Source organism: Haemorhous mexicanus, chromosome 13, assembly GCF_027477595.1.
Source record: "Haemorhous mexicanus isolate bHaeMex1 chromosome 13, bHaeMex1.pri, whole genome shotgun sequence".
Classification (NCBI taxonomy): Eukaryota; Metazoa; Chordata; class Aves; order Passeriformes; family Fringillidae; genus Haemorhous; species Haemorhous mexicanus.
In genome coordinates, this window is record NC_082353.1 from 19,148,401 (window position 1) to 19,436,758 (window position 288,358).

Below are 288,358 nucleotides of genomic sequence, written 5' to 3' on the forward strand. Positions count from 1 at the left end.
CACGGGGTGAAGATCTCCTGCAGGGACAGCCAGGGGTTTGGCTCAGCCCGGGATGCGGCTGCTCTGTGCCCTACAGGTGATGGACAAACCTGCCTGTAAGTGAAATTAAAGAGGAGTGCAGTCGTTGGCCATCCCTTTGCCTTCCCCTGTGCAACCCCAGTGCTGCAGGCAAGAGAGGAGGGCATTCCCTCTCCAGCTCTGGCTACCCCTGGATTAGATACAACAACAGCTGGTAAATGTGACACTGAGAGGAAAGAAGGCTCCTCAAGCATCAAGAATTTCTTTAAGCAACAGTGGTTCTTCACAGCTCTTACCTGCCCACACACCTTTGTGGGACTGAGGGGTTTTGGCAGGGATGGAAGGGTGCTGGGAGAGTGGCCAGGCAGGACTGGCTGAGCCAGCTCCCCATCTCCCAGCAGGATTTCCTTCCCTCCATCCCTGGGCTTGATCATCCCAGGAGCAAATGACTTTGGGCTCAGGCAGCTTTCTGACCCAACAGATGATGGATTTAGTGTGCTGGTGAGGGCTTTACAAGCAAGGGGAGTAGATGAAAGGTGCCAAAATGCCTTTCCTGAGCCACTTGGAGCCTCTCTGTGACCACTGATGTTCAAAAGTTACAAGCAATAATCACATTTTGTCAAACAGATCCAGGTTACTTAGGATAACCTGTTGGACCTGGAAAATAAACTGCTGAGGAAATGCTGGAAATGTGGGGGAATCAACCAGGCTTTGCTGACAGGGCTCAGTCTGGGCTGGATTACTCTCCTCGATAGTGTCTCACAAGAAATAACTGTTTTGTGGGAGTGCTGATGTTGGATCTGGGTCAATTGCATGGGTGATGTCATCATTCCAAATAATTGGAATATTTTTGTAGTTAGCAGACAGATTGTGAGAGCTGCACAGCCCCAAACAAGCAGAGTCTGTCTGAGAGCTCAATGGTTCAGTCATTATCTGCACTCAACCAACACAAGGGTCATTCTGAAGGTGCCCTGAATTTCAGGAAGAATCCTCCTGCCCTGACTGAGATCAATGCAGAGGGTGACAGGGCTGAGTCTGCTCATTTGCACTCAATCCAAAGAGCAGTGTGCTGGGCACCAGCTGGAATTCACATCCACGCCAGCTGCTTCCCTGAGTTAATCCCTGTGATAAAGAATCAAAACTTTCATGAAGGTCTTGGCTGGGAATCTCCAAATAATCTAGAACAGGGCTCCTCTCCTGTGTCCCTATGATTCCTTGAGCTCTTGCTCAGAACCAGAACTGCAGTTTTCCTCACCACTTGGGATTTGTCCCTCTTTCTTCAGGCTCACTTGAGAAGTGTGAGAAGTGTCAGACATACAATCCCTGTGCTGTTCTCTGCTTCTCTTTCAGCTGCATTCTAAGCTGTGCAACAAAACCTCTCACTCAGTGACAGGCTGCTCTCCACCCCTGGGAAAAGAGTAACTTCAGGAAAAACTTTGTGAGCATCTCCTTAGTATCAACCAATCACTCCTGCTTAGTTTAGCCTTTATATGGGAAAGGCTCCTACACAGCACTGTGAGGCAATAGGAATCTGCTGGGATTTCTGAATTATACACACAAAAAGAGAAAAAGATGAATATTGCTTTTTACCTTCATTTCATTGTTCCCTAGTGGGAGACTGGGAAGGCAGCTGGAGCAAACCCCACTCATACTCTGAACATGGCATTATAGAAATTATGATGTCTCTCCTGCAAATAATGAGTAAGAGCTGGGCTCTGCTCTGGCTTTGGGCTAATGCAGCACAACCAATTTTAGTGGAGTTACCCCTGTGTTAAGTCAGAAGCACAAGCCAAATACAACAAAATAAACCTCTCCCCTGGTACCTGGAGTGACTCAGCTTCTGTGGGTACTGCATGTACATTCGATTGAATTATACAAACAGCCACAATTTTAAGAGGTTCGTACAGTAAGCACCCAACACAGGGGGGAAACCTCAACCAAATTAAATGAATTATAGGTAAATACTTAATAGAGTTAATTGAGCTGTGGAGGTTACTCAGAGTGCATGTTTGGTAGCATCAGGTTACACCTTGTCTCTTTTAAGGCCCCTGGAGCTAGTGTAGCTCAGCAGGTCCCAGACTCTGCCATGGAGCACGAGTCCTGTGATTGACTGCCCTGGAAGGGTCTCGGGCTGCAGGAGGGAGCTGATGGCTCAGGTGGTGACATCAGGAAAGGAGCACAGAGCCCGTGTGACACCTTCCCTGCAGGGGCATCCCTGCTCAGGGCCAGCCTGGGTACAGCCCTCCCCCACCCACTGCAGTGTGAGCCCAGCCCCCCCAGCAGGTGACAGCCACTGTGTCCCTCCATGAGCAGAGGGCTGTGTCACCTGGAGTCAGGGTGTGAGGAGCTGGGTGCCCTGCACCTCTGGCTTCTCCCAGGGCAGAAACAGCTCCTGCCTCCACCCTCTCACACTTCCTCTCCTGTCTGGAACAGAGCAGGTGTGACAATAAAGGCCCAGCTTCATCATTCATCTCAGACATCAAATTACTCCCACCTACGGGGACTACATTTGCAACTCTCTCACGTAAGCAGTGACTCAGGAGTGGGACTTTTATCTGGGGAAGCAGAATGCAGATCTGAATGGCACTGCTGTCTCCTGGAGGAGATAAAGTGTCTCTGCTCAGAGCCCTCGTTCTGGGCTTGCCTTCTATCACACAGCTCCATTTGCCAGGGGCTGCCTGGTGTGTGTGATAGCAGGTGCTGAATTACTTCAGAAAAACAGACTTATTCTTTCTATAAAAACAAATGACTAATTAAAAGTGGTTTTAATTTTGTAATTCATATTTTCTTGGGATTGTCCCAGACTCTGGAGTCCATGCTCCACACCCTGTCCTTCTGGAGAAATTTGGCGCGGGAAAGCACCGTGAGATTTGTTCCCTTTCCTCTCCCTTACTCCTAAAATCCCCCCTCCCCCTACTCCCTTCCTTCAACTGGTAAATTGTGAAGAACAGGAATGTTCCTGGGAAGAAACCCAGGCAGAATTGCATTCAGAACAAGTCAAAGATTTCTTGCATAGCTGAAGCATGTGTTTGCAATCCCCAATTGCTGGAGCACGTAAGCCCTGCCAGCGAGTGCTGTTCCCTTCAGATGTTCTCAGAGAGCTCCAGGCAGTGTCCAGGGCAGCCTGTGGACAATCTGAACTGAGAATTGCTCCATGGCTCATCTGCTCATGGTGCCATGCCAAAAAGGTTCTTGGTGAAAGGATGGCAAAGAGCCAGCCCTACCAGTCCAAGGAGCTGTGCTGGGGATGGTCAGGAACACTGCTCTGGGACCTCCCCCAGCCACAAACTGGTTCCATGAGAGAGCTTGGCTGCTACTACAAACCTGTCAGCCCAGGCTTCAGGCAGCTTTTGGGATTGATGTTCTCCAGAATAGTCAGCATGTGCTACCCCAACAAAGGCCAAAACTACAAGATCCCAAATTGTAATTGCTGGGAAGCAGCAGAGAGCCAGCAACTACAGCCTGCTCTCCCTTCAGCTTGAGAGGTGCCACTGATCCAGAGAGAAAATTACCTTTCAAAGGGGTGCTGTTCAGTGGTTCAAAAGTGGAACCTGACAGGGCCAGGAGGGATTGGAGGTGGGGGCTGGGACACTGGTTGGGAAAAGCAGCTTCAACCTATTTGTGAGGAAGCTTTTGTCCTTGGCACTACACGGAGCACGGAATATTACAGGAGCACAGAGGGAGACCTTGCTCGAGCTGGTGCTGATTCTGGGGAGAGGCAGGTTGATGAAAGCATCACTTGTCTTTCCAATGACCTTATCATGTGAGCTGAGCCTGCCAAGAGCTGTCTCTCACTCTGTGCTCCTCGTGGCCTGAGCCAAGACTCCTGGATGCTCTGTGTCGTATCCGATATCGCTCGGCATCGCTGGCGGGCTCCCAGGGCTCACACACGTCCTGGGTGGGACCAGGACACCTCTGTGCTTTGCTTCCTCCAGATCATCTCACTTCCAAACAGGCCCAATCCGATTTTGCAGTTTTTTGAGTATAAGGAAGACCCTGAGCTTGAGGGAGGAACAGAAGATTCTTCCAAAGCAAGATCCTTGACCTCCAGAGCTGCGTGGCTGTGCTGGCTCCTCTTCATGCTTCCCAATAGTGCTCCCAGGTCTTTACTGGTGTGTGGCAACATAATGAGCAAGCAACACGTGGGGGCAGCAGAAGGCTTTGCTTCCTTGTCTGGGAGGCTGTGGTTGGAGCATCCTTGCAAGGGTCCTGAAGAACCCAGGTGCTCCCAGGTTTGAGGGTCACTGTGCTGGGCACGAGCTGCAGCTGCTCAGACTCTGGGACAAGGATGTTGTTGGACAGAGGGGTTTTGTGGCCTCCTGGGACAGGATGTCAGCACTGAATCCTGGGACTTTGTCACTGCATCTGGTCCTGCCCCAGGTCCTGCAGGCCCAGCCCAAGCGCTGCCATGCTCATGTTCAAAGCATGTTCAGCCAGAAGAGAGTCACAAGGTTGTGCACTATGGAAAACTGGCTGGAGTGAAAATCCCAGAGTCAGATCCCACTGCAACCCACAGGACAAGCCTTGCTGAGCCTGTTGCACCACAGGCAGGATGGGGCCCAGCACATCCCTTTCAGTGAGGCGAAGTGAAAAAAAAACTTACCTCATCACTATGAAGAAAGATGAAGGTTTCAGCTGCTACCATTTATTCTCTTAGAGACTTGGAATTTCCAGGTAACAGGAAGAAGCCTTGGCTGTGGAGGTCTTGAAAGCCAAGTTTTCAGAGTAGGACTATTTCAGACAGGGAAGTGACTACAATTTACACAATATGGCTCTAAGATTTTCTGGCAGGGCTATGTCCAGAATAGGTGTCATTTTCCTGCTCTGAGTGAGTAGAAATTTAGGAATTGCTCTTCCACTTGATATTTGCCTGACTGCTCACATCAGTCTCCCCATGATCAGTCATGTGGAGTCTGAGTGGTATTGGCACAAGCTGATGGAAATGGCAAGAAATAAAAAATCCAACAAAAGCCAACCTTGTCACCAGAAATGATGATGGATTAATTATAATAAGGGGTGGGAAACAAAACACCCCTGTGCTCCATGAATAATTTAAAAAGAGTAAAATCAGATACATTCCCAGATAGGAAAAGCATTTTCTGTAACTGAGGCTGCTACTTTAATAGGAAAATGCTGTTAACACAACTCTGACTGAGGCGAGGGCAAGAGCACAGCAGGGCTGGTGGAGATCTGCAAGTAAACAGCTGAATTGCTTCTCTCAGCCTCAATCTGCAAATTTCTGAGGCCAAAAGAACAGCTTTAAATGTAAAACTTCTGCTGGAGCTCATGCTTCAATTGGGCTGTGTGCCAGGACATGCAAAGACTTAGGGCATTAAAAGTCTCATGGAGATGAAAAGACAGTGGGGAGTCATTTGAGTTGGCTTGTAATGCACTAAGCTATAGCAGGATCTGCCTTCATTCCCTTTAAACCATCTTGTGGGGAGGCAAATGGAGAAAACTGATATTTTATCACTTGTAATTGTTACAGCAAAAGCCAAGGCTAAGCACGGCCCTGATGGAATCCCTGTGTCCTGCACACAGCCCTGCAGAGGGGTCCCAGCCCCAAGCTGGCTCAGCCTTTCCAGTACCAGGGAAGTGAAGCAGCCCCTGAAAATGCCCCAAACCATGAAGTGACCATCTCCAGGGATGTGTGAACTGCTCTGCTGGCTCCTGTTTTCACTTCAAAGCATCATCTGAGACAGCCTTTAACCCCAGAGTAACAGAACAGGTTTGCACCTACCCTGGTCCTTCCAAGGAGCTCAAAGTGCTTTCAAAGTCCCCAGCCAAGCAGTGCTGTTGTGGTTCCTATTGCACAGTGGTTCCCTGAGTTACAGGGCAATGCACTGCTTCACCCAAGGCTGCACAACATGTTGGCATGTCAGGACAGCCCAGATCCTGGGAAGCTGGGATGAGCATCCACCAAGAAATGAAAGATGTGTCTGGCTGTCAATAAACACTGGAAAAAGCTGTGAACAGCAGCAAAGTGACACAAACACAGCGTGGTGACCAGGTACCACCAAAGCACAGCTGGCCAAACCCAGCTGTTGTAAGGAAGAGGAAGAGGAGCAGGGCCATGTCCTTCACTGATTCATGCTGCAGCTCCCTGCATGGGCTGGCTTCAGGTGGGCAGGCTGAGCTACCAGGGCTCTGGGAAATGCTTTGCTGGGACTCTTCACTGCCAGAAGCTGCTTTGCAATGTTCCCAGCTGTTCCCCTAAGTATCAGCTTGGACAAAATTAAAGGCAAATTAATTCCCTCGGGTTTCAAGGACCCTGGGAAGTCACTAATCAGGTTCCTTCTGAGCCAAAGGCAAGGAAGAACAGTGATAGCAACAAACACAAAAAATCTTCTCTAATTGGAGCCATGGAATGGGAACGTGCTCCTGGGGAAACCTTTGTGTCTCTCAGGAGCACATTCACCACAAGGAGAGGAACCTCGGTGGGCACTGGGGGTTTTTATCATAGTGCCAGGGACCTCCTCAGCTGACAGGAGGAAAAACACACACCAAAAGCTTCATTAGCCTTAAAACCTCACCCTCAGGCTTTGTCCTGGTCGGAAGGGGGAGGAAAGTGTTTCCATTTGACTTGAGGTTGGCGTTAGGAAACTCTCCTAAAAGCCAAGGGCCAAATGCTGCTCTCTCTTCAGGAAACAGGGAATGTTCACAGACACCAGCCACACAGGGAAGACTTTGTAGGTCCAAGGCCTGGCTGCCAGAAGGGAGTTTCACTGTGGTGTCCTGCATGAGAAGCTGGCTCCAGGGTCACACCCACAAGGACACCCTCAATGTGGGATGTGGGTGCATGGGAGCAATATTGGCCTTTAAATCTGCCAGGATCCTGGGAAAGCCATCCCAGGCCCCTGTGCCTGGAGTGCTAAAATCAGAGCCTGTATATAAGACAAAAAAAAAAAAAAAAAAAAGGAGAAGAGGAACCATTAGCAGAATTAAAGGGACACATGAGCAGATGAAAGGTGCAGAGTGTCATCTTATGTGTTCCCAGCTGGGACATCTCCAGCAGCAGACAGAACACCACAGAGAATCAGTGGGAAGTGGATCAAGTAATCCCCACCTCACCCCATTCCTTAAAATGCAAACCACACAGATGCTGAGCTCTTGCTCAAAGCAAGGCACAATCCTCTCCTCTCATTGTTACCTGTAACCCAGGGCCTGTGGAAGCAGCTACAGTGAATTAACTTGAGAGAAAGGAGCTGGACTGAATTTGCTAAGGGAGACAAAAGCCCCACAGGCATGTTGTTAAGAAAGAATGAGCACTAATTCTGTTTATTCTGATTTGCTTTGTTTGATTGTGCTCGATTGTGCTTGCCCTAGGAAATGTGAGAGCTGATGGGGATCATATCAGCAAAGAAAATCAGAGAGCAACAAGTTGATGGTTTAGAGTTCGTGAAAACATCGTGCCAGCCACTGAACCAGAAGAAAAGAGTTGGCTCAGAGGCAGCCACTTATCTACTGATGAAACCCTTTTGGGGAAGATCTCAGAATGATGTGGAAGAGAGATGGGAAATTGTGCTGCAGAGCTAAGCCAAGCAATCAGCAGAGAATATGGCATTGTTTGGGTTTTTCTTTGCTTTCTTCCCAGTTCTTCCCCATTAATTATCAGAACAAAGAGTATTTTTGCCTGTAAAAATCTTTGTGCCTAAAGAGGTAACACTGGGGTGCGCTCCTGCACCAGAGCTCAACTTCTGGGTAGCTTTGATTCAGCTTTCTGGAGAAAATCACAGTAAAACTCTTAGCTATGGATCTCTATGATCATTATCTCAGCTTTAAACACCTACATTTGCAACTCCTTGTTTGTGGAGATAAAATACATCACCATGGTTTCAACTTACCAGAAAGTCTCTCCCAGCAGCTGCTCAGTGGAAGTGTCAGAGGAAGATCAGGTCCCAGGTGGCCAGAGAACACAAGCTGTGGCTGGCCAGGAGCAGAAGCTGTCAAACACCAGGCATCTGGAGAGGTGAGGAAATTCAGGACAACTTGGTCCAGCAGATAAACCTTCCTGCCTTTTTTTTACAGATGTGATGTGCTTACAGATGTTCCCTGAAAGGGGCAGCAGAGACCAATCCCACACTATGAACAGAGAGAGCCGTCCTAAACGGGGAGAAATAAAAATGAAGAGCAAGAATTATTTGCAATGTTTCTTTTCCTTGGCATGCAGAGGCTCCACCATGTGTCCACTCAAATAAAAACAGCTTGGACCTCTACAGGCCAAACTGGGGCTGCTTGGTAGAATCTTGATTGACTCTGTGATCACTTCCTTCAGCTGCTTTTGAGAGGAGGGCACCAACCCACGGGTGCTGGGCGTGCAAACATTGTGGAGCTCTGGATAATGCACTGATTAGCACCTAAGTCACTACAGCAGCACAGAAGCCTTTGGGCTGGCAGGAGGATCAGTGTAATTTGGGAAAGGTTCACTTATAGGCTCATGAGGACCTGCACACAGCTCATCACTCACACATTTTGGCTCCCACCTAACCCTGAAAGAGGGAGATGAGGAAAAAGGCTGATTAAACTATCAATGTTCCCAACAGTCCAGGTTGGTGTGAAGATGTGAAGCCCACCTTGGACCACCTTGGACCACCTTTACAATGTTTCCAGGCTCTCTTGAACCACTCAGAGTTAATTCTAGAGCTGATCCAAGTTGCTGCCTGGAGAAGAAGACACAGTTATTTACCTGCAGCAAATCCCATATGTGTTAGTTCATCTAAGTCTCTACCCCAGCCTGTCCTGTTGCTTTATTGCCTTATGCTCCTCTTCAGCACTGTCCACAATTCCCAGTGGAGAGGATGTCCAAGAGCTCCAATCATGGGACAAACCACAGACACAAACCATGCACCAATCTTTGAAAGAGGCCTAAGATTTGAAAGCAAGGAGGGGCCAGTGTGAGGTGAGAAGGCAGCAGAGGAGCCGAGGCAGCAAGGGCTTTATCAGGAAACCAAGAACCCTCTCTGCTCCTGCTCTCAGGATAGAACAGCACACCAGCAAATCTGGCTGCAGACTGAAATCTTGGCTTCCCCTGAAGCCAATGGCAAACATCCCACTGGCTTCAATGGGAGCAGCACTTCATGCCAGATCTCGTGCTTCCCATTCCTCTGCTGTAGCCATGAGAGCAAACTTCCCTTCCAAGGCTGTGTCTGCAGCTAGAGCCTCCAGCAGCAGGAGAATGGCTCTCCTTGCAGCCTGAGAAGTATCAATGGGAAATGAAAGACTTATTTTGAACAGAAATGGTGACTGTCCTGGTGAACAACTTGCTTAGAGTTATGGGGCTCTCTGGAGCCATTTCTTTCTCTCTTAAAAATTCCCCTTAGGCTTTAGCTGCCCACAGGGTGCCCAGCAGCTCAAGTACAGCTTTTAGCTGTGATGAAATCACGAGTGGAGGAAGTGGTTTGAGCTGGGTTATGCAACTATCAACACTTATCTCTCCGAGTCTTAACACCCCTCATTCCACACCTGCTCACACAGCAGCACCTGGACACAGTGGAACTCACAGCAGCACAGCAAACAGGCAGGAGAAGATTCAGTTTGGCCAGTTCTGTTTTTACCACAACAGTGCTGATGGAGGACGGGATGCTGGAAGAGCTGTGCACTGACCACACAGGGCTCTAGGTTTGCTCTGGCACGAGCATCCCTCTGCTGAGATGAGCATCTTGAGACCCCCCGAGCTGTTTGTGAGGTGGCAAGGTCACATCTCTCATTTCCTGAAAATCTTTGCTTTCCTTGGCAGAAATGAAGAGCTTTGTTAGGGAAATCTTGGTGGGTGTTTTGTGATCAGTCAAGCACAGCAGATGACTCGAGGGTGTATACAGGACCTCCCGTCTTCTTGACGTAGGAAAATGATTCTGCTTGCTCCAGAAATTCAGGAGTCACCAGCATGGTGCTGACCACCTGTATTATTCCTTAGGTCACAAGGCATGTCTACTGGACAGATTGATGTCTGTACAGCTGACTGTTTGCATATCAATTCTAGAGGCAAAGGAAATTCTTCAAATCCCAGAGCACAAATGTGCACTGCTACAGAAAAGCAGGTGGAGATGTGCCAAGTTACAGCTCCTTAGCTGCTGCCCCTGTAAGGAATGCCCAGCAAGGAAAACTGGAAAATATTTCATGAAAGAGCAAAGATAACACAAGACAATCTGGCAAAGGGTAGAATTGAATATGAATGGCTTTCCTTTAGTCACTGTATTTCCTGTTCCTAAGTTAACCCTCTAAAATCAGCCATGGTCAGAGAAGGGCTATAAACTTTTGCATGTCTAAAATCTCTTTCACTGAAAGATCTCAGAGCACTTGGCAAATGCCAGGGACTGTGGATGGATGGCTTTTCCCTGAGGAGACTGTCCATGCAGCCAGTGGGCAGATGCTCCTTTGGCTGCTGAGGCCAAACACTGAAAAATTTGGCTGCTCTGTAAAAACATCTTCTTTCTTTGCCTCCCAGGTTCCTGTCATCACAGGAACCCAAAAGTGAGAGGAGCTGGGCTTCCCTTGAGCTCAGTGTAAAAAATCCCTTCCTCATGGACAGATTGGTAACAGACACACAGCAGGGATGCACTGGTGTCATTTCAGCCACTTCAGGATCTTGTCCCTGCAGATCTCAGGGTTCCATGGAGACAGCTCATGGCTGTGCCTGGCTCAGCTGCTGGTCTATCTGAACATCACCATTACAGCACAATAAAACCAGCCTTGAAAGGGAGCTGGACCAGCCACACCTCCCCACCCTACCCTGACAACTGGTGCTTGCCTGGAGGAGTCCAAAATTAGTCCAAGCAGATAAGAGATGGACAATGCTGCTCCTCAGAGTCCCAGGGTCCTTTGCTCAGAGGAGATCCTTCTATGCCCACCCACATCTTCCTCTACCTGGCAAAATACCTGAATTACTGAGCTGACTTGCCAAGAGAGATTTAGGCTGGAAGCCTCTCTAGAAAGATGTCTCTCATTAGGAGCAGGGAGCTGGTGGGGGCACAGAGCTGGGAGAGGAGTGTTACTCATTCCTGCCTCACACTGGGCCCTTCAGACACTCTCCTCTCCTGCAAGATGCACTGTTCTGTGACTGCTGGCAGAAATTAATGAGCAGAGCTGGTTGAAAAACTTTCCATCAAAACACTGCTTCTGCTTTGCCAGAAGATAGTTGAAAAATTAAGTGGAAAAATTAGAGAAGAGAGCCTGGGTTTTGGCTGACATTGTTGGTCCAAAAATCCCAAACTTGGGATTTTTTAGCCAAAAATGGAAGCATTTGGGGAAGGCAGGGGAGGAATGGGAGGTGCCTGGCAAGATTTAGTGATGGCCTCAAATGCATGTACAAAAATTTTGACAAATATGAGGGTGTTTTTGTCAATTTTATCTTTCTTTTTTTTTCACAGTGAAGGATACTTTTGCTTTTATAACCATCCTATGGGGAGGCTGAAAACAAGTAAATAAGCTTTTTCTTTCTTACACAGGGCTTCAGATCCCCCATAGCTTGTGGCATAAGCACAGGCAGCAACTCCTCTGGAGAGCCACAGCAGAAGGAGCAGATCTTTGCTAGGAGCTGCCCAAGAGCTGATTACCCTCAAAGTGTAGCTCTCAGAAAGGGACACACACAGAGCTGGTGCTGCTGTGAGTTTGTACAGCTGATGGGAAGCTTGATAACCTCTCAGCTGCCTTGCACACAAATAAACTGAGCCATGGGGACAGCCAGGGAACAGGGCTTGTGATGGAAGGGACTGTGCACACAGCTGCTGCAAAACCACCCCTGCTGAACACTCAGGCAGCCACACCACAGGCAGAGAGTTGTTGTTGCAGGGAGAATGGCACATGAATACCCACAGAAAGCTCTTTGCCATCTTGCTTACACAATAATGTGGTTTTTCCTTTTTCCCCTTTAAAATTGTTTCTTTAGCAAAACATGGTTAGGAAAAGAAAAAAAAAAAAAAGAAGAAAGAGATGGAATCTTCCTTACCCTCTGGGAAATGTGGCTGACAGCATTTCCTGGGCTCAGTGTCACTGTCCCCTCCTCAAGACATTGCTGGCCAGTGATGTGATGGGGGAAAGAAGCCACGAGTGAGAGCAGCTCCAGGGTGATGATGCCTGAGGAGAGCAGAATTCCAGAATTCCAGCAGGGCCCTTCTTCCTCAACACAAACCTGGGCAGGGAACAGAGCTGCCAGTGCTGAAGCCAGCACAGCACAGGAGGCACCAGCTCTGTGAGAAAACCAAATGCTGTTATTGAGCAGTGGGGAGCAGGGGAGGTTCAAGTTAGAGTGATTTTCTGAGGAGTTAGATCATGATTCTGGCCAGGATTTCTATTTTAAACAACACCTAATCTTTAAATTCAGTCTAGATGTGGATTTCATACCTTTTCCTGAATGAGAGCAGCACTGGACAAAGCAGGCTCAGGAGTTCAGATGTGTCCTGGCAGGGCACTGCTGCAGGTCCCCTTGCTGACAAGCCTGAGCTTGACTCTCATCCCACCACAGCCTGGGGTTACAGTCTCAGCCACTTCCACCACAAGCAGCTCTGGCTCAGAGCCCCCAGAGTGATAAAAGGCTTCTTGTGTGATCATCTCAGGAGGGAAGTTTGGTGCCAAACAAAGCTGCAGTCTGGTTGGGTCCTTTTGTCATCAGAGACAAAATCAAGGGGAAAAGTGAGGAGCTGGGGAAAGAAATGGAAACTGAAAAACGTTCAAAGAATGTCTTTTCTAAGAAAATGAATGAAGTCCAACCCAAGAACGGCTTGTCTGGTATGGCTGGACAGGCTGCACTGACCTTGGTGCAACATGAAAGACTCTGTGAGAGGATTCCCCTTTTTCACCAATCCCTCAGCAGTCCAAGTACTTTCACTCTGTCTCCAGAAAGGCTCCAGTGATGCTGTAGTGTGCAGTGCCCTTCCAGAGAGCTGTCAGTGATCCTTCAGCAGCTGGTGGTTTGTGGGGTGGTGGAGGCAGCCCTGCAGACTGGTGAACTGCTAGTGCTCTCCTGGTGAAAAATGAGTGTTTTCCTCCATTCCAGGCCACATGGAGAGCAGCTTCCCATCCCATTCTTCCTGACACCACCAGAAGTGTGAGTGCATGGAGTGGGAGCACAGCTAGAATGGATCTTCTCTGCCTGGAACTCCACAGCACACTGGTGTTTGCACTGACACTCTCCAGCAAGAAGAAAACATCCCTTTCCTCATGGAAATGCTCCATGTGGTGTTGGGGAAAGCACAAAGGAAGGTTTGGTTTTCACTCTACCAGAGAGCAGAGTCCTCAGCAGTGGTCCTTGGGGAGCTGATGTGGGGATAAAGTGCTCCACATTTTGGAAGGCAAATTGCTTCCAGAGCAAGCAGGGTGCTGCCAGCTTGCTGCAAGAGACAGCTGAGGCTGCCATGCACACCAGGAGAGTGAAGGGAGCAGGTGGAGTTGGTGGAGGCAGAAGTGACCTCCAAGGAGGGGAGGAGGGATTCTACTTTCCTCCTGATCCTTCTGTGCCACAGCACCTGATCCCACCTGCCTTTAGTGACCTCGGCTGAGGTGTCTTAAATTAAAAAAACCAACTGAGCTCACAGGGAAGGGCAATGGTTTGGGTAGAAAGAGGAATCAGGAATAAGAGAAACAGCAAATGGCTACATGCAAAATAGGCAAAGCGAGTATATAATCCTACTGGATTTCTAGCAGAGGCATTGGCACATACCAGGAACATTTCAAGCCAAATGTATGACAGCATTCCTTACACCCCTCCCACCCACTGCCATAGCCCAGCTTAATGCAAAGCCCTTTGGCTTCCCCAGGCTCAGAGCTAGGTTTTATTGTTCAAACAGGTCAACAATTGCAATCAGATGTTGACTGCAGGCAAAGCACAAACAGGATGATGTTAATGTACAGCACCACTTGGATGGAGGTTCTGCAGTGCTGCTGCTGTGAATGGTCCTGTGCAGGGTGGCAGCTGGGCTGGATCTCCCAAGGCTGCCTCAGAAGCCCATCAGTGTTGTGCCATGAATCCCATGTGGGATCAGGAAATGAGCTCTGTTATTACACTCTGAAGTCCATTTTTGGAAATCATTGTGGGAGGAGAGCTCTCACACCAACTCTGCTTTGGTTTGTTATAAAATCATAGAATCGTTTGGGTGGGAAAAGACCTTCAGGATCATCAACTCCAACCCAGCACTGCCAAGGCCACCACTCCACCATAGTCCTGGGTTTTTAAGGCTGCTTTAGAAAGATGCTGCTCCCACCTCCAAGTGCCCTTTTAACAAGAATTGAGCTGGAGTGGGATACAGATGATGGCATCTTTGTAAGGCAGGCTGGCAGAAGATCCTACAGGTGTATCTGACTGCAAAAACAACCTCCCTGTGCTGGGGAGAGCTAACAGTACAAAGATTCTGGCTAGTGCCTACAACAAAGACATCCAAAACACTTGGCACTGAAGTAATTCTGTTTATTTCACACCAGGGGAGAGTTCAGCTAGGTTATGCAGATACCTTCCCAATGGATGGGATTGTTTTGCTCCAGTATAAATTTCCACATGCTCAGCACTGTTCATTGTCAGGGGGTGCCTGTGGAGCTGCTGCTCCCTCCCAGCTCAGGCACAGCAAGAACAACCTTCCCCAAAAGCACTCTCAGAACATCCCTCTCCCCAGGCAGAAGCTCCCCCCTCCCCACAGCCTGCCCAGGCACACACAGAGATATCCCAAACACAGCCTGGCATGCTCTTCCCAGACAGGAATTTTCTACTCTTGTGTCACTGACCACAGACCTGGCAAGGCATCATTCAGGTGCTAACATCCCCATGCTTTGTTTTGCAACCTGACCAGGACAAGACCCATCATTTCTTGGTTTTTAGCACACTGAGAACTCTGAGGTGCCAGAATTTTACTGCCAAATGACCTTTGACACCGACCACAGCAATTAAACAGTTGGCTTGGATTTATCCAAATCCCAGTCTCAGTCCAGTATTACACAGATGCATGATGTACCACTTACAGCTTCATTCCTTTCTCTTCATTTTCATGCTTTGGGTTTGCTTTGTATTTTTGTTTCAAGTTCAGAAACCTTATTAAAGTTGTTATGGAAAAAATAAATTTATTATTCAACATATTCAATTTGTTCAAAATGGAATGATTCTTTTTTCTTTTCTTTTTTTTGTTTGGCTTTCATTTACAACTGGTTCCATTCAGTTTGACTGTTTTTTATCTTTTTCTATTTATAACCAGCACCAAGAAGAAAATTACCATGGATACAGTACATATGCAAATTAGCTAATGGAAAAATATATACATTTCACTCTGTAATGAGAAAACTTAAATGATATTATTGCCATGGAGAATATATCCCTGTATTATAATAAAATATCAAGCAATAATCAACTGCTAAGATTCTTTTCCACCAACAAAAAATAGCACCATACATGAGATAGTGAGAATCTACACTCAATAACACAATTGTGCAACTAGAAATGTACAGTACTTTTGTAACAGTACAGAGTATTGTTTACAATATGGAAATACCACCACTGTAATCAAAAGAGCATCAATCTCTTATGAACAACTAAGAAAAGTATTGTTGTCGATACACTGAAACAAACAGCTTTTCTTTTCACCAGAATGTGGGAACTGAGGGCAGAGCATAGCTGTGACTTCATTGTAAAGCTCCTATACAGTGATAAAAACCAGAAGTGCAGGAATATTGAAGAGAATTAAATCTCTTTTGTTACTATTTTTCTGGCTGTTATGTGATGGTTGTCACCATGTGAAGTAAGAGAATTGAATAAAATGGAGCTGTGTTGTGCCATCAGTTCTTAATAATGTTGGGGGGTTGATTATAAAAAATTAAAGGTTGATGCATGCTAATCTGTGAGCTGTGAGAGCAAGTGAGGTGGTTTTTTCTCAGTGCTCATACAGTTGAAAAAAATCCTTGTAAATTCCTGTTTCCTTAGATAGGACCCAGAAGGCTGACCCAAGTGTCCTTTGGGTCCAGAACCCAAATGGTTCTGGGTCAGGCCAGAGGCCTAACCAGCCTAGCACCCTGCTCTGGCCAGTGGCCAGTAGTGAATTATTACTGAAAAACACAAAACCTAAAATCCTTCCTCTCCTGTGTCCTACCTTTTGCCTAGAGAGGGTCACAGATCAGCACCAGAAGGAAAACATTCCTGCTCTGGAGAAGCACCTTTGATTCCCAGCAATGGTAATTCACACAATTCTGCCAAGGTAACAGAGAAAATGTTGCCCATGAGAAGAAAACAGCAAATTCCAAACGGAGTGAGGGGTGTCAGGGGTGGCTGTGGAGGCAGGGAGGCAGCAAGGACAGACCCAGTGTCACTGCAGGCTAAGGGTGAAACACCACTGTGGATTAAGAACATAAACCAGGTCCTCTGGGCTCTGTCTGATCCCTTGGAACTTTCTCATTAGCAGTTCTTCTACCTGTTAATTTGCCTAATTGTGTATTACCTGGTATTGTCTAAATCTTCCCTGTCAGCCCTGCCAGCAATTTTCCCTTGATTACTTGCCAAGTACTTACACAACCTCTGGGCTGGGCAGCAGGGTGGGAATAACAGAAAAAAGAGGTCTAATCCTGATTATAAATTGCAAAAAAAAAAAAAAAAATCCAGTATAACAAAAACCAAGCTGGAATCATTTCCCTGATAGAGAAAATCATCTGAGGCATTGGAAAGCAGATCTGTTTGAGACAGGCACTTGAAGAAAAAAGGTGTGCAAATGTGTCCTTGTGAATCAGGCCAGCCCTGGTGCACACACACTCATTTGCACACTCACAAGCACAGATGTAAATGTGAAGCCCACACAGGGTTAGTCTGTTGATGAACATTATCTCCCTGTGCTTGAAAAATTTAGCCCTTAATAAAAAGTTAATAGATTATTCCAGTGAGGTCCTGGATATGGAAAGAACGGTACTAAGCAAAAATTGCTTTAAAGACATGTTAGATACTAAGAGTCTTTATCCTTCCTTGCATTGACAAAAAGAGACAACAGCAACAAAGACAACCTGGGGCCAGGTGAGAGCTGCAAGACAGCCTGGCCCAGGGGCTGGGGGAGCAGCTGGGCTTGGTTCTGTGCTCAGCTCCAAGGAGTCAAACAGTCCCACACAGTTCCAGAGCTTTGTACTCACAAAGCTGCAATTATCCAAAGGGCTCTGCTCCTGTCACCAAGAGAGGGCTGAAACTCTACCATGGCCTTGGGCTCTGGCAAGGGAATGATGCTTGTTGGAGCAAGATGAGATAGGGAGACACTGATGTGTGTGACAAGGGAGGGGACAAGCCCTGCCCTGGGCAGAGTTCTTCTTTCAAGTCTCACATCACAGAGAGGAGTCTGGTTTAAAGTGCAGAGACATGGCAGAGTGTTGTGTGTGCAGCACCTGTAAGTGCTCTGACAGCACCAAACCTATAGCACCAAACCTGACAGCACCACAGAAGTGACACAGGGAGCATTCAAAGACAGCAATGGAAGTCTGAGCTCTTGGCTTCCCACAAGCTCCAGATTACACTTTGAATGTCTTGCATCCCTGGCTACTTCTGATTACTCCAAAAGCTACATAACCTCAGCTGTGTAAAAGAGCCCAGAGATAGAAAACACCTGTTCTGCTCCCCACAACATCCTTTTCATAAAGATTGTTCCAAATTCACGTTCTGTTCCAACCCTATCCAGTTTCACAGTCCTCTTATAAGAACCAACAGTCTCATTATCTGATTGACTTCTAAAAATTGGAGAGAGCTTAAGCCAAGCAATCCCTCAGTGAGTTCTACTGGATGAAATGATTTCTGGCTTCGCCCATCTCATGTAAATGGTTCTTGTTCAAAAGTAACTATCTACGGCTGTTAATAAGCTTCCATTTCATTAAGCTCAGAGAAAAATTAGGTTTCATAAAAGAAACTCTATTATTCTGGGGAAAAGACAGAGAGGATTGTTTTTGAAAATCAGAAGGAAAAGCACTCCCTATTAGTGGCTCTAAAAATATGACTGGGAATGTTGGACATAATTATACTGAGTATTCTGCAGGAAATTCAGAGATGTCCATCCTCTGCTATCAGTTTTCACAAGCTTTTACAGAAAATCCTCTCATTAAACTAAACCTTTCATTGATGCATGTCCCTCCAAGCCCACTCTGCAGTGGGATAACTGCTGGGAATTGAAAACAACAGATAAAAGCCAAGATTAAAAGATTAAGTAATGTCTCTACCTTTGCTGAATTATTTTGCCAGAGGCCTTCTTCCATGGAGGTACCCATAACCTTATCCAATGTAATCACTTTGCAACTCTTGTCCTTTTCTTTAATGGTAGCAAGCCATCCAGTGGCTGGTGATTTAATATATTAAAAAAGCATTAAGGAAAAATGTGAGGATGTCAAAATATTCAGAAATGATTGGCTCCTTGGGATGACCCTTTCTGTGTGTTTTTTTAAGGTGGATGAGCAGATGACTTTGGTATCCAGTCTGTAGGATTAGTTTCAAGTCTCATTAGGTGTGCTTTGGAATCCACCACGCTGTAGCAACTCATGAAGTTCCAGTACTCAGACCTACTAGTCTGTGATTTCCAAACAAACAGCTGAAAGACTCTAAGGAGTGGCACAGCTTCATTAACTCTTCTGCTGCATCTTGTTTGCATAAAAGTCTCTGCAGGTCTGGCAGCAGCGCTGGTACCACCGCATGTCCTGGCACAGGTTCTTCTCACGGATCACCCTGCAGTACACTGTCCACTGGTCCCCCGTGCACTTGTAGGTGAGGGCAGCTTGGGAGGAGACAAGAAAGGAGAAACTGCCAGATTAGCCAGGGAACAGCACTGCAGGTGTGACCAAAAGCCCTGCACCCGAGGGGAGGGAGGGCCACGCTCGCTGCTGGCACTGGAGAGCAGGTGAGGTTCTCTCTGCCAAAATATCAGGCTCTTGGAAGTGCTTCCTTCCTTCCCTGGACATGAATGGGGAGTGCAAACCTCCTCCTGTTGCACCTGTTTTGTCTCAGAGGCAAACAGGCCTGGATGAACCAAACACCCAAAGATGCAGCCCAGATTTAAGGCCATGAACTCCACACTGCAGTCAATGGGATGGAGATGAATAAATCACACACCTGGCAAGAACACCCGAGAGAGACCTTATGAATCTGAGATGGGAGAGTTCACATAAGAGAAACTAAGCCACAAACAAGGCCAGGACTAATATATCAGAGGTCCAAGGTCCCTCATAGGTTGTCAAGGACAACAGGAAAGAAGTGACAGCATAAATCCCTCATAATGTGTCATCAATGAGAGACACTGGACACAGATATAAAAACCAGGTGAGGTGAACTCCACACTTTGATATTTTTGGAAATGTTATCCTAGACAAAAAACCATTCTGAAGTAGGGGCAAGGCAGCATGGGGTCTGTAGACTACTGGGATTTTTTTCTGAAATTTTTTTTTTTCTGCTTCCATTGCAGAAAAGAGAAAATTCTGTTTAAAGATAATCCAATTAGAATTGTTTATAAGCAAAAAGAGCAAAACACTCAATGATATGTCTTTCCACTAATATCAAATATCATTGTTTCTGGCCCTGGTGATTCCAAGCCTGATTTAGAAACAAAAGCATCCCAAATTGCTTGCAGATTATTTTCAGCAGGGACTTGAGCCTCCTCAGTCTTCTAAACACATGAACATTTTATTGCTTTGTCCTAAAATGTGAATTAGGATGGAATTCTTGTCTCATCAGTGTATCAAGGGCTTACTTCTCAAATGAAATGTTTTCTTTCCACTATGCTCTTAGTGCTAAAATATCTGGGAAGTACTCTCATACCAACAGAGGACAGAAACCCCTCAGCATGAGTGCATTTGCAAGAATGAAAGTCCCCATTTTCTCTTAAAACATCTGGTAAACTTTTGGGGAACAAATTTCAGTTCAGAAGCTTCAAGTCCAGCCCTAGTTCAAGTGTTATTTAATACTGGGCAGCATTATTAGAAAATGGTTCTTTATTATTTAGCAGCACTGTGTTTTCATGTGTGCTGGAGGTTTCTTAGCCTGTAAGACCAGCTTTAAGATCAGCTCAGATGTGACAGAGGAGGCTGCTCTTTCTGGTAACCTCTTCTTGTTTACAACTCTTCTACCAAAAGGGGACAGGAGGCATTCATGAGGTTGGGTCAGTGTAGCTGATGCCTCAATTTAGCTTCATCTTACTGATGATGATGTGTGAAATGTAAAGAAACCAACTCAGTTCTTGGAGCTGTGGTGGAACACACAGGGCTGAAGTTCAGAAAAATACATATTTAGTATATTTATATTTTTGTCCCCTTCTAAACCAATGTGGAAAATCATGAGGTCCCCACAAATCTGTATTAACAGAGGCATTCTTAATTAGTGGCATGTCTTAAGTACAGTGTTAGTTGTTTCAGGAGACAGATGGTTATCACCATATTCCCATCCCAGTCAGGGACACAAGGAATGCAGGGAGGGTGAGGAGGAGGACAGTGACAGAAAATCACAGGGTCAGGAAGAGGCTGGATGCTCTCTTGCCCCCCTGGGTAAATCAATCCATCAAACCACCTGTCAGGGTCATGCATTTTCTTGGGGCGCCATGAATAAATGATCCTACTTCACACTCACTGCAGCACAGGCAGCGTGTGGAAGGGTTTGTGATGGAGAATGATGCACCTGCCTGTGCACCCTCACCTGTGACAATCAATCAATCAATCAATCAATCAATCCAATCAATCACCCACCATTTGTGTGCTCCTGCTGCTCTCTCAGCTCCACCCTCTGCCATGCCAAGCACTCCACCCAGGCACAGCCTGAGGCAGGGCTTAGCCAGGACCTACCCACACCAGACCTTTCGGCTGGAGTCTGGCTGAGCCTCTCCCAGTTTCTGGCCCCAGACAATCACTGCAGCCCCCTGGGCAGCCTGGGCAGCTGGCACCTTCCCCCAGCCCCGACTCACCGAGCCTGGGTGAGGTGATGGTGTTGACGTTGATCCTGTCGTTGCAGACCTCCTGGTGGCACTGCCTGTAGGCCGCGGGCTTGGCCAGCGCGGGGCACTCGCTGCCGTGGCGCCCGGTCACTTTGTGCATGCACTGCACCACGCGCGACTGCAGCCCCTTGCCGCACGTCGAGGAGCACTGCAGGAGAGAGCACACTGAGCTTCCACGCCACAGCACAGCAGAAGTCACTGCCAGAGCACAGGGTGCAGCCACTGTGCAGCTGAGGGCTCACAGTGGGTCACCGGGGCAGTCAGGGACACTCCGTGTGGCTGCTGCGCTGCCCGTGATGGTTTTGCCCCTTCAGGGAGTGCTGTGAGCAGAGGAACTCTCCTGGCACTGGGAAGGAATGCGTTCTCTTTCTGACCTGAGTTCACCTACTCTGACTGTTCTCTGTGGATGCCCATGGGGTTCAAGCAGACAAAAATTCAATTCCCCCCACCAGTCACGAAGAGGCAAAGCTGAAAAATGTGTAATGCTTAATTATGGACCAGCAGCTTCCACCTCCCTCTCTGTGAGGGACCCGGTGGTTCTTGGTTTAAAAGCCCTCTCCAGGACTTGGATGGTCTAACAAGGCTTCCTCCACAGACAGGATGACCACAGCCAGGCACTGACATCAGATAAATCCCAGGATTCCAGCAGAGGCTGGCAGCTCCTGTGTGCCCAGAGCCCTGAGAAGCTCTGTTCTGGAGAGAACACATCAGGTATTCCAGTGTTCACTCCCCTCTATCCCTGCTAACTGTCTGGCCCTTGCCTGTCCTCCTGGGAGCAATTGCAAATTGTACTCGTGAGTTTTGGCTGCTATTAGCCAGGAGGCCCAGCCTGTTCATATGCTCCCTTTGTTGTCATCCAGGCAGAGTCCCTCCCTCTCCCTCCCTCTTCCTCTGGCCCAGTCACTTGTGATTTACAATGTCCTACTTGCACGCTGTTCAATTTTAATAAAGCAAACACAGTGAGCTCAGGGAGGTGCAGCAGCTGGAGTCAATAAAAGAACCTTGTATTTAACATAAAGAAACAATGGCTTGCAAGACTTGGGTAAGATTCCTGTTTCTGCTAAAGCCACACACAAGCAAACGATGGGGGAGAGGAGGAGGTGAGGGAAAGCCCAGGAGGTATCAAGAGAATGATGTAAAAAAAGGTCATGTTTTCTGTCCTCTGCTGTTTCTTCCCAAAGTCAGGGCATTGGAGCTTTCTCTCTGAAAACCACCATCACCTCAGGCAGGTAATTCTCTAAAGAGAGATGCCAAACACTGGAGAGGTTCAGGAGCTGGGCATCACTGAGGTTGGACTGAAGTTCAGGCACAAATCCTCTGTGTGCAGAGTGGATGCTTGTGAGACCCAGATCCAAGGGCAGAACATGTGGATGCACACAGGGCTCCACCTCTACGTCCAAGGGGGGTCAGTACAGCAAAGCTGTGGTCATTTTGGTCTGGAAGTACCACTAGAAACCCTTGCTGTTTGGGTTTTTTCCTTTACAGTCTTCTGATTTCAATTTAGGTTCAACACACCAGTTTATGACAGCTATTTTTACACTTAGATTTTACAGGTGTTGAATTTAAATAAAAAAATGACCACTATCAATAAGACCTCAGCAATAGTTATATTATTTAGGATTATGCTGAATGAACCCTTCTCCTGTCCTACACTGAGCTATTCCAAAAAACAGGAATTAAAGTCCCTGATGTAAATCCCTTTCACAATCTGAATTTATGCAGTGGGATCTGGGCATTACATTAGTTTTTTGTGCCCCTTAGCTCTTTCCCAGCACTGAGTGCCCTCAGTGACTTCCACCAGCCTGGAAACCAGTCAGGCACTGCCACTGGATTTAAAGTGAACTATTTTTATCCTGACAAATGCAACTATTAGGCCCTTCCACTTCACCAGTCAAATGCAACCTTTAATCCTCAGGATTCAGTGGCACTTTTAGTCTTCACAGTGCTTTACTAATCTTAATCCTCCCCGAACTCCTTGCTTTGGGAGGGGAATTGTACATCCATTTTGCAAAGAGAATTGCTGTTATCACACAGGCATTAAATAACTCAGGCCATGGGCTTCCTTCACACTATTGTAACAGTGAGCCTGAAACCTGTCTCTGGCTTTTAAGCACTCCCTGTGCTCTTAACAGAGGGGACACAGGGAGAAAGAAGGGAAAAGAGGACAAAACCAGCATTTTTCTCATAAGGTGAATGAGGTTTTCAGATACCAACCCACAAACACCTACCTTTATCTGTGTTCCTGTCTCTGCATTTGTTAACCAGCAAGGAGGGCAAGCAGTGAAACTTTTTTCCACAGACACTGCCAGCTCCAATCCTCAGACAAATAACAGCAGAGCTTTTGCCTGAAGCAGTTTTATTCCTTCTCCTGGGAGACTAGGATCATCACCTATGCTATGCAATTAGTTTTTCACAGCCAGCAAGACAGATTTTAACATCTTTCTTGAACTCTTTAGGGCTTGGCAGCTAAAGGAAGGATGGACATCTGGCTTATTTTAAGACGAAATTTTCAACTCGGTACTTGGATAGTTTCTTTCCTAGGAATTTCAATAGGAAATAGGAATAGATACAAAATACATACAAAGGGGGAATTGTTACTCATGCTGCACTATTGGAAGAGGACATCATTAAAAGAGGCATAAAAATCAAACTCCAACTGCACAGTAAATTCCCATAAATACCTTCTCTCCTTCTCTGGACAGCTAAATGCACTGCTATGGACTCTCTGTTCCCAAATGTTTGTGGAGCAAGGAACCATATCCACAGAACAATCTTCAGGGCTGGATCCAGCAGAGAAGACCCCCCCAGCAATCTGCATCCTCTGGGAAGCTGGGGCTGGGACAAGGGGTTGAGCAGAGATGCTGGTGCCAAAGGAAGAAGTGGATTTTTCCTTCCACCAGGCACAGCCAGTGGTGTCACCATCACAAAATGCACGTGAAAAATGCACAGTTTAACATAATGCCCTAAACTGACAACACAAGCACTGTAAACTGGAAATCCACCCCCATGCAAAGATCAAAGGGTTGCTCAGCACTGTAAAATAGAGGTGGTTAATGAACAGCTACAAAAAGTGAAGCTAATGAAAGCCCCTGTAACTCCCAGTTCAAACACTGCTTAGGAAGGCAAAAACAAGACAAAAATGCCTGCATTCACATTCTTTGGCAGTAACATGCAAGCCAGTGGGGATATCCAGAAGGAAATAAACTCACAAATTGTCAAGGCAGCAGCTGCATTCAACAGCTTAAAGAAGATTTACTCACTGAAAAACTCTAACCTTAGGAGCAAGCTATGATTTTTCAACTGGAATGCTATTTCCACCTTAGGATACTGATATGAAAGCTTGAAATCTAGCAAAGGTGCTGACAGATGTCTAATTGCTTTGAAAGCAAAAGCCTCAGGAGAATATTAGGTATTAAAATAGAATGAATTTACAGAAAGTGCTGAGATCTGTCAGGGCCTTCATCAACTCCTGGTCTACAAAAGATAGCAGAGAAAGAGAGGGGAATGAGAATGACTTAAGCCAGGGCAGGGCTGCTGTTGGGCAGCACAGCAGAGAGTCCAAAGAATCCCTCTGTTGAGGCTTAATGGGGGCAGAAAAGGAACAGATTTACCATCACAGACACAGGTTCAGGACTGAATGGGATAGTGGATCATTGCTGAGGGCTCCTGGGAGGCTGGGATACATTTCAGACCCCAGCACACCTTCAGAAATGTCACTTTTTTAACCTACAAGGGACAGATGTAAAAATATTTTTTTGTAATAAAGTTTTCCCAGCAGAAGCAGGAGGTCACAACATCCCTCCAGCCAATCCTGAGCACACTCCAGTACAGAGAGGGCTGATCTGTCAGAGGGAGATCCAGTTCTAGATGACTGTCACAACTAAGCTGCAGGCAAGATGGGGTTTTCTCTTTATTCATCAGTCTGCAGGCATCTGATGTTTAAAGATACTGGTTTGCCCCCAGTCTGCTGGAGGTTGCTGAAGCCAAGGATAACACCACAGCTAAAGCTCCAATATTGAGAGATAGAGTCATGCTTTACTGACTTCAGAGTTCAAGCATTCAAGGCGTTAGGGTAGAGTGTTTTTCCCCTCGGGGGTCTTATTTCTTGCCTCTATGAAAGTCAGAAAGAAAGCAAGAGAAGTTCCTATTAAAAACATTCGAACACAGCATCTGAGATGAATGACAAAGGTCCTGTAATTGCTCCCTTCCCGGGACCTTAATAGCACACACATGTGTGCTCTGAGAGCCAGTGCTCCACACACCTTCACATCAGGCTTTTTATGAGGATCACTCATTTCAACCTCACAGCTCTAGCTGAAAAGCAGCGCGCAATATGCTTTCATAAACACCAGGTCAACTTTCACCATGGCATCATGCTAAAGAAAGAAATATCTGTCTTTTCACTGATAAGATCTAATTAGCCCAAAGCAAACTGTAAGCTGTTTTTCAAGCTTCCTTGTTCTTTTCTTTCTTTCTTTCTTTTTTTTTTTTTTTTTCTCCTTTTTGAACCCCAGATCTGTAAAAGAACATATCTGGTCTTGCTTACCACAATCTTTCATTTGGAAACTTTTGTGAAATGACTGATTTGTTTAATTTAGCCAAGAAGAAAAAAATGCATACCCTTCTGACTCAGTATGGGAAGAAACAATAAATTATGGCAGCAAATGCTCGTGGCTGATGTGACAGTATCTTAGCAGGAAAAGAGAAGCAATTTTTGCAAACTGCCTACAGCTGTACTTTCAAACTGCCCGACCCCAAGGAACAAGACCTGACCAGCACATCCAGCATGTCTCACTGCATAATTAAGCTTGGCTTTGCTATTCTGAAAAGCTCCATTGTGTACAGAAAGTTCAGAGATTAAAGGCTGAACACATGAATATTCTGGGTAGTGACAGTGACCCTAAAGTACTTGTGCAGTGGAGCCCAGGTGGATGCTGATGAGAAAATGCCATTTAATCCAATATTCCAATCAGGAAGAATTTAGTTCTCACAAGGTTACAAACTGGATTTGAAGAACAGGCTCGAGCAGAGCTGTGAGGTGATACAGTGCTGCACACTGGGGCCCATATTCTAGCAGGTCACCTACTGCACTTGTGCCATGGTTGGACCTTTGGCACAAAGTGGAAATACTCCAGAGCTTATTCCACCTGGACAAATGCAAGGTGAAAAACACCTAATGCAAAAGGCATAATCAAGGTAATTTTAAATAGCCCCAGTAGTAATGGACAGCTATGGGATCACAGAACTTGGGTAAGGCTGGATGCTGGAGAATCCCTCCTGCTCCTACAGCACTGTGAGCTGCTTGTGCTGAGCCAGGCTCTCAGGGTTCACATGAGCTCTATTCCCCCTCTAGATGTTATCCTGAGAGGACATCCTGGGGACTGAAGTCCTACTGAATGCATTATTAGTTACTATTAGTTATTCATCAGTTAATGATCGATGCTCCCCCAATGCAATTTATTAAAGAAAGTAATTAAACTAAGGACTCCTTTGGTATTTTTTAATTTCAGCAAGAGGCTGCTAATCTCTCATTCAGTCCTGCCTGAGCATTCTCTAGACATGGAGCTACCCAGCTCTGACATGTGTGATGCTAGTTAATGCTGTTTCATCTCTTTGCACAGTCAGTCTCACTGGTACTCATTGCTCCTTAAAGGTGTTCTGGGAGATTGTCACCTTAATGCCTTGGCAGTCATTGTACATCTCAAAAGGTTATTGAAAGGACTGGGAAATTACAGCAGTCCCTGCTAGCAGTACATACTGTGTGCTGTAGGTATTCAAGGGGAAAAGCCTCTTCAGACTGGTACTACAGAATTTAAATGGTGAATTACTCCCCATATTTTCAAAAACATGATCCTGGGCACTGTAACATCTCAGAGTAACTCAGAGAAAATGAATGCCAATATTTGAACAGGCTTGTCTTTCACTCTTTCTCCTTTTTCACTTTAAAAATCAAGAGTAAAAAGAATCACAATGGAATTTCATTTCCAATCCACTGGTCTTGGTGGAAGGCTTTAACTCTTCATCAAAAAAAAAAAAATGCACTTAATGGACCAGGCTTTTAAATAAAGTATCAAAAAAGAGAAGCCAATTTCCAGTTAACAGGATCACTGGAGACTGTACTGGAACATGAGACAAAAACACTGTGGCAGAGCATGCTCCACTTCAAACAAAACACTGATCTTTTTCAGTGTTCAGATCAATCTGATCTTCTTGGATTCTCCTTTGTACAGAACCTTCACAAAAATTTGTACCAGGCATGTTCCCAGAAACTCCAGTGGAGATGAGCTGTGCAATTTGTTGTGCAAACAAGGAGCAGCTTGAAAGGCACAAACAGGACTTGGTTCCTGGAGCCTGCAGTGCCCAGGGGAAGGACATGGCCAGCTCTGGAGTCAGCATCTCTTCCCTTTCCATGCCCCGTTCCCAACTAGAGCTGCATCCACTGGGGCTGGCTCTAAGCCCAAACCTAAGCACAGGCTTGACCTTGTTTTAGTGCCATGATGGAACATTTCCACCTCTGCCCACAGCTAAAGACATTCCACAGATGTGGGGACAGACAATCACTGAGCAGAAGGGTGGGATCCATCTTACTGAAGCCCTGTTCAAATCCATGAGGGTTCCTTGCTGGTAAAACCAATTTTGGGCCATTTGATCTCATCTCCTGTAGGGAGGGATGCTTTGAGATTTAGCTGTTGGCAAGAAAGGCCCTGGTTTGCACACAGATGACTGTGTCCCAGAGCCACAAACCACAGGGAACCACAGCTCAGAGCAGTCCATGGGGCAGGACTTAGATCTAGGACAGATGCTCTGGCTCCTGGCCATGTCTAGGACCACAGAAGCAGGGAATTTGACTACTAAAGCTTGTTGGATCCTCTCCTGTCCCACCCAGCTCCATCACCTTCTGGAGAACAATTGATGTGCATCAGTGAGGGCTGTGGACAACCTTCCAGTGCTGCTGAAGGCCATAAATCACACAATTGTTCAGTGGCAGGGAAGGGTCTGTCAGCTCTGACGTGCCACTGCAGTTCTAAGCTACCACCTCTCCTGCAGAATATTCTCTCAATCCAACAAGAAAAGTTATTTTCTCCAAGGTAGAAGAAGATTAACTTAGTTCTGACCTTTATGAAGAATAACCAAGTTGTCCATAGCTTATCATAAACAGATGTCAGGTCAAGCCATGAATTTGTAATGAATGTTAGAACAAAGGACAGTTTTGCTTCTATATTTATAACAGCTTTGAATACACCTCTCAAACCACAGCTGTCATTGATTTACTTTTCTTATTATGTAATATGAATTAATCATTAAAAGTGAGGCACATAGAGGATTTTGTTGATGTTCCCAATCATTTGGAGCTTGGAAAATATGCCTTCCTGGCACTGGGAGATTGTATTTTTGGAAAAAAAGCCCCAAAACCCAACATGTTTTTTGGTGTACTGCAAGGCTGGGGGTTTATCTCTCAGAGAATAAGACCTCCTGTAATCCTGCCAAAACAATTAATTTGCAATTACAAATCCTTGTTACCACCCACTGTGATGAATGACTGCAGATCTTCAGTGTGAAGCACCTCAATGTCTGGCACAAAGCCAGTATTCTTCTTACAGGAAATTAGATTCTTTTTTTCTCTTCCCTACTGTTAATGTCCTCCTGGGATGAGAACCCATCTCCAGCATTTCACAGGCTCAGCAAGTTCTGTAAAGGAATTGGCAACTCTTGATGCCCAGGGAGGGCAGGTGGCTATGGGTGATTTTTCAGATGTGCTCTATCACTACTGACACTATTTGGCAACAAGAATGTTGTTTAACATTACACTTTGCCAAGCTGATCCTTACTGGGGCTTTCCAGTTTCTGGAGTGTTCAATCTCTCTGAATCCAGTGAGAGTTGTGCCAGGTGGTTATACAAGATGTGAAGTGGCAGAAATAGATTTTCCCTCGAGTTTCTCTGCTAGTAGAAGCCCAGCTTGATGTGTCAGAGATTTGCTTTCTCCTAAGAGCACAAATCTGTGATGGTTCCTACCCAAGACCCAAAGATTCTGCACAGCCCACCAGGTCAGATCCTGCTCTGCATAGCATTGGCATAAACCTGCATTAACTCAAGTGCCTGAATTAATCTGGGTTTACCCCCAGGTAAGAGAGACTGACATCTGACCCAGTGTGCTGAGTGAGATCCTTGGCCTGTGGCCAGTGGGTTGTAGGGAAGAATGAAAGACAGTTACCCTGGATTTCCACTGGGTTATCTGAGATTAATACAGGCCTTAGTATTTACAGAGCACCTACTGTAACTGCACAGAAAAAAATATGGCAAAGCCAACATGCTACAAGGCTTCTATGTGTCTTTCTTCTTCTAAAAATCTTTTCATTGGGCTAGGTAATATAATAGGTTAATGAGCTAAATTGCTGCCTGAGGGACAGGAGTTTTATATTTAAACTTCCACCCACAGAGCTGAAAATGCCCCTTGTGAAAGTCAGAGATAATGATGGAGCTTGTGTGTCTGGCTTGTAATTCCACCTTTCTTGATACAACACCAGTGAAATGGAGAATAGTAAAAAAAACGAAACTGGGAGCCCTGAACCATTCTGTGCTATTGGCTCAAAATACAGAACTTCAGTTGGGACAGAATTTGAGGCATGTGAAATAGAGAAACAATTAAATAAAAGTGGAAATAAAGAAAAATCAATAAAAATCTTGTGGAGAATTGCTCCTGCTATACAACCTTGCCTCCTCATTTTTACCTTAGAAGAGTCCAAGGGACAACTGGAGGAAAGGAACTCAAAAAATGTTGCCTTGGACTGTACAGAATTAAAGAATGACTAAGGTTGGGAAAGACCTCCAAGGTCAAGTCCAACCTTTGACCAAACACCACCTTGCCCACTAAACCCTAGCACTGAGTGACACATCTGCTTGGGTTTTGAGCACTTCCAGGGATGGTGACTCCACCACTTCCCTGGAGAGCCTGTTCCAATGCTTAACCACTCTTTCAGTGATGAACATTTTCCTAACAACCAACTTGAACCTCCTTTGTGCTATCTCTGGTTGTCTGGGAGAAGAGCCTGACCCTCATCTCAACCCAACCTGCTTTGAGGTGGTTGTGGACAGCAATAAGGTCTCCCCTGGGCCATCTTTTCCTGCCACTTCACTGCTGGAGTAGAAGGGGAGAGAGCTAAGGAGGGGGGGGTGCAGCCTGGGGTGGCTAAAAAGCAGCTCCTGGTGCTGCTCACCTTCAAGCACAAGTTCTGTGTCACCACCACAACTCGCCAACACCTCCAGCTCCCTGCATCATCTGGGACACGTTTCCAGTGACTCCAATGCCAGGTCCAAGTCCTGCAGCAGCCCCTTCCAGCACAGCCTGGGGCAGGGAATGGTGTGGAGCTGGGCTGTGTCCCCTGCTCAGCTCCCCAGAGAGCCACACACATAAAGACACGCTCTGTTCTTGCAGGAATGTAATCCTCGATGTAAAGTTTGTCAGCAAAAATATAATTCACCATGAAAGAATGGACTACTGTCTTGCTAAAGCATCAAGAGGCACATTTTCAGCAGTCTGGGAGTCTGAGGCATATGTTGGGAAACTGAGCAACCTGTGTTTGTTCCTCTGACCAGCACAAAACTACAACAAAAATGTAAAAATGCTTCCAGTGCTAGAACATTTAACAGCTCGGATTTCAAACAAGGAGGAACTATTTCAAAGCAGAACGAGTGTATGAGATGTTTGTTTCTTTAACTGAATGCAAACTGGATGTGGAATTTCCTCTTGGAAGAAACCACTGAATGGGAGATGGCTTGGACTCCCTTTTGTATATTGCATCATGTACAAAAAAGGATGATATAATGAATTGCAATTCTGAAGAATCCAGGCAAAATTATAATAATTATTTCAGGTTAACACCTTCAGTGGGTCTTGCATTGTGCAAATCATGTTTCTATTAGGTTTGAAGACCTGGGGTCAAGAGCATTGTATCACTCATGCTGAGTTAAATGCTAAAAATAATACTTATATACCTTTAAAATAATGGGTTTAAAAGAGAAGTGGCAGCAGTGTAGAGAAGCTGCAAGTTTAGTAGCAGTGGTAACAGAGTTCTAGTAAGAGAGCAATTCTCTGTCTTTAGAATTCCAGTACAGTCTGTTAATCTCAAGCACTGGGCTAAGAAAGGCAAACTCAGAGCCATTTAAAATAACTTTACAAACCTGGCCATATGTGTCTGCAAAGTGAACTAGATGTATTAGTTTCTTGTGTAACACTTGAAACATGCTGCAAATATATTAAGAATATACAAACATGACAATTAGCTCCAAATGCTTTCCAAAAGCTACAGGACACAGCAAGGACCAGCTGCAAATAAACCTGACAGAAAATGGGATAAAATCCCTCTTCTTTCAGGCACAGATAATGGCTACAGAGCTGTTGCTAAGGCCAGTGGATGAGGTTTGGCTGGTGGGTGCAGGTCTCAGATCAGCAAGGCCTCATCTCCAGCCCTCACCTCTTCTACATGAGAGTTGTGAACTTAAAATCACAATTTGTCTGGGTAGATGGGGAGGTTTTACTGCTGCTGGGAGCTTCTTGGGGAGCTGATCCATCTCCTCATGCAGAGTCTGTGTATGCTACAAATAATGCCACTACACAAAAATAACACTGTCATACCACCCAAACTGCTCTATTTAAAAGTCGTATCTGAACTTGACTTTTTAAATGAGGTTTTCCCTCCCTCTTACATGACTTCCCAGCATCTTCAAAGAAGATCTTGGTTTGGGAAATTAAGGATCAGTGGCCAAGTCACCAGGCAAGCTGTTTGCACATAAAGCATCAAGGCCAATTATTTTAATCTCTGATAATTACCACTGTTACTTAAATCGTGCTTCCCTGATGGTTCTCAACAATAAGCAACAAATGCACAACACACTAATTGCACAGAGTGTTGCTTGTTCTGAGATCAATTTGTATTAATAGAAGAAGTTTCCATCTTAGTCAGCAAAGCTCTCTCACAGTGACTTTTACAGGGCTGGGAACAAATGTTTTACAGTGGAATTTTGCCCTGGAAGGATGAATTTTAAAGAGTTCACTATAAGGGCTACAGACTTTGTGCTTCTCCTTAAAGGAGGAACTGTTTCAAGCCAGAGTTGCTGATAGCTGTAAAGGCTCCCCTCCTAAGTCCAAGCACTGTATTAAACCTTCTGGATCCTCATGATTAAAATCCTTCACTCAGGATTTGTGAAGAATTGAATTCCACTTTAAACATTTCAGCTATCTGGGTTTCTGGAACAATACATTTTCTTCTAAGAACTGTACCTACCCTTTTCTAGCAATCTCTACCCCTCTGCTCAGAGAATAACAATCTAATTGTGTGACCTAAGTGTCCGGTCAGAATTAACCAATATGTCTAGAATTTTAAATGCTCATTACAAACCAAATCTAAGTCCAAGAACATCCTGCTGGACTCACACAGGGTGAAATTCCTGGGAAGCAGAGCACTGGCACAAGCTCCCTGCAGACAGAAGCAGGCCACATATGCAGCACACAAGCTTTTGTGTCCTCCTGCACAGGGATGATCCTGATCCTGAGTTAAGAATCACAAACAACAAGAGATTTTGCACTGATCCTGCCCTGCTCACATGCAGACATTAAACCCATCAAACAACTGTTTACTGTGACCCATGTAAGACTGCAGCCCTCCCAGCAGTGAGCCAACATCTTTATCAGATTGGAACTGTTCACACAACACTGAACTTTCAATCCACGTAATCGGTGAATACACAATTATTTCATATTCCTTCCTATCAAGAGAACCCGTGTCCGTTTGCATGCCAAAATGTTTTAGTGTTCCACAAATAAATAAATAAATAAAATAATGTTATTTCACCTGTTAACACGTGGGGACTTGTTTGTTTTGGCCAGCTTGCACGGACTCTGAGTGCCAGGTTATGAATAAAATAATGTTCAATACTGTAAACATCTTGTGACATAAATTCCTGGCTCAGCATAAATACAGACACTTTGTATGTGGCAGGTTCTTCCTGCATTCTCCAGCACTGACAACACTAAATTCATGTATCTGTGACAGAGTATATACATAACTGTAATTCCCCCAAAAAAATAAAAAGCAATCACAGATAAGCCAATTTGCCCATCCTGGGCCTCTGCTTCACTGGATTTTGCTTGCTGGAGTTTGGGTTTTTGGAAAGCAAAGTGCAACTACTGTATCCCAGTGGTTTCTGCACATGCCGTACATTCCAGAACAGAAAGTAGGTTTTCTGTTTAAAGAACAGCACAGTTAGAAAGATAAGATGAAACCAAACTGGAATATAATATTGCTGGGAATTTGTAGTCCTTTATGCAAACACAAAGTCAGTAATGTAAAGGATGCTTTCTGAACAACACTGGCAAGGGCTGTGTTTCTCACACTGCCAGGCCTCCTTCCCAAGGAAAACCTCATATTACTTTAAGATCAGAATGCAAATACAGAGCACACTCTGCTCTGGTTTAATCCACTGCACTCAGGAATTAATTCCACTGATGTCACTGGAGAAACAAAGTTCAGACAGGCCTAAGTGAAGGCAAGCTCCAGCCCTGAGGAAGGGACTGATGGTTTTAGCTCTGCCTTTAAACTCAAGCCTTTCTTTCATTTCAGATGGTTGGAATGAGTCTAGGACTGGACAATGTGCGTAGATCCCAGACTACCCTGAAAACCAGTTAAAAATTTGCTTCCTAAATATTTAAACTGCAAATTAATGCAGACAGCAGACAGGAGCTCAGCACCCTGAATATCTTTGCTTTCAGAAGGAAAACAGCACGAGGTGTTTGCTGTTACCTTGGACCAGTCTCCCGTTTTCCACTCGTAGCAGCCCGTGTGATCCTCGCACTCCTCCTCGTCTCTCGGCCTGGTGGCTGCATCACATTTCCCTTGGGAGTTGGTGCACGTCACTGTTCTTTTCTGAATTCCCCTGCCACAGTCTGCTGAGCACTGCAAAAAACCAGGGGTTTGGGTTTTTGTTACATGGTTGTCAGAAATGATGGCTTTTATGTTGGTAACACAGCTCAGAGGAAAAGCTGGGGTTGTGAACACTGAGGAAAATGATAACCCATAAGGTTTTATTACAATAATCTAAGCCACTCATATTGGAGTAATTTGAAAAGCATGATGACTGCTTGTGGAATATTTTACTTATGAAAAATGGCAATCCTGAAAATCAACCTTTGAAAAATGTCAGCTGCCTTTTGCTGGAATTGGTGCCACTAAATCTTGGTTGAAGAGTTCCTTGTTCATACTGAAGGACACACTGAGATTCACTACACAGAACTGCCACATCCCTTGATGTGTCATGAGATACATCAAGGGTGATAAATGGTGGTGTTAAATGTAATTTTCAATTGCAGCAGCATGAGACCACTGTTATAAACACGTTTCTCTAGTACAGTTTGTGCATGGCAAAGTCACAATTCTCACACCTTCTCATGTGAAACACACACATCACGTTCACATTTTGATTTGCCATCACTATCTTTATTCTGAAAAACTCTAACAAACATTCACTGAGTGAGCACAAATTACCCACAATATTTTTGTGCCTGGGCTCCATGGGATTAGCTTCTAAAGAGCAGGGATATCTGGTCTCACTTGTTATCTTTGCCAAAAGCTGGAAAGTCTTGTTTAATGAAGAATTTGTCTTGATTTTCTTGGCTGTAAGAGGTAGGAGAAGGACACTGGCATGAACTGAACCCAAATTTCTGTTTTCAATAACCAGTTTGGTAACAGAGCACCTGCTGTCACAGCCACCTGAGTCCTTGTCACCACCCCTGAGCACAGCCAGCCTGCCTGCTCCTCACTCTCATGCCACTGCAGTGGTTACGAGTGAGAAATTGTCTTGCAGAGCCACTGGGGACAGGTGGGTGGAGAAATGATCTATGTACCAGCTGAGATAAAAACTAACCTCCCCTGGCATGTCAAGTTCTCCCCTTCAGGGGGCCAGCAGGGAAAAGACAGTTGATTTGACACTGAATAAATAGTGCAGATATGAGATATTCTGTGAGGTCTTTTGAACGTGTTCCAAGAAGCTTCTCCATCCAGGGGGTCCATGCTGGAAACAAGCGTCAGCTTGATATAAATTACATCAAATGGACAAATCTCAGCATGCCTGTCTAACTGTCTTAAAAACACAATCCAGGCAGTTCTGACCTGCTGGCCTTGTTAAGGACATGAATGACAAGCGTTTATGAGCTGGCAAGCAAACAGACATGCCTTTAAATACTTCACAGCACTACAAAGTGACTTCTTGAGAATCTGGGAAACCTTCCACTTAATTTACTGTGGGCTGCTCACGGCGTGACCCCTCACGGATGTAACATCTTTGTAAGGAGCACAATCTACAGCTCTGCTAAGACAGGGGGGTGAATTCTTCCCAGCTTTGCAGAATTCCACAAAATGCTTTGCTGGACTGCTCAGAGAGCAAGGCTTGCCAGAGATCGCAGGCTGGAGCTCCCTAAATGGTACCTTAAAGCCATGAATTTGCCCCAGGTTGGGTAGACTTTCCCAAATTATGTATCATTTTCCTCAGGCCCCAGGGTGGACTCCTTAGGGTTGCACTCGTTCATCTCAAACTACAAAGCTCAATATATAAAAATCTTTGGAACCGTCCAATTTACTCGAAGTAAATCAAACTGAAGTGGGAGTATTTTTCACAGTAGGAGAAATCTCTAGGTGGGTTTTACAAGCAAGTCTGGGAAAAACACCAACTGTTTGTTCTTCCCACAGCTTTTAAGTCATTCACAGATTAATACTGCATATACTTTCCTAGACAAAACAGCATGAGCAAGAAGGTTTCCAACAGATCTTTGGTGGTCACATATAAATCACCCTCTTTAAGAGGTTTTATTCCTTTCCTCAAGTCATCTGTTTTCATGAAGAATTTCTTAATACATAGATTTTACAGAGACCACAAATTAATAGACACAGTTCTGTGTGTTCACTCAAGATCATTAAGTCTTATTTTATTAACAACCTACTTTGGCAGATGCCATGAAGCTTTGCAAAGGAGCAACACAACTTTGCAGCAAAGACACAACTCCTTTATCTGAAGGAAATCCATATTTTTTTCCACTCTATTTCTCTAACAGTAGAAACATTCACCTTCTCCTGACAATCTCTATTTTTATCATTAAAAATGGGTTGAGCAGTACTTTGTCCAAAACAATCTCAAGTGTTTGGCAATACAAGGGGAACATCATTTTTTCCACGATGAAGATTGTATTGGAATTTGCTGTGAAAACACACATTTTTGACCAGGGACCAGACATCAGTGCAGTCAACTGTGTTGCATGAGCAAGAAGTTAAAAAAAAAAACAGATCAGAAAATAGATTTATAAAATGATACAATTTCAGTGATATTTATTCCTCAACATCAGATTAAAATGCTAAGGAATAAAGTGACTACCACTGAAGAAAGTCCTAGGTGTGAGAAGAGTTCACACTGGCAGAGCATCAAATGTGTCCTGGAGTCAACTGAGCTTCATAACATCAGAAATGGGAAAGAACAACAAATTTAAAATCACAAGTGCAGTTACAGACCCAACAAAAGTATATAAATGTATCAAAGGAAAAGTAAACCAGCTACTGAAAAAATTATCTAAAAATGCTGTGCATTTGTAAAGGAGTTACATGGTGATGGATATGGAAGATTTCCACTGATCTGTAACTTGACTTACTCTATTCCATAAAAGGGAGACAGAAGTACCTGGGATTGTTAACAAAAGACTCAAGGAAAAAATCCACATGTAAACCAGGTAGGAATTGCACCCTAATCTCAGCTATAAACAGTTCAGCTGGTTTAGATATAAGAAATAAAGAGGGCATCCTCTGAAAGGGGAGCACACAAAAGGCCTATTAGACAACTTACTAAAACCTTGGTGTGTTTGTGCACATCTTTTGTAACAAAAGAATCTCATGCACCAGTGAAGGATCCAGCACCCCACTGAAAGGGAATGCTGCTCTCACTTAACCATCACCTCTCTTGCCAAAACTAAGATTTCCTGTCCAGGAGGTGCACAATGAAATCCCATTGTGTTTGTGAGGAGACACTGCTCCTCAGGATCCCTTCTGTCCTGAGCTTCTGTGACTTTTAAGCACATTTCTAACAATAATATCTAGCAAAAGCTCTTTGACAATGGTTTAAACAGGAGCTCCCTGTTCCAAATAGAGGTGAATAATGAGGAATCCTTCCCACAGGGAGGGCTCTTGCTGGACAGCCAGGCTGGAATGAGGCTGGTAGAGCTGCAGCCCTGCAGCCACAGTGAAATGAACTCATCACTCAGGTGAACCCAGCAAATACAGTATCAAAGTGAACATGGGCATCCTGTAAGGACTGGTACTCACAGGGTACAGACAAAGTTGCCCTGTACTAGCTGAGTCCTGGTCGTGAACTGCAGGCACACTCCCAGATCACTCTGCTGCTAAACAAAACACAGGGTAACTGTCTAGGTCTCCCATTATTTACATCAGAAATGCATTCATAACACTTGGGAAAAATTTCTTAACTCTGCAACTACTCTGAGATGAACCTTTTATGCAAAATATAACCAGCTTTTTCTTCTTCCTGGAATTACACAAAAGAAGGCTGGATAGGGCCCAAAGATTACCCATTCTCTGTAACATGCAGATGCCTGATAAACCTGGTATTTCTTCACACCACATTTAAATGGAGCCAGAAGCCCTGGGTTACTGTACTTCTGGCCTCAGGTCAGTGAAACATTTTTCCTTCCTGGTCAGAGTTTTCAGATGGAAAGATACAACCCCTAGAGCATATCTAAACCCTGCCTTACTAACTCATCTGGTCTGGAAACCAAACCTGAGCTCCTGACTGCTCATCTCAACAGATGAGATCCCTGCCCAGCTCTCCAGTGCTGTGAGGATGCTGACCATGAGAGCTATGGATTAAGGCCAATGTATCCAGAGCTCTGAGCAGTCTGGCTCCTTTCTGGAGTGAAGGTCCTACCTTTGACCACTCTGATGCTTCCCAGATGGACAGGCAGTCCCTTCCCTCGCAGCTCTGCACCGTGGCTGGTTTGCTGCCCAGGCAGTAGAGGTCCCTGGTGTTGACGTAGGTGCCGTTCTGCAGCTGATAAACACAAGTGACCTCCCGGTGCTGCACTCCCTTCTCACACGTGGCAGAGCAGGGACTCCAGTGGCCAGTCACCCACCTGGGAAGGAGCCAGAGGATAAATGTTAGCAAACTGTTGGAATAAAACATTATGCTTCACTTAAAGCCAGTGAGAAATGGGCAGCTCTTCCTAGGTTTGTGGGTGCTTTGATGGTGCTGTGCTGTCATCACCCTGAGCTCACTGATCTCCTGTGGGAGCTGAAGTGTGTAAAGCAGCAGTGTCAGTATGCAAGGGAATAGTCCCTCTTGACTCCATATCAGGCAAAACCCCAAACTCTGCATCACTCCCTTAACCCCCCTCTCTGCAGTGGGGCTGTTTTTTTCTCTCAGATAAAGACTGACTTGTCTGCAGAGTGCCCTGCAAGACCATTCCTTGCAAGGCAAAGGAGGAATCCTCCCTGCTCTGTCTTCCAGCTCCACTGACTCCAGCAAGTGCTGGAAGCACCACAGTGGGGCTACAAGGCAGTGAATAAAGTGTCTAAGAAGGATCTGAAGGAGGAGGGATGGAGGAAATGACATTTTTTTTCTAAAAGAAAAGCAGCATCGATCTTCAGCTTCCTGCAATCTGTCAGTGAGAGCATGTTCTCTGTAATTACAGGCATTCCTGGATGGAGTGAGGGACTGGAGCAATAACTGTGCAGCCACTGAGCACCAGAAGGCTCTCATGCCTTTCTCACCAGGCAATTGACCTTCTAGCCTGTTATTCAGGACTGTCATCCAGATCTGTATCCTTACACCATGAATCTTGTACTTGTCACCCAGTCCTGGGCTAAGGGGCCCAAACAAGACTTCTCAGAAATAGGTCTGCTGAGAAATACTATTTCATTCTGCTGGAGACTCCTGTAACCCAGGTAGAGCAACTTATTTACCACATTTCTTTTGAAGGTGTTGTGCGTTACTTCTCTGAAATTAATTAATTAAAAAACTATTTCCCATCTTCCCATTCCTGAAGGGGGGGGGGGGGGGGGGGAATCAGCTCAGCACCATTTGTAGAAACATCTTCACCTGCTGCAATTGTCATGAATTAATTTGTGAATGCCATGACTGGTGGGACAGCACTGATGACTGTGCTGAGGGTGCAGGCAGAAGCCGTTTGGTTCGAGCAGGACTGGGCAGATTGGCCACCTGTCTTTTGTGGAACAGGACTCTGCTCAAATGTTCCTGTGCATTAAAGCAGTTGACTGACACATCTGTGATTTTCTGTTGGCTAAAACAGCTGGTGAGACACCAAACCTGTTTCTCCAGACTGCAGTTTTGGTGCACCTCTGTGGCCCAGGGCTTGGTATTTCTCCTATGGAATGGGAAAATGTCAGCTGGGAAATTGAATACTAGGGCTGAAAGACTGACAAAAATAGCCCTGAAGTGCAGAAATCAGTGTTCATGAAAATTAATAGCCAGGCTTCCTTGGTATCAGCTGGGCTCTGCCCTGTTGGAGCAAAGTAAGGGAATTATCCACCTGGGGGAAGGAACCTCCTGACAAAGGCCTGGAGGGGCAGAAATGACTGTGCTTTATGAGCTGAGTGTGAGCCACAAGGCTGGGAAAGGGCTCTGCCCAGGCTCCACTCAGCTAATATTCACTTCAGCACTGTGCTCTCACTGTGATCTACAGCTACTGGCAGAAGAAAAAGGGAAAGGGGCTGAAAGCAAAGGAGAAAGATAAAAATACATTCTTGGCAGAGGCTGTCTGTGAGCTTGCACTTAGGATGGGCAGCACACAGCATGCCAACTATTTCCAAGATGCCTTAAGAAGAAAGGTTATGGCTTTCCTTTTAGGAAGGAAAATTCCTTTCTATTTTATTTTGTTTGTTGCTCTTGTGGAGGGGAGAAATCACCTGGTTTCTACCGTTTGCTGCTCTCTCAGTACCAGCACAGACATGACAGACTGTAAATAGAAAATTAGCACAGAAGAAACTAGTATTACCATCATCATGAGAAGAATGATTGCATAGGGAATGAGCTGAAACCCAGGGTACCAATACAAAGATGTGTCTGTGGTGAAAACAATCTCCAGCTTCAGCCACCATTCTCTACATCCACTCCTGATTCCAACCCTGTGGTTACAAATCAGGTGGGGCAATGCTGAGAAACCTCACAGCCCACTCTGCCCTGCCTGTGACAGTCAAAATACTTAGAAATTAAAGGCTCTTTTCAAGTGGTGGTTTTACTTTCACATCCAGGAGACAAGTGAGATTAAATGTCTGAATAATACTAATATGTAAAGTAGGTTATTTTCAAAAGCACCAAGGGGATGATCACTTTGACCACTAAACTTCATCCTCTCAGTGAAATCTATGCTTGAATCAATGGCTTGTAAAAACAATCTGGCAAGCAAGTAAAGGTGAGTCCTACATACAGTCCTGGCAGTGCCCTGAATCCTCACAGTTCCCCCAAATTCTCCTTCACAGGCAGCTGAAAATATTGTTTTAGTGCCTGTAACACACAGGAACTCTGCAACTAGATTTCAACAAAGTTCACAACCAACATGAAAGACAAAGGATTTATGGATAAAATTATTAAAGATGAAAATTCCTGTCAGTTTCAAATTTTTTGAAGGAATTTGCAGCAAGACATTAGCAGAATTACTATCTGCAAGTAATATACACACAGGAGAGAAAAATGTGATGTGCAAATAGTATCACATTATGGTAACTATCAAATTGCAGCACAGGTAGATTTTTGTATCTACACTGTCATTACACCTTCTGAACACACCTGAGTTTGTTTAACAACAAGACCTACTTATAAGGTGATTTTCTTTAAAAAAGGGAGGCATTTTTCTTATGACAATGTCAAAAACAACTCCAGTGTTCTAACTCCAAACCCCAGGCTGGCTCTGTATTATTAACTAAGCCAATTAACTGCTGTACACTAAGCCCTGTGTATATCATATACAGAATTTGGCTTCCAGTTACACTTTAAGCCTGTAAACTGATCTTAGGGATTGCTTGACACCAGAGTTCTTTTCAGCTTGGTCTTTCCCTCCCAGGTTATAACCTATCTTCTGTGGGAGCAGGGGAGTGCTCCAGCTGGGCTCCCAGGAGAGCCTCTCACTTTGCCAACAAGCACTGATTTACGTGACAAACACACTCATCTTTCTCACAACCACAGGGATGCCTTCATCTCTGGTATTATTATATTTTGTAATCTTACCTCTACAGAAGATTCAAGAGCTAAGTGATCCCTGCTGGTGGTTAGATTCAGGAAGAAAGTGATGAGCTTTTAAGCAGAGATTTTACCCCAGTCAGTGGCTGTCTTTCTAGCTAAAATATGCCCAGAAGGGTGTGATTTTCAAAAGCTTCAAAAAGCTGGGATGGGCAGGACATGCAATCTGAGAGGGCTGCTCTAAATCTTTGTCTTCTGAGTCTTCCTCAACCTCTGACCTCTCAGTATCTCTTCTGAGGAATTGGGAGTTCTTCTTCTAATCTGCTTTGGCAAGACTCTTCTGGCAGGCCCCTGGAGCAAACTTGAAATATCTTTTGGAGATTCAGTTCATCATTTGATCTTTCTATGGTCTGGATTAGTTTTTAACCTTGAATTATCTACTCTACCTGCTTGCCTAAGACTCCCACATTTTCTAGGAAAAAAAAATTGCCTGCAGCACAATGTACATAAACCCCAGGGAGATGACTGTCTGCAAATGAGAGCTTGAAGCTAAAGATTTGGGGAAAAAAAAAGTTAGGAAGATAAAATGGATGAAGGCTGAAGGTTGGGGGTGAGAGAGTGCAATCAAAAGACATGAGGTCACTTTTCAGAGATTTGCAGCCTCTTATAACATAAAGCCATTCCATCTTCTGGGGTAAATATTGCAACCCATTAAATTTCCCCTGGTTGTTTTTGCCCTGAGCTCTGCAGAAGGACAGTGTGCTCTCCTCCACTAACTACACGTCCATGCCATGTTCACACATCCCCTCACTACCTACAGGGTACTTTTGTTGCCTTCCCAATGCTACAGTGACATTTATTTCCCTGCTTTCACAATAATAACTCAATAACTCAAAGACATGTCTGCAATAACACATTTTTTTGTTATTAAAACTGTTTTTTAGAGCTGGCTCTTACCTACAACCAGCTTAGAGCCTGTGCTACTGCTGAGTAAAGCATCAGAGGAAACGTCCTACATTTGGTTTAATGCACAAGTGAGGATAAGTCCATGCCCAGTTAGCACTGGTTGTCTTTAGCACCAGTTTGTGATGCAAAATCACACTGAAGTCACTCTTAGTCTTCTGAGGCACCTGGAGGAAACTGTGGCTCTACTGATTTAGGCAAAAGTCAGACCAACTTTCAGCAGGGCCAGGATTTTACACTGGATAATTTTAGCCAGAAGAATTGGAAAAGATTTCTGAGAATCAGTCATGTGGAACTGACAGATATTCTTTGCTTACAGCTGTCAAACCAAGCTCATGCTCGACTGTGTAGAAGAAAAGTCTCTTTACAAATGGAATTGTGTTTTCCATGAAACCCCCACACACTCCTGAAGCTCTCCACCACCTCTCTGCTGCACTGGACTCAAAACAATCAGGTGAATCTTGTCTTTTGGGAACAGGTTGTGCCACACCCAGTCACTAGAAGGCTTTTTTTTTTTTTTTTTTTGGAGAAAAGTACAAGGAATCTAGTAGAATAATACAGCTGCTGATGTTGAAAGTAGGACTCCAAGACTAACATTCCTGTCTGATTGCCTTTATAAACAGTGCTCAGTAATTTTCCAGTACAGTAGTCATTCTGCTAACAGACTTGCCAACTTTCACTCACACAGGTTTCTTTTTTTCTTTAGTGATTATCATTTTGACAGCTTTCTTTTTTTCTTTTTCAATTTCCCACCAATAAGATCAGCCATGGAACAATGTTTTATAATTTACATACACCCTGGGAAGTTCTTTTTTCAGATGGAAGCCATTGTTCCCTCTCCCCCAGACGAGCAGATCTCTCAGTTTTGGAGGACTCTGTGTGGGGTCAGTGTGAGGAGGTGTCCTGCTGGCTGCCACCAAGGGACAGAATTTCAGCACTCTCAGAGCTCCTCTGCAGTGAGTTTTCCCTACCCACCTCCATGGCAGGTGTAGCTTTAATGGGGCAACTGTTTTTCAGCTCCATTCCCTGCCTTTCCAGGAAGGCAGGGCCTTCTCAGCTCCTAGCACACGATGCAAACGGTGAAGATCATTACAGCAGGCAGCAGGAGGAGTGGATTTCACAATTAAATATTTTGCTAGATTATCCTGCTAATCCTTTTCTGTGGGTTAGAACTGCACTTGGCCTGAAGAGCTTCAAAACAAAGCAGCACAGATCATGTAACATTTTAAAACAAGGCAATGGTCAACCACAAGGTTGGTGAGTCAAACATTGCACTGGGAAAGAGGTGATGGAAGCCAGCCTGGGTGTTTACACCAAAGCTAAGGGACCTGTCTCATGACTCCAAGGGGAAAATAACGCCAAATTAACTCCTGCTCCAGCAAATCATCTTGGATTGTTTGATGTAAATGCATTTAGCAGTAGCCAAGGAGCACTTTGCATTCTACACTGTCTGTTCCCCAGCCTTCTCTGCCAGAACTGCTCCACTGAGTTGAGTTGCTGGATTTGCTGGAAGATAAAAGCAAATTGTCTTTCAGTGGCTAATTAGCCACTGATTGGTACTTGGTGACCTGCCTACAACCTGGAGCACAGGAGTTTTTGTCTCCTTTTGGTGGATGGGGATCACCATCAACTGACCTGGGCCCCAGATGTGCCCACAGCAAGACATCAGCCACCCCTCACAAAGGTGCCTGGGAATGTCTCAGATTTTCTGGTGTGCAGAATTTTGGCTTTTGCTGCTGCAAGGCCCACGGGAGCCCTGCTGCAGGCAGTGCCCTGAGGAGCTGCCACCAGAGCGCAGCATTCCCTGCTCCAGCCCCTCCAGCACTGTCCTGGCAAATTCATTAAGCTCAAGTTGATTCTGGAGATCCCAACTCCAGCTTTGGGAAATACTTCAAAATGAGCTCTTACGTGGTGCCTCCTTGGATCAGAGGGTGCTAACATTACTATTGATGCCAGATTTCCAGGCTAAAATGAAACCCTCCCCACGGCTGTTCCTTCTTTTCTTTTTTTTTTTTTTTTTCATGTAACCAAATCCAATGCACATCAAAGATGTTTCTCAGCACAAGGCACAGAGAAGGGTTTGAACCTGTTTGCATTGAACCTTATGGATGATAAACTGCATTAATGAAAGGACTGACCCACCTGGAGCCATTAAATGTCCAGCTCAGCTCCTTCAGTTAACAAACACCCACACCCCTCCAATTTAGTGCAATTTCTATACAGCTCTGTGAGGAATTTGTTGATGTTCTCAAAGAGATTTCCATCATACTGTTCCCCCCAAAATCTAGTATTTGCAAGACAACCACTTCACAAGATAAATCTGAAATGGCTTTGTTCCCCACCTACCTGTGATGAGAACACACAGAAATGGGGTGCAAACAGCCCAGAGGAGGGAGACAGACTGATTTCTGTATTTTTCTGACTTCTGTGTTCCTGGGCTGTAAAACAGAGCACTGTCACAGGGATATGGTGAAGTCTAGAGGGCAGGGTGGACTCTCAGTCACCACATGGATACATACCCTAAGCCTAAATCAGACCAGGAGTCAAAGCAGTGGGCACTATCAACCATCACACACTGAGGCACCATTATTTTGGCACTCCCTGGCCTTTGGACATGTTTTTGAGGTGCTGAGCCAACTGGGGCCTTGACTGACTCTTAGAACTGACTTCATTTTCCCCCAGTGGGCACTGTTGTGATGTGTGAACCCTTGGGGAGCCTGGTGCTGGATTCCAGCCCATGGATGGAAAAATGAAAGAGAAGAAAGAAAGAAGGAAGTGATCCATGTAACCATAGAGCTGACCTCAGCAGCGTGCCAGCTTTTAGAGCTGATTTGGAGGGCAACAATAATCAAGGACACAGTGGTAAAAGGATGCAAGATAGGCTTCCTCCAGGCAAAACTCATTGGCTGCCTTTCTCTGACTAAAATAACTGGTTTTCCAGACAAAGGAAATGTGGTAGATTTAATCTGGTTGGTGAAGAACTCCTTTTGCTGCATGGAAATGCCTACTGGTGACATGCTGGGAAACACAGATATAATTGTGTAATTGATAGAGAGGTGAGAGCTGGCCTCCCATCTACCTTTAGTGCTGCAAAGGAGTACCAGGTATGAAAGGAATTCAGATCAGTTACTAGTGGGCTTCCTAAAAGGTCTGTCTTGCATTTGATCTAATTTACTATGCTCATTAATGACCTTGGCACAAAAAAGAAGAAAACTGCTGGAAAATCGAAGAAAATGCTGACAATACAAAGCCTAGAAGCAGTGTCAATGCCTCAGAGGATTAGGATGTCAAACAGGAAGAACTGAATAACCTTCAGCACTGCAATAACAAAACTAGGATGGAAATAAACAGCACACAGTGCAAGGCTGAGGGCTCAGGGACCAATAAAAAGCATTTCTGTGTTAAAGTAGGGTTCATACAATGAAATAAATGAGGAGGAAAACATCTCGAATGATTGTAAGCTGCAAATATGATGCAGCCATGAAAAAAGCAATAAGAAGTTAAAGTAATGGATTTAGCCCAGAAAAATGACTGAAGGAGGAGATACAATGGTTTGTTGTGTCCTGTGGCAAATAGCCCAAGGCTGAAAGGAAGGGAGGGAAAATACTCTGTAAGAAAAGGAAACAGAGCTGATGCACAAAAAAAAGGCTGAAAAATGACAGTGAGTAACTCAGGCCAGAAATAAAAGGTTCTGACCCACATGAACAGCAAGGTCAAAGGAGAGCCTTCCAGTGAGGGAAGGAGCCTATGGAAAAAGCTCAGCTTATAGAAAGCAGTCTAAGATATGCTGCTGGTAGTAGCAGAAAACTAACCCTCGGGCTCAGGAGATATTTTCAAGTCCTAAACAGTGAAAATAAGTGCTCAGGGTCTCCTGTGGTTTTCTGCAGATGCAGCCAGGGATTTCTGGCATTTATGCTGCTGTTCAGCATCCATGTAAGAACACCAAATATTCAGCAGGCCCCTGAAAGAACTTAACCTCTCCTAAAATCTCTTACAGCAAAGAGGAGAAAAATTACCAGCGTTTGCACATAGTGCATTACAAGTCCAACAGTTAGGGAATTTCATGTGGTTTTGGTGCTTTTCCTGCGTTGGAGGGGAGCAGTTTCATAGCCACAGCCCCAGCCATGCATGCAGAAGTGTGTGGCCACTGGCCGAGCTGTGTTTTCAGTGAAAACAGCTGATGGGATCTGTGATTTGTGAGTCTGGTGCCAGCCCCAGGGCTGGCCCTGCCGCTGTATTTGGGTTGGTGCTGGGCGTGCTGGAAGCGACCCATCCGCGCCGCATGCAAGAATCCAGATTCCATCTGGTTACAGCAGGGTTTTGTAAAAAATACCTAAAGAGCTAGGCAAAGGATTAGAATAAAGAGGTGCTAATAGGGTGCAGTTGGGACAGGAAAGGAAGCTGTAAAGAATTTAATGGAAAAAGAGGGTCAAGGAACATAAAAAATAAAATAGGAAGAAAAAGAGGCATTTTTTTAAAAGGTGAAAGAGTAACAATAATAAAGAATGAAAGATTCTTTTATTTTTGCCAGTTTCAACAAAACCCTTAAGAAAATTCTCTTCTCTGACGTTTAATTTAAAAACATGTCAGTGTATCCAATCAAGTTTTAAATCCTGCTTTGTTTTCCTCAGATGCTGGGTTGCAGTTGGAGAATTCCAATCTTCTCCTTGGCCTCATGAAAGTACTGTCCCCTGCCCTACACTATTTGGCTCTCCTGAGAGGTGGCTGAAGTTCAAAGGGATATATAATTTACAAAGCACTTTGGGATCGTGCTGGAAGAAAGACACTGTTATTAATAACATACCCTTTTTTCCTCCTGATCACTTTATAAATGTGGGTAACTATTTATTTTATTTTTATTACAATCTCAACAGCAACAGCCTCTTCCTCCACTTAAACAATATGATCTCACCCCATCCCAAAGAGTTTGCAATCTAGCTTATACATGGATTGAGAGAGGAAACAAAGGGACAGTGTGGGATAGTGAATTAAAGTCACACAGCCCATCCAAAAGTGAAACAGAGACTGAGTGTCCTCTGACCCAGTCCTGTGCTGGCCAAAAGACCCCTCTGTAGAGATAAATACTCTGAAAGGTGATTCTCCTAAATTTGGGAGTGAAAGTGCAAATGCAATTCAGAATGCACAAAACAGAGCTGGTTTACTGGAGAAAGGAGAGCATTGTTCCTTCTTCTGAACTCAGGTGAAGGGCTTAGGTCTGAGTGGAAATGGGAAAGGACCTCATTGTAACAAGATGCTACAATAATTTTACTTGAAACCCTAAAACAAATTCAGGGCTCATAAAAAAAGCATTGACATGGTGAAAGAGAATGGTTTCTTTAAGATGTTCTTGGTCAGAGAATATGCTAAGCATGCTTTTCTAATGTCTGGGTGGGCAAACGCAAGTGGAAATTTAAATTCTACAGAGGCACAGAGAATGTGCTTCTGAAAATGTTTCCAGTTAAAAGCATGTTAAGTGTGAAAGTGTACTCTACACGGAGGGAGTGAGGGAGTGTGGTCTATCAGATCATCAGCAAAGATTCTGTGGCCTTTCCAGGTTCTAAGCACATTCAGTGTCTGCTGTTGTTGCTCTGAAAAAAACAGGCCAACAAGAGTGTCCCTGTGCCAGAGCTCACTGCAGCTGGGCAGAATTGTGCTAAGCTGTGCCCATAAACTGCCTGCTGGATCCACACAGAAGAGAGACCTTGGAATAACATTAAGGGCTGGACCCCGTTCCCCAGAGGAACACAGGCTGGATACAGGAGCAGAGTAATCCTTTCTGAGGAGCTTTTGTGTGATTTAACCTCACCCACTGTCACTGCCCTGGACAGGCAGCAGTGCTGGGTAGCAAAGAGACCTCCCCAGGGGCTCAGGCTCATGGAGATCCCTCAGAGCACACTGTGGGTCTCAGGGCTGCAACATGGCCCGAAATTCTCATCCTTGCCCTCAGCTGGTAGAGGCAGAAGCTGCCCACAACTTCCAGAACTTCAAAAGTTGCTTTTCTTCATCTCTACCACCTGGAATCCCTCCTATACCTGCCTGGGCTCACTCCAGTCTACTCCTGACAGCTTTCCAAAAGGTCTGGGAGAAATACTTCATGCCAGGGCAGCAACACAAGCAGAGGCTTCTTCTGAGAGAGCAACATGACAGAAATCCCAGCCTCACTGGACTTCCTTCTTCAAGGAAACAGTTGTTTCCTTGAAGTCATTGGGATTTTGGCTCTCCTTACACACCAGGGTATCTCATTATACCTTTCAGTACTGCAAGCTGTACAGGCAGCATTGCCCAGCAGCAATAACAGGCAGTGCAGACAGAAACTGAAACCTGAACCAGCCTTATTGATGGATGACCTGACACTGCATTTCCCTGCTCCAGGGCACTTTAATCAGAGTGCAGGTCTAATTAGAAGGAAGTGTGCTGTTTGCTGTTCCCCCCATTGCTTCTGCCAGCAGGTTGGTTTGAAGATGCTTTTTTAGGTATTGTTCAGCTTTATCTGAAATTGATTTTATCATGGAATATTCTGAGTTGGAAGGAACCCACAAGGATCACTGAATCCACTTCTGAAGTGAACACATTGATCAAACCCCTGATTCTGGTGTTATCCTAACTACTTTCAAAATTAGAGTTTCTACACTACAATGCTAAATACCACTGCAGAACAAAAGTGAACTTTTTTTGTTAGCAAACAAACTGAACAAATTATTTACCTTCCTTGGCCAGAAATGTCTTTTTTTAATATAACACAGATCAAAATAATTTTAGCTACAAGTGTTTGCCAAATTAAAAAAAAAAAGATATTTTTATTATTGTTAGAGATCTCTAATAACTAGTGAGGATAAAAGCACCCTTACTGAGGAAAACATCTAAAATGTGTTTCATCATAATTTAATTTATTGACCTCAGGGTTTTTGTAGTACTGTTTGACAGTTAATCAGACCCCATTCTGTGCTGATTCAAAAAAAGTAAGGTTAGATATGCAGTCACTCTACTCTTGTCTAACTTTATACTGTAAGTTCTGTCTCCCAGGAGGCAACCAAGGGGAAAAGAAAACCATCCCCAAACAATGTATGCAGCCTGCACGGAATCTGGCCTTAGTGACCACAAATTAAATGGGCTTTGTCTGAGGTAATGAAAATCTGACCTGCTCAACAAAAGGAAATGAATATTACAGCTGCTTACTGTGGCTAACAATGTGTCCCAATACTTTGAGACATTTTCACTGTGTTCACCAGATGGAGGCTTTGGAAAGGGGCAGTTTCTGAAGGAAAAGGATATTGGTTTTAGTGTTTTTAACTCCTTACCGTGACTGGCAGGGGTGTGTGTTACATTTCCTGACCTGGGGCTCGGGGCGGGTCACTCGCTGGCAGTCACTGTCATTCACCAGTGTCATGGTCTTGTTAATGATCCGAGTGCAGGACACGATGGTTCTCCTCTCACCTGGAAGCCAAATCAAAAAGAACTCTGAATGAAACCACCTCCACTCATCAACCAAAACTCAAAAGTTGGAGCTCCCTGCTCCTTCTACCAGATGTACTCTACCACCTCTGCAAGAAATCTTATTCTCTACTTCTACCTGATCTTGTACTGGCACGTTTTGGGTTGGTTTTTTTTTTCAGAAAAGCTACAAATCTTTCCCCAGTAATCATGCAACTGACTGTTTCACATGAGCAGCAACTTGGGCTTTCTCCTTCTAGTGTTTAACGTGGAAAGAGCTTTAAAACAATTTGCTTTCATTTCTGGTTCCTCCTCCACAGGTAGCTGTGGCCTATCATCACCTCGGGCAGATGTGCTGAAGTCACACGACCTCCCACCCCCTGATAATGTGACTGATAATGACAGGACAGCTGCCTCCTGCTGCTCCCCGGGCAGGAAGTCAGGATGGAAAGGACTGACCGAGGTTCAAGAGTCATTAACTGAGCTTGTTCATATTTCACAAAGAGAAAATAAAGCCACCAAAACAAATTGTTTCTCATCTCCTGCTCCTCCAGATATACTGCTTTAAAATCCTTGTGGCAGGAGGCATCTCAGGAGGTGTCAGCATTTCTCACATAAACTGCACCGGGAGTTTCTTTCATCCAGGGTGGCCCTCAGGGTCTGGCTTTCCACTGAGTGGCATCAGGAAAGCTGTGCCACAGGGAGCATGACAGTGACCAGATGTGACAAGGAAAGTGCTAACCCTGCTCTGTGTGACTTTGCCTCACTGCTAATTTTGGTTTCTCAGGTTTGTTTTCTAACCCTGAGTCTGTGTCAGATTGAATTTATTCACCATCTGCAGCTGAAAATAAAAAAATAACTCATGTTCTGCTTATAAAAAATATGCAAGCATCTGTATGGAAAGGAGAAAGGCCCTTCTCAGCTTGGATAAGTAGCAAAATATGGACAACTAAAATAAAAGACCAATTATCAAGCTAGTACTGGTGGGAGCCATGCTGGAAGACACTGATTTGATTCAAATTTGTAACAGGCTAACAACAAAAATCAGAAGAGCCACAAACAAATTTCCTTTTCCCTCATGTGAAGGTTTAATGGCTTAAAAATTATTATTTTAATGCACTAGTAAAAGTGTCTCTTCTAAAGTGAGTGCTATTTACAGAAAAAATCAGTAATTTCAGTGTACTGAGGGCAGTGAGCCTGTAAATGTGAAGATGAGCTCTTTCCTCCTGTCATGTCACATCATAAATAACTGAGTCTGCTGGTGAAGACAGACTGTCCAGAATGCTTGGAAATGATCTGTTTTCCTCAGGGAACAACCTACTACTTCTTCCAGCCCTGCAAATGCAATGGACAGTGTCTGACAAAGCAGTCTCTGGTTTCACAGCACCAACTCCCCCAGGGCTCCAGCAGATCTGCCTGGGCACATCCAGGGATGCTCTGGGAAGGGAGCTCTGCCACGTGCTCCTGGCTGGGAGCATGTGATGCAGATCTCCAGGAGCTGTCCCAGCAGCACTGCCCTGCTCCATCCCAGGGGAGGGAAGGGCCTTTCCCTGAGCGTGCCTGGACACCTGTGAGATGCTGCTCCAGGAATGTGGTGGGGGCTGGAGGCAGAGGGCTGCACACAGAATCCAGGTGCAGCTCCAGCCTGCAGTGACAGAGCAGTGTCCCTGCCAAAAGGCTGGCTGGAAATTAACTGTGGGGACGGGGATCAGAGCAGGGAGAGCCGGAGAGAATGAATTCATTATGGCAAAGTCCATTTTCATGGCCAATTTCCACCTCTCCTGTGGCTGGAGGCTGCAAACACCACTCAGGGATTCCCACCAAGCTTCCTGATGTCCCTACCTCCTCCACACTGCACACTGCATCCTTCCCATCCACTGTGTGTCCAGATGTACAAGGAGTCCTGTTGCTTTTCTGGCTCACTTCTGTTTTCAGCAGTATAGTTTACAGGGATGGTGTATTCATAATGAATTCCATAATTCTGGTCGTGGAATAACAGCACCTGGTTCGGCAGGAAAAGAGAGGCTGTTGCAACACACTGTGCTGGGAGAGCCAACAGGCTGAGACAGCACTGCTGGAAATGCTGGCTCAGGAAAAAATCCCTAAAATATAAATACCTTGTGAAAGGCAACCAATCTTTATCTAGAAAACACAAATTACAATACAAATTACGGTACTGGTAAAACAGGGCAACTGCAGGAGCAAGAACTGCTTATGATTTGTGAATATTTAAAGCAGCACAGGGATGTCTAAACCTGGAATTCAAGGCAGAACTTTCAGCCTCACATGTGATCAGCAGGACACTGGCTATTCAAAGAGAAAGACAACAGGGAAGCATTAAATCAGCAGGTTTCATATACCAACCATTTTACAGAGCATCTAGAGTTAAACATCTGAAAGAATAAGGTGATGCTTCTCAGAGCAAAAACAACTGCTGCACAAAAAGTCCCTTGTCTCCTGGTGAATGTGGCACTCAAGGCAAGCATGACTACTCCTGCTGACAAGCTGTAGCAGCAGGGTTGTATGTCTCAGAAAACTGTGGATGACAAGCAAAAGCCATATCATACAGCTTCTGGCAACATATATTTTCATCCCTGCATATTCCTAGAGGAAGGTGAAACCTGCTTCCAACAGCAGGCTACTTCCTATGGAACCACTTGTGATGTCTTCAGTGTTATTACTCCAAAATTCCCTGACTGTTAACAAAGCAACAGAGAAAAATGTTTATGTTTTCACCATAGGCAGATGAGAGTACTGGTCCTGTTTTGATTTACACGTTGGACTTCATTTGGCTCTCACCTTCCCTGGCTTGAGTCAGAACTGATTGGAAGATATCCCACGGAGAACAGGGTGCATGGAATCTGAGTTACCACAGTATTAACAAATGCCATAGAAGTACTACTGTAATGTTCATGCTGTGGCTTTAAACTTATTTATACTTATTATCCCATGATTTGAGCAGCATTAAACAGGTGAATTGTGCTGGCTTTTGTCACCTACTGAAACAGGAGCAATGCCTTATCAAATAAAGGCTCTCATAAGTGGGGCAAGCAGCTGCCTGTTTGAAAAAAAGACAAATTTGCAAATGCTATTATCCCCCAACAATAACTGTTTCCCCTTCAGATTTGCACAATCATTCCTACTTAACCAATAATCTCACTAAAGCTGTCAGGAGCTCGTTTAACCACACAAATGTGCTGCAAGAAGGGGTCCTGGCAGCCTGTGTTGTGAACACTGAGGGGGCTCCACAAACTCAGCACCCATGAGCTGCTCTGCACAGGGCAGAACCCTGGGCAGATGAGCCTCTCCCAGAGGATGTGGGAGGGATCCTCACTTCCAGGACTGAATACCAGGGTTGAAACCAGCCAGCCATCATTACAATTTCAAAGAACAATGTTGGTTTTTTTAAGCACAATTCAAACACCAGGCAGGCAGAGGCAGACAGCTTGAGCCCTGCTCTGGCTTTCTTGAAGTGCAGGAGATACAAACTCCTGTTCTAGAGAACTGATCAGTCAGCCTTGTCTAAAGCCCCCTTCTGCTCTGGGAGTGTTTGGCTGTCCTCTGTTGCAGAGGGAGAATAGCACAGGCCTACTTACACAAACACCAGTTTCTCCAAGAAATACATGCACAGCAATGCACTTGGAGAAATGCCTCAAGTATTAAAAACCAGCTCCTAAAAAGAAATCCTTATTATCTCAATATGGGTGCGAGACCAGTGAATCTAAAGGCCCATATGAAACCAATTTCATGCAATTTCGTAGCCATATATAATTGGGGGGTGTGTGTATGTGTGTATAATTGGTTTCAAATGCAGGTCACAATGGATTGACTGAAGCTTCTGGCTTTTTGTCAGTCCAGTGTATTCCACCACTGTTTGAACAACAGTTTTCTATTTAGGGGGAACTGGTAACCATCCTGCCTTTCTTGTGTTGAAAGAATGAAACCCACCATCCTGTATCAAGGAAAAGATTTGTATCTGATTTGAAGCAAAGACTTCATGTGTGCTTTGTTTACCACTGGCAGTGATTTAAAACCACATGTATTTTAATGGTCTGGTAATTTTCACATTCCTCATTTTTAATAATTTCTGTGAAGAAAGGTGAAGAAGGAACATTTCCTCTGCTTATGTCTGATGAAAGGGCCTGTCTGTATCTGGACAGGACACTCATGGAAAAGCTCAAAATTACTCCTATGTTAGCTACTTACTCCTTAATGAAGGGGAACTGAGCATTTCTTTAAAACCAAAGCTCTGCTGATGCTGAGGTTCACAAAATGCCAAAATCCAGATTTTACTGCAGTGGACCTCAACAAGTAATGCTCTGGAAGGTTCCAGGAGCTGCCAAAGGAACCGTGCACAGCATCTTCCCAAACGGTACCTGTGCAACTCCTGTTTCTCACATGAGCTTGGGAAGACCTTGGCAGTACAAGATACTTTATCAGAGTCCTGGTTTCAGGAGGGAAGGCTTGTGTTAAGGCCAAAGTCCAGAAGAAGCTGACGTTTCTGATGGTGAAGAAGGTGTCATACACCTTCTGTAATGTGAAGAAGGTGTCATACACCTCCTTTGAGTGGGCACACCCTGGACTACATGGGTGAGCCAGGAAGGTGCTGGTGTGCTCAACCCTGTACCTCTGACTATTCCAGCTGTAACCTCTTTGAACCCAGCATTACACTGGTCTGTGAGCCTGTAAACTCACTCATCTGTCTGAGAAAGCAAAGACAAAACCCCACATGTTCCTGTGCAGCAGATTTTGACACCAAGAAGGTACTGACAAAGTGGATATTACTGTCAGCCTTTTGTGTGTGTGAAAAGTTCAGGCATCTTTGGAGCTTTTCAAACTGGGTCAGGAAGTGTTGCACAATGAACACCAGCAAGCCAAAAAAATCAGGTGAGGGAAGGGAGAGAATGCTGATTTTTAGCAGTGCTTACAGATAGCCTTCAGAGAACAAACATGGCAAAAAGTCACAAGGAGAAGAAACAGCACAGAAAAAATGGAAGAGAATAAAAAAGTTACAGGAAAGAATGAAAAAATTAATATACTTTCTATGCAAACCCTGCTACAGAGCCTGTAAAGATTTCTGCAGACTTTTAAACAGGAACAGATATATGAGACAGGAATTATTACAGCTGTCTCAAAAATGTTAAGGTTACACCAGCATTAAGGGACTGGCCCATGGGTCACCCTGTCACCCACCAGTGACAGCTCTGGGACTAGAGTCCTGCTCCTTTCACCCCTGTGGACTTTTCATTCATGTTCAGCCACATGGCTGTTCATAAAATACCAAGCTGGGTTAACAGAAGGGCTATGGTGAACATAAAGAAAAAATGTCAAAAAACACCTTAAACTACATACAATTGGAAAAACAATACAGAGAAAACAAAGAACATTTCTGTGTGTAATTAAGTCAATACTTAGATTCAAATTCACATATATCATCTGTGCATGCTAGATCTGCACCTCTTCTGTAAGATAACAGAATACTTAAACACAGAGTACATTCTGGCATAAGATGAAAAGACATTTCAGCAAATATGCTTTTATGTGTGTGATCAGGTATGTCCAAGAAATAATTCAGGTCCTTGGGAACCTACATCTTCTAGAATGGACCTGTCTGTGACACATTACAGGGATTTCCTGCACTGGACATGAGCTGAATGAACACTGCCTATTCTCCCAGGATGGAGCATCACTTTTTGAGTGGGGAGCTGGGCTTCTCCAGCCCCTGCAATGCTGCAAAAGAACACTGTGGTGAGGAAGCAAACAATCAAAATTTAACTTTCAGCTAGGATATAAACCCTTTCTGTTGCATCACTTAAGAAACACAAACAAAGGATATAAAGTTACCATCAAGTGCAGTGGTATTTTAGTTGGTCCTTTGGCAGAGATTTTCTCCCACAGCCCCCTTCGCACGTACCGGACAGTGGTGCCTGCGATCTGAAACTCACCAGGAAGCTCAATTTTCCAGTCGCTGTTAATGGATCTCTTACTGGAATCTTTTAAAGCTGGAATAAATCAAACACCATGGAATGAAATGCAAGCAAATTTGTAATTACAATATAGACTATTGAGCCTTTGTCTCAAGGCACCTCAAGCACAAGATGCAGAAATCTTATAATGGATGTGAGTTTGAAAGAATAAAACCTCCCACACTTTAAGATGGCCCATTGAGTTGTTACTAAGTTGGATATATTCTGTACTTCAGTTGATGAAGGTATTCTGAAGAATTAACATAAAATTCATAGATCATTTATCTCTATACTCTCCTTTTAAATGCAACAAAACAAATCTGCAATTTAGTTTCCAAGCAGAATTTTCTTTCAGTTTCCAGATTCTGAGACCACATTTTCCTAAACTCTCCTTGAGAAAAAGATCAATCAAATCTCTGTTGATATACACATGAAGATTTGCAAATGCAAAATACAACTGATGCTGTGTTTGTGTGTGCTCCATAACTAAACATTGAAAAAATTAACATTCAGCTGTCACAGCTGTAAAAGAAGTCAAGTCACAAAGCAGGGACTGGTTAGTGGGCAAAATGTGAACTTGGCCACCTTCTTTTCAGAATCCAAGTGCTGCACACAAATGCATAAGGTCAGGTGCTGTAGGGTCACACCCATCCTGTGCCTCACTAAGGTCAATAAGGAAAGCTCAGCTTCAGAAGGAAGATGAATATTGGGAAGAAAAGATACTTGGAACTGTATGTCCCTTTTTCCAGCCTAACTACTGCATCAGGATCACTGATGTCCTTCAAACACTCAAAGACACCTCCAGCCATAAGGGCATCACATTACTGTTGACTCATCAGTGGAAGCTGATTTAGGGATTGATGTGCTTTCTGTGTTAGAACGGAAGCAGAGTTATCCAGATGTTGGTGTGATGCACTGAGGGAAGAGAAAATTGGCAGACCCTGCTGCAGCAGAAAGTGCCAGGCCCCTTTGTGGTGATCCACTCACTGTGATCAAATCTGCCCTGACAGCAGACAGACAGAATATCCCACGTGTTACTGGGCTTCCTTAGTTCAAGGTTAACTGTGTCTTTTGGCTAAGCCTTTAACAAGATGTTTTCTTAACCTCTAGCATCTCATGCCTATTTTATTCTCTTCCAGTAAAGAACTTTGCTGTCACTTAACTGAGTGTGTTGCAAGAAGGTAAGAGAATTGTTTAAAGCCTTTGGAAGTCAATAGGAAATCTCCTATTGTCAACCCTTTGGATCCAGCCTCCATAGCCAGCCAACCCTCCTGGGTGTGTTTAGGTTATATATATATACATATATAAAAAATTTGTGATGACTGAACTCTGGGGGAATCTGGAGCAAGTGGAGGTCACAATGTTCTCTGCATCTCCCTTTTTGAGGACCTGTACACTGGCAATCCTGGAAAATCTGTCCTGCTGCACACAACCTTCCTGACAGCTCTCAGAGTCCCATCAGAGGCTCCAAAATCAGGGTGAAGGGGAACTGAAGTGAAAGAGTATTTTTTCTGAGGAAAGTTTCCTCTGGCACGTAGCCCAGGGGTAAGATGGTGTCCTGGCATTTGCATGCTGCAGCAATGTGTCTCTCCCTGTGGCTCACTTCTCTTTCTATTTTGTTCCTCAGTTTAGAAAGTACCTTCTGCAAACTGCAGACACAATTCTGAAGCAGGATTGCTTTCCTCTGCCAAGACCTAGTGGCTTCCAGGCAGATCAAAGCTGTGGGTGAGATAAAACTATTTCCAAGCAGCATGGCTGACTAGGAAAGATAGCCCAGCACATGCTCCAAACTAAGAGGTTGAGTGACTTAAGTCATGCTTTGGTTCCAGCTCACCATCAAAGGGAGATAATTTGTTGATGAAAACCAATGTTTGATCTTTGTGAACCTCTTTTCTGCGCAGGGTTTGATTTTGATTGCTGCAGGCACTGCTCCCTTAGTGGCTGAGGAGGTGGAGGGTTTGGAAACAGACCTGTTCCCAAAGGTGCTCCCTGAGGATTGCAGGAATTGCACTGGGGACTGAGCAGAGCACTTAGGCCAAAGTGTTTTCACTACTGTTTGCCTCCATTACCCCATCAGCAAGATCACTGCTGCAGCTACAAAACCTTCCATGTCTCAGACACAGGGAACTCCAATGGCTTTTGTCACATACAACCATTGGCTGTGTGCCCAGCCCTAGAGGTGACAGAACTAAACTCAAACTTGTACAGTAGAAGAGCAGGAGGAATAGGAACCCCAGCAACAACCTGTAACTTCTGTTTTTCTTGTTGGCTGGAAGGCAGGAACTGACCAATCAACTTCTAAACCTGGCATCTAGTCAGATCTTTATTTCCACCTTGGGTCTCTCCAGCTTGCTTCCCAGCCTGTGGACACAAACTGCCCAGGCATTTCCTGTTCAAGGTGGTTTTTAAGAGTTACAGCCAGCCAAGGCAGCCAGCGTGGGTTGCCTGTAGGTGGAGGGAAATTCTTCAGGCACTGCTCCCAGCACATGGAATAATGATTCCAAATTATGCTGGGCTTCTTTCCAAAATGTTGTACCTGGTTCTGAGTAGAAATAGGACCTGATTGGACTCAGCTTTGTCAATGATATTGAAATAGAAAATCCTTCCACACTCAGACCTGAATTTAAGAGTGATTGGGACTTTTTTTCTTGGTCATCTTTATTGCCCTATGGAACCCCCTGCTGCTATTCTTCATCTCAGTTCAGCAAGACATTGGGTATCATTTCTTTGTGTTGAGTGTTCCTTGAAAGAGAAAACCCTGGAAAGCTTAGAGAGGTTCTCCTGGCTCCTGACCATGAAGCAAAGAGTTGAAAGCACTAAAAGCTTTAAAAGAGCCAGATTTTTATCTATCTTTATGTGATGCAAACAGGGCCAGCTCCTGCTCTCAAAAATACACAATCCTAATCTTCACCACCCAGTGGGGAACCATCTGCTTTAGTCAAGGTTATGTTGTCCCAAGGAAGGGCAGTCTCTAACTCCACGTAAGACTCTCAATGCTCTGCTATCTGCCAAAGCCCAAATACCCTGTGCAAACCCCACCAAGACAAACAAAAAGACTGGTTTCCAGAAGGCAGAGCACTTGCAAAACCCAAAGGAACACTGGCTCCCATTGTTCCACCAGGCTTTGCTACGTCAAACACCTCATGTGTAGGCGGGCTAAAGCATTATGGAAACAGGAGCAGTGGTGATATTCCTTCCTACCAAGAAGTGGCACAAATGCCAATGGTTTTGATCAAAGGGCAACTGAATGACATAATCTGCCCTCCTTTTCTCCCCTGAATCTGGAGTGAAAGAGAACAAAAGCATCTTTCCCAGTGATATTGCCAACTGCAGGAACATCTCAAGACAAAAAATCAATAGCACAAGAGCTGAAATCTTGACACAGTCACTATGCAAACGTTTTCAGCAGCATCTGATGTTCCAGTGCTGGATATTAACATCTCCTTTTGGCTGGAGATGAAGAATTATAAGCAAAGACGTGGAAATCAGAGACCAAGGTCTGAGCTTTGTTCTGACTCCCTGTATAGCCATGAGCAAGTGGCAACACCTCAGTTTCCTCTTCCACAAACAAGAGAGTGAGAAGCTCTGCAATCCTCTCAGAGTTCCTTCCTCTCTGGAAGTAATTCCATGGCCATGCAGCTCTGGGACCATGTCGGGGTTTTTTTGGATCTTGGGCAATTTTCTTTGAAGCCTCTGCTCTGCCACAGGCTTCCTGTGTAAATTCAGGGCTAATGGGCCATTAGCATTTCTGTGACCTGGACTCCCTAGAAGTAGATGGGGATAAAACCCTTTATCTATTGCACAGTAATAACAGAGAAGGAAATGCCTCAAACATTGGAGAGAAGAGGCAGAAGAGCAAACTAACAGATCCTCAGTATAACTGACTGGCTGCACTTTACAAATGCCATTCTGACCTTTAATTTATGCAATGAGTAACTGAACAACAAATTCATTGACAGACTCTGCCCTACAACAACCTCACATGCAAATCTTACCCATCAGCCATGTCTAAACCTTTTTTTCCCAATAGGAAAAGGAGGAGAGGATGGCTGTTCCCCTCTAAAGGAATGCAGAAGTAGAAATGACAAGAGGATTAAACAATTTTTTTGCCTGATAAAATAGAGGCAAGTGAACTAGAGGCTGCAGCCAAGCCCATCTCAGAATGCAGGATCAGGTCTTGGGTACAGCATCCAGTGAAAATGTGCTGCTGTAGGAAATGGCAGCAGGTTACTGAGGGATATCAGCTGCCCTGTCCTGCCACTGCTTCAGACTGAGCTGGGCATCTTCTTCTGCCATTCCCTCCTCTAAACACACTGTTCTCTTCCCCACTCCCTCCTGAAGTGCTGTGTGCTCCTGGCAGCCCTGTGCAAGCCACTGCCAAGTTCTGCTCAGGAACTTTTCGGTCTGTATATAAAAGTACTCTCTGGTCCTTCCAGGTTGCACAGGGCCTGTAAGTGTCACATACTATCACATCACAAACACATGAAACCAAGCCACAAAAGCAGAGACTGCAGCAAGACTCAAATCACCAGTCCCTCCCTGGCAGCAACAAACCTTACAGGTCGCTTAGAGAAGGGTCATTTTAAAAGAAAACATTGCTGAATTTTAATCAAAACATTTTTACTTTTGTCTTTTTACCCAGAAAGCTGTGAGCAGGTTTGTCCTCAACCACTCTGATCCGCCGGGCACCCGCAGGGATCACAGCGGCTTCGATGTAACCTACAGCAACAAAAAAGGGGTGAATGAAAGCAGGGCAGGGCCAGCCAGGACCAGCCATCCCCCACCTCCCTGAGAAAAACTCAACTCCAGGCTGGGGATTGAGTGAGAAACACTCCAAATGAGATCCCTGTGCTGGCAGCCAGTTCTCACTGCTGTCACAGGCGTGATCATGACTAACATTTCAGCAGAAATGCATGAGTGCTGCTCAGCTGTGACTTCAGCCTTGTTAATTAGCTCTAATTAGATCTGCACCCTTTGAATCACCCTGGTTTTCCTGCAGTACTGGCAGGGATGCATGAGGACACTGCAAAATGTGACTGTCAGGAGCAACACTGCACAGAACAGACATGTGAAATGATGTTTCCAAAAGATGCTCTTGCTTTGTCTTCCCCATCGAGGCTGTGGTGTCAGAAAGGACTCACTTCCACAAAACTTTTTGTTGATGCTAAAACTGAGCAGAGGGAATTAGTGGGACAAATTTGGGGAAAAGCTTGTTTTCATTTACATTTCAGCTCTGTACAAAAATTCTGGAGGAGATAATGATCTCCTTGCACTGGACTGCTGAAAATTCAACAGCTCAGATTTAATGCAATAACAGAGCTGGAAGTTTCTCCAGGACTGACCACTGGCCAACACTGAACAATTTTTCAAAGACCAATTTTGATTCACAGAATACAGTAGGAATAAGCAGGTGCTACAAGGAAATGCAGCCTCTTTTCCCCCACTATGGAGGCATGTGGAGTTACAGACTTGCTCCATGGGGTGGAAGCGGTGCCTTTAAATAATAAAGCAGAGGAACACCAGGGCCCATTTCAAAGAGCCAGACAGAGTTTTTCCACTGGCTTCAATGGACTTTGAATCAGGCCTCTGTAGATGACACTAATCTCATCACAACCATGACTTGATTCCTTCTAATTGGCCACCCAGTTTACTTTGCAGTCTATCACTTGGCACCTTTTTGGGGTTATTGTTGTCCTCTTTCTTTTAGATGTTAAGCAGCTTATCCTGTATGTCCCCTCATCCACATTTCTTGCTTTAAAGGGCTCTGTGAAGCTATTCTGTGTCAGTGATGCCTTTATGGGAATTGTGGGCTGTCTAGAGCAATGGGTTGGAGAAGTGCTGGCACAGGGAGCAGTGATTCCTTTAGCACTTAGCAGTGTTCAGGGAGCTATTTTAGGGATAAAAGTGCAGCCCTGCTTTTGCTGTGTTGATACAGGGAGGACTCCAAGGGGTATGGTGACAGTCTCTTGCACCTCAGGACTAAGTGATTCTCCTTCCATTGTGACTTGGAGTGAGACAGATCTGGGGTCTCAGAAGGTGAATTCATTTCCAGAATATTCATTTCATGAGAAAGGCTTGAGCTCTTGGGTTTCATCAGATGCAGAAGGTGGGCAGCTGACTTGGGCCAGACAGGCTCCCTCTTTCCCTGATTTGTTGTATCTAAATGACACTTTTATCTGACTCTTCAGCTCAGTTCTCTTTGCACTTGTTCCTCCTCAATTACTTCTCCCTTACTCAGGATGTGTCAGAAATGGTCACTCATCCCTTGCAGGAAAACCAGAGAGAGGGGCAGCAGAGCTCAGGACTTGTCTGTGCACAGAAGCCAGAGCAGAGGCTCTCCCAGCTGCTGTTCCAGCCTGGTTGCACCAGGAAAAATCATTACTTCCAGGGTCAATTTTACAAAGGCAATAGGGAAATCTGTTATGAAATCAGAGCAAACAGATGTTGGGCTTCATCCTAGACATTGCCAGGAGTTGGTTTTTCATCAGCTGAGGTATCAAATCACAGACAATACAGTCAGATATCAAACATCCTCACTGCACCCCATGCAGCTGCATATAAACCCAACCGACAACTACTCAAGACATGAACACACAGCAGAAGCGTGATCAGTGACAGTCAGTCACAAGGAAACAGCTCCTGATACACCCTGAACATCCCTGTTAGGAAGCCAGTTTGGAACATGCCCAAGTTTCAGGTAATTTATTGTACCTACTAGGGGACTATTTACTTATTTAGTTTTCAAACCAGATACAAATGCCCAGAGCTGAATCATGCAGGGGTTGGAGACAAAGTTACTCTGAATTTAGTGGAAGGCAGTCACTACAGCGAACTCTGGATCTGTCCCTTGACTCAGCAGCAGCCAGGAGTGTGTCACACTGCTTTAGAGGTGAGCAAACACTGGAGCTGTACTGGAGGCTCAGCTCAAGCCATTAAATACACTCATTTCATCACTGTGCCATGAGAGAAACACCATGTGGAAAGGTGATTTTTATGTTACATTTTACAATAGTAAATGGTCAAGTATGAGCTATTAATAGAGTATTAGTTCTGGAGACTGTTTGCTTTGGTCTCACACCAGATTTTTTCTCCTTGTGTAATTTCTAATCCTGATTGATGGCTTTGGGGGGGCTGCACTCACAGCTCCTGAATAAAAAGAAACACTGTGTTATCTCACTGTGCCACAAACCTGACTGCTGACATTCACTCTCCTGTTAGAGAACTGCCAAATGCTTTGCAGGGTTTGGATCTGACCTGTCCTCTCAGAGATGAAGCAGAACCCTTGGGCATGTCCCACCAGGAGCACCTGGACACTCTCATTCATTACCTCCAGCAATATTGGGTGAGTTAGTGGTCAAATTCTGCTGCAAACAGACTGGATACCACCCACGCAAATTTGCCACAGGTACAAACTTGGATCACCTCCACCACGCCACTCTGGTCTTCAGAGCTGGTGGGAGGCTTGTGGTCACAGATTCCTGATCTTTGAGATAACTGCACCAGGAAACACCTCCAGTGTTTTCTAGGCACATTTCATTAAGCAAACTGTAACTGCAGATTGCCAGAGAGATTATCAAGCGTCAGCTAGAATGACCAAAAAAAGTCTCAGAGTTGGCCCCCAGTCAAGGACTCCCAAAGCTCGGTTAGGTCTAAGGATAATTGTCTGCAAGGCCAGGGTTTGTAAGGTTGGGCTTAAAGTTCATCTTTAAATGAGGAACTGGTTAAAGACTGATGAGATTTGGCAACTATCAGGCAGTATTTTTAGTAATTTCACCCATAAATCAGCCTGTTAAGATGAAGCTTTGAAAATACAACAGGAGAACTTCATTATTTGATAATTTATAGTGCTGTATGCAGTATACTCCACCTTGGGAACAGTTACTTTGGCACACACCAATCTTTCTGGATAATCTGCATTACATCAGTGTCTCAGGAATGTAAGACTGTGATTGAAGCAAATCCTAGATACAAATTTTATGGTATAACTCGTATTAGGAGAGACACCAGAACAAAGAGGTGGCTTTGTCATCAAGGAGATTAATATGTGAACAGTGGCTACTGTATCTTCATTTAAATGCTGGAGAGATTTGCAAGAGGAAAGCAGCCCACACAGAAAAATCCATCGTTAGCCATTGTTATTATTCCCAAAAAGAACAGAAAGTTTAGTTTTAGTGTGAATTTAGGAATGCCACTGATCTACTGCAAAACTCTTCTGGTTCACACTGCAGTGAAAGACGGACTCAGAGGTGAAGGACAAATGATCCCATGGCTGAAAGTATCAACCCCTGGGCACTGCACCTTCCTATCTTATCCCTGTACACACCAAAATCAGGTGTGAGAAGGTCAACAGTGGCCAGCCCATTATCAAACCTCCCAAAAGTGCTTTGAACAAACATCTCAGGGTAGAAGCCAAGGAGATCAGGCTGTCCTGCCTACCTGCCAGCCTAGGCCAGCAAAGCTTCCATGGTATTTCAGGGATAGGCACCAGCTGAGCATCCCAGACTCCATCTCCTTCCCACCTCGCAGCTTTTGCTGATTGCTGCTTGTTGCAGTGGAGTGCAAATTATGTGTCTATTTTCTTAAGAGCTGTGATGATTCTCCTTTGCTTTTAGCTTGAGAATAAATGCTGCATTGGCACCTGTCTACTTCCAGCCATGGGATAGCTCAGTTGTAAGAAAATAATTTCTCTGAAGAGCCATGGATAAATTTCAAAGCTTCTACCATTGTTGTGAAATTGGTTACTGGGATTTCTAACTTGCATGTTCTGATGAAATCCCCATAAGGGATCTCTGAGTTAAAGATTAGGTAAAGTTCTATTTTCTTGCAATTTACATGTGCAGCCTATTGATGAAAAAAGATATTTTTGTGTTGGCTAAAGATGCTCCCAGCCAGCATGACAGCACTACTGTTCAAGATTCTTTTGGTAAGCACTGGACAAACAGCATATGCCATAAAACCTCTACTTTTCTACCATCTTAAAAAGAAAAATTCCTAGCAAAGGTGTGCTTTTCCTTTCCCAAAATGACAGTTACAACAACTGGCATATCTCACATTATTAGATTCTGCCATTAAAAAAAATCCAAACATCTGTGGTCATTCTTTTGAATTTTAACCATAAATTCTTTTAAATTATAATCATAAATGAAAATCTTGATGTGGCTGAGAAAAAGCAGGAGAGATAGACCCAGGACTCTGAGATTACAGGCACAACCTTGGAGAAGTTGTCAGTGATGAATCAGCTCCCCAACTGACGGGAGTCCAAGAGCTGTCCTTCATTTCTAGGTCCCCTGTACAGTGGCAGAGTGACAGAGGTGGACTTCAGAACAACTCTGTGTTTAGTTTTGAAAAATTATTTTGTAGAAATAGGTACAAGGCATGCTGCCAGTCGAAAGGAAACCTCAGTCTAAACAGTGCATTCAGCTGGCCTGCTGAAGACAGCCAGCTGCACACAAGTGTATGTGATGTTTAGCATCATAAATTAAGGCTTTTGACCTCCTCTCCAGCAGAAAAATGGGGTCCATTTCCAGTTGGATCACAGGTGGTAAGAGCTGAAATGCTGGATCTCCTACAAGGCACTTTGAATGTTCTACCATCTTTCCCACCAGGGTGGCAGAACCTCTGTGACATTAAAGTTGGGGAGAAAAAGAAATAGACCTGGTTCTTTTTGCTTGGTGCTTGAAAATTTGGCTTCCTTTCCACAGATAGGCTCCCTAAAAGGAAAGGATCTGTACTGTATCTCTGACAAGGCAAGTGAAACAGTAAAAGGACTTGAAGTTTATCCATGGCTTTTGAAACCAAATTTCCCCATCTAATCCGACAAAACGAAGATAAAGGACCAACACCAAAGGATTTCACCGACACCCACTGACACTGCAAACAGCATTCAAGTATCTTACACGAGAAACACTTGGGAACAGCCTTTGCCTTTGCCATCACACATGTGGAAACCTTCTTACAATGACTATTGGTTACTAAGAAACAGAAAGGAGTTGGCAGGGGTTTAGTTCAGTTCACAGGGCTCCACAACATCATTTGCAATCACAGGACACAGAGGGACCAATCCTGCAACCAGAGGAGTCCCACGGGCAGAGCAAAGGCTCAAGGCTGCAGATGCAATTCCCCAAACAGATACCACTCCAAAACAATCAATGTCTTGATGTTTGAAGTCTATTATCTTTTGAAGTAATAAATCAGCACAGTGGACTTGGGGTCTTGGCCTTGACTTGGAATGCAGCCAGGTGGTGGGGATTTGCCACTGAACTGTGCAATCATTTACACACCCAAACCTTGAACTTGTGATCACCAGAACATTGTAGATCTTTCTTTGCCCCAGCTTCCATCAAATTTTTGCACATTTTTGCTTAACTGTCAATTTAAAATAAAAAGCCTTTTTTCTCTTGAGTCATGCCACGTTCACTTGTGATACCCTGGAGCTTTGCTTACTGCATGAAATTCAGTGGCTTCAACTGAGGACCTGATTCTGCAAAACAGCAGTGTATGAACAGAAATGGATGGAAGCACACATTAAATATAATTAACTTTTCAAATTAAAATAAAACAAAACATCTAATAAATGGTTTTGAGGTTATACTGGTAAAAACAATTATCTTCTAGATTATGTGAGATGGCTAAAGGTGGAAATATTGCATTGACAAAGCAACACTTTGACAGTTTTGTGTGTCTGAGATGATCAGCAGAGAATCTGAATGCTTGAACACTGCCCACGAGTCATCAGGAATTCTTTCTGATTAGATTCCAGGGCACTGGGGGTGAGAACCTCCTGCAGAGTCCTGGCAGCCAGTTAAGACTGAAGCTGCTCTGCTCCTACAGCCTTGTAAAGTCACCACCTCAAGCAGTCTGTGTAGCTGGAAACGGGTGCAATCTCCTGGCAGTGACCCAGAAATTTTGTATTTATCTGCACAAGATGTTTTGTAGACTCATTGGAAAAGATAAAAGACAGCTACTCTTCAGCAGCATGTAAGAAATCCATGCAAGCTGTATAAGCTGCTACAGAAATGGAGAATAGCTGGGTTTTATTTGATGGAAATGAGGAACTTTTCCCACCACTTGCATCAAATGCAAAAAGCTTGATGTAAGTGGGTGGAAAATTACTGGACAAAAGAGTCAAAGGCACTAATGCAGGAAACCATTCAACAGGTTGGCCAAGCACACAGATGTACTCCAGAGATGTGGTGCAGGTGGGAAATCCTATCTGCATCTCACAGGAGGTGACAGATCCCAGCTGGCCCCACAGGTGAGGAGGAGGAGAGTGCAGAGGAAGAGGTCAGTGAGCAAAATCAGAGCCTCAGACTTCAGAGCTGAGAGCTGGACTAAAGGGAGCTGCTAAGCACTGGTGCTGCTTTAACCACAAAACTGGACTGAAGTGTGTGCTTAGAGGGGATTTTCATGTGCTTTGTGGAACTCAGCCCTGGAGCAGCACATTGAATGTATTTCTCCATACAGAAATGCCAGTTCTGTATTCACTGAATGGGAAATACTTTTTTTTCTGGACAATTGTTTCCTCCTGGAGCAGCTTCCAAGTTCTGGACATGGCTTTTCCTCCCTTTGGCTAATAAGGATGTGCGATAACAGGGTTCTCAGAAGTGTAGTACAGAAACCCTGGAACAAAGACTATTTCAAACACCAAGCTGTACATACATTAATGTTTAACAAGAAAGGGAAAAGTCTTATATCCTATACTGGATATTTTTGCTGGCAGGGAATCAGTAAAAATATTCAGAGGGGAATGCACTGCTCTTTCCTTTTGCTGAGATATTGTGATTATAACATGAATCATCTATAACATGCAACATGCGTCATTCTGAGACCTCAAAGATGGTGCTGAAATCCAACTTCTCTCTTGCTGGGAAAGATTCTGTGATTTTGTCTCCTATTTAAAAATCATCAGCACCAGTAGCACTCAGAATGAGAAACACAACTTCAGCCTGAATTTCAGGCAGAGGCAGTGCCTGGTATCTGGGTGAACGAGTAAGAAGCAGATGGGATATCATTCCTGAAGTGAGTTGGGATTTGGTTTGTGTTCCTTAGGAGCTTCCTAGAGCTGTTTTTGCTAGGTGACCCCAGGGCTATCCAAGAGGAAGAGCTGTTACTGCTGCCCCAACTCTCCTCAAGCAGGTAGGAGAACCCCAGAGTGTTACTCACCCATGCCCTTGGTGTGGTTGAAGTCTCCCTTCACCACCTTGCAGGTTTTCCCATCTCCACTGCAGATCCCGCAGCGATCCTCTTTGGCAGCTGAGCCAATGATCCCATCACAGCCAATTTTCTAATGACAGCAACCAGAGACCCCCATTACTTTGTTTGCAAGGTTAGAGCATCTTTAAACAACGAGGTCAACACTAATATTGACATCTGACTGAAAACCTGAACAGGGAGAAAACATTCAACTCTTAATTAAACTTTTGAAATACCTGAAAAAAGACCTCCTTAATCAGATGGCTCAAGATACCTGAAATGAAAGAGTAGTTCAGTGGAAGCAGGTCAGTCCCATATCTGGCCAATTTCTACCACAAGACTGCCTATGCAATTATGAAATTTTCCACATGCTTGCACAATATTAAGACTCAACATTCAACTGAAAAATAAATGATAAAATCTAACAGTTTCACCTAAAGCTTTATTATAAATGGTATTTTCATAATTTTATATATATACCTATTTTTTTTCCAATAAAACCTACAGTTCTGCTTCCACACAAGGGAGAGTCACAATATTCTCCCTGTAGCTATGGGAACTATCACCATAATCTTCCTTATTCACAAAGCATTCACAGGTTATGATGGTGTTCATTCCACTCTTGTAGATCTTGAGGCTGACAACACTGTCATTAATCTATGTAAATGAATCTTGTAGTCTGTCCATGTAAGACCCTCAAATTGATCAGCAATTCACTCTTAAAACATAAATTTCTACTGAAATAAGCCTTGTCTTTATGCAAGTTATTAGCAGAGATTGCACTATTAAAAGTGAGTTTAAGATTTATTCTGCACAGATAAACAGTTTCTTGGCAAATGAGTAGCAGGACTGTCACTAGTAAGACTTATTTGAATAAGGCTATTGGGTCTCTCCCTTCTTTGCCTTCCTATAATGAAGCCAGAGGAAAGTTGGAGAGATATCTTAAGGAACAATCAAAACAACAAACATTTTGAAAAATAGGGTAAGCAGGGAAATATTAAGAGAAGTCAGGCTGTTTATCTGAGCCTGGCTGCGTGTAAGCAATGCAATTTGGATCAGAATTCCAACATTCCCCTTGTTTCAGAAGACCCTGGCCACTGCCTCAGTCCAGATGTATTTCAGGGATCAAAGATTGCCAGCGTTCCACCGTGTGCTGATGCAGAGCTTGTCTGGGTAGATCATTAGGGACAGACATGCTGAGAGAGGGTGATCATCCTAAACACATACCAGGGAAATGCTGCTCATTAACTGGCACAGCACCTACACTGGTGCACAGGAACAGCAGGAAAAAACTGTATAAATGGGAGTTAAAAGAGGGAGGAAGAAGACCGTGGAGTTTCTGGCAGTTGCAATTCTCAAGCCTAAACTTCACGCCCATGTCCAACAAATAATTTTGGGATATTGAACGTGATTCTGCCCCCAGAACAGAAGGATGTCCCAGCAGTTCTTCTTCCAGGAAAATCAGGATGATTTATTAATGGGGTTGCTGAAAGGCAGCTGGAAATGAACGCCTGCCTGCCACCCTGCTGAGATACTGGAAAGGCTGTGTTTAATTTAAGGCTCTGGTGCTATCTTTTATTGTGCTGCATTGTTATTAGCACTATGTGAGCACGCAGATGAATAAAGGGAACATAATGAGTGTTGAACCACACTTATTCCCAGAGCTACATGAGGAGTCTGTAGGACTCTAACAGAGGCAGGGAAAGAATGGGGAGCTGGCAATCACATGCTTTGTATTTACACTGGAGTTTCCCAGATAATGGAAACCAGTGTGAGCCAGCAAAGCTTGGGAAGGCTGAGTCCCCCCTAATCTGAGACTGGGGTTCAAGACAAGCCATTTCCTCACACCTTCACTTGCTCACTGACACCCTTCCACTTGAGAGGCCCTTTCTGAAGGGCATGGAGAGAACTCACTGAATCCACAAATGTAACTCCCAATATCTTTGCTGGTTTTTACCTTTCATCTTCACCCTATTCCCTGTGAGTGAAGGAACTGGGAATGGCCCTTGCACCCTCCTCTACAATAGTACCATTGCTCCCATCCACAAGGCAAACTTTTCCCTCAATCCAGGTCTTGAGACTTAAGGCCTCCATCACATCTGGGCCAGGAAATGGCTTCTTACAAAGGAATATCTCTAAGAGAATAAAACACTTTTTTCCTTGGCTTCAAGATGAAAATTGGTGCATTCTTGCTACTTTATGGGGGAAAAATACCTTGGAAGCACTTTAGTGTTGTCTGCATAAACAGTAGAGCCTGTTTCCCTCTCCCCAAGCTTTCCAATCATTTCCAAACTGAAAGTGCATTTAATAAGAGCACATTTAATAACAGTACATAATGAAACAGCTTTGGGTAAGATTTGACAGTGGATTCCAAAAGCTGCAAAGTCATTTAGAAACACATTGTATTGGTCACTCTAATCCTTTGAGAACTGCCCACATGGAAAATAATCTTAAAACCACCACCATGGCCACTCTTAAAACAAGTGGATCAGTGGATCGAAGGGGAAGAGACAGGACTGGAAGGAAAGAACACAGTGGCTGTCACCTTTGTGGGGGCAAAGCATCTGCCAGTAGTCCTTGGGTTGTTAACTGAGAGATTTCTCCAAGGTGTGAGAGCTCCTGAGACTCCAGCACTGGCTGGAGAAACCATCCAGTGTGTACATCAGCAGCTTCCCACTGACAATATGCTCTGTGTATTATACTGCCCATCCTTTAACCACAGAGCTGTCCTCAGCCTGCAGAAAGCTTTCCCAATTGTGAAGCCTTAATTAATCATATGCAAAGGGAAAATCCCAAGTTTCACTGCTCAAAAGTCAAGTTTTCACAGTGCAGAAAGAATCCCTTAAAACCTAAATAGTTCAAGGGAGTTGTTTGATCTTTGCCATCTCTCACTTGCTTTGTGGTGCTTCCTGTCCAGCCCAACCAGTCAAGGTAAGGGGATTCATTAAATTAAGAAGCAGAAAAGGGAAGCTTTACATTCTGAAGAAAGAAAGCCCCTGGAAATATCAATGACATCCCGTGTGTTTTCTGACCCAAGAGTTATCCTGCAGATGAGCAGACTGAGCCCATGGACCAGCCCATCCACCAACTGCTGGACACTTTCAGTTCCATCAGTCTTGAATGGACTGGTGAGAAGGGAAGCAGCTTTAAAACATGGGAATGCTGGCAAGAAACATGAAAATAAGTCTTTTAGGGCTTCAAGTCCTCAGCATGGACAGTCAGAAATGTGTCCACAGATTTCTTGAAGCTCTTCCACCCAGGCAGTCTCCTGTTCTGACACCACGTTTTGGAACTAGCCATTGACCTTTAAATTGGCAGGTAACTGCATATTTGCTGAGCCAAAGGCTGGAAATTAATTCTCTTTAAGCTGGTATCTCCATCCACCCTTCCTTCTCTCCCTCCCCCTTCTTCTCATTTTTATAATTAAACATCTGAAAGTACTGCTTGTTGGGTGGTATTTCCAGCTTCAGTCATAGCTGGCTCCAGCATAGGAAAACTCTTCTCTTTTGAATACATATCACTTGGATTCTTCTGTGTGAACTACTCTCTGTATTGCTTGGGTACTTTTTAATCATATTTTTATTTGTATTTTCAATGGCTGTGAAAGAGCTCAATTGATACAGCTTGTGAGGGTATGTTTTCCTACATAAACACAATTATTTTTGTTATATACACCCACTCTGTGCAAGAAATGACATTGTAGGCTCAAAAAGCTGTAATGCTTCCCATATGCTGAACTAACTGGCTGTCTCAATGGATCAAATATAAATATTGATGCAACATGTGCCACTTTACAAATCAATCATGTACAGAGCAGGCTGGTTATGACAGACTCATCTACACTCTGCCAATCCCTTCTGTCCATAATATCCAATGCCATTGATACCTCCAGGGATGGACCACATGAAACAGGAATGTACAGATGTGAGCAAGTGACATTCAGATCTGAGGGGAAGAGAATTCTTATTTCATTGTTTTAAACACGTCTGCCCCTGTGGAGGGTTGTGGGGGCTGTCAGGGCTGGGTGAGGTGAGTCTGGGTCCCTAATCAAGCAGTTCCTCTCTGAGTTACTCCAACTTCTGTTGCACAACAAGTTTTGTGCTAGGGGTTGGAGTCCCTGTAGGAGTTAGTTCAGAAATATCCTCCTGTCATTTCCCAAGCCTTCAGATTTTGTCTGAATCAGAGCAGCTCTGCTGGATCAGGAGTTAGACACATCCTATTTTAAATCAACATTATCTCATCTGCATTAGATCTGCAATGTCATCTGCCATTGACTTTGTGCTCAGATCCCTCAGCAGCTCATGGGGGTGTTAGACACAATAACTCATGATTTTTCACATATAGACATTGAAGGCTATGTGTCAAAACCTCTGTGTTCATGAGAGAACATGCAAATAATGCAAAGCTCTTTCCCATACCAGGAACTCCATTGCTTCTGTTCTATTATATCTTTCCATGGGATAACATGGAAGAAAAACTGGGGGAAATAGCATGTTTGGGGTTTTTTTTCATACCCCACAGCAAAGTACACCACAAACCAGTAGGATATTGACAAAGAATTGGTTCTGTCACCATGCCTTACTCACCAAAATCCTTGATACTCTATTTAACCTCAAATTACATTGCTACAGATCCAGACATGAAAAAAAAAACCAAAAAGGCAATTATACAACAGGTTTCTGTAGTTCAGACAATCCTTCTGGATTTTGTGCACATGCACTAAATAATTTATCAAAGTTCAGTGCTAAGCCAAGTTGTTGTATGGAGACAAGCTACCCAGTCTGGAACATCTTGTACCACAGTTTGTAATGCAGGAATATGAATAATACATGGAAAATACTCAAGTGAGGAGACAAAGCCAGAACTCCAGGCATCAATCAAATGCAAAAAGTGGGTACTAAGTATGTAAAAACTGTTTGCCAGAAGCAGGTCCAGTAGACAACTTCAATTTCTCCTCTGCCACCTGTGGCACTCTCCTGACACTCTGCTTGTTCAGTTTGCAGAAGCTATTTATGAAAATCTGTCCATTTTCTAATTTGTGCTCCCCTTTCATAGAGTGTGACAATCACCTTCAGAAGAAAGTAGTTCTGTAACAATTCTGTTGTGCCAGGACAGCCTAATATGTGGCTTATTCTCATTAAACACACTGTGGATTCACCAGCCAGTTGAAAGGAGGTGTGAGATGACAAAACATTCATGAGAAAACTGCAGATAGAGCCAAAACATCTTCACCTCTTAAATTGTTAAATCACAGCAAAGACTGCCCTTGATCTCTAGCCCAGTTGTTGCTATACAGGAGGTCTCTCTTTAAGAGACCTTAAATTACATCCTGAAGCACAATCTGTAGTCCACACTGGAAAGTTCTCATGCTGTCATGAGGCTCAGACTAATCCTCCTTTGAGAAAAGCCAGCACAAGGTCATGTGCATCACAACAGTCAGCTGAGTAGCTTGTCTCCTCCTCACCCCTCTGCTCTGTGACATCTGACACTTTTTTTTAGCTCCACTTCTGCCAGCAGTTTTGAATTAACCTCAGCAGCACAGAGCAAAACACTGTAAGAGGTTAGAAAGTGCCCTGTTCTCATGAGTGCCCTCTCATCAAACACACATCCCACAGGCCCAGGGAAGAACAAAACCCTCAAGGAAACCTCTCCCTCAGGAGAATCCTCTTCCTGAAAGCCCTTTGTCACTTGAAGGGAAATAGGAGGAGATGAATCCAGTGTGAGGTGCAGGTTGCAGTGCCCGACCCCACCTTCCCCATGGCTGCAGTGACCATGACAGGGAAAGCAAATTGCTGCAAAGCCTAAATCTGCATTCATCCTCTTCCTCCTCCTCCCACACATCAGGCAGCTCTTGTTCTCCAGCCTGCTACAGATTTTCTGTCTCTGAAAAATCTCTGGGGAAAATAAATTCTCCTTTCTAGAAGACCATGTGCATTTTGAGGAAAAAAGGTCAAAGACATATGCTTTGAACAGGGGATCCAGTTTGCTCAGAGGATGGTAAGAAATGATGCATTTGAAATGTTCAGCCTCAAAACCAACTCAAATAAACAAGGAAAAAATAAATTAAGACCTTATGTTTCATCTCAAAAACAAGGAATAAGCTAGAAAAAGTCTAGGTGATTTAGGAACCCCCATGCTAAATTTAGGGCTGACTTTGCTCTTTGGTGCTTCTATGCATGATCAAAGTAATAACCAAGTTTACTCACTCCAGCTGCCTTCAGGTGTAAGGGATAAATACAGAGATGCTGCTGCTTTTGATGATTTTGTTTCAGGGATAGTGAGGCTGACAGCAAAGGCTTCATTGACACCTTTTAGATTGGAGTTCAGCTTTAAAGTGAAACTGTAGTAACTTTACAAAGTACAACTGAAGGAAAATTCCCCTAGTGCCTAAATGTATTTGGGGCATTTTGGGGCTTCAGAGAATCTGTTCCTGCTTTCCTTCTCAAACCCCTCCTCTCCTTGCAACGGTTTTTTCTCTGCCATGTTCAATCTACATTCATTCATCATCCAAGAACGATTCACAAGCTGCATTTAGGAGCATCTAGTGAAGGGAGAAGATCTATTACATTTCCCAGGCTAGATGTTCACAGGCAATGCTTACTGCTAATTTGTCTGTTGCACTGACAATGTGTCATTCCTGCCTTTGAGAGCCTCTAACTAGAAGGATTACATAAGAAAATAAATAACAGTAATACCACCCTCTGATTTCAGCACTTATTCTCTTCTCCAGGCCCCCTGCAATGCTTACTGCCAGGCTTTGTCTGCGCTGGATAAAGGAGCAAGGAAAGGAGTAATTAAATGAAAATGGCAATTAAATTGGTTTAATAGGCAGCTAGTTAGACAAGTATCTGTGGCAAATGGGGTACACAGGCACATATGGCAATTCTCAGCACTGCACTGCATATATGGCAGAGGAGTATTATAAATGAGTTCACAGGGCTTTCAAATCTGCTCGGCTTGAACTGATCATTTCACATTTTTTCTCAGCCAGATGCAAATGGACTGAATGTTCTGCAGCTGTCATCACCTCTCTGCACAGTTAAAGGCAGTTGCCCCCAACTCAGAGTGCAATTTGCTTTTCATGATGTACCTCCAGTGCTCTGTGCTCATAAAGGAATTCATTTGGAGGGAGCTGGCTACTGATCCTCCCTGGATGAAAAAAAGGTGCCTTGCCATGATGTCTGATTTACCATTTGTGGCAGTTCTGAAGGGTTGGAGCAATAAAACTAGCCAGCCCAGAGTAATGGTCAATGGCACACAGCTGGAGGTGCACAGCTGGCCTGAGTATAAAAGGTTATTAATGGGTTTTTGTTTTAGCTTTTTTCAGATATTGCCAAAAACTGGGAAAAATTAAGTAACTTGGGATGCACCATGAACCTGGCTCTATGTGCAAAGCACTTTGTATTATAAAGAATCAAACTTGTACTGGCTCCCCAGACTGCTGCTATTCATATTCTTCATTGGAATAAATTAGAAAGAGTGAATTAAAAATGCCTCTTCAGCATCATTTGTCAAGAAACAGTGGGAAGCGTCTCCTGCAGCAGTGCAAAATTCAATCCAAAGATTTTTCACTTCTCTCTTTGCATTGTTATTAGTAAAGCTGCTTTATGCTCCCAAAGTCTCTCTCACACCCAGGTGGGTATTGTGTTCATTTATCTCCCTGCCTGGAAGGCTCAAAGCAATAAAAGTTGGCATTTCTTAACCACTCACAGAAACCAGAAATAATGCCAAATTTGGTGTGCCCTGTGTCCCCAGGGCAAACCAGTGAAGTCAGTGGAAATAAAAGGTGATGCTAAAAAGCTGTTCTGGTGGATACAGTGGGCTGGTTCATACCAGGAAGAGCAACTCTTACCACAGGATACACATCTAGATGAGGAGAAGCTTAAAGGAAGGAACTGCCAGGAAGAATCCAGCCCTAGCAAGGCTGCTGTAGCCAAGTGAACTGTCTTTCCCACCACTGTGGTGTGTGCAGCACACCTTGAACATGTGCTCCATGATCAGGAGAGAGGAAACTCATGAAAGGTCTGCCCTGTCAAACTGACAAATGACCTGAACCCATTACCAGAAGCACCCACTCCAAACAACTTCCTGTTTTTTATGATCTTTAAATACACATTTTCTCATCTTCCTTCCCTTGTGCAAACATTAAATCTCCATCTTATATGGGTCTATACAATGCCATCAAATTTTTGAGGAACCTGAAGCACCAGCTCTAGGAGCTGCCCACCTTAGCATTTATTGTGTTACAAACTCTCTTAGAAAACCACCAAGTTTTACTACTTCCCACACCTAATTTTGGGCATGTGTGTTATTTGGTTAGAGAGAAATAATCATTGTAATGGTTTGTAGGCCACCACTCTAAGGAAAAGAGAATTCAACCTGAAGACTCTGGCTCGTGTTGCTGCAGGAGCTGAGGAGCAACTGGTACTGAAAGGCTTCCTCAGTATTTCTAAGAAGGAACCAGGTGGACCAGAAAAGCATCATGATTCTGGCAAGATAATGCTTGTAACAGGCTAGTGACAATTGGTAAGCTGATTTGCAGCTTCAGTGCTTTTATCAGTGATTCCTCTAATAGCCAAAAAAGAGCAGTTAAGCAGGGCAGACTTCCCCTCCAATCTGCTCCCCTCACAGAAGTCCCTTCCCACCCAAGCCATGCACACAACAAAATGTGATTTTTGAGCATTCCCAGCTGTTCAGGAATAATATCATACCTCGGGCATTCAGCACAATAACAGAGCCATGGAGCACTTGTAGTGAGCCTTATAAAACAGGGCTGTCCCCTCCCCTCAGGGACAGCCTCCCAGCCCCCAACACAGTGCTGCCCCAGACTGAACCTAACACCAGAAATAGAACAAGAGAAGGTTACTCCACCTGGCACTTGCCATGTACACAGAGGTCTGTCTCATAAGGCCCACAGGGAGTTCCATCCAGGACTCTGTCTGCCACCAGCACAGGAGAATCCTTGCCCAGTGGAGAGCAGAAGAGCTCACATGGCTTATCTGGGAAAAGAAATATGACAACTGCCCTTGGGAACAGCACAAACAAGGGTCTGAGGCAATGCTGATGCATTGTCTACATGAGTACATTTGGATATCTCATCTTTGATAGAACATGAGGCTTTGAGTTTAGGTCTGTCACTTCCCACTTTAAATATCACTATTTAAAGGGTTACACTGATGAGACTGGGCTTTAACAGCACAGAAAACCAATTAGTCAATACACTTTGTGTATCTGTTTGTGAAGGGAAGGTGTTTGTTACAGGGAACATTCACCAGTCTAATAAGAACGATCAAGTCATTGTATCTCACAAAATTCAGGCAACAGCCAGTGATTTTAGAAGAACAAGTTCTCCAGACCATTTAATACCCCAGCAACATCTGGTTGAATAGCAGATGAACAGCAAAGTCCAGCATAGGAAGTGTTAAAGGAATGTAGGTGAGATAGGCAATTTCACCACATATGCTGAGATGCCCCAAAGAGACATAAATTAAAATATGTCACAGGGAATCCACCCTTTTGTTTCAGCTCCAAACTAACTGGAACTTTTTAATGTTTAAATTCCCAACTCTCTGATTCCCAGTCTGAAGCTGGGAATTTCAGACTGAGAATCAAGTTAAGGCACTTCTCTCCCAGCATTTCAAAAAGATGAGTAAAGCATTGACAGCTCTGTATGTTCTATTAAGAAGGCTAAAGGAACAGCAGGGCAGCACCAAGAACAATTAATTGTAATTAGTCTTTCAGCTGTAGCTAAAGGGGGCCTATTGCAGCCTTCTCACCAACAATGGGAGCCCTGCAGATGAGAAACTGCAGCAAGAGAACAGGGAGGAATTACAGAGGGAGATGAAAAAACTCACCATCCACGATGACAGCTGTCAGGAGGCTTTTCTTCTTGTTGGTGTACCTGTCATGGGCCTGGCACTGCTGGTCCCTGAAGCTGGGCACCCCTTTGGGGCAGGGCAGGTTCTCACACACCGTGTGCTCCACGCTGGCCCCCCGGCAGTTCTTCCCACCCGGCCCCGGGCTGCAGTGGGGAACAAAACCAGGGTCAGCACCAAACACCTGGAATGTTCCATCTTCCCCCTCCCATCCTTGCTTTGCCCCCTGCCTCAAACACTCCTGAGGATGGAGACACAGCAAACATCCCATCAGCATATTAAAGTGTCACAGAAGCAGCTATAACCTGCACTGTAGGCAGGGTATCGAGAAACAAATCTGTGCTGCAGATAACCTCTGAAATCCATGCCATTCCATGCATTTGTTTTTTAAACATACAGGAAAGGCCACTAATGCAACATCAGAATTAAGCACCTGCAAAACTTATCTGTTTTTATTTATGAACCCCCAGAGAAGAAGGAAAACTCAAACCCTCAGCAATAGCCTGTATTTTCTGTGCAAAATAAAACTAAATAAAAAAAAAAACCACAGGTAAGCATGGAATCTGGAATTCCAGGTCCCAAGCCTTGTATTTATGAGCTCAAGCCCGGGATTTCCAATAAACAGTGCAATCCAAGTCCCTCCTGGCCCATGTCTGAAACAGTGACTGTGTGACACATTCTGGTAAGCATCCACCTTTCACTGTATTTATGCAAAGAGAATCCACCAACTAAGGGAACTGAAGAAATCAAAGTCCATTTATGCTGCTGTGACCCTTTTACATGACAAGAGGGGACTGGAGAAGGGATGTTCTGCTTAAGCCAATGGTTTTCTCCTCAATCCAACTGTACAACTACAGCCCAAAGCCTAGACAGGAACTCATGCAGTACAACTCAAAAGTCTGCACGTTCAAACTGGCTTATGACACATTCCTTACAACCATGGGGAAGCAATGCATGTAAATGTTCAAAGAAATTACAGAGAGGAAAAACCAAATCAAACAGTGAAGCAACTGGCTTAAAAATACTGATAGTCCCATAGGCTCAAGAGTCAGCTGGCAGAAGCAGAGATTCCTGTAAAAAAAAATCCCAAGACCAAATATATACAAAATAAAAGATAAATCCCTTAGCCAGTATTTCTGGACAGTGAATAAACCAGCTGCAGAAGTGGGCTGAGGCCAGGAATTTGAAGCAAAAGAAGATCACGTGTGTATCTCCAGCCAAGAATGTATATGAGCAAGAGAATTTTAAAATCAGTGTGCAGTGTTGGAAAGAGCATTTCCTGTAATTTAATGACTGATGATGAATGGATTTAGGTTTGGTCAGCACTGTGGCTGACAGCAAAGAAACCAGCTCAGTCCCCTTTTCAGGAAAATGAGCTGGTAAAAATCAAACCTGGATATTACAGACATGCAATTGCAGCTCAGATAAGGAGAGGAATAAACAAAAATATCCTTTTCACATGATTACAGGTCAACAGCAGCAATTGTGAGCCTATCCATCATCTAGGCATGTCTTCGAAGTGACTGTGTTGCTATGGAGAATTTCACCCCCAATTTAAAAAGAAAAGCTTTGGGTACTTCATGTGTAGAAGAAAACATAAAATGTGAATAAAGTCAGAGATACTGCACATGGAAGGATGCTCCCAAGGCTGTGAAGTTATAATAAACACAACTGGGTGGCCAGCTAAATTGCACCATTGCAAACTCTTCAGGACCCCAAAACAATGAAGAGACTGCAGATGGGCCTCAGCTGACCTGAGGGATGAAGGACAACACCTACATTTCATCCTGAATCAGAAAAAATCCACGCCCACGCAGAGAGCATGGACTTCTTTGTAGTCACTGTGCAGGAGCTAAACAGCACCCATGGCTCTCTGCATGCACAAAAACCTTCCTGTTCTTATGCAGCATATCCTGACCTACAGAGCATCTCAAGGGGCTTTGCCAACACAGCTCTGGGACACTGATCATTGTCAGCCACTGCACTCCTGCAAAACTGATCTCTAAAGCACATCGGCTCACTTTGGTCTGTAGATCCAGATCAGCCCCTCCTCATTCACTGTAGTGCTGCAGGGGAAAGACAGCATCAATTTTTCTGCCAAACTACATGTATGCAATTCAACTGTATCCACCTTTGAATCACTGCAGTGGGAAACTTCCAAAGGTGACCCTTCAAGCCACTTCCACAGAACCACTTCAAGTCACTCCAGGATTCCAACCTGGTCATCGCAGCTTGTGAATCAGAAATTTCTCAGGGCTTCTGCCCAGCTCTGCTGCCCGTTTCTCCCCTGTACTCTTGCAGCAAGGGCTGTCCAAGAAGGAAAAGGCTGCCAGCACGGCAGAAGGAGCCAGGATGGTGTGAGGACTTACGGGGGGTTGTCACATTTCCGCTGCCTGAAGCGCACCCCTGTTCCGCACGTCCGGCTGCACATGCTCCACTGGCTCCACACGCTCCAGTCCCCGTCCACATGCTCAGGGATGGGGGTTTTACTGACACACTCCCCAGCTCGGCACCACTGCAAGGCAATCACGTTAGCACAGCCTGGGAAGAAGCCCTGACCTTGCACAGGTGGACTTTAAAGGATGGCTGAGGGATTGCAATGAGTCCATGTTAAAGTTTCTAGGGATTCGAGGCTTTGGTGAGAGGGTAGAAGGAGGAAGGGAGAAGGTGAAATGTAAAACCTTAAGTGTCACTCTCAACAAGCCCCTGAAGGGAGTTCTGTCATTAAAAAAACAATCACAGAACTGAGCCCCTTACTTTATAAAGCAGATAATTATCTAAGTACTAAGACTTAAAGCCCCACGATTCACAGAAACTGAGTCCAAGAAATTATACCCCAAAGCAATGCCTTCATCAGCACTGCTCCCAGTATGTACAAAATGATTGAAGTATTTTGGACCTAACTTGGCTAAAGCCCCAAGCCCCTCTGATTCTAATAGGTTGTGCTGGCTCCTGACCAAGCAGCAAACTTGGCCTGTCCAGGATGTGACACAGTGAGCACTGCTAAGAAACCTTATGAAAGAGTCACCAGGACTCCTCCAGTTAGAAAAACATGGGCCTAAAACCCCTTTTTTTAGTTTCCTTGTCATGGCTCCCAGGACCCAGTTTTTCTTGTCATTGTTTATCTTTATTTGCAGGCAAAAAAAAGGTTCCAATCCTTGATTTCAGCAGCCAGCTTCTTAATTTTACCCTTTCTTACCTACCCAACTATACCACAGATTAAAAAAAAAAAAAAATATTAGAGTCCAAAACCAGTAAATAAGAGGCTGAGAGTTACCAAACCAGTCAAGTTCCAAAAACACATATATAAATAAATACAGCCAGTTATACCTCAAATAGAACAGAACATCACTGAATTTGAGCTCAATTCTTTTGAGCTACTTGTAGAAACTATGAAGTTTTTAAGTAGCCTCTTCTTCTTTCCCCATCTTCTGCACCTCCCCAAATGTCAGACTAAATGCTCTGCACACTTTCTACTTCAAATACAACCCAGAACACGACCAGCTATGGGTTTATGGTAAATACTGAACATCTTGGAAACATTATTCCCAGTGCTGGGAAACAAGAAGTGACTGCTGCTGAGCATCCTGATTACCTTGTCTGCGCCACATTCGGTGCCATCCAGAGGCGGGTCCAACTTTGTCTTACAGGATGTGTCTCCTTCCACCAGGCACCAGAGCCCAGCACACATCAAATGCTGTAATCACAAAGCAAGGAGGCACAGTTATTACTTTTGGAGATGCCATCCATCATTATGGGATACACTTCAAAGCTTAGGCAGTCTTTCTCAAGTGAATCCAGAGGCATCCAGTTGGTTTGGGAGCAATTATTTTTTAAGGGTTGATTTGCATTAAGTGGTGAGGCTGGAAACATGAAAGAGATTGATGGATGCCACTGACAGGAACAAAACCTACCCCAAACAAAAAGTGTGCTATTTGAACAGATTTCTTTTCACAAGAATAAATCTGGTCCATTAAAAAGGAATCCTATATGGGAGGCCACGTTGGGTGCTTTGGAACCATGCCAAATGCTTAGATGTCCAAGACACTTAATTACTCCTATTTTAAAAAAAAAGATACTGAAGTAACTGCAGCTGGTGGTAGCAATAATCAGCCAGCAATGCCCCTGGGGAGAAGGTGGAATGAGGAAGAGGAAAGGATGTCCTGGTGTGCTGTACAGCAAAGGAGGAGCTTGGTGACAGGCAGGATCAAAGACTGGGAATATTCTGGGGATCATTCCCCAGTGCTGCTGCTCTGCTCAGCCGATGTGTGCTGCAGGGATCTCAGTGCTGACCACAACTGCGACCTGCCAGATCAACACATCTTCAAAATTTAAGAAAAAGCACCAGAAAAAGGGACCTTTGCATCGGTAACATTTTCCACAGCATCCACCATGCTTTGCATTCCATGGAAGGGGATGATTCCAATACAGTGCTACATAGCTGAGTACCAAAAGAACAACAAAGAAGAATTACATTTCTTTCCACTATTGTTCACATTTCAATGTAATGGTAAAAAGATGAGAAACCTGATTCCAGTGCCAGCTGGTCTTGTCAAGATTTATTGCACCTCATTAAACAGTTGAGTCAACACGCGTCAGCCTCATGGTTCTTCCCCAATGTAATGTAAGAGACTGTGGGTGCATGTGTGTTTTGTGTACAGGCATGTTGGTATGTCTCTATAAAACACATCATGTCTCCATAAACTAGATCTGTACGAGAGAGGGTGCAGATGAGAGACATCCCAGTCCCAGTGATGATATAGAACATAATGAAACAAAACAGTTATCACAGCAGTATCTGCATCCTGCTCCATTTCCACATTTCTTTCTGGAAAGAGAATTTTTCACTATTTAAACCAAAAAAAGATTCACAAAAACTGGAAGCAGACAACATAATTCAGCATCTGTACTAACCACAATGCAGAAATTAATTGTCAACCAACCAACCAACCAACAGCAAATACTCCAGGGAAACCTAAATCAATGAATTTTCAAGACATTTTCTCTGAACAAATAGAGCATATAGGAAAATATCAGTCTTCAGTAATTTTGACTAAATGGCTGTGACTAATTAGTGGTTTACCCACAGTTCTGAAAGCACTTAAGCACCAATTAGCCATGAGGACACCACACAAAGTTTTATTGAGAGGTATAGAGAGGCAGAAGCATTGACAAAGCAGAGATTTCAGACCTTACTGAGAAATTAATTGTTCCAACTCATAACTCCCAGATTCTCCACCCTCTCCCATCTGGAGAGGACTAAAATCAAGAAGTACATCAATTAACCATCCATAAGAACTACAGGAAGAGCACAAATCTAGGCAATAAACCACAGTGTGAAGGCACTACCTGCAAAATCTCCTTCCAAACTGTGGTTGGGGACAATACTGGTATGTAAAATGAAGGGAAGCTCTGGAAATGAAAGATGTAGACAGCAAGTATTTCCACTTTTCCAGTCTCCAGCCCCTCTTTTGCATATAACCACAAAGCTTCAGAGCAGAATGTGAAGAGAAACACTCCAGCCAGATCTCTTGAATGACACAGACAGAAATTTTGCCCCCAGAAGGAAACCCTCTGCTTCTGCTTTCTGTCAGAGGAACATCCTGGCTGAAGATGTGATGGAATTCATTACACCCCTAAAGAAGTTGTTCTAGACATATATGAGCACCACTGCTAAATATCTGTGCATTATGCAAGACCAGTGTTTGTTCAGCTTCAGGTGCCTGGATCATAAACTGCATGTAAATTAGGGTTAATTTCTGCTCTTGGATGTAAAACTGGGAAGACAGAGTGGGTGGTGGTAGAAACAAAGTCATAAAAATGAAACAGCTGTTTTTACCATTTTGGCTGGAAACCAGAATTCCTCCATAGCCCACAAGAACATGGAAGGTGATAAAGCCAGGTCACAAGCCCAAGTATGAGCCATGGCATGAGAAAGCAATGGGCAGAGATCACCTGAAATACGTGTGTTTGTGCCTGCAAAACAGCCCAGAGAAGGGATACAGAGGGTGGAAATATTCACGTACATGTGGGTGGGGTGTGTGCATATATATGTGTGTGTTTATGCCCATATACTCATGTATACACACATATAATTGTAGGGAGATAAATAAAGGAAATACCTCTCTCAGCAACACCAACCTTTCTGAAATCTCCCATCTTCAAGGTATGGAAAACATTGGATTTTTATAGCATCCCTGTGTTTGATTCAGAATCCTAAATGCAAAGCATATTTCAGGAAGCAGTTACAGAAAAATCTGGTAATGGTGCTGAGCTCTGTGTTCTGGTGCCACACCACTGCAAAGCCCAGGCCCTCGTTAGCCCAGTCCCCTGCATTTAATAGTGTTCAGATACCCCAGCAAAGATGAAACCATCAGCTTTGGGATTGTATGTTCCCAAAATGCTTTATCATGTTAATAGCTCTGTTCAAAAGGGATCATGTATCCCCCTCAGCTACAATAGGAACCCAAACAAAACTCCCCATTAAACAGCAAAGCAGTCACAGTGACTTTTTAATGGTTAAACAGCCAGCTTTGTGGGGAAATATCCAAGTGAGAAATGGCAGGACTTGAAAGGAAGTTGTTGTATGTGAGTGGCAGCTCAGAGCTTATACTGATACAGAAGAAGCCATCAAAAGAACTGTATTAGTGCTAATTCTGCATTCAGCAACCAACTTTCAGACTGCATGTCCCTGCCTGCAAAGCATTCCCTACAGCATTCAAGAAGTGCCAGGGAGGATTTTCCAATGACAGATATTTCGCACTGGAAAAATATTGATTTGTTGAAACTGTCTGTGGGGAAAGGTCATCTTTGGATCAGCTCCCAGTCTGAAATATTTCCAAGACAAAAATAAAATTTTAAAAAGTGAGATGGCTGTTGAGAAGTAGTGTTTCAATAGAAATTTAAAATTACTTAAAAAAAAAAGAAATAAAAAAAGAAATGCTTTTTCGACTGAACCCTTAAGGAATTTATATAGCATAAAAAGTAAATTAAAAACTGAAATAAAATGAAATTGTTATGAAGGTGCAAATTTTAGACATTAAGAAACTCCTGGGAGATAGGAAAGCTTGTCTGCACAGCTGTTAGGAAGCAGTCCTGGGAGAGGTCAGGATCTGGAAACCCCCAAGCTGGGAGAGATGTGCTGGGCAGGTGAGCGGCGCTTCCAATTACAGGGATTATAATGGCATCCATGTGACAAAGGGGCCTGACTGTGCCAGGTGTTTTCTCTCCCTCAAAGATCCCACCATCTAAACAGACTCCTGGGAGCTTGGGGATAAAGGAAGTTTTATCACTCCGTTCTAGGTGGAAAGATGAGGAACAGAAAGGGATTAAATGTCTTGCTGAAAGTCTGCTGGGAGATGAGCTGAACCAGAGCTGCTCAGAGCTCTCTGCTCAGTGTCACAGCCACAGGCTCCTGTGTCACTGCCTGCTCCAGATGAAGGCAGGCTCTGGCTCTGGCCCTTCCCACCCTTCCCAGCTTCTCACACTTTCCCAGGATGCTGTTCCTCTTCCCTGGGACTCCATCCCCACACGGACTCAAGGCATGCAGAGCTCAGGCATGGCTCAGTGAGGGGATCTGTCTGAGGTTCCTTAGCTCAGTGCTGCAGCTGGAAATGAGGGGAAGGCAGAGTCACTCCAGCCAGCTCCTTGTCCACAAGCAGCAAGTCTGGAGCTGTTCCTGGGGTAGCTATTGCAACACCACTGCTGCCAAAATCTGCGTGATCCTGCCCCATGACCTCATGAGGGCTCACAAGAATGGGCTCACAAGATTCCCCCAACTCAAACCCTGAGATCATTACCTGCAAGGGGAGCTTCCAAACCTCCAAAGTATAAAGAGAATCCAATGAATAAAGATGTCCTTCCCTCCATGGAACAATTCTACAGAAGCTTGTTCATTCCCTGCACATTCAATCCTTTACCTTGTCTGCATCCAAGGAAAGAAACACTTATTTCTCCTGGACATGAATTTGTTTCTGCTGCCCACTGGAAAGAGGAGCCTCTTCTTTCTAGCAGCAGAGTTAAACCACCAGAAACCAATTTTTCTGTCAAAATGAGGGGACTATGAATAAGAACTTAGGAAAAGTAAATATCCTTAAGGGAAAGGAACAAGAGACCTCGTAACACACAGGCTTGCTTCTAAATAGGCTGACTTTCAATGAAGTATCAGAACTCTCTTATTTTGCCAAGGTTAAGGCTCAGCATATTGCTAACCAGGAGAGAAAATGTACTTATGAATGGGATCATAATTAACATCTATTAGGTAAAATAAACACACAATTTACTCTTGTTTTCCTGTTCAAAGCACAATGCAAATGTTCTCAAAGTCTCACAGGATGCTTCTGAGCAGCAACTCTTAACATGAGGTGACAAAAACAATGCCCCCAATTTCTACACCATCACTATCTTTAATTTTGGGTGCCTAAACAACGCACAGCAATCACAAGGGAGGTGAGCAGCATTGTTTGATGGAGCTTCTTGCTGCTGAAAATGAGATGAAAAGTGTTCCAAACTCGAGTCCTGGAAGGCACTCTTGGAAAGGAGCCACGTTAACCCAGACAAGATAATTGTGAAACTCAGATCCATGTCTCAGTGGCCAAACTGCTGACCTGTGTCTAGCGCTGATATTCCAAGAGTGCCAGACAAGCAGTGGAAGACTCCCAGACTGCAAGGGAGGCACAAAGGAATAGAAACACTTTCTGGTTCTTTTCTTTTTAAACTGTACATTGGGAAGCAAACAATGAAACAGGAAAACACTGTCTCTGGTTTCAGCTGTCTCTGGTGCTTTCAAGGAAAACTAAAAACCTTCACGATCTAAAATATTTCTTTGCAAAGCACCAGTTTGTTTTTTTTTTTTTTTAATGTACCTGGAATTAAATTAATAGTCAAAAGAAAGAGATTGGAAAGAGAACATTCATAAGACCACAAGCTAGTTTCATGGCAAAACATTATGCTGAATACAAACCTATCCAGTGCCTTTAGGGCACTCAAGTCACCAGCTCATAGACAAAGGATTCATAGACATGGAAAACTCCAAGGAGGAAAGGAGAAGTTTGATGTACTTTCCTACCAACACACAACTCTCACTGGGTGAACTCTTCAGCTTTGCTGAGCTCAGGTTTTAGCATCTTAAATGAGAGAACACAACACGAATGTGTCACATCAGTTGGAAAAATCATAGAAGTGTCTTTACATGGTCAAACTTAGAGGTAGAGGCCCATGGAATAAAGCACTGGAACAGAGTCTTCGAATTAAATGATTGGAATTTTGTACTGTGACTTACTACCAGTGTCTAAAAGAGCTGTTCTTAAAAGTAATGTTCACTCAACAGTTCCCAGTCTACTCCTCAGGCCTTAACACCTGACTGTCAGATATAAAAAATATTGATTTGTTTTGAACAACAAGCAGGACTGTCCATTAAAAAAGAAAAATAGGCAAATTAAAAGAATGAAATCATGGATTGTGTTTCTTGGCCATGGGAAAAGAGAAGCAAGGGACAAAAAATAAATATAGATATGTACACACACCATTCAGATGTGGTTGTGAAAATTATGGAGTTTCTCTTGAAGTGTTTTGCAGATGGGAAGTTCCCAGCAGCCAGTGGGAGAAGTCTGAATGCCCTCCAAGCTTGTTACACACTATTTTCAGCGTGATACTCAATCGTATTCTGGCTAATTTTGTAAAGTTTAGACTTTAGCTGTAGATGCCACATCACAAGGCTATATTAATTCTTTCTTTCTCCCTCCCCTTGTCTTAATAAGAAATGAAAACTTGCCAAGCTCAAGTGTTTAATTCTTAATAAGCTCTCTCTACTATTGTTAAGAGTTTATTATGTTTATATTCTGAAATTTCCACATTGTATTTTTATAATTTTATTTTGGTTCCCTTCTCTCTTCTTATTTTTCTTTAAACCACTGCACCAGAATGTGTTTTGACCATCTTCCAAACTGAAACACGTACAAAAATTTCTGAAGCATTCCAATAATTGTAAACTGGGCTGTGCTGCCCAGGCAGGAACTCTGCTTCTCTCTCGTTCTCTCTCTCTCTTAAACAAAAAGTATTTCCACTGAAAATAAAGAGAAAAAGGTATTTTTGCAACGTACAGAAGCAGTGAAATAGGACACTTCAGCTTCATTGAAACAGGCAATATGAAAATAGCCTGAATTCTGACAATCTACATGAGGAAAACTATAAACTACAGAAAAGCAATTAAGTTAATTGTTACCTTTACTTCTCAAAAAAAGAGAAAAATCAGCTAATTTTATTTTAGAATTGCCAGGCTTCTATCCTGCAAGCCTCAAGAAAAACCCAACCCATCCTCTTCCAGATTTATTAGTATTACTATGTAGACAAAGTCCCTGGTTGTACAGAAAATGACAATGCAAGCTATTATTTTCAGGATAAACCAGTTTTCAATCTAATTACCATGTTCTTGTAAATATTCTATACATTACTAAATAATAGGGCTCACTATCATGGTCTGCATCTCACAAATGGCCTGTAGAGAAAAGGCAAACAGAGGCTCATTGATTCCCATGCACAGAGCCCAAAAGGCCACTCCAGCAGTCTCTTTGCAAGATCAAGACCACAGAGAGACCTACAATTGCTGAATTATACTCACCACCACACCACCAAATATGTAAACTGAAGGAGAACATTAAATCCACTTGATCATTACAATTGCTAGTTTTTCTTTACTTTGTTTTTGGTTCCTCTCTTTTTCCACATTAGCCATGAAGTCTACTTTGTCTCCTTTGGCTTGCAATCAACTTTGCCCTCTTGTTCTGCAGCTTGTAGATATTGGAAAATACCTACATTTGTTAAAAAACAACCTGAACCTAAGAAAAACAGTGGGGCCAGTTCTAGCTGGTTTAGTATTTCCAAAAACAGTGCTATGTCAAAATTCACATTCCCAGCTACATCTGAGTTGACAGTGTCCTTGTCAGAAAAAAAAAATCTCTTGGTAGCAATGCTAATCTCCTTCCAAGCACCACTCCAGCCTCAGCCCAGTTTTGACTCAAAACAAGGTGGATGATAACAGTTATGTAAAAACATGCAAAAATGTGTTAATAATAAATAAGCCAAAAGGCTTAAAAAACAAAAAGCCAAATGGATACGTGAGATAGAAATCACTTTTTCCCCCCATAAACATGATTTCAGTGCAAAAGCCTCTGTTGGTAGGTGTGCCAGCCTGAAAAATAAAGATTAAACACGCAGAATGTTTCCATGTGAGGTTTCAAATATGTTTTGATGAATTTCTGGGGGAGAAACACCATCTCTGCTCCTTGAGAGACTGAGCAGAAACCACCCATGCTATTCCTCTTGGAATAAACACAGGGGCAGCAAAGGGTTAACTCTGGCTCTCAGGCATCATCGCCTGGCTGGGGCTGGAGCTCTCTGCTTCCTCTCTCGGAGGGGTCAAATGAATTCACAATAGTTGATTCATAGCCCAGTGTGGAGCTGAAGGACAGAGGTCAGACAGGTTGAATTGCCTGTAATTTGCACAACTGCTCCCATGCTAGCCCTGGACTCACAGCAGCATTCAGCAGCCAGAGCCCCCCGGGATCTCTGTCTTTGGGGTGCACTGATAACGCCCTGTGCAGTGTCAGAGGTGCATTTCTGAGCAGCTTTTCCTGCAATTATCACCATGTTGCTCAGAGCTGGAGAACGACACATTCATTTCTCTAAAAGCAACCTGTCTGCCTCAAAATAAAGGCCACTGTGTAACCTCTTAGGTGGGCCAAAGCTCTCCCAACACTGCAGCTTCCCAGCTGGAGCCAGGCAGCACGCCTGGCATGGCTGAGCACACTTGTACAGCCTGCTAGAGAAGCACTTGCATGGATCAGACAATGCCTGACATTTGCAATGGGAAAGATGAACAGAAAACACTTTGATCCCTTTGCGTATTCCAGGAGAAAACTCTGTAACTTGGATATGAAGGGGGATCTACTGAAGGGTCTTGAGAGATTCATTAATCATAGAACCATGGAATGGTTTGGGTTGGAAGGGACCTTTAAGTTCATCCAGTTCCAAACCTTCCACTGTCCCAGGGTGCTCCAAGCCTGTCCAGCCTGGCCTTGCACTTGTTCCCTGGCCTAACAGGAACCCAGGCTAAAAGCCTGATTCACAGCTCCTTAAAGAGGTGACATGCACTAGAAAACCCTACCCAACACTGAGGTCACAAATCCCGAATTATACATCTTGGAGGTCACAGATTACAACAGACTATGGATCATCTAACTATCATAAACACATTTTTTAGTATATTAAAATGTAGAAGGAAAGGAGAAAGGGATGTAGAGGTTTGGTGTACGTAAAGCTGAGCCTTGCTCATATGTTTTAATTTCTGTTCTGTAAATTTGGAGCAGAATAGCTGCAGGATAGCTGGTTTGGCAAAGAGAGAGCTACAGTTTTCTTCTAAGGCATCAGACTTATCCCTAAAAAGAAAATGGAAGAAGAATTTTGGGGATGCAATCTCAAAAATTCAGATATGGGTGAATATTCATGGATTAACTATCTTCTTGGACTGGAGTGGGAGGCCCAGCCACTGCCAAGCATTGAGGGACCTGACTCCCTGTGAAAGCAAAGATCACATTCCTTCAAAAAACAGGGCTTTGATGCTGTTAAAGGAGAGAGCTCACTGCACAGAAATCTTCTGTGTTTCTCAAAAATGTTGAAATTTTGGAATTATCTAACCTCTCAAGTTTGCTCTAAACCAAATTGCATGGCATTTTTGAATATAGGGTCTCTAGTTTGCCTGATATAATTACGCAGCTCAACTATCTCCAAAGAAATACTGTAATGTAACTCTCTTATTATATAAGAAAATAGGCAGCAGACACATGTAATCATAAAAAGATTGAGCAGGCTCATTTCCTGAAGCTTATTTCCTTTTCGTAACAAATATTTACTGTCAAATGTTTATTGCTTTTACATTTGGATTTTTTTAATACTTTATTGAATTAAAAATACCACATTACCATTGGCTAAAAGAGGAGACAGCTGTATTTGCCAATAATTTCTACAGCTAATGCCAGTGACCAGTGCCAATTTTTTTTTTGTTCATATTTTTGTAGACAGCTTTGAGACTTATGATACAAGTATTCTGCAGATGAGGCCTGAGGAACACAAAGGTGAAATGAACACAAACTTCAGAGGTTTAAAAATCAAAAGTGATCATTTCCTCTAAAGAATTTCCTTTCCTTGCTATCAAACACCAATCAAGAGTAGCATAACAGGATGTAAACACATGCTTAAACTAATGGCACGTGACATAACTGATCCAGAGCTTCACAGGCTGAATGCTAATTCTTAATGCACATCTGCAATAGAAATAACTCTAAATAAGGGACTGCAAATTAGTTTTAATCTGCTGAAGTTCTACCAGGCTTTTCATTAGGAAGCACTAATGTCCTCACAAAATCTGCTTCTCTTTTGGGAGAGAGGAGAGATGGAGAAAAAGGGCACATTTTTCATTGTGTTCTAAAGTATCAAATAATTAGACTGGTGAAAAATCTTGGGAGACACAACACCTGCTGTCTGTATCTCACAGTGAATGGTGCCTCTTGGCACATTATTCTGGCAAACAACGAGTCCCTGAAGCAATTCCAGACTGGACATGCAACTCCTGTGTGAGAAATGCTGACCACCTACCAGCGGGCTGACATTCTCATCAGGCACTGGAATATCCAGAAACAAAATGGTTTTTTTATCACAACAAGGGAAATAGCAAAAATCTCTTCCAAGAGCAGTGCAGCTGGGTGACACCCACACAAGTGGAAGAACTTGAGTCATGCTGGGTAGATCTGAGGTTTTCTTTACAGACCTATATTCTAACACTTTGCTTCCAGTACAGTAGTCCTGGTGGTCTGCATTTTCTTGATGGAGCTGGGAAATACAACCTGTCCAGATTCTTTTCCTATTGTTTTATATTAGCTAGCTTCCAAGTCCAAAATAAATAAAACAGCTAATGTGAAACTAAGAGCATTTTCCCAGGACTTGCATGTGCTCCACAGTTTTAGTAATTTGGCACTTAGAAACCCCAGTTATCTCTGATTATTATTTTCTTTCTTAGTACTGATTTAAGATCCCAAGCTTGTTCAGAGTGGGAATGAGGGACAACCTAAAAATACAAATGGCCAGTTATCAAAAGCAAGAAACCTGTCTGCTTCTTGCCTGTCTGTACAGGAGGGGATGCTGCCAGCTGGTGCTGGTGACCCAACAGAGCTTCATGACTTTTTTTTGGATATCTCCAAGGCCACGATGGAAGTAGGCACTACCCCACTCCCTGTCTAAAGGAGGGGATAAGATCTGCTCAGAACGAAAAGATCTGATTATGTGTAATACCTTATGAAAAGCTTGGCTGTCTAAATTCCAGAGGATGAGTCCAACAGCCTTATCTCAAACACAATCTGCTTCTACAGACAGCAACAGTCAATGTTTCCATTTTGCCAACCAACCTCACAATACCCCACTCTGCACCCAAATCCTGATTAAACATCATGTTGCTTAGAAAACACACAGGGTTCAGCACAGAATTTGGTACGGCTTCATGACACAAGCAGACATCCATATTTCCTCAGCACAGAGTTAAGAGTCAGCTCCTAAGAACACTGCAGTGGTCTGAGGGTGAAGTCTGTGAACGCCCGGCCAGCCATCTAAGCTGACTCTGTGGAAGTAGCCAAACACTCTTGTGAGGAGAGACTTTCACCTCAGCTGAACTTCCAGGAAAACAATCTCTACAGAGCATTTCAGCAAAACAATCTCAAAAGGGAACAACGTGCAAACACCAGTTTTTCTGAGTCTGCTCTGGGAGATTATCAAGGGGAAAGAAGGATGAGGCCTAAGCAGGAGCGGCTGACACGGAGCTCGAGGCCGTTTGATTTTCCACCAGCAGCGCTGAACCTGAGGGAAATACAGACTCCTTTCCTCCTCCCCAGGGCTTGGCAGCTTTATTTCCACTTCCCACCTTGTTTCCAGCTACAACCCACGAGCTCTTACCTCCATATCCTTACAGAAGGTGGCGTTGGTGCCAAAAAGGATCTGGCACTGCTCGTCGGCGCTGTAGTGCATCCCGGGCAGCTTGTGAGGGAGCCGCACGGAATACTGGCTGCGGGGGTCGGTCAGCAGCAGGCAGGTGCTCACCTTGGACCTGGGCAGGGCAGGAAGGAAAAATGTCCTTAGGGAAAGCCCCTGCGAACTGCAGTGTTGGGTCACTGCTGCAGAGGGGCCCTGTCCTCTCTTTAACAAGGAGTCTCTTGTGAAACTGTGGGTTTTCCCTGGAAGTCTTCTGAACCCTTGAGAGTTATGGATATAAAGGGCCTTGGGAAGTCACCCGTGGTCCCAGGCCTCAAGGCAGCAGAGATGACATTCACAACATTCTGGGTTAAACTTTTGTCTAAACCCCTCCTAGAAATCTGAAGGAGACTCAATTTGGCCCTCAGGCAGTCCAGCCCAAAGCTTCATTCTTTGAAATGACAGCTAGAGAGTCTTCCATCATGTCTCACCTCAATCCCCACAGCTGAATTCTGACATTTTTTCTTATCCATCACAGGCATAAAAAGAAGATTTTTCTCTTTGCCTTCACAATAATCTTTTACAAATTGGAATATCAATGTCACATCAGGGACCAGATGCAACCAGACGAGTTCAGATGCAACTTCTTTTTCTAATTCATGCCTTTACTCTGGCATTAAATATCCCATTTTCTTTCATTATTTTCCTTTCTTTCCCACCTCTAACTCCCAGAGTGGGAAATTTTCCATGCTGAACCCACTCCTAGCATAAAGCATTGTGCCAGGCACTGTTTGTCAGAGCTGCACTGTAGGTTTAAGATTAGAACTGCAGAGTTCAGATAATTCCAGTGCTTCCTGCAGTACATGAGATTTAATAAGCAGCAGGACAGAAATCCTTCCTGAACAACTGAATACAATGAGCTGAAACATGGATGCAGTGGGAAAGAAGTTTATAGTGAACTGTTTTAGACTAACACTCATTGAGGAGTGAGAAAACACATCAAAATAACCTCCAGGCAAAGTCAAGTTTCAATAAAATAAAAGCTATTTAATAACAAGACAGTAAAAGCCACAGCATAAAGCTGCAGCATCTTTAAGCAGAGATTCCTGCAAGCCACCTACACACAGATTTCTGTCATTGTAAAATTGAAGGTCATTTTCTGTAAGAAAAAGGTGATATGGGATTTTTAAAAAGATGTTATCAGAACATTGACAACTGCACATAATTCTTCTGCCTCTCTTCAATCCTCGGTTTCAAGGTGCTATTGCAATGGAGACAGATTCAAATTTGCATACCCTAATGACACATCTACACTTCTTTAAAAGGAACATTGTTAATACTTTCACTTTAAAGCAACAGAGTGGATTCTTGCCTGGTAGGATTTTTGTTACACTCAGCACAATCCTTACTTTAGGAAGTTTTCGAGGTCGTCTCGGCTGCAGGAAGACCAGGAAAGGTCACTTGGGTTCCTGCCCTTCACCCATTCTCCAGACATGATGTGAGACCTCCCAGCACAGGGCTGATGATCATCATCGTGGCTCATCCCCATGCTGTTGGATTAGAACAATACAAGAGAAAAAAGCCTCTCAGGTTATGATGTGGGCTTTCATTTCCCACTGCCCTCAGCAATGACACTCTCAGCAATTAACAGCTGGACAAGAGGCTGCACATACAGCACACAGTCAGCCATGCACTGCCCTGGGCACCTGGTAAATCAATGAATTAGAGGTTCCTTTATTTTATTCATTGCCTTAATTTCACAAAGTGTTTGGTATTTGTGTGTTTGAAACTTTTAAATGTGCTTCTTATGGACTTTCCTCCCAGGGTTTATGAGCAGTGAATCTGGAGAAGTGCTGTAGCTCAGAGAAGGGTATCTGCTGGAATATTTACTGAAAATTTTGGATTGCTTTGCCAAATCTAGTGGATAGGATCCCTGCAATTACTGAGAGACTGAGAGAATGATCTAGAGATGGGCTTACTTTGTTCTTGCAGGAGTGTGAATTTGGAATATACTGTTAGGAAAAACATTTTTCTAAATTACTGGTATTGTACAATCATCTAACTTTGAGGCTGATCCTTTTTTGAGTGGTGGGTTGGATCAGATGACCTCCAGTGGCCCTTCCAACCTAAATTAGGCTCTGACTCTGTAACAGCAGTGTTTAGACTGAAGCCTGAGGCAAAGCCAAGCCCCATTTCTGCAAGCACTGTCCAAACAAGCACCAGGACTGCCCCATGCCCATCTCAGCAAGGACAGAATGGGACCTACTCAGCAAAACAAACCATCTAAACAAACAGCAGATCGTGTTGTATAAACACATAGAGGAACACATTCAAACACATTCAGTGAGGATTTCCAAAAGCACTCAGAAACAGAAACGTGTTACTTCAACCTCCATCCAACTTCCCCCTCAGGATCCTTCTGTCATCAGGGGAGTCTTCACCATTGGGCTGCTACAGCAGGTTCAGGTTCAGAATAAATCCCTGCTGCCACTACAGGAAGGTGAGACTCCTCTGCTGCAGGTAAAACTTTGTGAACAGGAAAAAAGGTGTGACCAAGGTCTGTCACCAGCTACACTCAGTCCTACACCAGCCCATCACAACAACCTGCCTGGCAGAGAAAGTGAGTTAAAGATTTTCCATCCTACTTCAAAATGAACATTAAAACCCTTTTTCAGAATCATACAGAGTAATAACTCAACTCTTTGAAACAGTAACACTCCTCCTTTAATTCCAAAGTGAAATGGAAAATGACTTTCAGAAGAAAGGTGCCTTCTATGGCCAGTGTCACCTTCTAGCAAAACATCACCAATTTGGGGCTGAAAATACAGAACTCACTGGGTCTCCAGCTGGCTGCCTGGAGCTAGCCAGGAGCAGTCCCTTTAAATATGCACTGTTTAATCCATGCTATTTCCCTACAAATCTGAGGCTCCTGTTTGCTTTCTGACTGTGCTCTTGGCTTTGCTCCTCCCCAGTCCTGGGACTCGACTGTTCAGAGCCCAAGGAAGACATCCATTTCTAGTAGCAATGAACCAAAACCCACTTCAGCACTTTGATAATTATGGCTTAGACTGAACCACCATCTCTGCTATTTTTAGCTTACAGTGAAGATTATATGGTGGAGTCTATTATTTTAGGTTTATCTCCAGGGACATTATTATTATTTCTAGCAAAACTACATTCAATGTAATTTTTAGACTCAGAAGTTCATAGTTATTCTTGTTTTTAAACCTTTGTGGTTTTTGAACACTGCAGAAACATCAACATCAAGCACATTTTGTTTGATGCACGCAGGAATAATCTAACAGTCTATTAGTAACTCTAACTTCAAAACAGTAAAGAGTGAAATTCCTGCTCCACTGAAGTGAATGGGAGTTTTGCCATTGACTTCAATGGAGCCTGGGTTTCACTCCAAATATTTTACCCATGTTGTTTCTACACAGAGAAAACTCCTCACATGCTAGGATGAAAGTTTCAGCAGCATTTCTCCAATGCAAATAAGCCCATCTAAAGACTGTGTTCCCAAAAGTCAGGAAAGGAAGGGCTCAGCACCATGAAGCAAGGGATGTGAGCTTCTCAGGAATCTTCCAGAACAAAGTTTGCCCCGAAATGCCAGTCTGAATGCTCGTGGGCATGCAGCAATCCTGATAACTTTTCTAAGGGAAACCAGGCAGGTTTCCAAGGTTTCTTGCAGCTTGTCTGCCTTGTCACTGCCACAGTGCTGACACTCAAAGTGGGTCCTTTTTGGGTTTCTACTCTGTTTCTGTGGGATGGGATCTGGCAGTTTCCTGAATGGTCCCCTGATTGCCACATCAGGTGTTCCATCTCAAAAGGCTGAAAACAAAGTGTCTTCCTGACTTTGCAAGTGCTTTAGGATCCCTGATTTTATCCCTTCCAGAAAAGACTAGTGTTTAGTCTAGAGTTGTTAATATAAGAAATGCTTTAGCTTTCTGATTAGCTTCAATTATTTTTTGCCAAATATGTTGAAAGCTGGGTTTTGTTGGCAAAAAACAAGAGTAGCACTTACTAATTAGTACATTCCCATCCTCAACTTTATTTTAAACCTGATCTCATGGAAGATGTCTTGCCTAGGACAAATGCTGAGGCTGCAAGTCTTTACTCAGCTTTATTTTGCAGAGGGTTTGAGGCAGATAAAATTTGTTCTCTATAAAGAACGAATCAGAACTCACATCTCAAGTTTTTTACAGGCTTCTTCAGAAATTCATTCAATTCTTACATGTGTGAAAATCTACCCATTTCTGAATCATTCCTGTTTTCTTACCAGAAATTCTTTTAAAGGTTGCAAGTGTAAAGGAATTGAGCCTGAAAGGAATACCTTTATTGGTATAAAGCAAAAGTGCTTTGCCAGTTTATATTAGCTTGGGATCTGGCCTCAAGGTACACAGGCAACCCCTCCTGGCCTCTCAGTGATGAGTTTCTGTAGAAAGAAACCAGCAACACCTTTGGAGCCTGTTTTAATTGGCAATGCAGGACTTTTCTCAGCATCTACTTTACCTTACAATGACTCACTTGAGAAAATGATTAAATGACCTGCAGGACTAAGGCATACCCTCGCATGCTAACACATTCTTTTCTGAAGTTCAAGGGTCTCCAGCTACATCAAAGGCATCAGGTTCTCCTAAACACGCAGTAAATGCAATGCCATGCTGATTCTTTTCACTAATGAACAGTCCCCCTCCTTTAAACAGAAAAAAAATGGGACAGAGCAGTGTGTGTTTGTACTAAACACCAGTGCAAACTGAATCAATAGTTTGCATTTCATTTGTAACCATCTAATCTTACCTGCTATTCAGAATTCAGGTGGAATTAGAAGCAGGTAATCAGTCTCTTGAAATATTCTGCCTTGGGAAGTTCTATTCTTACATGAACTGATCTTGAACAAAGAGTTGATAAGAAAAGCTCTTAGATTAGAAGTAGCAATGTCAAAAAGACACTGCACTGCCCTGCAAACCCACTGCCCTGTGTGCTCCCTGAGGCATAAATGTCCATTTTATCAGAAGCCACAAACAGATGCTGCCTGTTACCCTTTACAAAGCCAGCAGAGCCACTATGGATGAGCAGGACTCAGTTTCCCTTTGTGCTGTTACCACCACAGTCACTCCTCCATCCCAACCCCACAGGAAACTTCAGCCTTTCAGTTCACCACATTCTCCTCCTGAAGACAATAAGTTTCCACAAAGGCAAGCAAGGACAGCTCAGACTGCCAGCTCTTCAACTCCTTTCATTCAATGTTTACTCAGAGTAGGCACCCTGGGACTCTGGTTTCACACTCCAGCTTCTTTCCTAATATAAATAATGCATTGCTTACCAGTCAAAGACACCACAGCCTCACTGGAGGAGTCCTGCAGCATATTTACTGTGGCTCATCATGTGTGAGGCCAGAAACAAGCTGACTGACCAGTGTGAGCCCTGACTGTCAGCATAATCACAGCAAGGCAAATCTGATCAGGAGTCACAGGGAGGCAGCAGCAACAGATCTCTTTGATGCAGTTTTTTTGGAGAGCAAGGCTTTAAAGTAGCACTGCTATGAATAAAAAATAGCATGCAGTCTCTGGGAGCTCTGGCCTCCCTGAAGCCTGTGCAGCAATCAGAACTGGGTCAGGATGCCAGAATTACACTCTGAGCCTGAGCTGGCCAATTTCTTGTGTAATTCTTTAAAGCTAAACTCAATTATCAGCCCTGTGTTTTCCCACAGCAATGCTGAGCGAATGCACTTGCTTTGTTTGTTTGGGTCATTCGTGGAGTTTCTCCTCTAGACAGTTAATGTAACTAAACTGCTCTGTTTACCCTTGGTGTGTTTTCCAGTGTTTCCTGTTTTTCTTCACAAGCCTGAGCCAAAGTGCATCAAAGCCTGTGGAAAGCCTCCTACTGCATCCAATGCACTGCTGCACCTCAACAGTCTTGAGGTCATGTACACAAATCTTCACCAGAACCACTATGACCCTCAATAAAAATCCAAATCTGAGTTAGAGGATAATGCCAAGGGCTGGGAGAAACTGATTTAGGAGATGCTTGAAAAATCTCAACAGCTGCAGCTCTGGCTGGTAAGAGACCACTGGACAAATCCCCAGGACTGTTATCATTCACTCTCCCTTAGCAGGGAGAGACGTGAAGTTGGGACAAAAGGCAGGTTTGATAGAAAATACCAGCAGCAGCAGCACTTTTCTTCAGAAAAAGGGTAGCAACTGAAAAAAAAAGAAATATGAAGAAGGGAAGCCTGAAAAAAAGACACACTGATGTGGAAATGCCACGAAGTAATACCACCTCCAACACTTCCCTCTGAAAGTCAAACCATTCCATGTGCCTGCAAATAACTCAGCGTGAGTCAAACACCAGATCATTTTAGAAACTTATGGCTATCAAGGCTACCCAAGGCGTCCTGGCTGTCACCCCAGCTGTTTATTAAACATGCATGACAAACAATTGATTGCTCTCCACACAACTGCACTTACCTCAGCCACCACTTCTCCAAAGGGCAGGGAGGATGTCCAGCTGCCAAGAAGGAAATGAGGACAGCGGGCTGTCTCTCACTCCCACAGACAGAAATCCAAAGGAGCCTTTCCAAAGAACCAACTCACAAAGAGCTGTAACTGTGTAAGCTCAGCAACACATTAAATAGGAAGAGCTCCTTGGGGCCAGCCCTGCAGAGCAGCATGGCCTCAGAGAATTGAGTAAAGATCCCACTACAGCTGTATCCCAAATACAGGGAGGACAGGAGAAGGCAGAGATGTCTCATGCTCTGAGTGAAAAGTTCAGTGGGGCCACTAAGGTTTTTACATTTTTGGCTGATACTTGATTGCTGGGTAGCATGTTTTCTCTACCTGTAACATGTCTTACCCTGCAGATGTTCTCCTAAAGGCTTTGTTTCTGCAAGGGAACATTGCTACGAGCTAGGCAGTACCAACCAGCCTTGCATGTCACCACTGACCTTCTCAGAAGAGAATATGAGAGAAGTCATTCCCTGTGACCCAGCTTGCCATGACTCAACCACAAGTAATCCAGCATTAAATGCAGAGCCAGGACTAAGCACAAGATTTCTTTCTAAAGCCCACTGGAGAAAAATAAATGCAAAAGGAGGGCAGACTGAACAACATCCTTGCAGAGTGGGAGAGGTAAGGGAGAAGGAGAGCTGCAATTTACCTGCTCTGGCATGTCAGAGTGGGCAGGATGACAGTGCCCCACAGGAGGACATCTATTTAGACATGCACAAATGACATCTGTTTTTCTATATGACAAAATTCCTCCCCTTCCCACCTCCTATCAGGTCACAGTGAAAGTTTGAGAAGGGAATCCCATCTCTGCAGTGCATCCAATGTCAAGCACTAAGAAAGAAAGATGCTGGTATAGAAGGAGGTTACATAGGATGTGTGGCTGGCAGCTGAGAACATTAAATATGGCCATGAAACTCAAATGCAAACAGGTCACTAAGCAGAGGGTGCACATCGACAGCTCTTAGCAGCTCCTGCCTTGGGCTGGGTTTGAACAAGGAGTGGGAGACAGCACCCCAGATCATCCAGCCTGAGAGCTGTCCACTCCCAAATTGAGTTCAATGTTAGGAATTTTTATTAACATTTGAAATTGAAGCTGCATCACTGGAAAGATGCCTGCTTCTGAACTGGTTCAACATGTTTAACGTTTCACTATAAAATGCTGATCATCTTGCAAGTTATGAGGTTTCCATCCAGTTGGGAATAAAGGCTTAACAAAGGAAGGAGTGAAGCAGGGGCGCTCAGTTGAACTGGAATTGTAATAGGAGCTGCAGGGCAAAGTGAGGACAGTAACTTTCAGAGGGTGACCCAGGAAGGTGATGCCTCTAAGAGAAGCAGAGATGGCCAGAGATGTCAGAGGGGGCCAAGGGAGGCTTGGACAACCTAACAAATCCTGTGAAAATGCTGAGGTGAGCTGAGCTCTCACTGAGGGAGGAGGCAAGGAAACATCTTGTGCAACCTTCCTATTAAACCAGCAGCCACTGAGGCCACTGGCTTAATGGAAAGCAGGTTTTTTCATCCTCCTTTTCAAACATGTAAACACTGTTTCTTAAATATGCTTTGACTCTTCCAGAAACTGTCAGGAACACTTTGGGGAGCAGTGATGAAGAGAGGGAGATGATCCTACTTAAAGCATTTGAAGTAACCGAGGCTGGTCATTGTGTACACAGTGTTATCTAGAAGAGGGGTGTTCAGGATGGGTGCTGTACTTTTGGGGCTTTTTTAATCAGGAAAGTCAACATTTAAAGGGAGCCATGACTACTGGACTCTTGTTTTCATAACCAAGTTTATGTCACTCTCCAATAATGAAGTAACCAGATATTTTATATGGTTATCTACTCATCAAGCAGCCAAGAAGTCAACAACAGCGAGTGAGAACACACGAACGCCTATGGTGAATAACAGTGTGGAAAGCTGTGGTTTATTCAGCTGCATGACAGATCCAGCCCTTTATGATATGGTTTTCATTTAAAAAGAATTAGTTCTTTTGCCTTGGAATCTGGAAGGCAGCAAAGTACGAGCTTGTGCTGCAAGGGACAGAGAACGCATGAGAGTGACATGGCAGGGACAGAAAACACATGAGACAGATATGGCAGGGACAGAAAGCACATGAGAGTGACATGGCAGGGACAGACAGCACATGAGTGACATAGCAGGCACACCCACTGTGGCCTTGCAATCAAAAGCTCACTGGTATAAACACCAGACCTTTACATGGTTTGACTGAAGCCTGACCAAGGCCATGAGGAACAGGGTGAATTATCTAAGGATCCCCTCTCCAGCAGCATCCCATGCTCACATCATTGACTCCTTTCTCAAGCAGACATTTGCTCATGGGATTCTCTGTGGGAAGCCCTTGCTGCTCCACAGAGTGGGTGATTCACAGCAGGACAGGCACTGCCTGATACATTCCAGCACCTTTGGTGAGATGAAGGAATCCAGCTGCAAAGCAACCGAACATCCATCATTCCAAGGGCCTCCTGCTTCTGATTTCTAGGATGTGGCCCCTTCATATCAACCTTTTCCTGATAAAAGCTTCACCGTTTCTTCTAAGAGCTGGGAGGTTCTGAGGCAACAGGGGCAGAAAAAGGAGTGCTCCACTAAATACAAAGTCCTACAAAATGCTAAAGTTGATCAATATATATAAAAATAAATTTGGCAGAAACTCAGCATTGGAGAGGTAGCATTACCTCAGGAAAACAGCCTTCTACCTTCTGATGTCAATACTCCCTCCTTTCCAAGATCCTTTTAGCATCATGAATCTTTCCTCCTTCCTAAAGCTATCCCATCTCCATGCAGGCATTCAACCACATGCTGAGCATTTCTACACCCTCACACATTCTTTAACACCTGCCAACAACACACAGAAGATTTCAGACACAACAGCATCAGTAGGAGTCAAGGGTTGCTTTAATTCCTTCAGTCAATCCCTGTTGAGGAGCTGAATATAAATATATCCAAAAGCACTCACTGTACAGCATGGATCAGCGACTCTCTACGGGAATCACTTGTCTCACACTGGCTGTTTGTCATGATCACAGCTGAGCTGTGACCCTAAAGTAAGAATAAATTTATCTGAGGATGCCTCCATGAAAATGTTTGCACTAAGCTGTTTCCTTGCCCTCCAAGTGATCAAATCCACTTCTTGGACATACAAAATTCCTTCTTTCTCACTTGCTTCAATCTGGTTTCAGAACACAGAGAAGTGTTGCAGAAGGAGCACAAAGGCTATGAATGAACCAGTGGTGGGCAGAGAAGGACTGCTCATTGCACAGAGGCTGCTGTGCTCCATCTGTAGCTCCTTGTTTTTGGAAAGCACCCCGGGGCACAGCAGAAGGAACAAGCTGAAGGGTAACAAGCTGTTTGCTTTCAGCACTGCCTGAAGTGGGTGAGAACGAGTCCTCCCGAAAATGTGACATGCATTTCCTCAGAAGATGAAAAGGGAATATAAATTGTATGGTGGAAAAAAGACCAAATCCCGGGATAGCTGGGTGGGATTTCCCACCCACGAGGGAAGAGAGACAAAAGCTCAGTGAGCACTGACAGCCCTGTCACTCAGAGTGTCAGAAACCCCAGGGGAAGCCCTGTGTGCAATTGCTTTTCCAAAACTCCTGTGAAACCACTGAAAGCCTCCAGTCAACTGCAGTAAATGACCGAGTGCCAAACCTGAATGCAGAGCTGCAACACAAGACACCCTTCAAAGAAAACAAAGGAGAGGGGAGAGATGGTGTGGAATATTTGCCAAATATGTGCAACACGAGTAACCCAGATGTCCCACACTCTGCCCCATCAGGAAGCCACCCCCAGGCGAGGGCTGGGGAAGTGGGACAGCCTGGGGAATGCACTGTAGGAGTCAGGAATGCTGGCTGCCTGCCCCACACTGGGAGATGAATTCTCCATCCCTGGAGGTGGGAAGGAGAAGATAGCCAACATCAAAAGAAAAGGTGTGAAGTAAATGCAATATGTAAATTCTACCAGCATCAAGTGTTTTGCAGTCCCCAGACAAGGCAGTGGGTATGTGTTTGATGGCTCTCAGAGCAGCAGAAGTCCTTCTCACAGAAGTATTTTTCATCCTCTCTCTTGGTCCACGTTGTCAACCACTGTGGGCTTGCAGATACAGTGCAAGAAGAAATCCATCCTTATGTGACCCTCTTGCACTGATCCACCAACACAACAGGCGACTGCAGTGGACAGTAACAAATCTCTGAGCTCTTTTGCTTCCAGAAATGAGGAAAACCCACCAGAACTTGTTTTTTTTAGGAAAAAAGCTGCACAGGAAACAAATAATCCAATTCTAAAATTTTGTTTCCGGTAGTGGCACTCCCATACACCAGCTCCCTAAACTCCTGGGATTTTTCATAATGGTTCAGCTGGTAAAATAATTTATAATAGCAGAACCACCTGGCCTTGGCTGTTTGTAAATGATTGTAGAAGTTCAGCAAGTTATCTCAGTTTCACTCATTTTATCAGCAGGGAGAGACTTGATATCAAACAGGAATGTTGCAAATTATGGCTTGGTATCAAAGCAATTTGGCAATGATATGTTCAGACCAATACTGAAGTGAAATTCTTTGGGTAGTGGGTGTGCCTGGTTGCCTACAAACCTCAGTGCTAATCAAGTCAAGTTTGCTTTCATACTGTCTATGGAAGCGACATGAGGAAAGTAAAAACTGACTTCAAAATACATTATTGCTTTGAATAACTTTGGCTTGAACATCTTAGTGTGAACACAAATTAGAGAGAAAGAAAAAAGTCTGTTATTTTCATGAGAAGATACTGTTTTAGAGGGTCCCTAGCTGATAAGAGGTGCAGGGTGTGTGTCCAGCTTTCTGGAGATGGGTATGAGCTTTTCTCATGTCTCTCTGTTCATTGTGCTCAGAGGGGCTCCTGCAATCACACATTTGGCAAACCTGGTGAAGTTACTTCAACACACACCAGAAACAGCTCAGAAGGAGCTACAGGTATGGAAGGTAGTACTTAATGTATAAAAAGAAAATATAAATATATTTTCCTAAGCAAACAAATTGGCTTTTTCTTTGACTGAAGAAAGCCCTCAGGATCATATCTGAATTAGTACTGGAAATGTGTCAATAACAGTGAAATAATGGAGAAAGAGATAAAATAAATACACAGTGGAGGTGATACTTTAAATGAAGTGATGCTTGTGCACACAGGCAGGAAAGCTGATGGCAAAGTCATTATTATAATGCTCCTGTGGGAAAATCCAGATTGCAGCATTTCTTTAAAGCTACTAAATGCAGACAATCTGCACTTTTATCAAAATTTGACCACTTCTGACCATGGTGACTCATGATGGATAGTAGGGAAGAGTTCTGTGTTCTTGGACTAAATCTACCCCACATTACACAGCAAACAGCTTTATTTGAGATAAAGGAGGAACCAGACAGGAAAGAATTCACCCACTGAAAAGCGCTGATGGTTGTGTTTTCAGGAGGAAGAAAGGAAGCTGTGTTTTTCCTGTGAAGGAAAGACACTTTCCCTAAGTACAGAGACTACCTGAACCAAGCAGCACAAACTGTTTCTAGGGAGCATTTCTTTATCCTGCAGCCTGGTTTTACTGTGTGCAATTAAAATGAATATTTAAAAGCTAGATTAGAAAGCTGCTACTTCATTAGCTGTCTCCAGAGTGATGCTGGCAAACAGCTGGGGGGAGGAAAGGAGCCCAGCAGGGAGCAGGAAGAGCCAGGCAGGATTTGGACTGTCACTGGCAGGTGACAAACAGCTACCAGAGGGTGGACATGAGAAACTTCTGAGAGGTCAAACTGTCCCAAATGTGGATAAGATGTGGTGTATGAGTGTCCCAATGGGCTTTGGAGCACAGAAAGAAGGTACAGTGAAAAAAAATCATTTTTAAGGCCCTGAGCTAATTAAAGCCCAGCAGGAGGGAAACTTTTCAAGCGACTAAAAGCAAATCATTATGATCAGATTCCTTTTGCTTTGATTTGTTTTACCTAAGCAAAAACAAAAGCAGAAAACTGTGGGTTATTCTCCTCTTTTTTTATGGAAACTGGGGTTCAAATAAAGATGTAGACAACAAACTCCCTGCTGGGCTGGATCCAACAATGGAAACAGGCCTGGCATCTGACGTAGGGAGGATTTTGCAAATGGAAAGGGATCACTGAGAACAAAGCAGGCCTGTTTACTTCACTTCTCCAGTAAACTCTTTTTTGCTGAATTTTATTTCCCAACACAACTGTTGGCCAAGAGGCAGCCAAGCCTGTTCCACCCCAGCACAGCCTTCCACTGACGTAACATCTAAAGGGAACCACATTTTTAGAGGCAACAACATTTCCACTGGCATTGCTGCTGCTGACTTACTACCAAAGGCTTTTCCAAGTGACAGGCTGGGATTTATCACCTTCCCCAGCTCGGGAAGTCATTTTCACCTGGAACCTGTTGAACTCAGCAGGCCAGGCAGACAGCACGGGTTACAGGCTATTGGAACCCAACTGCTAGTGGAAAAGTAAATATTTCATCTAGATCACTGCCCTTGTATAAAAACAAAATATTATTTGGTAAATGGCACTTACAAACCTAATATTTCCTGTGCTGGTGTGCAGTGGGAGGCTGCACAATGGGGACTTGTACTGTCCCCATGTTTTGGGTCACTGGGTGCACCAGGCTGCTGCCAGCAAAGCCAGTGGAGTATGAAACCAGAACCTCGTGGCAGGAAGCAGATGCAAGGTTTGCCAAATCATTATGGCCCAGCTACTTAACACAGCCCTGGCTTACTCAGCAGAGTAAGCCTTCAAAAAGAAAGGCAGAGCTGGCAAAGCTACAAAGCTATTGATTAAACAAAAATTGTTTTTCTAAATGGCTGTCGTTCGCTTGTTTGCTGCAGTTTTATTATGTTAAGTAAAGCTGTACAAGATGCTCAAAAACAAAGAAATTAGAGGGACTGCAAGGGAATGTTGCTTCCCTAGGGATTACACAGAGATCTTCCACAAAGCAGCAAGAAACCCTTGCCCAGAAATAATGTTTGCCACAAGAGTGCAGAAAGCAACGGGACGTGGACATTCCCACGCCCAGTTGTTCCAATGTTATTACATTCCAGTACTGTAAATAAACTATCAAATTTGGATGGTACAAAGGCGAAACAGATAATCATGACAGAGAGAAGGTACCCTGCTACTGTGCCAGGATCAGCAGGTTCAGTAAATGCATCTGGAAATACCTTGCAGCTTTACATAAAACTAAAAAACCACCCAAACTGAGGCCTACCCAGAGCACAATACTACCAAACCTCTCCATTTCTCCTCCCCAATATGCTTTTTTTCTGTGTGATTTTTGTACTTAATTTTTTTTTTTTAATATTTCTCTGTGTGCTCCCACTGTCATTGCAAAAACAACCAGCCCAGACAAGGTCAATAGCACAGGGATCTGCAATTTCTGGGACTCAGCTTGCTCAGGTGTCCTGTAGTGCCTTACAGTGGGCCAACACACTTTCTGTTTGTGCTGCTCCACCACCGCCTCCTCCCCCGGTCAAATCATCCATGCTGGCAGAAGTCTCCACTGATTGTTTTTTTAAATATGTTTAAACCTGTCTTTGATCTCTGCTTCCTTTTGACTAACTTAGGACATGGTTTTCAGAAGGTTATTATCAAGCTACTAAGGTACATGATAATAATTTGTTTTATCTAAAACAGACCCCTCAGTGTGTTACCAGAAGTGGAAGAAGCATCTCCTGAAATGTTAGGATATACCTATTCTTTCTCTGAACCAGAAGCTGTTATTAAATAACTGCTTTGGTTAGATCCTACCACTCTGATGTTCAAGCACATCTGATGAAATAGGCAGTGCTCCATTATGTCCTTTGGAGTTCTACAGAGAAGGGCAACTTAACTGTGAAAATGTGCTTGCAATTATCTGTGGAAGAAGAATGAAACCTGGGAGGAGGGGAGCACGAAAAGGGAGCCTGGGAACACAGAGAGAGAGACATTCCTCAACAGATTTACAACACAAATGGCAGAAAATAAAATTAGCAACTCCAGGGTGGGTACGGACTGCTGCCAGCATTTCTGGCCAGCCCCAGGGTATGTCTACACAGCAGCCAGACCCTCCCAGTACTCCTGAGACTGCAATATACTGGAACAGCCACATCCTCCTGGGAGATTTCAAGAGGGGATTCTGGCACCAGGAGAATAGAGCTGGGTCAGGCACTGTCTGAATGCAACTCCCCAGCTGCTCAGGAAGTTCTGGTGCAGCAAAGTCAGTAATACCTGAGCTTGCAAGAATAAAGCCTGCACGGGATTGCCTCTGGCTCCAGTGCTCCTTGGGATCCAACTGACCTTGATTTTCCACCACTCCAAATGCAGAGATGTGAGTTCTGACACAGCATGGTCAGAAGGGCCACAGGGGCTTTATGAAGGCACTGAGGGAACCACAGCTCCCCAACACAGGGCAGGATCTACACCCAAACTGCCAGCAGGGCCACTGGAGAGGTCTGTCCAGCCACTGGACAGATCCTGGCAGCCACAGGCTACATCCCTGAGCCATCCATAACTGGGGGTTAGCCTACAGGCACACAGAATGGGCACCTCTTTGCAAGAACTCTTTTACAGTAAAATAATAATTCACAGGAGTGAATAAGATGCCTGTGGGCATGTGTTTAAGTAAAGTCTTTAAGTACATGCTGAAATCCTACCCTGTGAATAGAAGTTTGACCTCATTTGCAAGACAGAGGGAGCAGAGTTATAAATGAAGTTGTCTGGATAACCCTGAAACTGAGACTTTGGTGCTTCTGCATGTTTGATTCTACAACTTAAGTAACATTGGTTTTCATGTCTTTTGGGAGGTATGAAGTAACCTGGGGACACATCAGTGTTTTTCTGCAACAGCAACAAAGAAAAATGTTCCACAGAAATTCAGGTCAGGCAGAACCTGCCTAATAAATGTGGGATTAACTCAGAGAAACACAGAAAAGAAAAAGAAACCCAAATGAGAGATTTTTTTTTTTAATAGGGTTAATGTTTAAAATCAGCCAGGACATAAACTACAGTTAGCTGCCTCCACTGGTAGAGCCCTGAGTTCAAGGGTTAGACTGTGCTGAGCTGCTCTGAAAAAGAGGGTTGTTGGCATTTTTTCTTTCAAAACAGCTTCTCAGCTCCTACATCCTGCACCTAAATGTTATAACCCCAGGATAAAAGGAGAGAATTTTTAGCAGAGGTCCCTCCATTTCTCCATGGTTTCCAGAAGCACTGCCTTTGCCCCAGCACAATGATTTGGCTGTCTGGCTCCAATGCTGCTGGCACTGTTGACTAGAATGGCAGGACAGGCTGATCCAGAAAAAGAAAGAGGTTTCTAACAGCACAGTGTGCACTCTGCAGCATTACCTGTCTGCACAGATCTGTCACATTTACTGGGGTGGTCCTCAGCTTCCACATGAAACTTTTCTTTTTTAAAATGCATTATGACCAATTTTTTATAAATTGTGGGGCAGGGGAGAAGGGGGACAATTTCCTGCTTGGTTCCCAGGCATCCTGACTAGCTGCACCACAGTGATTGGGTTTGCTGGTGTAAATTGTCACAGGGCATCACTCTGCACCTCTGGGATCTGCAGAGACACTCCTCCTCAGCCTGCAATGTTTCACATGCTGGCACATCTGCATCAATCTCTCTGCTGGGTGTAGAACTACACAGATCAGTGAGGCCAATGTTATTCACTAGCCCATCAGCACAAATACCAGGCCACAGAGGGAACAGCCAGAGTGCTTTTCCCTCACCTGCAACACCACGATGCTTGAGACACACGACAAAGGCAGCAAAGAATTATGCACTCTGAAGTAATTTTACCCAAGCTACAGCTATCAATACCTAACATCTAAAGCAAATAAGCACACTGGAGAGAAACCTGCTGGTTCCAAACCCTTCTCTTTGTCTGATTCCAAGCCCTGAGCTGTTTAGTTTGTGCATTATGGGCTTTTACCTTTGGACTCATTTTTGTCCTCATCTGTTTCAGCTTCAAGTTTGAGGCCGTGTGGTTTCAGGCTGTTGGCAAGAGGCAGCTCCTTGCTTATTGTCAGTTGATTTTAATCCCCTTTCCTAAGGGCATCTGCCCCAGCATGGCTCCCAGCCACACCACCTCGGGCCATTCTTTCCCCATCCAGGCAGTGCCAGGTTCCTCTGGCTCATGAATGGGAATCTTCCCTCCTCACCCAAGCCTGCCCCCGTCCCACAACAGGAAAGCTGAGGCTGTTGAAAGAAACAGCAATGGCAACAAAGCTGGCATTGTTGTCCTGAAAAACCCCTGGCTGCAGCCCGCCCCGCTCCACGCGGGGATAACGGATACACGGATGAATCCCAGCTTTTGTTTCCAAAAACTTATTTGACTTTTTCTTTGGAGAAGGACTTAAAAATGGTAACAAAGTCATTGCTGTAGGCAAAGAGAGAAGTGGGGAGGGGGGGAAGTGACACTATTTTTCTCCAAGTCGGTTGTTCAGGGTGGTCTTTGGGGTGTGCATCTCAGACCAGCCTCATGCTGGTGCAGTTCATGGGGGTGGAGGAGGAGGGAGGCACCAGTCAGGATCCTGGTGACAGAAAAGAGGCACTTTTAGGCTTTTACTGATGGACTTGCCTTGCAATTCTGAGGAAAGGTGAGAGTAAGAAATGCTCAGTATTCATATTATGTTTATAATATGAAGACCTCAGACTGGTACATTTTAAGACTTCAGTGACCGTTGTGATCTCTGGGTCTTCCCTTCTGTGTAGGTCAGGATGCCACCCAGCAAACCCTGGATAAAATCCAGCAAACCCTGGTTACACAAGTGTGCTCTTTTAGAAGACATCCACTGCTGACCCAGCTGACTGAAGGAACAAGGCTTGCTGAGGGTCCTGTCTTGTGTGGGAAGAAGTTTATGATTTACAGCCTCAATGCACATTCACTGGGCTCCCTGCCTGCTACATTTTTGTAACAGCAATACTCCTCTCTTGGATCCTTCATAGAAAAAGTTGTATCTAAATACAGATGGATGTTGCCTTTGTGTCCATGGACCAAAACTATCAGTACAGACTTGGAGATTTAAATACAAAAGTCATGTCCCTCACCCCATCATCAAGCAACAACTCCACAGGTTAAACCTGAAGATGAACTTCCATCCTTCAACGTCCATAGGACCTACTTCATCCTCATGGACCTATTTAATGGTGTCTCCATGTTTTCACAGTGCAGCTGTCCGGAATAGTGTTTTTTGCAGTCAGTCCAAATGACATTAGTGGCAGATTAGGAATCTGACACATCAATTAGTAATCCATTCACTTTTTCCAAAGTCCACATCAGAAACTATCTGAGAATGCCAAATTGGGCTTGAGATCTCCACGGACATTTGTTAGTCTTAAGGAAAGAATAATAAATCTCAGCTTTTTTACACTCATAAGGAAATTAGACTTCAATAAAGCTCAAAATTATGGCTCTCCAAAATTTATATTTTTGGATGTAAGTTTTGATTGGATTTTGTTTTAAATTAAGAAACTTACACCTAGTCTTCCTTGGTTTTCATTTTTAAAGCTCATGTCAGCTTGTGTTCATATCTGCAATTGGTTTCCTTACATTTAATTTAAAAACTCAAAAGTCTGCAAAGAATTCTTCTATTTGCACAAGATGTGCTGAAACAGGACAGCTCAGAGCATCTTACTGCAGGTCAACACCAGAAGAAGAAGGCCTGACACCTTGTAAGGTTAATGAAAAGATTGCTGTTGGCCCCCAGAAGACACCAGACAACTGATCAGAGGTTGAAATGAGCAGCCAGGCCCCTGGTGGGTGACAGCACAGATGGATGATTTTGATGTTCAGGTTGGGGGTGACAGACATGGCATTTCCCCCCTCTGTTCTGATTTGGCAGCACTGGGAGTTGACTCTACTGCTGGTGGCAAAGCAGAGGGGGCAAAAGCGTTTGCCCCAATGTGTGACAGAGAATCGCAGCTCCTTGTGGAGTTAGATAACCTGGAACATGTCCCCAAACACTTGTGGCAGCAAAATCCTCCCAACAGCTTCTACAACCTTCAGCTGGAGCCCTCCTGGCTCCTGTGCCCTCCCAGAGCCACATTACCCCCATGCCTTGGGTCCCTAAACTGGCCCTTACTGACCCCCATACCCCTCCAGTACTCTGAAATAGTTTTCTAAGATGAAGGCAAAGAAGGAAAACCAGCAGAGGTAAGACATTGTGGTCTTACCACCAAAACTGCCCTCAGAAAAGAAAATGGAGTTGGCAATTCTCTGCACAGATGGAGAGCTGTATCTGAAAGCATTACATCCCCTATTTATGAAGGGGATTTTTTTACAAGGCATTATTAGAAGGAAGCTTGTCAGCTCTGCTGAGAAACTTGGCAAACACCAGGGCAGACCAGTCTCACTCTTTCACACAGCTGGATTTTCTGCAGCTCAAGTATTTTTCCCTCTTGCTCTTGGCCCATCCAAAGATGAGTGCTGAATTTCCCTTAGCATTACCCACAGGTTAATTTGTTATTAAGTTTAGGCTCAGTTTAACATCTTGGCTTGCAATCTAAATAAAACCAAAACCAAATGTCCTTCATTTCTGCTGAAACCACCCTCGGTTTGGCTCAGCTGCCTTTGGTGTCACTGGAGGGTGAACAGGAGATTCATTTTTGGTAGGTAACCGAAATATCCTCCATGCAACTTTGAAATACATTGCCATAAAGTAATTATTTGTCATGGAATGAGATTGGCCAGAACCTGAACATGCTCCACTGGCTCTGACATAGCTGTGAAATACTTCTTACTGCAGGAAAGGAAGATACACCAGACACATGAGCTGCAGGAAGGGTGCAGAAAAAACTCAGGCACAACTTCTTACTGCAGGAACAAAGCTGGGATTTCCCACCTTACATCCAGAGAGGCTGAAGGAAAGAGTGCTTGAAAACCCCCCAGGCACAGTCCTGCCCCCTGTATAACTTTGTTCCTGGCCTAATCCTGCACCTTCCTCAGCCCAACTGTGACACTGCAACCAGAGTGATGTCAATGGAAAGGGGAAAAAGCTCATCAGTGTTATGAGTAAGTGCAGTGACACTGGGCCTGGAGAGCAGGGAATGTGGAGCTGACCTTTGGTTAACTCATTATCTGCACTAAGAGCATGCAGCTGACTCTTCCAGTCAATTCTGTTTTCTTCTGCCCATGGGATATTTATAGGCAGCTTTAAAGAGTCTCCAAAGTCACCTGCAGAAAGTACCCAGTAATCTCATTCTGCAAATTGCTGTCTGACTAGGACTTGTCACGGTCTTTCCTGCTTTTTCCAGTGTGTTCAAAGTGTCTTACTTAGGTGTGATTGAGCCGATAAATCAAGCTATAGGAATTCTTTCTGTTGATCAAATAATTCTGCTTAAGGGCATTTCCAAAATACTGATGTTTACCATTTTAGTCACAGCAGATTACTTCACATGCAGTGATGAAACCATTACCAAACTATTTAACTATTAAAGTCCTTGACACAGACACCTGAACTTCAGAGAAAACTTAGCAAGTTCAAAGATTTTGAAGCTCACATTGGTTTTGTGGACCTACTCTTCACAGTAAAGAAAATCAGAATTTGTCTCTATTACTGTCAATCATTTAAGAGATTGAGGCCTCTTTGTGCCATTCATAATCAGAACAGAGAGCTGAAAACAGGGGAAGAACAACTAGAAAGATTTCTGTGTACTAAAATGGGTATTTACATAAGCCTCCTGAAAATTAGGTTACGTATCAATGTGCTACATTTATGAAATCATAACAAACACACCACTCTAGTAATTGCACTTGTCTGGCTTTAAATAAAAGTACCCTGCAGTGGCATAAGAAAAGAAAGAAACAGAAGGACAAGTTCTTACTTGTGCCCAAGTTCATGTGCAATTGTGAATGCCAGATTGAGACCGTTGTCTTCAGCAAGAACACATTTTCTCTTGGCACTGCAGACACCTCCCAGGTAAGCAATTCCTGCAACAGAAACAGAGAGAGTGTTCCCATCAGAACCAGAGAAACAGCTCATTCATTCAAAACATACAGCAGTAACAACCAAAGTGATCAAAAATGCAACCAGAATGAAAAATATTAGAGCAGTTTCCATACAACATCATCTGAGTAGTTTCTTCCTCATCCTAGTGAAGAATCAGTCCAGAGTTTTGTCAGACAGGAAATAAGTAAAACACACTCATCTCCACTGCTTTTGTTGGAAAATGTATTTAACTGTCTCAAAAATAATTTCAGTGACCCAAAAATTCATCTAAACTTGTCTACTAATTCCCTCTACTACAGCATTAGAAGATGCAGTGAAGGAGCCTGACCAAGCATTTAAATGGAGTTCTGATTTTCAGAATGAAGTCAGGCAGCAGGAATAAAACAATAAAGCAGAGACTCTGAAAAGATCTTACATTTTCCCTTCTTTTCATGCTTAAAAGAAAGCGAGAGTGTCAGAGCCAGGAGAGCTGGCAAAGTGCTGCTGGTGAGTCACAAAGCCAATGTAGGTGGCACAAGTCTCCTATTACTGAGTGGAATTTAGGATTTGATCCATGCACAGTATTCTCCTGTTTGTGTGGGCACCACGAACAGTTTGAGGCTGAGGCCAAAAAGGAATTCAAAAGCTATGGCATGGAACCTCTGCTATGGAAAAACAATAGTCCTCATCTGCCCTTCCTGCAGCCACAGTGGGCTCTGCTGAAAGTGCCACTGCACTTGGGAATGCTGAGCTGGCACCTCAGGGTGTCCCAGTGGATATATCTGCTTTCATTTGTATTTAACAGCACACAAGGAATCTATTTCCTCACTGCAGGACTGGTTCCATGGAGGGGTGCCTGGATGGATCAGACCATGACCATGCAATGGAGCCTTGATCTCCCTGTTTTCCTTTTTTCCTTTTCCTCTCAGAGTTGACAAAGCGGTGTTTATCAGGGTGCAAATGCAAAACTTTAGACCTGGAAGAAGTCCAGCTCTGTTTTTATGGGATTTGACAACAATATGGATGTGGATATTAGTTGCCAGGGGTGTTCTGGATGGATTGAAGGGATGGGCAACAGCCTTTTACTTCAGCACTTGCAGAGAAGAGTGAAGGCAGAAATCAGGCACTAACACTTGCTTACTTTAAAAATGATGACTGTGAAAGGGCAGATCCATACCACAAATAAACAAAAAAAATGAGATCAAGATTTAACCTTTTAAATCAATGGCCTAAAAGGCTGGATTTCAGCATTCTCCTTGGACTGACTTGCTTCTTTTATGCAGAATAGTCCAAAGGATGTCAAGGAATTGCTCAGGAAGGAACAGACTGCTTTGGGAAAGATTTTTGAGATTGCAAGCTCAATTCACACACACCTGGTGGCCCAATGAATGAGCCCCTTTTTGGTTAAAGGGAAGCCAAAACCGAGCATTTGAGTCAGCTGAAAGACACTTTTACTGAATAGGGAGAGATATTTTGGTTCCCTTTCAGCGGTTTTGACCAGAGCAGGACTTTTACCAAAAGTGTTTTATTCCTACTACTAAGCCTGATTATTCCACCCTTATCTTCCATTAACCTGTGCCAGTATCTCTCTCAGTTGTGTCTCACACATGAGGTTTTAACTGAGGAGCAACAATTGCATTTCAGGCTCGGGGGTCAATCAGGCAAGTCAGTTCTGCTTGAAATTATTCACTCTAAATTCTTTCTGAGAGATTTTATAAAAGGCTGGGTCTATGTTTGCCATCATGGAGATGGAAGGGGGCAACATTCCCATTTTTGGGAGGTGTGGTGCAGCAGAACAGTCTAGAATTCTGACAATATATTAAAATATGTTAAATACCAATTAAAATGTCAAATACATTATCCCAAATAGTAATTCTTCTGAAGTCTCTGTTTACTGGCTCTAATCTCCACTGAACCTGGCAATGCATATCCACATTATTATTTTGGCTTTTGCTCTGTGCTAAAACCCTCATTATTCAAAGGTGGAAAAGTAATGATTAAGGACTTGTACATCCACCAGTGGTCAAAGAAGTAGAGGCTGTGGCTCAGTTACAGACTCTTAGTCATCTATTTTTATTAGCTATTTTCAGTGCTTAATGTGAATCCTGTGTGGCCATTTTATAATATCTGCAATGATCAATTAAAAAATGTAGCCATTTAAAATTAGTTTATTATTACAGAAAAGGACTGGGCAGAGAAACTCATAATCCTGGAAGAGCAGAAACCTTTGGAGTACATGGAATGAACTCAGTAAGAAGTCCAGCTTGTGAGCTGCTGAGTGCTTATTAATAAGAGTCATTCTGGAACAGCAAGCCAGTTATAACAAATTGGTATCACATTTTAAGCCTGAAAAAGCTTGCTTTAAAAACGTTTTTGAAATCTATTTTTTCTATCAAACTATTTCCTAAGACTATAATTTTCCTTTGGACCAATACATTTTAGCACGCATTCCTCTCATCAGAATATCAACAGCAAATAAATTATTGATCTGCAAGCATACTCCAGATCTTTAGTAAATCTAGCTGAACCATTAACATAAATGCAGCTTTTTTGTGAGCCAGTACAATGATCCACATAACTGATATGCAGAGAAAAACACACCTTTAACCAACAACAACAGTAGCACAATGCCTTGGAAGCTGCATTAACATGATTTATATCTTCATTGGGATGAATGGAAACTGTTGTTTGCCTCTTAAATTTCCAGATTTTTATCTGAGCCTTTTAAGTCTGCAGAACTGGAATAAAAACTTCACGAATTCTGACATGTTTGTGAAAATCCTGGCGTGCCATGGTTCTACCAGGCTGGGAATAATATGAGGAAATGCTTTTATTTGGTAATTTTGCTTCTGGCTCTGTCTGTGAGACAGGTGTGTGCGTGTGAAAAGGAAAAATAAGGAAGGAAGCTGAACTGGGATTTTTGCCTTTTATTTTTTAAGAAAACCCCACACTTCTCATGTGCCTCTGCAAATACACAGATAGTGACTTTCTTTGGGGGAAAAATGTCCTTATCTTTCAGATATGCTGTCAGCAATTACCACAAATCTATTTTTAATATATAAAAGAGGTCAAGCAGGAGCATCAGTGGAAGAGGGAAAGGAAAGCCAATTACTATTTTTACTATTACCAAGCACGAGGGTTTTTTCCTTTCTCTCCTGAGAAATTACATAATTACAGCCCATAACTTCTGTGCTTGGGCTTGGACACACAGAGCTATCTGCACTTCCACAGCAAAGCCTGAGACACAGGCAACTGTGTAAACTCACATTTATCCAAAAACTTGTCATACATAAACAGTTTGCAGCTGTTGGCCTTCCTGCCAGCTATGAGCCCTCCATCAGCAGTATCTCCAAGGGGAATGATCCCATCTCTCCCCCCAGCCCAGCAAGGCATGAGGACATTACACACTTGCCACATGGATGGCCAAAGCTGGGAGAAGACAAGTCCTGGTGTGTGGGCTCCATTTTGTCCTACTCCAAACACCTGGGGCTCCCTCCTGATGGCTCTGGAGTATTCACTCAGCAAGTGGTTTGTCCAGGTACTCCAGCTTTCAACTCTCTAATGTCTTGTTTTCATTGCACTCCTAATACTTTAATCTGTTCTTTTGCCAAACACCTATGGATACAGAACTTTTACTTGATTAAAACTTGGCTGGCTCTCCTCCTGCTCAATGTATTTGCTGTTGGGAAGGGAGCCAAACTCCCAGTCCTGAAGTCTGCTTGGCACAAGACAGAGACTCCCTGCACATCCACATGCTCAGAGCAAAGCTCCCATTCCCCATCATTACTAGTTTGGTGTTGAGCTGATGTTTTTCTCATCCTCCCATGATTTTCAATTTGTGCAGCTCACACATTGCCATCAATTACATTCCTGTAGCCTCTCTTAACATCCTACAGGAGTAAAATCAGGAAACCCTGAAGTGATTCATGCTCTGCCTTTCCATTCAATGGCAATGATATGTTTGACAGAGATGCCCTGCCTGTATTTACACATCAAGTCAGTCACCAAGGGAATCTTTCAGTGCTTGTGATACTTAAAATGAAAAATACTTCTCCCTTTCTATAAAGCCTACATAGAAAAGGTTCCAAAATTCAAGAAACATTAAAGAAGAAACCCACTAAACTCTCTCCAAGATAGGTACTAACACTGTTCTACAGCTGAATAAACACAGGTCTCCAGAGCCAGCAGTATCCAGGTGAAAAAGAACTGTATCCATGGAAGGGCCCTCTCCAGCACATACAACACAGACAGGCTGAGGCTGTCACCACTGAGCCTCCAGGCCAAGTCTGGTTTAGAGGGATCATCCAGAAGAGTGAACAGGGTGAGCTGTTCCTTCATTTATGAGAATGTCCTAATTCAAAGCTGGACATGCAATCTTAGTGGCACAGATTAATTTGGCTTCATGCTGGATAGTCCTCCAAGATGCCAATTGCTGTTAATCTTGCAGTAACAACATGGTTTCCATTAGAGTTTAATATTCATGTATGGAAACTGCTTCCCTTAGCAAAAATTTTCATTGTTACTGCATTTAACAAAAACCACACAGGAAACAACACACTCATCATGAACCACAGCTCCAGAAGTTACAGTGCAACCATCCAGTGCATGAGACACAGCTACAGTCAGGTAGGAAAACAAGTGAATAATCACACCAGTGCAAGTCACAGTATTTTAAACTCAATTCTTTATAGACGAAGAGCTTCTGATGTCATGGACCAGCTGATGGAAACCACCAGGACTCCTGAGAATACCCACCAGATCCTGACTTTCTGCACCTGGGCAACCTTTTGCAAATGTGCCCATCAGCACAGAATCCTCTTCTCCCTGTGGAGAATATAGCCTGTCCTGAATTTCACCATGACCCCTGTAAAAACTCTGCTCACCACAACCTGCAGAGATGTAGCACAACTTTCCCAGAACTCACACAGCTGTCCTGTAGTGCCCAATAAAATAACTTCTTCCTCTGAAAACACTGACATTTCCAGTGTACACAACTGCTGTCAGAATCCCAAAAGCCCAGCAAGAAAAACAAACAGCTGAAACACAAAGTGTAGGTACTTTCTGAATCTCCTGATTTCCATTACACTCATCCTGAAGGACTAACAGATCAAATCTCTCCCTGATATTCACAGTGCCAGCTGATGTTCCTGGAGCTCACAAGGATAAACTATAAACACCTCAGAACACAAGGTGCTCATAGCACAAATGAGTGAAATGTTCAATACCTCTGGCAGGAGATAGTTTTCTGATTAGGCATTACTAGAGATATCAGTAGATATTAAATATTCTAGTTATTAGGAATAACTACAGATACTTGGCATTGAATATTGATGCAACACCCAAGGGTCTGATGAGTGGCCCTGGTAACACTTCACAAGATCAGGGCTCTAGCTGAACAAGCCAGGTTCAACCACGTGCCTTAGTCTTTGTGGAAGGACTGTGATTCAGGCAGAAACACCCAAATTTTAGCCATGGCACCACTGCAGCTCAACAGAACTCAGTCAATTCTTTCATCCCACACTGGAGCCCAGGTAGGAGTGCACTGCCCCATTTCCAAACAAATTACCTGACACCTAAACCAGCTGCCCTCCTCAGTGCCTTCCTGATAAAAATACCATTGTGAGGCCAGACCTCTTCATGTCTGTAAACCTGCAGAGGCAGCAAGATTTAATCATCAGAGCTTAGAGGGGTGCTTTTGCTATCTTCCTTTTCTCTGTTTAATTACCCTGCAGGACAGCAATTAATGGAGCATGTGGAATCCCCTCCCCAGCACAGCCAACCCTCAGCTTCACCTTTCAGTCTTTCTGCAGGGCTTTTCTGTTTCTTGGGAACCCTCCTGAGGTTTTACAAGTTTAATGGATGAATCATTTATCTGCCCCTTTACCAACCTGCCCACACACAGACATTCCCCAAGATGGCAAGAACTTTACTCCAGTGCTGTTTGCATTGGATTTACACTCTGCTAATTCACTGATTTAGGCACAGGGGGCTGCCCAGACAGTAGCAAAGCTCTAGAGACTGAGACCTCTCCTAGCTTCAGGGATATCTGTCCTCACCCACACCAGCAAAAGCTGTTTCAGACAGCAAATGCAGTGAGATAAGACAGCTGAGAGATGTTCTAACACTTTTTTTGGCCAAGAAGATCCCTTTAACCAATGCCTACAAAAACATTATTCATGCTGCATTATAAGAGCAGACAACCCTTGGAAACCCTCAGAGGTTTGGCACGGCCATCTCTGAAACCACATTCCTTTCCAGTGCCATTCACCAGGACTTGGGATCACAAACACAAATATTCACCACACTGACCATACCTGAGGAGGGGTGTGGTGTCCACTGGATTTAGAGAAAGCTGGAAACAAGCACCCTGCTCAGCCCCATGGAGCAGATATCCATCAGTGACACAGGCACCACTGATCTTGCCTTGCAGCAAGGGAATGCACTAAAAGCCCACCTGAAGTTCTTTCCAGCCCTATGTTTCTAAGCTTTTATGATAAAACACCAGGATCTGAGAGCTCAGCAAAGCAGGAGATAAAAGAAATTCCCTGTCTCTCTGACATCTGCTCTTTGTTCAGCGTGACATCCTCCGTGCCATTAATGGCTCCTCCCTTTCAGCAAACCATCAGTGCCCTGGATGACAGCACATTAATAAATCCTCCCTTCCAAGGAGACACGAGGAGTGCCTTAATTAACTGGGCCAGAGGAAGCAGGGTATCATCTCCATGTTTACTCTACTTTGATATGCTAACAGCACATTCCTGAGAGCTTCTCCCCAACACTCCCCAGAGCCTGGGCTGCTGCTGAATGCAGATCTCAAAGACAGTTCCTTCCTGCAATCCTGTTTCTCTAGTTAAATATGGGGTTTGGGACATTTAGTCCAAATCAGACCACCATTCCTGAATGCTGATTCCCAAATCCAGGCAGCTAATTCACCATCTGCTTACAGACATCACTGCCTGGTGCTGAAAGTCTCCATGCTCACACACACACAGGGATTACATGGGCTGGATTACTCCAAGTAAGATATATTAGGACAGCTGTTGAGAGGAAAGGCAGGGGAAGAGCTGCCCAGGTGGAATTGAGAGAGGGATTCCAGTTGGAGATTGGACTGAGTGAGTTAACACACCATGGTGGGGAGAATACAGAAGCCTGGCATAATTCTAATTTAGTGAACAAGGCAAGAAGAGAAATGGGAAGAGATAAGAGAATGAGAAGAGACAGGGACAGAAAAGTAGCAAATGGAGATAATATGGGTTTTCCAGAAGGCTTCAGGAAACATGACTTTGATCTCCTAGGCAGCAGGGAGTCACTTCTGAGGGAGGCAGGGGTCAAGGAGGGCAGCAGATAAGATCAGAAAGGAAGATGAGCTCCCTGAGAATGTCTGTGTGTACTTACTGCTAGAGAAAAATGGATCTCCAGCCCTGGGTCAGAAGTCTCTGGCATCTTGGGTTCACTTGAGGAATTACTGAACGATTCTGAGGACATGGAATTGTTCAGGCAGGGAGGTGTGGGCAAAACCTGGCACTGAGCATAAGGGAGGGATAGCTGTTGGAACTGGTATAGGAACAAGAGATGGAAATCAGAGAGATACAAGATAGTGAGAGAAAATGAGAGAGGCACAGGGGACAATGTTGTTCAGGGATATCTCACACCAGAAAAGAATCAGATCTGGCAAAGGCAGCAGAGATCTGATGCTTTTGAAAGGCTACAGGAACAGAGACTGAGAACTCAAAGAAAACATCACCAACAACAGTGAAACCAAGCTGCAAATCAGGATTTGGATCCTGATCCTTGAAAGTCACCTCTGCCTGGAGCTCAAAGGCATTTGGATTTGAATATCATGTGTTGGACTCGTGGTGGTCAGTGGAGGAACCTGCCAGTCCTTCCTACAAGCTGCTGTAGAGTTAAGCAGGACCTTCCCTTCCCACCTGCATGGAAAGATCAGCATGACAATATGAAACAGGAAGGCAGCCCATCAAGGCAGCAGCAGGACTGAGCACTGGATTCAGAGTTTGTGGAGTTCTGGGAGAAACTTTCTTTTGTTGCAGTGGCTGCAGCACAGACACACAGGATAAAAATGACTCCACATCTCTCACCTGCTGGATAGCTTGAGAAGAGGAGAGAGCTCCACCTGCTCCTGCTCTGAACAGCCTTTATGAATCTCACCCTTCCCTTTCCCAGATGTTATCAAACACCAGTATTTCAGTATTTTCATTTTGACCTGTGCTGTCTGGTGGAAGAGGCCTGAATGCAAGAATTGCATCAGTTGTCCCCTAAGCTGCATCTTTCAGGAAATAAGTAACTCATCAAAAAAAGAGAAAAACTTAACTCTTCCATTTTCCCACCACTCTGCTACGTGCCTGTGTCAGTCTGCCAACACCTGTCCTCAGGATGGATTCCCACCTGCAGGCTGACATCTCCCAAGGAATGGAAAAGCAACCCTGGCACTGCCTGCCATAGCTGCAACTCTGCAAACTGTGTCAGGTTCCAAAACCAGCCCTGGGGCTATTTTCATCTTCCTTTTTTCAGATAAGTTCTGTCAATTCCACTTTTGGACTTGTCAGTTTGTCCCTGCAACTCATCTGAGTCACCTGCTTCAACAGAGGGCCTGAATTCAGAGAGAAGGAAAAAAAATACCAAATCAGAGCTTTTAATGAGACTGCTAAACAGTCTCATTAAAAGGAATGGAATTCAGCAGCAGGGATTCTGGAGCCTTTAAACTCCTCACTATCTCCCTTCCAGAATGAAGAGACAAGGTCAGACTTGGCAATAGTTCAGAAAAAATATTTGGAGTCTCTGTACCAAACAGCATCTGCTTTAAGAGCAAACAGGGTGCAGAATTCAGTTCCAGTTTTTCCCTTCCTGTAGTTACAAACACTAAGTAACTCATGAAGCTTTGCAAATTAAATTAAAAGATTCTTTTAACAGTTCCAAGAGCTTTCCTGAGCCATGCCTATCTCTCCCTGCTGTGGTGTTGGTCAGGGGTGGGCTCATGAGCAAGGATCAGTCCTGCAATGGTTAAACAACATTAATGAACAATATTTCAGTGTCCAGAGAGTGTCAGCCCAGTCTGCTGAACGTTCTGGAGATGGCTGAACACCTGTGCTGCTGCTGAATGGCATTCTTCCACAGCTCCCCATTCAATTGTTTCCATGCTCTTACAGAATGACAGCAATTGTTACTCTGCAAACCTGAATGAATCTACACTTTCAAAACACGTTCATATTTAAAGTGTATTTTATTTTTAGGTGCTGTATGCATGTCAAAGCTGTTCTCCTGGCAACATCAGGTGAGCTGCAGGGAAGGCAGCAAATGGGATGATGCACAGTGATCCAACCCCAAACACATCCTTTCCCAAATTCCTTCTGTGATACTTCTCGTATGCAGCTCCCACATCCTGACTTCCAGGGCTGCTGAAGCTCCTGGCTTCACATTGGTGAGCTGCCAGCCAGCACTGATAAACTTATTTATAAATTCTTGATTCAGCTTTTCTGTTTTAATTCTTTGCTGAGTGCTGATTTAACCTCACAGCCTGACTTGACAAGGCTGACAAACCCTAGTGCTGTGCCTGATAAGGGTAATGGGGTTGAGTTACTCTGTTAAGTCAGAACTTGGGTTGAAAAGCTGATACCCAGCACCTCCCCTCAGCAACCCTGGCTGAGACCCCTGCTGCCAGGGGTGGGGAGTGAAAATGATCCTTCCATGGCAGCAGGCAGTGCCATGGCTCTGCTCCTCTCCCCACACACCACCAATAGGCATCCCATTTGTTCTGGTGGAGCACAATAGCACAGAGGAAAGGGAGGTGAGAATAAATAAAAAAATCCCTAAACTTACTGCAAAATTAATGGCTTGATTTCCTAGAGATGACCACTTCCACTTGGGGCTCCTGATGTAAAGGTGGATGCTGCAATCTTTCCCTCACTGGCAGCATCAGAGGGACATGGCTCCTTCCTCTGCTTAGTTTCCTAATTTTCAGAAAACTTCTGAAAGCCTAATATTTCTGAGGTCATCTCCTCAAGTTTGATTCCAATTAGCCAATGGGTTATAAAAATATTAGGGAACAACCATCGCTGGGGGAGACAGACATGAGCACCAAGCACACACAGGGCATAAACACACCCACCAAACCAGGTTAAAATATTTGGGTTACTGCTAAGCCAAAGGGCCTCTCCTCTGGGTTCCCAAACAGAGCTGTCCATCCTGGCACCCACTCCCCAGGAAGGAAATGACCCACAGCATGGTTTATGCAGACATAAACACATCACAGCATCAGCCTGACTGAAGAGAAGCAATGGCTAACTTCAGAGCTAACATGGCTGGAGATATTTTAATATGTCTTGAATCTAGTTTTTCAAGTACCCCTTTCTCTAGATTCCTCAAAAATGAAATGTCAACTTTACAGCCACCAGCTGCAGAGAAATTCTCACTCTGAAAAAGACCAGCCTGAGCTTTTCTCACACTTCATAAAAAGAAATCTCTCATGTTCAAACTTGAGCTCCAGTGAAAGAAAACACAAATTTGAATGAATAGCACTGAGCTCCTTGCAATGACTGACAGCAGCCAGGGAGTCCCTGGTGCCTCACAGACACAAGTCAAGGCACAGTCCCAGTCCTGGGGCCTTTACGGACTCAATTCAGAAGTGACAGCCCGGGAGGTTGACAGTGACAGCACTAAAGAAAATTGTCACAGGATCCTGCAGGAGCCAGGGGACATTGTGTGCTCATGTCACTGCTCCAGGGCTTTGTGCTGAAGTTCTCCCAACAGGGAGAGAAGTGCCTCTTCTTGTCCCACGTGTTTCTAAATAAAATGCAGTTGTTCCTCAATACCTGCCTGTGACAGGTGACAGGGTGACACTTCCAGTTCTGAGCCAAAGCCCTGTGTCCCTGACTGAGAATTCTGTCCTGAGTGTGCAGCACAGTTTGCAGGGTCTTCTCAGCTGTCAAAGCCCACTCAGGATTCCTGGGGGGACTCTGCAGCAGGAACAGCTGCACTCCCCAGCTAGGCAGGTGGGGTATTTTTGAACCAGCCTGCCTGGGAGCCCAGTAGCAGTGGCCTCCTGGCAGCTGCCATATTATGAGAAGCATTTCCCAACAAAGCCACCTGATTAGTGATAACATAATCAGCTTCATGGCATCCCCACAGAAGAAGGTGGATGTGTATTACATACTGTCTAACAGGACCAGCTATCAAAATCAGCACAGGCTTGATCAAAGTCTCACTGGAACCAACAAATTATAACTCCCAGCTTTGGAAAAGTGCATTAAATCATTTCCTGGCTTCTTTTACTCAGTTTTCACCCCCAAAAGGTTGACTTTTGTCTTTCTTCTTAAGTGTAAATGCAGGAAGCTTTATTTACCTCCGTGCTCAGATCCTGCTGTGGCTCACAGACACTGCTGCACGGGTCCTGCACCTCTGCAAACCCATCAGTGCATTGAAAAAAATCCTGGCTACAGCAGGCAAGAGCTGAGATTCTTCATCGTGGAAAGGGCCAAATGCTCTCAGAATCCAGACCTTTGCTCTGAGCCAGGAGCATCACACCCTGCACAGTTCCTCAGATGCACAGAGACATCCCAGGGAATGCCAACACGGGAGGGCTGTGCCAGGAACCTCTGCCCCTCATTTGGCTCCTCAGAGGGAGAAGGGAAATGGGAAGATCCAAGTGAGACAGTTAACCCACAGAAAGAAGTCTGGGCCAAACCAGAGAACATCATGGAGGAAGGAACCAGATACCAGGAGGAAGAACATGAAACTGAAACATATTACTGAACTCTGATGAGGTAACAGACATCGCTGAAAGGAAACTACAAAGTTTAGAACTTCAGCAGCCCTTAAGCAACACTTTTGTGTTGCAGGATCCCAGGATTCAGATGCTGCTGAATGTGGTACAGGTCAGGCAGGAATCACAGGGAAAACCATCTGGCAGGGCAGAGCAGCTCCAGTGAACAATGCTGCCCCTCTGAAGTGAACAGACACTTGGAAGAGTCATCAAAGGCATTAGAAGGAGCACCAGGACTTCCCCAGGAGCCAGGATGCAGGTCAAGAGAGCTATAGCAGGAATTTCATCCACTCTTGGACCCAGACAAGACCAAGCTGGAGACAACATTTGCTCTCTGACTGACAGAGCCAGAAAAGCAAACAAACTGGAGCACACAAAAGAAACATGAGCATACAGGTTTCTTAAACAGAAATATAAAATATACACTCTAAATCGAAATCTAACTTCAGCCTCCTATTTTCCAGTCATTTCAAGAACAACAAAATCTGATTAGACTGATGGACTCGTTTTCAATAAATAAAAACATCCACACAGAGTTTCCTAACTCACTGGCCAGTTTTCTTATAAATAACTGCAATGTTTACACTGTTTGTCTGCTACAGCACAAATATTGCTGTACATGCTGGAGCCTGATGGATGATATTACTAAAACCAACAAGCAGATCCTCAGCAGAACATTCATGTGTACCCAGCAGCCCAGCTATGGGCAGGCAGAGCCTTAGTGCAAACAGCCCCACAAAAATGTATGACACAACCACACAAAACCAACAAGTGCCTTTAACCTCCTGACTGCTCATCACCACCAACCAAAGCAGGAATACAAGGCTAATTCCAAGCTAAGCAAACACAGAAATCCTTCACATTCTACAAATCATGCTGAAAGAGTACAGGAGGAGAAATATTTGATGGGTTGAGTCTATGGGTTTTACTATTATTATTCTGATATGTTCAATGTATTTCTATTAGCTGATCTAAAAGGTAAAAAGACTTGTCAAACTAATCCAGGCAAAACCCTGCAGATTATAGGATTCTGACCCTGAAATTAGTAAACCTTCATAGCAGAACCTTTGTGTCCAAATGAAATTCCAAGGAAATCCACTTCTGTTTAAGAGACAGTTTACACCCAAATACACAAACACACACACACACACACACATATGTATATACACCTGTCAGTGATAACTTGGCTCAAATTTCCCTATTTGTAGTCACCTTCTTATCTAAACTGGCAAGGGCTTAATAAAGAAACCCCAGTATTTTCTACAAGGAATCTCTGATCAAATCTGTATGTGTAAAATTCAAAGTATTCTGCCATGCATTTAGAGACAGTAATTTATTTCCAGAATGTGTCTGTGGATTCTTGGGTCAGCTCAAAATTTCATCACCTTCCCCACAGCACCTGCCATTAATATTTCCAGCCATGGAATGAGCTTGTAGTGGATCACAGCTGGCTGGTGCACACTCCCTACTGAATTTTCAGCACACTGGTAAACACGGAGCACATTTTCAATGTCTGGTAAACACAGGGAAGATTTTCAGTGCTGCAAAGTACTGTTAGATACCCAATTCCTATTTGCATTACAGGGAGCACAATCCCAGCTGAAAAGCTTGGAGTTTGTGCTGAGGCAGTAGGAGAATTGTTAAATAAAACCCAACAACATTCCAAGGATTTAAAGTGACTTTCAGTCTACTCAGTGCACTTGGTGTAGCAAAATCCTGCCAGGACCAGACACCCTGCAAATGGGTTAGGTATAATACCAGGTCATGTTACCAGATGATTAACCAAAGCTGGGAAAAAACCAATTCAGATGAAAAAAAAATCAGCACGGATCAAACTCCCTTCTTGGGGAAGGGGAGGGAAAGTTTTATGCACATTTCCCACTCTGGTTTTCCTGGTTATCACCACTAAAATCTCATCTCTACGTTATTTAAAACTCACTCTCAAAATTGCATTTCACCTTGGCAGCTGCAAAACAAAAGAAATGTAAAAGTACAGTAGGCAACTGTCCTTCATTTCCTTCCTTTACTCTTACATATCCTGTGTGCAACTGGAATGCTTCTATTTGATTATCCAGTGGAGCAAATGCTACAATGAATGCAATCATGCCTTATTACCCTGCATGTCTGCAGCCTATTGCACAGCTATGTACAGATGTTTTTACACAAGCTTGGTTTTCTAGCTACAGGGTCTATAAAACAATAGGAACTATCTGAAATGTTTTCAAGCCAGCAAAGGATAAAGGCACTGTAAAGCAGTCAACTGGATAAAAGCCATCTATGTCTGACAGGAGAAGAAAAACCTCCGAGGTTTCTCGATTAGAAACGCGTCAGCTTTCTGGAAGTGCTGCAGTCTGCAGCAAACTGACCAGGAATGCGTAAACACAGGGGAAAATAAGGACCCAGGCAGTGGAAAGAAGGAACACAAACCTCTGGCCTGTTGAAGGGCTTAACCACTATTTCACTGACCTGAAGAACTGGCTGGTGCCCAAGGAAGTGGAGCTGCCTCTGGTAGACTTGCACCATGGGGATCACAGCTCTGATCTCTTTGGTACAGAGCTTTGGATTTTACTGAGGAAAGGCCCTGTTTACAAATTCATTTCCTCCTCCTCTCAATACATTCTTTTTTTACCAATAAAATACAGTGCAAAAACGCCTGAATGTGTTGTTTCATGGTCTGTCAGGGAGGCACCAGGAATTAACGGGTACGGCGCCAGGCTGGAAATGGGGATGTGCAAAATCATTCTATGTTCTTGGATGAGAACCAGGGAGAAATGGTTTTTATGAGTCTCATTTTCCCCTGTCCACCTGGCCTGAAGCGTGTCATAGCAGAAAATTCTGCTTTCTGCTGCAGAGAGAGCCTGGGGTTGGCATTCCCAGCCCAGAGGGGTTATTTATAGAGCACTGACAGCAGGTCTGACACCGTGGAAAAGAAACACTATTTATCTTTCCACAACCTTTTATAACAAAAGGGGAAGTAAGAAGCAGGGTGAGCTATGAAAGCAGAATTGATGATTTTATTTGTTTTATGATCATTCTGGTGAGAATCCCCCAGAGAAACAAACCCTCAGCAAGGGGAAGTGATGGAGCTGCAGAGTGAAGCAGTGCAGCAAGCATGGCAAATCTCCATTGACATGGATGAGGCAAGAGACAAGAGCAGAAATACTACAAACCCCAAAAGACACCAATGGTCTGTCCACAGACCAAATATAATGAGCTTGTTCTGCTCGTGCTTGCCTCAAAGGCTTCTCAGCCTCACACACACAGTAGCCAGGAGCAGTTCCAGAGCTTTTCCTGACAGTTGTTTGGCAGAGTGGGCTTAGCTGGACATTATTTAGGCTCCTGCTTCTCTGTTTGCAAACACAATGACCCCTTTCCGAGATAAACAGCAGAGATTTCTTTAAATCATCATTAAATGCTGCTTAGCCATAAGCAAAGCCTTGGTTCTCAAGCAGTGTCCCACAAATCATCTCTAATTTAGAAAACAATTGAGGCACAAAGATGTCTAGGAAATAAAGCTATAATTCAGATGTTCCATCATAGTATATTCAGGAGAACCAAAACCCTAAGACCCGCCTGTCACACAAAATAAAATATTCAAATATTACACTTCTGATTGTTTTCTCTCCATGCCAGCATGAAAATGTACTGAATTGCTTCTGAAGGACACTATCCTGCAAATTCACTGGGAATTGTTAGTTCAAACAGTCCTAACAAGCCTTTTTCCCCCAGAGTGATTGCATGTCAAAGCCCCAGACACAGCAAGAGGGTGAGGGGTAAGGAGATGGGGAAAGGAACATCACATGCAGGTATCTGCCCTTTAAGCTATGAGACCAAAATTCCCAGGTGCTTTGTGTACATGTCTATATAATTTCACACAGACAGAAATGGCCCTGGAGTGGAATGCAGGACTTGTTTGCACCTGCACCAGTCAAGCTGCAAAATGATTTAGCATATAAAGTGATTTATGAGATGGAGTTGAAATCAAAGAATAAAGTCAGAGTATCAGAAAAAATATCAACAAAGTCATGGCAAATATTTTCCCTCGTGACTTACTCGTTTCAATAAAGGCAGCAGACAGAAGCTTAGCTATCCACCAGAGAGACACCAGGCTAGGATTTGGGCTGGAGTCCTGGATTCCTGAGAGGAAGGGACCATAGTTCTGGTAGCCACTGAATTTTTTGAAGAAAACCAGGCTGGATGGGACTGGAGCAACCTGGTCTAATGGAAAATGTCTCATGGTAGAGGGTTGGAATGAGCTGGGCTTTAATGGTTCCAAATCATTCCAGAATTCTATGATATTTCTACCAAGATGCATTTCATTCAAACAGGAATCAGCACCACCCTGTATAATGCTGAGATGTGATGGCCTGGAGAATATTTACTCAATAATATGTTGCCTGGTAAAGCACTATGGGTCCTTTCCACAGCATTTTAGACAGTTGCTCACTTGCAATTACCAAAACACATCCCCATGAACCATTAATAAAACCATGGGAGAAGGCAAAGCTTCCAAGCTAAAATCAGCTTAAACATCCAGCACCAGCTTTGGGGCGAGGCACAACAAAGACAAAAGCTCTGTGAAAATCTGAATGTCAGGAGGGAGCAGTCAACAAGAAAAGCAAGATTTAGGATGAGCAGAGACAAGCTAACAAACTGAAGCAGGAGGGGAAGTGGATGGGAAGATTTTGGACACGCTGCCCTACATCTGACAATGACTATGAACTATTTCAGAAACCAGCTTAAATATCTATGAGCATTAATTACCAATAGCAGTTTGATGGAGGACATGAAAGGCCAGGTACAGAGCAGGCAGTGTGTTATTCCTCCCTGCTGACAGTGTTTAGTTCCAGCTCCTTGAGAACAAGCTTCAAACACACACCACACTGCAAGGCCACTGTTTTATCTGCTGGGATGGGTGAGCATGACAGACAGATAAATAATGGGAAAATAAAAGGGCCTGAAACATATTTTGGGGCTGCAAAAGGAGAATGATGAATTGAGGAGAACTAATGAGGAACTGCTGAAGGTTTATGAAGACTGAAGTGGAGTAAACGTAGGGAAATTCCGTGACCTCGGTGGGCACGTCCCGAGGTCTGAGTGATGGAAAGCAGACCCTGAAGGGCCCCTGGGAACAGCAGCCTCTGCCTGTCCAGGCCCAGCTGAACAAAGGCAACATGAAGGAACAGAACTGAGAAGAGCTCCTATGAGCCCTGAATTAACCCCAAAGAGAAACAGGGAAAAAGGAAAGGGAGTTAATCATGAGAGCAACTGAGGGTCTGCGAGACCTCCGAGCTGGGAACTGGAAATACATGGAAGAGGGAAAAATGAGAAATGTACAGAAAACCTGTTACTAATCCTCTCCCCCCTAAACATTTGCATTTGTTTTAATTACCCAAGTTATTTCCTTCACTCAAGACATGAAACAGAGAGAAAATTCAAAAAGTTGAGATAACTGTGAGTGGATAGCACTCACAGATTGATAAATTCCCAAAGAGGAGAGTGATCAACCACCAATTTTCTACAAAAACTCCTTGCAGCAGGACAATATGAGCTCCCAGCTAAGGACAGTACCTTTTTCAGCCAAGGAGATCAAGAATCCACCAGTGCCCTCAGTACATGGAATGAATAAAGACAAACTTAAACAAGACTACTGAGCTGCAAAACAAACCCAAAGGCAAATAAAATTCAAATGCTCTACTGTTCTTAACAATAAAAGCAGAATGTAAGATGGTGTCAAGAGGGTTGCATGTCTCAGGCAACATCTAAGAACAGGACCAGGATCCTGACCCCAATGAAGCCACCACCAAGATTGTGAGGCTGGTGTAAGCAGGATTTTCCTCTGGGCTTTAGTGCACAGTGAGGCAGCCTGGCTGAAGCCACGTCCCAAAAGAAGGAAAGGAAAAGCACAGACAGGACACTGAGTGAGGCAGAGCAAGGGTTACAGCAGCAGCAAGTCCCAGTTACCTGAGTGGCTGTGCTTATCCCAGGGCTCTGCTGAGATTTATGCAATCTCATATTACACTTGCTTGGCACATGAATTTTTAGTGGGAATTTGGAAGAGGAGGGATTGCTAGCTGGTGAAGAGAAACTGGAAGGCTGGGGTGGGTAGGGTGGGTAGTGGTGAATTTGCCCAATAGCACAGTTCAGCACTGTCTGGGTTGTGCAGCCCAGCAGTTATTCCCTAGCAACCAGAAGGAAAGGGAAAAACTGCCACTGCACTGGACCACAGCTCCCTGTGGTTTCCTAAAGCCAGCAGCCTGACTCCACTGCCCTGCAGAGCCACAAGTGACAGAAATTCGCAGTGTGGTGAGGTCCCTTTCTTTCCAAAACACCTAATCAAGTTGACAGTGTTTTTTTAAGAGACATTTAAACCTCCAGTGTGCTCATTTTAATGCATTAAGATGGGTTTGGGCTTGGTCTGAAGGACAGCCCCAGCAAGGCTTTTGCTAAAGCCAGGCACTGCTGCTCTAATGAATTGTTTTAAGCAGCAGGTATTTCTATTTATTCTGGCATCAAATAAAAACCCGCCCTGGAATATACAGAAACTTTCAACATGAACCACTATGGAAAATGTTTTTAATGTGAGAATTCCTTTTCCACTCAGAGCAAACCAGCTAGTCTTTTCCTTTTCCTTGGGGTTGAATTCTCTGTTGTGACACTGGCAAGGCACTGGAATCAATACAACCCAGGGAGGAAGATTTAAATGAACACTACAGGCAGGATGACCAGAATTGTCTCCTGCTGTGGACAGGCCAGCCAGAGGTGGCAAATGGCCAAGGAAAAGATAAAAATGTGCAGTCCTTTATTCAGGTGTTTTACATGGAATAAAAAAGCCTACTTGGAGACACAGACCACAGATCCTCTTTTGCCAAACCTGGGCATATTTTGAAATACTTTACTGCAATAAACAGCCAGGAGATGGGAATGTTTTTCTCCAAACACTGATTCACTTGTGGAAAGAGTCTGGAAAATTGTGTTTCTCAATCACCTCTACTCTGTGCTTGGTTTTCTCCAGGCAGCTATTCCTTCAGCTCAGCCTGCCCCTCTGCAGTACACACACTCTGCTTTCCTTTCCCCAACATCAGGCCACAGAGGAGCTCATGTGACTGCAGCAGAGGTAAAGTCATTTTTAACCAGGGCAATTTAAGGATATTTAAGACACATTCTCATTTTCCATTTCCCAATTCTACACTGCCCCCAATTTTATTATTAGCTGAATACAGGGAAGCTTCAGCTTGGATCTAGGGTAACATGTACACTGAGGAATGAAGGCCAAGCTTTGCCTTGAAATATGCAGGATCATTCCTGACTAACCGTAAAGCTGCTTACTTGGCACTGGCAGTGGAAATATTGAACGAGAGGGGCATTCTCAATCTGCTTATGTCACAGAAAGGTTGGATTCTGACAGTGTGCAAGGCTCCAAGCTGCAGCCTGATATTAATAGCAAGACATTAAACTCGCAGTTTGCTGGCTGGGAGGCAGCTCTGCTGGAACACAGATTTTTCTGCAGGAAACGGCAGCTCTGGGTGAGGGATGAGCCCGAAGCAGACTCGGGAATTTTGACTGATGTGTGACAAGGCTGTGTCACACAAAGAGATCCTTCCTGTTCAAAATGAGGAGCGGATCCCACAGCAGAGGCTGTTGGACCACAACTGTTCCACACAGGAATTTTGTTTTCCTTCTGTCCACCTCCTCTGGAATCCATCCATTCCCAGGCCTACCTTACCCAAATGTGGTTCTGTTCCATGGCACAGACAGTGGAGTATCCCCCCACCACATACCTACACATTTTCCCCATTTTTGAGCTTGTTTCTGCCATTATGTAACCCTCCACACTACCCTGGCAGCTGGGCCAAGAAAATTTGAATGAAGTCCCCAGAGCAACTGGTTTCAGTGAGGGGCCCCTGCCAGAATACAAATACAAACCTCCTGCTGCTGTTTTCTCGCTGTGTCTGCATGGCAGGCAAAGATTCCAGACAGGTTTTTCAATATGGATCTTTCAGAGCACAAATGAACACCTCTTATGAGGCATTTAAACTTCATAATCCCACTTCCCAACTACAGCTGGGCCTCAAGGCTTCCACCAAGGTAAGTTCTGCTTCCTTATTTCTCACAATGTAAAGAAAATCAAGGCAATGTCACTGAAAATAACATTACCCACAGCATCTGAGTCCTCTTATTTCAGGACATATAACCAAACAGATTCCTTAGAATCTCTTGAACATGACTAAGCAACATTAGATTCTGGACTGCATCACACCCCCAAGAACCCCACACTTTACAGGAGGACTCCCTAAGCCATGCAATCTCCTGTAGCTCTGCACTCAAAATCCTCATTTCACAGAGGTAGACAGAAGCAGTCAGAATGCAAGTGACTTGCCAAATGTCACAAAATGAGTCAGTGTCACAGCTGGGAATAGAAATCAGGAGTCTAAGAGTCCAGATTCTCTGCCTTATATAGAGCAGCAGCCTCAGTCTCCTGGTTTAGGAGCACTCACTGCATTTACAGGATGGCAGCATTGGAATTGCAAGGGCCAACCTCAGCCATAAGTAGGTGTAAAAACACACATGCACCTGCTGAGACCATGTTCTTTTTCTGGTCAGTGTAAAGCAAGACATGAAAGCAAGCTGCTGCTGTAGAGAACTTTGGGGATAAGCGTTAAGACCAAACGCGATGTCACTGGACTCACTTCTTGCTCCCACAGGCAGTCCTGCTGATTTGGAGAGGAATTTCTGGGAGATGGAGTGAGAAACAAGAACCTGGTAACAGCAGAGATGGCTGAATCACCAAGATAAACCTTCCTAAGCCAGCATGGAGGATCAGTGGGTATCCACCTGTCTCAATTGCTGCAGTCATACTAAGCCCAAGTCAAAGCCATGCTCCACTGCTGCTGATATCACCCAGGTGTGTGCACATGGCATGGAAGCCTGGCTATTAAAAACCTATTTATCTACAACTGACACCTGCTTTTCTCAATCCTGACAAAGGAGGATAACCAGAGCATTGCATGGTTAAAATTTAGTACTACCAACACTAACCACTTTCTCAAACCAGCTGCGTGTCACGAAGAAACATGGATTAATTTATTCCTCCTCTGCCATGAAAAAATGCAAATGGCACAGCAAGGCCAAATGGGGCACAGAAAATGCATAAGTGAAGATATAAGTGCTTTGCTGCCACATAATTAAACTGTCAGGGGAGAAGGCAGGAAAAGTAGGACTGAAGAGAGCAAAGAGGCCAGACTGCTTTTGTCCCAGGAATATTCACTCTCTAAGTATCTTGGAAAACTGTGCTGGAAAGAGTAACAAGTGAGTTTAATCTTCATTGCTGTGATCTACTACTTTCTCCACTGTAGCCACAGTCTGCAGCAAGCTGCAGCACAAGAAATAACTTGGGTATTGTAAGAACAGAAAAGAAGTCATAAAAATATTTCCTTAGTCATGCTGTCTCTGGTAATATAATTCCCTGAATAGAGATCTTCAACAATGCTCTCTTTAAATATGGAAAGAGCTCTGACTTTAGTCAGCATGTGTCTTCCATCAGCTTCTCTCTCTTTTATTTTTTTTAACTTCTTTATTGTATCTTACCACAGCCACCTCCAGGTGCAGGCACACAGTGTAAAAACCTTCCTCAGTGGAAGTGTGTTTTCCATTGGACACAGAAAAAACACATTGTGAGGGATTCCAAATGGAAAAAACTTGGACACAGAGGCCAGTCCTTGCTCATGGGTATGTATCCTGCAGCTCTGTGTTTCCTCCTTTCACCTGATCCCCACACCAGGAAGGGAAGGAGCTGCATTCCAAGATAAGCTCCCTCCCTGCCCTGCATCACCCACTGTCCATAATCCCTGCAAGTGTCTCTCTGAACACTGGAGTGTAAGAACAGCTGAAAATTAGCATCCATCCCAAGTTTACACAGAATGGAGGATAAGAGGCCACCTGACTTTGAGGCAAGTTTAAAAAAATTCATGCCATCATCACAGAGAGGATGTTGAGCTGTGCCTCCAAACACTGCTGCCACTGTGGGGATTAAAAAAAACAAAACAGGAGAACACTGTGAAGGTTACTGCTACCTGAGTGAAATAAATAAACAAAGTATTTAATGTGTGGGTTGTAAGGACCCTGTGAATGCAGGCTTTGGATACAAGTAAAGGCAGTTAGGAAGTAGGAGGAGCAGGAGGCTGAAAAGAAGATTTAACTTGGCTTTCCCACAATGAGGTATTCTTCTCCAGTGTCTGAGTGCCAGCTTGATCTGGGAATGTCACACAGGTTCTTACAATGGGAAATACACTCCTTAGTTAGCAAATTCTTGTTTGAGGTGAGAGAACTGAAAGGAACATTATACAGACACACCAAGAGACAGTTTCTTCTGCATCCACTCCAAAGAAGCAGAAATACTCAGGAATACCTCATGAACCCAGAGACCTCCAGGGCTTAGAAGGGGTTAAAATTTAATGGCTTATTTATAGCTCATACCCTGCTCAGCTAATCCATATCTGCATCACAGAGGTACACAGAACAGCAAAACCAACATGACAGCAAACCAAGGAGTGCAAGATTGCCCAGAACAGCCCTCTTAGGACAGAGGTGCATATCAAAACACCCTCCCCTGCCTCTTGCACTTACCCACAGTGTCACAAGGCTCGTCTTTGTGCACGCAGAAATCTGTCCTAGAAAGAAAAACAGAGCAGAAGTGAAATGTATCCTGTGCCTCCAGACCAGGAAGAAGCAGTGGTGCATGACTCACATATCATGGGTGTTGAGGTCTGGGGATTTTGTAAGGCTGCTGTGCAGTCTACATGATGACAACACAGATAGCAGCCCTGATTGCTACTGAGATTACAGGCAATTATGTGAATCAGCCACATATACCACAGTCCAATCATCAGACTTTAGATTCAGCACCTAAAAGAGCCCTGCCTTAGCCTGTAATGTCACATTTATTCCACACCTGGATTAAAACTGAAGCTCCTTCCACAAGAGAATTGTAACAATAAGGAGCAGACACCCTGGGATGCACCCTAAAAGACAGTGGGAGCAGGAGATGTGTGAAGGCACAGAACTAATAATATGTACCCAGAAATTCTCAGTTCTTCACTAGAATAGAAAAGAACATGAAAAAAGGAGTACTGATGTTGACACATCAAAGAAAGATGTTGACACAGAAGAAGAAGGGGAATTTCAGGATTTTCCTGGTAATGGGTAAATTGGCTTCAGCTAAGCTTATTACACTCAGAGTTGCCATGTTATGGTTCGAATCCAACACAGAGAGGTTCAAGAGACTCCATTTGTTCCCCACATCTCATCAAGGCAGGACAAGATACTGCAGATGCCAGTGGCACCCACAGATCAGCCAGGGATCCATGGAGCTGTATTAAATAGAACAAAAGCCTTGAAGCTAACCACCAAAGCACTGACACTTCATGTGAGAAGATTTGGTACATGAGGTTCCTCATGACAGAAAAACAAGTGTGTGTGGGAAAAGTGTTTTATAACTAAATTAATATCTTGAATGCATTTCAAGAAGCACTTAGGCCAAAACTTTTAGGAGCTCTCTTCACCAGGGCTGCTTTGCAGTGCAATCCACAATGAAGAGGAGCTGCAGAGAAACATCACATGTGCTAAAACATTTCAGAAGTTCTTTAACCCAAGGGAAGCTGAGGAACTGTAGTCTCTATCAACTTGGCTTTCCTCACCCTGGGAGGAGGCAAGAGAATCCTACTGGTACACTTGCAGTGTGCCATTTGAAATACCTGAGTCTCCTTGGGGCTTGGAGTGTAAGAGTTTGGCAATAGGAAGATCAAAAATACTTTGAGAAAGATAAATACCTAGAAAAAGAAAACACTTAAGAGAAATATAAAAATAGATGAATATTAAAAGTGCTCTTTCCTTGAAGAAAGTTAAGAAACTAGGGTTTATAGGAAAAGAGATTTAAGGCCCAGGACTGTGGCTGATGAATCCAGACCCTCCACACCAAACTCCTTTGAAAGCCACAAATCAAGCTGTCAAGGGCTTGGAAGGAGAGCACAAACAGCCATTCCCAGCTCTTGTTCAGCACACATTGAAAAGCAACCACGCTTCAGTGCAGAAAAACCATAACAACCATCAAAATGTTAAAAAAACTCAGACAGGAACCAACCAAAAATCGGAAGCTACGACCACACACCAGCCCCAGCTTTCATTTTTCACTGCAGCCTGTGTCTCAACACCTTGGCATTGCAGCCTTCCCAAGGAAGACTAATGACAGTCTCCTGACGGAGCTGGCACCAGCGCGCCTGCTCGGCTTCCCAGAGCCAGCTTGACAGAGGTTTATTTAAGGACTTATTATGTTATATAAACTGCTAAATCAAACAGATGCTTTTCTTGTGACAACAGATAGCTGAACTATTAGTGGATGGCAGGAGGCCACAGCTAGAAAAGCCTCTCTCTCTCTCCAGAGCCTGTCCAGCCCTGCAAACAATGCACACAGAATTTCTGCTCCTCGTGCTGTCCCACACCAAAAGGTGTCTGGCACTTTCTGGCAGCTCCACAGAGGAATTACCACCATGCTACTAAATAAGGGGTCACTAAATGATCCAGCACACCTTGCAGACTCTCTTACAGAGGTAGAACAACCATTGTGTGTGAAGAGAATGCTGTGATACTGTTTGGTCAGGGAAGGGCTTGAAACACATCAGCAGCAGAACTGGACATCGTTGGCAATTCAAGTATGAAACCTTCTCAGCCCATCCTTAAAACTGTCATAAACACAAGACCAAGAGACTCCATCTTCTGTTCAAATAGATGTACAAAAATGTCTGATTTAAACCATCTGGACCATTGCAAATACTTTATCCCAAACCTCTGTGGCCAAACAGAAAAGCACATCCAGACTTTTAGTCACAAACCAGTTTGGTGGGTCTTCGTCATCTTCCAAAGACAAGGGCACACCCCACCACAAAGCCCATTGCTGAAACTCCTACAGTCCTACACTCCTACAGTCCCTGGCAGCCAGAGGGAAAAGACTGCATGGAAAGGTGTTAGGAATGATCTGTCTCACCTGTGGCTCAGTCACACCTGTGATTTAAATGGCTCCATCATGGCACCTGACACAGATCTCCTTTTAAAAAGGTTTCAATCCCAGGTGTCTCTCTGCCACATTTTTGAGCTGAACTGCATGGGTAATTTTGAAGTGAGAGCTTGACATGACTGATACTATAATGATACTCAACAATGCAGGGAAGGTATTTTAATATTTATTTCACGTGCAAAGGTCCCTTACCACAGAGACATAGTCCTGTTAGCAGAATTTTTTACAGAGCTGTGTTGAAATAAAACTCTTACTGAGGAGCTGCAAGTCCAACATCTGACCTTATCACACGAGGTCTTGGATAATACATTGAAATCACAGCTCTAGCTGTGAACCAGTTTTACTCTTCACTTTTAGCCATTGACTGAATCAAGCAGGACATGAGTTCTCATCCTGTGACCTGTGAAATTCTCAGTCATTATCATGTGTAGTACCCAGCAGAGGTTTCCATTAGCAGAGTACAACAATTCTCAAAAAAAATGACAACAAGTTAGATGTTTTGTTCAATAAAAATAGCCAGAAGAGCTCGGAACTCCTCCTACAGTCACTCTTCCATCTGGCTCCCACCAAGTGGAAAAAAATACCTAACTGTGCTAAGCTGAACTCTGCAATTCAAGTCCTTCCTGTGAGAAAGAAGGACAGAAGTTGAACTGTGCAACAGGAATAAGAAGCATTCTGTTAAGTGGCCATTCCCAGCATCCTTCAAAGGACATCTTTCGACCAGTCTAACCCTGCAGGGTCATAAAGCTAAAGGACACAGGAAACTGGTACAGTCCAGACCTGCCAAAATAAACTTTCCACATCCATAGGTACATTCAGCAGCACTATGTGCCCAGTTTCCTCCATGCACAGTGAATTCCTCCATTTGCCCATTTAATGGGAAGGCAAAGAGTTGAAGTGTGGAAGGGAAGATCAGGCTGCAAATGGAACAGCTACACCACTGTGTCAGGAAAAAACAAGTCTGCTTAAAGACAGCTCTGAACCCTGTTCCTGTCAGTGCTGGGGCATTCTTTGCTCTGCTATCACATCACCTACAGTCTAATAGGTGACCCAAACACCTCCAGACAGGAGCTGGGATAACATCAGTGTGCCTGGAGATTTCTCAGGGAATACAAAAGACAGAGGGATCAAGAGAGGGAATCTGTTTCAAATGAGACATGTTTCTAAAATCACTAAGATACAGATTCTGCAGACAGAAGTTATTCTTGTCAACTGCCTGTTAAAATATGAAGTACACTATCCAAAGATGCCAGAAACTTGAATTTCTGCAAGTTCAAAACCAGAATCTGAATGAGGAAAGTCTGATGGTTATAGAGACCACAAGACTATATTCAGACCTTCAGGGCTGTGCCAGATTATTCCCACTGTCTCACTTATTTACTGAGCTGGACAATGCATCTTATTTCATAGGCACAGTGTGTCCCTTACCTGGAACTCAGGTGGATACCATTAAAATCCCACAAGAGGAATATTTGCCACCTACGTAATCTACTTTTGCATACAAATGAGGGTATGGCAAACATCACTTAGAGGTGAAGTTTCAAGAGGCAAGCACGCCTTGGTGTTTCAAATGAGCCCAAACAGATTGGAACCAGAGGGATTTCTTCAGAGCTTAACCCCAAAGAATCTGTTTCTAGTCCTTAAAGCAGCTGCAGCTGCTGAAAATTCAGCTTCTGCTTTTCCTGGCGCAATTGCTCGTGCTGGACATGCTGCTGCTCCCACTCCTCTACCACTGGTCCATCTGTACAGTCTGGGGAGGGTCCAGGGACACACACACACATTTCCAAAGCCAAGAGGAGAAAAATTCATTTCCCTGACACAGGCATGGAGCTGCTGGCCCAGAAGTCCTCCAAACAATGCAGCATCCTCCATGCAGCAGAAGCAGGATGGGTTAAGGATGACAGGACACAGCAAAAAGGGAGGAAAGACTCCAAGTGCACACTGCTGGACTCTCCAGCAGCAAAAATGCTGCTCCTGTGCACAGCCATGTGCTCCCTGGCCTGAACCTTCTCACCAAAGCTGAATCTGGTTTCTAACCCAACCAAACCTGTACTTTCAGCTATTCCCACTGCAAAACCCTGCAAACCCATTGAACAATTCCTCCTACCAATTCTTCTACAGTTCTTCCTCAGAAGCCTCAGTCCAGCTCATTTAGCCTGACATTTTGCATTCAGTTTTGAGATTAAATGCTCTGCTCATTCCCCCACTCTGTGCTCAGAGCCCATCAGAAGAGATTCCCTCCGCCTCACTTGTCATGCAGGACAACTGGATACCCAGATGAGTTTAACAAAAATGTTAGTTATTTATTTAGGCCTGGATCCAGGGGAGCACATGCTTAACTACAGCCAGGATGTGCAGCCAGTTGACTTCAAAGGAACTATTCCCCCTGTCTAAACTGTTAAATATCTGCACAAGTGCCTGGTGGACTGCCGTGAATACAGAGGAGGGAGCAGGGTTTGGGGGAGCTGCACACATGTCTGTGGAGGAGATTTCTCAGGAACTTTGCTGGCCTCATGCCCTGCTCACCATCTCTTTCACTGAACATTCACCAGAATCTCATGGACAGTTTGCAGTGGGGCTGTTAACACAAATCTAACACTAGAGATTACTGCAATCAGCATGGCAGTTTATGCAAAAACGTGTATTTCTACTTAAATTGTTGGCAGAGAAAATAAGTGAAAGAGGTGAGTAATATTGAACTGCAATACAGATATTTCCTGTCTCAAACTGGGGGAGAAAGGGGTAGGAAGTAGTGTTTCTCTAGCACAATTACACCATAATTTTGTGCTCACTTTCATTATTCAGAGATCACTTCTGTAAAAATGAATACTTCTTTTACATCTTAAAGGATGCAAAAACTTAAAACACCATGAATTTGCTGTTCAGAATTTGTGGTAACTGTAAGGAACATGGGACATGCACTGTACTGTGAGGTTGAGCTCAGACAGTTAGAGGAAAAACGACTGTTGTCCCTACAACACCCTTTTTCTTGCTTTATCTGATGTGTTTGACCCATCAGTGAGTTCAGAATTACAGAGTGCAAAGAATTTTGATCAAATATTTCTATAAAGATAATTTCACATCTGAAATAAATGCATGAGTTTTCAAATACACAAACCAATCAGGAGTGACACCCCTCCTCTACCTCAGTTGTGATAGAGGAGAGTTGTTAAAGTGGTTATTTCCTTAGGCAAAGAGAGATAAAATTAATTTAGTTTATGGTATTTCTCTCCCTCTTTCTTTAGGAGATAACTCCCTGCCCACTGCTGACACACTGTCTGCTCAGCTGATTCACCCCTAACTGCACACAGAGCACCTGAGCTCAGCTGTGTTCTCAGTTCCCCACCTTCCTTCTCCTAGGAAGGAGGGCTCCAAAACCTCCCCTATTTTTTCCACTCCTACCAGCTGGGGTGAGAAAAAAGTTCCCCTGTGCTACAGCCACGTCCTGACCCTGACTGTGACACCTTGGCTCAAGAGGAGAGATGCTCTTGTACAACCTTGCTAAGAATGCACAAAACCAACACAGAGCACTTTCACCTGAGCCATCTGAGCAGCAAATGTAACATCTTTTTCTCAGATTTCTGCCTGACCAGCTAACCCCATCACTGACCATGGGCATTACTGGTTGAAGCAAATTGATAAACCAGACCATCTCATACCTGGTCACAAAAACTGCAGCATCCACAGGAGGGGTGTCATCCCTGGCACCAGGAACCTGGTTGTTACCAAGGTATTTTGCCCCACCATATTCTTCATTTTGCCACTGACAGAAGCTCTCCAGAGATCTCTCACCATGATGCCCAATAGACAACTTTGCCTTTGGGGGAAAAAAAAAAAAAAAGACTTATAAAAGGAGAAACATCATCCCCAGTCTTTAGATAAAGCATCAGATCTCTCTGTAACACCTAACTCCAGACTGGTTTGCAGCTACAAGCAGACAGCTTTACCAGGAAGGATAAATAAAAGGATTCTGGCTCCTTTCACTCCCACAGCCTCTGTACTTCCCACCTTCAATGCTGCCTGGTGAAGTGGAACAGGCAACTCCTCACAGTTTGTGATCCTGAGGCCCCACATCCCCCTCCCACCCTGGGGGACACCTCAGAGCAGTTCCAGGAGCAGGGGAGAAAGGGGCTGGAACTCACAGGGCGACTGTGGAGCAGGACTAGCTTGGTCACTCGAATGTTGACTTTAATTCCCAGGCTTTGATGCTGGAACATGTTGTACACCTGTCAAAAAGCAAAGAAAACATCCACAGCTTATTAGTGGAAATATCAAGACCTAGTAATAGTAGAAGAAACTAATTGTGACTAAAGTTAGACATTTCTCCTTTCAAAAATTGACACAAACTCCCCCCACACAGATTGTGCTACTACACTCAATAAAATAAAGAACTTTTAGGAGTTGCTGTGAAAAGGAGAAAAATACCCCAAAGGAGCTCTAAAGTCTCGGGAACATGGAGATACGTTATGAAGCATTCAACTAACATGGATCTTCAGCATTTAAATATCAGAGATATCTGAATGCAAGATGAAATAATGGTGTGTTTTAGACTTCAGGAAATAGAATGGAAAAGCAATTTCCCTCTGTTATTTTCATATCTTATATAAGAGAATAGTAATAAGGCAGCACATAATGACACAAGCCTCAGGAAATACAAAAATAGCACCGGAAACTACCTTACTACTTTCTCCAGATTTTGCATTCCAGCTCAGATACTTCACCTCATTTTTATAGGTTAGAATATAAGATCTTAATTGATCCCAGAATTTTATTCCACCCATTTCTCAGTGTACAAATGTTTTAACTAGACAGCATCAAAAAAAGTGAGGGAAGGGTTTATTTCAAAAGGTGTAAAAGGCCACATAAAAGGCCTTGGGTGAATGTTGTATCCCCTACTTCACCAAAAAAATCCAAATCAAGACCAGTGAAGAGAGACTCCTGACAAATGGGAGGCAGGTTTGGCCCCAGGTAAGCAATATTCCTTCCTCACAGCTCCTTTGGCTGCAAGCATCACCCAGGCTCAGAAACTTCCTACAGCAAACCTGAGACACGAGCACATCTTGCACATCATGTTTTCAACGCTTGGTTTTTTCCTATTTGTGCAAATGCTCAGGAATGTGCTCAGTGGAAGAAGCTCTCCAGTGTTTGGGGTTGGATTTAAGCACACACATAAATGTTTCCTACAATTTAGCCACAGACTGCAAGACAGAGCTACTCAGTGTTTGACCCAGTGACCTTCAGCTGAGCACAATGAGCCATTTCTCTTCCCTGGGGCTGGTGTACAAGTGCACACAAGGGCTGGCACTATTTGCTTAGCCTGGGGATGTGTAGGGAGAGCACTTCAGGCCCCTCTCTACAGCCCTGGCAGGGATAAACTTGACATTTACAGAGAAGGGCTCTGACAGATGACTTCTGTGTAAGTGGAGACCTGGACAAGCAGCTGGGAGAGTCAACCCCTGCTGCACCACTAACAGAGGCTGACAAGCACTTCCTTGGGATGGATGGATGGATGGATGGATGGATGGATGGATGGATGGATGGATGGATGGATGGATGGATGGATGGATGGAGGGATGGATGGATGGATGGATGGATGGATGGACGGATGGATGTCTTTGGTTTCCCAGCTCTCCACTAGCTCTGGCCATGCCATGAAGTTCCCACTCATTACATGAGAATAATTCCAGCAAACAGGTCCTTATCACTGAGCCTGCTGGGTGCTGGTGCTTGGCTTCCCATCAGAGCAGTCAAGCTGCCTCCAGAGCCAGCACAGACAAACCCAAGTTTTGCCCTGGCAAAACTTGCCCACCAAGCACCAGAAGCTGGACAGTTCAGGATGTCATCTTGAAAGCTGCCAGCCCTTCCTCCTTTTCTCTTCTGTTCTCTGTCCTAAGGATAACTCTGACTGCACTATTATTCCCATCCACCACTGATATCAGAAGAGCTCAAGCAGCAGCAATTGGACACTAAACCAAAAAAGAGTCCCTGGGAGTGCAAGAGGCTCCACTCTGCTTGTTTATTCAAGCTTTGTTTGCTTATTTTCTTAAATGAAGGCCAAAGGAGCCCCAGGCTGATGGTGGTTTGTATTGCCTAGAAGGAACATTAACCTTTCCCTCTGAGAGGGAGGTCACTTAACAGTTACAGGCAACACACACTTGACTCAGAGAAAATTTATTTTGCCAATTAAAATAATTTGAATATAGAGAAAAAAAAAAAGATAAATTAAAACAACACCTTCCCCTCACCTCATCTTTACTCCTGCATTCCTGACTCCTTCTCCCTCACCCAGAGGCAGGCAGGTGGATGGGGAATGGGGACTGTCCTCTGGAACAGCTCTCTCTGCTGCTCCCTCCTCACACTTTTTCCCTGACTCACAGACACCTCCCTGCCCACTCCCAACACCATGGGCTACCCTTCCTCAAGCCTGCAGTTGCATCACACCCTTCAGGCTGCTGGGACTACTTCCAACAGGGGAAAAGTAAAAATATTTGGGTGGTTTAGGACCTTTTAACAAAATAAGGCAGCTGGGAACAGAGGTGTCAGCTGCATGAAACTCTGCCATGGAACCAAATGCAAAGGTTACTTGTTTAGGACATCACCACGGGTGGCAGAAAGCAGCTTGGACGGAAAAGAAATGAAGGTTCTGGATCACTGGGATGAAAGGAAGGGATGGGAAAAGTGGTCAATGTGACTGAAGTGTTGTGGGTGTCCTGCTGCAGGGGAACTTCTACACTTCTGTACTGACTTCTCTGTGTGGAGTCATCAGAAGTAGAGTGAGCTCTGGAAACAGGAGATATGGTAAAGAACCATACAAAACAGACAAAATGGAAGGGGAAGTGCAGTAGAACAAGAAGAAGAATAAAGCCTGTCTCTGGCATCTCCCCATTTCTCTGACAGTGCTTTACTGTACAGAATACCCTAAAGAAAACAGGAAAGCTTGAAGGCTGGACCATCCTCCTCTGTTTGCATTCCTCCTGCCTTTCCTTCTCCTCACAGCTCTGACATGGAAGGGGCAGAACAAATGCAGTTTTGGCATAAGCTGTGCAGGCCTGCCCCAGCACGCACAAAGCAAACACAGACAGAAGGAACTGGGCTCAGAGAGGAACTAAACTACATCATTTTAATTTTTTTTTTTTAATTCTCAAGAGCTTCCTCTGCAGGTGGACGGTGGGAGGGAGACGTGTGTGTTTCAGATGTTTTGGAGTTTAGAACAGCAACCCTGAGGGTAAATTGACTTTTTTTTCCCTTTTTTCTTCCCTGAGCACTGCACTCAAGCAGGAGCCTTCCCATTGCCTTGGCTGCTGGATGAGGTTTGGACAGCAGAAGCCTTAGTCAGGTTACTGAGGTTGTCTTTCTCTTGTTTTGAAAAGTGCTATAGGATTTCTAACACCCACCTAAAGCCAAGCTTTCAAATTACTCCTTTAAACATTATGAGAAAGAACATATTCATAGCTCTTTATAAGATACAGTTGACATAACTCCTTCTCCTGGGGCTGCTGGAGCAAAAAGAGAAATCTGTAGACAGTGATGAAACACTCAGATCCTTTTCCCTTATGTCCCTGTTCTCATCATGAAAATTCCAGACCAAGGTAAGGGAGCTGATTATCAGTGGCAGCTCTGGAACATTTATGTGCCAGCCCCCAAGAGCACAGACATATAAATCCATCAATGCAAGCATGATAAAAATGATTTTATCTGCTTTTTTAACATAAAAAAACCCTCACAGGGGAAATCCAAAATCTGTGGAGTGTAAAATAAGGCTTCAGAGAGTAAAACAGTATCATTCCTAAAGAACAACATAAGAATTTTCCCTCTTAATGACATCCAAAAGATCACTAACTTCAAGTTCCTGCTTGCTGCTGCAAAGAGCTTCCACAGTAATCTCATGGCTTAGCAACAGCTGCAGGAGAACTGACACACACTGCAGAAACTCTCCCTCCACACTGCACTCTCAGGGAAAAAGGCAAGCTCCAAACCAAGCCACAGTTGTAATTTATTGCAAAACCCAAAAAAACACACTTAGGGCACAGAAAAAAAAACCCAAACCAACCCAACTCTTTTTTTTTTTTTTTTTTAGGTTTTCAACCCATAGAAAGCAGCTGTTAAATGACTGTGTTGTGGTCTTGGAAATTCAGAAATTCAGACGTCTCTGTCTCCAAATGCTCTGAGGGTCAGTCTGGGTGGGACTTGGTTGGCAAAGTCAGCTCTGCACTCTGCAAGGAGCCAATATCCACAACTCCCTGCTCAGGGCCTGGCTGGAAACAGCCACTCCTCATCCTCAGCAGCACAACAGCCATGGACAGGACTTTCCAAAGGGTCTCATCCCCATTTATCACCACTTGAACCAGTTATCTCCAGAACCATTTGAATCAATTCTCTCCAGAAAGCTGAAAACCATGAAAACCAGACACAGCAGAGACCAGTGCAGTTCTAGCATCTCCTTTTTCCTTTACTGGTCACTTCTTTCAGATGAAAAGCAACCACAAGAGCAAATAAAATCACAGAACTCCTGCAAGAACAGAACATCCACCCTCACAGCTCCATATGGATGAAGTGCACTGAGAAATTAGCTGCCAGATGCAGACCAGCAGAATGGGTGAGCAAAATAAGCATGTTTCAAAGCTTGATTTACCACAAAGGCACCTGGGCTTGGAATCCAGAGGAAGTTCTGAACACTGGTCACTACAGAAGGAGGACATGAACAGGAGATGCTCTCAAGCCAAAGGTGAGACAAGAACTGGAATGCAAACACTGCAACAAAGCTCAGTTAAAAGGGAGTTTACCTAGAAAAAGAGATCAGCACTTCTATCTAAGTAGGTGGTTTTGCATTTCCACAGCTCTGCTGGTATTTCTCCCTGTCCATGTTCTTCCATTCCTCATGCCCACAGTCTCACTGCCTTGCTAAGGCTGCAGCTGTGCATGGTGGCATTTGACAACAACTTTAGCACCTGTTTGGAAAATAGTGCTGAATCAAACACCTTGCCAGAAAACAAGAAAAGATTTCTTTTTAGCAGTGGTGACTTGAAAAAAGCCAACTCAAATCCCTGGAGCCCTGCTTGTTCCTACTCATACATTACAGAGCACCTGAGAGGGAAATTCTTCCATGATCTTGGAAAAACCTGTCTTATAATTTCAAGCATTAGTTTATTAAATGGAAGAGCCTGCACCTCTACAGTGACATTCACAAAAAACAAGTACTTTTAATGTGGATCTATTCTCTGTTCAGGGCCATGGAACTACAGAATAACATTAAAAACACAGCATTTGCTACATGAAGTGCTACCTGTTATTTCTGGGTTCCAAAATGGGTTTGCTGTGCTTTTAAGCTGTTATTCTAGAAGAGGGTGGTGGGGTTTTTTCCTCTAAGATTCTCATTTACCAAGGGAGCAATAAACCCGTATTTTGTAATGCTGACTTTTTCCCCCTTCAGAAATTCTTGTAACATAAATAGATATTAAATACTTTAAGGCAGATCACTTTATTTAAAATGTCTATAAATATAAAATGCATTAATAAGACCTCTTAATGCTTGTTTTGTGGTTTGACAGTAAACGTAATGGCTTACAGAGAGGAGTTAAGTTAATATACCCCTGACCAGTAATGTTCTATTTGCTTAAATGCAAGCATCCAAGCCAAAATTAACATTCTGGTTTCTTTTAGAGGCAGCCTGCCATCCTGCAGTATAGCTGAATAAGCACTGCCTAACATCATGGGGCAAATCCTGTCCCCCAGCACCCAAGGCTGACAGGGAGGCAAGAAACAAAGATCCCAAGCAGCCAAGAGCTTGGCTTAAGGCCTCCCCAAACCACATGATTATCGCTCTGAAATACATTTTTCTGAATTATCCTTCAGCTTCTTTTCCTGGGTGAAGGTCAGCTTTCATTACACAAATGTAACATCAAAATCCTCTTTGATTTCCCTGAATTCCACCTGGTTTTATCACCACAGAATAAAGGATTTATGCAGTGATGCCATCCATGTGTTTGCCTATCCTTATTCCTCACTATCTTTTGGTCTCAAGTAGTTTCCTTCAAACCTGAAAAATGTTCCTAAGAGTGTGGGAATGTAGGTGGCTGAGGGAGAGACCCTCCCATTGCCCCTCTGAAGGCTGAAGAGCTGAAACATGAATTCAAATCCTATCAGGCATCAGAAAAAACTCACACCAGCGAGCACCCAGGAGCAATGACTTAACAGTGGGAAGCATTTCAGCTGGACCTTGCACCTGAGATGTCACATGAGTGTGTTCCTCATCCAAGAGTCCTCTTCCATGTGCTCTCTCTGGTGTCTAATAAAGGGGTGAGCTCACCCTACAGCATCAGAACCCAGCTTAAAAGCCCATCAGCCTAATCCATAGGAAACTAACCTTCAATATTTGTTTAATAAATGGGTTTAGAGAACCCAGCCCATCTATGAGCACCTCCCCACACAGATTTATTCACACCTGGCAAGCTGATGTTGCTGAGATGTTCTCCAGCACCTCAGCCTGGACAGACAACAGGATTCAAAGACCCACAGCCATCTTTTGTTTAAGACTTGGTCCATCAGTCTGTTCATCCCTAACAATCTTCAGAGGCTGAAAAAGCTGCACAACACAGACATCCCCAATGGCCACAATGAAACCATTGACCTGCTGGCATGAGAGTCATCAAAAGTAACTGCAGAGCCACAGTGGAGCCTCATCAAGTGACAACTCTGAGAGTACACTGGGAGGCAAAATAAAAGGTAGAGGAAGGGACACAGAAAAGCAGCTCATTAATGGAAAAGACTAATCAAACTCCCTACTCAGTCAGCCTCCAGGAGGGCTCCCTCACACCAGTTCTTGATGAAGGAACACAGGACTCCTTAAAAAGCTGTTGTTCCATAGCTGGTTTATGCTGAGCATCCATCTCTTCACTGGGAAGCATGACCAGGCAATTACTGTTCAGGACTGTTGTTTTTTCCCAAGCCAATTTGCTGCTCATAAACACCAGCAGAGGCACAGTGAGGAGAATGAGCTGTTCCTGGATCTAACAATAGCATGGGCAAAGGAATATGAGCTTCCTCCAAGACTTTCTTGTGCAAATGCCTCTGCAAGGACCCCTGCAGCCTCTGAGCAGAGTTTTCCGTGTCTCATCCAATTTAGCCATTACCTCCTTAGTGGCACTGCCAACAGCTGAGTGAGCATTCCCTGTGGGAGGCTTTGTGTTCCCTTATCAGCTGAGCAAGAAAGGCCCCACTACAGGGACAGCTCACAAATTAACACCCACACTTCCCATGAGCCTGCAATTTCCAAAGATTCCCCTCACTCCCAAAATATATCCCTAGGATTTCTAGAATGGTTTTCAAGCCCAACTCCATCAACTACTCATAGGGATGATCAGCACCACTTCATGAAGCCCTGGGGTGAAAAGAATGGGATCAGCCAGCAGTTTGGACATAAGTTTGCCACATTTTCTACATCAAGGGAAGCAGCCATTTTCATTGCGTAAAAATTGGAAATAAAAATCATTTTGGACTTAAAGCCAGGTCTTCTGCTGGAAATCAATATGACTGCTGGCTTTAACTGCCTAGAACAATGAGCCATATCTCCTGTGAAACAGGTGGGCCACTGGAATCTTTAGGAACCCAAGAAACATGTCAGACAAGACCCTCCTCCAAGGTAAACCACAGCAGCACCAAAAGCCTGGAAGAAAACACCACTCCTGAACCACTATTTCCTAAGTGAAAACTTGCCTTTTCAGTTTTGAAAAATGTTTTTTTATTGTGGCAAATATCAGGAGAAACACAAATGGAGAAGAGGCACATAACACAAGAAAACCAAAACCTTTTCTCGTACCCGAAGGTCAAACCAGTTCTTGATTTCTGCTGCCAAGTCAGCTTTATCCTACCCTGGGTATGTCCTGCTTACTCTTGTTTCCTCTTCTGAGACTAAAGTGCCTACTTACCATATTCATAACAGTGAGGATGAACCTTTGGGCAGCCTCAGCTCCGTGGTACTGCACCATGTCAGCATCTGCCACCACCAGCGTCTCCACGGTGTACTCGCTGGTGAGGCGGATCGCGTTCCTCCGCTCCCGCCAGTCGCTCGTGGCCTTCACTTTCCTCTGTCTCTTCTTTTCTGAAAAGTCAAAATGCCTTTTAAGGCTGGCAGATCGTAATAAAACACTCCCAGCCTTTTCAACAAACATCCTGGTGTGTATTCAGGTTGTAACAACCTTTAATGTAAAGTGTTCTTGGCTGGTTAAAGAAGAGGTTGCGTTGCAGGTATGTCTGTGCCTCTGAGTGCAGAGAGCAGCAGATGATATGAAAAGAGGAAAGAGGATGGAAAAAAACATTAGTTCAGGAAAAAGAAAAAATTAACTAATTCAAATAAAAAGGTTACAGATAAGTTAAACCTCCCTTCCTCCCAACTAAAGGACTGATGTATTAATAATTTGTCTTCTTCTAAGCCAAAAGGTGAACTGTGTTTCACAGGAAGATATGCAAAGCAGCTGAGGCATGACCAAAGGAGAAATTAAGTTCAGATATGAATTCAAACCTGCTCACTTCACTGCAGCCACAGAATTGTGTTCATGCTTTCAATTGCAAAAAGAAAGAAGCAAATGAAGTAATTAAAACAAATTTATTCTTGCAATAAGAAACAGACTTCTAAGATTCACTGAAATCTCTGCCTACTGTTCAGCCTGTGATACACTATGGATACTGACACTGCTATTACTATTGATTTTTTCCTGTGGAAAAGGAAAGAGAACACACAAATCCTGAAACAGCACAAACACAACACTCAGTGCAAAACTGGCATGGGACAGAGTCTAATGGATGGTCAGACAAATCCCTCTTATGTCACACAACACGTGCTGCTCATTCCCCAGAGCAGAGAATCACTTTTTAATTTTCTCTAGATTTACCCTGAGACCCTCTCTGAGCAAAGCAGCAGCCAGAGCTGAGCTGGTGTTCACTGATCCTGATTTTCCACAGCCTGTTTACCAGCTCCCTGACATAATTCAGCTTGAATTTCCCTTCTTTCCCAGACCATCAGTTTTCCCTGACTGACCCTCCTGCATTCAGGGTGACAAACTCCATCAGCTGCAAGCCTCCCAAAGCCCACCTGAAATGGACTCCCTGCCTTCACCCATTGATGCATTTTCTGCCTTGTCAATATGCACATTGCACCACGTCCATCCCATCTCCTCATTCCTGGGTTTCTTCAGTCATCCAGTACAATTCTGCACGTGCTTTTCTGCCCAAGGCATCAACTGTCAACACTTGGTACATATTTTAAACTGAGAAAACAACCATGAAATTTGATTTTTTTTAAAGAGAGTTTGGAAATATCCCCCTGGGTTGAAAGAGGCAGACAGGAGTCTATGGATAAGAAAAAAAAAAAGAAAATGGGGGGGTGATCATAAATTATGGAAGCTGCATGCCAGCAGCAAAGATGAAAATAACCAAGTTTTAAGGCTTGTTTTCACATGGGCTGCAGGACAGCAACAGAAAAAGTGCACAATCATGGCAAAGCTGCCCCAGAGCAGAGGATCTCTATAATGAAAATAAAATAAAATAAATAAAAAACATTGACTGTACAAGAAAGAAGGAGAGCTGAATGTACCTTTGATTTGCCAACTATGAGGTGGAGATGATTTCAAATTCCTGGGGAACAGCTCACATGTTTGTGTGTTATTTTATTTCTTTCATTCCATTCGTTTCCCATCCCTCCCTCTGCACAGCAGCACATCTTTAGCTACAGGTAGTCAACATTATAATTTAAATACCAAGGAAAAATCAAAGAAAAAAGAAAAGGTGAATTATTTCAGTAAAAACACTGACATTTTGGGTCTTACTACTATCAGTCAGAACCTTCCTGAAGACAGCAGCATGTCCTCATCAAATTCTTATTTTGGCAATCCCCTAATAAATGTTTCCAGGTGGTACAAATCTCATATCTGTAGAGAAGTTCTTGTGAAGGGGCTAAGCCTTGGTTCAGCTAAGTCTCGGCCTGGCACTGAATAAGCTGTATAAAAAAGTTTAAAATGGAAGGAAAAAAAATGGAGTTCTCTGGGTTTTCCCTTAAAAAGAGAAGACATTTGTGTCAGAGGAGGAACTGACTCTGCTGGATTGAAGCTTGCACTCTGGGGAGGTCATGCCATGGTCATTTGCCAGTGTGGTCCCTCCTCCAGAGGCAGGTGAAGGAACTGGCACCTCTGCAGCAGAACAAAACTCTGCAAGCTGTGACTTCTGGAGAGCAGCAGCCAAAGGGACTCCTGGCAGAGGGCTGGGCAGCCTTGCTTCACACACAGCCTCTGGCCCCCTTTCCTCCTGTGGGCTGGCTGCCTTCCACCAGTGCTTGGGATTGGAGGATGTGTATGGAAAACCAGCACCCCACAGGCTGCCTGGAAATGCAGCCAGAGTGACCTGACAGGAGAATCCAGGCTCCTGCTCTTACCCTCACCTTCACACTGCCCAAGTGTAAATTTACCTGCAGTTAAAACAGACAACAGGAGCCAAGGGAATCCACAAAGAGCTCAGGAGGTCACTGCTGAACCCTCCACAACAGGCACAGCAACACCAGCTACTTAAAAAAAGAGAGGCTGCTCAAGTTTGTAGCTCCTTCATGGGGTAAATTATTTTATCATTTCTGTCCACTTTCACAGTGATCTCTCTCTGCATCCTCCTGCCTATCACAAAAGCAAATAATTTCCCAGATTAATCAAGCCATGGAGAAAACAAGGCATTTGCATGGCTGAACCACAACAAAGAGAAAGGAAATGTACACGTCCTGTATCACAGATGTTTGATGAAGAGAAAGATCCAAAACCAGCAGGAAAAATCCTCATTAAGTGCACTTGCAGCTCATACCTGAAACTGAGTCAGTTTTATGGAGGTATCCAAAAAATAAAAACTACCCCATCTCTCGAGCCTCACTTCAGAAACAAGCCAGCACAGAGAAGTCTCATTCCTGTCCTGCAAGATTTATGGACTATGGGCAGAGAATCCCTCCATGAGTACATGAAACCCCAAACTAAAATAAACACCAGCCATTAAACCAAGGATTAAATGCTTGGTGGATTCTTTATTTGAACAAACTGATGTTACAAATTTTGTGGTGCAGATGTCAAGTGTTAGTGTGAAGGCATAAGAGGCCATAAACCACAGGCAGGAGCTGTCAGAGAAGTTTACATTGTAGGGAGCACACAGCACATGATTTTAGGAGTCAGGTGTTCCCTGCTAAAGAGGTCAGAGAATTTAGTATGAAATATGAGCTGAAACAGTCAATCTACAGCACAGCATGTACATGCTGCAGGTGACTGGGCACAGGGGACATTACTCTTTGGCCAGTCACTCTGACAGTGTGTTACACAGTCTATTGGGCCAAAAAATCCACAAAATTCAGGACTGTGAGGTGAAGGGAGAAGGGTGAAACACTCCCAGATCCTCAGCAAAAAATGGCTGTAACGCTGCACAAGTTCATTAGGTGACTTTCATTTACCCTTGCCTGGCTCACCACCTTCAAAGCCACACAATCACACCACGTCCTGCAGTCTTTGAAGTCTCCCTCAGAATGGGAAGAAGCAGAGTCCCCACTGTGATCAGAAGCACACCACGGCTCTTCTGAGGCCTCTGTAGAAAACTCCTGACGCTCAGTGCTTTTTATGGCAACTCAACAGATGTGCAATTCCAGAGCAACCGCCCCAAATGACCTTTTCCTATTACACACCAAAAGCGCTGTCTAGCACTGTCTGGCTTTTGGCAGATTCTTGCTGTAAGTGCACAGTCCTTTCCTGTTCCTCCTACCTCCCTTCCAACTGTATTTCCCAGACTCATCTAAAAGCAACATCTTCTCCTACAGCCTTCCACTATTTTTCCCTGCCTAATCTTTCCCTTTGTAATTTTAGCTACCTCATTCTTGTTAAACCCACTGACGGTTTCTGGATGCCGTTCAACAAAAGTCACAAATAAAAGTTAAACAGCAGAATCCTTTCTGCAAGGCCAGATTTCTCCTTAGAAGCTCTTTTCTATTGCTGCCTTAAAAACCCTCTCCAGCTCTTCCTCAGGAGCCCTTTGCTCCTTTCCCTCCTCCCATCACCCCTTTAACATCTCCCCGTACCCTCGATGGAGAGCAAGCTCTGTTTTACTATGACCTGTTATTTCAGCAGCATAAAAAGGAAGTGAGGGCATCCAAGTGGGGCAAACAGCTAAAATTAATTCTCCCTAAGCCCCAGGAGTTTCCAGAGAACCTCTGACTGGTACTCACATTAGGCAGGTTTTATTAGCTTCACCTAAAAGTAAAAATCATCACCTCTCCAAAGCAAAACAGAAAGAAAAGGGAGATCCTGCACATAAACCAAGCCTAGAAATTAAAGAAAGGAAGTCCTTGAGGTGTATTCTTACTACTCAACCTAAAACCCTCTGTCCCTGCTGAATTAGCAGAGGGACAGGATGCCACAAAATGTCCCTGGAACCAGCAGCAGGAGAGAAGCACCTCTCAAAAGGTGATTAATCCCAGACATGGAGACACAGAGCCCCAATGCCAGGATGCAGCACAAGAATTATCTCCATGCCCTGGCTCATTATATCTCCACCAAAACCTTGGAATTTCAGATTTACCACAGCCAGCTGATGCCAGTGATTGCCTGAAGTTCAGGAATTACAAATGGTTGCTTATTGAAAGAACAGCTGATTACAGACTGAGAGTTGTCCTCTCATTTTTAATGTCCTGTCCTACAAAACTGCATCTCCAATTTGTCTCTGACTGGAATGGCAAAATCAGGCATCAACTGCTAGGAAAAATTATTGCAGAGCAGAATAATCCATTATTCCCTAATTCACCTTCCAAAAATGGCTTTGTTTTGCTTTAGGGTTTTTTTTGTTTATTTTTTTTTCTCCCAAACAGTCACTTTCATACCAAATCACAAGTTCATGACTATTTCTCTGGCAAAGCAGCAAACAAGAACTTGAGACAGAAGTCATGAACTCTGAGCTGCATCTCAAAACACCACAGATTTTACTGCAAGGATTGTTATCCAAGTAAGTCTGTGGCTTGGACACATCAGTTAAAATTTTATTCTTCTGCAAAACAAACTCAGTCATCAACACAACTCATCAGGGCTTTGTTTTAATGGCCAGGCCAGGATAAACACTGTGATCTCTGCTCAATGGTTCAATTTGTCACCAGGACTCAAAGAGTCCCACCTCCTGGATTATGCACACCCCTCTCCCATGGAAAGGACAAATTCCTGATGGCACAAACAAGGACTCCTGGCAGATAAATAAAACAATTTAGTGGTACAGGAGCAGGCACAGTGAGCATGGCTTGAGCTATGGATAGTGATAACATGGAAGAAGCAAAGACACCTAAAAGATGAGCAATCTGCCTTAGTCCAGGAACCATCTCTCTGCTTTTCTAGCCAGAATGGCCATGGAATATCCATGAACATCCCAAGACAAGGACAGTGGACACTGACAGTGGAACTCATCACCACCTGCCAGGCTGGATTTCAATGGCAACCAGCACTCAGCTTTCTCAGGAACCAAGCAAAGGAGCAGCACAGCTGCTCTGGAAAGGGAAGAAATCCATCCACTATCTATATTTACATTTCCTTTTTGTGTCTCTTTTCCACCTTGACAGCAGAGGCAGAAGAACCTGGAGTCCCTCACACTCCTCATGATCCACACTGAGGGAATCATCCAGACCAGACCTGCAGTAAAGCCTCACTTGCCACATGTGATGGAAAATGACACTTCTGAATGTCAGACTGCTGCAGGAGGCTTCTGTTTATCAGCCATGAGGAAACAATCACAGGCTTGCAGGGAAAACCCAGACTCCCTGTCAGGAAGAGAAGGGACCTGGAAAAACCAAAGGGTTTATCCACAGAAGTGAGACACACTCCCATGGGCAAAGTGCTGAGTTCCTGGTACAGGGAATCCTCCTGTGCTTGCAAACACTTAATCACATTACATCTTCTGTGGAGCCCATTGTTGAAATCCTGCTTTAATTCTCCAACAGCTGCTTCCTAATATGGACTAATACAGGTTGCATTACATCTCTCTATTTTTAGTGCACATGGTTTTGGCCATAACAACTGCTCTTTCAGGCCAAGTCAAACCTGCAGAGAAAACACAGCTAGGAGACAATGATTAAAGATGGGGAAATGCAACGTAGCAGTAACATGTGTTTAAGATTTATACCTGTTCAGGGAAAGCATTCCCAACATTTGATACCTGTACACCAGCACTTACTTAAATTATTACCAGCTTTGATAAATTGTTAAAACAGGTTGCAAAGTAACTATGCAGAGAAGCAACACGTAGTTATTTTGTGAATTAAAACATTGATCTTCCTGTTATTTCACTGTATGTGCAGCACATTTGCATTAAAGGAAAACTGGTTCATTTAAACTGACAAAAGGGTTTGAAGCAAACCCACATTTCAGAGTAATTTATGAGGTCTATATCATAAACATGAAATAACAACCTTCTGTCCAAAGACAAGCTGCTCTCTCTCATGCTCCTGGACTGTATTTTATATCAAATCCTTCCTATGTAAGGAGACTTTAATACATCACTGGAGACTTTTGGAGAAGTTGTAACAGAACTTACTTTTCCCGAAGAAACAGAAAGTTTTATGACATGGTTAGAGAAGATTCCTATGCTTTCACTTAATGCCTTGATTCTGTCTTGAACATTGATATTTTCTCAAAAATCAAGAAAAACTGAAATTTTTTCCCATTCACAGACTCTGGTGGCAAAGAAAACATGTAAATATGTGTCCAAATCTCAGTAAATAGTTAAATTACTGTGGTTCCATGATAGTTCAAAAAAATAATCCATTTACTGCAGCTGAGGCTGTGGTGGATATTGTCACATGGAAAGAGCATTACTGTATGTCCCAAGCTCACAGAGAGAGGGCAATGAAAGAAGCTCTATCTCAGGGGCTGGGCACTGCAAAAATCATGTATGATGCTTTAAAAGAGATCTTTCTCTCCTGCCTGGCTCTTCTGCAGGGAAACTCTTACTTGTATGTATTAAAACCTGCAAACAAAACTCCCTTTGACTCCTCTCTCTCCATAGCAAAAACACTTCTCCAGGACCTTTGACAAGAAAGCTGTCAGAGCTGGTCTTTAGAATGAGAGCAGGGTGTGACAGGAGGTTTGTGCAGATGCTGCCCAGTGCCCAGAGATGAGAGGTGTTTCACATCACTGGTGTGAAGCTGTTTCCCATGTTCCTCACGACTCCCTGCTCAGAGCAAGTGAAACCCAACCTTCCCTTCCTTCCCCCTCATTGCATGTGCACCTGGAAACCTTTTAATAGGTTTTCTGTTTGCCTCACAGGGGCTCATGTTCATGCCTGAGCAGAAATGTGCATTGTGACTTGAACTCTCTCTCTCTTGCTGGATGACAGGTGATAAAAATAAAACATATTCACATATCATATGACCAACAATAGCACCTGGCCTATGGTGATGGGATCTCTCCTTTGCTGCTGGAGCACTTTGGAATTCAAACAAAGGAATTAAAACATCAGCCCTGGGATTTTTTTAACCCATTAGTAGACACTTGCAGGTTCAAATCTCAAGGATCCAGTCATGCAAAACCTTAAGTACTTTCCCATTCTTGACTACAGCCAGATTAATCCTCTTATACAGATTATTCCAGGAGAAATTTGGCTCCCACAAAGTTCTGCTGCAGACCTAAAAATAATTTTGAGTGCTGCAGGACATGTAACACCACTCAGACTAAAGGAGTTGTTTTAGAGATTTTAACTACCCCTTATCAAACCAGCCTGATGGCATTACCTGGCCCCAAGCCACTTCCTCCCTCCCAAGGCTGGGGTCTGCAGGGAGAGCACCACACCTCTGGGTGGAACACAGGGGCATTGCCCATGGAAAGCTGTGCTCTCTGTCCCCCCAGCAGTACTTCCCAATTAAGTTCATTTTGCTTCCTTAAAGTGTTTTTCTGCTCCTCCTCCAAATACTCACACAAGTCATTACATCACCCAGCACCTTTGTGTTACAAGTTATTAAGTTCACATATCACAGGAAATTTGCCATTGAGCAATTAAGCCCTGTTTAAATTTTTATGACATGATCAATAGTTAGCATTAAAAATTCAGCTGATGTTTTGTGCTTTGATTCCCAAATAACCCCAGATAATGCCAGCTACCTCTGAATTACAGAATTTTAAGAGGAAAATACATATAGAGGTGGTTCTTGTGTATTCAGAAAATACAAGAACAGCAGTAAAGGATTCAAAAATGCTCCAGCATGGCAATTCTGTGACCTTGAAACATACTCATTTTATACTGTATTTACACAGACCTGTCTTTTTCTATGTCATTCTACAATACAGGGTTTGTACCTAAATGTCTGGCATAGAAATATCCCCATGAATTTACAACCTCCAACGTTTCCTGCCAAGTTTTAGCCTGGGTGAGCCAAATTTTAAGCCACTGGCAAACAACCTCTAGTATAAATCTGACCAGTCCATGTTGGTGAATATTACTGTAAAGAGATCTTTTCCCAGGAGAAACTCTGGAAGCACATCCCTAGATGGTCACTTCCACACAGTTTTATTAGAAATGGACCTTTTGTGTGTCAGACAGGATTAATTTTTTCATTTCTAAACTCCTTGTGCACAAAAGTTAATCCAAAGCAGACAGGAGGCAATTAGGTCATTAATGTGCTAAGCCTATTAACAGCCATGAGTTACATTTCTGTCCCTCAACAATGACAAAGATCCAGGGGTCTGCCTTTAAGTGGGAAATCCCATGAGCAATTGCATTATTTTAGGACAGGGCTACTGGCAAGCAAGGCTTGGCTCCCTTCTTAGCACAGCAAGAGTCAGCACCCAAGGGATGGGAATTCTGCTCCCAGTGTAGCAGTGGCTCCCCAGAGGCCCTCAGGAAGCAGGAGGTGCCACTGGAAATGCTCTTTTATCAATGTCTTCTTTTAGCACCTTCATGCTCACTCAGCTCCTCTTTCCCTTTGTGATCCCATGTAAATATTACCCAGTGTCTCCCCAGTTTCCTTCCTTCAGTTCCTCTTCTCAGGGAGGGAATTCCAGTTCTGCCAAGGACAGGGAGCATCCTGCCCCTAGCAAACAGGTCAAAAGGGTGAGGCTCATTTCCTGGACTGATTCTGGTTCAATTCAGATTTTAACTAATGGCTGTCTCATTTTACAGTGTAAGAATTCTGAAATGCATTTTCTGTGACCACAGGGCTGCAGCACCTACAGAACTTGGCTGGGAAATCAGAGTGGTGCTGAACTCTGATGCTTTCTCTGAAAAGAGACATAGGGGATCTGTAACTGTAACCAGATCCAAGATTTCATTCTCACAGAATCAGAGAGAAGACTGGCTTAGTCTGAACCCCTGAGAATGATAAACCTGATGAACTATTAAGAGCTCAGCTCCACACAGGAGAAAATAAAGGTCCTTGCTACAGGATTTACCAGCACCCAGTGCAGAAGCAGGCACAGGTTGTTTGGTGGTGCACAGGTCTGGTTAAACACAAAAACTGAGATACAAAGCCTTACAAGCAAACCTCAGGTTCCTGGCTGCCTGTTCCAGTGAACTCCTTCAGGTCTCTTCCACTGCTGCTCCCACAAGGAAACTTTTTGTGCCTCCTGTTGCTGCCACGTCCTTCCAAGCAGCCCTTGTCCCTGAGCACTCAGCTCTTCCCACACCAGTGATTCTCACTCCTGTACCCAGAAAATCCCCCCAGCCCTGCTCCCCACTTTGCCCCTTTGGCAGCCCAGCAGCAGCACCCACTGCTCCATTTATGCAATCCATCCACGAGAAGGCAGGAGAGGAATGAAAGGAGCAGAAAACACAGGAACACTGCAACCTAATGAAGAGATTTGACAAAGTTCATAAAAAATACTCCTTCTGCAACACACCCAGAGAGAACTCCAGAAATGATAAAATTTAATTACTCTGAAGAATCAAAAATATAGTTTATATCAGCTGGCAATTTGACCATGTGGCTTTGAAAGTGGGAGAAGACAGGATATAATCAATGAACAGAGTTGGCCATTTTATAACATATGATATAACAGCTGTTTTATCAGATAGAGCTTAAGTTTGACGAGTCAAACACCAGACAGAAAAAGCAAAATCAAGCTCCCAGTTAAAAAAAAAATCACCTTCTGAACTACATCTGGTAGTTCCAAATGCACACAAGCCCTTACAAAAGCAATAAAAAAACATAAAATAATACAAAGTCTGCTCAGTTGACCCTGATATGGATCATTGTACTCTGCCACACAGAAGTAAGAATGAGGGAATGAGAAGCTGAAAAAGAAAGCAGATTGCTCTGAAAGACAAACTGTGCATTTCTTCCATCTCCAGATATCCCTTTATCCTATTATGAGCTGGATCCCTGGAGCTGGACTCCACAGATGATACTTGTGATTAAATTATAACAAAGCAGGTGAAATGATGTTTTCCACACTCTGAAATGTGAGGATCACCATTCTATCCCTGCCTCCTCAGCACAATCCAGTGGAAAGGCAAGATGGAAGAGTCTCCATCAACACTGACTTCAGTTAAAAAATCCTGACCCTTTGCTAAAAAACCCAGTGAATCCCTCCCTGAGCAGTGGTCACACTGCAAGATTAGAGCAGAATTTATCATCATCTCACAAGTCCAGTGTTAGAGAACATGCCCTGACAACCTCATGTCTGTGATGTGACTCCTGCCTGAAGCAGTACCAGGATTCACCCACACTTGCCATCCTTCCCCAGCCCCAGCTGCCCAACCACCAGAATGACAAAACGCAAGCAGAATTCCCATGGCTGCTCTCTGGAGCCACTCCAAGCTCACCTGCTACAACCTTGCAGTGCTCCTCAGGGCCCTGGGGCCTGGAGGGATGGCCAGGTTTGGTGGATCGTCTCCGTCTGATGAAATGTTCCTTCCCGCTGAACGAGGTCTCAGATGCATTCACAGGTTGGATCAGCAGCTGCTCTGATCCAAGCTGGATGTAGCCAACCTGCCCACAAAACAGAACAAAAAAGCCCCATCAGTTTGGTACCCAAGCCTGGTCTATCCAGCCTGGTCTGAAACCCAGGGCATTTCACTGCAGATATTTGCAGTGTGAGGAAATGATGGGATCATGGTTGTGCTCACCTTGTGTAATACAGACTAAAGAACTTCATCTGCCTCTCTTGTTTATTTTTTATATCACTGAGCACTATTTAGAAACAATGCACTGTACAAAGGAAAGGTGGGGATTCCTGCCAACACTTTTGCTTTCCCTCCCTCCAGACACAGCCCCACAAATATGTTTACAAGATGCTCAGCTCACATGAGGACAAATAAATCCAGTTAACAGAAACCTGTTCAAAATCACCTCTCCAGCTGCCAGGATTGCCCTGCCAGTGAATGGCATTCACTGTCTCAGAGCACAGAGGTGACACTGCCTGCACACAGGAGGCCCCTGTGGGTACCACCCTCACAAGGAACACTGAGTGAACTGATGCAAGCGTGGCTTGCAGAGCCCCACTGCATTTTTTGGGACCAAATACCTCTTCCTGACTACATCAAGGGCCACACAGTCAGCTCTGCTCTCCCTGCAGGCCATGGGTTGGGTTTCAGAGGACTGCTGCGCTGTCCCAGTTTCAGGATTTTCCACCACCCCTGGAATAAGTGACACTAGGAAGGTAAAGATCCTGCCTAAACAACTCCATAGGGTCCAGGTCAGAGCACTAAATCCCTGCCTTCCTTGCACCAAGTCCAGACCTTACAGCAGGGCTGGCAAGAACACCTTTGGAAGCCAGCTTCTGCCCCAGGAGAGCCCTCCTCTGCTCACAACCCAGAGCTTTTAAGGTTCTTTTATGCTTTTTCCATTCCTTTTCTGGCATGAAAAGAAGAGAGTGAAAGCAAAGTTATCACCGTAAAACTTAACAAAGCCTCCAGGTTTAGTAATCACCACCAAGGTTGTAACATGTTGCACAAAGTGGGTATTTACAATGAGGAGTTCTGACTTTTCATTGCACTAATCCAGTGATTATTTATATTGCAATTAAAAGGCTCAAAACACAGCTCTGCCATGTACCTCCCCCTTGAGAGAAGTCTTGAGGTCTGATTTAACTTCTGTTAATAACAGAAGGGCTCATCTGGTCTGGATTGCCAGGATTGTGCACCTGAGAGGTAAAGGTGCTTCCAGAGAGCTCCAACACCCATCCTGTACATAAAAAGAGAGGCCAGACTTTTCTGTCCCCCTCCCCTCACTCTGTGCCAGCCAGGCAACTCTCCAAAGAAACGCTCTGCACGTACATCCAAATGCTGTATGCTCAACAGCTGACTGTACTAATATGATTTATAATATACATTACATACATACTGTATATTGCACATTTCCACACCTCCCTGCCAAATCCGGTCCTCACGTACACCCAGGAAATCCCTTTGGCCCAGTATTTCCAGCAAGAGGAATTTCTGCTGGAATGAGCAGAAATGAGAGCTCTCCTCCTCTGACAGCCACACGAACTGAACAGCAGTCAGGGTGTCTCAGGAAGGGTCACTGATTTCCAAAGAGAGCTTGGACAAAAAGAAAACCATAAAAGTTGGTGTCTCCACTGGGCATGGCTGCAAAGCACAGCAGAGACAATCAGTCCCCTGTCTCTGAGGAGACAAGAGACACCTCTTTGGGGGCCTTCCAAAAGAGACCTTGCTCTTGGGGCAGGGGAATTGCTTAAGGATAAAATGCCTTGGCACTTCCTACATACAGAGAAAACCCAACATTATTCCTGAGCCCTACAAAATGCTCACCAGTTAACAAGAGCCCCTCTGCTCTGGAGTGTCCAAAGGGCTGCCTTTTCACTTAAATCACAAGTTGGGCTTTGTCAGAATTGCTCCAGAGACAGAAAAAGCTCTGGTGACTTGTTCTTTCAGCCTCCTTTATGATGTTCTCTGCTATTTCCCCTCCTTGTTCCAATCTTCCAGCTGGGAGGTAGCCCCAGCCCCCTTTTTTAATATAGGATTTAATTATTTAGAAGAAGGGTTGTAAATCTGGTGCCATGGTACTAAGAGCCACACCAGAGCTCCTGACAGACTGCCAACCATTTCAGCTGGTGCCAAAAGCATGTAAGAAGAAGTCAGTTTCATCACCACCCTACAATATCCCAATTTTCTGGCATCAAGAGTGAAAATAATTTAAACCATTGGAAAAGACTAATGTTTCACATTTGCTGTGGAATTGTGAAACCTATGGAGAGAAAGAGCCATGAGTCTTCACCCTGGAATATGTAGGGAAGCATCTGAAGCTCAATCTGAAAAGGCAAATAGAGTTTCAAGCAAGAAGGGTTTGCAGGATCAGGCCTGTAAACCATCTCCAGGGAGTTAAAAATGTTTAAAATCCCCCAGACTTGCCAGCTGGACTCTTCAGAGTGCCCAGACCTGTTGGCCCAAAGGAGATCTTTTGGACCCTGTAACTTGAATAGTCTGGTCGTTATTTTGCCTTTTCCATAAGAAATGCATTCCTCATTTGCAACCCTCAAATTCTCTAGATCCTGCCCTGTGCTAATCCCAGCATGAGAGATCCAACACCAGCCCTGGACAAAGGCTCTGGGCTTTTCTTCTCTTGTCTGAGTTGAGGGACTGCAGAAGGCTTTGGATTTTGAAGATAAGGAAGGAAAACCCCCAGAGCTACTTTTTCCACATCTCAGGAAATCATTCCAACTAAGTAAAATGCTTTGGATCTGCCAATTCCCATTTGCCTGGGGAAATGCATATCAAAAGTTGGGATACTCCCTCCCATCCTTCTCTCCCTGTGGGAGTCCAGGACCAGCTGCTGTGCCAGATCCTGGGATAGCTGAATTTTGGGAAAAGCAGCTGCTGCCCAACCCCACCATCCTGGAGGACCTGAGACACAGGAACCCAAAAATTCAGAGTAGTGCAGGAACTCACCATCATCTGCATTAATTTTACAACTGGTATGACCAGACCATGCAGCTGACAGAGCCCTGCAGCTCTGCTAACAGAAAAGCTGGGATGATTTCAGCCTCCAAAGGCAGGCAAACAGACAAGCTGATTAAAACAAACAATAATCCACACTTCCCATGACAGCCCCACTCACCACTGTGCCTAACAGTGGCAAGATCTTTCACATTAAGGATACTCCACACCCTTATTTTAGAAGTCATCTCAACATTGCACCAAAACATTCCCATGTGCTCTTATCCAGGGTTTCACACACACAGGGGTCACTCAAGCAACCTGCTCACTCTGTGATCTACTCTTGTACCACTCCTGTGCTACAAATCATCTTCCAGTGGAGCTTTCCTTGGGCTAAATGAGAGCAGGGAAAAGAGGAAGGTCCTCACAGAGTGTCACTGGAATGACAGTGGTAGCAGAGCCTTTGTGTGACCCCATCCTGCCTCCTCAGCTTCACTGCTCTGTCCCTGTGCCCTGGCAGTGCTGCTGGAGCTACTGCAGCTCCAGGGCTTGCTGAGAACAGGGACCCAAATTCTCAGTGCTCTCTGCACATGGTTCTCGACCTTCCCACATGTTAATACTCTCCAACAGTTACACTGTTTTTCCAGTCCTTTTTATTTTCACAACATCTTTGAAGGAGATCTGTGAAATGCTGAATCTTTAACAGATTTTTCTCTTGCTCCTAAATGTTCATTAGTTACATACATAGAACATGCTGAAAAGAGAACAGATTTAAACATCTGACAAATTCCATCCCCTTCTCAATTTCTCAACTGTTACGCTGTAAATCGTTGTTTAACCATTTCCTCAAAGTTAAAAGGAAGTTAATGTTTAAAGTGAAGAACAAAACAACCCACAAATACAGTTTAATAAATTTCATGTGGGTTTTAGTCCCACCCTTATTAACCATGTTTCAGCTTTGCTTGGTTATTATTTAAGAGTGCAATTCAAGCAAATTGAAAAGAAGAGCTTTAAATTAAGTCATGTTCCAGAGACATTTCAGGTTTACACTCAGTTCTGATATATTCCTGGATATATCCCCAGGAATATCTGCCCTGGCCCCCAACTCTGCTAAACAAGGAAACCCCATCTTCTCCCTCTTGTCCACTGTGGAAGAGGCAAGAAAATCCCAGCACAAGGAAACCCAGCACAGTCATTTTAAGAGGTTTAACTTTTCAGCTCGTGGCCCAGCTACGGATAAATGCCAGACAGCTCCCCTCCCAGACAGGAGAGTTCAGTGGAGCTGAAGGTTTCCTCAGGGGAAATTGTATCATCTTTAATCCCCACACGCCTGCTGTGCCCTGCTTCCCACTACAGCAGAGGCTCCTGAGTCACCTGAAGGGCAGCACCGCCCTGGTGCACGCAGAAAACACTTCCCTGGCCAGGGATGGAGCTCCCTGAGCTGCAGCATCTGCTCTGAACCAGGCACCACCTCCCTCTGCAGTGAAATTGGCCACTCACCAACCTAAGGGACCTGTGGCACAGGATGAGCCACCAGGGAAGTGCTCATCTTCATCACTCACTCGCCCCTGACACCCAGACTGGCCTAACCCTGACAGACTGTGGCCTCTTCTGCATCCCTGTTCCTCTTCTCCAGAACTACATGAACTAGCCTGAACAGGAGGGAGGCACAAACTATTAATTCAACTGAGAAGGACATGCCACCTTATATAGAGACAAGACAAAGAGCAATCCTGAACCCAAGATCAAAGACTCTGGATTTTAAAATGGAAGAGAAGTTATTTAGAATCAACCCTCTGCCTCTAAATGCATCCCAGTGATTGTCACCTTTTGGCTCCTGGACAGTTTTCAAGAGATTATTTTAATTTCTAATTATAATGCTTATTTTGACATGGACTCATGACCCTCTCAAAACTGTAACTTTTTCCAAAATGTAGGTACAAGTATGAAAAGCCTACACCTGCTCTAAAGAGCTGATGCTGCAGTCCAGCACTTCAGCATGTGACAGTGACTCAACTGTGGCCTTACAAAGCTGAAACTTTTCAAAAAACAAAGTTCCTGTACTGGCTGCTGTCTTCTAGTGATAGTCTTGGGGGCTGCAGAGCTGCCTGTGAGTGCCCAGCAGCAGGGAAGGGCAGTGCAGCCCTGAGCTGTGACCAGAATCCCAGTGCTGGCACAGCTGCACTCCCCAGAGGCCGGTGCTGCCAAGGGGAAGGTAGCAGTACTTTCCAGGAACCCTGTGTCTCTGCTAGGCTGAATTCCCAGCTTGTGACGAGGAACAGGAGGGCTGGAGCATCCTCACATGAGGCACTTTAGCTGTAGCTCAATGGTGAGACCTTGGGTACAGCAGTTTTTACCTCACTCTGACCTCACAGAGCTCCAAGAGCACGGCCACCCTTCCCAAAGCAGGAACTGCAGCGGCCACACACTGGTTAACAGCAGCATCTGCCAGCAGAGCTTAAAAACCAGACCCCAACCTTCAGATGCCACGCTGGGAATCTGATACCATCACCAGGAAGCAATTGCTCAGCCTGGCTGCAGCTCAGTTTTCATGCCACTGTGTCAGGGATTTTGTTTTTACTAGAACTCCACTTGCCCTGATCATTTTATATCACTTTTGGTATGATTTATGGCATGGCTGAGAATATGATTGCAGCGAGGCCTGAGCCAGCTGGAGATCAGGACACAGCATTACTGCCCACTCTACTTCTTAGCAAGCAGCTTTTCTGAAGGAGATGTCCTGATAAGCAGTTAGAGTCTAATGAACATTTTCCTGCTGGAATTTTCAGGAAACCCCCCACTGCAGCACTAGAACTGCTCACAAGACAAATGCCAGGACAAACAGGCTGCAAGGTTTCCACTACCCAGGTCTTTCCTCTAGCCCAGCAGGTCTGGCCCATGTCCCACCTGTGAAGCTGCTGCTGAGGGCAAAGCCTTATTCTTCCTGCAGTAAACAGGGCTCAAGGAAGCAATGGGAAAATAAAAATATTTTTTTTTTTAAGTTATGGTCTTAGTATTTTAAATTGACAGACTAGAAGGCAAAAACTTCTGCCTCTAGAGTCACCTGCTCTCAGGTCTACTCATAGCAGATTAAAGACTTCCTAGACAATCTGGGGCAAGCTCTGATTCCTCTGATCCCAGAAAACATCTTACCACTACATTAGACAGCTTTCACTACAGGTATACTGGTTTAGTGTGGCCATTGCAAAAGGCTGTGTAAACACTGAAAACAGCCTAAAATGTGAGATGTTTCATGTTTAAAGACAGATTTAAGAAACCAAAATGGTCCACTCAGCTAAAATAAGAAGGTTCATCTACATGGTGGTATGGATTATTTCAATGAAACCATTTCAATAATGAATGAGGTTCATCTTAAGTTTAGTTTCATCCATCTGAAGTTCAGGCTAATCCTCAAGACACTGGAGTTTTCTGTTCTCTAGTTTTGAGCTTACATTTGAGTGAGTTAAAGTTAAAACTTTAACTCACTCAAATGTACCATGCACCTGCTTTTAGCCCTTTCCCATTCCTGGTGATTATGTGAATGAAGAGGATGAATGGATTCCTCTAACAGGAAAGGAATATCCCAACATGCAGAAACACCTCTCTCTCAACACATCTCCCCACAGCACTCTCAGCACTTCTAGGACCAGGTGCACAGGCAAAGGCAAGCAAAGCTTTACCAACACTGACACTAACACATGGGGCTTTGGCACAAACCAGCAGCTTTGACACTGATCCCAGGTTGATCCAGCCCAGTTATGTCAATTTAGCCATTGCTTAGAATTGCCATGATCCAAACAGGTACTGCAATATTGCTGTTCACTTTTGCTGAGCAGTGAGCTAAGACTAACTTGTCTTGTCTCTTTTTCAGCTTTTCTATTGGGAATTTTGCCAAGCTTTTTCACCCCCTCCTCCATTCCCTGATCTCAGGCAGTTAATACTGTGCCTACAAGTACATTCCTCTTTTTTTAAAGGTTCCTCCTCTGTTTGTTTGTACTTTCCAGCTTTGGAAGCCCAGCAAGATTAACAAAACACGCCCGGTGGCAAGATCATAGGGCTGTTAGTGATTTAAGGCTTGAACTTGAGATATTAGTTTTAAGCTGCCCTCGGTGGAACTCAGCTCAACTTCCAGTGCCACTCAGACCTCAGCATCTCCGTTTGCTGGGCTTTTTTAATCCTGAGGCACAGCGCCCTCAAATGGCTCTGAAACGAAGGCCGGAGCCCCGAGGGCAGAGCATGAACTGCTCCTCACCACGGTTTAAGGATAAATCTCCACCATCAGGTCTGTTCTGACAGACACACCTCCCAGGACCATCTGCTGGGAATCACTACCTAATGCCCCACTGACTTCCAGAAGTACTTTAAAAGTTTTCAAGAATAACTGCAAACTATTCAATGTCTTAAGCATCTCAGTCTCCACAACCGAGAAACTTTCTCCTACCGGGATGCTCAGAGGAGAGCCAGGTCCTGCAGAGCCACCTGAAACTACAGCCTCAGGCAAAGAAATCCTGACACTTGTGGTGGGAAAAGCCTCCCTGAGTGGGATGTTCCTGTGACCATGCTGGGGCACTGGCTGCTCCCTGACCACAGCTCCCAGTGAACACCCCAACACCGAGGGCAGGAGCCTGGGAAGAGCCAGCTGCACAGCTGCCACAGGATCAAGCCAGGATGGCACCAAATCACCCCAGCAGGACACAGCCACCTGTCCCATGGCTGGGGACAGTGACACAAGATGTTCCCTCCATCAGGACGCTCCTCTACAGGACCCTTGGGTTCTGCTGCCCACCCACAATGGAACTATAGGGCCTGAGCCCCTCAGGGATGGCTGAGGCAGCTCCACAGGGAGAGCCAGGGTGGGCAGAACACCCACCATGGGACAGCAGCAGTGCTCGGCAGGGCCCGGGAGCTGAGGGGACAGTGAGGCAAAGGGACAGGAGGGTCAGCTCCCTGAGGGCAGGTGAAACGCAAGCATCCCGCCTCATGGGGATGGCAGCACTGGCACTGAGGGGGGAGCGGGGTGGGATGGCAGCACTGGCACTGAGGGGGGTGCGGGGTGGGATGGCAGTACCGGCCCTGAGGGGGGGAGCGGGTTGGGATGGCAGCACTGGCACTGAGGGAGGTGCGGGTTGGGATGGCAGTACCGGCACTGAGGGGGGGAGCAGGGTGGGATGGCAGCACTGGCACTGAGGGGGGTGCGGGGTGGGATGGCAGCACTGGCCCTGAGGGGGGGAGCGGGGTGGGATGGCAGCACTGGCACTGAGGGAGGTGCGGGTTGGGATGGCAGTACCGGCCCTGAGGGGGGGAGCGGGGTGGGATGGCAGTACCAGCCCGGCGCAGGTGCTGAGGGAGGCGAAGGAGTCGCTGCGGTTCAGTGCGTGTCCCGAGTAGAAGCAGAGCCGCTCCCGCGGGGGCCGCCGCGCCTCCCCGCGCCGCCGCTCCACCGCGAAGCCCCGGGCCAGGAAGCGCAGGTCGCGGCGGAGGTGCAGGTACAGCTCGGCGCCGGCGGCGGGCAGGCGGAGCAGCACAGCCTCCTCCTCCTCCTGCTCCGCCGCTGCCCGCCGGCGCCGGGGGCCGCCGCGATCCCCTCCGGGCGGCAGCAGGTGGATCTTCTCCAGCGGCACTCGCTCCGGGATCACCACTTCCAGCTCCGCTCCGCCAGCTGCAGGCGAGAAGGAGAGAGGCTCAAGCGCTCGCACCCCGGAGCCGCGGCCCGACGGGGCGGCCGGGGGCTGCGGCACCCCCCGTTCCCCGGGACAGCCCCGCGCTCGGGTTTCAGCGCAGACAGCCCCGCGCTGGAAACCGTGAACGGGCTGCGCAGACAATGGAGCCAGCGGAGCACGGCGATTTATTTCTCTCTATATACACATATATTAGAGACAGGAGCGTGCAAGGAAGAGAGGAACAGAGCAAACGCTAAAGCTACTTGTATCATTAAATATATATATATATATATATATATATATACATATATATATATATATATATAGCTCAGACACAAGCATCGCATTTCACCAACCCCAATAAAAATCTGCAGGGAGAAGGGGAAAAGCAGAGCGAGCCGCAGCAGCAGCCAAGGACAGTCAGCAGCTTTCCACATGGAACGCTACAGCAGCAGCGGGAGGACAGGAAAAGAAAATACAAAAGCCTGGAGCAATTCATCCCGCGGGCTGGGACCGCGGCCACGCAGGGGATGCGGTGCGTGCCCTGCGCTCCGCGCCCGCACGCTGCCGCCCGGGACCGGACCCTGTCACTGCCGCCGGGGAAGGGGAGCTGGGGCGGCAGGGAGCGCTACCTGTGCCGGCGTCCAGTCCGCAGAGCAGCAGGCAGGGCACGACGAGGGGCAGGAGGCAGCCGTCAAACATGGTAGTGCGGCGGCGGGGCCGAGCGCACAGCGCGGAGAAGGGACCGGGGCCCGAGTGCGCCCTGCCCGCCCTCGGCACCGGGGATCGCCGCGGCGCGCGCCCGGCCACGCCCCCGCCGCGACTCCGCACGCCCATTGGCGGCGGCGGCCACCGGGACACGCCCCCCGCTCCCCCATTGGCTGCGCGCCGGCGGCCCCGCGAGGGGGGAACGCACGTGGGAGCGGGTGGCCGGTAGGGGGCGCCCTCTCCTGCCCCGGGCCGGGCCCTGAGCGCCCCGCGGGGCAGCTCCGGGACCCGGTTCGGTTCGGGACCCGCGGAGCCACCGGGAGCATCCCGGCCGGGTCCGGGGGTCTGACGGGCGGCATCCTGCCGCTGGGCAGCCCCGTCGTTTTTCCTTCCTCTCCCTTTCCTCAACACCAATTGAATTTAGACACGGTTAGGGCAGCTCGCTTGAGAAAGTCACCCATTCCTTTCCCAGCGCCAGCCGCAGGACCGGTGCCACGGCTTGGAAGACCAGAAAAAAAATTAAGTTGGCAATATCATAGAATGGGTTAGGTTGGAAGGCACCACAGAGGGACATCTGGTCACACCTCCCTGCTCAAGCAGGGTCATCCCAGACCACAGTGTATAGACACACAGAGATTTTGGGTGATGATCCCACAAACTCCTGAAGCACTCATTGTGTGGATGAAAATAAGAAACAAGTGCTTACAGAGATATAAAAATTGATTTTTACTACCAATTCCCGTTTTCACTGAGGTCCTGCAGCCACTGGAGTTCCTTCCCACCCGGCTGGGCCGCATCCTGCATGTTTTCAGCTGCACAGGGATCAGGAAAACTCAATTTGGACAGGGGCTGTTGAAGGCAGTAGGGTGATTTCCAAGAGCAGAAAGGTTTCTGCTGTGATTGGTGGGCTTTGGATGGGATCCTGTGCTCCCGGCATGGCTGAGTCATGGAAAGCAGTCAAGACCCAACCTGTTAGCAGCTTTAAATTGTGGTGGCCCAGCAGAGCAGTGTCCTAGAGTTTAAACCTCTGCAAAAATCTACAACTTTGTTCCTGAAATTGTAGAAGAATTCAAAGGAAGACCCATAAAAGAGTGTGAATGACTCTGGCAGATCTCCCTGCAGCACTTCCACGACGGGAGCCATACTGACAGCACAAATGGCTGAGTCACAAACAAGTGGAATTAGTTTGGATGCTCATCCTAGGGAGGGCAGGCACTGGGGGAGTGCTGAGAAAAGGGTGTTTGGAGCTGGGAAAAGGGCTGGTGAGAGACATGAGCACATTAACACTATTCTCTTTCTTCCAGGCATTGAACAGGCAGCAAGAGCCACATTTTCTTGGTGAGCTGCTCCTGTACAAGGAGAGAGGCTGTTTGAGAGTCAGAACCTTGGAGCTGCTGCCAGCTCTTCACCTGGCTGGCTGTGCTTTTCCCAGGCACCAAGGGACACCCCATGGCACACCATGGGCTGGTGTAGCACCTCAGAAAGCACTGCCCTGCACAGGCCCTCTGCAGCATCGCCTGGACACAAGAGCATGTCCTACCTTCTGCTGTGACCTCAGGAACACCCCTCATCCCTCCAGTGGGGTGGCACCTGGAGGACGTTACCTGTGGTCAGCAGCAAGAGCAAAACTGGGGACCTGCAAGCAGCTCCCAGCAGGCAAAATCAGAGTAAGCCAAGACCTGTGGCTCAAACTCTTTATTAGCATGAGATCAGATGAGTTTTAATAGCTCTGTGTTTCCCACTCTCTCTTTCAGGGCTCTCTCTGCTCCTAATAAGAATTTACCAAAGCAAAGGGACTGGCCCGGACCCATTCAAGTGAGACAAAACCTCAGTTTGGGGCTGCCTTGCTCTGTGCCAATAGTGTAACATAACACAGAAAACAAAATCTCAGAGCCTGAATTTCCCTCCTGACCTGTTGTGAACCAACGATTTCAGTGCCTCTCTCCAAGGCCAGGACCTGGCTGGCACAGAGCAGGGCAGAGCTCCCCCGCAGCTCCTCCACCCGTGGCAATCCTCTGCTCCCAAGAGCCACGAGGCAATTTGATTTGTGAGCTGCCAAACCTGGCCTGAGCCCTCAACAGCCACGTTTAAACCCAGACCACCAGCTGACTTCATTTGTGAAGGGACTGGAGCTGGTGCCTCGAAAGGGTTTGACGAGGGGGCTTAGATTTGTTTAACTTTTTAGTAGATCCTTTCTCCCACCTTCCAAAGTCCTCTGCCAGAAAAATAATAACAATACAGAGAAAGAATAAATTTAATAGTGTGGGGGAAGAGAGGCACCAATAAAGAGAAGTCTGTAACTTACTGCATGGAAGGATTTGCTCAGTGGCTGGCTGGCACAGACTACACTGGGGTAGGAATAATCCCAATGGAGCATCCCAGACTTCCAGAGCATTTGGAAAGGAGCCCAAGAGGCTGCAAACCCCAGGACAGGGGCAACATCCCAGGCAGGCCTCGGTGTTGCCAAGGGCTGGAGCCAGGAGCGAGGGACAAGCCCCACAGTAGTACCCACACAACAAAGGAGGAATCTGTCTTAGGAGCAGCATTGGTGGTTTTCTTGAATCCAAATCCCAAAGTTCCAGTGAGACACATTAATTGAACACCATGGACTTTTCAGAAATGCCTTGAAGTTGCTATTGATAAGGATAAGGTGTGGCAGGAGGGGGCTGTGGTGCTGTTGCTGTGGTTGCATTGCTCCCCTGCTCCCAGCCCGTGGTGAGGGGGGATTTCTCCTCTCACCATCACAGAGGTGGATTTGGCCCTGCAGTTCCTAGGAAACAAGCCCTCTCCCCCTCTGAAACTGGTGTTGGGGTAGGGTTTTTTTCTTCAATTTTAAATGCACATCGAGGAAGCCAAGTTTCATGGCCATTATTGCAGAGTTAATAACCCTTTGGAGACTGCAGACATGTGTTATATCCATCTTCCCCAGCAGTCACTTGGCTCGCCGCCTGGAAAATGCCAGCATGGGAAGGGTTAACTTGGCCACTGCTCAGCCTTCTCCTTCTCCAAACCCTTCCTCTCCCCGACCTCACAGGTGCTGCTCTCCTGCCGGGACGCTCCGATGTTTTTCCTGCTCTCCCCGCAGCTCCTCCTCTCTCTGCAGCCTTTGGGAATCGGGAATTTCCTCCCCTCCGGAGGATGCAGAGCTTGGCCAGGCTGCTTGGGCACGGACCTGGCAGGTGCTGCTGTTACCTGTGCAAATGACCCCCCAAAGAGGCCAGAGACAGTTTAGTGACAAGTGGGGACCAACAAAAGCTACTTTGTCACTTCAAATCATCAGCCAAATAAACACGAGTAGTTTCAGAGGTGCCAACAGTGGTTGCTTACAGACTGGATTTACACACTGAGCCAGAGGTTCAATTAAAGCTCTTTGGTGGAGGGTGTTTCAGGCTGCGCTGCTTCATGTTGGACTCACTTCTTACAGGTGGTCTCAACCATCTTTAGGGTCTTTTTCAGCCTAAACCATTCTAAGTGGAGTCACCAGCATTTAGTACTGCTCAGGCAGCCCTCAGCAGAGGCATTTAGGAGGTCTCTCCTTATAGCAGCCTGAATTCTCCCAAGCCTTCAAGAGAAAATCTCCCTCTGGGACACCTCTCTCAAGTCTGGCTTGAAATGAACAGTCTGCTCATGAGCTCCTGGGAATAGCAGAGCAGAAAGAAAAGTGACAGTGACCCTGGAGGTGTCCAGGGACAGAGCTGAGCCACCAGCACCTGTGTCCTCAGGGGAGCACACAGCCTGCTCCAATTCAGCTAAGACCACAGCAGGAGAGCTGTCCTTGTCTTTCTCCTGGCAGGGGACTTTATCCACAGGCTGACAGAGGGTCCCTTTTGTCACAGGGAGTTTGCTTTGGCTGAGCTGTCTCACAGTGAGTGCATCACATGAGGTTTTCCCTGAAGACCTTCTCTGCAAACACTTTCCTCCTGCCTGTCTCCAGGGAGCTCCCAGCTTCACCCAGCTGCAATGGGGAAAAATGGCCTGTTCCATGGAATACTGAGAAATGAGAAGAAAAATATTCCTGTGGGATAGGAGCTGAGGAATGGACTCCTGAAATTCCAGGTTGCTTCACATCCGGCTCCATTCCCACCCTGGTGCTATGGCTGTCTGTGCAAAACCTTCCAGGGTAACTTTGATGCAGATTTGCAGGGATCAGTTTGCAACAGTGTCAGGACCAGAAAATAACTGCACACAGGCCACAGCAGGTGAGAAAAGTCAGGAATATACAAGAACATACTCCCAGCTGAGCAGCACAACTGCAGGGTGCTGGGAGAATCTGCTCCCTTGGGGCAGGCAGCACTTTGTGTAGAGAAATCAGAAATGAAAGTGCTCCACCACCTCCAAGCAGGCCATGCTGGGATTTTCAGACAGACAGACAGACAGGACTGGTGCAGGTCAGGCTGGGATGGGAGGCCATGCACAGATAGCCATCGGCCGGCCAGAACAGTCAGCCACACGTCACTCCCCAGGCATGCGGGGACAAACGGACAAAGCAAAGAGCTGCCCTGTTTGACCCTAAAGTTCAGCCAGGCTTTTTATGAAGTCCAGTGCTGCCACCTCTGATGATGTTATCAGGAACCTGGGAATAGCTGGCTTTTTTTTTTTTTTTGTTATGATTTATGGTTTGTTTGGGTTTTTCCTCTTCGGACCTTGGCTCCTGCAATCATGAGATTGATTTCTCATTTAACTCCATGTTTGACCCCCTGACAAGCTGGGAAAGTGAGCTAGGAGAAGCCTTAAGGGATTTTTGCCCAGGAGCAAATGAAGACTTTCCCAACCATGGGATTGTTTAACATAATCCTTTCTCAAAAATGATGCTATTGATTCTTTTTTTGTGTGTGTGGAGGCAGAAGCTCTGAATGCTTGGAGCTGACAATGGCAAAGCCCTTCCTGCCAGTGCCACTTCCTTGGCACTGGCAATATCCCACATTTGGTGTTCCCCACCTCCTCTCAATCATCTCCCTTTGTGTCCAGCCTTGGATGAGGATCATTCCCCCAAACTGAATATTTCCTATAAGGCTTCTCCTTCTCTGTGTGTTCCTTGCAGCAGGACACAAGGAGCCAGAGGGGGAGGTTTGTAAGCCAAGGTGGTGCATGGCTTGGAGGAGGTGATGCCAAGGGGATGCCCAGGGCACTTCATCCATCTGCATGGATGGCTACTGGAGCTTGGACTGGGTGGTCCAATCCAACTGCACAGACCTCAAGTGGCTCCTCTTCACCATGAAAGTTCTAATAAGGGAAACTTAAAACACTCTTAATAATGTTTTCCTATTTCTTTAACACCTCTCCCTTGGGCATTCTCTCCTCCCTTCACAGCGTCTTGGCCAATTACACTTGCAAAACAAACAGAAAACTCAATATCCCCAGGAGCAGGGACTGCAGGGTCAGGGGCCCTGCCAGGTGCTGCAGTGGGGGACTCCAAGGTGGGTCACACCACAGGAGCAGCCCTCTTGCAGCCAGCAAGGCCCTTCCCATCCCTGGAGAGGGGTCCCCAGCCAGGCATTGAGTGGGGGGACAAGCCAAAGTGGGCTGCCCTGAGGCAATGAAAGCATGTTTGTCCTCAGGGGATAAAGGAGCAGAGTGGGCAGGATGTGCCGTGACCACTGCAGGGCCACATCTGGAGGCCTGTGCACTTTGGCAGGTGTTCCCCTCACACTCCTCTAAGGGATGGCAAAGGCTGCCTTCTCCTCTACAACCAGAGAGGAAACCCCAGTGCCCACACCAGCACAGTGCTCAGAGTCACTAACGGGAGGGTCAGTGTGAGGTCTGGAGGGAGCAACACGCCTGGAGTCTGAAACACATCCTGCTCCTAATCAGCAACAGCCACCAATACCTCATCCCAGTCCATCTGGGGCCAATATTGTCATTTTTTTGCAAGGTCATACAGTGAACCAGGAACAGAGTTGAGATATTCCCCTGCTGCTGGATCCTCTCTCCCAACAGAGCTGGCAACTGACTTTGGCTTGGCTGCAAGTGTTTGTTCATAGCAGCAAAACATCAGTGTCACTCTAGGACTGTTAGAACTGCCACCTGTCAGGAATTCTGGGCTGGACACACACAGGAAAAGAGGGGAGGTGTGTGTCAGTGACCTGCTGGCAGAGAGCATCCCCACCAGCCCCTTCTGTGAGCTGAGATGGAGGGAGCTGTGCTGACAGCTGGGCACCAGCCCATGGAAGCCCCACATGGAGAGAGCCCTGCAGGCAACCCCAAAACTCCAACCTGCAGGAACAGGCAAGTCAAATCCAGCTGTCTCCTGGCTCTGAGTGAAGAGCTGGGGTCAGCTGGGAACCATGGAGGTTGTCAGCCAGCATCCAAACATCTCCTGTCCAGCCACAGCTATGGAGAGAGCTCATGGAAAGTTTTCATCCTGCTATCAAAGCAAACCAGATCCCAGCTCTCATAGCTGAGCACAGCCTGACCACGAGGGTTGTGCCAAATGGGATTAAAGCAGCTTGTTTGGACCAACGGGTCCCTCTTTCCTTCTGACACCCGTGGGGAGTGTAGGAGTCTGCACGTCATGCTTGTGGTGGAGAGCCTGTCTCCTGAGGTGGAATGGCACCATCAGAATGGCACTATTAGAATGGCAGTGTCACCCTCATTATTCTGAGAGATTTATCCTCCTTATTTGCATTACAGACATTAAGGATCTAGATGAGAACAGGACTTCACTTACCACCAGCTACAAACCCTGTGGCTTGAAAAATATGTAGGTTAAAGAGACAATATGATAAATGACAGGCAGTGAAGCAGTGTCAGAGCAGATTTAACATCCTTTCTGCTCCAGCCCTACCCCAGATACACCAGGTACAGCTCTGGTACCAGGAGAGAAAGCAGGACACTGCTGCACCTACAGGGAAAGGGCCAGTGGTGACACCCAGGCAGATGCCAGCCCTTGGGACACCAGCTACGGGGCCTCTGGACTGGCACCAAACACTCCATCTCAGTAAAATTTAGTGGTTTTTTACCCGACACCTGTTTCACAGTCAGAGATCGATCAAGTGGAAATACCAGCTGCACGAAGTTTGCATATTCAACGCGATATTCAACGCAATCTCTTTTCAGGGGCAAAAAGATGGACAGCAGCGCTCCACGGAGCCGTGTCCCGACGGGAGCCGTGTCCTGCTATTGCCACCTCGTGGGGCCTCGCAGCAATGACCAGGTCACCAACAGGGGGTGGCACGGGAGGGGCCCGGGGCCTTCTCATGGCAGCTGCTCCAGCAGCGCTGGGCTCTCCAAAGGCAGCCAGAACACAGGGAAGCAATTCCCCAGTTCAATGAATGCTGTGCATGCCCTGCAGAACAGTCAGGGTTACAGAGCAGTCCTACCCTTAGGCCAAAGGGGACATTGCTACAGAGTCCTGTTCTCTGCTCATCCTTGCAGGACCCAAAGGGATAAAAAAAGCTGCAAACACACAATCACTACCTGACCTCGTTGCCCTTGCAATGGGGAAATGTATGAGACATTCTTTGGTTGCTGAATAATTCCTCCTTTAAATCAGCAAAGGAACTAGGTAGGGTTTGCACGGCCTGATAAGAATTAGCACAACCTGATAAGATTTAGCTCCTGCTTCCCACAGATTCTTATGAAATCCCAGGACTTCTCCTGTTCTGTCTACAGCCCATGACAACTGAGACACTTACCCATAGGTGCAGTTGGAAGACCTTTTAGCAGCTTTCTCCTGCTCTTTGTTGTAGAAAGCAAACGCACGAGCTCTTCTAGGACTCCTGGGATTTCCAGTCAGCCAGGAAAAGCACAAAACCTGCTCAGAGGTCCAAGGGGGAGGCAGGCTCACCCAGCAACTGGAGGTGAAGTGTGGGGTCGCCTGGCCCAGCCCCAGACCAGTCCCCTCATTCACATACTGGGAACTTGGTGAAGGAGCTTTTCCCAGATCCTCCTGCTTCACCCTGCCCTGGGAACTCTGGCTGGGCTCAGCACGAAGCCACCAGTGCTCGGGGCAAAGGAGTTGTCCTGGCTGCAAAGTTCATCTCTGAGTCCAGGCAACGCTGGCTGCTGCTGCTCGGAATGCTGATCCCCAGGATACAGAACTACTGGCTTTTTCCTCCTCCTTCTCTTGGGACTTGTTCCTCCTAAGATTGCTACTGCTCTGCTTTGTGATTCTTGGTGGTGTCAGTTCTGTGTTTAAGCCGTTCTGTGTTGTCCCAGCCATTTCTGCTCCTGCTTTTCCTTCTGCTCCCTTCTCTCCCTTGCCTCAGCAGCCATCTCCAGCTGCACCCACATGCTGAGGCACTTGTGACAACCACGGCTCCTATTTCACCTCTTCCTGGTAAATTTGGCCTTGGATTGTGGGCATTAGCATCAGCAGCCCAGGCATTGCTCAGATGCTGAGCAGGCAGGGGACAGGAAGCAGAGTGCTCACTGGAAGTGAGGATTCTGCCTCGAAAAGGGGAGGACTGCTTCGCCAGGAATGTCTTTGAAAGGATACATGCCCATCTTGGGAAGAGGCAGAGCTGTGCTCAGGTGAGTGTCCTGCAAACAGAAATACTTATTTTCCAGGGAGGATTTTGCCCTGAGCTATAGGAAGAGGAAACACTGGGGCTGTGCCTGATAGCTGGAGTGCCTCCTGTCCTTCTTGTAACTGGTCACACGAGATCTGAGTCTAATTCTCACCAGTATCATGGGAAAAACTCCTGTGAATTTCAGTGGAAATTCAATCACTGATTTCCCTGATCAACTTAACTTCTTTTAGACCAGCTTCTTTTGTGGTAGGAAAAATATGGACTTTTCACCACCTGAAACAACTGCCTGGGACCTGTTTCTTCCCACCCAGCTCAAAACAGAGCTCCATGGCTACAAGGCCATGCTTCTTGCACTTCAAAGTCACTGTGGAGAGGGTTTATACTTGTTATTCCACTTAATGTTTCTGACTTTGAAATGATTATGGGGTCTCCTCTGAATGCTTTATGGGGTAACAAAACTCAGAAGAATAGGGCTCACTCCAGCTGAGTAAATAGAAGCTATTTTCATAAATCTTGAGACTATTGGAACATCAACAACATTATCCTGTGTGGGTTGTTATGACTTTGTGTTTGCAGTTTTGTGTGTTAAAACTCAGGCTTGTGCTTTCAGCCTTGTCTTCTATTACAGCAGAAACTTCAGGTAGCCCCAGAGAGGGTTCTCCAGTCCAAAACCTCTCAGAGCCCCACTTGAAGTTCTCTGTAGCCAGCCTGGGTGGAGATCACACTGCTTTGATCACCTCCTTTTCCTTGGAGAGAGCCCATCAAACTGCCAGGGAACCAGGAACAATCATTTCCAGTGACTTTGGGTGAAATCAGCTCCCAGGTACATTCATGGTTCATGTGCTGCTCCACAGCAAAGGTTCCCAGCTCCAGGGCAGCCCTGGAGCTCTCAGACCTGGGCTGCACCCATGGGCTCAGCATGGACTGTCATTCCTGGCCATTGCTGCTCTTCAAACCCACAGCTGGGGGAAGGGCCTGTGGAGATGGTGTTTTTCTTCCAAATTCAGCAACTTTTTTTTTTTTATTCTTCACAGTTTGCAAGTTGTTTGTAGCCAAAACTCACACAGCCCTGCTCGGTTTGTTTTCCATCTACTTTATTCTTACTCATAAGCTTAAAAAAAAATCAGCTAATAAAACCAAAGTGTTCTGCTAGAGTTCATTATTTGGGCTGAAACACCTTCCCTTCTGTTTGATGGCCCATGGGAGGAGATGGTAAGTCAGAACCTCTGCAATCTTCCCAACCAGGGAGGCAGAAATGGAAAGAAGAAATATGGAGCAGTTTTTCAGTTGATACAAATGAGCACCACTCCCTTGTTTTCTGTAGAGCCTTCCTGCTTTTGCCAGCTGAAGATCCATGGCTGAGCTGTCTCAGGGGTGCTGGTGATGAGCCACTGATAATCCCACAACAACCTGCTGGGCAGTAGCACCTCAGTCCTAACACACAGAACTTCCTAGGCAGCCCTAAAGTGCACCTCAATACCCAGCTGGGTGGAGATAGAAGCAGGTGGAACATTCCTGGTGTACTCAGGAGCACTCACCAATACTTTAATCAAAGCATAAACCTTGAATAATACAAAGGATGGGTGATGCCCCCATTAATTTTGCTTCCTCTCCACTTGTTAATTGTTCAGAAAAACACAAGTTCGTTTACAGACAGTGCTGTTAGATCTTGTGAAGATTGTGGGTCATCCAGCTTTTTCCAGGCAACAGAAAAACTTGGAAGAGTAAGGAATTATTTCCTGAACTAATGATGCTCCCATTGAAAAGCTTGGAGGGAATGGAAAGAGAGGAGGACACTGCAAGGCAGAGAAAACAAGGAAATCCTTACCTAGACACCTCTTTTTAAAAAATATTTATTTGTAGTGTGTATTTCAACTTACCAAAGTCGGTGGCTTTAAGAACAACAAAACAAAGATAATGATACCAAATAACATGAATAGACAAAATGAGTTCTGTGGAGTAGAGGAGATCTGTAAACCCAATCCAGAGCAGGCTGGCAAATCCGACACAAGTATGTAGGAAGCAGAGTACACACAGACAGGAATACCTGAACTAAATCCAGAGAAATTAAATGGAATACAAGTTTCCCCTGCATCTTATGGACTAAGATTTGATTTGCAGTCTAGAGCTCTATCAGAAATATGTGGCACAGAAAAAGTGACACAGCAAAGCAGATGCACAGTGTCAACTCATTGAACCAGGACACACTTTGTGAAATGGTAAAAAGAAAATGTTAGAGTCTATCTGTGCTCCCATACACACCTACAGTTGTTCTGCACCTGCACTTTGAGACTCTTTTTACAACAAGATTATAAAAATGTTGAATCTTCATTGCATTGCATTGAATAGACTGAAAATCTTGAAGCACCATGACATAAATTTCTTTGGCAGAAATTGTGCCCCCATGACCTCAGCTTCTTGTTTCTGAGTTTCCATCAGTAAAAAGGGGGAAATTAAATACACATAACTCCAGGAATGACCAATCTGATGTTAATAGAGGACACTCTGACAGCCCATTCCCACTTCTTTCTGTGCTGTGGGTATTTATTACCAGGACCTAGTGGTTTATATTCAGAATTTTTAGGTCTAATCCCCTTGGTTGTCCATGACAGTAATCTCTGGAAAGGACCCTCCATGGCCTGCCTGCCTTCCACCCCCCTCACTGCATTGGTACTTAGTTGATTACTGTGCCAGACCTCACCTTCAGGCTGTTACTATCTTCCATATTCTTCTGCACTCACCCAAAATTTGTCTCAAAGTTTTATATTTGAGTGTATTTACCTACCTTTTGTTCTTCCTCTACGATCTCAGTTTCACATCAACTTAGAACAGTTCTTGCAATTAGGTTGGATAACTGCAGTCCAAAATTTTTCCTAGGCAAGACTCCAATAGAGTTAATTGGCTTCAGTGGGAGACTTGTCCTGAGTAGGAAAGGCAAAGTTTTGGCCTCAAGGAGACTATAAATTCCAGTTTAAAAATCAGTAGTTGTTCAGAGGCTCATTCCTGTGACAACATCATCCTTTGTGTTTCCTTTGCTAGTCATAGGAGGAAAGCTTCTGGCACCAAAATCAAATGATAATACCCTGGCCACCTCCCAAAACCCCGTTACATCTCGAAGAAAGCGCCGTTGTCTCTCCCAAGGAAGTGTAAATCCTCCAAGACGCCGGATTTCCACGTTTTGTTAGGAAAGTGTTTTTCACTCAGGCAATAAACGGGCCTCGATAACAACTGTGCCCCTGCCAAGCTCTCCAGTTGCTTTACACGTTGCCATCAGTGCTGAGACTCCCTATGCTCCCCCCCTGCAGTATTTAAGGTGTTCTCATCCGTGCAGGAAGGGCACTGGTTGCCAAAGGCTGCTCACAGGGCTATGCCCACTCAGCCCAAGTGGCACCACTGAACTACAAGCACCAGGACAGGGGTCCTTTTCCACCACCACACATCTCCCTTCCTTCTCAGAAGCTGTAGGCCATGCCCCTTCCTCAGTGTAATTCTCTTTGTGGTACAACATGCACATTTGGGTCCAAAATGGTCAAAACACAAGTAAAAATGTAGGCACTGTAAAAAAAGCCTCTGTACCAAAGCCTTCCTACAGCTTCTTGTAACTGCATGAAACCAACTTCTTTCTTCATATCTGAGATCCCAAACATTTCCCATTCGTTCAATGCTTCAGTCACTGAATTACATCCCACTTGCCAAAGAAACCTTGGGAAAACAAGTCAGTCCTGTAACCCTTCCCATAGGTCACCAATTCCTGCTGGAGGGGAACGGAGCCCTTCTGACCCAAACACTCTGACTGAGGCTGCTCTAGGAGTGGTCCCCTGGCCTCCATCAAACTACTGGATTTAGCTCCCCAGATGATCTCAGCTACTGTAGAACCACATGCAGAGCCTCTCGCCTCCCAAACTTATGACACAAATCCTTTATGACCCTGTGAGCTAATGCAGAGGGAAATGGGACTGGCACCACCCTGTTTACAAGGCCTGTGTTCTCCATGGAGAGCCCCAGGACTGAAAATGCTGCTGCAGCCCCACTTGTGTTAGAACAGAAGTGCAAATTTAGGATAGAGGCACTTTGGGTAAGAGGAGCTGTTACCCACTGGTTACAGCATAAACAACAGCCTGTGGCTGAAGTCACAAACATCCAAGTTTGGGTCTAGCTGATGTGACTGCCCATTTTATAAAAGAGCAGAGATGGAAATACAGATCCTGGTATCAAAGAACCCACAGCAGTGACAGTGTGACATCCTGTGCCAGTCCCGTGCTCCCCAGTGCCCAGGTACCTGCAGTGAACACTCCAGAACCACAAATCAGACCCTGGTGGCCCCGCTGCAGAGAGGGCAGCATCCAAAGCTGTGAGACAAGGTCACGAGAAGGGAATGGATGAGATTGGGCTTTAACTTTCTGGTCTGAAGATGAGTGAGGAGCAGAGGGTGTTTTTCCCAATTTCCATTTCCCCTTTCTCTCCCCTCTACACCTTCTGTTCTAACACTGGGCCAAAATGACTGAAAGACATTTGAGAAGCCTGGAGCTCAATGGAGAATTGGGGCTGAGTTTTGGTGTTTTAACAGTGACTTCCTTGACACAATAGTTCAGCTATCCATCACTTCAGAGGAAGACTATATTTCTGCACTGAAGCCAACCCTTCACAGACGAGTAATTTGAATTCCTCCATGTTCACTTTCTCTGGCCTCCAGGAAATGAAATATAAGTCAGAAAAATACCCATTTTGATGAGGGTTTAAACTGAAAAGTAAAGATAAAATGCCAGTCACTGTACAGCACTATCAAATTTTTCCCACACTGAGTAATTCTGGTTCCTAATGGAGTTCACACTACCTACCTACCACAAAACATCTGTGATTTAAATTGTTTGATGAAATATATCTTATATCAGATTGAAAAACAACATTAGAATCAACAGGACACTAAATTACTTGACTCTCTTGAGCTTTGCCCTTGTGGAGCACTGTCAGTCAGCGTGTCCAAACATCTTTCCACACACTCCACAACGATTCTGAAAGTGGGTCATTAACACATTTTGTCATGCTATGCAATTTCTCCCTCCCCTCTAAACTGGGCTTTTTTCCAGGTCCAGTAGCCAACAATAAATCAATCACAGTCTCTCACAAGCCTTTTGAGTTAAATCCTGTCCTGGAGGTTGGGCTGAAACCAGAGCAGGAATCACTGCAGGAGGTGAGGCAGGACAGGACTAGTGGTGACTGCTGCTTAGGAGGTGTTTGCTTGACCCACTGCTGTTCTTGGTGCCACTCTTTGTGGACTCCTCTTCAGTGTCTGTAAGAGAATCTTCCTCCTCTTCATCACTCCGATCATCTTTCAAGTCCTAGGGAGAAGAAAGCACTGTGAACATATTCTACTGGCCCCCAGAAACACACCCTGCCCCCAAAATGGAGGCTGACAGCCAAGGGGAGATCAATTAACAGCACTTTAATTCTGCAGAACCAAATGTTCTTTAGACAAAACTGCTTCCATGACCTCAGCCCAGCCACTTGACCTCTTCTTGTTCATTTCTGCTTTTCCCTGTAAAGTGTGATTATTAATCCCTGGGTGCTGTGGGATTAATTAACAGCTGTGAAGTGCAGGGAAGATGAAAAGAATATTGTTTAAAAGCTGAATATGATGAATACACTCACCCAAACACAGGACTTGAGAGGCTGCCTGCTTCTGACAGGTGTAAACTAAACAGTGATGAGTTGTGCCAGCATCTCCTGGCACCAGCTTTGCTCAAAGATTGCTCAAAGACACTTGCTGACCCTAAAATGCTCTTTCCTACTCAGGGGTATACACAGCACCAACACTGGCACAGGGGAAGCTGTGTCTTGGGTTTATCACCCTGCTAAGGGAACTGCTCAGGGGGAGAAAGGCTGCTCCAGGAGCAGGGATTGAAGGGGTCAGCAAAGCAGTCTGTCCTCAGGAAAATCCCTCCCCAGCTCCATAGGGACAGCTCCCAGCATTTGGCAATCATACTTCATGCCAGACAGTCAAAAATGGAAACAGTGAATGTTTCCACCACAGAGAGAAAAGTCATCACATCTACCTCGTGTTTCAGGGAGAGGTGAGACCATGCTGTGCTGTTTGTCATGGCACATAAAAAACCACACCATTAGTTTCCTATTTCTCAACTCCTGCCATAACCCAAGGCCCCAAAATGTGTTCAGAAGTTTGTTTCAAACAATCAAGGCTTCAGCATTAACCCCAAACACCCCTATTTTCCCTCCAGTGCAACAAGCTCACAAGAGTAGCAGCTGCCTGGAAGACTCTCCACACCAGTGGGTGACCTGCTCCACAGACTCAGGGCAGGATGCTCTAGTGAGAGATGATGTACATCCAGAAAACACTCCCTACTTCCTAATTCCTGAGAACAGGCACCACTTTTTGTGTCTCTTTGTACTGCAGATGCCAGAGCTCCTGTGCTGGAGCTGGCAGGAATTCAGCACAGACAATCCCCTGCCTGCACAGCCACACAGGGACCACTCCATCATGGAAAACTCTGCTCTCATGTCATCCATCTGCACCTCAGCTACACAGGCAGAGGCTGCTTGTTCTCCCTGTGATGTGCCAAGGTCAGAGCAGTGACGCAGGGAGGAGAAACCAGGGTTCTTCCTGCCCCTCCTGTATCTGCTCTTGGAATGAACTAACAATTCCACTTCCTTAGCGTGCTGCTCTCAGGTCTTTCTTCAGCACCAAATTCATACAGAGAAAATAAATAACAGCCCAGTAATAACTCATCCAATTGCAATCTCATATCCCTTGATATATTACACTCCTAGTAAAAAGAATAGGGCTAGAAAGCAAATTAAAGCCTGAGCTCTGGCTCATCACAAACTATAAACTTCCTGGAGATTTTCTTTTGCTTTTTTCCCTAACAACTTACAAAGGGTATCAAAACAAACAAATCTTACTGTAAATACTGTAAAATAAACTTGGCATGCCATCAGTTAGAGAAAAGGCAAGACAGCCTTTCCCACACAATTTATGAGGTTCTGGCTCTTTCAGATCACCTCACTCCCTCCTGCTATTTTTGCCATTTGTATCTGCAGTAAAAGACAAATGCTGAGGGGGTAGGGGGAAGATTGTTGCTTTTCTGCCACCAGAAATGTTTCAGAAAGAAAAGCAAACTAATCCTAAGCAGTCTGATGCCAAATCCATTGCACTCCTTGGAAGTGCTCTCATCTCCCTGCACTGTGGGCAGTGACAGGAGCAGCACTTTGGGACTCCCTGGGAATAATGTCAGGGAAGTTTGTGGTATTTCAGTTGGAGTCCCTCCTTGTGCTGCACACAAGTTGCTGGTGCTCAGGCATGTGCTGAAGAACAGCTGGCAAACTGCTCTGCTTTGAATGATGGCCAGTTTGTGATATTGATTCCTGTTTCCTATAGGAGTGAGCTGGCATTTCCAGCATGGAACTGGAAACTCAGATAGAGTTGGCTTCCCAGTTTTAATGCTGTCAGGCTGGATGCTCTGATTAAAGGCACTATATGCAGTAATTAAAAAACATGTCATGTTTTTTCCAGCTCACTGTAAATCCCTGACTTTGAGAGAACATCTTAAAGATTTCAGAGCAGCAGAATTAAATTTCTTCATATTCTGAAGTAATCACTGCAAATTTTCCTAATTCTGGGAAAGAGTGTTACTTCTGAAATTCTGATATTAATCAAGAAAAAAATACTGCTAAATTAAATCTAATTTTTATTAGATTTTGTAATAATAAACTTGCTTCCTGACCAAGTGCCTCTACAAATTCCTGCTTTAGGAGAGTCTGGCCATTTTTGTCTGGCTTGTTTAAGTGACAGAACTTGAAATAGCAAAAGCTTCATCTGTAGCTGGAAATCCAAACAAACCTGTCTTTGCAAACTGTTTAACAGACCATTATAAATATATTAGGATATCCTAAGTGAAGTTTGTGCCTCTTAACTTTGACCTTCTAATAATAACAAAAGTTGTAACATTTGTAGGATTTTCCCTGCTTTAATACCAAGATGTTTTCCCTGAGCCCCTCACATCATATATTATACTCATGTTTTCCAGCTCAAAGGCTCTGCTCTGACTGTCCCTGAGCAGCAGCAGATGAATGTACTATCAGGAACACAAGAGCTGGCAAACTGTAAATACCACAGCTGAGGCCATCATTAATACTCAATGCTTTAGTTTAATGCATTTCTTATACTTCAGCTGGTTTTGGGTAACAGACAAAATGGATGTGTACGTTTTCTGTTCCGGATGACTAACCAATTTAATCTTTCTAAATGGATGAATGGTTTCAAGGTTTATGAGAAGCAACACTAATGCTATAAAGTCTGCAAGAGAGCCATTTGTAGTGAAGCCAAAGCTACAAACTTTTATAATCTTTTTTTCCTTTTGTTTAACCCTTCCACCTGCTGCTCAGTCTGCCTCTTTTAGTTAAATGAACCGTATTCGTTAAGGTAGTTTTGGCTTCTTGCATTTCACTGCTGTTAGAACATGTGTCATTGAAGCCACCAGCACCAGATGAATGGTAAAGGAACCTTTAAGCGACTTCATGAAAAAAAAAAAGTTCTTGAAGTTGAGATGAACAAAATTCTCTATTAAGCAGAAGAATACTGCTCAAATCTCCATCTAAACTAGCAGAGAATTCACTCCTAATTGTACAAGTTTGTCTCTCAATAAAGCACTCAGATCTCTTCCCTCCTGACAAGCCCTTGGCCCTGCACTGTGCTACAGCTGAGGAGAGCAGCAGAAGGACAGGGCTGTGCTGACAACTGATGGAAGTGTTGCTTTAGTGTCCCCTGGGCTGGTGACACCATGGGAACCTCACTGCTGAAGTGGGGCTGGGCAGGCACCACCCTTCCCTCCAGCCCCCCTTCACAGGGAACGTGGCATCTCTGTCCAGTGCTGAGGTCACACTGCAGCCAGGGCTCCATCAGGGTAGTTCAAGTGCAAAGTGGAAGAGCAGAGGGGAAGACAATGCCAGGCAGTATTAAAAGGCAAAAATAAATTGTAGCAACGTGGATTGATCCTACAAACAGAGAGGAAACCTTAGCAACGTGCCTCTGCTTTCCCAGAAGGGGAAAGGGCCCTTGCTAGCAAATGTCAGGTCCTGTGAGGATGGGGAGGTTTGGCACAGGGTGCCCAGAGCAGCTGTGGAGGGATCTCTGGAAGTGTCCAAAGCCAGACTGGACAGGGTTGGAGCAGCCTGGGACAGTGGAAGGTGTCCCTGCCCATGGCAGGGGTGGGCTGGGATGGGCATTTCCAACCCAAACCATTCCATGACTCTGACTGTGTCCATGTGAGTGGTGGGAGATGGTCCAGGCCTGACTCACCTGGTGGGATCAACACTGACTCCAGGCTTTTCAGCAGCATAAGATGATTGCAATTTGGCCCCGACTGGACAAGACTAGAACCAGGTAATTTTTTGGGCTAAGCATAGTTTACACCCACACAGTTAACTGGATTTCTCCTTCCAAGTACTGATGTGTCAAAACAATTTAGAGATGATTCCAGAATTTTGTTTTCTTACCTGGTGAAATTTAGATTACTGGACTTTCAAATACATATTCTTAACATTTAGTTGAAATTTCCTGACTCTTAAATCTATCTTCTATTAAAATCAGAACCTTATACCTTAATTCTACCTTAAAAATATTTTCATTTAAACATCCACAAACACATTGACTAGATCTTGATTTTTCAATGTAAAGACAGTAAATTCCACAGCACCTGCACATATGGAAACAGCTTGAAGTACAAAGATGAAAGCTATTAGTCAGGTCAGCAACCACTGCCTCAAATAAAAGAGATAATAAACAAGAGAGATTATAAAAAGTCAGTCCAAATAGATAGAAGGGGGTACTTTTCTAACAAATAATACTATAAAGTTGATGAATCTCCGAGTTCAACATGTTGAATTCAACATCAATAATTCAACTCAGCTGACATATGACTTAGTAAGTCTTTACTTTCCTGTTGAGACTAAGCAATATACATTTGGATTCAAGCAAACTCTTCTGTATTTCCAGCCTGAAAGATTTTATTGGAAAATGTATTTCCCTTTTCAGCTCATACACGCTAGGCAACATAAATAATGTTTATCTTCCATGGAAGATGCACAGTTGGACTCTGCTTTCTGCAGTTTTAAAATGAAGATGCAGACTCTCTAAGTTAATTGTATTGGACATCTTGTGGCAAAAAGTCCTCTTATTTCATCTATCTCTTCTATGTAATATCCATTCCCCAAGCCTTCCACCGACAGTTTTCAGAGGGAACGCAAAGACCACTTGTAAAAACCAAATTAAAAGTTCCACTAATTCCACAATTATTGAAAAGAACAGCTTTATAATACCAGATGTTGCTACTTGAACACGGCCCTGATTTTGACTGACAGAACAAATTTAACCCCACGAAAACCTGACTGGTGGTGTCACTGAGCACAGCACACCTGGAACCGGGGCTGAGTGCCCTGAGTGCTCTGAAGAACCAAGCCATTGTTTGCAGCTAATCAGGCTCTGGGGCTGCTCAGTGATTGAAATGCACTGACTGAACCTCGCACCGCCCTGGGGGCTTTACGATCATGTCAAAAGCCCAGGAGGTACCGAGTGACTCATAATGTCCCACTGCTTTTTGAATTATTCCAATTTTAAATCCACAGTTGGCAAAGAAACAAAGAACAATATAATAGGCATTTGATGCTGTTCTCTATAGTGAACCTTTTTTTACCCTAGGACAGAACTTGCTCTAAGCCAAGGAGTTCAGTGGTATGAACTTTTATCAGAACATGCACTTTTACTCCTTAGAAATGCTGTTTTGGCTACAAAACAGCTGATCAGACACTCGTGCTGTTCTCAGTGAGGTATGATACTGCACTCAATTCATGTTTTGAAACAACACAGCTGCTCAGGAGTATCCCTGCAGAAGCCTTGTAGCACTGTGGACTGAGGCCACACAGGTGTGTGACAGGCGCTTCTGTCCAGCAGGGACATCTCTCTACATCCTCAGAGACCCTTCCATTCCTGTTATGATGCATCTAAACTTTACACCCATATTTAAACATCAGTCTCATTTTCAGTCATATACCTAAAAAGTAATGGTTTTTTTCTTATATTCATATTGCAATACTTAAAACCCACCCAGTCCTTGTAACCACTCTGATATCAAGGCTGGGTATGGAATACTTTGGCACCCAGTGAACAAAATTTATGCAGTTTCCTTACTGAGCCAAATATACAGAGATGGGGACACGACTCTTCCTCCACTGGTTACAGAGGGACCCTGGAAATGGTGGTAGGCACAGCCTAAGTTACACAAGACAAATCCCAGCCTGGAGCTGCTGCACACCCATCCCTGCCTGCTCAGACTCCCATGTGCTTCCTGCTGAGGGGAACCTGCAGTGCCTGATCAAACTCACTACAACTGTGTTACAGAGGACAAACTGCTCCTTTAAAGGATTTCTTCCCTTCTTGCCATGTAATTATGATTATGGAGCACTCCTAGGTCCTCCTAGGGAAACATTTTCTTCAAATACAAGACAGAACAATTTTCTCAATTGATATTATCCTATCATTAACTAGCTTTATTTCAATCTTTTTTAAAATTGATTCACCAGATTGCAGTTCAGGAACTCCCTCTGAAAATATAAGAATTATTCACCTCATAACACAGTCACAATTCAAATCTCTGCAGAATATATTAAAAATAGTAAATGAAGGCATCAAAAGTTCTGTAAAGGCTTAGGGTTCACTCTGTGAATTGATTTTTGGCAATTGAAAAAATAAATACATATGCACACTATTACACATATATAATTTTTATATAGGTGTATATATAAAACTAGCTAGAAATGGAACATTTCATAAAGATCCTGCTAGAAAATTAAAAGATACAAGCAGTTAAAATGAGAAGCCAGAAAATCTGTCGGCAAATCCCCTTCTGTGAACAGCAAGGTAAAGCAATTAATTTTAGAGCAAAATCTTTACCAACATTTGTCTTTCCTCTGAATTAGGAACTTGCACATCAAAAGAACCATTTGGATGGGGGATTTACTAGAAGTGGAGCTGCCTTGTGCCAGGGAACCCGCAGAGAGGGGCGGGGGTGCTTGTTTGGCCAGATCCATTGCTGGTGAAAACTGACACAATCCCATTGAGCCATGCTCATTCCTACCAGCTGAGAGCCTGGCCCTGCATCAACCCCTCGGGGATGGCCAGGCCAGGAAGCCTCAGGATTGCAAGGAGGCTTGGGTTGCTATTCTTAGGGGCACTGGTCACCTGCAGCTCCTACTGAAGTGAAACTCAGCAGCTTTGGAAAGAGCAGGTTTTGATTGCAGCACCCCAGAGCTGTTTATGGCTCGGCCAACCTGAGACAGGCAAAGGGAGCATCCACACCCCAGTTTGTTGGACTCTGGCATGGGGACTGAGGCTGCTCCTGCACAGTCCTGAGTGTGCACAGCAGGGCTGTGGCAGGGTACTTTGCCCCAGTGCTCCCACCCCAGCATACCTTCACCACCCATCTATTACAATCAAATGCTCACAATTTACTTTCTGTGGTTTCTCATTAGTTCATTCCTCCACAATGGTCATAGGTTTTTGAAGCTTTACCTGATTTTTATATAATGTTCAAGTGAAAAATGTTGTGGAATTATGGGCATTCTAAGCAGAGTTTATAAAAAATAATTTTTAAAAATCCATCAAAGAACATTGCTGCTGTATTGAAACCTGAGAAATATATTTTAGTGTGTGGTATAACATATAATCCACTAAGCATACAGAACACACCTCTGGAAGTCACTGCTCAGCTGCTGACCCCGTTCTGAATCTGGAGTAAATGTAAAGATTTAAACAGAAATCTGCCTTTTAACTCCCAGCGGCAGGAAAACTGGTTGAGGCCCCAGAGACCAAAGAGTGCTCTTGGATTGGCACAGTGGAGAAGAACTGGTGGCTTTTCCCCTTTCACAGGCTCTGTTGGGCTGCACTTTGACAATACCCATGTCTGGGGAGAGCCTTGACTCCAGGGCTCCTCAGCTCCTCTTGCCTACCACTGTAAATACCAGCCAGCAAACCTCAAACTCTTCCATGCTCCTTCTGCCTGCCTCCCACCCTCCTCCTTTAGACTGATTTGGCAGCATCAAGTGAGACATGTAGCCAGGCTTTAGGTTTAACTAGATTGCTGCAGCAGAATGGGAAATACACAGATGAAAGGAAGTCATAACAGGAAGTAATTTCCCTTTACTAGGGCACGAGCCTCCACGCTGCTGACCTGGCTGGCTAACTCCCATCTCCAGGCTGTTAAACAGCTCACATCCCCAGGGCAATCATTTTAACCAACTGGGAAGGCTCCCAGATTGACTGGTTTTCATGTCTAAGAGGGAAAGCTTTCATTTGGCCTATTTTGTTCCCCCAGTAAGCCATTCTCATGAGAAAATCTGCTATAAATATTCATCTGTTGAGAACCAACAAATTCAACTTCTCCACAACCTGTTTTCTTTTAAAATGGAGAAAAAGCAACCCCTACTATCTAGTTCAATCTGTCTTATGTTTGATCCAACCCTCCACTGAGAGTTCAAACTCTGAAGCAGAACTGGCCCTTCCCAGTCTAGAAGGGAAAAACAAAATATCCAGGAAAAGCTTTTCCACAACTTCCCAGTTCCAGTCATGAAAATGTAACTCATGAAATTATCATTATCCTCTAGAATGTATTATTGCTTTTAAAACAGCTACTTAGAATTAAGGCAAGTGCACCTCTAGGTCTGTTTGACCAGCACCCAACAGTCACTGGGCAGCACAGGCCTGACAAAACACACAAGAAAGCAAAATCTTATGTGCCACTAGGTTAGGAAATAAACCCTGTCCTCTGTTTAACTCCTGTAGTATGGCAATTTTCTAAAGGAAATTACTTCTCACTGAATGTGCTAATTCTCATTAAATTTCAATTTGTTTGATGCCAGCAGATCAAGCATCAAAAAAAGTAAGAGGAAAAATGCTGCAGTAGAAAAAATGATGGCTGGGAACAGCAGAAGTATCATAACAAGCACTTCACAGCTCTCATTTCAACCCAAAATAGTATTTCCTTATCATTTTTAGTTTCCCCTACTCTGTTTTTAGTCATTCTTTGAACATTAACTCTCACTGCTGCCTTGGGAATCTGGGCCAAATAAGGACTGAACAAACCATGGACGAGGATGCGCCCAAGTAATCCTTAAAAAGCTTACCAAACACAAAATGCCAAAGAAATATTGAACATGGACAGGTTTTTAAAGAGTGGCAAGTCCAAAATCCTGATCTACAGCAGTGCAGGGTCTTTTTCTGCTTCAGGAAGAGGAAAGAACCACAGTGAATCCAAGAAAACTGCTGCTGACAACTCCTAAACAACAGCAGCCATTAGTGAGCAGCTCACTGCCTTCCCTGAAGGTGGTCTGATGGTGGCAAAACAATTACAAGAGCAGGAAAACCTATTCCTGGACACATTACAGTCTGTTAGAAACCTGCCATTACCCTCCACTGATGGACTTTGCATCAGCCCTGAAGTATCTGAGACATGTGGACATCATGCCCATTTCCTACAACTTACACATTTTTCAAGATTTAAAGCACCATAGTCTCAAAACCTTAACTCAGTGTGTAATGGGTTTAACATATATTTTACATCTTAATTTGCCATAATAATGTGGCTATAAGCTGCTGTCATTCACTCCCTTTTTCTGACCTTGGAAATAAAATGTTTAATCTCCACGGGATTTTCCTGGCGAGATGTTTTAAATCAGTGCATATGTACATACTTCTCTATATGCTTTTTCAATTTTCCTAAAATATTCTCATATGTGCAGACATGATGACTAGACATGTTTCAGTGGTGCTTGAAACTTGATACAAGTGGGTAATTTAACCATGTAATTGAACAATATTACAGAAACACACGGAGTTTCCTAGCAACAAAAGGCCTTGGACATCAAGATGGCAGCCAGCAGCTAACATTGCAATTGCCTGACCTAACTTGAAAAGAAATTACACTGAAGAATGTCCTCCTTCCTCCCAAAGCAGAACTGGTTCATGGCTACAGGTCTGACCTCGACGGGCTTTGCTTACAGGCCTTACTCTTACACAAGGTCACAAATGTCACATGAGAAAGAAATGTTCCCTAAATGTCCTTTTCCAGAGGGAAGAATAAGGGTTTTGAAAAAAATTCTGAACTCTCAAGTCTATCCCTAAGGAAAATAAAAAGCTTCCTAATGAGAAGTAGCTGATTACAGCTGAGCTTGTGGATGGAGAACTCCCCATCTTTAGAGCATTCCCAGGGCAACAAGGGAAAGGTGGCACAAGTCCCCTGAGCCTGGAGGCCACCAGTGCTGCTCTGTGCCAGCAGTCCCTGGGCCAGAGAGTCCCATGGCTGGGAAAACAGGACACAGAGGGATGGCAGAAGATCATCTCCCTTCTTTCCTGTTCCCTCATTTTCACCCATCTCTCCCTGCAGTATTTGGGAGAAGGAAAACCACAAGACTTTCAGTCCAAGCTCTTTTTTGCTGAAGCAAGTCAGTTGGCTGAGCAGCTATCCCAGAGGGCTGAGGGCAACTGTCCCCTCTGTTAGTGCAGGGGGGAGGTGACAGCTGAGATGAAGAGCTTCTGACCAGCCACTCTCAATCAAAAGCCATCTTCTCCTCAGGGGCAAGAGGAAAGCATGGAAGAAGCCACCAACTCCCAAGGGTGCAGTGACCCCAAAACTTCAAGACTGAGGCACAAGAGGGCACTGAAAAAATTCTTTATACCCTTCTATGCTTAGAGCTTCCTTCAGTTAAACAACAGAAGTCTCTATTCCCAGTTACACCATGACTTCATTTTTCCATCTGAAGTAGCTAACTGTTGCTTCAAGAAAAATATCAAAAATTGCTAAGTTTTCATTCAGAAAACAGCTAGTCTTGGGCAGAGAAACAAACCCCTACTAACACCAGAATGATGGTCTACTGCTATTTCCCTAAAATAGCAGCAGCTATTTGTGTGCAGCTTGTCTGTAACAAAGATGTTGGTATAAAAACCCTCCTTGCCAACACCATTCTTTTCAACGTTGCCTTTCCAGCTCTGGAGGCACTGGCTGCTTTCACAGCCAAGTTTGCCACTGCTATGGAAAACAGGCTGCACATGCAAGCCAGCTGAAGTCATCCAGACTGAAAAGGGCCCAGGCTGCTGCTGCTACCACTGTAAAAATGTTATTTGGAAACCATCTTCTCAGAGAGCTGTATAAGGAATCAAAAATCCGTGGTAGGGATGCAGGCTTGGTGCTTTCCCATTTTTTAGCAGTGACGAACACAACAAAGCTCTTATCTCAAAATAAAACATTTCTGCCCCTTACAAAGGCACATAAAGCAGGCAGGGCAGAGTGGCCTTATATAGCTGGCTTGGCAATGTCCTGCTCACCACTGCATCTGAGCACCTTCTGGCACTGTGCTCCCAGAACCCCAGCCAGTGTGGATGGAGAGCTCTGCCCAGCCTTCCTCTTCCTCAGCTGGGAGGCAGAGGGATGTCTCTCCATTCTTAGGAGGGGTTGTACACAGGGAACAAGAACAGCACAGAGACCAGGCCAAAATCACAAAAGAAAACAAGACGCGCTTTACACCTAGGCCAGAAATAATGTAGTAATTAGTCAAACAGAGGTAAATGACACACAAGAAATACAAAATTCTCAGTGTCTAAGGGAACACAGGAGCTTGTTTTAGAGGCAGAACAACACAAACCATTTCTTCCACAGATTTGTCCCTTCTGTGCTGCTGTTTGCTGTCCTACAGGGGCTGAGTTTGTAACTTCTAGGGCAGATGTGGGGTCTCCCTATGATACCCAGCTGTTTGCATAAGATTTGATGGTATCCAAAAATCCAGTAATTACAGGATGATTCCTGTTAGCACTCAAGCAACAATTAAATACAGGGAGAAAAGCATCTTTAGGAAATAGAAATATTCCTAACAGCATAAACTGCTTCAGATAATTAAACTGACTGTCCTTTTAAGTTTTTGTTTCTTGAGCCTCAGAAAAAATACCATTTTTCAACAGCACAACTTAAATTTCATCTTAACTAGAAAACTATACCTGTCAATACCTGCGCCAAATCTTAGTGACATTCTCCAGAGTCCTTCCCTTAAATGCTTTTTGATAAATATTTTATCTACCCTGCACTCCACTGCACATTTCATGGCACAAGACCTTGTGAAAACGTCACTACTTCAGGCAATCAAACAAGACATAAATGGCAGTGTTATCCAGAGTTTTTTCCCATGTGAGTTTTCTGTACAAGGTAAAAGGAGATTAGGCAGACAAGACTTGCACTGTTCCTCCAACAGAATATGACAGTATTTCATTGAGTCATAATATAATACCAGATATGCTTCATTTGGTTTTTGTGATCCAAAACCAGTGCTCAAGTTTAGGCTACCTCAGATTTAGGCAAATCTGAAGAAATTTAAATACTGCAGAAAAATTGTAGTCAAAGCTCTCATCACTCACTCACTTCTTTTTTGGAAAGTTGCTACAAAGCCCAGTGACAAAAGATTGCTTTCACTCAGAACACAGGAATTCCTGAGGAGCTCTGGACCGTCTTAGGGCTTCTGGTTCTGGGACAGCTCATTTCTCATTTACTATTGGTACAAAACATCAACTACAGGCAAAAAACCCCTGTCCCAGCTGAAGTCTTTGTATTCCAACCAAGACATTGGGTGTGACAATGAGAGGTGCAAAGCACATTTGAACATCTCCATGCTCTGTAGACCCCTATCAGAAATTCTGACTTGAAAGTTTAGGACTACCATAAAATTCCAAGGAAATCCATTGGAGGTATTGGCATTTGTTTGATATTTTACACATCTTTCTGAAGAAACAAATTTCTTACCTTTAGGAAAACGAACCTTTTCAAAATCTTGAAAATTAAGTAACCCCAATATAAATGCAAGCCTTGGAGGGTTAATAGCATCCCATTGAATAAAAAATATGCTATGACAGGAGTGGTGGAGTAGTAGGTAGGCTGATATAGCGTGGCACGAAGAATCCTAAAAAATAAAGATCATTGTTATGGTGCAAGATCTCTTCCTTACACTTATTTCACTAATTTACACTTATTTCTAATCTCATATTCCTAGCTGTTTGATATTAAAAAGCTCTGCAGAGATGGTAGATTAACTAACAAGCCCTGCCTTAACTAGATTATGCATCTCTGTTGAAATACAGACTTCAGAAGATGAGAAATTTGAGTCTGGCATGGAAGTACTCTAAGTGAGGTTAGAAAAAGTCTCTGTTTTTCAGATCTCCATCTCTGTGTGGTCTAGATACTGTGCAACTCAGCGCTTGCCTACGCCTTTTTTTAGTGCAAATTCTCTCTAATCTGAAATCCACACTCCAGAGAAAATCCTAGAGGCTTTGCAACAGGGCTTTTTGTTAATTAACATATGTTTTGTCCATCTTCAGACTTGACTACTTCTGTATTATTTGGGGCTTTTTGAGTCCCTTTAATCTCATCGCGTTTCGCTTCCAAGCTCAAGAACTGAAGAACAAGAAACTCAATGAAGCAAAATGATTGCAGATACTTGTACAGCTAATTAAAAAAACAACAATAAAGTAGAAGACATCAGCATTTCTGAAAGAAAATACTACAGGAAATTAAAGCCTTATGTTGATCAATGTTCAGAACTATTAATTTAACCAGCTTGAGTCTCTAAGGGTTTGTCCATGTGCAGGGAGGGGCAAATTAGAGCTGTGAATGTGAAACACATTAAACACTTTTTAAAAGATAAACACGTTAAGCACCCATGTGGATACTCCAAAGCAGATTAAATCATAGCACTGCAAAGGCATGCAAGTATTTAGCAGGTTAAGATTTATTTGTGCTGACTTCATAAATTAATTGGTTCACCTAAACTTCTCTGAGTGCTCCTCATGTGAGTGAGGTGAGGCACTACCCAAGGACGGGCTAGCAGAAAGGAGGCTCTAAAAAAATTACCTACAGTCATGTACTCTGACTTTGCAGCTACAGCAGGAAGGGTGGAATGAAAGGGAAAAGGATTTCTCTTAGTTAAGGAGCTCAGTCCCCTTGAAAATGCAGGGGCTCGTAGCATTTAACTACTACTTACAAAACAAGTTACATAACACATACAAGCTTTTATTTAGGTTAAAGAGGCTCATTTAAAATTATTTTTACATAACAATTTTAAAAGAAAATGGCAGGTTTTGTCCATTTTCTCACTAGCAGAATATTCAAGTCCAGTCCATTCCTTTCCTTTTTCCATCACAAGCAACACTAAAATTTCAGGGGGAGTGGGAATGAAGTAAAAGCCTGGGACTGGATTAAATCTTGCTTACCAGAAGGGGAACAGGATCATCCTGGTGATGAAGAATGCAATAGAGAAGATGATGAACAGTATGTTGCAAGTTTTCTCCCAGCGAGCATAATTAAACATTTTGGCTGCCTGCAGTGGATAAAAATCCCCAAGCAAATTATAAATATTCTCTGAAATAAATTCTGTGTTTTCATAAATAGAGACTCATCTTCCACCTAAGCGGGAAGAGTATTTCCTCCCAGTTTGACATGTAAAGCAATCATTTTACTGATACATAATAAAACACCATCAGACCAGATTCTTTGTTTATATTTCTCTTTTTATCTCGAAGGAAAGGACTCTGCATCAAAGGCTTAAAGAACAGCTCTCAGACCAGAATATAAAGTGTCATGGAAACACAAAGTGCTCTTGAGAACAGAGGTAATTCCTCATTTTTCCACCAGATTCCAAACAGACTGAATTCCAAGAGAAGCTGCTGCTACACCTGCACATTCAGGAGACCCCTGAAATGCAGGTGCTCTGGGACATGCCTGTTACTGACCCTCCTCAGGGCCTGATTCAGCCCCTGTCTTCTCCTTTTTGAGAGCAGGAGATCTCAGTGCTGGTCTCTATCCCACTAATGAGGGCTGTAAGTGCTGCTTCTCCCCTAAATGAACTGTCCAGCTCCCCCTGCTCCATTAGGAACCACCCTGGGCACAGTTTCCAAGTGTGAGCAAAGCTGCAGGTGCCAAACCTAAGTTTTAAACAGCAGCTTGATTAACTTTTCTTTTCCTCCTCCTTTTGAGTGGAGGGCTGGATTAAATTGTTCTGGTACTCAACTCTAGTTTCCATCTAAGTGTTGTCTTACCAGTTGTCAACTCAACTCTTTGTAAGGCCACAGAGTTAATTGGACCTAGGAGCAATTCAGGATTAAAAGTAAACCAGCAAGAAAACCTATTTAATCTGGACCAATCCCAAGTGCACAACCCACAATTAGTTGTTCTGATACAGTAAAATAAAGTATCAGGAACAGAAATGGACAGTGGCACACAACAGCCCACAAGGGCTGCTTACACTGGCACTGCCACCAAAGGAGGTGATGAAACCGTGCCCTCAAACCTGGTGTTAAAAACTCAGGGTAATTTTAGTGAAGAAACACTGTGTATGTCTTCCAAGAAGCCCAGAAGCCACTCTGATCACAGTGCTCTGTGCAGAGTAGGACACTTCTTAAACACTGCCACTGATATTTGGTGCAGGGAAGAGACTTTCCCTTCAGTCCAGGAGAAGAAACTTTTCTTCTGCCAGAAAATACCTGATACAGGTTGGACTTGGTGTCAGAGGTCTTTTCCAACCTCAGTGATTCTGTGATGCTGTGGATAATCTGGTCTAATTTTATCAGTGAAACACGAACAACCCAGGGAGGCGCTTTATTTCCAGTCCCTGTTCTGTTCTGAGGAAATGCTCTTCTGCTCCTTTCTCATAATGGATTCTGTAACAAAGTATCAGTTTAAATTATCTAGAAGCTCTTCATCTTACAAGTTACAAATCTGCAAAGCTGCGTCCCTGCGGGGGTAGGAAGGGATCACACGAAACTCGTGGCAGAAAGATGTCTCTGACAACAAAGCCAAAAAAACTCAGGACAGAAAAAAATAAATTAAAACAAACCAAAAACCAAGAAACCCCAGCTGGATAGCAGGGTTACCTCGAGCCAGAAATCCGCAGTGTCGTGCACGAAGATCACCAGGGTTCCAAGCCGCACGTAATTGCCGCACCAAGAGCCGCTCATCAGCCCGATGGCTGCCAGGTGATGAACGACGTGAGCCATGAAATCCTGGGAGGGACAGAAGCAAATCGAGGTAAATCCCAGCCCCTGGGGGTCCCTGGCCGGGAAGCCCCCCCGGCACCTGGGGCTCCGGGCGCTGTGCGGGCTCCCGGGCTGATGCTGCCCTCGCGCGGCTGCGCCAAGCCCCGCTCCGGGCGCGCCCGTTCCCCGCTCGCCGAGCACCGACAGGCACAAGCACTTGCCTTCCGCTTGATGTCAATCCCGAGGGTAAATATCAGAGACCAGTAAAAGCCGATCTCGGCCATGTAGTACCAGTATTGGGATGGCAGCAAGGTCTGTGATGAGGAAAAACACAGTTAACTCTGAGAACAGGAAAAAGTAAATGTCAAGTGAGATTACTTTTTTCCTTTCCTGACTTCTGCTTCTCTGGTGACTCTTGCTTAAAAAATTAAGCTAAATTAAATTCCTGTCCTGGGCTTCATTAAGAAGGATGTTCTGAGAGCCAAGTATGTTAACCTTTGCTCAGCCCAAACTCTCAATTCCCACAGTTCCTCCCCCACCTCTGGATTTTAACATGCTTTTTCTCCACGTTTCTGTCACAGAACTACATGCAGAATCCTTCTGCATTTAATTACAAACAACTGCAAATAAACCCCCTCTGTTTTGGTGAACAATTAACATAATAAGCCAAAATGTCAATTATTTATGCTAAAATCCTATGGATCTGCCTAGGGGAGAGCAGAGCTTGGCTGCTCTCTTGGGTCAGTACATTCCCCAGGTGTGTACCAGGAGCTGGGAAAACTCAGCTGGGAGGCAGGATTATTTGTATTCCTGGCCCAGGACAGGAATAAGAAGGCAGTGGGATGGGGCAGAGTTATTTCAGTAAGACTGCCTTGAAGCACTGCGGGGCCTGGAGCAGTGCAGGGGTTCTGCAAACCTGGGAACACTGATAACATCTCCAGTGAGTAACTGGTGTCCTGGGGTGGGTGCTGGAGGGGGAACTTGCAGCACAGGCAGATCCCAGGGAAGTCCTGCAACAGTCGGCAGCACTTCCCAAAAAAAGGCAGGAGGCTTTGGTGCCCCACCTCTGTAGGTGGTGCCCACATGGAGGGAGAAAAGGCTGCTGTAGATTACCCCTTCCAATGGGGAAATACCTGGAATGCCTGGAGGCCACTGGCCCGGTGCCAAAAAGCTCACCTGAAACGGATAACCAACCCACGTCTGCCATATGTCGTAAAACCAGGGTTTCTGGGGAAGACACCTCAGTCAGACACTGCAACAGCTCAGCAACAATTATCACCTTCACTCAAAATCTTCACTACTTAAAATCTCTCTAAGTGGAGCAGGCTAAGAAGCTGTAATCTTGATAACTGTTCTCCACCAATTTCTAAAAGGAACTTACATCTCAGATTTATTATATTGTTCCCAGCTTTTTGGCTTCTTTTCAGGACACCTGAAACGTTCCAGTTCACAATTTCATCATCCAAAGCAGTGGGTGTGTGTTTTATTACTGCAATTACTCAAGATATGTTGCCACAGCGATTAGATTTGCTGTGTTTACCAGTCACACAGAGCAGTGGATGAGGATGATAAGCAGTGTTTGGGGAGAAGGGCCAGATGAGCAGAGACACGCCGGGATCTGCTCCGGGGAAGCACCAATGACACCCCAGGCAGGGCTCACAGAGGTACAAGCACCAATCTCTGTTATTCGCAACTTCTGACTCAGCAGCAACACCTCAATAAATAGCTGTGACCACCAAAAGTGCTGCCAAAAAAAGTTTATGGTGTCCTCTGAGGAAAACATGGCCATGTGATGCATTTGTAGGTGTTAACAAGGCATGTTGTAAAACCATCTGCGTGACTTCTTCAAGCTTGCCTTAAAATACTGATTACTCATAAATTCTTTTGTCATAGAAGGTCTAAAGTTGAACTTAAAAATTAAATCTCAGTGCATATTGCAGCCCATCATCCAGACTACATAGAGCAAAGATCTGATCGCACAGAGCCATTGAATTCAGTCTTTCAATGATATTCAAGAAAATCTAGAAATTATTGTTAAAACTAGAGTATCAATCTTTCAAAAAGTTAACTTACATCATACAGAAATATAAATCCAACAATGGAGGATGTCAGATAGAATGAAAATCGCCAGCTGCAAAATTGAAATGAAAAAATAGGAACAAACCATTATATTGTGTAAAGATATTGTCCTGAGCCACAATTACTACAGATCATTGTATATCACAGGCAATCTTCACATAAATGTGGCCTCACACTCAGTGTTAAGGATTGCCACAAATTAACTGTATTTGAATTATTAATACTTAAATATTTAAGGTTTTATTCACTGCTAAACTAGGAAATTCTTTTACTTTATCACAATACAGATATTTTAATTGTCATGATAGCAATAATTTTCCAGTCAGGATTGAACTGATCAAGAGAATGACCACAAAAAGTGCAATAAATCCCCTGAAAATTAATGTTTGAGAACACAAACCTTTTCCTGGGTTCCTTCACTTCATCTCTCTCAACACCAATTACTGACAACAGGGGAGCCTTATGAATTATTAGCATCTACTGGGTTAGTTTACATCTTGCTACAAGGTCTTAATTAACTAAAACCTCATCTTTGACTAGGTGTGCCAGAATTTAGCCTGATCTAAGCTTTTTGTAGATTAAATGGATATCCAGTAAGGCAGATAAACCTTCCAGCTTTGCACCATCAGCCTGCTAAGTCAGCAAAGTGAAAAAGCTCTTGAGCATCTCAGTGAACTGTGCTGCTGCTTTTAGGTGTCAGAGCAGGGTGCTGTGATTTGGAGCAATTGGCTCCCGATGACTCTGGAGCCTGTGTGGGAGGGATTGTCCCTAGGACTGGGTGTGGCTGCAGCCTCAGCCCAAGCATTCCCACTCCCACCTCTACAGCTGATGGAAAACTCCTTCCTTTCCACTCTTCCCCTGGGCAGGAACAAGCCTGACCTTTCCCCTAAGCAGCTCTGCAAGTCCAGTAGGAAACAGTGCAGGACCTGGCAGGCAAAGGAAGGTTGTGACACAGGGACAGGCCCGTGGCCCCAGAGCTGCTGAGAACTTCTTCTAGAACAAGAGGTATCCCAGAGGAGAGCAGCAAGAAAATCCCAAACAACCCAAACCCACTGAAAAGGAGAAAGCACCACAAGAACACTGTACCAATGGATTGGGAGATGTAGAAAATGAGGTTGGGGTCTTTGGCAAGAGTTACTGAAGTGCCTAAGGAGAGAAGAGGAGGAGAACCTGTGTGGTAAAAGCAGCCCCTACTTTCTGAGCCCCACATCCCCTGGAGATGTGCCAGGAGAAAGAATGAGATTTTCAAAGGTTGAGACAGTGTTTTATGAGAAAAACAGCAAACAAAAATGAGGAAGTGGAATGTTGGAGGTGAGATAAAGTGCCTCACACCTGAAACAGAAGTCAGGAAAATAATTACAAAATTGTCACTTGATACATATGTGATAAACAACTGTTTTTCTTCTCAACTTTAAACTATCTTCCCTCAGATGATTTGAAAATAACACTACACAACAAGCACTGCATGAACAGGGAAAGCACAGAGGCACATGGTGGAAATGCCACAGTGGAACCCACAAGGAATACCTGGCTCAGAGTTAACCAAGAGATGCTGGAAAACACAGCACTGGCATGGGACAGACCTTACACAGCAGCTGCTTCTGCCCTCATGCCCCCCATTCCAAACAAGGTGTGAGTGGCCAGTGGATATGGCAGAATTGATTCTGTGCTGGTTGTAAAGTGCAAGTGGGGTTTTCTGAATCAGATTCAAAGCACAGAGCACCTACAAGACCGTGCCATTAGTCCCCAGCCCTATTATATATTATATATTAAATACACTGAATGCATTTGGCAATAAACAGCATTTCAGATGAACTCATTCTGTGTGCAAGGCTGCCAGAGCACTGCCTCATTTTGCACTGAGCCCAGCTTCTTTAGGAATTTGGTGAATAAGACCTGAAGTAAAACTCACCCAAATTCACCCAATTTTACTCAAGTGCCTTTTAAACTCTGATCCTGGCCACCAGAGAGAGCACTCAACAAGAGCTGTGCAAGAGGATTTTCTGGTTTAACTTCAGGAATCTTTTCTCTTGAAGTGAATGTAACAAAAAAGAACTTGGTAGGGGAAGTTAAAGGCTGGTAAATCTTACAAGGCAGTGAAGTTTCATGCAAAGGCCTTTCCAAACCCCAGTGTTGCTTAACTGGGAGCACTAATAGCATAAGTATGGTTTAGATCTGGCTCATCAGATTTTCCTTGTGATTCAGAAAAAAGATCCTGGAGATTGCAGGCTTTCAAAAAATTTCATAACACTCATAACACTGGCTACTAGAGGGGAATAACTCTGTTCCTCATTTTTTTGCCTAGAGAATTATATTCAATTAAATTCACTGACAAAGAGCAGAGCAAGGTTCACAAAATTGCACAAGAGAAACCTGTTTGCTTCATTCTCACTCAAGCTGCCGAGCAAGTTGGAATTTCAGTCTTTAGCTGTGTGTTACTAGAGACAGGCACACATGGCAGGCAGGTCTTTTAGCAATAGCAGGAAATCTTATTGTCACTTGTGAAACCAAATTAACTGATCCCCAAAACAATAGCAGACATAAACCGTGTCAGGAGAGTTTACTCAGCTCAGACTTCAAAGAGACACACCTCTGTCTATCATCTAGATTTATGTCTGACAGGGGACACCACTAAATCATCATCACATTGATTAACACGGGAAATAATCTTGATAAAGTACTCAACTTTGAGCTCTGTGCTGTACTTTTAACCCTCATTCCTTAAGCTGATCTACAGTTACAGAGGTTCAATATTATAATCAGGTGAAGTTTTGCAAATGTAATTATGCTAATGAAAAGCCAAATACACAGAGCACTTGAAAGTGCTTTACACTGGTACAGTTAATGTCAGCACCCAAAAGGGATGAGCTGTGCCCATTTGGGGATTTGCAATTTGTGTGAGATTTTAGATCACACTTAAAGTGTTTAGGTATGAGGAAGTTCTCACACATAAGTGAAAAATCATATGCAGGAGGTTTTGAAACTTCTTACATATTCATTACTGTCACTCAAAGCTGCTCACTGGCCCACTCTCAGCTGGGAGTTTGAGTTCCTGTTTCACACAGTATCCCATGATCAAGCTGTGGCACCTGTCCTTCAGTCTGGATGCCACAATTCCTGCTTTGGAACTGACTTTGGTACACATGACAGCATCCCAAAATGACAGCATGGGCACAAACTTACAGCAGGGTAAGCATTGTTGTTCCCCTATGATTACTGGCAGACAGGAAAATATTTTCCTATTCTCTGCATGTTTTCATCTTAAACTTGGAACCAGGAGCCTACAAATCTATTATTCCACAAAGAAGAAAACTTTAAAATATTTTAAGGTGTTTTTTTCCCCAGGACAAACAGTTAATCTCAACTTTTAACCATCATTTGGAGAAATGCTACTAAATAATTTCAACTTGTCTGTGCATTCAGAAACCAAAACCTTCATCAGGCAGACCCAGCCTTCTGGGAAGGGGGGACCTCAATCATTTTCTCCAAGAAGAGTACAGCAGTGATAAGCAAAGGCATTGTCTTTCCTTACAAAGCTTCCTGGAATTTCCGGAGCACGGTTGGGATCTCCAGGTTTCGCCGTCTCCTGAACCATTTCTCCACCAAGTGGACAGTGCAGTTGCACTTTTTGGCAAGGCCTTTGATCTCTGACTGCAAGAAACAGAAGAATGTTAACAGGAGATGCACTCCAATGTCACTTTCATTTATTTAATATTAAATATGCATGGGAGGGTATTTTTGAGTAATGCTCACAGAAACCTGGATTTTTATTTATGTAAATAATGCAGGCACAAAATGAACAGATTCACAAACTCTTCTATTGTATTTCCGTTCACACCTGAGAGTTTCAGAGATGCTTTTACTGTTAGATGAGGGCTTTGGCTGGAAGGGAAAGTGCCATGATTGAACAGACATGGACATGGCAGCTAATATCTTACCTAATGATAAATACTGAAATTTGTTTATCTATGAGTCTCACAGATTAAAAGTGGCCTGGAATTAAAGTGACCTGAGCTCTATTCTCAAATCCAAAGCAAGTCAATCCTCCTGAGCAAGGTGCAGAGTGCTCCCCTCCAACACCAGAACTAAACTGGGGGTGGAGCAGGGCCTAGAACTGCACGTAGCCATGGGGGTGCCACACCTGGGGCCTCTGCATCCCCAGTGCTCCCAAGGTGGCCAGGCCAGCACGTGCCCAGCACAAGGCAGTGACACTCCTGCATTTTGGGGAGCTCAGTGCCCCACATGCAGCAGCCTGTGGGCTTCCTCCCTCTCCTCCATCCCCAAGTTTGACCTCCCAAGGCTGCCTCAGGAGAAAGGAGAGTGTTTGCTCATCCCTGGGGAAGTTCTTTCCTCCCAAATGCAAATAGTGGGTGGCAGCACCTGCCTCCACCGAGGTGAGGCCAGTCCAGGGAGCCTCCTACCCTCAGGGAAACCTCTGGAATGTGAGAAAAGGCACCTGAGCTGCCAGGGAGAGCTGGAGTGCAAACAGCCACTGTGTCCAGCCCACCCTGCAGGCTCCCAGCTCTCCACTTGTCACGCAGGAATAGCAACTCTGTTTCCATGCAGCAGAGCCCAGGTGCCCTCAGCTGCCAGCCAGCCTTTCCCAGGCACACTGCTCCCCAACCTAGGCACCTAAAGGAGGCAGCTTGAATCCTTCCCGTGCTCTGAGGAGTCTAAAAATGCTGTGCTTCCTTTCAGAAATCAAATGTCCAGCTGTACTCAAGCAGAAGGAAGGAATGAATCTGAGATTGGGATACTTGCCCAGAGAGAGAAGAGCTCGTGTGTGAACACCCATGCACATTTATTCCTGATGTTATCAGGCAAAAGACACAATAAAAGAACAGCAGAGTTAGGGATAGAATGCCAAGTTCCACTATCAATAATTATCAAAATCCCTCACTACTAGAAAGCACATATTACTTTTCAAAACCAGTGTAGGAAAACTGCAATTGTTTGGGAACTGTAGTCAGGTAAGGGAACTTCCTGAGGCAGCACTCACAGCAAAGTACCTGCCTCCCATAAAAAAATCAATGGCCTCATTTTTGGAGGTGACAAACATTGGCTAGTCTTTTTTCCTTGTTCAATTTTAAAAACAAACAGCGTGGTAATAGAAGGATTGCTTTTCTTTCTCACATAAGCCAGGATTAAGTATGCAGTAACAGAACGGATCAAAAGACTTCCATTCCAGCATTCCTGCAGTAAATACAATCCTGCTTTCCAACAACAGACATCAGCTGAAGCTTTCTCCAGACAGAATGAGTTAAAGAAGGAACACTAATCTTCACTGGAAATATTGTTAACAATCTAACCTAGAACAGCATGCCAGAAAATTAAACATCCTAAATGTATTTTCTGTTTCGGATGCCATATACCCTTGTCAGCAGAACAGCAACAAAAACCCAAATAAATTAAGTCATCTGTCAATCAGCTGGAACTCATCCCATGAAGTCATTGCTGAGAGCTGATTGAAACAGTAAGAGTGGGATTTTCCAAGAGTAAAACAAGTTTGGAAGAATGAGAATCCTTACTTGGGATGGTTGTCTTGAGCACTCCCGGAAATAACTCTCTAACACAGGATTAGGCTGTGGCTTCACACGTCTTACATTCTTTATACCCAAGGCTTTTGCTAAAGGTATAGCAACATATCTGAAAAGACACAGCATGAAAAGCTTCAGAAATACAACACAGTTACAAGACCTTGGCTGTTCTCATGCCAGGATACGAAGAAAACAAATCGGATGCAATTTAATCTGCCATAGAACGTGCCAGTGCACTGAGAAAAAGGGATCTCCTCCAGCTAATCCCAAGAGGGAACCACAATTTATCAGCTGTTATACAATAAAGACCCAAGGAATGCAGTTTGTGGCCATGAAATGCTGTTAAACTCAAGGAAACATCCTGACTTTTGTGGCCATCAGAAGAGGGTTGGGGTTGAGTGAAGGGAGACCAGATGCTCTCTCCATGTGAGCTCAGGGACTCCTGCTGGGCAAGTTGCTCCCAGTGGCAAAGTCACTTGGCACCTTCTTCACTGGGCCACCCCCACAGATCAACGCTGGGACCAGCCTGTGGCACACAGCCATTCCCTGAGACAGATGGATTCCCTTTCCCTTCCCTTTTCCACCCCAAATTGCTGCAGAGTGCTCCAAAGGTTTCGCCTTCCTGCTTGGGCAGGGTGTTCAGGAACAACCCCTCCCTCCTGCTGTATCAGCCATGGATTCCTCATTGCTCAGAGCAGTGGTCAGCTTTCCCCAAACTCACTGCAGCCAGATGTGTGGGCTAATTACCCTCAGCACTGCAGTGAGACACACTGGGAATGGTTATGAACATATGATCCAAATTACTTTTGATTTGAAGCATGAATGATCTTATCTGCTTCTGGTTTAAGTCTGTCCAACTTATGACATTCCAAATTTCCTCATTCTGTACTGAAATAATTATAAAAACCTACTAATCACATCTTTTAGAGGAAAAAGAAAAGACAGTAAAGCAAAAAAGGTACAAATCAATAAGTCAAAACACTGCAAATCTTTATGTGATTGTAGCTTTCTTCTGTGGAGCCAACCTCTGCCTGTCCCCTAAGATTCCAGCTGCAGAAGCAATTCATTTTTTGGTGCCAAAGTGAGGGGGGAAAAAAGCAACGAGCTTTACTAGATCTGCATAAATGTTCACATGAAACTTTGAGATCCCTCCAGTCTGCTTAGCTTGGCCAAAGAGAGACACCTGGGGTCTATCAACCTCACATGAATGTTCTGGTGCAGGACCAAATGAGAGGTTTGGTTGAGAGGACAAATCTCTCTATCCTTCCACTGAAAGAGAAAAAGGAAACCCAAAAGGTTTAGAATGGAAAGGAGACCATCAGAAGTATCCAAATGCTGTTCTAGAGAAGCTTGACAGAAATATTTCCCTTCTGGATTGGACCACAGCCACGCATACCTAATAATGAAAATATTTTCCCATTTTTCACCTGCTGTGTTATCTGTACCAGATCATCCTAGTAAACCACCAACTAATTCTCCTTTATAAAACATAACATTGATCTACAGATATCCCATTTTCAGCATTAATGAGGATTGCCATGAACTGCATTTCAGTTTCTTACCTTTCACTGAAGAAGCGGATGATCAGCAGCACAAAAGCGTACGGGATTGTGGCGTACAGCTGATGGGGTTTGGGAAACACGAGCCCCTCACGGTCCACAAAATCTGCCCATGTGCAGTTGATGGGCATCCAGATGTTCTCCCACCAGAACCAGCTGTTGAGTGTCTTTAGGATGTATGCCATGCTGAGTAAATAAAGAGAGAATTTCATTTATTCCTCACGTGTTAAAGAGAAAATGCATGAAAAAACCCATATTGAGCCTTTTTGTGTCCAGTCAGTAAATCAGTGTTCTCAGGGGGGAAAAAAAAAAAACATACAGGAAATTAAAACCCTCTTGGTTTAGAGCAAAGAGATACGATTATAACCCAGCAGAAGATAAAATAATAAAGCCAAATTTTGATCTGCTATAAAGCAATTCAGGGCCTTTGAAATCTGCCCAGGGAGGTACCTGCTGCCTCCTTCCAGTCGCTCACACTGCCCTGCTTAGCACCTGGTCAAATCTCCTGCAACACTCATGTATTATCTATCATATTCATACTAATGAGAAGTGATCTTCCTGAGGCTGCCTTTATAAATGAAATATAAGTGGGAGGAAGAGTGAAAAAGATGAGAAGTCCAGGGAGTGCCTCAATTCCATAGTAATGAGGACATTGCACTGATGAATTACTGCTGTCTAATATGCTAATGGAAATATACCCTGAATTTGCAAACACCTGTGGACAGGAACAAGTGGGGAAAAAAATACAGGCATAGCAAGCTTTCTCTGGGAATTGTGGGAAATTATATGATTTAACTGTGACCAAAACCTAGATCAGGAATAAATGTCTAAAATCAGTTCTGGAAGGAAAAAAAAAAATCCCTCTGAATTAAAGTATTTCATTCTTGTAAAAGCCTCCTTCTAAATTTTTGCAGTCTACATATTATATTTAGAAAGTGTTGTTCTCTCTTATTTATTTGTAAGGACTTCACAGTACAAACATGTTTTATATCCTATAAAAATATCCCAACACTGAAGAAAAATAGAAGTTACTATAGTATTTTCCATAAGGCTGAAACACAATTTTTCCATGATTTCGAGAAATAGTAAACTTGAATTACTTTCATCATGCTAAAATTTTCTGTAAACCAGGAAAAACATGAGGAAATAACTGATTTCATTGAAACATAGCCTTGATGAGGAAAGAGTTGAGCTGGGAGGATGATTTCAACAAAATCTTTATCTCATCACATCATCTCCCAGCAATATCTCTGTACAGGATCAAGAGTTAAGGTCAAACCATGCCAAGGTCAGACATGGTTTCATGGTTTCAGCCCTTTCCATGTTCTTCCAGGGAACACAGGGTTTTAGCTGTGCCTGCAGCAGGTTCAGGACACCATGCCTAGAGCATCCCAGGCCTGGACACAGCTTCAATTAACACTGGAGCCCACGTTAATTAACAGCCAGACAACCATTGCTGGTCCACACTGGGCTGTTTCCACTAAGCTTGGAACAGGTTTGTGGAACAGTGACCTGCACCCATCAAACAGAGCTGGTTAACAGCACTGCAGATCCATGGACAGGCCAAGCACAGTAGTCAGAATTGAACTATTAATAACCCAGTCATTTAATCTTTTTAAATGCAGGAAGGGGACAGTAAAAACCTCCTGAATGAATCGTGTGTGTGTATAAGCAAATGCAAAAATAAAGGAGGGAGAAATCACAATTGTTCCTGAGAGACTTTATATGCCAAGTTCCAGCCTAGAGCAATGTTTTACTGCTGAATTATAAACTCCTGGAAGTGGGGATTTATGCTGGGGCTGCTAACAGACCCTAAACAGCAGCTTGCAGGCGCCACCCTAATGAAGCAGGGCTTTGAAACATGACATTTTGGGTCAGACAGAAAGGCTTGCAGACAATAGAAGACCAAGGGAAAGCCTTGTTACACAGTTCTGCTTCCTAATATATCTATATTTTTTAGCTAGACTGTGCACTGCAAGCTATCCCAAACTGTAATAAAAAGAGGCCAGTCTGTTATGGCACAGTGGAAGGAGCACTCACAGTTGCCTTGTGGTGAGATGGGCTGGGACTGAACATGCACCCAAAGCATTTAAACCTTAGAAAAGCCCAGTAGTGCATATTTTCTTATTGCATTTCTGGGATCTCACTAATTAATGGTTTTCTTCCACACATGGATGCCTCACCATATGATTACCTATTAAACTAGTTAATATAGCACTATTAAACTAAGCTCATAAGTACATGCCTAATCTTGAAATATAAGGGAATTCTGGGATTTGAGGTCTGATCCAGAGTTCACATATTTCAGGGGAAATCTTTCCTCCCAATCACTATACAGATTCATCAAAAGGTAGATTGTCTGGAACTCTTCCTTCTGTAATCCCTGTATTTGTACCAGGACTGGCCCCTGGGGGTTAGACCATCCCTGAGGAACACTGCCCAAGTGATCCTGACAAAACCAATGACGAGATTCCAAATCTGTCTGCAGCCTGTTCTTAAGTTTCATTACCCTTAAACTGGGTGCTTTCACTGCAGCAAATCAGGCCATTCCCTGGGAAACCTTGAAGGTTTCCATCTTCATAACAGCAGCAGTGAAAAAGCTGGGCTGCTTTCCTGCCTCCCTCCAGCCCTCATCACCAGGTTCCTGGAGCACCTGGGAGGTGAGGAATTCCTTACAAACACTGACCTGAGCAGGAGCAAGGGGACAGTTGTGGCCAGTCCTAGTGCTGGGATCAGGCTGGAGATGCTGGATTTCAGAAGTAGATGGTTTTTTACTTGCACAAACTGTCACAAGTTCTCTCCCCTGCAAACGCTGCTTTCCAAGAACGGGCAGCAGATGCAAAGGTCAAGCTTGGCCTGATTTGGGACCAGCTCTAACTAAAAACTACAATCCTACCCAGCCTATACCTCCTATTGCTGAGTGCTGAGCTCAGAGCTTCTCCTCACAGCCTGTGGCAGCAGCGAGCAAGCAGGAGTGAGAAATCCAGCAGTGAGTGACTCATTCTGCCCAGCCCAGGGTGAAAAACCTCAGCCTCTTCCCAGATCCCCAGCCACAGACCAGCACTGCCAGGAGCATTTGCATTGAAAACACTGGAATCCTTGCTCTGGAAGGGGCTAAAAGTCAGTCAAAAGTAAAGATATTTTAAAAAGCTCAAGTTCCTCTGCATTGCAGGGATTAAATACTCCCAGTAAAGAAATGAAATCACCTCCCTGTTATAGAAGGATCACCTCTGTAGCTTAATCTAGTTTTAATGGGCTAGTGCAAAACAGGAAAATCAGGAATGATTACTTCAGGAACTGCATCCTTTATAATTAAAGGAAAGCCCACACAGTTGGCAAGTACCAATGTGAAGTTTCTTTCAAAGTGCTGTTTCTTGGATCCTGGATATATTCAATAAAAAAAGCCCTCATATTTTTAATGATATAAAAAAAAAAAAGAAGAAGAAAGGGGCAAATCTGGGGTTGACAGAAGCTGTGTGGCTGCACTTTGCAAAACAAATTCAGGAGCTGCTTTGAAGTGGAATTTCTGGCTGCCTCAGTCTGAGGAATTAATAAAAAGAAACTGAGCCAAAGCTTTGATTGTATTGTCTGTACAAAAGCTGTTGCTTGAAAACTGCATTTCCAAAGCCAGGACTAAGAGAAGGAGATATGTAGGTTTGCAGGATGTATTAGGAGGATTTCCTATCCTTGTTTACTGAATAAATTACAAAACCCAATGGATCAACAACACAAACATGCAAGTGAACGTGACCTTAATTCTCCTAAGCATCCCCTTAGTCTCCTCAGTGAGGCTCCAGAGGTGCAACAGGGAAAGACTGAAATCAGCAAAAAGCAAGAAGAACATGATTTTCCTATTCCCCTGCAAAGCTGGGACAGTGACTGCTGGGAAAAAAATCAAGCCTCAGATATCAAAACAGATAGCAAAGCTGTTCCAGGCTGTTCATCCTCAACATGAAATAAAAGTGGTTTAAAAGAGCAAATAAAGATCAGACCCACCATATCACAGGCTTTGGTTTTGCTTAAGACTCAGCAATATTTCCAGGAGTTAACACACAAGTTTCAGCTGAAGATCTGTGTTCTACTACAAACAGACTGTTTGTTTTGTTTTTTCTTTTTGGCAATGTGTAAAGAATCCCAACTGCATCTCCCACCATGAAACAGCTGAACAGAGATGGGTCCTGCACACTGACCTGAGCTTTGAGGAGGAAGGAACTGAAGGCAGGATGTTGGGTTGATGCTGCCACCTCTTTGCATCCTGTCTTACCTTGTTTGTGCCAGTGGGAAAACAGGATTACAGCTGAATTCTGCACAGCCTGAGGCAGGGGTGGCTGACACCTCTCCCAGCCCACACAGCAGCAGGGGCAGCACAGAATAAAGGAGCTGCTTGACTCAGTTTCTTACAATGAAACCCCAAAATACTGAATTCAAACAGCTGAATTAAGATTGCTGTGAGACCTTTAACTTCACATTTACTCCCTGGCTTGTACAAATCTCAACTGTAAACACTTTAAGTGCCTCATTACAGGGCAATTGCAGCATTTTACTTTTTACTGTTCTTTCACACTACCTTGTAACTTGGGTACTATATTGAGCAGGCAAAAAGAGCACTTTGAATAAATCTCAATTAAGGTGGCAAGTGAGTTTTTATTTTTCCCTGTTCTCTGGGAGGAAAACAAAACCACAAAAAAAATGAACCAGACTTTGAAATAATTCATTTTCTGGGTAAAAGACACCATACTCTCTCTCTACTTGAAGGTAAATCATTTCTGAGCAGTGAAAATGGTTTTAGGTGATGGCAGGCTGCTGAGGAAAGTGAAATACAGTTCTCTCACTGTACAGTTACAGTGCAAACTATGCCCACTTTTAAGCTTTAAAAGTCCATAACATGGACAGAGTGGAATAAAGAGCTATGAAATAACTCAAGTAACTGCAATAATTTTGAGATAAAAAGTAGTTGCTGGAAAACAACCTAACCCTATTCAAACTAGAGGTTCTTAATACATGATTAATTCACAAAAAGCTTGAACAAACCTAAAGGAACAACTCTTGTTGGTTTGAGAATGTAGTAACACTTATCAGAATGTAAAGAAAAATCTTTTAAATTATAAGACTTTTCTTCAATTTTTTTACTATTGGGGAAAGATGCAAAAAAGATTTTTTTTTTTTTTTTTTTTTTTTTTTTTTTTTTTGCAGCTTACCAAAGCTTTGTTTGAAATACAAACTTGAAGTCTAACTTAAAATGCTAAGCTACATAAAGGGGATTTTACCAGAGTTGTGTCACTTATTTAAGGTGAGAGTTAGGGGCAGAGAAGAATTCAGCAGCACAGGGAACACAGAGGTCAGGACAAGAAGTGGGAGCACAGAGCATGTGGAGGCAGCAGAATAGAGAGAATCAGAGAGGAGACCTGAGGGTGGAGAGGCTCTTGGCTTTTCCACCCTCAGTGAATGACTCAAGGTTTTAAATCAGACCTTGGAAGGCAGGGAAGGGCCAGGATTGGTGCATTTGCACTCTGGAGAACTCTGTTTGCCAGAGAACCTTCAGCCATGGTGTGCACCAGGGACTCCCACTTGGCCATCTATTGATCTCCACTGCACCCTGAGGCACTGCACTCCTGTTCCTGGGGTTCCCAGCTCCCCCTGGTTATCCCTCCTGAGCAGTTCATCCGGCCCAGACATTCCCCACCCACCAAGACACCTGGAGGAGGAGCCACAACCAAACTGGTCTTTCATTATTTCAGCCACTTTGCCATCCTTCTCATGTCCTAACAAATGCAAGGGAAATTTTCAGCTACAGCACAGCCTCTTCATCAGCTGTGGCAGCCAGCTGAAGGGCTGAGCTAGGAAGGTAGTGAAAAATAGAGATACTTTACAACAATGTGATTGGGGTTCTTCCATCTGAATGTTGTGGCATTACTATGAAATAACCCACTCTGGCAGCTTGTTTAGGTGTGTTATTTATAGCACAAGCTTATTCAGAGCTTCAAAAGATAAGTCTTATAAAAAAACCACCAAACCTTTGTTAAACTGAATTTCTTAAAGGACTTTTTCTTAGCATTTTACATAAAAATTTAGAAATAGCTTTTTCAAGCTACTCAAATTCAAGGGTTTTTTTTTTCTCTTATATAATCACATTGATATCACTAGTTAACATTTATTCCTGTTAAAATTCCCTCCCAGTTCAGAAAGTGCTGTTACAAGCACTTAACAGGATAATGGTACAAGAAGTAGAAAGGAAAGCTACTACTGTAACCTGTATTGTCTTTTTTCTTTTTTCCTTCAACAGGAAGCAGTTCTCATAGGCTGGAATACTTAGTGGCAAAATATAAAATCTCATTAATGTCATTCCATTCTTTATCTGAAGACTACTCATGGGAGTTACTCTACTCTTCCCTTATGAAACAACATTAGAGACCAGCACTTGCTGACAATTCAGAACACAGGGTGATGTGAGGAGAGGGGGAGAAAACCCAACAAAATGAACCAGGCCAGGAAAAAAGGGCAGAAAAAGGAACTCTTACCTTTCTGATGTTGCAGTCAAAGAGACCATAAGCACATTAGCAGGGAAGAGGCATCACACTCACTACTCTGAGCGAGGTAAACACGCCCTATCTCCAGAACCCTTTCAAATTCTTCTGAGACCCACCCAGCAAAGCTGCACTTCAAGATTTCTGACTGAAGGCAATCCTGATGTCATCCACATCACCCCGTGAAACTCGGCAGCAGCAGCAGTGCCACTGCCTTCCCTGCTCCTTTCAACACAGCAGATGAAGAAATGTTTGAAGTCACGTGGCCTCTGTTGCACGGTGAGAATTTGTCTCGCCGTAAATTGCTCCACACACACACATGGGAGGATGCTGAGCCTGCTGAGGGTGCAGAAAAGGGAGCACCAAAAACATCACTTCACTCTGACAGGTTTTGAAAAAAGTTTGAGAAAGGTTTCTACTCCTATTGAGCACTCTCAGCAGTACTTTCAGCCTCAATCAACTGAATGTTCTACAACAAGTGTTCCAGTTCCTCAGAAGATCAAAAATGGAATTTCTGAAATTCCTAAAGCAGAAGAAAGCACACACTGAGCGTGTGTTTGGTTAGAGACACCATAGAAACGTGGCAGTTTCACTTAACCTGATTGTTTAATTTCTTCTCTAATTCCATGACTAAGGAATCAAGCTGAAAGTCATTCCTCAGCAGCTCTCCCCAGTTTCAAATAACAGACTTCAGAAGTGTTGGCATTACTTTGCATTCTGGTGGACACATTAATGTGGAGAAGAGAACCTCACAGAGAAGCCAGGAGCAAAGCACCTTTTATTAGCCTTTTCTTCCTGCTTGCAGTCAGCAAAGAGCAGCCCAGGAAATGGGACCAGACTTGCCAGAGTTGAGCCAAAGCTCCATCTCAGCCAGCACTCTGTCAGATGGAAGGCAGGAGCAGATGGCTGTGGGAGAGCACAAGAATGGAAGAAACACAGACCAGTAACTGGTAAGGCCCCCAGCCATCAGTGCTTTGGGGCTCCAGGAGTTCTCAAACCACAGAAGGCATCTATGGGAATAACAGTGGAGAGGTTCCCTCCTGCAGGCCTTCCTTCCCACAACTCCTTTGGAGCATACTGAAACCTCCATCAGAATCTATAAGCCTGCCATGAAAGAAGATGTGACCCAGGCAATATTTGGAACCTCTTCATTTATTTCCTCTTCTGAGAAAAACGTGGGATTCTTCACACAGCTTTTCTTTCATTTCAGGTATTCTATCTTGCAGCTATTACAAGTCTTTGGTCCTTCCATGAAACTGGAAGCACTATTCAATAACCTGATGCACCAGAGAACATTAAACATGAAAGGGTATTTCAGAAAAGATTATGGCTTGGCTGCTGCTTTAAATGATCTCCAAATTTTCCCACATCTGAATGAACCACTGCTGTGAACCAAGCAGAAGATTTAGGAGCTCTCTGCCAATTAGGAAAGCCTAGAGCAAGCTGATTCATACACCACGTGCCCAATGCTGGGCCAGGAATGGAAGAGGTAATTGGCACCAACATCTTGTGCTTAAAACCACAATTCCTTCACTGTTACAATAAATTGCAAAAAGAAGTTTGGTTGACTGGAGCAAACATAGGAGTGCTACAAAAATAAAAAAGGAACACGTGTTTTTACACCCTTTTTGAGCAGCATTTGTTAGGCTGGCACCACCTATATAGGATAGTATTACAAGATGAAAGATATTCTGTGGTAAGTAACAAGCTAATCATACTCCCTTGGTTAAAGTGCCCACTGACCTTGCAATTATCTCTGCACCTCCATAGTGCCTATCCTGCAGGAGTCTTAAATCTGAATGCTGCAAAAAAATTAAAATCAAACCAAAAAATACCTTAGTCTGCACATCTCACTGAGAAAATACAAATTTAAAAGTTTAAGTGCTACTAATCCTTACTTGCAGCACAATATCTACTCATTCATTGGACATTTTAATATAACTAAATATACCTAGATAATGGAGACATGTATTTGACTCAATTATTTTACAGATCACTGGGAATTATATATAAATTCTCAGTTAAAAAAAAAGTATTACAACAAAGTAAGAAAAATTCGCTTCTTTCAGAAAATGTCACAAAATGTCCCTCTTTCTTTTCCAGCCAGCTGAATTCATGTAATAAATTACAGTGAATCCACACAGTGGGTGTGAGCTTTCAGCTGAGGTTCCAAGCAGTTACATAAGAGAGTTTATAGTATTAGTAAACTTTCTCACCAGAGAAAGCCCTCCTGGCAAATCTTTAAGACTGTATTAAATCTTAAGCTTCTAGAATCAGAAGTATCTGTGGTGGTACCTGCAGAGGGAGAAGAAACATCAAAACAATCCCAAAAACCCCCAAGGGTTTCTTTTGTTTCCCTTAATACAAAAAAAAAAATTAAATCCTGGAATTAATGTGGGGAGCCAAAAATAAATGTTTTAGATATACTGTCTATTAGTACCTAACCATTTTTGCTAACTGATTATCTCAATGGTAGAGTGTTCAACAAATCTCAGTCATATGTATACATGGAGGAAAAGTAAGAATCAATTTGATCTAATAATCATTTGCACTCTGAATTCTCTCTTCACCACCAGTGAAACCCATCTCCTTGCCATCAGGAATTCCTTCAAGATTAAAGTAAAAAACCTTGACATTCCTGTACTTTCTGTGCCTCAAGAATCAACAAAAGCCTGAAAATTAATCATTCCAAGTCATGTGTCACAATATCATAATTCAAAACCTTGCAGTCTGTATTTAAAAGCCAAGAACCTTCTTTTCACAGGAATTCACACCTTCTCATATGCCAGCCTTCCCTTACACAAAAGGAATGAAAAAGTCTCAAAAATCTCTCAGAAAGTTTTTTCCTCAAGATGTTTCTTCCTGGTATGACCTGATTCATAATCCAGATCCTTACAGGGAAAGGTTTCCTAAGGAGAGGCTCGTTACTAATTAATTAGTAATGCCATCTGTCATAAATAAAGACTAGATACCTGATGTTGAATGCAGCAGCCATTAAGGCAAGAGATATTTATCATCCACAAAAGCCATTGCAGGAGCAAATGAGGAAAATTTAAACACACAGGTTGAAATCTTCAAATCAATTAAATCTTGTGAAATTATTGTTACAGAGCTTGATGAATTTTAGCCAAAAAAGAAAATTCATTACTTTGAGAATCTGGGCTTCAGCAATAAGGAAGAAAATTACTTGGATGAAGTGGGTGAAGAGAGGATGTCAGGAGCAATAGTGGAAGGATAAAGTCAGTGCAGGGAAGGAACTCACTCTACTGCTGATCCACTCTGCCATGGGTTTTGGATATGCCTCAGGAGAAAAGGCTCCAGAAAAAGACCTTACCTGGGGACTGCCTTCCAACCAATTTCTCTCACCCACTCAACCACCAAGGCCAGGAACACCACAATTAGGCTCCCTTACAAGCCCTTGGCTGTACTCCATTTAAATACTGAACACACCCAGTATCAATAAGCCTCCTGGACAGGAATTAAGAATCCTCTCCTATGGAGGGGCACAGGGATGTGATTTGCTGAACAGTTCATCTGCTCACAGTTTGGTTGTGACATTCTTTATGCAAAATCCTAATTGTTTTGTCTTTAAATTATCTTGGTGAGAAGGCTTTTCTTCCTTTCCCTTGATTTAGCATCAACTTGTCCATACTTGTCCAAGTCCCTTTTCTGTTAACCAGAAACACCAGAAAAGTCAAATATAACTGCTTATCTAGATAAGGAACTGCCACCAAGTTTGCTCCAGTACATTTGCAAAGGCAAAAGTCACGTTTTCCTCTCCACCTACAGCACTGCCAATTCACCCAAACAACCCTCCTGTACTGCCACTATCTGAAAATCTAGGAGAAGAATTCACTTACTCTTCTGGCTGCAGCAATAAGAGATTTAACAATTAATCAAATCAACTCAGAGTTTCTTAATCCATTTCCAACAACATAGGATTCAAAAAAAAATGAATCCTTGGAGCTAGAAGCACTGGTTTAACAACAGTATGAAAATAAACCTCAACAATTTGTAACACTTGCACTTAAGACAATGCTGCAAACATTGTTTGATTATGTTGCTGGGAGACTCTTGGAGCATCAATCTTGATCCACCCACAGAAAACATAAAATATGAGCATTTGCTTGGTGTAACAAAGACAATTCCTTTGATGCTTCACACTCAGCAATTCCCACTTATGCATCAGCTCTAAGTGACAATTACAGAAAATAATTGTACAGAAAATAGTGGCATCACACTGGTCAGTGATTTTAGCTGAGGTGAAGAAACCCTCCTTTAGAAGAACCAATGCTCTGTTGAAGGTGACCAAGTATTGGATTCTCCCTTGAGGACATAAATAACTTTTTAAAAAATTTGGTTGAGTTTGATATTTGCTGCTTAATGGGCCCTTGCCTAACTTCCACAGTATCTGTAATGGTATCAGAAAGGCATGAATTTCTTGAAGAATATAAATATTATCAAGGAAGCCAAGTACTAGAGGTAAATGTCCAGAAAGCATTAATTTCTGTTTCAGTTAAATCCCTGCATGAAAGAACCATGAAAGATCTGTAGTGACAAAGTTACTCCAAGATCTGACAAACCCTGGAAGGTGACACTTGAAGACAAAGCTTTTTCCTTTCCAGCAAGGAAAGAAATATGGACATAGCATTTTGTCATTTGTCTTTTTTACTTAATCAATAAACATTCCTTTGCAAAGTAGACTTCAAATTATTATTCATGTATTAATACATGTCTATTACTTCCTCCAAATGCTAAGGGCATTTGGAACATCTTTGAAGCTCCACAAAAACATTAATTTTTAACTCTCAAAAACTAGAATGAGATGGGGTAGATACTTGGACAACTCCAATTAGCAGCCACAATTCCTGACAATTTCAGAATATGGGCCTGCAAACCTTCCCTACAAACTTTAAGGAAGCCAACATTCAGCAGTGCTCACTTTCAAGGTTGTGAATGCTATTTTTTCAACAATTCACTTTTTTCCCCAATCTCTCCCCAAAAGGACACTGCTGACTGGCAAAACTCATGTTTTGCAGTACAGGATAGTAGGAATCAGAAATAACTAAGGATATTGTAATTCTCCATGAAAACTTTTACCATAAAATATATTTTGTTCCTTCCATTCATGATGTAAGCCAGCACCAAGCCAGCTGGTGCATTAAAGGGCATTTCAGTTAACAATAAACTCATTTACACAACAGTTAAGAAGATCATGACTTAGAAAAGCTTAAATCCCTGAGATGTTTCTCAGTGAAGTCCAGGCCCATGCCTGCTGTGGGAACAGGGACAGTAAAAGACTGCTGCTATCCATTCTGACACACTATTGGCTTCCAACAAGGTTTCAGAGTGAACCAGGCAGCCCAGAAGGGTTGAACACAATACAGCAAGAATTCACAAACTCATTAGGATAACTCTAAGGGAAAACACACTGCAGTAACATTGTTATGACCACAATATATTCACTACTACTGACACTGTGATAAATCTCTGATACTGACTTCAGAAACCATCCCAGACTGACTCTGGAAGAAGTACAAACAAAGCTTATCCTACAGTGATAAAGCAGGGAACAACCAAGGCTCCCTATTCCCAGCTTCACAAGGGTACTGCAGGTATGGAGGTTCCCAAGGTTGGTTTTTATTCTTGTACTACAGGATTAAAACCTGTACTACGAGTCTTAAAAGCAGAAAAGCTTAAAAGCTATGGAAAGCAGCCATAAAAATATTGGAGAAAATCCAGTTTGAAGAATCACAATTGTGGAACCACCTGTATTCAGTTGTAGCTGCAATCAAGCTCTACAAACATTCCGTTAAAAAGTTAAAAAATGTTATTTTTAAAAAGCACATCCTGTAAACAACTTCTAGTGCTAACTGCTTACCTCATTAAAACTTAACTTATTCTATTGATGTTGAAGGTAAACTCCACCAAACAACTGCATTAATGGCAAACTGATAACGTTTCAGGAGGAGTCCTGAGATAGAAAACTGTGTCCACACAGGTCACCTGATTGTTCTGTGTCTTGCTGTGAAATAATACCAGAGAAGTTGACAGCTATCAATACCCAAAGGTAAGGCACATTGATCTCCTGGTAATCACTGACCCAATTCCCAAGTTCTAACTTAACAGTGGTAACAGGTTCTGCAGCTGAATTAATTTGTTCTAAGACATGAAATAACAGCTGTGCCTAAAAACTTTATATTATTGAAAAAACACTAACAAAACCTAACCAAACCACTTTCTACACTCACCAATTGATTAAAAAACAAACCCTTTGGCAAGGTGCTTTTTTTGTGGTTGGTTTTCTCAATACAGCCAAAGAAGTCCAATCCACCTTCATGGTTCACCCTCAATTTGTGTGCAAAAAAAAATCTTGACTCATCAATTTAACTCCATCTTAGGTCATAAATGGTAAAATATCAACACGCTAAGGTATCTACTTGCCAGATGCAAACTATGTTTACCCACTCTTGCAACTAAAACATTCTAAGAATTAGAACAATAGCTTTCTGAGAAGGGAAACATAACTTCTAATACTTCTAATAACCAGGTAGGCACACAGTCAGCCTGTAAGAATTGAATACAATTAGACTGCAATTGTATTTGCTGTATTTAAAAAATCAGGTTATGGACACCTACATTTCTTGCTACATTCTACACTCTGTTCTGAGATGTCTAAACTCTTTACAAAAGCTTATACAGTTGTAATCACTGACAAATATGCCTAGGACTTATCCAAAATTATCACTCTATCTTTCCCACTCAGCTTATCATATCAGTGTCAGAGATATTGCTGCAATTTAGATACTTCCAACTGGCCAAGTGTAGACCGAGAAATGCTGAACAATCTTTTACACTGAATCTTATGCTCAGTGTAAACAATGGAATTACTCAATTAAAATAAACTAGTCAGCAAGGTCTAGATTAGAAAAGGAGTGAGGATAGTGGAAAGGATTTCACTGAAATATAAGCACCTACCTACTTTGAAAATTGTGAACTTGAGAAACTCTTGCTCAACCACCTTGCCCATGGCACTTCCTATATTTGAACTGAAAAGTTCCCAAAATGTCTGGAGCTGCAGCTCTGAACACGCCCAGAGGGATTTTAGTCCTGACAGAAATGAGCAACTCAGCAGCTACAGCACAACTGGGCTCAAACAAAGAGAAGCCAGGCACATTGCTGCCCTGGACAACTCCAGGGTTAGTTCTTAACTACAGCAACTGCAGGCATGAATGGAAGGGTTTCCATTCCTGGACATTCCCACCCACCCCTCTGCACAACAGCTGTCTTGATCTCAGGAAGAAACCATGGTACAGCAAACACCCAGAATATTTACATCCCCTTCGTGCCAGTGAAGAGGATCACTCCTTCCTACCTAAAATACTGCTGTCATCCTGGAGGGGTAAGACTGAGGTCCAAACCTCCCTGTCTGTGAATTCATACCATTCCAGGGGCACTGGAGAGCACTGGGACTGCCATCTAAAGGATCCCATAAACTACATCCAGTTTTCTTCCCCTCCCAGTTGCATTGATTCCCCAGTTCAGGGCTAAAGACTAATCTCAAAGATGGCCACAGAGATTTGAAGGTCAGCAACCTGCTCCAGAGACTGCTCATCTCAGTTCAATATCTATTTTAATTTAATACTAAATTTCTATTCAAAGGGAAAAGAGCACTTACTTGTTCTCAGTCAGAACAGAGCACTTACCTTGAAGAGCAGATCCTAACAGGAAAGCTGCTTCCCACAGTTCTGAAGAGGTCTGAGGTTTTCCCAGGGCTCCTGTTGTCAGTACTTTCCCAGTGCCTAACCCTTGGCAGATCATTACAAGCTGCAGGTTAAATGAAGCAGCATCAGGTGCTTTCCTGCTAAGTGCAACTGCCTTGGATCCTGCTCTGAACTTGCTCCCCCAGGCAAACTCTCAGACACTCACTCTTCTGGTTATTCAAATTACATCTAATAAAAGATATAAGTATAATAATTTAACATCTTCAATATCCTTCTCACTGCACTGGAGTCACTTACTTTCTAATTCTCTTTCTTTTCTATTATTAAATATACATCCTATATTTATAGGAAATGCATGATGGATGCCAAAAATTCTGTTGGAATGTCACTTCTGCATCACCTAAGCTTAGTTAAAGATATAACGCTCAACTAAAATTTCCCATGGACAATACATGCCTTAATTTCACATCTACTTTTTCTTTTAATTAAAGGAATATAGACATCTGAAGGTCCACTTTGAGCAATGCACCAATGCAGAACACACAGGATAAACAGTAAACTGTCCCCAGCTATATTATTTTATTTAGCCCAACTTCTAAGCAGTTAAGTGTTGCATTAACTTTGCCCTGAGTCCATAAACCACTACTAATCTGGCAATGAACTCAAAAATAGAATGACATTAAGTATAATTGACAATACTTTAAATATCATATATTTTTGAAATGCTTTCACATGAGTTATTTATTATAAAAAGTTGAATATCCAACAACTAATCCTTATATACTGTACATTGACATACACATCATGAATGAGCTTAGGACCCTCAGGTCATGGATGATGTCACTGGATGCAATTCCAGATTTTAGGGTACCAACCAAATCCATGTTCACCCTGCCAGAGGTTAAATGCAATGACTAGTGCAAGAGGCATGAGGCAAGAAGTCAAATCTCATGAAAATATTCCCTGGTGAACTTGTTAAAAAAAACCCACAAGAACATTTTGGATTATTGTGGATTCATGGATTTACTCATCTTCTCAACGTGGCTCAGCAGTTTCAACAATGCAGATGGATTATATGGGAAAAGATTTCTTCTCTGCAACCTAGAAATAGCCTCCTGCAGCTCTTCCAAACACTTGGTTGATTTGCAGAGCATTACTCTTAGGGGAGCAATGTTATCTGGAGATGCCATACAAGTCCAACAGGATGAGGTAGGAGATCCCTTCGGTGACACTTCAGAGGTGCGTGGATTCCGGTCATCATCTCTGCAGCTGCAACCAGTTTCCCTCCTCCTCACCTCACCCTCACTGTTTGAAGGCAATTGCTTTGTGTTTCCCAAGCACTCCTTTCCATCTGATTCCACCTCCGAGTCCTCTGAGCTGTCATAATTAACCAGGCTTTGAAGAGAACCGAGCAGGGACGCGCTATCAGCGCCGGTCAGTGAGTCAGACTGGTTCCACTCTGCAGCCTCATTATCACCCTGCCGTGCTGTAAACATCGGGCAATTGGGAGAACGAGCCAAAGCCATCGGAGTCTGTGGTGCTGCTGCACAAACAGCATTTTGCAAACTCTCCCCAGTCACGCAGCTCTGCTTCTCTCGGTGGGGTGGCTTGACAGAACAAACTGGGTGGAAAGTGCTGTACCTGGTATCAAAATGGTTACAGACACCCACAAACTGATGCCACTCCTTCCCAAGAAGCTTTAAGTACCTGACCAAGTACTCCAGAAAACAAGTTTCTGACGAAATCAAAAAATCTAGAAGTACTGTGGAATCAAACGCAATTTTTTCCAGAAAAAATAAAAAGATACAGTGTGGGTTATAGCCACCTGCATGCACAAGGGACTGCCAGGATTCCTCCTCTTTTTGGCTTAGGTTATCAGCAGCACCATGCCGTAATCTGAAAAGTAAGCCAGGAAATAATTCAGTGGAATTTTTTTTTTAAAGCAGCAATATCCAGATGAATTCTTGCTCTTTTCTTTAATTTTATGAAAAAGAACAAAAAGAGAAGTCTGTGTATCAGAGTGAGAAAGAATGGAGACAGCTGGGGCCAGGAGATCAGACAGCTCAGGAAGCCAAAGCACTTAAAGCAGGCCTTAAAGGGCACTCCTTAGGAAACCTTCTGCAGCAAACAAAGTTACTTACAACACATCAACTGTACTTTAATATATATTTGAAACAATCTTATTTGAATATTTTTGTTAACCTGAATTCAGGCTAACTTTCAGAATGTTACACACACTGGAAGAGGAGCCTACTTGTAGTTAAGTGTCTAAGAACTGTGTGTGTCTAAGGTATTACTTGCATTATCTTCCCACTTGAAGCTTGAGAGCCTTGTATAAATCAGCATAATATCTTGTAAGGTAATTTAAACAACAATGAAGCATTGTACATCCAGGACAAATCCATGAAGAACACTTTTCAGTTGTTAGCAAGAACCATTTTTATCAAGTAGCTGGAATTCCCATAGGGCCAATTCTAATAAACTCAGCCAGAAGTACCTGAATTATTGAAGTTTAATTCTAATACCCCATTCTTGTCAAACCTTCAGTGTTGTAAGGAAGCAATCTTGCTTTTTATCTGTAACCACTATTTTAGACATGAAGTCAATTATCCTGAATTACAGGATATGATAAATTATTTAGTAGGAAACTTTCACAACTCCCATCTCCATCCAAAAAAGACTTAAATTATCAGCTCTTACACCACACATTATTACATCATCCTGAGGTTTTGGGGGGTGGGGTGGGGGGTTTAAATTATTAAAAAATAATTTTCCTTCCAACAAAAGCAACCAATAGGAATGTCACAGTAACCTCACTGAAGTTCAATTCTTCACAGTTCTGTCAGAAATAAAAAGGTACACTGACCTATCAAGTTTTAAATAGATGAGCAATAAAGCTTGAGCAGCTTCCCACATGTCATCATCTTGCTCCATGAAAACCAAGGAGAGCCATTCACAGTGATGCCCAGCTGGGTGAGACTGTGGGGAAGGCTTTACATGACTCCTCCAGAACATCAACAGCTGGGACATGGAGCTCTCAAAGTCTCCTGGAAAAAAAAAAATTTAACCATAAACTTTGCTGTACATTTTTATTGCCAAACAACACACACTTTATTTTTTAAATTAACAGTGCATAACAGTTCATGAATGCAGTTCTTTCCTTAGCTCAACTGATTTATCACAGCATCAAATTTTATAGATTAGTTCTTGCCATTTTAGTGCAGTAGCTTACTCATAAAAATCACTTAGTATTCATTAGACAGACTCTTTCCCTTAAGTCAAAAAACTTATACCTTCAGTACTAATGAGATACTATAGAGCAGTTTTTGATGTAACACAGCACACATTCAGTGTTTAGAAAACAGAAAATTTTCCTGCAACATTGAAATCAGTTTTACTCACTGCATCACTACGTGATTTTCCTTAATATTTGACTTTAAGATATGTTTTTCCTCCCAGCAAATAATAGGAACATTAAATTATCTTTGTTATTAATAGTTACCGTTCAGACTGAAACTCTTCCCTATAAACCTGGAAAAGACTCGCAAAAGTGAAATTAATTAAAGTTAAGCCAGTCTAATCCATGTTAATGACAAGAAGATCAAGCAGCTTCCCGGAAGGGAAATTAGCATATCAAAGCATTTAGGTGCTTGTTTTAAACACTTCCTGTAATTTCACTAAAATAAGGAAGTACCATTCTTTTCAGATTGAAATTCCTCTTGACAGTTGGGGTGTTTGAATCTAATTAAAAACCTCATTTTTATGTCATGAATCTGGAAAAGAAAGGAGAATGTGTTTCTTGAGAAAGAATTTTCATAGAGAGATCTAAAATGTAAATAGCCTACATTTTTTCTTTTCACTTGCTTTAATACAATCTCAGTCTCCATACACTTTTCAGAAGGTGGATCACAAGTAAAACATTCTTTACAAATATTTAAAAATCTTTAAGAATGCAAGTGACATCACAAATATAACATCTTCCAAAAATCTGGAAAAAGTTTCACAAGCTGTCTTATGGAAGTTGTAGCTCTTTCACACTGATGAATTAAAAATTCATTAGGCTTGCTACCTAGTATAGAAATATAAAAAGTAAAATAATATTATATCTAGAACTTCTACTAAAATGCCACAATGTATTTAAACTGCTGTAAAATTTCACCCTTGTTTAAAAAGAAACAGAAATTACTTTTGGCCACATCTTCAGTAAATCTATTATCCCTGCCCCAGCCCAGCCCTGGCACAGCAGCAGCTCTGCCCTTCTCCTGCCCAGCCCAGCCCCTCACTGCAGCAAACCAGCCCAAGGGAGCAGCTGTGGGAGGAATGCTCAGACCTGCTAATTGAAGGGCCAGACGTGTCAGCCAGGGTGAAGAACACAACCATTTACATAAGGAGGATGTGGAGCTGCTGGAGCCAGTCCAGAGGAGGCCAAAGAGATGCTCCGGGGCCAGGCTGGGAGAGCTGGGGGTGCTCACCTGGAGAACAGAAGGCTCCAGGGAGACCTTAGAGCCCCTTCCAGGGCCTGAAGGTGCTCCAAAAGAGCTCGAGAGGGACTTTGGACAAGGGCCTGGAGGGAGAGGACAAGGGGGAATGGCTTCCCGCTGCCAGAGGGCAGGGTTAGATTGGATACTAGGAAGAAATTCTTCTCTGAGAGGCTGGTGAGGACCTGGAACAGGGCCCAGAGAAGCTGTGGTTGCCCCATTCCTGAAATGTCCAGGCCAGGTTAGACAGGGCTTGGAGCAAGCTGGTCTAATGGAAAGTGTCCTTGCCATGGCAGGGGTTGGAACTGGATGATCTTTAAGGCCCCTTCTAACCCAAGCCATTCTGTGATTCTGTGTCCCACAATTTCCCTGTGCCTTACTGTGGAGCTTCCTTATTTTTATTTACCTTTCTCCACCACAGCTGGTTTTGCTTCATTACATTACTTGGCTGACAGTAATGCCTTGTTCCTTCAATAAAATAAATGCGTAATGGTGCCTAATGTTCTACCTCCACCATAGAAAAGAGAAGAGTGTTACCTGCAGCTCCTTTCAGTTCCCCACTCTGAACAGAGTAGATGCTTGTGCTATGGACTCTTTTTGTCCAGCTGAAAAAGAGCCTGGTGTTCTCAAGCTGGCTTAATGTTCTTAACAGGTAAAAATGTCAATCCTAAATGCAGCTGTTTCAAGCCCAACATATTGCAGGGCTAAGGATTTGATAAAATGCAAGGAGACAATTAATTAGGCAGGACACAGCAACAGCAGTTTCTTGGGTAGGTCTTCTCCTTCCTCCCTCCCACCACCACTAATTCAGCTGAAGTCTATTTACAGTCTTAATGAGCTGTGACTACAAAATCTGAACGCTCTAAAACTCTTGCTGCTTAATAAACAAAATTTAAATGGACTGTTACCTTTGATTTCTGCTTCTGTTGCAGAGTTGTGAATCTTGAATTCCAGTGCTTTAAGCACAACCAGACTTAAGGCTCTGAGAACAGTTTGGTCAGAAGCACCTTGAGAATCGTGTCCAGGAGCAGCTTCACTGCTTCCAAAGTAGCTGGACTTTCCACTGAGTGGGATCTGATTAAGCCAAGTCAAATTCACAACCTGCAGAACAACATTACTCAGTGCAAGCATATCCTCACACAAAGCTGGGGTTTGTAAGAACGGTGATCCACTTTTAGCATCTTCTCTAGACTTGTAAAGGACACATTTCTTAAGGAGCAGAATGAATTTCTTCTTGATTACATAAGGAATCGATGAGCTAATAACGTTGAGGACATAAGAAACTTTCAAAAATAAAATTCTCTGGCACCTGAGAGGTAATTCCAGTTCAATTCTGGAAATCAAAAGTGCTTCAAGCAGATCTATAAAACCGATCAGATTGTTTGTAGCTTCAGAATAAGGTGAAGTGTAGTGGTGACTGTCAAAATGATGGAGCAGGATGGCACTATAAAATCCTTCAAGCACTGCATCAAGAGGAGCCAACAGCTTCTTCAGAGCACCTACGGCAACAAGAGGCACATTACTGACCCGTGGTGTAACAGATAAATCAGTAAATAAGAAATTAATCGGCGTTGTGACTACTTTCAGAATATAAGTATGTTCAAACCGCTACATTTGAACAGCACTTTGTCACCCCTTGTATAAGGAAGGGCAGGGGCGTCCTGGAGCCGAACTATTCCCGAGGAATTCCGGGTGAGCTGCTCCTCCTGGCGGCACCGCCGGTACCTGCTCGGGCTACGGGCGCGTCCTTCAGCGTCTCCTTGAGAATCGCCGCCAGGGTCCACAGGCAATCGGCCACCCCCGCGCTCCCGGGGAATCCCAGCAGCGCGGCCAGGCTAAAGCTCAGCCACGGGACATTCAAGGCGTCCTAAGAAAAAGAATTCAAAACCCAATCACGTATGCTCTCAGTTGTTATGCAAATTACATGAAATCATAATACAATGATTCCAAATTGTATATTAAAAAGGTTGAAATGTAGGCGCAGACAAAACACAGGTAGAAACAATGTCTGTCCTGGGCCATTAATTAGGTCTTTAATTACAAACATGAAGCAACACATGCATGCAATAGAAATTATCTGTATGTTCCAAAAAGGGAAAACCAAACCTCCTAATGTCATGTGACCTACCCGAAATCAGATAATTCTGTAGAAAGACCAGATCTGAATTCATAATTCCCAGACAACTTGGCGAGAAATATTACAAACATAATTACGAAATAAATCTGTGTTCAGGATGCTACTATGGAGACTGCAATACATATTCACTAAATATACAGCAAATTTAAAAAAAACCCAAGTAATTGGGTTATTCAAACAAGAGCATACACCAAAGCATTTTATTAACTTCCAAGAGGTTATTATTTAGTTTTATCTACTGCATCACCCAACAGATACCAAGGAACTGCAAAAATCCTGATAGTCTAGATCATGGCTTTTTTAATATCTGTACTGCAACCTCAGAGAGATTGTCATCTGCACCCATTTTACTTTAAATGAGTTTCATAAAATTCCAGATTTTTACATGTAAAGACACTCCATGCTTCTATTACACATCAGATCTCCTTGCCTTCCATACTCCAGGCTCCTCCTAACACAGCTGACAAAGTTTCTCAGAAAATACAAACTAGAAAAACTTGGCTGTAGAGTCAAATGGAACAACCTGCAGGCACAGGTTCACTAAGCCATTTTTTTGAGCTGTGAAGTGATGGCACACTCACCTCTTCTTTCAGCTGGAAATACACAAGAGATGCCAAACTTTGTGAGGCCATGTGAGATAACAGCCGATCATCAGAACCGAGCAGGTGAATCTGGAGACAGGTAAAAAAGGAAAAATATCTAAGGCACATCACTTTTAATTTTTTTCTCCTTTCCTAAATAAATCTTTCAGAAGTTACCAATTTTGAGTCAATTTTTGCCTCCTTCAGAAGAAGAACAAAGATTTCACAGTACTTCTGTCTCGTGTGGAGTTCAATTTCCTGGGACTCTGCTTTGGTCACCATCATTTTGATCAAGGTGAGCTGGAGCAGCGTCACCTCTCGTGGGCAGAACGAGGAGCTCATGTTTGCAAAGCTGTTGGATAAATCATCTGTTGCAGGGACAACATCTGACATATCAGTGTCCTGATGGCTCCCAATGCCACCAGCAGTAGATGGCAGATGCTGCTGATGACAGGATTCATCTCCTTCTGGTGGCTGCTCAACACACAGATTAATTAAAGAGGAATAATGATGGCTTTCCCTTGCTAGGGGAATGCCTGCCAGGATGTCCTTATACATCTGCTGCAGGAGAGAGATCTTCATGATGAGATCATGCAATATTCCAGAAAATCCTGTGTGGCTTCACTGATTGCTCACTGCAAATCAGCTTCCAGGTTACTTTCATCCAGTAAGAGAAACAGAAGCACCACTGGGCATTTCTCTTCTAAGTTACCTATAAATAAAACATTCTGCTGTTACTTTGCAAGCAACTAGAAAATACAAAGGAACAACACATTTTTAGAGTTAATGCTGCCATTATTAAACTTGTTTTGAAAATGCAAATTCAGCTGCACAAAACTGTCTCAGTAAGACATTAAAATGAAGAATGACCATGCTGGGAAGAAGTTCACAGTTGCAGTATTATAGTACCAACACCAAAGTTCATTTGCTGGAATTAACAAACCCAAAGATGACTATTATTAGGGGCTACTTCTAAAGATGATTACTTGGATAACTTGCGAGCTTGGATTAAATCCTTCTCTACATTGCTAAACCTACTAGAACCTAAACTCTTTTGTGACAAATGCCTCCAAAAACAGGCATAACATTTCAGCTGCAAGTTTTCCTCTGAACTGGCAATGCTCATTACTCCACTGAGGCTGGAACTGGAAACAGCTCTCCAAAAAAAAAAAAAAAAAAAAAAAGGAAGCCAAAGGAAGGACAAGTCTTGACTTCTGCTGCACACAGGCTCAAGGTGGGCTGACCTCAAGGGCACAATGACTAAGAAGCTGAAAATTAAAGAATAATTTAAAATCTGAGTGCAAAATTTATTATGAACCAATAAAAACATTTAAACATATTCAGGAAAGGTAAAAAAAAGTGTTCATCCCCCTGTCAATGGAAGACATCCTTCAGTTTCAGCACTGGAATATTGCTACAGCTTAAAATGAAGAGCTACTAAGAATTCAAATCTCTGCATGACGTGTGAGCACCTAAGCCCTCACAATTCTCTGTCCAGTATGTAAATGCCCAGACACATATCCCATCTTCTCAGAAAAAGATAAAAAAATCCTTAAGAACATCAGGGTTTCTTTTTCACCTACATTAAGAGTGATGCTCATTTGTAATATTTATCTTAGAGCAGTTTTAACATGCTCCCTAACCAGGCCTCTTTTAATTAAAGCCAACAAACTCATTCCCTGTATCTATGGTGAAGTTAGGAGTGGAACTAAAGTTGATTATATTCATACTTTTTTTCATACTTGGCTTACTTTTTGCATCCCCATTTCTAAGTCTGGCAAAATCAACCAGGTAGAATTCCAGGCAGAATCCTGCAGCCATCCACCTGTAGTTGGCTTTTATTTAAATACTGCATTTCTTCTTTCTTACCAAAGGAAGAAAACAGTCCAGTCTTCCAATCAGTAAGAAATTCTAAAGATCTTCCCATCTATGTATCAGTTTTACCTGCATTTGTCATCAGACCAAATATTTTAAATTGCTACTTCTTTTTAGTAGAATATTAGAAAACAATGAAATTGTAAAAGTCAGTATACAAAAGTATATAAAAGTCAGGCATTTCTGTTCTAGCTTGTAATCTTCACAAGTTTTAAAAACAACATCCAACACTGAAAATTTCACCTTCATTTTTACAACCTGATTTTTTCATTGCAACTGAAGCATGCATTGACAAAATGGCTTCCCAAAGGCACAAAGGATTAGAGGTAGCCCAAGGTGTGCTACCCTGACTCATCACTTCTCCCACCATCAGGAAGCATTTCCTTCAGAAAAGAAACTAAAATTTGAGAGCATGAAGTTGCCAGCAGGAGTAATCTACAATTCCCTCTGGTGTGGTATTTTTAAAGACACATTCAGCAAGTGCTGACCTGGAAACTCCAAAATGCTACAGCATGTTCCTCACCTGATAGAGGCAAGAACCCTTCCCCCATCCTTTCCCATACTCCACATTTTGCTGCATGTTAAGAATAAATCTGGTATTTCAGGCAATAAATTCTCTTCATTTGCAGAATCTTTTCAGAATTCTACTTGAGGTGGAAATTTATGACCTGAAACCTCATAAAATTTCTTCAGAAATAGCTCTGAATATTTTATATAGCTATTGTTCCCATCCTTGAGCTTTATTTCTTCCTAAATGAATACCTAATAAAGCAAAATAATCTCAACACATTTACTCCTGTTTTTGAGGTCAGCTTGAATTATCACCTTATGTGGTAGATGAAGAGATCTCCTGCACAAATTCACAGGATCCAGCAAGGTGGTTAAGGCAGAAGAGAGCCAGAACTTCTCCAGAACACCCACAGTGAGATTTCACCTCCAGCACACGATGCTGGCTGTGCCTTCCTGGCTCCTCCCAGAACACATTTGTGTTCCACCATTAATTTGCAAACTTTACAAAAGCATCTCTAAGATATGTCTCACTCACACATGACAACAGATCACAAATGTAAGTCATTGAAGGAAATGAAAAGTGAGGGGGCTTATTTTGAAGGCATTTACTTCAAAGAGGGAGAAAATATCAGACAAGGACTAAATTTGTTTCAGACACAGCACGAGAGTGAAAAGCTCAAAGCTGAAGAGTAAAGAAAAGCAGTGACAAACTCCAACCCTTATTTGTATTATTTATCTGAGTTACTCATGACAGCAGCTAAAAACCAATTAAGGCAACACCTCACAGAGCCAGACTCCTGCATAAACAGGAACAGTTCTAAAAACCTTATATATAGACTGATCACATAAAAGACAGAAAGGAAAACTACACAGAAAGTAAGAAACAAACAAAAAAAAGGGGTTTTGTATGTTACTTTCACCATTAATAATGCTTTAAAACCAAAACCAAAGTCAAGTGGAGCAGCAAACAGAATGAGGGAAGGAACTTATGCCTCTTCACAATAACACTGAGTTATTGTGTGTCATTTTAAGCCATTTATGTTAGTTAAAAAAAAAAAAAAAAGGAAAATGTGCTATCAACAATGTTAATTCTAACTAAGAAATTGTTCCCTGCAAGGAGGGTGAGACCCTGGCATAGGGTGCCCAGAGAAGCCGTGGCTGTCCCAGAATCCCTGGCAGTGCCCAAAGCCAGGCTGGACAGGGCTTGGAGCAGCCTGGGATCATGGAAGGTGTCCCTGTCATGGCAGGGTGGAATGAGATGAGCTTTAAGGCCCTTTTTTCTAGAAAAACTATCCAAAACCCTATCCTATTTTCATTATAAAATTAAATCTGATAAAGCTAAATGAAAGCTCAGTCCATGACTTTTGGGTATGAATCTGAAAGCTCTGGGTCTACTTATAATGGAATGATCATAGCATTTAAGGAATAAAATACACTTTGGACTCCTTGCACTGCACTGACTTCGTAGGCTCATCTCTCAATTTAGAATAAGCTTCTGCTCAGTGCTGAAATACTGTAAACGCCTCTAAATTAGTGTCACAATCTTCCAGGCTTTGCAAACAACCTGAGCCGCGCAATCCCTGTTCACTGTGACACCTCAGCACGCCGGACGCCTTGGCTGCAATTCTGCCGGGCGCCTTCAGCCACCTCCGGCAGGAGCGGACCCGGACCCGCCTCACGGGCCGCTGGCAGCGCTGGGTGCCCATCGGAACCGCGACACTCGGGGTGACGGGGCGAGGACGAAGCTGCCGCTCCTCCAGAGCCCCCGCAGACACGGCCTGCCGGGCTGAGGGCGGCCGAGGGCCCCCTCCACTAGCGCGGCTTCCCGGCCCGGCATCCGCACAGCGCAGAGACCCCCGGCCCCACCTGGCGACCCTTCCTTCCTTCACCCGCCCGTTTCCCCCTCAGCACCCGGAGCGCGGGCTCCGCCTCAGCCCCTCCCGGGTTCCCCCTCAGCCCCTCCCACCACCACATCGCTCCCCAAGGCCCCGCCCCCGTAGAATCAAACCACGCCCATACCGCAACAGCCCCGCCCCTCCCGTTGCGGACCCGCCTCTTTCACTCCAGGCCACGCCTCTCGGCTCTCCGGCCCGCACGCCCGCGGCCCCGCTAAGTCATCCCAAGCTGCGGAGCGCCCGGGTCCGTCCCCGCCCCGCTGCCCGGCGGCCTCTGCCAGGCAACTCTCGCCACTCACCCGCCCCCGGCGGACCGCGAGGCCCAAACTCCGCTCCGTCACAGCGCCGGAACCGCCGCCGCCCCCTGTCGCAAAGCCACCCCCCCCCTCCTCCGCGGCTTTACGGCAGCGGGGCGGAGCCGCGGGGCGGGCCCGCCGTCAGCCCGGCGGCCAATGGGGCGCGGCGGCGGCGCGCGGGCGGGGGCGGGCCCGCCGTCAGCCCGGCGGCCAATGGCGGCTCGGCGGCGGCGCGCGGGCGGGGGCGGGGCCGGCGCGACGGGCGCGGATTGGCCGCGGCGCGGGTCAGTCCCCGCCCGCCGACCCCGCCGCGAGCCGAGGGGGGCGGCCCGGAGCGAAGTGTCCCCGCTCGGCTCGGCCCCCCCGACCCCCCGCCCGCCGCCGCCGCCAGCGCGGGGGGCGGCCGCGCCCGGGGCCCCCGGCCCGCCCCTCTCCGGCACGCGGGTCACGCAGGTAACCCCGGCTGCCCCGGGGTCCCTCACGGCGCGGGGAGGGGGGGGCGCGACCCCATGGCCTCCCCTCGCCCACACCGGGCAGCCCCTCCGGCGGGTGCGGGGCCGTGAGGGGCGCCCCCGCCGCTCCCTCTGGGAGGGGGTGCGCAGCCTCCCGCCGCCCCTGCCAGCTCCCCCGGCGGGCTCCGGGCCGCCCCCGGGGCTGCCCGCGGAGGGGGGTCCCCGTTCCCAGTCCCCGGCGGCGCCCCGGGTGCCTTGGCTGCCGCCGGGCCTTGGGGCTGTGCGCCGGGGCTTGGCCGGCTTTTTGTGTGAGTGTGAGTGTGTGTGTGTGTGTGCGCCGCTGACGGCTCCTGGAGCGTGAACTCCTGCGAGGGAGAGGTTTGGTTTCCCAGCAGCTCAGCTTTCTGGGTTACTTCCTGTCCCATTCTTTAGCACTTATCTTTACTTCCATTCCCTGGAGGAGCTGCCTTGACAGGGCAGCGGTCCTGCCGTTATTATCCCTTCAACTGCTCAGTATCCTGGGAGAGTGTCCTCCTTTTCCAGGAGAGATCCCGATTTTGATGAATAACCCCTTTCCTTCCAAATTTGTGGAGGCTCTTCCTATTTTGCCCAGCTATTGCTTTTATGTTAACCAATTCTGTTCTTCATTTCTCTCTTTTATGTCATTGTGTGGCTCAGTTCTACTTTTATTTTTTTTTTCTTTAGGTTTAAGCTGCCTTAAAGGAGAATTAAAAATAGTGACTCCAAAGAACAAAATAACACAGAAGAGAGAAAACAGCACTCAAAAAACCCCCAGAAAGGTGATGATTCATTTAGACTCTCAGAGTCATCCTAGACACATGGTTTGGCTGGGATTGGGGCCTCTTGTGCTTTTATGGATTTGAATAGGTAGCATTAAATTTCTTTGTTCTTTTAAAACCTACTTGCTGTTGACCTTTTAAAGTTTGAAAGCTCTGAATCCCATTTAAAGTACAGCTCCTCTTGTAACACTTTATAATTTTCCAAAATTATTCTGCAAATGTTGTTTTGATTATGAATTGCTACTTAATGGGGGTTTTGTGTCTTCATCTCAGGGGTATCACTTAAAAATACTTTGCTGTAGGTCGTTAAAAGGATCTTTTCTTTAAGTCTTTCCATAAATTTATGGGTTTAGCACTGCTTCTGTTTCTGTTTCAATTCTAAAATCTTTATTGGGCTAGGTCATGATAATTGCATTACATTAGTTTAGTCATACCTCACTCCTGTGTGGGTCACTTTATTGTGTGTGTGTTGTAACGGAGCTGCAAAAATTGAAATTAATTTAATTGGATGGTGTCTGCTTACAAGTACTTACTTTTTGGGCTGAGATCATAGAAGAAGATGATGCTGTTGGGTGCTTAAGAGGAAAAAATGAAAGGAGTCATGAAAACCAGTGCTGCTGGTAGGAGGGAGGTTCTGTTTCAGGGGGAGAGCTGTTCGTAGGGAGAATTGCGTGTTCTACGTGGTGAGATGAAGAAATGGATCCTAGGAGAGAGAGTGGGGGGTGAATGATGTCAGTCAGACTTTTTCTGCATCCTGCTGTCAGTGTGCTCCAAAGGATGGAGACTCTGCGCCTTCTTCTAACGCAGGGTCTGTCTTGAAGCCATTTTAATCTGTTTCCAATGTAGGTGAGCCTGGTTTTTTGGCTAAGATGCCCTCCCTGGAGGTCCCTCTGCTCTGTGTCGTGTTTTCAGAGATGTCACTGACTGTACCAAAACGTTGTTCATTGTTGGCAATCAGTTGTTTTTGAGCATTAGCCTGCAGGAGAAACAGCAGTGTTTGTTGCCAACAGCCTTGGTCAAGGCTGGATCATTTTTCCAATAGAGATGTCTTTAGATTCAGACAAAAAGTGGTTGCTCTGTGTTGAAGATTAAATAGAAAATCCCTCTGCAACAAATCCTAGGGAACACTCTGGAAGTGCAGGGCAGAAATTTTCCATGTTATTTTGATAACTCAGGAGTAATGACAGAACAGGTGGACATGCCCAGTGTGATTCCAGGAGGGATTTTCCTGCTAATAGGTGAGGCAGATGTGCATCAGTACAAACTTAGCAGTGCAGTTATTGCACAGCTGTTTCATCTGAATTTAGTTTATTATAACTCCCTTTTCCCCACCCACCCAGTGCCTCTCACATCAGGGCTGTAGCTGCTCTGACAGAACACCTCGTGGTGCCAACAATTCATGGGATCTTTGGGATTTATTCACAACAGGAAACCTAACTTTTCATTTGATATGTGAAGTTCCTTCCTAGTGTGAAATGCCAGTGCAGCAAAGTTTGATTCAGATGCAGAGACTGGAATTGAGTTCATAGGAATCAGGGAATTAACTTCTGGCAGAAATTTGCACATGGTTGAAACAAGGCACAGAGATCACTGATATGCTGAAGTCCTGCTCTTGATCCCTGGAAGAAATGCAGCATGTTGCAAGTATAGCAGCCCTTTAGAGAAAGCTTTAGTCTTCAGGTTATATGCTCATTTTGGGTTTGTTTTTCCTCCTTGTGAATCCTCAACCCTTAAAGGAAATGTGCTGTCTGAGGGATGGTTTTGTTTTGTTCCAGCAATGCTTACAGAATGATATTATCACAGTGAAAATCTTGCCTTGTCCACTAAAGACTTCCAACTAATTTTGTCCACTTGGATTCTTTCAGGCTGTATTAAATAGAAATATGTATCAAATGTACTTCTAAAGACTGTTGAATGACACAAAGTCTGTAAGCAGCACTCAGTTGGTTTATCAGCTGTGCTGTGAGAATTAGGGCTGAAGTGACTCCTTTAATGTGGTTTGCACTCACCATTGGTTCCTGCTTCTGTCATTCCTTGCAGTGTTGGTGTTTGGGTGCTCTAACGATAGTAAATCACGTGAAAATACATAAATCTTAGCAATAAACACTTGCTACAAATTAATTACTTATAAGGCTAAGCTTCCATCTGACTTTTGCTGTTTAAAACTTAGTGATAGCACTGCTGGAAGTTGGAGCAGAATTGGTATTTTTTGCTTGGTACACGAGGATCTCCAGGCATGCTGCAGAGCACGAGCTCCCTGCAGTTTGTCAGTGCACATCATGAGGGAGGAGGTTCTGGCTGTGTGAACCTGATGCAGCATTCTCTACTGAAAAAGGAGCTGGAAGGCTTTGCTTTAGCATCAGCATGGAGGTCCTGCCTTCAGAAGGAATTGCAGGATTTTATTCTTGGGGCTCTGCTTGAGCTTAAGGTTGCCAGTGTATGGGTGGGGTGCTGAGGATGGTGAGTGCATGCTGTGCCTCCTGAAGGTGAAGTTTCCCTCAGGTTTGCAGACCTGAAGTTGCTTGAGCTGGGTGATGTCTCTGATTCTCCATCAGGCCCAAAGTCAGACCTCACAGTCCCTTAGTGAGATGGATAATTGTAGTAAAATGACACCTCTGTGCTTCAGTTTCACCCACCTGCAGAATGTAACAACACAGCAGCTGCTTATTAGTGTGTAACAACATCACCTCTAGTTCTAGGAACACCTGAAGTTGGTGGGGCCCTTGTAGATTAACTCTTTTGGTTATTTTAAATTTCATATGTCTGAGCTACGAGCTGGCCTTACAGGAGCTCTCAGGAGAAATGTGTAACTTTTAATGACACCTTGTGAGGAATTAAGGTTTCTTTCCTTTGAAGCAGCAGTTCCACTGTGATGTTTTGGATTCATGCACTGTTAACTCATTGCTTTCAGGCCCAGCAGCTTGCATGTGTTGTTTGGTGATTTTCATCTCAGCCACAGGGATACCTCGCTTGGTGTCTGGGCTGTAGCATGGAACTTTCAGCAGAAAATGGATTTGGGATTATAAGGCTCTGTGAAATTTTGATACTTCACATGTTACTTGCAAACTTCACGTTTGTGATGTGAGAATGCAAATGACAACACAATTGTTTGCCCTACTCTCTTGTCTGAAGAGCTGCTGGAATAGGAGCGTGAGTGACAGCTGAAATGATGGTTGTGTTTAGTTTGTCAAAAATATAGTGACCATTTTTAAAATGCCGTGTGAGTGAGAACACATTTAGCTTGCTCAAGCTTTGAAATGGGTAGGAGAAGTGAGTTGTGAGACTAATGAAGGCTGATGTGATTATCCTTATTCCACAGGGCTTTCCTTTTTTCTGTTGTTTATTTGATTTAAATGTCTCGGAATACTTCAACCACGGGCAACTCAGACCTACACTGCTGAGGTCTGTGCCAGATACTAAATGTCATGTGTAATGGTACACTTCCCTTGTTGTACAGAGTTAGGCTGACATCAGTAACTTATGGTCCTTATTCTGCTCTTGGGTGTGTAATCTCAGAGTTTAGAGATCAGGACTTTCTGTCAGGCCGTGTGAATGAGCAAAATCCTGAATTTTGAGGTCCTGCTTTTTGTACCAACCTTTAACTTTCTTTAAAGTAAGTGTATACATATGTTGGAATTAATTTTCCACGTGATGTTTGCAGTGACTTTAAAGAAGTGACACATTGATGTGGCAAAGTCTAAGATCTCTTTGACAACATGAGACATTATCAATAGATAATGAGGATGTTTGTCTTATTATTTTTATTTGGTGCTGCTCTACTATAATTATTAGTGTTTTAATCAAACTTTGGTAAGTCATTGAGTGAGGGTGCTTTACTCTTACTAAATATGACTTATTTTTATTAAAGTTGCAGATCTTACTCTTGCCATATGCAGCTAATTTTCCTTTGGGGGGAAAAAGCTTGTTACTTTTTTAGTGGAGCAATCTGTTACCTTGTCTGTAGTCTGTGAAGTCAGTGCAATTCTAATTTGCATCAGCTAATAAAAAATGTGTGGGTTTTAAAGTGAAAATCATGCAAAAATTTAAAAAAAAAAGGTGAACGACTGATCATCTATGCAAAAAAACAAGGCTAGAAATGTGATCAAATTAGGTCATGGCAGTGCAGTTTTGTGCAGGGCTGTAAGCATATCTGAAGACCTTGTATGTTTTATCTTGGGAAGCAAAGCTCTTGGAAAATGTGCATAAGAGGGATAAAAAGGGCTTTTTTTCATCCTCCTCTTTGAGCTATCATTGCGAAAGGATGATTTTATGTTGCATTAAGTGGCAGAAATTTCAACTTAATCCAAGAGAGAGCTGCAGAGTTCATGGAACTGTTTTGGTGCAACTCGTTTGCAGAAGAAACGAGTCACAGTTGGGTTTGTGTGATCAGCTGTACAATTAAGTATTTAATGGTTTTGTTGTTTATTACCTGATTGCAGTGCTCAGATGAGATAAGAGGGCCTTTCACTAGAAGTTTGCAGCCAAAGGAAATGAAAGGTCAGATAAAGGTGTAGAAAGAATTGGTGAAATAACAGTGATGAGTACAGGAGGAATGGTTGGGACTGATCCCATTAACTGCAAGTGACAGGGGGGATAAGGAGGGGCCACTCTGAAGGAGGAATCTGCACAGGGGCTGTAACTGGCTTTTGCTAAACCTTGATTCTAAAAGGGTAGTTTTTCTATATGAAGGAAAGTGTGAAGAGTTTTGAGCTGGTGGTTTTCTTGTGTTGTGGAGGTGGCTTTACCTGTTTGTGAAACACAGCGTGTGTCAGCTTGAGCTGTCACATGAAGGACAGGGGACAGGCTGGTGGCTCTGCAAATCCAACTGAAGGCCACAACTCAGTGGTCTGTGGGCTCAGGTTTTATTCTTTACTTAGGGAAGCAGAGATGGGATGGAGATTAGGAAAAAAACCCCAAACCCCATACCAAAACAACAATAAAACAACCCCACAAACAAATAAAAAACCCCCAAAGTAGTTTGGGAAGAACTAAATGGATCCTGAATGTTTTTCCTGGCATCTGGCTCCCACAGGGAGGTGTTGAGCAGTGAGGCAGAAATACCTTCTGTAACCTTTGTATCCATTCTTGTTCCATACAAGAGGGGCAGATGCACATAATTATTAGGGAAGGGTGCAGACCATTTCTTCAAGGTATACCCCAGAGAGGGAGCACATCCCTCATTTCTCTTGTCTTCTATAAAATATTTTATGTAGCCTTTTCCTCATGTGGCAGAAGCAAACTCTGCCCACCCCAGCCTCTGGAGGACTCTTTGATAATGACAGAAAACACACTTTGGGTCTTTTCTGACATAGCTGCATGAAAATGTAGCATTCTCACACACAAAGTAAAAGTAAGTAAACCTCTGGCTTTTATTCTTTACAACTAACAAGAAATACCATTTTTTTTAAGGGGTAGCAGGTTGTTTGACACACATGGGCACAGAAGATTATGAACAGTGAAGACAATGAAGAGTGGGACATCCATCAAAGAGTAACAACCTCTTATAAGGTAATTCAGGACCACATTGAGTTTATCCTGTTGCACTTGCAAAATCAATTAAGTAACTGTTGCTGTCCTCCATTTTCATGGCACTATAAAATCATTATAACCAAGAATATATAGGTATATTTCCCCCCCGCCCCCCCGTGCTTCCTTTTGGTTTTTTTTACTTGCATGCAGAAAACCAATATGTAACAACCCAAATGCATGCTGAGTTCTGAATGAGATTGATTACAGTTGCAAAACATTAAATATTAAATGCCAAAGGGCTACTTCCAGTAGTCCTCCTTCTCTTCTCCAAAGATTGATGTCTTAAATGGGGCTTTGCAAACAGGAGTTTTAAATGATCTATGGAGCAGAAGTAAAAATGTTTTCAAAGCTGGTGTGTACCTAAAACTATCCTGAAACCTTTAATGTTATGGTTAAGTATTCTTGTCATTTGAATTTCATTGCTTGCCATAGGGGTGAGATGGAAGAGTGGATATTTACAGAAACTGTGCAAGTGATAAAAGGAGCTGCCTGACTTTGTCTTCTGCTTTGTGTGTTTTAGTACTTATGTGCTTTAGTACCAGCTAATTTGAATAAGCTCTGCTAGTCACATGCAACATATGGAGCCAATGCCAATTTTTTATAATGCTGCATTACAAATATACCCACCAGCTGAGAAGTGTGAGAGAGAGAGCTCTGCTTTTCCTCAACCAACTGTCTTCACAGAGAGTTGCAGGGGGAAGGAATACTGCTGGCCCTTCAAATGAGAAATCCCATTTCATCTCTTTAGTCATCCCATCTCTTTCTGTAGCATTTTGAGCAACTAGCCTGACCTTAATCTTCAGGATCACTTGAAGGTTTGCAAGTATTGGTCCTTTACAAGAAAGGACTGTAAAAATGGCATCATAAAGTTTGATTACATTAAGTTTTGATCAGGTATTCTCAGTTTGAAAAAAAAGTTTTCATATCATGTTTTTGTAGGTATTCAGAAACTAGGGCTAAAAGAGACATGGTCTGAATTACAATTTTTAAGGGTTTTGCATGACTCATCATCATCAGTTAGATTCTGTCAGTTTTCACCTGCAAATCCAAAGAAGATCTTGCTCTTGCAGCTGGAATTTCATTACCAGTGCTGTTAGTGGTGTGATGCAGAGTGAAGTCAAGCTCCCTGTCTTATAGATGAGCATGTTCTGAAGTGCTAATTGGAGTTTAGAAAAGAGCTTAGCAAAAGCTTGTTAGAGTCAATAGAAATACTTCCATTGTCATCAGATTAACCAAGTTTGATTTTTGGAATATGCTGCAAAAGCTGACCTATTGAGTTGGCAGTTGCTGCTTTGCAAATCCCCTTTCCTCCCAGCCTCAGATAATGAAGTTCACACTGTAAAACAAAACAAAGCCAGTTTCTAAGGCATGTATAACATATGGAGCTAAAAAGTCTTCTTTAATAACCCTGTGCTGAAGTAGTGATTGTTGCCATACATGGTAAGCTGAAGCATTTATAAATGTCAAAGACAGGCATTTGCTGTGTGTGTAATTTCCATATTTGCAGGGTAAGTGGGGTCACTGGAGCACCTGTTAATTATAAGTTTATATCTCTCCACAAAGCAGATAAATAACTTCCATACCATAGGCACGAGGGGGTTGTAGAAGAGCAAATACACGCTGTGCCTTTGTCTGCAGAGTTGGCACTGATTGATGCTTTCCCTTTTCTCTTGTCTGTGGGTGTACCTGCATCACAGGAAAACAATTGTCCAGTGGGATGTGGGGAGGTGATTGCAATTTCTTTTGAATGACCTGTGGATCATGAGGATCTGGAAGTCTTTTTGATACCTAAAAGAAGGTTTAGGTGATGATATGTGTCGACATCCTAATAAACCAAAAAAATTCCTGTAAATTTCAAGTTTTGCTTGAAATTAAGTTTCATCATTAGAACTTTTCTTTGTAATTTAATGTTGATTAACTTTGCAGGAGTTTAAATTCATTCCTGTTTTTAATCTTCTAGGTCTGTGTTGATATCCATCCACGTTTGAATATTTTCTGAGGCTCCTGTTGCTCAGCATTACCTTTCTCATACCCTGCTTTTATTCTTTCTTCTGAAATTCCTTTCTATTTTAGGATTATGGGATATAATACACAATGTATGTGAAAATGCAATCACTTAACTTTGTGTACTGGGGAACAATCCCTAAATACCTGTTCATTTTCTTGCCCCCAAGTAGAACTGCAGGTGGTACTTTTCAAACAGAGCATGGAGTACACAGTATTTCTCTCTTTCCCAAGGTGTGCTTCTTTCTAGGCTCTTTTACAGTGGCTATTTTAGATTCCCTTTTGGCCCAGCTCTCATGTGCTGTATCAAGGTAATTATAAATGGAATTATTCTGATATATGTTCTCATGGTGTTTGACAGGGCTGTAGTAACTGCACTTCAATGTATTTTCAGGTCTCATGAAATATTATCCTTCTATTTGATTTTTGGAACGCAGAAGTTCTTTGCAGCCTGTGTGTACTAATTAAGAAGTGCTCGAGCCAGAATACAAACAGTAGACTAATTAAAAAAAAAAAAAGAGTGCAAAAGGAAAAAAGATAATTAAAGTTTTCAGTTTGAACATTAGTGTTACTAATACTCACACGCAGTAAGTCACGGAATTCTATTGGTAAGATATTTTCCCTGAAGCTTACAAGGGCTGCATTTCTAGAGAAAGAAAGAGTATCACAGATCAGTTACTGTAGCAATGCAGTGGTGTTCCCTGCAACTGTTTGGCTCATCCATTCCATAGTTTGGATAATCCATTTATCCAGTGTCTCTGGAGGTAGTGATATTAACCACAGTGGGATTTTGAAATGAATGGTGGCTTCTGGAGATTTTTCATTTTGCTCATTGCTCAGTTGCTTTAATTGTGAACTGCTGTTTGATGCTGTCACTTCTGAAGAAAACATTTACTATTTATAATGTGTAAGTGTCCTTTTCTTTTGCAGTTCAGTGATGTCACCATGTACTATGATTTTGCTAATAAGAGTGAGATCATTTGGGGTTTATCCTCTGTGTAACATCACTTTTCCCAGCATACAGAGAGAAGTCTTAGGATTAACGGAATGCGATGCTTTCTTTCCTACATACCCATTTCTGATCCCAATCCTAATTTATTCCTGCTTCCCATTGACTGAAGGTGACTCGTGTGAGCTCATGAGGCTCCTGTAAAGGCCAGACTCAGCTAGGATGTTACACCACCACTGCAGGAGGAACCCTGAGCTGCAGGAAGAGCTGCAGATCCAGGCTGCCGTGGCCGCCGGCGATGTTCACACCGTGCGCAAGATGCTGGAGCAGGGATATTCCCCCAACGGTCGGGATGCCAACGGCTGGACCTTGCTTCACTTCTCTGCAGCAAGGGGCAAGGAGAGATGTGTCCGTGTTTTTCTGGAACATGGAGGTGAGTTCCCCACAGAGAAAAATCTTTATACTCATCTGTATATGTTTGGGTTTAGGGTAAATTTGGGAGAGAACTTTTAAAGGTTTTTTTTTTTTTTTTTTTTAGAAAAGTAGATTTAATTGGTTCTTTTCTTAATTTGTTTGGGAAAAAACATTTTGGGAAAAAATTGTTTATTAAATAATAAAACTTAAATAATATTAAATTATAAAACTTCTTGTTGTTTTGAAAGAGATGATAAGCCTAGAAGAGTCTCTTTTTTGGGTTGTAGTTTGGCTTACTTAGACTTTTATTAGTTTTTTTTGGCATTGGAAATGTTGTGGCTCAGGCCTGGCTTGGTGGGCTATAGCTGTGAGTTGTTGGTGGTTTTTTTGGGTGTTTAGTTTAGAGTAGGTTTAAATAGGTTTAAAGAAAAAGGAAAAAAATCTATAGTTTAGGGAACTTTTTTGCTTTAGCTAGTTAAAACTAACTAAAATCAAGGAGTGTTCTGTTTTGCTGTCTGTCTATCTGCAGACAACAACAGTTTAGGAGTAGTAATGTGGAGGAGTGAGTGCAGTCTCTGCAAACAAACTGTGTGCTTTTCTCCTCCCTTCACTCTCTGGAGCAAGTCTTAAAGGTGCAAAACTTATTATTCAGCATAAACAGACCAGATTATTTGGGATAAAAGCATCATATAGCCAACCCAAGACATCATCTGGCACCTTTCTGTCCCAGTTTGCACTGCAGGGCTTTCCAGTACTGGTTAGATATAAAATACTTCTAGTTATCTTTTGTAATTATTATTTTTATTCTTTTGTATCTGTTAATTTGTGATGCATACTCTGAATGACATCATAGCTTAGCTTTATATTTTCATAACTATTTCCCCCAGCATTTCCTAGGAATTGTTCAAGGAATGAATAAGCGTTATGAAAATAGGGCATTATAAGGACTTACTATAAAATGAAATGCACTCACTACAGGGTTCTCTTCTCTATTAGGGGGTATTATTAGAGAAAGGCAGATCCCTGAATTTAAATCCTTGGGAAGTTTGTTTCAGAATTCTAAAACAAGTTAACCAATTGCATTAAAGACTAAGTTTAATGTAGGCTTTAACAGAATCTGCTAAACTTTATGAAAACAGTCCTCTTTGTGCAAGGACTCCACTGTCAGCTAATCCAGATGAGTTTACAGCTCTCCTGCATCCAGCCACAATGAAACTTTATTTCAAGAGCTGACTGAGTTTTGTTGATTTAAGTGGTGCTCATGTGGGTGATGATTATTATGCCTCAGGTGGTACAGTCAGAATTTCTTATTGCTTTATCATCTTCCAAGGCCACCTGAAGCTTTAGAAAGGGATCATCCTAATCTTTTGAAGTGGTACTGGAGAGGAAATCAGTTGATGTTCTCCACATTCTGATCAGTGCTCCTGAAGAACAATATCCTCTATTCTAGCACTGTTCCTACCAGATCAGTGATGAGGTGTTCAGTCCCAAGGAAACTGAAATGATCTTTCTGATGCTTTGTGTATCTGAGCCATGTGGACCCCTTGTGTCTGTCACTGGGTTTGTCAGCTTATGGATCATCCTGAAAGTGGAGTGGCATTAACAGGCTGTGGTAGTGGCACAATCAGTGATTTGTTCCTTAAGAGCAGTGGTGGGATACAGCCTGAGCAGCTGGACTCTGTGGATGCACCTACTACAGATTGTGACCACATAGAAAGGGCAAACCCTCATGGCCTTCTTGGAAGGGGGAAAAAAAAGAAATATATATATGTATTCATATACAATATATAACTTTAAATTTCACTTTTTAAAAGTAATATATGTGGATAATCTCAAGCCTTCAAAAGTTTAAGGCTTTAAGTCACATACATTGCTTTTAACTTTTTATCTGTAAGTTTAAAGATGATAAAAAACCCCCAATCCCTTCTGTATTCCTATGTATTTTCATTTTATAGGTTTTGATAATACATAGCTGCTGACGCGGTGGTTTGTTTATATTTTTGTTGTTACTCTTTCCCATACAAAGTAGCAGCTGAATGTGATGCCTCATGACAACTGCCAGTAATGAAACACCTTTGTCCTGAGGCAGCTTGGAGTTGAATCACCAGGATGAGAAAGTTGAGTAACAAATAGTGTGAGCTTTAGTCATCCACAGCAGCTTCCCTGCAGCTGAGCCTCGCTCCCCAAAATTGGCACTGCCTGCTGCCTTGCCTCGTTTCCCCTCAAAACAGAGGCATAAAAATAATGAGAATTTATCACATAATAATGTCACAAATGAGTTATTAAGCAGCAAGTGAGTTGACTCTTACAAGCCGAGTTAATCATGCCACCCTCATTAGGCAGAGGTTTGTGTCTACCTTTGCTCACGTGATCTCTATTTTTCTCCCTCTGGAGTGAATTGTTTTGCTGCTGGTGTTTAATCCCTGTGGAACAAAAAAAAACATACTGGGGTGAAAGAAAAAGTCCTTTTTTGTTGTGAATTTTATGGTAAAATAGAGAGTATTGAACTATATATTGGCAATAAATTGACAGTGAGAGGGAGCCTGTGGAGTTCTGGGGGAAAGAGGGAGTTGAGATGGGAAGGAAGGGGTGGCTGGTGGTGGTTGTGCCTGTCTGGAGGGGTGATGGAGCTGAGCAGAGCTGGGAATATTTCCATGGGGAAAACAGGAGTGGGAAAACCACAGTGGGCTGTTGCTGAGGGTAGAGTGCTGTGCCTCAGATCTGAGATGCTGCAAGGCTCCCAGCATAGCCTGCTAGTGGGATGGAGGGTGAGTTGGGCTAATAAAGGCTGGGAAGGAATCTGGTCACTGACCTGGAAATAAAAAGTAGATTCTTATGGGAGTCATGACCTGTCCGCCTCCTGCTTTTGCTTTTTCTCTTCCATCATTGCTCACCAGCAAAGAAAAGAGCCAGAGGACAGTGTTGTGCATGCAGATTGGCTGATTTGAGTGGAGGTGGTGGAACAGCAGGAAGCTTTTTATTATCTGCTGAGGAAGGAGACACAGATAGATGGGGAAAATGCAGAAAAACCAGTCCAGACTAAAGGATAAAGCCAGCAGAAATACCAACTAGATACAGAAGGGATAAGTCAGATAACAAATATTATTTAGCAACTGGTGAAATGCAGAAAGTTCATCATAACCATGGAGAAACTTAGTTTTCATGAGAAATAGTGAATTTGACTTTCTTAGTGTATTTGTCTCATTTTATTAAAGTGAATATTCTATGAAGCCATCTCTTCCTACCCATAAAAACAATCTGGAGTCACAAAGCAACACCAAGACAGAGAGTGTAGTTTTTAGTAATCTAGTAAAACAAGCCCTTTTTCCCTTTAGTGTACTTTGTAAATTTTTAATATGACATATAGAGACAGACAATCCAACACTGGACAAGAAATATGTTTAATTAATTTCCAGCCATTGCTATTAATGTTACAACAAGCTAAAATCTTGAAAGTGTCCAGTTAGCTGTCCCTTGGTGATACCGTCTCAATATTAACTGAGCACTCTCTGGTTATTCATATTAAAATGAAGAAATAATTCACTAAAGCTCCTAGAAATGAAATAGTAAGAGAAAGTAGCCAAGCAGCCCTATTTATTTATTTTTAGTCTTGGCTTCAAGGTATCTAAATTTTAGTAAGGTCAAGCAGAATCTGGAAGGATATAGAGCATGCCAAATGCTCACCCCCCCCAAGCTCCTAAAGTGTTTCTGTCTCTGAGCAGTAATGCTTTTCTGGACATCTTCTGTATCAGTGTTATCTTAGGAAATTCAAAACAGAAGCTGCATGTAGCCATGCTTCTAAACCTTGTGGTCAGAATTAAGCCCTAGAAATAAGCTTGAAATAATAGAAGTACTCAATGAAGCCAGAAGCATTGCTTAAGCACTGCTTTCTTGGCTTCCCCAATTACTGTGATAGAGTGACCTAAGGAAGGTGTCAAGGAAAAAGGAAAACTCTCCCACTGAGCTGTAAATTGAAATTCTGAAATATCAGTCTTTTATTTATCAATCTATATATCCTCTAGATTGCAGTATTAGAAAGAGTTTTATTAGCAGTAGTTATTAAATTACTATTTAATATCTAGTTTATGTGCCCAACTTTCACATGAAATAAAATAATCTCAGTATCATTCAATGCTACAGATTTTCTGTCTGGAGTGAGCTTGATTGCAGTAATTGGTACCCTTGATAAGCTTTTCAAGGCTTCTGCCATTATATTTTGTCTCCTATTTGAGACCATTGGAAGTGACCAAATGCAGTTGTTCATGTTTCTATAATCTGCTCTCCCCATGTGAATGGGAAGCTTGGAATGAAAGAACTGTTTGACAGGATGGAGATGAGATAGAGAACTGCTGGCAGGTGCTGGCTTGATCCCTTTCTAGCTAAAACTGCCAGGTAGTTTTCACCCCACTGCAGATTCTAAAAGGTTAGCAGAGTCATTCCCAATGCATTTTTACCTTGCTCGTGTTCCAGGGGAAGACAGTTGCTTTACAACATGATACCAATACTGAAAATTTTAGAAAAATCAGAAAAAAGCCCCCCAGCAGCACAAGTTCTATAGGCAGCATCAGCTTTGGGGTGTTACTTTTACTAAGACAGCATGTGAGTGATTGGAATTCGTTTGCAACTTCATGCAGGTCCAGCCTCTGCTAAAAGCTCGTGTGAAATTCAGAAGTTTTCCAGGAGGTGGCAGCAGGACATTGATGGAATAGCAACAGACCTTTCGATCCTGTTAAAATTGTTTCTCTAATCCAGAGGCAGACTGTTGGCTCACTAGAAATCCACAGTCTTAATGGGGATTGCAGTATATATTCACCAGGTTTTTCTAAGGGCTTTGTTATGGAAAGGTTGGCCGTTTGTGTTGCTTGGTTGCCCAACTCTGAAGCTTTTTTTCCTATCCTTCTTAGGAAACTTATCTTACATGACTTAGTAATTTTTTGGTTCACTTTAGTGGTCAAAAAGCAATGATATTTGGTAGTAAGGAAGGTGTGGAAAAGTGCTTAAAACTCTAGGTAAAAGGCATCCTTATGTTGCAAGGAAGTTGTTTGGTTTGGATTACACCAACCAGTGTGTATAGGTGCACATACAAAAGCTGGGCCATATCTGCTTGGATTTGGAAATAGCCCTGATTAACCAGGCTTTGGCAATGACCTGCACCATTTGGGGGTTGAAATGATGCCTTGCATGTCTTATGCAGTGTGGGAGAGAGAAGGTACAACTGAAACATTATTTCTTTTAAAAATGGTTTCTGGTGGAAGACAGCTCTGCCTGCTGCTGTCTCCTTCCCATCATGTCCTTCTTTGTCCCCAGTTCTGCCCCTCAGATTGTACCACCCCTCTGCTTGTTCTCATGCCTGTTATCCACTTTATTTATCACTACTCAGAAGTCAATGTAGAATAGTCTGAGCTATTGTGAAGAATGAGACCCTGGGAGCAGCATCACTTTGAAATATTATCTATGTGTGGGTTGTGCTGATTCTTTGCTGCATTTTGGACATGATCACAGTGCAGGTTAAGAACACCCATTCAGTCACTGGCTGCATTTTCCTGCTGAGCTGTGGGTGCTGCATTCATTCCTTTAGCTCAGGTTAGTGTGACTTTTCAGAGCACTGAAACTTCTGCTTTTCATGGGAGATTAGGAAAGCTGTCACTAGCAAGGAACTAAACTTTCCTTAACATATCCCTTATTTCTATGTTTATTCCTGTTCTGTGCACTAGAGGCAGTTCTCACATCTTATTTCTCTGTGTAGCCAGGCTGCATTCATTTTTATGTTGGTTTTTTTTTTTTGTTAGTTAGTTTGTTTCCTTCCTCTCCATCTTTTCTTTCCGTTTAGAAATATCCTTTAAGTTGCTGGATCATCTTTGCAGCTGTATTCTCTACTCCTTCCTTCCAGTCTTTTCATTTTGGAATAATATCTGTCTTGATGTTATCTGGATATGATCACAGTGGGTTGGGCAGCTTATTTCTGTTTTGGGTTTGCACCTTTGTGTGTTCAGGTGTGTTCAGTCCAGGGTAGCCTGCAATTAATATTGTGTTTTGAACTTAGAACAGGTCTTCTGGTGCAGATGGTATCTGACTGAGGTTGGGAACGTGTTCAGGCTTCCACATTGTAGTTTTAGTGTCCAACAGCAGCACCCACGGATGGTGGAAGGAGAAACCTCACAGCCTGGCTTGTTCTCTAGCTGAGAAATGGCACCTTGCCTTGGGTAATTAATTAGTCACTTGAATAACAAGTTTGGGTGTCCTGAGGAAATTAGGTAAATTGATTGGATTATTTTAATTTTTAAATTAATAAATCAGTCTGAGTGTTTGTGCTATGTGAAGGGGAAATAAATCTGTAATTACCTGTACTCTGCACTAGCAATTTATCTGACTCCTTTCAGAAGTGGGTTTTTACATTCTTGAATTCTTGTGAAACTATAAATTCAGAACAGGTTCTAAACAGATTCATCATCTATGAAAAGAGACCTTATCAAGATAATCTAAAATAACATATATCCTACATGCTTTGGAAATGCTGCAGACCACAGAGAAACATTTTACCTAATACAGCATTACACCCTAAAAACAATACAATACTGCCAGACCACAAAACATCCGCAGTTTGGGACAGCAGATGTTTCTACACATGCTTCTTTTTAAGACCAAGAAGCAACACAAGGGAAAATAAAAAGTTGAACATTGAGAAAGAAATGTAATATTGTAGAGCTGGGGGAAAACTGGATGGACAGAAAGATTTGAGTAATTAGTAATTAATTCCTAAGAGTGCTAGGAAGATGTGGAAAAGTATTTGTTAAAAGGAAACATATGTATGAGAAAAAATTGTATTTAAGAATGAGTTACAAAAAAATTTTTTTCCTAACTTTGTCTTAAAAATAGCATGTTCGTGAAAGCAAGAATTAGTTTGAAGTACAAAAAATCCTGTCATGCTATGCCTGGAAAGACTAGCAATTACTCTTTGAATTTATTTTTTTTTAATTTTTTTTTTTCCCCCCAGCACCGGATTACCGTAACGCCTTCTAATTATTTTTAAATTTTATTTTAACTTCAGCTGATCCCACAGTTAAGGACTTAATTGGAGGCTTCACCGCTCTGCATTACGCAGCCATGCACGGCCGGGCGAGGATCGCGCGCCTGATGCTGGAATCCGACTACAGGAGTGACATTATTAATGCCAAGAGCAACGACGGCTGGACTCCCCTGCACGTCGCTGCTCACTACGGCAGAGACTCCTTTGTCAGGCTCCTCCTGGAGTTCAAGGCTGAGGTTGATCCGCTCAGTGATAAAGGTACTACACCACTCCAGCTGGCCATTATCCGGGAGAGGTCAAGCTGTGTGAAAATCCTCCTGGACCACAATGCCAACATCGACATTCAGAACGGTTTCCTGTTGCGATACGCTGTGATCAAAAGCAATCACTCGTACTGCCGAATGTTCCTCCAGAGAGGGGCCGATACAAACTTGGGGCGCTTGGAAGATGGACAGACACCCTTGCACTTGTCTGCTCTTAGAGATGATGTGCTTTGTGCACAAATGTTGTATAATTACGGAGCAGACACTAACACAAGGAACTATGAAGGACAGACCCCACTGGCTGTTTCAATAAGTATTTCTGGAAGTAGCCGACCCTGTCTGGATTTCTTACAAGAAGTGACAAGTATGTATGTAAGAGAAGTTAATCACAGGACACAATGTCCTCTAAAAGCCTTCTTTGAATTTAGCCCCCAGGAAAAAAAAAAGCTTCCTCTCTGCCCCTTGATGCTTTTTAAATGCACTAGAAAGTTTCTGGGAAGGTAAAGGGATTGCGATACTGGGAAACTCTTACTCGGCAAAGGAGCTAATGTTAAGTGTACTTCATTTAAATTAGTTTTGTTTAAATATCTACGGGAAGCATTCATTTTAAAAGAGTGAACTGTAAGATCTCATTTTATTTCTGGCCTTAGCACGTAAGATTTTTGAGTTTGGTTTTGTTGTTTGTTTAGGGGTTTTTTAGTGTCTTTTGTTTTGCTTTTTTATTGCCATGCAAATCCTCGGCAGTTGATGGCTTTTTCATCTGCACTACAACTAGGGCAGAAGAGAGCTTTGGCTGCTTTGTGTTCTCCCACATTCCCTCCTTCCCTCTCTTAAACCAGACAAAAAAATGCCACAGTTCATTCCTGCAACTTGAAGGGATTTCATGTGCTGTGTAGCTTTGATTTGATTTTGTTGATGTCTTTGAAATACGAGAGATTTTAACTCATCGTGACTTCAGATATTTAGAAAAAGCATTGGGCTCCGAATTTCCTGATCACTTTTGATTCCCAGTTTTTGGTGTACTAGATCTGCTGAAAGTTTTCCTCTCTCAACATGGAATGCTGTACTAATGTTTCATAATTATAGTATTTCCTAAAGCATTTAGGAATTGCTGATAAGCATTTGGCAGAGTTTGCCAATTCAAATGTTAAGATGGCCTGGTAAATTATCATCCATCTAGAATGATCTCTACCCTACAGAAGATGGGGTGTTTCATATATCCTTTTTTGTCCCCTACAGCTCCTTTTATTTTTTTTGAATGTGGTAGTTTTTTAATGAGAATTAGATAACCTATATACTCTGTAAAGAAACAGAAAGTCAGTGTAGGCTGGAAGTGAATCAGCTGAGATCTGTTGTCAGTAGCTGACACAAATAAGCATTTGGAATTTCCTTTCTTTTTCTATAATGATTTGTGGTGTTGACTTTGTTCATATCTGAAATTGAAAGAGAATTTCTGGAAAGGTGGAAGTTGGTAATAAGATATACAAGCAATTAAGCAATTTTGGTTGAATTTGCCTGCCCCTTCTCATTCAAACGCATTTCTTTCTGGTTTCCTTTTTGGAAGCCTCTCACTATTATAGTTGCAGTGTCAGGGATTTTAGGGATTTTAGGAGATGATATAATATCCAGACTTGCAGTGTTTCAGTCTTAGGATGCATCAGTAAGCATGAAAGCTTAGGCTGCTCCCCTGTTTCCTCAGTGTCTAAAGACCAAAGGAAACAGGTACTGTAACTTTCAGCTTGCAGATTCCATCCCTTAAGGGTTTAATGTTAAGTGAGAAGTAAATTCTGCTGCAAAAAAAAAATAGTAGCTTTAATTTGTGGCCTGTGTAACAGTGTTGGAACTGTCCCAGTTCTGTGCTGTTGGAGGGAGAACTGGGAAAGCAGTGCTGACAAAAACAGCTCTCTGCTTCTGAGCAAAATAATTATCAATATATGTTTACAAACCACTGTAAACAAACACTGCTGCCCTTTTTGTAAATATCCAAACACTGTCTTCCCTGCTTTTCATGAATAATTACTTTAATAAGATGCTGTATAAGAGATGAGATGGATAAAGAGCAAGCTGGCATTTTGGTAGTGCAGTTCCCAGTTAAGTCTGACTGTACAGGGAATTATTGAGATCTCATGCTGTAGTACTTTGGGGAAGAATCTTGTTTATGAGTCTACTGCAATATGTGTCTTCTAGAAAAAAAAAAAATTACAAAATTTTTGGACAATTCTTCAGTTGGAATTCTTCCTGAAACTCTTCTGAGGTTGGCAGCAGTGCCTTGTTTGTGGGGCTTAATGGGCATTTCAGTTTATTTGAATCTTATAGTAAGTGATTTATATAGAAATCCGTAGCTGTAAGTTTTATATCTGCATCTGAAGTTTTGAAGAGTATATATGATAGTAAAACAGGAAATAGTTTATATTTTTACAGTAGATTAACATTTTAAAGGCTAAAGATTAATAGATATTAAATATCAAAGTTATCACACTGATCTGTGTCTTCAAGTGAAAGCAGTTGCATGCTGCATATAATTGGGATTCTATTTAGTAGTCTACATGTAAGCTGTGAGTAGCTATTTTTTTTTTTTTTAATACTTGGAAAACGTATTTGTACAGTCTCAGTTTCTCAGAAAACATCATTTGTGAATTTCTTTTTGTTTTGGTAGGTATTGTAATCGGTAATAATGGCAGCCTTTAGCCCAGGTCCCCGGTTGGGAATTACAGGCAAGAAACCAAGCTCTCAGAAATACTCAGTATTGGCCCTGAGAGTCTGCAAGAAGATATTGGATTTTGGGGTTTGACCCTGAAGGTCTGATATTCTTCCTGGTTACAGGTAGAGATTCCTTTGCTCCTAGAATAATTCCAAGAGGAAGTTATTCTATAGTTGTGTTTCAGTATTTAAACACAAAGCTGGAAGTTAGGAACAACAAGAGTTTTTGACCATGAGTCTGCTGTTGACTTGGTGTTCAGACTTGTGTGTTTTTCTTTTTCCCCTCTCTCCTATTTCAATACAAAAATAAGCAAAGTCTCCCTGGGGACAAAAAAAATACTGAGGGTGAAAACTGCTCAATGATTTATTAATCACCTTCCTTCTCCTTATCTGTATTACACTTTCCTATTTCAAAGAACATTTATTGGCAGCCACCATAGTACCTAAGATCATTTGATAAAGAGTTGGTTTGGAGCAGTGTAAATGTTTCCATTTTCACAGGGTCTGAACCTGCCTCTTCAGGAGTGTTAATGTGTTAAGCTTGGAATGCACTAATGCAAATTAAAGTAGAGAAGCATGTATATGATATACAGAAAGACAGAGATACATAGAGACTATTATTGGTAGTGTACCTATTTATAAAATTAGTGTGCAATCACAGTCCTGGGTGAAATTATTTATTTTGAAGTTGAATGGGATTTGAGAATATTAAAACTTATAAAACGAATGTGGGAGGTAAAAAAAAATGCAAGTGTTAGAAAAATATGTAAGGGCTTAATTAAACTTCAAGATATTAGAAATTTCAATTAAGATCTTTTAATAAGGGAATTTTACAAAAGCCAGGAAACTTCCCCCTCCCCATAGCCCCCCTTTAATTGAATTTGTGTTCAGCTCAGGAGCAGGAGAGGCTGTGAGGAGCTGCTGGTCTGTGTCGAGGCAGAGCTCAGGAAATGGTCTGGCCAGAGCAGTGTGATGTGGCTGGTGTGGAAACAGGTACCAAAGAACCCAGTTCTGGAACGGCATCTAAAGGTCACCCAGTGAATTTAACTGCAAATGTTTCAGCTGCATTCCTTTTCTAATTTTTCAAAGGGCAGTTCTTTGGCTTTGGCTAGGAAGTGTAATTTTGTGTTTAAATTTATATAGCACTGTAAATATACAGAATGACTGAGACAGAAGTTCTGGTAAGGAAATCCTTAATCCTGTACATCCTTTGTCTCTATCCCTTGGCCAAAGCAAAATAACTTTTCACTAGAATTTTATTTTTTAACTGGAAGAAGATTTTAAAAAGTTTCTCTTTGCATAGTTTTAACTTCTATAAATATGGAAGTGTCACAGTGAATTAAGTAGATTTCTACATATTTTATTTCATGGATAATTGCAAAGGAAATGGTATTTTCATGTTTGCAATAACATAGCAGATCTTTACTGGAATCTCAGGCTTTACTTGTTTCCTTGGGTGCTGCTGGAAATCTTGCAGTGATGATTGAGGTCTGCTTTGTCATCCAGTTACACAGGGAACTGGGATAAGGGGATTATTTTATCATTTTCTACTCTACAGTTGACTATATTAAGTAGTTGAATCATATTGTGTAGGCATATAAGTTATTTACTTCGAAGGACTTTTTTAAGAGGCCTTCATAAAAAAATATTAAAGATTATTTTTATATGTGGCACTTAAGGTACAGCCATGCTCTACTCCCATTTGTACACTTATGCTGTACTCTGCAAAAATAATTTTAAAATAGCATAACAATGCATCTTAAGCCTGTCTTGATGTTCAGAGCACTTTACTTACTGTCTCCTAAAAATAGACAAACATTATGGTGTTGAAATTCTTAGCTGCATTTCCATAGCAATTTCAGTGAGACTGAATTTACAGAGATGTCACAAAGTTTTTTTTAAAAATACCTTTGCGAGCATTTCAGAACTTAATTTCATTGCCAAATACACCTGTTAAGTATAACATTGAGCCTTACTGATATTCTGCTTTTTCATATAGGAATTTTCAGTCCAAAATAGTACATAAGTTCTGTGCCAGATAGACTGAAATTTAATAGACATCTAAAACTCATTGTGGGGAATTATTTTTCAGAGACCAATGAAAACATATGTCAGGCTCAGACATTCTAGCAGAGACATACTGAACACAAAATTAAATTAGAACTTTTAAAATAGCTTGTGTGATATCCAGTCAAAAAAGCTCTCCATGTCCTGTCGAGCTGGAGGAATTTGTTCACGCTCTCAATGCACACTCTGTAATTCCACACTCATCCCTGCCTGTCTGATATTAATATTTTAGACCTATAGATTTTGATATTAGCTTTTTCGGACATTTTGAAAGCTGGCAATTATTCCAATAATCTCCAATTCTGCTCAGCTGTTTTTTACAGAGTACAAGCAGTGCATTTCCTAACCTTTACACCTACTGGTCTGAGCAGCTGAGTTCCCCTTGGGCTCAGCCTCATCACTCCCTAGGTGATCCCAGCCTTTCCCTGTGATCCCATTTTTGTGCATCCTCCTCCCTTTTGTGCTTTGTGGCTACTGGATGTGAGTTTCCAGTTGATAACTTCAATTATCTTTTTCATTTCCCCCCCTCAAAAAATTCAGAACTCAGTTTAATTGCTGGCAGTATCTGCATTCCCTCACCGCTGTGAAATAAGGGATGGGTTTAAGGGCTTGCTGCAGAAATAAATACTTTTCCTGATATTCTAGAGGAGCTGAGCTGTTGCCAGCATACATCAGCCTGGTTTCAACGTATTTTGTAAAATGTTTCAGAAGATTTTTATTTTTAAGTTCCCTTTGTAGCTAAAAAGAAATTACCAAATGGTTTCTCGCTACTGTTTTCAGCCTTTCAGAATTCCCAGGAGGGGCAGAGGCTCAGTTTGAGAAATACCACTCTAAGGTTTTTTAGAGAGATGCATTAATATTGTAGAGAAAACTGTGGGCGGCTTCTGAAGTATGTCACTGATGTTATTTTTCATTTTTTAGTTTCTTCAGAATCAGCCTATCCACTTGAAACCAATGGCACTGATTGTTTGCTTTAAAAGTACTTTTCTTTTAGTAGTTAGAACAATACATCAGTGGGGATCTTCTTGCAGCCTACAGTGTATTAATTTCATTTATTCCCAAGTTTTCTCTTGGGTAACAGAAAGGTCAATTCATGATTGTTGCACTGTATTTTTGCATGGATTTTTTTGCTCTCTATCTGCAGTGGAGGAAATGGGTAGGGATTCCCCTTTTCCAGCTTTATAGTACTGGATTAAAGTCCCCAAAAAAGAGTGTTGTCAGAGGCATCACAAATATGCCTTAATGGTCCTTAAATATAGACTTACTGGGTGAGTTAGTGTTTTATTTCTTGGGGAGCATTGTCTGCAGAGGGAAGGCACAGCTATAAATGCAGAGCAGTTTTTACAGTGATACAGTTCTTTGGCCAGGTAGCAAATCCTAAATGGAAATTTTGTCTGCCTGTGGGATACAGCAGCAAACTCTCAGATACCATACCAGAAAAATCTTGAAACTGCAAAAAGAAAAGGAATGGAGTTTTGAGTGGAAATTTAAGATTAATTGTAATAATTTCTTGCTGTTACAACATGGTTTTTTTTTTTTCCTTTGCTTTACCAGCAAAGGCTGATCTGTTAATAGTAATTTTAAAGGCTCATTTCATTATTCAAGTAAAATAATTATTTAAGTGGGAGAAAGCTCAGAAACTTTGTTAGTAGCTGAAGAACTGATTTAGGAAAATGTTTAAATTTTATACATACTGAAGTCTGCTGCATCTAGATTAGAAAAAAATCAAAAAGCAATTCCTCTTGATTCTTTCAAGTCATGCCTAACATTTCTTCTGTTTGGAAGAAGCTTTTCTGTCAGGTTTGGGACACTGTACACAAGAACTGCATTGTTGGGGATTTCTGCTTTCCCTTCCAGCACAGAGCACAAGCTCAGGAAGGCAAAAGATGAACTGTGCTTCTTTGTTCTGTAATTATTACTTCTAATTTATTTGATTACTGCTTTAAAGCTTGCAAAACAAATTGACTGCAGCATGTAATGATTTGGTGAACACACGAGCAAATCCAGAATAACAGCAGCAAGGTGGCCCTTCAGGGATGTGCTGGATGTTTTTAAGGTGATCAGTAGTTTTATGTGCCTGTTTTGCATGATAGTGGTAATTAGGCCAATCGTACCTTTCATGTTTGTGGGGTTTTTTGTTTCTTTCTCTTTTAATTCTCTTTCTTTCCAGCTTATTTGCCTAAATAACTTCTCAAACTTGTGCTGCAGGATATAAGCAAAGTTGCAACTTCCTAATCGTTTTTAAAGAGAACTTTATTCATCATTTAACTTGTCTTACTTTGCCAAGTTACTAATAACATTTTTCATTTGCCAAACTAAGGTTCACTGACATCGGTCCTTAATCCTTTATTTTTTTTTTTCTTTTTCATTCAGATGCAACCAAGAATGAGTAAGTGTTCCAGACACTGTTTCTAATAAATCACAAATGCATTAATAACCCTGGAATTTGCAAGGCGTGACCTAAGACACCAGCAGCCACTAGATGTAGCAACTGGTGCTTAACACTGGAAATGTCCATTGTTAACACATTCCCAGGAAATATTTTTTAGGCTTATCAGGGGAAAATGTCATACATTTGATAATCAGGTCTTTTTGAATTAACTGATGACCAATTTCGTCTGGGTATTTTAAGTTGTCTGTTCTTTTATGTTCTCAAAAACCACGTAGGATGTTAATTAAAAGGCATTTATTTCTGAAACCAGAAATCAGTGTCTCATAGCTGATTTATTGTGTACTCTACTACAGAAAATACACAAAGCCATCTAGTCCTTTATCATTTCTCCTGCTGCTGTTTGCAGTGAACTTTTGCTTTCTGAACCCTGTTTTAAAGCATCAGAACTGTTTCTTTATCACCATTAAGATTGCTTGGTTTCTTACCAAAATAACTTTCCTTTCCCCGAAGTTTGCACAATCTGCTGTTGTCTAAATCTGAGTTGCCTAAATTCTTTCCTTCAGGTGGAAAAAAATTTGCCAAGAAGAAACCACTGGTGGATAAAGTAACCATTGGTCTGTGTTCTAAGTAATGGATGAAGGATTTAACTAAAAATAAATTGACATTTAGGTGGTGATAAGTATAATAAAAGTATTTTCAACTTACATAAAGGGAACTCAAAATTTTCATGTTTTTTTAATTTCAGACCTAATTTCTTTAAAAGCAGACTGAGACTATTTTCATGCATTACTTCTGCTGGCTTGCCCTGGATAATTTTAGTGCTTGAGATAAATCCCAGTGTCTAAAAATCCCTACCTGTCTGTCAGCCCATTTCTATAGATACCAACAGAAGCACCTACATTGTTCAGGGCGCTGAGTATTTTCAATTTTATATTCATCAGGTCCCATAACCAAGTCTTGGCTTGGAGGGGAAAAAAAAAAAAAATTAAGAAAAAGAGGCTTACACAGTTAAGTTGATGATCAAAATATTGATTAGCACAGCTTTGATGTGTTACTGGAATAACTCCAAAAAAGCTGTAGCAGAATGAGGAAAAAGCACAAAGGCAGGCAGTTAGTTCAGAGGTTTGGAGTGGTTCCCATGGTGGGGGTTGTTAGCTGGAGTTTTCAGCTTTGGGAAGAGGTAGCAAGCATGAGTGGAGGATGGAGGTTTATATAAAGGTATGTAAAACCATGACTGGCGTGGGAACAATTATTCATTATTTTCCTTGTAACTCAAAGAATGGCAGGCATGCAACAAAGCCATCAGGAAGCAGATCTAAAATAAATAAAATTACTTTGCAGTTTTCCAGCCAACGCCTAATTATATTGTGAAATTTGTTGCCACAGGATGTTTTGGATACTGAAAGTATGAATGGGTTCAAAAAACACTAGACAGATTTACAAAGGGCAAGCTATTCACAGCTATTAAAGACATAGATCTGTGTGCAATCTCTGGGCTAGGAAGGCCCAAAGGCACCAGTGCTGAAAGCTAGAAGGGTTTGTTGGGGCAGGATTTCTCAATGTCTGTTCTGTTCTTTTTCTCTTTCTTTCTTCCTTGGGATCCATTGCTGGGTTCATTCAGATACAAGACTTCATTAAATTTTCTGACATTATTTTGGATAGAGGGACCAAACCTCAACTGTTTCTTAAGGTGTTTGATTTTGAGCAGTTTCCTGGTAAGAATAAGCTTGAAAGAGAATTGCATATTTTGGAAAATCCTTGCCGTGAATGCTGAAGTTTGTATTTGTCCTGGTTTAGGGCAAATCTGGGAGAAAGGACAGCCTAGGACAGTGTGATATCAGTAAAGCTTTTCCTCTGTGGACAGTGGTTAATTCACATTTTCATCCCTTTCTGTTAGATGAGGGTTTGGCTGCATCCAAAGCCTGAAGGCTTTATCTTTTCATTAGAAGGCAAAGAAAACCCCATTCTTTAACTCTGCCACAGCTATCCTGGAATAACTTTTATAAATCCTCACTCTCTGAGGAAACTTCCTAGTCCTCTTACAGCTGAACTTAGAAGTTTCTGTCTCATTGTTTGAAAGAAAAGCAAGACTGAGGGTTTTTTCCCCCCAAGGATAGAAAAAAAAAATCCACAAAAAGTTAAATGGAGGAGTTCTGCTGTTCCCTAATGCATAAGCATATGTTGCCACCTGGTGGGAATCCTCACATGGGTGAAATCACTTTACACTGGCATCAGTAAAATTATGTGCATATAAAAATGTTTTTAGGATTCATCCCTTGATTTCATTGAGTTCATTAAAAAGGTATTAACTCGTGATTCTCTTGTCATTTTCCCCTTCCCTCTCCCTCTTAGGAAACAGCAAAGCCCTGTCATTTTTCAGAGTAAATGATGTCTTAAAATACATTTAAAATGTGATCATTTTATTTTTATGTGTTCCTTTTGTCTTTTCAGGACAGCCCAGAAACTTGCAAGATCTATGCCGAATTAAAATCCGTCAGTGTATAGGCCTTCAAAACCTCAAACTGCTCGATGAACTACCCATTGCCAAGGTCATGAAAGACTACTTAAAACACAAATTTGATGATATCTGAGATCCATGAAGAGAGGAACTGTGAGCAAGTTTAGTTCTATTCCAGATACTGAAGAGGCTTGTTGCCTTGCACAAAGTATATCCTATGCAAATTCTGATTTTTCTGTGAAGTCAGAAGGCAGGTATACACTTCCTTGGGTTTTTTATACCACACGCTAGAAGGTCTTAATTTTTGGTTTCTTGGTCCAAGTTTACAAGGTCCAAGCTTTCTATACAATATTGCATTTTAAAAATTGCTGTTGGTTTTCTGTTTGTTTTCACATTTTGTGTGCAGACTTGCCGTGGAGATGGAAGGCAGCCCCTCGAGGGAAGTGCTTGGTTTGAGTTGGCATGCTGAGCAATGATGCAAGAACATAAAAGTCTGGAAATCAAGGCACCAGTCCTGCAAAAGGATACAGCTAGACCTCCAGAACCCTGTTTGTTAGGACCTCTGTCTCTGCCAGGTGTTTGTTTTTGCAGGACAGAGGGAAGAGGGGATAATCGACATGTCCTTGGGTACTGTATAAATATAATTAGGAAACTGAGGAAAAAAATGCAGTTACCCTGTTCAATTCGAGGGTCTATGGGTCTACAAATTGGCTTTTTTTTTTTTTTTTTTTGGCATTTTTCTTTTCCTAATTACTGTAGTTGGGATGCCCAGAGAATTCAGGCCCTCTTTCCCAACATTCCCTGTTGAACGGGCTGTTTGTAAGTCTGTTTTTACCAGTGACAGTACACTACAGAGAGGCATAGCCTCTGTATTTTTTACATTAACTTAAGAGGAAACAAATTTAGATTTTTTTGAAGCCAGTGTATTCTGTTGCTCATACAGTGCCTCCTGTGCAATAATCTCTCTGATGTATTTTCCCTTGATGTGTGATTCCCCCACTATTCCTCATTTAGGCTCAGTGCATTATTTGTGAGAGCAGGAGCTGCTGCCTCACTGTAATGTTGGTATGACATTACAGAAATGATGCAGCAGTTGCTGTTCATTGTTACTCCCTGAATTTCATGAATGTATAACCTGCTTTATTTCACTTTCAGTTGAGATTTTATCTACGGGTTCTCAGCCAAATTGTGTCCAAAAAAAAAAGGTAGATTGGCCAAACCCTTTGGTTTTAAAAGCAGAGTAAGGGGTGGGGTGTTTTTTGACTGCTCTGAAATTCAGTTTGTTTCAGGTTAGAGAGCGGGAAGTGCACCTAAGTTATTAACTAAGAAGACAAGCCCCACTGACATTGAAGGTTCAAATTTTGCAATTAATCTGAAAGCAGAAACTGAGAGGAGGATTGAAATCTGGCTACTGAATGTGTCTTTCAAACCAGGTATTAAAAGATCTGTTGCAGAGTTTGGTTTCTGATCATAGGAAAAAATTAATTTATTGATCAAAAGATTGGGCCAAAATGTGCAGTTGTTTCCCTCTTTATTTTCAAGGCATTACAGACTCAGCATAAGGTTCTTGCCAGAGTTCTCTACTTTTATTTTGGCATCTGCCTGGCTCCAGAAGAGCCCCTCTGATAGTAGGAGTGCTTTTGTAGCAATTGCACCAACCGAAGTGGGAGATGAAAGGAACGATGATGGCTTTTAAGTTTCACACTGTCACTTTCAAAATACTTAGTGTTAAAAATAGGAAAAGCAAGGTAAGGCAGGTAAACTCATATTATTTAACTCTGCTAGTTCCTTTAAATATTTGATAACCCCGGACTGCAGCTCCCTGAGAATGAACCTTATCACTGCTAATGGATGCATGGAACCATGGCAAGCAAGGAGGATTAGCTGTCCCTATTGTGCCTGGCATTGCATCAGGTTTGCAGACAATAAGGGATTTTGGAGATTCATGGCTCACAGGGTTGGCAATGGGCTGTTGAACCTTCTTATCTCCAGCTTGTACCGGTTCAAGTCCAGCTGCTGGAGCAGTGACCAGGAGTTCACATCTCGGCTCTGTGAGCGAGCAAGTCCAGCCTAACACCCTGCACTGGGTTGTAGAGCTTATGGTGCTTCCTCCTGGTTGTATCTGTGGAGTAGGGACAAGCTGTGGGCTGTGAGCTGGAGTGCATGGCTCAAACCTCTTGGCCCCTGTGGAGGGAAGATCAGCCATTCCAATCTTTGAGCTCTCCAGTGCTGACACAGGGCAGACTGGCAGGTTTTAACAAAATCTTCCGTTTTCTGACGTGAAATCAGGAACTTAAAACTGCTTTCTTTAAAAAAAAATAAAACAAACAGAACAGACTTAGTTCACTACACTTGTAAGTTGGTCTAAACCAATGTCCTTCCCCACTGAATTTTTACAGTAATATTTTCTAAGGTAATCTAGAGTATATTTTAGTTGCAATCTATATTAAGGCAAATTATTTGTTCTGTCTGTTGCTGTGACTGAAGAAAATTATGAAAGACTTTGTTGGTAACAAGAATGCTATTTAATGAAGAAATGTGTAATTCCATTATTTATTGTTTGAGGTTTGTTTTTTGGTTATTTCTTTTAAGTAACTGACATCCAAAAGGGAACACACATATGTTTCAGGCCAGTAAAAAGCCTTTCTTTTAAATTAATTTTCATCCTCTCCTCTCCCCAGGGTGGAGGGAAGCCCTCATCCTTTTTTGCAATGCTAAGCCATCTCTTGTAGCTGGTTTCTCACCTTAATTCTTGGAAAGCACCACAGCACATGTGGCTGTGAACCTACTGATAGTCCTGTGCACTATCTCTGGTTATCCATGTGCTCAAGTGCAGATAAAGTGGGATTATTCATTGATAATCCTACCCAAATTTCAATAAGGGGGAATTTGGTCTTTTTTTTATTATTATTATTTTCAATATTGTGCACAAATACTTTGAAGAACAAACTGACCTTTGTTTTTCATTTGGACTAGAATGTGGAAGGAGAAGTGCATAATAGACTTGTGATGTAGCCTCGTTCCGTTACCTTAAAATTCACGGTTGAACACTTTTAATAAACCTTAAAAAATTGGCAAACACACCAAAGAATCAATATGAGTAGAAGACTCTGATCATTAACAAACTGCAAACCTCATCCTTTAAAACAAAGCAGAAAGTTTTTGTAAATATTTATGTTTATAAATGTACAGCAGAGTAAGAGTGTTTTTTAGATTATTTAATTACCATATTTCTAAACTATTTACATTATAGACAATACTTGTTAGTTTGAAAAGCTCGAGTGGGTTTGTTTTGTTTTGGGTTTGTTTTCTTTCTTTTTTTTTTTTTTCTTTTTTTTTTTTTTTTTTTAAATTCACTATCACTTATGCTTGGAATAACTCTGGCTTCCTTGGGATAGCGTGGAAAATTCAGTTTTCTGGCTCTGGTTGGCAATCATAGGAGAACACATCTGGAAAAACTCTTCAGATAAATACCCAGAGGCAAAAGAAAAGATATGGCATCTTTACCAGGATGGGCTGGTTTGGAGGAAAAAAACCTGCCCACAAGTGCAGCTCCCATGCAATGCTGTGTTACCAATACCATCATGTATTTTGTTCTTCCTTTGCAATGTAAGTTTTTGCTTTTGGTCAATTTGAATTTAAAAAAAAAAAAAAGAAAAAAAAAGAAAAAGAAAAAAGTTAAACCTGGTTAAAACCTATTTTTGGTTTATGTTCTGTTTATTTCTAATGTAATGTTTTAATAACATAATACCACTTTACACATTTTCTCTCCATGTTTGTCTGTCTCTTCTACTCCTGTTCCCTTCTCTGGGGTACATGATTCTGTAATGCATTTGGGACTCAAAATGCCCCCACAAATGGGAGTTCAGATGTCTCATAAGTTGTAATGTGATTTTTTTTTTTTTACCAGTAAATATGGACAAAACCCTCATAGAATATCTTGGGATGGAAGGGACCTTAAAGCTCATCCAGTTCCACCCCGGCCATGGCAGGGACACCTTCCACTGTCCCAGGCTGCTCCAAGCCCCATCCAGCCTGGCCTTGGACACTCCAGGGATCCAGGGGCAACCACAGCTGCTCTGGGCATCCTGTGCCAGGGCCTCCCCACCCTCCCAGTAAAACAAAACTCACTCTAGAGCTGGGCTTTGGAAGGGGGAACAAACTGCTCCTAAACTGTGAGTGCTTGGGTTTGCCTTGCTCAGATACCAGCACTGCCACTTCAGGCTTTTCTGACAGGTTCCCCTTTCCTCTTCAGGCTCATGCACTGACCAAGATACAAAAAAGACCAAACAGAGGCTGCATTTTAGGCTCTATTTACTACTAATATAAAAGGGGGGTGGATATGAATTTTCCTGCCACACAAATAGAAACTGGAACGTTTGGGTTCAGTCATGAGAAAAATGTACAACCAAAAGTTGCAGTAAGGTTTTGGACTCTAAAAATGGAGAGGAAGAAGACAAGATTTCAAGATATTACTGCTAAAGGGTAGTAGGGGGAAAAAATGCTGTTTCTATTGCTCAGGAGCAAACTTCACAAACATCACTGGGAGAACATTCACTGTTCAACCAGCAGTTGTGTTTAGAGCTGCTGCTGCTCTTTCCTAACAGACTGACCAGGCTTTGGCTGGGCTGTACTGAATGCTGTGCTAAAGACTTTGTTCCTGTTTATGTATCATATTTCCTGTATGAGTGTTCACTTGTGAAGTTTAAAACAATTAATGGCTAATGTTACTACTTGGAAAAACCTGATTTACAAGCTGTTGACAAATGATGTGTTTAGAATATACAATCTTTATATATATTGGTAGAAGTGGGTGATAGAGAAGTGTACTTATTTTATATGGCAAAACATGGGGGGTTTTACCATAGTGAATAACAAAAAACTAGAACCTTTGAAAGAAAAATTATCAGAGCACAGAACAGGCTCTGCTGTGTCTTTTCCCAGACAGGCTGGAGTAAAGCATTTAAGTTCTCTTTGCTCAAGTCTTTCCCCTCTGCTTTGATTGAGGCTACCACTACCTCAAAGGCTTTATCCTGTTATGGAAAGTGGAATAGACTGAAGTTTGTTTTTTCCTTTATCACTGGCACACTGAGTGTCTGCTGTAGGATTCTACTCCTTGACTTATTAGCCAAAGTAAAGCTCAGCATGTGATTTAATCCCAGGGCAATAAGAAACAAAGCAGGTATGTGCACTGCTCTATGAAACCATGCTACCAGGAGTTCTTCAGCCAGTGCATCCCCCAGGGAGCCACAACGTGCAGCTGGAACAGCAAACACTGGGCTCGAAAGCTCTGCTGACTTTTATTGGGATGTCTCCAACTGTCTAGTGAAGAAGTCAGAGCTCCAGCTGTTTCCTCCACATCTGGTCTTTCTAGTGCTTCTAGCTGCTGTTGGTGAGGTCCCAGGTAAGTTCTGAATGTTGTCATGTTTGCAAGAAGGATGTTTGACCATCTCCAGAGGTGCTTGTAAAGGGTCTGGAAGCATTTCTGAGCCTTGTTCAGACTTGCAGGTTTCTCATGTGGTAGAGTTGGTGTACAGTTAAAACAAGTGGGTTTGAGAGTGATGGGTGCTACAGGGTCAGGATTTCCCTCAGTTTTGATTTATTCTGCTGCAATGTTTTTACAGACCCCTCGGCATCAATTAAATGGTCCTAAAAGGAGTGAGAAAGGTGAATGAAAAGAAGCTTATAGGCAGTAGGTTATGCAAGAGTAAATACTTCTAGGAGAAAATGTAGGTCTGTAAGTGACTGATCTACAGCAAAATCATCTATTCTTATAGACCACAAAATTTGCCATGACTCTTCTATTCTGACTTGCAAAAATAGAGTTTATTTGCAATCTTAATAGACTCCAAATAGATCATTTCCTCTTCTGTCACGAGTGACTGGAAGTTAATGGATGTGTTCTACTAAATTCTGTCCTCATTTCTGACTTGGACCATTGTAGCTTCGCTGAAGGTGGTGGTTACTCAACATTTAATCTGGTGTGAAAGAGCAAATAATTGCTTTGGATGGTCAGCTTGCAGTCCTGCTCCTTGTTTTATGGCCTAATGAGGAGAGTATTTTTGGAAGGTTTTTGCGAAACACTTTGTGAAGGAGCACTAGGAGGGATTCTGTAGTTCAAGCCAACTTTATAAGCAACCAGCAGACAATTTTATTTTTCTCCTGAAAACTCTGCTAGAGTTACTTAAACTTTGGTATCTAGTTCTGAGTCTTGACAAACAGCAGATTGAAGTAGATCTGCAATGAAATGTAAACTCATTTTATTTTAAAGAATTAATTTTAAAGCCATTAGAGATTAAATTTTATATACATTAGCATAACAACAGGTTCTTACATTCTTTGCTGAGTGTCTGACTGCTTGCAGTCTGTACTCACAGTGTGTTTAAAATACAAGGTGGTGAGTTTGAATAGCACCTCTGGATCTGGAGCTGTCAGATCTGCCCTTGTCCATGATAAGTCAAAGATGATGCTGGAAGATGTTACTGTCCATGTCTTGTCCACCTACAAGCCAATACAAGTGAGATTTTTAGGTTCTCATCTGTTCCTACCTGACTATAGCATTTGTATGGAGTAGTAGAAATTTTTATTCAGCTTCATCTAATGCTTGATTTTCAAACCTCAGGGTACCCAACTGCAGGATGTGGGTTACTGAAAATGACTTCCAAGCTGTGTCTGTCTCGAGCAGCCCAACTTGAGATCTATCCCCTGGCTCTCTTGGATATTGCTCATCTCATAATGGGTTTTAACATAGCTGCTAGGAAGCAAAACCAAATAATTTTCAGAGAGCAGTCAGTCTGAAAATAAAGTGCCCAGGATGTTTGGTAAGAGGGTGAAGTTTAGATGTGTGTGGGATTGTGTGAGGGAGAGAGCAGAAAATGTGCCTTTTGATCTTACAGAAATGTTTGGTATGTGGGTTGTTGGGCTTAGAAGTTTGAACATCCTTAATATAAAATAATCTGTGTGAGTATTTGAGTCTGTTCCTTTTCAACTTTGTGTGAGTTATTTAATGGTTAGTAAGCCTGAAAAAAATCACTGTTTTCTGATGGTTCAGGCACCCTCCTGATGAGTGCAAGACTTGAATTAAAAGTTCCCACTCTGAACCAGGCAAAGCAATTAAGGATGGGGATTTGTACTCACTTTCCCATCTTTTAGTGCTGTGATTACAGGTTTGTTAAAATTGTGCCACAGAGAGAGAAAATACCAAAACTGTTACACAATTTCTGAGGCTGACCCCAGAAGGTCATTCAAAGCAGGTTCCCAGCTGGATGGAGCCCAGTCCTGATGTCTCCTGCTCTTGTGAACAAATGACTGAAGCTCATGGGGCTTTTTGGTCCCTACTTATGTGTAATCCACCTGGGAAAATTAACCCAGGCCTCTTCTGGTTCCCTGAGCACCTTCCCTTGAGCTCTGGTGTGTTTGAGTTTGGGTGCCACATCCTTGGAGGTGCTCCAAGCCAGGCAGGATGGCTTGGAGCAGCCTGGGGTAGTGGAAGGTGTCCCTGCCCCTGGCAGGGGGTGGAATGAGATGAACTCTCAGGTCTCTCCCATCCCAAACCAGTCTGTGGTTCTGTGGGCACCCAGCTCCTTCCCGCTCTTGTCTTTGGTATCAAAGACTTTCTCTCCTCCTTCACAACTTGTGTTCCACACCTCACTGAGGAGGATGGGGAATGAGACCTTCCTTGCTCCAGAGACCATCCTAGCAGGTGGATTGAAAAGGTCTAAGTGAAAAACTCCTATGGGATGTCAGTTTTTGTGATATTGCTCAGGACTTTGCTTTCTTGGCTAAAGACTCAATACTTTTTTTCATAAAACCAAAATATCTTACCCTACATTTTCATTGACTTCCATTCCAGTGTTTCATTCCAGATCACTGATTATCTTATGTTTTTTTTAAGACTCTAACACTTAGCAAAGTTCTTTCACATCACAACCAGTTATTATTTTAATGAATCAAACTGATTAAGGGCACCAAAAATGTTACAGTGACATATCTGCAGTATTAGTACTATATCCTGTAACTCTGCTTTTAATTTGTTCGTGTCCAAGTAAATTAAATTAAGGGGCTGTTTTAGGAACCTCATCAGTTGTTTTCAGCCAATAGGAGAAAACACTTTAATGATTCCAAATAAGAGTTCTTTGAAAGGTGTCCAGATAGGGGCAGTTTCAATCTTATCTGATAAATTGCTTCAGATCATCTTTGCTGCAAATTGAAAATTGAATCTTGTGGTTTGTGTTTTCTTCTTCCCGAGCTTGGGTACACTGATTATTTTTTTCCTCAAGCCATTTTGCCAGAATTTTTGAAATCTGCCATTTTGAGCAAAGGAGAATTTTGTTTAACTTGAATTGCTTTCATGATTCATTGATCTTCCTTCAGTCTTGATAAGAGAAAAACTTTTAATGAGAACAGACTCCTTCTTTCAAAGGGCATTTTTAATGCTCCCTATATTTTGCCCAGATGTTAGATATTTTATCCAGTATTTTGTTAATTTGTAGTTATCTTGTCAATAAAGTGGCTTTTTACCAGATACATGGAGCATAACAGTTATTAGTTATATTGGTATACAGCTGAACTTGCTGGCTTTGAGTATTTCCTGTGCTTCATAAATACTTGTATAATCTGTTGTGCAGGCTCAGCTGTTCTTAATTCTAATGTGATTCATATTGTGCTTAGAAATCTGACATTCTTGGCTTGTCAGAAATATTAATATATGTTAGTGCCATATCTATCAAAAATTGACATGTTTTGTGCAGGGCCTTAATTTTCACTTCTTTATATTGCAGCATTCCATATTGAGCAATGCAGCTTTGTTTGCTTTTAAATTTCCCTCTCACCTTCAGCCCTGAGAAACCAGAAATAATTAGATTATATCTTGGCTCGCATAGTTTTCACTTGTAGTGAATTATGCCATGCAAAACTATCCCTCCAGTGAGAATTTGGTTGTCATTGTTAAGAGCTACATCTGGACTGTGTAATACTTCGTGTGTTGCACTACAAAGAGTCTTTGCCCGTGGCTCAGTCAGAGCTGTACCTCACCAGTGAGCTGGAATAGCTCTTTCCTCTGGCAAAAGTGCCACAGTTCACCTCCCCAGGCCTTTCTGCTGTAGATAAGGCTGCTGGACAGACAAAAATATTGCTCTCAACCTCCAAAACTGAAATAGCCCTGACTTAACAGCCCAAAGTATTACAGGAGTGTGAGCTCCATGTGGACAAGTCCTGTTTCTTCAGTGGGTGATGGCAGTTCAGCCTTCCACCTACTCGAGCCAAATACTTTATCCTGGTAGCTGGATGAAAGTTCAGCTTCAGGAAAGAAGTTTGAATGCACCTTTAAGGTCTGTGTGATGGTGAATGAAAAGCCTTTTCTCTCCAGTCCCTTCTGTGTTTAATTACCCAACCGCAGAGGAGCTGAAGCTTTTGTTTCCAGGTTGAGTCCTGATTTCAGCTGGGAAGTAATGAATGTTGCTGTCTCTCTGTACAGTCTTTCATCTTGCTGATGATATCATTTTCTTGTATAGTCATGGGGGTAGTAAATTATTCCTATTCAGACTTCTTCTTTCAAATCAGGCTTGGAGGTTCCCTCGCTCCCCACACTGGTTTTGCTGCTGTCACCTCTTAGTCCACACTCTTTACTGGTACAGACCCCCAGGTCTTCCCTGAGGCTGTTCTGATTCTGATAAGGCACTGTAGACCCTTTTCTGGAGGATTCTTTTGGTTGTGAAGTAACAAAGAAGCTGTGCCCCTTGGTTGCCCAGAGAAGAACACAAAAAATGTCTGGATTTTGATTTGGGATATTTGTTTGGGTTCTTGTTCTCCCCTTATCTTCAGGGTCAAGAGACCATTAAGTGCTCCAAGCAGAAATGCCCCTGTTGGCAGAAACCTTGGTGGTTGCTCTTACTGCATTAAATTCTTCCTTGCATTAGAGTCATACTCAGAGCTGGTGCTGGAGGAAACTGTCTTGTTGAAACAAATCTGGACTGATACTGAATTGAGGCAGCAAATAGGTGCTGTTTTTTTCTGTCCATGCAGAGGAAAATGCACGGCTTGAAGCCTCATGTCTCTTAGAGTTCCCTGTCCTCATCCATGTCCTCTCTCATCTCCTTTTCCCAAATCTTTTACAGAAGCAGCAAAGTCAATTATTCTGCATTAAAAAAAAAAAAGAAATCTACTTGGAATTGAAACCTTGACTGCCTGTTTTGTGTACTATTAAAAAACTTTGGGCTTTTATTGTAGTGTGTAAATGGAGTCTGGCTCCACAGCTGGCTGTCCCTGTCGGGGTGGTGACATCTGTTCCCAGGACAGGAGATGAGCTGACGCTCTGTGACGTTCCCTTGACTCATCTGCCTTACCAGAACATACCCCAGCATGGATATGTCATGGGTTTTTGAGTAGGATTTATTCTCAGAGTAGCTACTCACAGCTGCCTCTTATTCCTGCCATACACAGATGTGAGGTTACTGTAGGGTTCTTCCCCAAAATGATGAATTGTCACTGGGACCTTGACTTCTGCTCCCACGGAGGTTCATGGCCATAAAAACCACTTTGTTCAAGAGCAGTGGCTGTAACAAATAAGCACAGCTAAACCCTTGCTTTTTCACTTTTACTGGTTTCACTCATCTGCTGAATGATAGGAGTTCATACAGAGAATTAGACTTCAGTGACTTTGTTTAAACCTCCTTATCCTTGTCTAATTAAACTGAATGCTTTAAAGATGATTCATACCACTTGACACCCTTGTATCTAAATGCTCTTTCTTTTAGATGGAAAGTGAAGGAAATGTGCAGACTAGAAATTTAAATGGGTCTTCCTTTCAGTTACTGGAAAAAGGGGGGCTTTGGGGGTTTAGGTATTTGCTTAAGCTTTCACTAGAAAACACTGTGCTTTTCCAAGATCTGGTGTAATGATAGCCAGCTCCCATAAAGACAGTTTCCCATAAAATGTTTCTTGAAGGGAAGAGTTCAAAAGCTGTGACCATAACCCCTGTTTCAGTGCACAGCAGCTTCACCACCTGTTGCAGCGGGGCACCAGCGCATTTTGGAGATTGCGGCTTCACCCTTTGGTGTGACCACATTTTGGCATGTTGGTAGGACCCAGGGCTAGGTACAACCTTCCCCCAGTTCTGCCCATCTCCCCATGCTTCCAACTTTCTGTTCTGGGCAATTATGGTGTATCCCAGTGAAGAAGTTGGTTTGATGCCCCCACCACTGGACAGCTCTGGCCTCGTGTCAGATTTTTTCAGATTTTGTCAGCTCAGTCAACAAGGACACACTGAAATGAAAGTTTTCTGTCATGTAATGAATGCTTCTTGCTAAACTACCAGGAATGGCTTGGTTTTGCATAACATTTTTGTACTGTGCCTTCCAGAAGGCGTGGTGTGAGTAACAAAGGCAGGGTTGAAAGATGCCATGGGTTCCCTTCCTCCTCATGGCAGGACTTAATGATATAAAGAGCACAGTATTTCATTGATGTTTGTTGCCATTTCTCCTTGTGGGCTTTTCACAATACTGTGGTCAGGAAGATGACAAGATAAAGGATGACTAGTGTAGATCTGCTCCGTCTTGTAAAATAGGAATAATTCCCTTTTCTGATTATATTTCCTCTCCCCTCCCTTGGAAAAGATGACTCAGAAATCCATGACAAAGGAAATAAGTTCATTTGAATTTCTATGGAACCTTGAAAAGCCACTTTTATGAAGTCCTGTTAGGAGGCTTTCAGCAGTGGCCTTTGACAAGAGCAGGAGGCAAAACCGAAACTCATGGTCCAAGTCCTCCAGTGTCAGTGGGTTGCCCTTGGCTCTTGCTCAGTATTGCAGATGGAAAATGAGACCATTACTCATTCTTGGGGGTTTGCTGTGGGATCCAAGTCTTCAATAGCCATAATAGTAGAAATCTCTACCATACAAGGAAAAATTACTGTTAGCTAATCTCAAATAGTAAAGCCAGCACAAATCTACAATTTTTTCCATTTGGAGGTGAGAGAAGAAGGAAGTGGCTGAATGCAATGACTTATTTCCCTGTGCCTTTACAAAATTTCTAATGTTCTTCTAAGTAAGAATTTGTATTCAGCCTTCAGTTTTGGCAGTGTGTTCAATGATGATCGTATGCATTCAGAAGAAAGACTTCTTTTCTCTTCTTTGAAACAGAAGTCTCCAGAAGATACAGAGATGAAAACATGCCTGTTCTCACTCCTCTATGTGTGTTTCAGGAGCAAAATGGTCATTCTCTGTTCTCAGCATGATGTGCAGGGTGCTGAAAACAAGAGCAGCAGTTTATCGCTACATTATGGATATAGAATAGGTGCATCTGCTTGAATAAACTGACATTGCATCAATGGGTTCTTCATGCCAAAAGAAACTCTGGTTGCCCTTGTCAAAAGTTAACTTTTGAGCTGCCATCAGATTTGCAATTGTTCTAAATTCAGTTTTTCAACCTATGCACTCTATAATTCATTCTGCTCAACTGTTGCTCATACCAATAGTTTTTTCTGGTTAATACAACTCAGAAAAATGTGGCAAATCTTCATTTTTTCCTTTTGGATTGATTGTCTTGAAACACAAGTTCTAAAGAGCAACCTAATGTGTCTTTAAAAGATGTCCACCTGCTTCTGGGCGTGAGTATGGAGGTGTTGGACCCAGTGTTCGACAGCAGGGCAATCTCTGAAGTTTGGAGAAATCTCTTAGAGTTCAGGCTGTCAAGTTATTTCAGTAAGTCGAGTTTCTCTACACTGAATTAACTGTATGTTTTTAAAAGCCATTTTTAGAGCCATATTTAGAGAAAAAATATAATGTATGATAGGTCTGGTTCTGTGTTTCTTTTATTTAAACAGTTCTCAAAATAACAGGTGGCAATAAGAAGGCAAATAATGGAAATTATATGAGGCCATGCCTTGAGAAATACTTTTTCCTTACATCAACATTTGAGTTTATTTCTCCAGGGTTAAAATCTGACAAGTGACTTCTGCACTTTTTCCTTAATTTTATGCCAGTCTGCATCCATGAAACTCAGCACTCAGTCTCTGTAACTTGTTTATCTGGCCCAAACCCTGACATTTCTACTATTAAAAATACTTTAATTTCATTAAAAATACAAGGAGCAGGGGAGATTTTGCAGATAATCCTTGGACAGGGTCACTCCTGGTATTTTTTGAGGGAGTTGTTTTTGCTAAGTAGCCCACAGAGCCCGTCGGAGGCCTGGGAATCGGCGCTGGGTCGCTGCTGGCAGCCGCTGCCGGGCCCTCGCCCAGGCAGGGGACAGGGCACCGTGTCACTTGGCCCTGCCATGGCTGCTCCTTTCTCATGGCTCCCCAGGAAAGCTGACCCCGAGTTTTCCAGACTAAACATTTGAGATGTGTAATGGCCATTTTAGGGTCAGGAAGGACGAGAAGGGAATGGGCTCAGCCTGGGAGTATTTCTCTGTATCTTCCTGGTTTGGGCTGGAAATGTGCATGTCTGGTGGAGTCTTTAAAGATGCATAATCTCTATAATGGAGCCTGCTCTTAATTAGCAGTTTGTTTTAATATGAACATTTGCATTTTGAATTCTGCCTTCCAGCTTGTGTAACTCAGGGCTGTGTGTTTGCAGCAGTTGCCTGAATACTGAGGGTTTTCCCCTCAAACCACCATTCCTTGTTGAGGGTTTCTAACACTTTTTTGAATATAAGCACAGTGGTTAATGGATTGTTCTCTGCTTGAGTTCACTTCAGGCAGTTAGTTGCATGCACTCTTTTTTGTAATAACAGAATTAGAGGGTGTGTTAAAAAGACTTACAAGCAGCAGATGAAGCAATAAACAAGCAAAGAGCATTTGTATGCAAATGCTCCAAGTGCTTTGTCATGTTCTGGGATCTGTTAGCCACCTCCATGCTTCCAGAACTTCATCCCCATCAGCTCTTTGTGCTGAGGCTTCGTGCCAAAGCCTGGAGAAGTCAGTGGGGTTTCCCACCACCACTGGTGGGCTTTGGACTTGGGTCTGAGAGAGGAAAGAAGCAAATTGTTACCAGCAACTCTGATTTTGCCAGGAGCTTCCCTGTATTAGGAAGGATTTTCCTGTGCTGGGAATAAAACCAACTCACAAAAGGAATGGTCCAGCTTTGGAAAATTTTGTTGTGGCCTGTATTGGCCACTGGCTTGATCTGATGACCTAAAGAGCTCAAAGCATTGAGCCTGTTCTGCCTGCACAAGACAGCCAGCAGCCCCTCAAGCTGGAACTGGGAGAGATTAGCAGTTTTTGTAGCTTCTGGCAAAAAAAGAGGACAGGAAGCCTGTTGACCAGTGTGTCAGAGCTCAGTTTCGTTGTGTACAGCGTATGAGTCTGTTCACAAAGTTATCCCTGAGGCTTTCAGAGTAGGTGATTTCCATCCTTCTCCCCCGTCCCCTGTGCCTGCAGTGTCTGGTGTAAGCTATGAGAGCCCTGAGAAATCCCTCTGTTCCTCAGCTGAGACAAGCTGGAGCACTTCCAAACTCCATCCCACCAGTGCAGTTATCTTTTTATTACCAGGAATTGCAAGGTGCTGTTGTGCTGCTGGGAATGAGTGAAATCTGTGCTGGTTTTATATGGCTTTTGAGTCCTCCCAATGACTCTAATAAGCTGCTTTGCATTACAGGACAGGCAGATCAGTATCTCAGGAGACCTCCTAAGTTTGGCTCTTTTTCCTTGGGCTTGATAAGCAGGAAGGATAGTCCCTAATGGGAGGAGAGGGAAGGAAGGAACAAGGAGACATGTGGCATGTGCAACCTGGAAAACTTGTCTCTGAGCTTGACTTGACTCCATCCAGGGAAGGAAGCTGATGCTAATGGCTCTGCATGAGATAACAAATTATCCTGGAGCATGTGTTTTCTGTATTCATTACAATATGTCTTGAGGGGTGGAGGAACAGGATGTATAGTGTGTGCTTATTTCTGGAGCCTCAGGAGAGCTACCCAGATGTTGAAAAGAAGTAAGGAAGAGTTGGAGATAAAGGAGAAAGACCTCCAGGGTGGGACTGTAAAAGCTGATCCAGAATAGGAGTCATTGTGTTTTGCTCACAGTCACACCAGCTGGCTTCAAGTGGCAGGAGAGCTTTCCAGAGAAGCTGTGGACAGTAGGAGGATAAATAAGGAATTTGGTCCAAAAGGGTGAAACAAAAAAACCTGAGGTCTGCAATACACCCAGAAATAATTATTTAGGCAAGCTGTCCTGAAAAACAGCTGCTGAGTGGCTTGTCCTAATGCAAGCCTTAGGTGTAGTCAGAAATATGGTGGTGCTCTGTTTATTGATAGTTGCTGTGCAGTTGTCTTCAACAGGATTTTTAAGGAAGCACTCTTGTAATCCCAGTGCCACGTGTGCTGGAGCTGGTTCCCTCTGTGCTTGCCTGTCAGGGACTGCAGCAATGACTGATGGAACTCACTGCACTTGATCATTGTGTGATATGCACTCTATGTTTTTTAAATGAATTATCCCATTCTGGTCCTTCCCCAGGGCTTTCCTAAGATTTTCCTTCTGTCCTGTGTAGGCTCTCTGCAAGGACAGCAGTAGGGTTGGTGCAACAGCCCTGCTGACCTGGTGTGGTTGTCTGGTGATGCTTCCTTTTGTTCTTATTTCTCTGGTGATATTTTGCTGTATTTTAATTTAATCTCTGCTAAAACTGCAGTTCAGGATCTCTTCTGTTGCCTGAGCATGTCATGTTTTCTTGTCCTAATCAAAGGATATCTATTTCTTTCAACACACACACTACTGTAGAGAAAAACCCCTACAAATTAAAAAAAAAAAAAAAATTCCAAGCTTCCCCACTATTCCCTGTCATTTTGTGTATTTGCAAGAATCCAGATGCTGCTGCTATTACTAGGTAAGGAAAGCCCAGAACATCTGGCTTCCTTGTGAGTAATATTGTGGTTTAGTTGTCCTAAATTCTGTGAGTAAATTCTAGTCTCCTAGTTATTCCCAAAAAAGCATAACCTTGTGAGATAAAGAGTTAGGACCCAATTTCCTGCTGTTGTTGGTCTGTTCCCATGTTCTTGCCTTTCTCACAACTGGATTTTCAGAAGTGAGTTGTGCCTCAGCAAAGCCCTTCTTGACACAAACTTCTCGGATGCATCAATCAAAGAGATTGGGGAGACCACAACCTTTCCAGAGTCCCACAGGAGGTCAGCTCTCACTCTTCCTCTGCTCCAGGGAAAAGAAAGAGAATCTACAGGGGTATGTTTTGATGAATTCAGCAAAATACTTGAAAATGGCAGAATTTGATCCAAACTGTCGTAACTTCTTGCGTCTGCTGGAGCGAAGTGGGCGGAGGAGAGAGTAAATCAGCAGACAGCTGTGAAGGCCAGGATGATGGGCAGTGCAGTGCAGCTGACAGATAATGGGATCATCCATTATCATCCATTTCCTGGAAAATGAGACATTTCTGGCCAAATTATTCCAGACCCTGAGTGCTTAAGTGAGCTGGAGAATTCCTAGAATATTTTAAGCAGATATTTCAGTAGTCTAGGTGTAATGTGATTAAGGATGAGTAACAGCAAGATATGAGTCAAGATGAGGATTTCTGGTAACTCTTCTGTAGGCCAGTGAGAATCACAGGCAAGGAGAGAGAGGGAAGTTGAGAGAGATGGCCAAGATGTGAGAAAAATTTTAGTCATTTAACCTTTTCCAGTTGAGAGTGAGAGTTCTAAATAATTTTTTTTTTTCACTCCATGGGAATAGTCATGAATTGGAAGTACTGGAACACCCAAAAATTCCATGAGGGACATGAAGATTAGGGAACAGCAGAGAGCTTCCATGGTTTGGAAGAACACTGCTGAGATTTTGGAAAAGGTGATTCTTGCATTTTGCACAGTGGGGAAGATTATTTCTGGTTACTAATTTCAACTACCTTCTGTAGATTTGATGTTTGTGTCCAGTTGTAACACGAGGACAGAGACCTTAGAGCCTCAATGCTAGAAGGTGGAAAGAGACTTACTGGATATTGCAGACAGCTCAAGACCAAGAGGGATTTTACTTGCCAGTTGTTTGATTCCAAACTTAAAATGAAAGCAACTGGACAAGGAATTTGTACATGTTTTTCCTTAGTGATGAATATAAGGAAGATGCAGCACGAGGTTTGGTACTTCAGGGTGGGAGGATGCAGGAACTGCTCCATCATGGAGATAAGGATGCTCATGAGCAGACACACCTGGATCACTCTTGCTGAAGAAGGTCCTCCCAGAAGGGCAAGCTGGTTTGAGTTCCTCTGCTAAAGAAACCAAGAAAAATTTAGAATTCATTACAGAGACAAGAAGAACACACAGTGTCGACATAAACAAACCTTTGTAACATATCCAACAACTTTCCATCAAAATCTTCAGAAGCATCAATATAATCCAGGGCTGTACCTCATCCAGCTGCTGAAATCCAGGTGCTGGTATGTTGAGACAGGACCTGCCTGTCTGGGCTGCTCACAGGTAATTGTGTTTGGGAGGCTCTTTCAAAGACAGAAAATGCTCCCACCCACCCTGTGATGTGTGTCACGCTCACAGCACTCTGTGCTCAGCATGTCTGGCAAATGGGAGCTTGTCCTTTCTCATTCTTGTAAGATCAGTTGGTCAACAGTGTCTAATTATCTTGGTTGTGAGTGTCTATTTATCTTGATATTTATTGACTGTTTCGACTTGGTGTTTACAGGCTGTCTCCTAGGAGGAGACATGGAGTGTGGGTGGATGGGGGTCAGGGAGGGCAGAGAGATGGCTGGGACTGAGTACAAGCCATATTCTGGTTTTTGGGAAATGAATACTTTTGTGAAAGTGAAGCCCCGTGATCCATATTGAGCGTCTTCTAAATGTCAAAGGAAATCAGTCCCAAAGGATGGGGAGCTGCCCACAGGAGAATTCCAGTGGAGTGTTTGGTAACGAGATCCCAGCTTGGCTGGGGATGGCAGCTACATGCAACACGCTCTGCTTCTGCTTTTTTATGGAATTTTCTGGGTTCTGCAGGTGTGAATAAAGTGTATCCTCCTAAAATGTTCAAAGCTTCATCTCGAACCAGCAGCTCTTTGTCAGTCTGAGCAGTTGCCTGGCAGATGGAACCTCCTGGCCCCCTCCAACCTCCTGTGCGTCATCTTCATTATCACTAAATTAGCTGTGTTGTCATGTGGGATCTTAGGAAATGTGGTTCTCTTTTTCTTGAATCCAGAAATATTAAATGACATGATGTTCTTGTGACACAAGGTGGAGGCAGGAATGGAGGTGGAGCAGAGCAGCAGTCTGAGGAGGAGTAAGGAGCTGTGGCCAAAGCCTTGAGGAAAGTCAAGGTAAATAATGCTTCTATTGCCCTAGAAAAAGTAGCAGGTAGGAAACAAGACCTGGAATCATACACTGAATATATAAATATGTGGAGTTCTGTACACAGCACTTAAATTCCAGGAGAACACTTCTGGAAATGTCTATGTTGCTTTCTGAAATACTATTAAGTAGAAAGCCAAGACCCAGACCACCTGATTATGTGGTTAATAGATTTTACAACTGAGTTGTTTTGAATTCCTACACATTATTGAAGAGAACAAAAGAAGATGTTTTGTGTGGGTCAGTATGTGCAGGTTTCAGACAGTGCAAATACATGCAAGTAGCAAAATATTGGTGAAAAAGCCCTGTCATGCCAGTGCTCCTTGATCCTTTAAATTGGTAATAAACAAAAGCAGGTCTAGAAGAGGCAGCAAAGCCTTTTGTGCTGAGCAGGACGACACAGAGACTGAATCTCTCCAGAACCTGGAAAAAATGACAGTAGTTTGTGTGTTTTCCCATTGGAAGGGAGACAGGGGTGGCTGTGGGAGTCTCAAGCACCATCTGCAGTGGGCTGGGATCAAGCACAGGGAACATGGACATGCTGTTCTCTTCTTTGGCTTATGTTTTTCAGTCATAATAGACCTCTCACTTTGACAGTAGCTGCTTACAGGAATTTAGGATGAGGGCATGCATCAACATATCTGATCCCTCCTGGTGGCTGCTGCTGGTTTGTTGCATCTCCATCCCACAGCCCTCACTGCAGCATCTGCTATTGCTTCCTCTGCTCTTAGCAAATCCCTCAAGATCTGGGATCTGAAACATCCCAGACAATCAGTTACACTTGTGCAAGAAACCCACTTTCCTTTTCTGATTGATTATTTAATTAGCTTTACCTTAATTTGTTGATGTAATGAGAAAGGAGTGAATTGCCTTTTCAGCTTTTCCATTCAATTTGTCTTCATACTTTACAGTTGTCATTCATGTACACTTTTCTATCCATACAGCCAGTTTTTATCACTCTCCTGGTTTTATTACAAATTCCTGAGATGTAGGGAAGAGCAATTCCAGAGCTGGATGCCATGCTCAGAGCATGGGTGAGCTGTGGATTTTGTGGGAGTTACCTCATGTTACCATCATGGTTCAAGGGCTGATGAAGTTCACAGTGTCATTTTCATAGAATCACACAAGAATTTAGGTTGGAAAATGCCTTTGAGGTCATTGAGTTCACCCATTGACCCAGCATTGCCAAGGCCACCAGGAACCCATTTCCCCAAGTGCCACATCCACACATCTTTTAGAGCCCTCCAGGGATGGGGACTCCACCACTGCCCTTGCAGTCTGTTCTTGCAACACTCCACAGTTCCAGTTTTGAGTGCCCTGAAGGATTTTGCACTGTTGGTAAAATGATTTCTTTTGTATTCACTTTTGTGAGCCAGTTATGAATATGGACCATCCACAGTGTCTCATCCTCACTGGCTGAGGATGGGGAATGCCAAGGCTTGAGCTTTTCTCACAATTTGGTAAGAACACATCAATTCTAAAGGAATTCTAAAGGAAAAGGGCTGACAAATTAAGAGCAATCAAAGTGGAGCAGAGACTTCAGTCTCTGAACAAGCAGATGGAGGGAATCAGAGATAAAGGAGGTGTTTTCAGCCAGAAATGAGTGGCTGAGTTCTCAGGGAAAGGGGCAGAAACAGGACTGTTTGGTTACAAATATACCTGACTCTGTGTTTTTTTAGTTTTTCACTCCATCAGGTACAGTCAGCCCCTGCAGTTGCAAGGTTAAGATATTTTCTGCAGGGCCTCCATCTGCTCCTTCAAGGACTATTGCTGCTGTTCCAGTGGGGTGTTTTGGTTCCAGTCAGTTCAAGTTTAATGGGCTTGGTCATTTCATCTCAAACTCCTCACAGTTCAGCAGCTACAGCACGACCTCTTCTAAACTTCTATGAGGAAATGCAGACAGAAGCATCTTCCCATAAACAAACTAAATGTACATTGGCGTAGAAATTCATCTTTTGAGATATAAACAAGACTAGGACGTGTACATGGAACAAGGAGTGAAGCTTGGAATGTAAGTGCCTGGATGTCCAGTCCCCTCTGGATGACCACTTGAGCTGATAGAACAGTGGTAGACAAGAGTCTGTGTAAGAGAAGCCCTAAAAACAAAGTGAAGAAACAACTTATTAATCTCTGTCTTGGATAAACATTTTAATGGGAATATTTGTGGGATTGAAGTAGTTCAAAAGTCGCAACTTGAGGGATGAAGAAGTCTCCAAAAAAAAGTAATCATCACAACCCCATTCCAACTCCCACTAGTAAGAATAAAACCAGTAGCTGGACACTTCAACACAGAAGAATTTTAGACTTTATATAGGGAAGGAAACAGACTGGGTATTGCACATCTTGAATTTTTCAGTCGCTGGAAAATAATGAAGGATATTCCCTTTGCATATGAGCTTGTGGGGTCTTGTCTGTGCTGCAGGAGGGATGCTCTGACATAGGCAGAGCAGAATCAGCTGCTGAAACTTGGATTTGGTTACCCTTGCTGCTAAGCTTTAGACTTGTTACCTGAGACATCCTTCTGTTCTTCAGTTAACTACAAGATCCATTTATTAGCTTTAATTTTAGGTTGCCCAGAGAAGTTGTGGCTGCCCCACCTCTGGAAGTGTCTGAGGTCAGGTTGGACAAGGCTTGGATCAGCCTGGGGTAGTGGAAAGTGTCCCTGCCCATGGCAGGGGTTGGAATGAGATGGGTTTTAAGGACCCTTTCAGCCCGAGCCATTCTGTGATGCTGATTTCTTGTTTGTATCAGTTGGGAATGCTGGTATTGCTACTGTTTTGCAAAGGAAACCAAATACTTCCAAAACCAGCAGCCTCTTTAAATGTTTGGTTTGAAAATACGACACAAGATGCAATTTTTACCCAGGGCAGCTGTGTTTGGCTTTGTTTTCCAGTGCGTGCAGCTCCCTGGGCAGCTGCTGCATCCCTGCCATGGCACTTCACAGGAGGAATGAGTCTGATGCTCATATTCCCTTTATGTTCACCTTTTACAATTCATGATCTGTGCCTTGTTAAGAGATTTTAAAAGCATTATTCCAAGAAGTTAAGTTTCCAAATTTCCTCATTTCCCACCCCTCCCGTTCTTCAGGGGACGTTCTGCTCTGTTCCCATTACAATCTCTACCTCTGCACATGGTGTTTGTAAACACTGCAGATTCTCTGCTTCCTTTTGCCAGCACTTTTCTCCCCAAAATGGACTGTCTGAAATCAGCCCTTGCAGCGTGCTGCTCTGGGTTTCTTTTCTTTTCCCTTAGGATGGCTCTTGGTGCCATCTGAAGCTCCATTCTGCTGTTCTATTTCTCCATCTAAAAGCACTGCCAGATTTCTGTGCTTGCCTGAAGTTCCTCAGTTCTCTCTTGTGGGATTTCTGTGACCCTCTGCAGCTCCCTTTTATTTTCTATAAAGTGATTTGTTGTATTGCAGCACTCAGGACACCAGCCCTATCCTCACCTTTCTCATTTATTTAATTTAGAGATATTAAACTTTATTAATGAGCTCTGGTTTGGGATTAGGATTTTTTTTATTGCTAACACACCTATAAAGTTATTTGGCAACTTTCTAGCCAGCAAGGTGTTCTGCTGTGTTTGAGTTAGACTTTCCTTTGCCTTCTCCAGTGCTGGAGCTCTCATGGAAGCAGAGTTACACCACCCAGCAGTTCCTTAACAATGTGTATTATGTACTCCACTGTGTAATGGAGGAAAAATCATGTCATTATTCCCTCCAGATATTAAACCCCGGCTCAGCTCAAAGGAGAACTATTTGGCAAGTAAACAGCTCCCTTTCTAGTATCATCAGTGGGTGCTTTTTCAATATCCTGTATAATTTAGGGCTGAAAGCACCTGTCTTCTCAGCCAGATCCACGAGGCACTGAGGCGTGACTGGCTGGAGCCCGGGCACTGGAATGCCCTCCTGCTGAGTTATTTCTTTAGCCATGATCAACAGTCACTGTTTATGTGCAATCTGACTTTACACTGCATTTTCTGTGGGTCTGGTGAGACTGAAAACCTGCTTTTGAGCCAGTGGCAGCAGCAATGTCTGTACATGCAAACTGGCAAAGGGTCACATCTCTGCTCCCGACCTTCCCTCTAACACCTACAAGATGAGAAAATGATACAAACCAGTAAGGGCTCTATTTTAGTGTAAAAGGTGGTAAAAGAATATGAAACATGAGCTGATTAGCAGGGTCTCAAAGACTTGAAGTAGCTAGTGATTCCCTGCACAATAGCTCCTCATGATATTACCCTGACAGGCCAGCCTTGGTGACAGCCAAGGGGCCATACATTGCTTGAAATAATTAAGCAAAAATATCTCACACATGGCTTCTCCCTGAGAATGTGGCCTTATCAGGTTTCAATTTTATTTTGTTTTTGTTCTGCATTATGGCTTGTTCTGCTTGAGTTTGGTTGTGGGGGTTGTGACAGGGGGCTGGAAGGGAGAGAGAGCAGGGTACGCTTCGTTTATTTTGGAGAAATACTTATGATTTGCAGATGAACAACTACTATGACACATTTTTGTTACCATTTCTGATTGCAGCTCTAAATGATGGTTATGTTAATAATAGATGTGGTGTGGTGGACTCAAGTGTGGAGATATTTCTGTGATTGGTATTCTAGAAAGTCTTTTGGTATTAAGACAAACTTTAACAAAATTATGTTGGTGCAGAACCTGAAAAGGATTTTTATCCACTGGAATTGTCAGAATTGGTTTAACTAAGCAAGTAGCTTTTGGGCAATGCTCAGTGGAGAAGGGGAATAGCTTTGTGTCTTCTTTCTGGTCTAAAGCTGCTGGGAATGTTGATGGAAGCCACACAGCCATGAGCCAGGGCAGCAAAGCTGCCCAGGTCACCATAGAAGTGCTCAGGAATCTCTGATTTAGTTTAAAAAAAATTTAAAAGCACAATATTCTTATAAAGCTGCATGTGCTTTCCCATAGGACATATCTCCTCACATTAGCAAGAAGTATGGATTAACTGAATGATGGATGAAAGAGGATCTCTTTGAATCTTGGTTTGGAACATGAAGAAAAACAAAATTTTGTTTATTTTGAGGCTTGGAAAAATGAACTTGTTTGTTACATCCCCACTCAAAGTCTTTTCTTGTTTGCATAACTTTGCAGAAGGTTGAGTTTGCAAAAAACAGATGCTGACTTCAGTCCCTCAGGTGGTGTTTTGTGAGCAGTCCAAGCTGAGGAAATAGAGATGCTGCCAAAAGAAAGGTTTCACATCCCCTCTTCATCCCAGCTGTGGGTTGCCACTCGTGCTCTCATGACAGCACCAAAATCTGTGAAGTCGTGGAGGGGCTGGTGCTAGGCTTGGTTTTCCAGAGCTGATGTGCCAGGGCTGGTGCTGGCTGGAGGGAGGGAGGATGTGAGGCCAGGAGGTGGCAGGAGGCACCATTTGGACAAGCTTAAAATGAGCATGGGGCTCCAGCTGCAGTGCTGATGGAAGTGACCTTCAGCACCTGACAACCTCTGGGCTGTGCCAGAGAAAAACTCTCTTTTCTGGCTGTTCTCATTCATTCAAATGGCTGCTCAGTAGCAGAACCACCAGTGCTGGGGTCTGGTGGTGCTACATTTTGGAAGGAAGCTCAGAGATCCAGCACTTTGGAAGGATCTTCTTGGGCAACTCCTGGGAGATAACCCTGGCCAGAATTTAAGGTCTCTGTGGCACAATCAAAACCTCACTGTGGTGTAAGGGTACATTCAAAGGCACAGAAGAAGCTGTACAAATACCTCATCTTGCTGTTCCAGCATCAGGAAAGAATTAATTAAGATTAAAAATTAATAGTTTTTTACTCTTCTGGTGTTGAAAGATGGTTCTTCTTTTGATACCTTGAAAGCCAGCACATGGAATTAATTGGGTTGCATTATTTCATAGTAGCTGTCAAAACAAAACCTCTAGTAGCTTCAAACTCAGTAGCTGGAGCAGATCATGGGACACTCGCCACTTGGCCTGCAGCTCATGGGTTTTATTGTTCCTGGGAAAGAGGAGGAACAGTTGCAGGGAAATCTGGTGGAACAGATGGAATAATGGATCCAGGAACACTCACTGCGTACAAGTGCTCTGCTTTCTGCTCCAAAACAAAGCAAACACGAGCATCTCTTCCTTTTCTCATGTACAACTAAAGTTTTAGGGGTTTTAGTTGAATTCTAAACTGTTGTTCTGTCTAGAGGTGAGGAGTGATTGCCTTGGAGATTTTGGAGCTTATGCCCATTGTATATGGAATGCATCTGGAATGTTTTGCTACACACCTCTGTGTGCACAGAGCTCAGGCTGTTGAACCCATCATCTCATTGCTGTTTGGATCACCTGGCATCCTTCCTAAATTAACAGAAATCCAAGGAATCTGGGTTGCTTAATTTGGTGGTGTTTCATTTACAAGCTATCTTGTTTCTGAAGGCTGGAGTTGAAATCTTCCAGTGCTGGGATCAGGTCCATTGTGGCAAGTTGACATGGGATTTTGCTGATTCCTTTGAACAGCTTTCAGCACAGATCTGCTGGAGGTGCTGGTGTCTCCCTGGTCTGCTGGAGAAGCCCCTGGCATGGAGAGACTTGGTTATTCTTTCCATATTGTCCATTTGCCAGGACACCTGCAGAATGATCCTGTGGACCTGGTGTCCCTGAAGCCACATGGCTGGAGAAAAAAACAGCACATGACAGATCCAGTGCAGGACTGAGGAGACAATCTGAATTTTCCCTTAAAACGAACCCAGTATCAAATGGGTTTGTTTATATCCATCTGCTCTCCCAAGATATTTGGACCCATCAAACCAAGTCCAAGAATGTGAGAAGGGTTAGGTTCCAGTCTGGATCCTCAGCAGATTTCAGTAGAATTGGCAAGTGAGTGAACAAAGGGGACCCAAGGGTGGTGTTTCCATCACAGACAAGGTTGAGGGAGCTTGAGTTACCCCAGATTGGTGCCTGGACCTTCACACGCCCATCAGCTTAGGAATGCTGGAGATGGTTGACCCACAGCCCTCAGGAAACTTCAGTGACCCAGCCATGAGGTCTGAGAACTCCAGGGCAACAGAAGCAGGAATATGAAAGATAAGGAGTAAAAACTGGGAACACAGGACACAAATTTGAAATGGATCAATTCCCAGCATTCCTGCAGTTCGAGCAACTTGGATTCTTAGGTGCTGCTCAGGGTGAAATTCATCCCACCTGAGGCTGTATAAAACTGCTGAGTGTTCTACTTAGTTTTCTCCTCTTTTTTGGTTTGGCTTTTTCAGGGTTTTTTGGGTGGTTTTTGGTTTGGTTTGGTTTTGTTTTTTTTGAGGGATGGGGTGTGGGATTAGGTTCAAGCGTTGTTAAAGGCTCAAGTACTGAGAGCCCCTGCAGAAAATGAAGTGCTCAAGAAGATGGCCATTTTCATTAAGTGGACCTAATCAAGCATAGATAATGGGGAGTTAGACCATCTCTGAAAATCATGATGTGTGTCACATAAAAGGGTTGCAGACTTACTGTTATAAGTTTATTTAAGTGAAGAGAGATTTGGCTTCTTATGGATTTGAATCCTTCTAGGGACTATTGGCATGGAAAATTAAGAGGGATTTTGCTGGGGAGGTGCCTGGAGGCATTGCCTCTGTCTTGGTCATATTTATGCACACAAAAAGAACCCAAAACAGGATTGTTAACCTCTCAAACTTCTCCAAGGCATTGAATAGAGGCTTGTGTTTCACTGAGAGAAAGCAGGATGTCATCTGCTAGAAAAGCAATTTCATATTCTTTATCATGGGCTGTGATGCCCTGAATCTCATTTAAGGCTTTGAAGTGCTCCAAACCCTCTTGCATTATCACCAAATCCCCTCCAGTGAACGTGTTCAGGGTAAGGCACACATCTTAAAGGAAACAGCCATGCAAGGAGCCTTCCCTGTGATAGCTGAGACCTTCGTGCAGACATTGCAGAGCGTAATCTAAAACTTCCTTGGCTGCAATTAAGTAAATCCTGTGTCCTACAGCCCTGAGATAATATCTCCACAGAAATGCTTTTTAAAAGTTTCCTGTTTCCATTGTGTTCTCAATCCCCATGGGATAATATTCTCATTCACTAAGTCCTGGGACCTTGAAAAAAATAATAATTAATACAGCTGTGAGTCAATGGGATTCCCCAAGTTTCTTGTTTGGGTTTTGCTTAAGGAGGAGCATTGCAACACT

At 43.6% G+C, this 288,358-nt stretch overlaps 4 protein-coding genes across 10 annotated transcripts; 1 reads left to right on the forward strand and 3 right to left on the reverse strand.

Annotated features, from left to right (window-relative positions):
• Positions 1–14,400: 14,400 nt before the first annotated feature.
• On the reverse strand, positions 14,401–170,185 carry ADAMTS17 (ADAM metallopeptidase with thrombospondin type 1 motif 17). Its single transcript, XM_059858637.1, has 24 exons — positions 170,055–170,185; positions 169,087–169,421; positions 160,691–160,856; positions 149,818–149,990; positions 142,036–142,119; positions 141,553–141,710; positions 135,451–135,494; positions 112,945–113,050; positions 94,009–94,149; positions 92,585–92,735; positions 81,183–81,284; positions 79,957–80,102; positions 77,567–77,733; positions 76,584–76,711; positions 67,683–67,803; positions 65,417–65,491; positions 60,159–60,239; positions 55,399–55,556; positions 51,397–51,556; positions 49,422–49,557; positions 37,894–38,098; positions 33,717–33,869; positions 20,889–21,066; positions 14,401–18,716 (listed from the first exon to the last, which is right to left on the reverse strand). The coding sequence occupies exons 1-24, from the start codon at positions 170,122–170,124 to the stop codon at positions 18,565–18,567; spliced, it is 3,390 nt and encodes a 1,129-aa protein (XP_059714620.1). The 5' UTR covers positions 170,125–170,185; the 3' UTR covers positions 14,401–18,564.
• A 10,253-nt stretch (positions 170,186–180,438) lies between these two features.
• Positions 180,439–223,237, reverse strand: CERS3 (ceramide synthase 3). 4 transcript variants are annotated; one of them, XM_059858640.1, is made up of 11 exons: positions 223,080–223,237; positions 208,853–209,035; positions 207,282–207,399; positions 205,286–205,404; positions 201,748–201,805; positions 200,851–200,901; positions 199,896–199,988; positions 199,573–199,701; positions 197,914–198,020; positions 196,451–196,607; positions 180,439–183,940 (listed from the first exon to the last, which is right to left on the reverse strand). In XM_059858640.1, the coding sequence occupies exons 2-11, from the start codon at positions 209,032–209,034 to the stop codon at positions 183,809–183,811; spliced, it is 1,146 nt and encodes a 381-aa protein (XP_059714623.1). In that variant the 5' UTR covers position 209,035; positions 223,080–223,237; the 3' UTR covers positions 180,439–183,808. The 4 variants fall into 4 exon arrangements, with proteins under 4 accessions (XP_059714623.1, XP_059714625.1, XP_059714622.1 ...); XM_059858642.1 differs by lacking the exon at positions 223,080–223,237 and adding an exon at positions 222,352–222,369; XM_059858639.1 differs by lacking the exon at positions 223,080–223,237 and adding an exon at positions 215,368–215,520.
• Positions 223,238–223,554: 317 nt separating this feature from the next.
• Positions 223,555–234,977, reverse strand: LINS1 (lines homolog 1). Its single transcript, XM_059858638.1, has 7 exons — positions 234,873–234,977; positions 230,471–231,005; positions 230,294–230,383; positions 229,301–229,442; positions 228,484–229,074; positions 225,964–226,144; positions 223,555–224,993 (listed from the first exon to the last, which is right to left on the reverse strand). Exons 2-7 carry the CDS (start codon positions 230,873–230,875, stop codon positions 224,102–224,104), a joined length of 2,301 nt encoding a protein of 766 aa, XP_059714621.1. The 5' UTR covers positions 230,876–231,005; positions 234,873–234,977; the 3' UTR covers positions 223,555–224,101.
• A 262-nt stretch (positions 234,978–235,239) lies between these two features.
• ASB7 (ankyrin repeat and SOCS box containing 7) lies at positions 235,240–265,622 on the forward strand. 4 transcript variants are annotated; one of them, XR_009488178.1, is made up of 8 exons: positions 235,240–235,322; positions 236,027–236,121; positions 241,531–241,629; positions 244,776–245,036; positions 252,066–252,671; positions 254,964–255,130; positions 255,899–256,000; positions 261,918–262,042. XR_009488178.1 is itself a non-coding variant. In XM_059858644.1 (6 exons), the coding sequence occupies exons 4-6, from the start codon at positions 244,826–244,828 to the stop codon at positions 262,055–262,057; spliced, it is 957 nt and encodes a 318-aa protein (XP_059714627.1). In that variant the 5' UTR covers positions 235,240–235,322; positions 236,027–236,121; positions 241,531–241,629; positions 244,776–244,825; the 3' UTR covers positions 262,058–265,622. The 4 variants fall into 4 exon arrangements, 1 of the variants encoding a protein (XP_059714627.1); XR_009488177.1 differs by lacking the exons at positions 254,964–255,130; positions 255,899–256,000 and adding an exon at positions 262,331–265,622 and having other exon boundaries at positions 261,918–262,178; XR_009488179.1 differs by lacking the exon at positions 255,899–256,000.
• Positions 265,623–288,358: the final 22,736 nt, after the last annotated feature.

What these genes read in the sequence shown, in the direction of transcription:
- ADAMTS17 (XM_059858637.1), bottom strand. Translation starts at nt 170,124, where the DNA reads ATGTTTGACGGCTGCCTCCTGCCCCTCGTCGTGCCCTGCCTGCTGCTC. An exon ending in GCACTGCAAGGTTGTAGCAG is followed by an intron (nt 149,991 to 160,690) that starts GTGAGCTTGGAG and finishes TTGACTTTTCAG; the next exon opens with AAAAGAAGAGACAGAGGAAA. An exon ending in ACCTGCTCACAGCTTTCTGG is followed by an intron (nt 55,557 to 60,158) that starts GTAAAAAGACAA and finishes GATTTATTCCAG; the next exon opens with CTTTAAAAGATTCCAGTAAG.
- CERS3 (XM_059858639.1), bottom strand. Translation starts at nt 215,396, where the DNA reads ATGGTCTCTTTGACTGCAACATCAGAAAG. An exon ending in ATCCGCTTCTTCAGTGAAAG is followed by an intron (nt 207,400 to 208,852) that starts GTAAGAAACTGA and finishes GTGTCTTTTCAG; the next exon opens with ATATGTTGCTATACCTTTAG. An exon ending in CTGCGGATTTCTGGCTCGAG is followed by an intron (nt 198,021 to 199,572) that starts GTAACCCTGCTA and finishes TATCCACTGCAG; the next exon opens with GCAGCCAAAATGTTTAATTA.
- LINS1 (XM_059858638.1), bottom strand. Translation starts at nt 230,875, where the DNA reads ATGAAGATCTCTCTCCTGCAGCAGATGTATAAGGACATCCTGGCAGGC. An exon ending in ATTTCCAGCTGAAAGAAGAG is followed by an intron (nt 229,443 to 230,293) that starts GTGAGTGTGCCA and finishes TCTTTTTCTTAG; the next exon opens with GACGCCTTGAATGTCCCGTG. An exon ending in ATCTATTTAAAACTTGATAG is followed by an intron (nt 224,994 to 225,963) that starts GTCAGTGTACCT and finishes CTTACTTTTCAG; the next exon opens with ATTACGGCATGGTGCTGCTG.
- ASB7 (XM_059858644.1), top strand. Translation starts at nt 244,826, where the DNA reads ATGTTACACCACCACTGCAGGAGGAACCCTGAGCTGCAGGAAGAGCTG. An exon ending in TGTTTTTCTGGAACATGGAG is followed by an intron (nt 245,037 to 252,065) that starts GTGAGTTCCCCA and finishes TTTTAACTTCAG; the next exon opens with CTGATCCCACAGTTAAGGAC. An exon ending in TTTCTTACAAGAAGTGACAA is followed by an intron (nt 252,672 to 261,917) that starts GTATGTATGTAA and finishes TTGTCTTTTCAG; the next exon opens with GACAGCCCAGAAACTTGCAA.